Source organism: Leucoraja erinacea, chromosome 37, assembly GCF_028641065.1.
Source record: "Leucoraja erinacea ecotype New England chromosome 37, Leri_hhj_1, whole genome shotgun sequence".
In the NCBI taxonomy this organism is placed as follows: domain Eukaryota; kingdom Metazoa; phylum Chordata; class Chondrichthyes; order Rajiformes; family Rajidae; genus Leucoraja; species Leucoraja erinaceus.
The window spans coordinates 8,002,331-8,250,858 of NC_073413.1; the positions used below are offsets into that span (position 1 = coordinate 8,002,331).

The following is a 248,528-nucleotide window of genomic DNA, read 5'->3' on the forward strand; positions in this document are numbered from 1 at the left end:
GAACTGGGAGGTTTCTTTGCAATTTTTGGGGATATGATACGATAGAAATGTAATTATCCCAGGAGAGAAATTGGTCTGCCAACAGTCATAAAACGCACACGGTACATGAAACATTGTATTGTATTGTATTGTATATCTTTATTGTCATTTCCTGAGTATTCGCATACCCAGAGGAAACAAAAAAACGTTACTCAACCAGTGTCCATTCAGTGTGCATGAAAAATAAATAGAAGTAAGAAAAAATACATGTATCATGATCAAATTTAACACTCTACTAAACATTCAACAGGCGTTCCGACCGGCAGCGGCACAACAGTGGCTCTGCTGCAGTGTGGAGGTTTGTGCGCGATACTTGGCAGGGGGCAGAGTCCATTTAGCAGTCTTATAGCCTGTGGGAAGAAGCTGAGGAGCATCCTGCTGGTTTTGCAACTAATGCTCCTGTACCTCTTCCCAGATGGCAGGATGGAGAAAATGTCATGCGATGGGTGGTAAGGGTCTTTGATGATGGAGATGGCTCTGCTGATACATCTCTTCCTGTATATGTCCAGCAGGAAGGGGAGTGGAGCACCAATAATCCTGCTGGCGGTCTTCACTATCCTGTCTAGTTGGTGCCGTTCGTACGCCTTGCAGCTCCCGAACCAGGAAACATGAAATTAAAGTGATGAGTGGAGGGTCCAGGATTGGGGATGTGCAAAGAGGAGAGTTTGTGTACCCCATAAACAGAAGGGGGAGAACAGTTGTACAGTTAGGATCAGAATGTACATAGAAACATAGAAAATTAGGTGCAGGAGGAGGCCATTCGGCCCTTCGAGCCAACACCGCCATTCATTGTGATCATGGCTGATCGTCCCCAATCAATAACCCGTGCCTGCCTTCTCCCCATATTCCTTGATTCCACTAGCCCTCCATCTCCAAAGAAGTCTGAATGAATATATCCACCAGTTAACGGGACTCTTCATTTCTGTTTGTGGACTCAAGTGCGAGTCCCTGGAGTATTGAAGAAACCCAGTGTTATCAGATTGGTGTGGAATGGGGAATGGATGTGGCAAGCAACATGGAACCTTGTAGCTCCCTCTGGACCATGATCCAACCATTACACATCAGACCATCGTCTCCCAACTCATTTCCTTGGAAGATCTGCCCTCCACACCTTCCAAACTTGAAACAACACCTCGTAACTCAAGGACGCACAGGCACACCCTGACTTACGTAATAGATAACTTACTTAACTCGCACGTACATAAGCAATTCTTTAAACCCACTGATGCCAACCCGGCCTCCGCATCTCCGGAGATCCCACGGGTCTCTGCATTGAATAGTAAATTTACGCACACACAGTTTAAGGTGAAGGGGAAAAAAGTTAATAGGAATCTGAGGGGTAATTTTTTCACACGAAGGGTGATGGGTGTATGGATCAAGCTGGCTGCCCGAGGAGGTAGTTGAGGCTGCGACTATACCAAGATTTAAGAAACAGTTAGACAGGTACATGGATAGGACAGATTTGGAGGGATATGAACCAAAAGCAGGCAGGTGGGGCTGGTGTAGCTGGGACATGTTGGCCGGTGTGTGGGCAAGTTGTGCAGAAGACTCTGTTTCCACACTGTATCACTCTATGACTCTATCCAATCTCATCTTCAGCAGACTTCCCTTTGTTCCATCAATTACACTCCCCACCTTCTCTGCCACCTAAACTAAATTGTTCCTCTTTCCCAATTCTGATGAAGGGTTCCAGACTTTCTGCGTTCATTGTTTCCCATTCCACAGATGTTGCCTGATCTACTGAGACTGTCCACTGCTTTTATTTCAGGTCGCCAGCATCTGCAGTTTTCCCCCCGTATCTTTCCGTACTTAAAATTCAGCTGTCTGGCACTCACCCAGTAAAGGATTAACCTGAGCACTCACCAAACATATCCACGTAGTCAGGAATGTCAATTCTGCTTTAATTGGCAGGGTGAAGTGTTTTTTTTTTTTAATTTCCACTCGCTCACAAGCTGTTAAAGTCAAAACTGCTCTTATATTAGTATCGTGCATGTAATCTCCATACTTAGTTGCTCCAAGTAGATGGGGGTGAGCCTACTGTCATTTGTAGTGTTTTGGTTCAATTGTGTGGCTTTCAAAGGTAGTTCTGATTTACCGTGAGTGACTGGAATTGGTCATAGGCGTGACCAAGCAAAATAGCAAAGGACACTCTAAAGGATGAAGCATTTGCGTTTTTATCAACTCTGACCTCAACGTGCAATTTTATTGCTAATAGCATTTTATTTAATTTCAGATTTTCTAAGAAAAATCTTAATTTAATTGACAAATTACATTCTAAAATTTATTCCCCCCCCCCGTAGATTGTCTAGATTTGCTCACTTCCTGTCCCATTATGATTAAACAATTTTTGTTACTTTCGTAGCATGTTCTATTATGGCTGCTTTTTATTTTAACATTTCATCTTTTGTTGCCATGTTTTTAAATTAATCTTTTCTGAAAGTACCTTGTTTAAAAATGGCTACAATGGAATATTCCATAAACTATGACAGGGATGATCAAAGGATAGAAACAAGGAACTGCAAGTTGTGGTTTTCACAAAAGGACTAACTCAGCGGGTCAGGCAGCATCTCTGTAGAACATGGATAGGTGATGTTTTCGGGTCGGGACCCTTCGAGAGGATGATCTGATACGTCAAGAGGATTTGATAGGTTAGATGCAGAGAAACTCTCTCCTATTATGATAAAGACCAAGGACTGGCATATTGAAAGATCTCACCCAATTAGGAAATAATTCTCATAGGACAACTGATCATCTCAAAAGGATATTGGAGAAGTGAAATTTTGAAGACAGATTAGAAGAATTTTGTTGGCTAAGGGAATCATGAATACCAACAGATACATTATAGATAGAACAAAGTGCTGGAGTAACTCAGCGGGACAGGCAGCATCTCTGGAGAGAAGGAACGGACGACGTTTTGGATCGAGACCCTTCTACAAATACATTATGTTTGGTGTAGATTATTATTGTCACGTGTACCGAGGTACAGTGAAAAGCTTTTTGTTGCCTTCTATCCAGTCAGGGAAAAGATTACACATGATTACAATCAAGCTGTCCACAGTGTACAGATACAGGATAATGGTTTTGATGTTTAGTGCAAGATAAAGCCCAGTGAAGTATGATTAAAGATAGTTCGAAGGTGTTGGGAGGACCAGATTGCTCTCTAGTTGGTGATAGGATGGTTCAGTTATGTACAGATCAGGTATGATCTGATTGAATGCTGAAGCAAGCTCACGGAGTTGATCACCCTGATGTTCCTATAGCTCTGGATTATGTTTTGTGTGTGAACCCGCCATTTCCCACACATGATTATTTCTTTTTTTATCGTGCTGTTTAATTTGCCGCTACACCTCTTTTAGAAACACCAGCCCATTAAACTTTTTTTATTTTTAACCCTTTTCATTAGCTCTGTTTGTCTTCCACTTCATATTGTTCTCCATTTTCTCTTCTGCTTTGTCTCTCCCCACTGTTTGCAAGCTCATCTCCTTCCTCAATCTCAGCCCCGTCGTTACCCCAGCTCCAACTCAAACATCATCCCCCGCTCACCATTGCCATCATGGAAAAGTTCACCCCAACTGCTTTCCACCTCAACGCGTCTGTGACCAGTTTGCACGTCCCTGGGCTTGCCCCTACCTGCATAGTTCCTCATAAACCTTCGCAGAAGCCGAGTGTATTTGCATCGGTTTCTATTTTTACGGCATCTGATGCAATGTGTTCAACGAACCCGCCAAAACCGAAACTGGCACATTGCATAATTCGGGCAACGTATATTTTTCTTGTCCAGAACAACACAGCTGCAGCCATTGATAAATATATCTGGAACATAAAAGTGCTTCCTGTTATTGGGTCACTTCTTTCGTTTGGAACTCCTCGTATATCTTCAGAAACATAGAAAATAGGTGTAGGAAGAGGCCATTCGGCCCTTCGAGCCGCTTGACTTACTTAGCAGCTTGAGTGGACACTGGATGAAATGGAAATACGACTGTACAAACTACATCCACCGAGACAACATAGATTCTATCTAATCATTTGTTAATATTTAAGAGGACAAATAATCATAATCGACATGATGTGGCGGTTCATGATGTAGGTCGGCGTTGAATGTGTTAAGACACTGATCTTTAAGGTTTAACTGATGTAATTCCAGTTTATGGTGATATGATGTACCATACATAGATACCATCAATGCAAACTCAAATACAATAGATAGAGCAATGGGAAAGATACAGTATAGTTCCCAGCATTGTAGTGCAACAGTTCCTTGGACAACGTCCAATGCCCTCAATAGGGTGGAAATGAACTGGACACAACCCTAGCTTATAGAAGGTCCATTCAGATAACTGCAACTCCCGTTACACTGGAATCAGCCAATTTTCCCTGTCCCGCCTGCAACTTGTCCAAAACACCGCAGCGAGACTCCTGACGGGCACCCGAAAAAGGGACCACATCACCCCGATCCTGGCCTCTCTCCACTAGCTCCCTGTGCGGTTCCGAATAAATTTCAAGATCCTTCTTTATGTTTACAAAGCCCTTAACAGGCTTGCCCTCACCTATATCAAAAGTCTGCTTACCCACAACACCACCTCCAGGTCCCTCAGATCGGCTGACTTGGGGTTACTGAACATCTAGGCATAATCTCAGGGGCGACCGTGCCTTTGCGGTTGCAGCTCCTAGACTGTGGAACAACATCCCTCTTCCCATCAGAACTGCCCCCTCCATCGACTCTTTTAAGTCGAGACTTAAAACTCATCTTTACTCTCAAGCCTTTCTTGACGTCCTCTGAGGGAGGGCTACATTTATGTATGTACTTAATTTATGAACCAATGTTGTATAACGTTAGTACCTCCACCAATGTAAAGCACTTTGGTCAACGAGAGTTGTTTTTTAAATGTGCTATAGAAATATGCTAGAAATAAAAGTGACTTGACTAGATAAGGGTGGGGAAGAAGCTGTTCCTGAGTCTGGTGGTGCAGGCTTTCATACCTGTACCTTCTGCCAGACGTGAGCAGGGAGAAGAAGGAACGAGCAGGGTGGGACAAGTCTTTAAATATGTTGGCTGTTTTTCTGAGGCAGCGTGAAGTGTCGACAAGAGTCAATGGTGGGAAGTGTGGTCTGTATGATGGACTCGGCAACATCCACATCTCTCGTGGTCGGGTAGAGCTGTTCCCAAACCATGCTGTGATGCAACCCAACACAATGCTTTCTGTGTTAATCTGTAGGAGTTTGTAAAAGTCACTGGAGAGGTGCTGAATTTCCTCAGTCCCCTCAGGTAATAGAGGTGTCGGTGTGCCTCCTTGGCTGTCAGTCAGGCTTGGCTGTAGTTCCTCTCCTAGATTTCCCCAACACTGTCTCCAAAATAAGTGACCACCTTCTTCTTCTTTCATGTCCATCATCCATGTTTCAAATGTTGGCATCGCTGTTATCTTCCGTCCTGAAAAGGATGCAAGCTTCCGGCGACAATCATTGGGAGCCATCACCTGTTGCCATAGATTCAGATTCAGATTCAGATTCAATTTTAATTGTCATTGTCAGTGTACAGTACAGAGACAACGAAATGCATTGGGAGGGGGGATCTTATAGATGATGGTGGTAGCAGAATTAGCTGGGGATACTTCCAGTTTCCAGCCCCCCGCGACGTGGACAATAGGAGCAGGAGTAGGCCATTTGGCCCTTCGAGCCAGCACCGCCATTCAATGTGATCATAGCTGATCATCCCCAATCAGTACCCCCTTCCTGCCTTCTCCCCATATCCCCTGACGCTTCTGCTATGGGGCCACAAGTGACCCGGCACTAAAGGAAGTACATTCCATTAACAATCTCCTCGTCACTGTTCTCATCAGGGAATTGCTGTGTAATCTGGTGAAGATAAAACTGGGATGTTACGAACTGGAGCAAAATAAATCGCAGTCGGCTGAGGATTATCTGAAGACTTTCATGGAAACCGAGGTGAAGCCCATCTGGCCAAAAGGTTGGATGCAGTCACGGTAAGATGTCGGGTTTTTGTTGTTGTCATTTTTCGCTCCTCTTACATGGAACAGTACAGCACAGGAACAGGCCCTTCGGCCCACAATGTCTGTGCTGAATATGACGCCAAGTTAAACTGCTCATCTGTTTGTACATTATGTATATTTCTCTATTCTATTCCATGTGCCGATCTCAAAGCCTGTTAAACACCACGATCGTACCTGCCTTCACCATCACCCCCAGCGATATGTTCCAGGCCCCCACCGTCCTCCTTGTGAAAAAGAAACTTGCCTGCACGTCTCCCATTGAACTTTTCCCCCTCTCACCTTAAAACTATGCCCTCTAGTGTTGAACAATTCCACCCTGGGAAGGAAAAGGTTCTGACTGTCATTTCATCATGAAGCAAGATCAAATGATTAAAACAGTGATGGTTCTCTGAAATGTTTTTCTTTGTTTCAAAATTAAACTTTCCTTGCAATAAAACACATGCGATGTAAAAGCATAGCGCAAAACCCTGAACGCATTCATTGGTCTCCACACATTCAATATTGCCAGTGTTGTACTAAGTGGTGTTAAGAGTCTGAGAATTACTTTTAGCACTGAGCAGGTGGACAAAAATGCTGGAGAAACTCAGCGGGTGAGGCAGCATCCTCCTTCGCACCATAGATGCTGCCTCACCCGCTGAGTTGCTCCAGCATTTTTGTCTACCTTCGATTTCTCCAGCATCTGCAGTTCCTTCTTAAACATTTAGCACTGAGCATTTGTTAGGGATTATTTTCATTAGTCTGCTTCCTTTAATGTAAGAGTAATGAGGCTATTGGGAGGCAAAGTTATTTCAGGCAGTGGTTTACTTGCTTGAGAAAATGGATGAACATTTTTGTAAACTGTCAGTGCTATAGAATGGACTCACGAGGTTAGGGTAAGGAGGGCCGCACTCTTATTTTTTAAGTGCAAATCTGTTTTGACAACCACTATTGCACTGTGTTCCCCATTCTAAATTGCTAGCTGGAGAAAATAATCTCCCCGCTCCTGATTTATTGACCCTTCTGCCTGTCGGCACTGTTTCTCCCTTTCAATGTCATCATTTGGAGGAAGAGAAATCTGAAGGAGGGTCTCGACCCGAAACGTCGCCCATTCCTTCTTTCAAGATTATTAACTTGACCCATTCAAGATTATTCAACGTTGCCCATTCAAGATTATTAACTTGAAACGTTGACTTTGTTTCTCACACCACATATGCTTCCTGATGTAGTGAGGGTTCCCAGCATTTTATTTTTTTAATGTTACAAAATGGATGCTGTTCTGAGGTCAGAATGAAACGATCTTGAGTCGGGGGGTGGGAGGAGGTTTTATTCTGCTTCAGTATTTTGTTGAAATACCAAATCCAAGTTCATGTGGGTGCCCGTTGATGCCCCCAAAATGTTTTTTGGACCTGGTCAGATCAAGGACCTTTACGTTTCATTTCTGTTCTATTGCAGGATACTGCTTAAAGAGAGCAAGAAAGCGCATAACCATCTGACCGCCACACCGTGAGTAGAACCCATTGGCTTTTATGAACTGTTTTCCCTCCTTCCACAAAGACAGATCCTAGAATATGTATTGCAGGCATCTGCAGCTGTGCTGAGCCCCAGGGTTGAGCCTGGCTTTGCATGTCTCTGTACCTATCAAGGGTGAACTGGAGTAATAGAAAATCGGCTTGTACTCGCTTGAATGTAGAAGATTGAGGGGGGATCTTATCGAAACTTACAAAATTCTTAAGGGGTTGGACAGGCTAGAAGCAGGAAGATTGTTCCCAATGTTGGGGATGTCCAGAACAAGGGGTCACAGTTTAAGGATAAGAGGGAAATCTTTTAGGACCGAGATGAGAAAAACATTTTTCACACAGAGAGTGGTGAATCTGTGGAATTCTCTGCCACAGACGGTAGTTGAGGCCAGTTCATTTGCTATATTTAAGAGGGAGTTAGATGTGGCCCTTGTGGCTAAAGGGATCAGGGGGTATGGAGAGAAGGCAGGTACAGGATACTGAGTTGGATGATCAGCCATGATCATATTGAATGGCGGTGCAGGCTCGAAGGGCCGAAGGGCCGAATGGCCTACTCCTGCACCTATTTTCTATGTAATGTCTCCAGCACTTTCAAGGTCGGCTGCAGGAGGGATGTTAGTTTGCTCCACGATATCGAGCGGGCGGGCTGACCGGACTTTGAACAGTGGCGGCGCCCTCATATATAATCTATGCAACATTAATCTAATTTTGCAGTTGCATACGTGACACATACAGCACCATTGACTATTGAACATTAATCCTTGTAGAATACTGAGACATTATGCCTGTGTGTTATTATGTTTGGTGCAGGCATAACCAAAGAAAATGACAATTGTCTTTCTCTTTCAGATGGCAATTACATATTACCTTTTAGATTTTCAATGGTATTTATAAAATGTTGATTGGCTTGTTGCATTCAAGGACCTTTCTTCACTGTCTTTCCTTTTCTAGAGCCAAGAAGAAGGTTATACTGGCAGCGAAACCAAAAGTAAAGGTGAATCCTTCTATTTCCTTTTGCTCTGCTTTACATATAGACAACAGGCAACAGGTGCAGGAGTAGGCCATTTGGCCCTTCAAGGCAGCACCGCCATTCAATGTGATCATGGCTGATCATCCCCAATCAGTATCCCGTTCCTGCCTTCTCCCCATATCCCCTGACTCCGCTATTTTTAAGAGCCCTATCTAGCTCTCTCTTGAAAGCACCCAGAGAACCGGCCTCCACCGCCCTCTGAGGCAGAGAATTCCACTTTACTTTCTTCATCTTTACCTGGGACTTGGTTAATTAGAATACATCCCCAACCTGGAATGACACCTTTAATTAAGTAATTTCGGCTCTCTAAGCTTGAGAATAGAAAATGGATGTCTGTAAAATTGAAGTAGGAAAAATCTGCTCTTTCCAGTTGTTTAAGAAGGAACTGCGGATGCTGGAAAAATTGAGTGTAGACAAAAATGCTGGAGAAACTCAGTGGGTGAGGCAGCATCTATGGAGTGAAGGAATAGGTGACGTTTCGGGTCGAGACCCTTCTTCAGTCCGAAACGTCACCCATTCCTTCTATCCAGAGATGCTGCCTGTCCCTCTGAGTTACGACAGCATTTTAACCATATAACAATTACAGCACGGAAACAGGCCATCTCGGCCCTACAAGTCCATGCATTTTGTGTCTACCGAAGGCTATTATCTGTTCTGCAAGAGGTATTTTGACTTTTGGGCGGCAGTCAAGGTAGTCTGACAACAGTGTGTGTGGGAAAGATCTGCAGATGCTGGTTTAAATCGAAGATAGACACAAATTGCTGGAGTAACACAGCAGGACAGGCAACATCTCTGGAGAGAAGGAATGGGTCTGAAGAAGGGTCTCGACCCTGGTGAGTTACTCCAGCATTTTGTGTCTATCTTCGAATTAAACCAGCATCTGCAGATCTTTCCAACACACACCCATTCCTTCTCAATCAATCAATCAATCAATTAATCAATCAACCTTCATTGTCATCTTGCAAAGCAACAGTTGTACAGTGCAAAATGAGAAGACGTTTCCCAGGGAATACTGGAGCATCGCACATGAAACTTAAAACATTTCACACATAATAACAGTAAAAACAATCCAGGACCTGATGAAACAGTATAAATAGTTAAAAGCAGGTAAAACAGCAACATTAAAATACAGTAAAAACTGTCATTAAAATGTCCAGGGCAGCTGATTTGAGTGGCCAGTGCCAGAGTTATTAAAATGTCAGTGCAAAGCCGCAGAATCAGGTGACTGTGAGTACAGAGATGCTGCCTGTCCCGCTGAGTTCCTCCAGCTATTTTGTGTCTAGTCTCAGAGGCTCAGAGGGGATAGAGCCTTCTCTGTTGCTGCTCCGGCACTCTGGAACACCCTGCCGTTGCACATCAGACAGGCCCCCTCTCTGTCCGTCTTCAAATCCAGTGTTAAAACGCATTTGTACTCCCTGGCTTTTGACCATGCCTGAGGCTTTGCTTCTGTTTGTGGTGTTTTTGATGTTTCTTTATTTTACATGTCTTTTCCTACTATTTCTTTTGATTGTTATTTTTGGTGTGTATTAACTTTTTTGTCAATGATTAGTGATGTACACCACTTTGTTGCAGCTATGTTTGTTTTTAAAGTGCTCTATAAATAAAATTATTATTATTATTATTATTATTATTAGTCTGTGCTAACTCGTTGCACTTTTCATTCAAATAGGATTCAAGCCCAAAGAAAGAACAAAAGCTTTCTGCTCCTGTGGATGGTGGGCTGAAGGTGCTGCCGATGATCAGTGTCACACCGATCAGCATCTCCAGTTCCAGTTGTACGCCAAACCAAGACACCATCTGCTTGGACGATTCTCTGGATGAGGATCTGACCATTAAACCCCCCTCCTTGGAATCCGTGTCGGATGCTTTGTCCGTCTTCACCAAGATCACCAGAATCGTAAATAATTCTGTCCCGGCCACACCTCGACCTCAGCAGCTGATGATGATGAAGGAGGATAAGAAGGCCGTGGTCAAGATCACACCTCTGGCCCTTTGCCCGAAAGAAGCCGTGCCCGGCCCGAAGGTGGCGCTCGCGCCGTCTGCGAAAGAGGCCGCGCCGTCTCCGAAAGTCAGCACGCCGTCCCCGAGAGTGGCCGCCCCTTCCCCGAGGGTGGTGTCCTCTCCGTCTGCAAGGGTGACCCCGGCCTCGTCGCCGAGGCTGACCACCGCGCCGTCTCCCCGAGTGGCGACGCCCTCGCCCAGGCTGAACACCACGCCGAGCCCCAGGATCAGCACTGGGCCCTCACCAAGGGTGGCGGGCACGCCTTCCCCAAAGGCCTCCACGCTGTCTCCCGTCCCCCTGAGCTTCGGCCACCTGTTTGGCCACGGGGGTTCGAGCTCGAAGAAAGCGCAGGACTCGGGCCGGTCGGGAATGACCAGCCTGATTGCCGGCTACACGGCCCCTTCACCGCAGACGGTCAAAGCCTCGCCGGCGTCGTGCACGGCCAAGCAGCAGCAGCAGCAGCAGCAGCAGACGCAGCAGCCGGGAGGAGGCCAGAGGCTGAGCCAGGCCCAGGTGCCGCTCAGCAAGTTGCAGCAGCACCACCACAACAGCCTCTCCTCCTCCTCCTCCTCCTCGCCGCATGTGGCCATCGGCAAGGTCCACCAGAACCCGGTGGTGAAGCTGAGCAGCTGCCCGCAGCACCTGCTCCCCGGCCACCTGCCGCACATGGCGGACAAGGCCGCGGCAGCCTACCAGTCATCGTTCGCTCCCTCAGCAGCCGGCGGCAGCAGCGGCAGCAGCAGCAGCAGCAGCCCCCACCTGTCGTCCCGGCCTAGCCCCAGCCCACCTACCTCTGGCAGTTACATGCCCAAAGCCACGGCGGCCAGCAGCACCACCACCTCAGCGCAGGGCTTCAAACCTCCGTTCACCATGGTCAAATCTGCCGCTGCTTCCAGCCCGGGGGGGGCCGCTACCCTGTGCGGGGGCTCCTCCTCCTCCTCCTCTGTCGGCAGCAGCAGCAGCAGCAGGCAAAGTGGCGCCAAGCTGTCCGGCACCAGGCCCTCGTCTTCCCCTTCAGCCCCAGCCGCCCCAGTGAAAAAAACCTCAGTGCCTCAGAAACTGGTCGGGCCGCCCGCAGCCGGCGGCAAAAGCAGCGGCGTGCCCTGCCGCGGCGGCATGGGCAACGGCAAGGGCGTGGGCGTTGGCATCGGCATCGCCGCCGCGCCGGGGAGGAGCTGTGCCGCCGGCTCCAGCATCCCCGTCAGCCGGGCCGGGACTCCCAGCAACAACGCCGCCGCCGCCGCCACCGCCAACAGGAGCAGCCCGACCGCGGCCGGCACTCGGACTAATGTGAGCGGGGGCGCGGGAAGTGGTTCTCAGGTTGCTATCAAAATGCTGCCCTCCATTCACAGACCTCCCTCTGCCTCAGGATCATCAGCTGGCATCCAGGTAACCAACCAAACTCTCTGAAATCGGGATTCCAGCACCTCGCTGTCTCTGGGGTAGCTTTTGGTTAAGAGAGTGGGTGCCTTTCATGCAGACTGGAAGGCAGAATAATGGGTTACATTTAACTGGTGTCCCCACCCCTCTCCCCCTGCTCTCTACCCTTCCTCCCCCCCTCTCCCCTGCTCTCTCCACTCCCCTCTCCCCTGCTCTCTCCACTCCCCTCTCCCCTGCTCCCCCTGCTCTTTCTGCCCCCTCTCCCCTGCTCTCTCTGCCCCCTCTCCCCTGCTCTCTCTCTGCCCCCTCTCCCCCTACTCTCTCTCCCCTCTCTCTCTGCCCTGCTCTCTCTGCCCCCTCCCCTCCCCCTGCTCTCTCTCTCACCCCTCTCCCCCTGCTCTCTCCACTCCCCCCTCTCTCCCCTGCTCTCTCTGCCCCCTCTCCCCTGCTCTCTCTGCCCCCTCTGCCCCTGCTCTCTCTGCCCTGCTCCCCCCCTCTCCCCTGCTCTCCACCTCCCCTCTCCCCCTGCTCTCTCTCTCTGCCCCTCTCCCCTGCTCTCTCTCCCCCCCCTCTCCCCCTGCTCTCTCTGCCCCCTCTCCCCCCCCTGCTCTCTCTGCCCCCCCCCTCCCCCCCCTCTCTCTCTCCACTCCCCTCTTCCCCTGCACTCTCTGCCCCCTCCCCCTCCCCCCCCCTGCTCTCTCCACTCCCCTCTCCCCCTCTCTCTCTCCACCTCCTCTCTCTTCCCCACACTCCCCAATCTCTCTTCTCCTCTCAAACTCTTCCCTCTCTCTCTCTCCCCGTCTCCATCTCTCTATCTCCCTCTCCCCCTCTCTTTCCATCTCTCCTCTCTCTTTCCCCCTCTCCCCTCTCTCTCTCCCCCCCCCTCCCCCTCTCCCCCCCCCCTCTCCCCTCCTCTCTCTGCCCCCCTCTCCCCCTACTCTCTCTGCCCCCCTCTCTCCCCCCTACTCTCTCTGCCCCCCCTCCCCCCCTACTCTCTCTCCCCTCCCCCCTCTCCCCCGCTCTCTCCTCTCCCCCTCTCTCCTCCTACTCTCTCTGCCCCCCTCTCCCCCTGCTCTCTCTCCCCCTCTCCCCCGCTCTCTCTGCCCCCCCTCTCCCCCTGCTCTCTCTGCCCCCTCTCCCCCTGCTCTCTCTCCCCCCTCCCCCTCCTCTCTCTCTCTCCCCCCTCTCCCCTGCTCTCTCTGCCCCCTCTCCCCCCCCCTGCTCTCTCTCTGCCCCCCTCTCCCCCTGCTCTCTCCCCCTGCCCCCCTCTCTCCCCCTGCTCTCTCTGCCCCCTCTCCCCCTACTCTCTCTCTCTCCCCCCTCCTCCCTCTCTCTCTCTCTCCCCTCCCCTCCTGCTCTCCTCCATCCCCTTTCCCCCTACTCTCTCCGTCCCCTCTCCCCCCTGCTCTCTCTGCCCCCCTCTCCCCCTCCTCTCTCTCCCTCGTCCCCTCCTCTCCCCCTGCTCTCTCTCTCCTCTCCTCCCCTCTCCCCCCTGCTCCTCCTCCCCCCGCTCTCTTTGCCCCATCTCCCCCTGCTCCCTCTCCTCCCCCTCTCCCCCCTACTCTCTCCACTCCCCTCTCCCCCTACTCTCCCTCTGCCCCCTCCCTCGCCCTTGGTCACCCCCACCGCCTCTCTCATCATGTACTCTATCCCCATCCCCATCCCCCTCGCCCTGCTCTCTCCCCCCACCCCCGTCACCTTGCTCCCTCTGCCCCCCCCCCCCCACCATGCTCTCTCTGCCTGGTGCCTACATACTCACACCGTTGAACAGGAGCCGGTGTCTGGTGGTCTATGGACACGAGCTACAGGTTCCTAAGACTGCTGTGTAAAACGTTTCGTCAACATTCACCCAGAAATAACTTGTGAAAATGATTTTCGGGTGAGGAAATTTAGGCAATGGACAATAAGTGCAGGAGTAGGCCATTCGGCCCTTCGAGCCAGCACCGCCATTCAATGGGATCATGGCTGATCATCCCCAATCAGTACCCCGTTCCTGCCTTCTCCCCATATCCCCTGACTCCGCTATTTTTAAGAGCCCTCTTGAAAGCATCCAGAGAACCTGCCTCCACCACCCTCTGAGGCAGAGAATTCCACAGACTCACCACTCTCTGTGAGAAAAAGTGTTTCCTCTAAATGGCTTACTCCTTAGTCTTAAACTGTGGCCCCTGGTTCTGGACTCCCCCAACATCGGGAACATGTTTCCTGCCTCTAGCGTGTCCAAGCCCTTAATAATCTTATATGTTTCAATTTTAAACAAATTTAAAAAAAAAAAGATTTAGGACACGGGTTGGTTGCAGTTTGATCTCCGCGTTTTCAGTTTAACGTCTTGCCCGGCATTGATTTTTTTGTACCTCCCTCTCCAGGTGACTACTGGATCGACCTTGATGGCAACAACGTCACCTCTGACTCTCATGCCATCGTCCCTGAATGTAACAAATCTCAATGCGACATCTGCTTCCTTGAACACAGCGGCGGCGTTCAGCATGCTGGGCAGCCTGGTTCCTGTGTCTCTCCCCTTTCAGCTGCCGCTCAACCTGCTGAGCTTTGCACCAGAGTCTGCCGTCTCCACCACCGCTGCGCCCACTGGATCTACCTCAGTTACGTTCCAGCACAACTTCGCACAGAGTAAGTTCCCAGAGGAAGTGGGAGGAGTTCTTATTTAGTTTAGTTTAGAGATGCAGCGCGGAAACAGACCCACCGAGTCCGTGCCGACCAGCGATCCCCGCACACTCCGGGATCTCCGGTTTCCTCCCACACTCCAAAGACGTACAGGTTTCTAGACCACTTGGCTTGGTATGATTGCAAACTGTCCCCAGTGTGTGCAGGATAGGTTCATGTGACAGGAGAAGAATTAGGCCATTCGGCCCATCAAGTCTACTCTGCCACTCAATCTTGGCTGATCTATCTCTCCCTCCTAACCCCATTCTCCTGCCTTCTCCCCATAACTCCTGGCACCTGTACTAATCAAGAATCTATCTATCTCTGCCTTAAAAATATCCTCTGCAGCCTTCTTTGGCAATGAATTCTACATATTCACCACCCTCTGACTAGAAAATTCCTCCGTCTCTCCTTCGTAAAGGAACTTCCTTTAATTCTGAGGCTGTGACCTCTGGTCATCCTGGAAACATTTTCTCCACATCCTCTATCCAGGCTTTTCCATATTCGGTGTTTAGTGTTAGCGTGCGGGGATTGATGGTCGGCACGGACTAGAGTGGGCTGAAGGGCCTGTTTCCGCGCTGTATCTCTAAACTAAACTTAACTATCCTACACACCCACACCAGGGACAATTTACAATTTAACCGAAGCCAATCAACCTACAAACCTGCATGTCTTTGGAGTTTGGAAGGCAACAGGAGCAACAGGAGAAACCTAACGCAGTGGGTGTAGGATAGTGTTAGCGTGCGGGGATCGCTGGTCGGCGCGGACCCGGTGGGCCAAAGGGCCTGTTTCCGCGCTGTATCTCTAAACTAAACTAAATGAAGATAAGCCTTCCCAATTTATTTTCCCTCTTTCCCCACAGATATTTTGAAAGGTCTGCAGTCTGGTTCTGCACAGCTTTCGCGATCGAGTGTACCAGCCCACTTACAGCAGACCTACACAGGTACCATTCCACCATGATTATGCACGGTGCATTAGGCACCAACGGCTGTGTCCTCCGCTCCAATAGCTGGATCGTAATCTGCGTGGGTGGGTGGGTGGTGGATGATGGCGGCTTCAAGCATGGCTTATAGTGATCGGACATGGCTTATCTCCAAGACACCATCGCTCTTGGCTGTAGATCTGAGAGCTTCGAGCACTAAGATCACTGTCAAAGCCCCTTCATCATAGTGGCCTGGGGTCCCCCCCCCAACAATGCCTCAGTCCCAGTGCCAAACCATGGTGCTCCATGCAGCAAAAAAGTAGCTTCCTTCCAACACCCAGATAATCGTGCAAAGCTTCCTGCAACCATTAGTGTAATGGGAACATTAAAACCTTGGATTTTTGTCGCTTTACCTCCCCCCTCGACTCCATTCAAGGACCCAAGCAGTCGTTCCAGGTGCGACAGAGGTTCACCTGATCCTCCTCCAACCTCATCTATTGCATCCGCTGCTCTAGATGTCAGCTGATCTATATCGGTGAGACCAAGCGTAGGCTTGGCGATCGTTTCCCCGAACACCTCCGCTCGGTCCGCAATAACCAACCTGATCTCTCGGTGGCTCAGCACTTCAACTCCCCGTTCCGAATCCGACCTTTCTGTCCTGGGCCTCCTCCATGCCCAGAGTGAGCACCACCGGAAATTGGAGGAGGAGCACCTCATATTCCGCTTGGGCAGTCTGCACCCTAGCGGCTTGAACATTGACTTCTCCAATTTCCGGTAGCCCTTGCTGTCTCATCCCCTTCTCAGCTCTCCCTCAGCCCTCGTGCTCCTCCTCTTCCTTTTTCCTTTCTTCTCGCCGCCCTCCCCACTCTACATCAGTCTGAAGAAGGGTTTCGGCCCGAAACGTTGCCTATTTCCTTCACTCCATAGATGCTGCCGCACCCACTGAGTTTCTCCGGCATTTTTGTCTACCTTCGATTTTCCAGCATCTGCAGTTCCTTCTTAAAAACCTTGGATTTTTGTCTTTTATAAATACTAATTGAGCCACAACTGGAGTAACGTGTCCAGTTCGGAGGTCCACAACTTGGGAAATTATATAACAGTGAGACGGGGGTGTAGAAGAAAGTTACCAAGGAAGATATTGATGGAGTAAGTAAAGAGGACATGGACTGGCACAAGAGGCCATTTAAGACTGAGGTAAGAAAAAACCTTTTCACCCAGAGAGTTGTGAATTTGTGGACTTCCCTGCCACAGAGGGCAGTGGAGGCCAAGTCACTGGATGGATTTAAGAGAGAGTTAGATGGAGCTCTAGGGGCTAGTGGAGTCAAGGGATATGGGGAAAAGGCAGGCACGGGTTATTGATTTGGGATGATCAGCCATGATCACAATGAATGGCGGTGGCTGATCATCCAACTCAGTATCCTGTACCTGCCTTCTCTCCATGCCCCCTGATCCCTTTAGCCACAAGGGCCACATCTAACTCCCTCTTAAATATAGCCAATGAACTGGCCTCAACTACCTTCTGTGGCAGAGAATTCCACAGATTCACCACTCTCTGTGTGAAAAATGTTTTCCTCATCTCAGTCCTAAAAGACTTCCCCCTTATCCTTAAACTGTGACCCCTTGTTCTGGACTTCCCCAACATCGGGAACAATCTTCCTGCATTTAGCCTGTCCAACCCCTTAAGAATTTTGTAAGTATCTATAAGATCCCCCCTCAATCTTCTAAATTCTAGCGAGTACAAGCCGAGTCTATCCAGTCTTTCTTCATATGAAAGTCCTGACATCCTAGGAATCAGTCTGGTGAACCTTCACTGTACTCCCTCTATGGCAAGAATGTCTTTCCTCAGATTAAGAGACCAAAACTGTACACAATACTCCAGGTGTGGTCTCACCAATCTTAAGGGAGTTGCTAGGCATTGAGAGAGAAGCAAGGTGTGGGACTGCAGTGGCCAAGGGGATTGGGGGCTTGCATGGACCCAATGGGCCAAATGGCTGTCTCCTGCATCATAAGGTAAGGTAGCTTTCATCTAGAGTTCCCAACCTGCTTATTATTTTAAATTGCGGTGCTGGCTCGAAGGGTCCGAATGGCCTCCTCCTGCACCTATTTTCAATATATCGTTAATATATGAATAGTTAATGTCGTGAGGGAAAGTATGAAAATCAGTTGTTAATACTCGCACTTTCTTCCACTGTTCAGATGGCAACCAAAACCAGGGAGACTCTTCGAAAGTCCAGCGTAAACCACAGTGACCCCAAGGAACAGTGTGAGACAGACAGGACGTGTTGGACTGAAGTCTCCTGAGTGGTCCAGCTACCTCCATTCGGAGGCCTCTTCCTGCTGGGTACTCGACTGAAGGCTTTTCCCTTTTGTTATGTTTATAAAACGTCAGACCCAGAGCACTGTGTGGGCGAAAGGGAACATATTTTACCAAGTTGATTTGGAACCGGGACCTAGCTGAGCTGGGGCTGGGCAGGCAGACCTGTCCATCAGCTCTCCTGCTGACCAGGAGGACTTCAGCCATGGGCGAGACCAGATGGCGAAAGAGGATTCCATAGCAAAAGGTTACTCTACAAGCACAGCATTTATTCTGCAAGAGGTGTGAGCGCTGATTTGGGGATGGGGAGGCTGAGGAGCAAGGAGATAAAGGGGAGTTCAAGGGCCAAGAGTGAAAGGTGAGCGTTGATGGTGGGAGGCACGGTGATTGGAGGGGAGAGTTGAGGCCTGGATCCCAAACGCACTGTGGTTGGGGGAGAAGGGGGGGGGGGGTGGGATCAAGGGACAGTGTAAAGCTCAAAGGCTTGATGTGAGACATAATCTGGGACCCGTGAGGAGAGAGAGAGAGAGAGAGAGCGTGTGGGGAAGGAACGGAAAGGGGAGAGTGGGGATTGGAGGGGTGGACAAGGGAGGCAGAGTTGAAGGTGGGTGATGAAATAGAGTGGAGAGGTAGGTGGGGAAATGACGTTGGGCGGGCGACGAGATGGATGAGAGAAGGGGGGCAGACATGGGTGAGGTGTTGAGGAGAGCTGGGCAAGGAGGGATAAGGTGCGGGAGGGTTGAGGTACAAAAGCAGACTGGGGAAGAGGGTGGGGGGGGGGCGGGAAGAAAGGGGGGCACAGGGAGAGGTTGTGTGTTACAGGGAGAGAGGTGGCCGGTGAATGGTGTGTGGGTGCCTGGAGAGTGAAAGAGTGTTGAGGTCAAACCCAAGGGGCTGATGAAGAAGGGGATGGGGGTGTGCAGGGAAGATTCGGGCCAAATGGACTCATGGACAGCGAGGCCCAAGGACGTTTGCTGGGCAAAGCTGAGAGTTAAATTGGGACTTAAAGACAAATGACTGTTTACTACATCTTTTATTTAATCCAATACCCAGTGAGCCTTATGTACAGAATAGCATTGAGACCTTGAAATGACATTTGGGGAAGTTTGGGTGTTTTTTTTGATTGCTTATGGGGCTGTGGGCAAGGGTCGATGCCTTAACCTCGTGGGCACTGGATGTGCCCGGCATGGTGCTGACGTTCCAACCCATCCTCCAGTCGGTCAGACAGTGGTGGGAACGCACCCCCAAGAACAGAACTTGATTATTGATATGTGATTAGCAATATTGCAGATCAGGCAGAATGTTGATTGGTAGCTGGGTGTCAGGGAGTGGGAAGGACTGTACTTACCACTTTGTGATGGGCTTTTGTCAGCCCAGAATCAACTTCCGATGTAGTTCAATCTTTCTTTTCTTTCAAACTGGGATGCATCTTCTGCCGAAGGGACAGACTGTGTCACATTGACTGTGTTTAACTGCTGGTTATGTGGCTGTTCTTTTTAGCAACAGCAGCCTGCTTTTTTTTGGATATGGAAGGTTCCTGTACTTTATAATTGGGGGCATACATACATTTCGAATGTTTGGGTTTCTTGATGTAATCTGACGAGGCGTTTCATTAATTTGTACCCAAGCACTTGCATTCCTTGGAGAAAGTTGTGGCGTTTGCTTAGATTGTACAGTGTGGTGATTATCTGATGCACCCCTATAAAAGAGGTGAAACATTAAACTACATTCCTACCAGCTTTAAGCATTTGGCGTCCTTGCCTGAAGTCGGAGTCTAATGGTTGAGGTTTGGCCCTGTTTTTGAAACTGACCCAAGCTGGGATGATTCTCTGTCTTTGCTCATACTGGACAGGTCATTGACGAAAGTACTCTCCATTCATTAACAACAGACAAGGAAGTGCGAGCGTGTCCTTGTGCTCCAAGCCTCATTTGCAATGTGGGCACAAGTATGAAAAAACAACCAGCAATGGACAGTGATTCCCGCTGTTTAAATATCCTGGGAGCTCTCTCTACTTGGATGAAAGGTTACCGTGCTGGAAAGGAGAATGTCGATGCCAACCAGAAAGACACTTGTGTGACATTATTGCCCTTTGCTTCTCCACCCCCTCACACTCATCCTTGCCGCTTTCCAGCTCTATATTGCATGGGGCAAAAGAATGAATGTGATTCGGGCTGGTGGCGAGTGGAATACAGTTCTTCCAAGGTCCTCTTCTGCACAGGGCTGGCCGCGTTGTGTCGGGACCATGAGGTTAACTAGACATTAACACACTCGCAGTCCTTTACTGTGAAGAGACAGGAGGTGGACTGGGCAGTGCCCTTTATCACTATCTATTGAAAACGATAAGGCTGAATAAACAATTGTCTTTTCCAAACCACTTCAACTATTGATAAGAGTACCTGTGGGCTTAATAGACAGAATGCTGGAGTAACTCAGTGGGACAGGCAGCATCTCTGGAGAGAAGGAATGGGTCGAGACTCTTCAGACTGGTCTGGGGAAAGGGAAGCAGAGATGTATAGACAGTGATGTAGAGATATAATACAAATGAATGAAAGATATGCAAAAAATGTAACGGTGGTGAAGGAAATACAGTATTTTTAGCCATTTGCTAGGTGAGAACAGGAACCTGATGTGACTTGGGTGGGGGAGCGATGGAGAGAGGGAGTACAGGGGTTACTTGAAGTTAGAGAAATCAATATTCATACCACTGTGAACATAGCCTTGTCCAAACTACTGTGAAAGAGTGAAATTAAAAGCAGTTCATAAGCATCTGATCCTCTGCAATTTGTATAATTACTGCAATGGGTCTTTATTATACCGATATTTATCAGAGATGTTCGTTAATATAAAAGTCCTTCTCAATTTACCAGCGATGTTAGTTAATTCATTATAAAGGCCTTCCTCACAACAAATCACCTGAAAACACATTTGGATTCCTAACTTTGGAAGAGAAAGTAACCCAAGCAGGTGAAGAAACGTCAGCAATTAATGTCCCACTAATAGCGAATGCAGCCTGGACGTGCCAAGCATTAACCTTGCACACCCCACATGACAAGCCTTCAATCCCACAACTACAACTCAACTTGTGATGCAATGCACAATTTTTTTTGACTAAGCAGCAGCTTGCATTTTCATGCAGTGGAACCAGTTCAATCAAGCACCGAGCTATCCAAGTGTACACATTGCTATATTTATAATTGATCTTGGACTGTGTCACCCCAGCCACCTGCTAATGTCATGAGATAGTCCCGTTATAGCCAGCTGCTGGCTGCAGACAACCCATATTTGTATACAGCCTCTGCCTGTTGATGAGGACCTGTGGGACAAAAACACTGGTACCACTCAGCAGGTTCCGGGCGACCTCTGCCCTTCTGAACTGGATTCAACCGGTTCTCTTCTGATGATTGCTGATCAGTAATAATTCTGTTTTAAGTCATGACTCCAGGTAAACTCTCTCCCCCCACACACACACACAAAGCTAAGGGGCCTTAACACACTGGTGGGGTCCACTTCCCTAATATCAGAGACATCCCCTTCAGCCACAAGTCTTGTAAGGGAATGCAAACCGAGGCTCAGAGGACAGATGTTTGTTTTTTATATATATATATATATAGATAGAACCTTTATGTTGTTATGGTGTTTAGAGTCATATGACAATAAAACCCTCTGCAGGAGGTGAGGGGCATTGAGACAGTTCCAGTACTAATTGAGTAACAAGTGGAGAGACGGACCTCACTATCTGATCAGATATACCCATGAGACTGAGAGCACCCAAGGTGTCTCTATTGTTGGGATCAAGGAACACTTCAAACTACTTCACCACTGTGGCCAGCAGACCACGAGATCTATCCCCAGAGTACGGTGAGATATTCAGTCATTAAATAAGTCATCCTCATCTCCATTACACAGCTACATCTCTTCACCAGATAAAAGCTGTCCAGCGTCTTACCTCCCCAGAGGAGCATGGGTGAAGCTCAATAGACTTGGTACTGGAGTTGGGCGTTTCAACGCCCGCGTGTGGAGATGGGGCCCAGCCTGTGAATGTGGAGCAGAACAACAGACAGACAACCATGTCATCTCTGGGTGCCCACTCTACCACCCAACAAATGGAGCTGTGTCAGGGCCTGGCAGACATTGACGCCAACAGAGACAACAACTTGGCTGCTCAACACCCGGCTTGAGATCTAACTATTCCTTTGGTTTATGTTTCATTCACAAGAAGAAGAAGAGTAAATAGGCAAGACATTTAGAAATCTGTTTCTTTTATTTCATTCTATCCCCAAATGTAGGACAGAGAGGCCTGTGGCCAGTGATCTTTAAGACCAATCAGCTGCGGCACCACCCCACTCTGGAGCCTGGGTCGTTGGAGCAGCAGACCAGTCTTCAGCAGCAGGCTGGGCACTCCAGTCCTCTGTTGAGAGAAAGAAAAGCATGAGCAAATCTATCCATCGCGGAGAACGACAGTCTAGTGGCAACTTTTATTCCCCGGACACGTCATTCATTTGCGCTCCGTTCAAATCATCTCGCTACTTCAATCACTGAAACGGTGTCTTTACTTGAGCCAACACGCGGTGCTCAACAGCAGTTATTCGAGACCCTTTCTCTCGCAACCCCCCCCCCCCGAGGCATTTTTCCGTACTATGCTAAATACTGAATATGATTGGCGTTTCCCTCACATTTAAGTGGCCAAAAATGTGAACAAACAAACCAAGACAAACAAAAACCAAGCCAAATACTTTGAGAACAACAATGTTCCTGCAACTGATGCCCACCACCCCCCCCATAATCCAGACACAATTACGAGAGCTCAGTTGAAATTCCGAGCAGCCACAGATGGCATTGTAAACTGAATGTGAATTGAATGACCTGCCTACAACGAAGGTTTACTGAAAACAGACCATAGCTGAGGGAGTGGTGTCTGTTATTGCTGATGATGGCAGATGAAGGTTAATAGAGTGCTGGATTAATTCTACAGGTCAGGATCGCTGGACATGGATAGGAGACATCAGTACTCTAGCATGGTGCATTCGAGAAACGGGAGGGGTGTCATGAGCAGCCCAGGGGTGTATCGTCACTTCATTATCACAAGACCGTTGCAAGTTTCCAAATGCATCCATGTGCGCGCACACACACACACACACACACACACACACTCTCTCTCCTGGCCCAAGCCAATCGTTCCATACACACTGCTCAGCCTAGAACTCACTTGTAGCTGTCTCAGGGGTGAATGTCGCAGGCTTGGCGTAGGGGTTGGCTGCTGCCTCCAGCGTCTCCGCCAGGTTTTTGCCAGTTGCAGCAGCAGCAAACTGCTGGATGGGCACGGAGGGGACCTGCACGCCCTCAGACCAGTCTGTCACTTCAGGCTGAACAAACTCGGCCACAGGAGCAGTCCATTCTCCCTGGTATTCCTCCTTGCCAGCGGCCTTCTCTGCGGCAGCCTGTTCCTCCTTCTCGATCTGTAACACACAGCAGAGGACAAGCACGTGTTAACCAATGGGTCAGATACTCTGTTGTCCTACAGCAAGATTACAGCCCCTTGGAAGGATAGCACTCTGGCACCCAGCTGACAAGTCAGACAAATGAGGCAACAGTGGGATGTATCAGCAAAGGGCACATCCAGATTCGCCAACTTTATTTCTACAGGTCGACTGGGTATTGAGCAGATAAACTACCAACAGCCAGATAAGCAGCGCTGCCTTTTGGATCAAATTACACACGCCACCATGAACAGCAGCATCGTTACAGAAAATGGGGCAAGGAATTAACCCATGTAATATTTACTCAAACCAGACTCTGATGTCTATACCAAAGTTTATGGATGATAAGATGTCCAACAATCCAAATGTACACTTACAAGGTTTAGTTTTGATTTCAAAAGGGGGCAAAAGCCAAACGGAAGGATTGAGGAACAACAAACATGAGCATGCTGTGAGAAATCTAAGTACTTTCCCCTTTATCAAGTCTTGGCCATCACCAGCATGGGCATGGATTTGTAGCTCATCTCTAACTGCCCTTGAGAAGGACATGGTGATCTGCTTCTTGAACTGCTAGGTAGGTGCTATTGGGGAGGGAGCTCAAGGACCCACTCAGCAACTGAAGAGGAACAGGGATTTAGGCGTCAGGTGGTGACATTTCCATGTACCTGCTCTCCTTGTCTTTCTTGGTGGCGGAGGTCATGGGAGATGCTGTGGGAGCAGCCTAGCCAAGCAACTGCAAGGCATTTTGTGGACGGCACATTACAACTGCAGTGCACTCACAGAGCGAGTACAGAGGAGATTTACTAGAATGTTGCCTGGGTTTCAACAACTAAGTTACAGAGAAAGGTTGAACAAGTTAGGTCTTTATTCTTTGGAGCGCAGAAGGTTAAGGGGGACTTGATAGAGGTCTTCAAAATAATGAGAGGGATAGACAGAGTTGACGTGGATAAGCTTTTTCCATTGAGAGTAGGGAAGATTCAAACAAGAGGACATGGGACTGAAGTTTAGAGGTAACATGAGGGGGAACTTCTATACTCAGAGAGTGGTAGCTGTGTGGAATGAGCTTCCAGTGGAAGTGGTGGAGGCAGGTTCGATTTTATCATTTAAAAATAAATTGGATAGGTATATGGACGGGAAAGGAATGGAGGGTTATGGTCTGAGTGCAGGTAGATGGGACTAGGGGAGAATAAGTGTTCGGCGCGGACTAGAAGGGCCGAGATGGCCTGTTTCCGTGCTGTGATTGTTATATGGTTATAGTAGTGGACACAATGAACATTCTGGGTGCTGGATATCATAGACAAGAGGAAACCTTACTGCACCGTAAATGGCCAGAAACAACCTCATTTGTGGGGATTTCTCACCGATCAAAAATGAATCTCCTTGCTGACAAAAGACGAGCAGACGTTCCCACGTGGCTGGTGTTCTGTGCTTGTGTCGGTTGAATTAGACAGGTCTGACAAAAACTCTACACCGCTGGCCAAGTCTGAACGAGGTGGCAATCCCTGCCGTTTATTTGAATTGAACACCCAAAAACAGAAAGTCGAACCAAATACATCAAACTCACCTCGTCGGGATCTCTGTAGAAGTACAGATCGGGCATCACCTCCCATGGATGTTCGCGGCTGATGGTACCACGCATCCGCAGCACCTCGCGGGCCAGCATCCACCACATCAACCCAATGGAGTGCGCACCCTAGTGTTCAAGACACCTGTTACAAAACAGTTTCTCACTGCCATTGTCCTCTCTCGTACAGTTGCATCAAAACCACAAACCCAGCTACATAGGTTTCATTCATGCACAGTAACGAACAAAAAGACATGCAGAGAATAAGTGGGCTTTTGCAATGTGGTTACAACCTAAACCATGTCAATTTACCTTCACTGTCACGTTACACAAGGGCAGAACAACTCCAGGGATCATTACTCTGCACCCACTCACTTGGTGTTGAGAGCTCAGTGATAGTTATTAAGGCTGTGTCATTTTTCATGATCAGGGATCCTTACTCTAGTAACCACCCACCTGGACCAAGATGAAGGTCACTGTAATACACCTGGAAATCTGCATTATATGGACCTGGGTCACATCAGAACATCCCAAAGTCCCTATTGTCATGTATAACACCCCAATCTTTGGGTAAATTCTGTAAATTATTATCCACCACTATAATTTAAAGTATTTAAAACATTCCACACCACTATAGACAAGGTCTTTATTCTATCATTCCTGAGCAGCTCAAGGTCTCTCAGCCAATTGCCTAATTTAAACCCCCACACAGTAGAGGACATTGGTGATGTAGCAGGCATTACTACAAAGCTTCACTGGGTGAGCCACATAGACTCAAGCAATGTTAAAGGTGCCTGCATGATTATGTAGCACATTTCCTACACCCAGAGTTCATCGGCCACATTGGCCTCAGCTCCAGGTTCTAACAATGTGCAAATCTGCCCCCAAAACCAGCGACGACCCAAACTGTGGCCCTCTCTCTAAAACCAAGTCCTGAGGCTATGAAACTATTCGGTGACAATGCAGCACAACCTCCCGAACATCTGCATGCAGAACATCTGTCAGCTCCTTACATCAGAATTCCATGAACTTGCTGAGTTCAATGATATTGTTTTTCCTAGTACGTTCATGCTCAATCGATTACAGTGCTGCCAACGGCCAACAAATTAACCGTGGTGCAAATGCTAACATTACATTTGAAAATGGATGCTACATTGACACAGAACACATCCATTTTCCTCACCAGTGCTTGTCTGATAGGATTTATCTTATATTTTTATTCCAGCTAGGATTGCTGAAATGTCTCAGCTGATCCGGCTACTCAAAAGCGAGAGGGGGAGTGTTTATAATCTTGGCCAGCACTAGTCAGAGACAAGGTACACAAAAGTGCTGGAGAAACTCAGCGGGTGCAGCAGCATCTATGGAGCGAAGGACCACTGCGACATCTTTAAACACCTAGTCAGAGACAACATTGCCAGAAGGATCATGTGATAGTAGAATCAGGCCATTCAGCCCATCAAGTCTACTCCGCCATTCAATCATGGCTGATCTATCTCTCCATCCTAACCCTATTCTCCTGCCATCTCCCTAAAACCCCGACACCCGTACTAATCAAGATGGGGATTCACTGCGTTATCCCAAGGAGCAAGTTTCCAACTATGTAAAAACTCCAAAGGCGAAGACATTGCTATGAAAGACTGTACCTTGTTGTTGCATGGAATAGCAATATCCACATAGCGGAGGGGTGAGTCGGTGTTGCACATGGCAATAGTGGGGATGTTGACATAGGATGCTTCGGTCAAGGGCTGGTGGTCCTGGCGAGGATCCGTTACAACCAACAAGCGGGGCTCCCTGAAAGCAGCCTGGATCTGATTAGTAAATGTACCCGGGGTGAACCGTCCAGCAATCGGGGTGGAACCACTGGAAGAAGCAAACTTCAGGACAGCGCGCTGAGGACAGAACGGCAGTCGTTAAACAATTATATAACATCTCTATGTAGGAAAGAACTGCAAATGCTGGTTTAAATCAAAGGTGGACCAAAATGCTGGAATAACTCAGTGGGACAGGCAGCATCTCTGGAGAGAAGGAATGAGCGATGTCACCCATTCATTCTCTACAGATGCTGCCTGTCCCCGAGTTACTCCAGCATTTTGTATCCATGTATAACATCTCTCTACACTGCTGAGCCCTCATTTACAATGATCTACTGTAATAATAATATAATAATCTTATTTATATAGCACATTTTTAGTCAACTTGCATTGACCCCAAAGTGCTTCACACAATTACATTACATTTACACACAGGCAAAGGTGGGTGAAGTGTCTTGCCCCAAGGACACAACGACAGTATGCACTCCAAGCGGGATTCGAACTGGCTACCTTCCGGTCGCCAGCCGAACACTTAGCCCATTGTGCCATTGTGCACCTTGTACCATGATGATGATATTGCAAGAGCTGCATCTCTCAGCGCCAGTGATTCTTGGTCAATCCTGATATCGGGTACTGTTCTTGAGGAGTTTGCACATTCTCACTGTGTCCGAATGGGGTTTCTCCGGGTGCTCCTGTTTCCTCCCACATCCGAAAGATGTGTCGGTTTGTGGATGAAGATGATCCGCTGCAAAATTGCCCCTAGAGTGTAGTGTGTAGATGGGGAAAGTGGGATAACGTAGAACTAGTGTGAACGGGTGAACATGGACTCAGTGGGCAGAATAGTCTGTTTTCATGCTGTATGTCTAGATTGATTAGTAGGACTGGATGTTACAATCCCTATGATTTCACTACAATTGACATTCTAAACTAAACCCAATATACCATTCTTTAAATCTCCATAAACTTCAATCATGCAATTCCCGCTCAGTACGAATCACCATTGAATCCACTGCAACTATTAGCTTTCAAATATTTTCATACTTAATACAGAATACTACTGATGATAAACACAAATGCTGGAGTAACTCAGCGGAACAGGCAGCATCTCTAGAGAAGGAAAGGGTGACGTTTCAGGTCGGGACCCTTCTTCACACGCTGATACTGCTGTGTCGTCACCATCTAAATGTGGATCGGGTATAAAAACATAAAATTGTGGCGAGGACTACTATCAAACTCCACTCAGCGGGCCACACAGACCCTCGTGGTGTCAGCGAAATCCTGCCGGATTATTGTAGCACATTTCCGACACTTGAGAGTCCACTGGCCATACAACGGCGTTACTTCCCAAGTTTTAATAATGTGCAGTTTCAGACATCACGGGCACAAAATCAGCTGACAGAACATATATAGAAAGCAGAGCACGGCACATCCACATACCTGGCCAAATGGTCTGGAGGAGATGACACAAACGTCAGCTGGATTCTCAATGGAGACAATGGCACGGGCAGCTAAAAGCAGCTTCTCCCAGGTTCTCTTCAAATTAATGATGTAGATACCTGTTCAAAACGTAACAAAGCGGAACCAATTCTTGACACGGTACAAATCCACCAAAAGCGGGCATCCGACAGTATGATTCTCTGTCCCCCTCGCTAACTCTAACCAGCCAGATTTCTGTTGTGACATCCTGGGCAATAGTTTACTGTCCCTCCATCCACTCCAGCACCAGATCCCAAAGCTCCAGTGCCACTCATCTCACACACGCCCGCTTTCCCCGACTGAACTTTGGAAAGAGAAGGTTCTTCATCAATAGATGGCAGCTTAAGATCTATGAACAGAATGCTAGAAGCACTCAGCAAATCAGACTTCATGTTTGATTTGAGGATTTCCAACATTTCTATCCTTATTTCAGATATCCAGTATCTGGATTATTTTGCCTTTGGAAAGTGTAAACACAGTGTGTGATATCCCCCCCACCAACTCCATGAACTACACCGTCCATGAAGGCTGCACACGGTTATAATGTTCCCATTGTTCTGGAATACACTCCGTGAAGGGGAGATGGTTGCAGATACTCGACTAACTCGGGATGATATGCATTTTTTAAATGGAAATTTATCTTGTAGATTACACCGTGGAATTCTGGTGGTCAAACAGCCTTGCACACGTGTTGAAAACGTGCTGAGATTGAGTTGTGAAATGATACATTCATCTGAACATAGCATTTCAGAGTGCACACACTTTGGGGATAAGATGGAGTTAAAGAATTATTCAACAATGTAAATCATCTTATCCATATTCCAATCACACCACGATGGTTTAAAGCTAAATATGTCAGCAGAACGTCTATAAAGCAGCATCAAATGCCGTACTTCACTTCTAGAGTCTCTGTGGCAGGAAGTACTATCAAACCCCACTCATCAAGTCGTGGACTCTTGTGGTGTTAGCGAAATACCTGCCAATTTTACTGTAGCACATTTCCGACACTCAAGAGTTCACTGGCCAGCAACTGACCGTAGCACTGAGTTTTAAGAATGTGCAGGAGGGGGGAAAAAAAACATTGAAAATTTTAGTCTGAACATTAAGAAGATACTTAGGAACACTACAAAAATGAAACACAGACACCGTCCCAAAACGTAACTGGGTTTCAGTACTAGTTATGTGAATATGAGAATCTCTGCTGCTTTCTTTTTTATGCTATCTGCACTGAGTAAATTGACACAACTCTGCCATGATTCAGCTCCCTCTTTTGACTGATAGTCTGATGCCTACCATCGCTCTTTCTTTTGTAGACGTATTGCTCCATCTGGAAGTCCAAGTTGGTACTACCCAGGTGAGTAGAGGCTGCAAGGAATTTGAGGACATCCTCCTCCTTCATCTGCAGCACATCAAGACCTCCGGACATTGTGTATGTTTCCCTTTAAAAGCTACGACGGGTAACCTGAGGGACGAGAGGCGTGAAATAAAGACCAGGAAGTTGAAATGTACAACACTCAGGAGTACCGAGCAGAAACACAGAGATCAGAATTTTGTTTACAAACCATGCCACCAGGAGAGGTAGATTTTTCTGTTGCCATTAAAATTCGCTGAAATGCCTTTTCTGTTAAAATTAACGGAATGTCATGTGGTTGACATATTCTGTTCAGAGCAGATACCTTGCAGGTTGAAAACCCAGGCTACAAAATTGTACCGTAACCCAGGTCTCCAAATAAGTCACCTAGTTCAGCTAGTAAAGCTTTTGTCTTGCAATGCTAGAAACCAGGATCCAATCCCGATATCAAGTGGAGTTAGCGCCCTCTCCCTTTTATGTGTTCCCTCCTACATACCAAGGACATCTGGATTGGAAGATTAATTGATCGCTCCAAATGGTGCTGGTAGAATCGCGAGATTTGACATGGGCATGGCATACATCTGTCAGTGAAAACTAGATTACAATAGACACAAATAGACAATATGTGCAGGAGTAGGCCATTTGGCCATTCAATGTGATCATGGCTGATCAACCCCAATCAGTACCCCATTTCTGCCTTTTCCCCACATACCCTGACTCCGCTGTGAGAAAATTGTTTCCTCGTCTCCGTTCTAAATGGCTTACTCCTTATTCTTAAACTGTGGCCCCTGGTTCTGGACTCCCCCAACAGTTATGGGGTAACTCAGTGCGTTAGGCAGCATCTCTGGGAAGCATGGATTGGGGGTGTTATCGGTCAGGATCCTTCTTTGGACCCATTTCCAAATACTTATGTATAGTTCCTTATATCTGCACAATCTGCTCGTAACTGTCACATTGGTCTCACCCAAGCGTGTCCTTTTATTCTAGCATCCCTCTCTAAATCAGGATAGCTGTTTTTATTTATGGCTGCCCCCCTTGTCATTTTAGCTTATCTAATAGCACCCATCACTCAGAACTAACCAGCTATGGTTATTACACCAATCCTGTGGCATTCCTAGCCCGATGCCAGCAGGGTTTAATGAATGGTCGATGCTGAAGGGCGAGTTATGGGCGGGCGACAATCGCCAGGGCCAAGTCAGACACAAAATGCTGGAGTAACTCAGCGGGACAGGCAGCGTCTCTGGAGAAGGAATGGGTGACGTTTTGGGTCGAGACCCTTCTACAGACTCAGTTGCCAGTTTAGGTTATTATTACCGACATGTGTACCGAGATACAGTGAAAAACTCCTGTTCCGCGTTAACCAGACAGCCTGGAGAAGGGTTTTGACCCGAAACGTCACCCATTCCCCCTCCCCTCCAGAGATGCCCCCTGTCCCGCTCAGTTGCTCCATGAATCATTTATCTTCAGCAGAAAGACAATTGTTGATTATAATCTTTGAGCCAGCGCCGTTCTCGGAATCGGGGGGGGCCTGAAGCAGCAGCCTCCATTCCGGGAGCCGAATGGCATAGCAAAAGGATTTTGAGTATAGGAGCAGGGAGGTTCTACTGCAGTTGTACAGGGTCTTGGTGAGACCACACCTGGAGTATTGCATAGTTTTGGTCTCCTAATCTGAGGAAGGACATTCTTGCCATAGAGGGAGTACAGAGAAGGTTCACCAGACTGATTCCTGGGATGTCAGGACTTTCATATGAAGAAAGACTGGATAGACTCGGCTTGTACTCGCTAGAATTTAGAAGATTGAGGGGGGATCTTATAGAAACTTTCAAAATTCTTAAGGGGTTGGACAGGCTAGATGCAGGAAGATTGTTCCCGATGTTGGGGAAGCCCAGAACAAGGGGTCACAGTTTAAGGATAATAATAATAATATTTATTTATATAGCACTTTTAAACAAAATCACTTTGAACCAAAGTGCTTTACAGAGATTGTGGAAACTAATTGAATAAAGGGGGTAGTTTTAGGCCACCGAGATGATTGGCTAAAAATTTTTCACAGAGAGAGTGGTAGATCTGTGGAATTCTCTGCCACAGGGAGTAGTTCAGGCCACAGTTCATTTTAATTGTCAGAGTCAGTTAGAGTGGCCCTTGTGGCTAAGGGGATCAGGGGGTATGGAGAGAAGGCAGGGACGGGATACTGAGTTGGATGATCAGCCATGATCATATCGAATGGCGGTGCAGGCTCGAAGGGCCGAATGGCCTCTACTCCTGCACCTATTGTCTATGTTTCTATGAGCTGAGCCGCGCCAGCTTTGGCGGCCGCCGCCATCACTGCCAGCCCAGGCCTGCGGCCTACCCCGTCTGCTCCGCCTCCGCTCCGCTCGCACCCCGCCCTCCGTTTAGATCGTTCACATTGGGACAAGCGGTCATGATCTCGGCTTTAGCCGCCCCCGTGTGTTATTTCAATCCGTCTTTAACGACGATATGAATGAATCGCGGGTCCGGCGCCGGGACTCACGTGAACAACGCCGTGTGGAAGTATGGCGTGAAAGAGGCCGCGCACAGGAAGTGACGCGTTTATATAGGCGAGGGGAGGGGGGGGGTGTCGGTCACTTCCGGCTCTTCACGTCCGGGTGGTTGCCAGGGCAACGCGGCCTAGCGAGGCGGCGGCAGAGGGCAGCCCTGCACCACTACACCAGCCCCGCCCCGCACCACTACACCAGCCCTGCTCCACTACACCACTACACCGGCCCTGCACCACTACACTAGCCCCGCACCACCAAAGATCTTAGAGCGGGTTCGGTAGGCTCAGGTTGCACCAAAACCAGCCGTGCAAAACTGCCCATGATCCCCCTGCACCACTAGCGTACTACACCAGCCCTGTCCATTGCATTTAGCAGGACCACTAGCCTATCTTGCTCCGCTATAGGATCTTTGTGCACACACTACACCAGCCCTGCACCACTACACCAGCCCTGCACCACTACACCACTACACCACTACACCAGCCCCGCACCACTACACCAGCCCTACACCACTACACCACTACACCACCCCGCACCACTACCACCCCGCACCTGCACACCACCCCGCACCACTACACACTACACCAGCCCTGCACCACACCACCGCCCCCGCACCACTACACCAGCCCTGCACCACTACACTACACCAGCCCCGCACCACTACACACCACCACCCTACACCACTACACCACTACACCAGCCCCGCACCACTACACCACCACCACTACACCAGCCCCGCACCACTACACCACTACACCACCCTGCACCACTACACCAGCCCCGCACCACTACACCACGACACCAGCCCTGCACCACTGCACCACTACACCAGCCCTGCACCACTACACCAGCCCTGCACCACTACACCAGCCCTGCACCACTACACCAGCCCTGCTACACCACTACACCAGCCCCGCACCACTACACCAGCCCTGCTCCACTACACCAGCCCTGCTCCACTACTACACCAGCCCTGCACCACTACACCAGCCCTGCACCACTACACCAGCCCCGCTCCACTACACCCACTACACCAGCCCTGCACCACTACACCAGCCCCGCACCACTACACCAGCCCCGCACCACTACACCACTACACCCCACTACACCAGCCCTACACCACTACACCACACCCACACCCGCTCCACCAGCCCCTACACCACTACACCAGCCCCGCACCACTACACCAGCCCTGCACCACTACCCAGCCCTGCACCTACACCACCACCACTACACACCACTACACCACTACACCAGCCCCCCCGCACCACCACTACACCAGCCCCGCACCACTACACCAGCCCCCACCACCACACCACTACACCACTACACCACTACACCAGCACCAGCCCACCCACTACACCAGCCCCGCACCACTACACCAGCACCACTACACCACTACACTACACCACTACACCACTGCACCACTACACCACTACCACCACACCACTACACCACTACACCACTACACCACCCCGCACCACTACACCACTACCGCACCACTACACCAGCCCTGCACCACTACACCAGCCCCACCACTACACCAGCCCCGCACCACTACACCACTGCACCACTACACCACTACACACTACACCCCTGCACCACTACACCAGCCCTGCACCACTACACCACCACCACTACCACTACACCACCCCGCACCACCACACCCCTACACCACTACACCACTACCACCACCACTACACCACTACACCACTACACCACCACTACACCCAGCCCCTGCTCCACTACACCAGCCCTGCACCACTACACCCACCACTACACCAGCCCCACACCACTACACACACTACACCAGCCCTGCACCACTACACCACTACACACCAGCCCCGCACCACACTACACCAGCCCTGCACCACTACACCAGCCCCGCACCACTACACCACCACCACCAGCCCCGCACCACTACACCAGCCCCGCACCACTACACCAGCCCTGCACCCACTACACCACTACCAGCCCACTACACCACACCTGCACTGCACACACTACACCACTACACCACTACACCACCACCCCACCACTACACCACTACACCACTACACCACCCCCACACCACTACACCACTACACCACCCCTGCTCCACTACACCAGCCCTGCTCCACTACACCACTACACCACTACACCAGCCCCGCACCACTACACACTACACTACACCAGCCCTGCACACTACACCACTACACCACTACACCACCACTACACCAGCCCTGCTACACCACTACACCACTACACCACTACTGCACCACTACACCAGCCCCGCACCACTACACCACTACACCACTACACCACTACCCCACTCCACTACACCACTACACACTACACCTGGCCACCACACCACTACCTACACACTACCCAGCTCCACTACACTACTACACTACCCTGCACCACTACACCACTACACCAGCCCTGCACCACTACACCACTACACCAGCCCCGCACCACTACACCACTACACCACTACACCAGCCCCGCACCACACCACTACACTACCCTAGCCCTGCACACTACACCACTACACCACTACACCACCCCAGCACCACTACACCACTACACCACTACACCACTACACTAGCCCTGCACCACTACACCACTACACCACTACACCACTACACCAGCCCTGCACCACTACCCACTACACCACTACACCACTACACCAGCCCTGCACCACTACACCACTACACCACACACCACTACCCCCTGCACCACTACACCACTACACCAGCCCCTGCACCACTACACACTACACCACTACACCACCCACCACTACACCACTACACCACTACACCACCCTGCACCACTACACCACTACACCAGCCCTGCACCACTACACCACTACACCACCCTACACCACTACACCCTACACCACTACACCAGCCCCGCACCACTACACCACTACACCACTACACCACTACACCACTACACCACTACACCAGCCCTGCACCACTACCACTACACCAGCCCCGCACCACTACACCAGCCCCGCACCACTACACCACTACACCAGCCCCGCACCACTACACCACTACACCAGCCCTACACCACTACACCACTACACCAGCCCTGCACCACTACACTACACCAGCCCCGCACCACTACACCACTACACCAGCCCTGCTCCACTACACTACACCAGCCCTGCTCCACTACACCAGCCCCAGCTCCCTCTTCCACACTCACCACCGCTCCCATATTCTCCTACCGCTTACATCAATCAATCAATCATCCTTTATTGTCATCTTGCAAAGCAACAATTGTACAGTGCAAAATGAGAAGCCTTTGCACATGAAACTTAAAGCATTTCACACAATAATAACAGTAAAAACAATCCAGTCCCTGATGAAACAGTATAAATAGTTAAAAGCAGGTAAAACAGCAACATTAAAATACAGTAAAAACAATCATTAAAATGTCCAGGGCAGCTGATTTGAGTGGCCAGTGCCAGAGTTATTCAAATGTCAGTGCAAAGCAGCAGAATCAGGTGACTGTGAGTACAGAGTGACTGTTTAGCAGTTCAATTCACTTGTAAAAAGAAGTGCAAAAGTTGCAATAAGGTACTTGCACCTTATTTTTATTTTATCTACACTTTCTCTGCAGGTTTAACACAGTATTCTGCACAATTGTTATGTTCTATTTTGCACTCCCCCCCCCCCCCCTCCCCCCCCCGGTGTGCTAATAAGGTCATGTTTTGGCGGATGTAAAGATGGCAACCAGGTTTTGTCAACTTATTTATTCAGAAAGTAGCTCCTTGGCTTAGTTACATGTCCTCGCAAACACGTCTGGCTAAAACACAAACATGTCTGACTAAAACACGAACACGTCTCTGGTCAACAACACACAACCAAAGATTATAGAGCTAATTGTGGCGCGAAAACAGCAGCCCCTCCTGAATCACATGACTGCAGCTTCCGAACGCCAGGTTCGATACCTGCGTGTGCCAGCAGGCGCCGCTGCAATGCCATAAATGATAGGAGCAGAATTAGGCCATTCGGCCCATCAAGTCAACTCCGCCATTCAATCATGGTTGATCTATCTCTCCCTCCTAATCCCATTCTCCTGCCTTCTCCCCATAACCCGAACGGCCTACTCCAGCACCATTCGGCTCGTAGGGCCGAATGGCCTACTCTTGCACCTATTTTCTATGTTTCTATGTTCTAACCCCTGACACCCGCACTAATCAATAACGTTACCCTTGCTAATGAGTTACTCCAATATTTTGTGTCTTCGTAGTCAACAGAGTCAAGAGTGTTTTATTGTCATATGTTCCAAACAATTAAATTCTACCTTGCAGCAGCAAAACAAATATGTAAGCATAATACTTTATAACCCCCCATTATAAACAACAATAGAGATCAGAATATAAAAAAACAAACAAAAAATTAAATAAACAATAATACTCCAACTAAACAATAATAGTGCAATAAACAATAGTGATTATAGTTATTATAAATTAATAATTCGGTATGATTTGCCAGGTAACATGGAAAACAGAAGTGTTTCATTGACTGAAGATGGGTCTGGACCCAAAAAGATGTTTGTTCCTTTTCTCCAGAGATGCTGCCCTACCCACTGAGTTATTGTGTCTACATTCGGTGTAAAGCAGCATTTGCAGTTCCTTCCTACACAAAGTGTTTCATTGCCTCTTGGTGCACCTAACAATAATAAACCAATACCACTGCAGCATAATATCAGGACTTAGCATTGGAAGAAAAAATGCACATAACAACTCAGCCGATCAGGCAACATTTGCAGGGAGTGAAACCAAATAGAAGCACTCTCTCTTGATTGGAGACGCAAGGAACTGCAGATGTTGGAATCTTGTGTAAAATGCAAAGGGAACTCAGCATGTCAGATAGCATCTATGGAGTGAATGCACAGGGTTGAATCTGAAGAATGATACCAACCCCAAATATTGCCTATCCATTCTTTCCATCCATTCTTTCAACAGATGCTGCCTGATACCCACTGAATTTCTCCAGTATTTTGCAGTTTGCTCCTTTTTGTAGATTCAATTTTCCCTAGTCTCAACCATTTTTTGAGGGGCTGTTGCAATTTCTCCAGACCATCAGATCCTTTTACCAATAACGTGACTAAGTTACCTCTTTAAATTGTATTCTGAAATGAATGTATCAGCTTCAAGTCTTTTCATTTGAGCTATTTGTATTTATGGCAGAAGAGGGCTATTCGTACCACCTCATAACATCCAGCTCTCAAAGTACTTCTCAGAACTAAAATGTTTAGATTATGATGAATTTAAACCGTGCAAACTGTCATCATAGTCCAATCCTTTTAATTCTGAGAAAGGGAAGTTCTTCACAGAAAATCCGGTTCTTGCAACACTCGTATAGATGAGCAATTGTTTAAAAAAAATCCTGAGATGGATATTTTTAGATAAAAAAACAGTTTTGATGAGGGAACTTCAACCCAATTCATTAATTCTACTTTTCTTTCCACAACTGTTGCTGACCTGCTGAAGTGTTTCCAGCATTTTGTAAACTTTAATTTCAGATTTTTTAAAATGTATGCAGTCATACTTATTTTAACTTTTCTGTGAATTTGAGCAATCGGGTGTTTTCCGGGAAAGGTCTCACAGTATTGTGAGTACAGAATAATCAAAGGCTTGGATAGAGTAGATGTGGAGACAGATGTTTCCACTAGTGGGAGAGTCCAGGACTGGAGGTCATAGCCTCAGAATTAAAGGACGTTCCTTTTGTAAGAAAACGAGGAGGAATTTCCTTAGTCAGAGGGTGGTGAATCTTGGTTCTTGGTTTCTTGGTCCTCCAAAATATTCCAACTGGAGGTGGTGGAGGGAGGACTTAAGCCAGAAAGGGTTATTGGGAAGAAAGAGCTACTTTAAATTTAGTTGCATCTGGTTGGGTAACTATAGTAGGGTGAAGATTATTCCATGCTTTAATTGTGCAGGGGAAGAACAAATTGCTGTACACATCTGTCTTGGTAGCTGGAATCACAAATTGGATCGAATGCCCTTGTCTGCTCCTAATTGGTTAGGGTTTGGTGTAGGTCTTGTAGTCTATGTCGAGCTGACCATTTAACATTTTGTAAAAACAGGTCAAACGGTGAGCTTCACGTCTGTCTTGGAGAGGGTTCCACCCGAGAGAATTCAGAAGCTTGGTAACACACAGGCTTCTCTCTCATAGGTGTTAGTAATAAATCGAGCTGCCTGTCTTTGGAATTCTTTGCCACAGAAGGCTGTGGAGGCCAAGTCAATGGATATTTTTAAGGCCAAGTTTGATAGATTCTTGATTAGTAGGGTGTCAAGGGTTATGGGGAGAAGGCAGGAGAAGGGGGTCAGGATGGAGAGATAGATCAGTTATGATTGAATGGTGGAGAAGACTTGATGGGCCGAATGGCCTAATTCTGTACCTATCACTTATGATCTTATTTGGAGCAAAGAATTTCACTCCATAGTTTATTGCAACATCCATCAGCTGTAAATAATCTGTTAAACAACCTGATGTTCCCAAGGCTATGTGCTGGGGGCAGTGATTATCTTCTTTCATATACTAGATTATTTAATCAAGTGAATGCCTCTTTGTATTTATTACTTTGAAAGTTAATTGAATTACTGAAAAGAATGTAGCAATTTCAGTCCCAGAGATTTCATTTGACCCGTATGTCTTCCTTGTACCTTGGCTGGATTCCAATAATTATTCAACAGACTAAGGACTAAATAGCAGGAGCTTCAAACAAAGTGGTTTTATGAAAGGGACATCACGTTCGATAAATTTGCTCGAGTTCTTTGAGTATGTAACAGGGTGAACAAAGGGAAATCAGTAGTATATTTAGATTCCAAAACCACTTTTAATAGTGTGCTGAAGGGCCTGTTTCCATGCTGTATCTTGCAATTCAATCAACCATTTGCAATTCCTTATTTTTTCATTAAAACAGAACTCGCTGCCATTAGGAAGGTATATTATTATTATTATTATTATTATTACAGTACTACATTACAGTAATTCAATACCATTTCAAAATAATTTTGTTGAATGAGAAGCACTTTGGGGTTCATTAAATTTGTGAAAATAGCTTTGTGCAGGTAACCCTCGTGTTAAGGAGGGCTGGAGGGAAGGGTTGCATTGATAAAAAACAGTCCATAACTCTATTTTCTGTACCATAATGAGAAATGAGATGAGAAAAACATTTTTCACACAGAGAGTAGTGAATCTCTGGAACTTTCTGCCACAGAAGGTAGTTGAGGCCACAGTTCATTGGCTATATTTAAGAGGGAGTTAGATCTGGCCCTTGTGGCTAAAGGGATCAGGGGGCATGGAGAGAAGGCAGGTATAGGATACTGAGTTGGATGATCAGCCACCGCCATTCATTGTGATCATGGCTGATCATCCCCAATCAATAACCCGCGCCTGCCTTTTCCCCATATCCCTTGACTCCACTAGCCCCTAGAGCTCTATCTAACTCTCTCTTAAATCCATCCAGTGACTTGGCCTCCACTGCCCTCTGTGTAAGAGGGAGTTAGATCTGGCCCTTGTGGCTAAAGGGATCAGGGGGTATGGAGAGAAGGCAGGTACAGGATACTGAGTTGGATGATCAGCCATGATCATATTGAATGGCGGTGCAGGCTCGAACTGAAGCCTGCATTCGCACTTTAAGTTTATTAGGTTTTTAGAATGAGGAATTAAACATATGTGTTGAATCCAACTTCTCTTCATATACTCTATCCCCTAATTTGCACAGCAGTCGCTGAATTGAGAAAGACTGTTGCATTTCTAAATGCTTCTTTTACAAACCTCTGATCCCACCCGTACTATATGTCTGATAATCTAATTCACCAGCCGCGCTTGTGACACACATCAGCTGATCTTGAATGCCTGCCAGTGGGAGTCCTACTTCAAAGCACAAAACTGAAAAGGTTGCTCAAACCCTAACAGGCTGTTCGTCCTGTTTTTCTGCTTTTCAGTCATCTCCGGGAAGCTGTGTTTCGAAATACCTGTTCTCTCCCCCTGCATTGCAACAACCACAGTACATGAAGTTCAGAAAATAGTACAAGATACATTCCATTTGCTTATGTTCTTTTGAAACCTCACCCAAGGGACCAGCTATCCTAAACTCTTGTTTTGCATCTTTAATTTCATAGAGGTGAAGGGAAATGTATTTATGGCTGCGGACCTCACTGGCAATACTGGTATATATTATATATATTCATAATTTCCCTGGAACTAAGGAGACAGCTTAAAGTCAACAACGTTGCGGTATATCAGGTGGATCAATGACAGTCAACATATCTTAGCTCAACAGAACCTCGTGGGCCAGCAAGATAATCACTCTTATAGTTGTCATGGCACCCCAGTCGGCTTGGACACGTCAAGCTGAAGGGCATGTTTCCCTGCTCTATGAGTCAATGACTCCATGACATTCACATTGCAGTGCTGTTGGAATCAAGTATAAACCATGGGTCAAATGGAGTCACACCAGTCTCGCCGTCAGCATTTCATGAATTCAAAACCCACTCCAGAGTTTAACGCAGACTTTATGCGGAATGCACAGTGCCCTCCATAATGTTTGGGACAAACACCCGTCATGTATTTATTTGCCTCTGTACTCCACAATTTGAGGTTTGTAATAGAAAAAAAATCACATGTGGTTAAAGTGAACATTGTCAGATTTTTAATAAAGGCGATTTTTATACATTTTGATTTCACCATGTAGAAATTACAGCAGTGTTTATACATAGTCCCCCCATTTCAGGGCACCATAATGTTTGGGACACAGTAATGTCATGTAAATGAAAGTAGTCATGTTTAGTATTTTGTTGCATATCCTTTGCATGCAATGACTGCTTGAAATCTGCGATTCATGGACATCACCAGCTGCTGGGTGTCTTCTCTGGTGATGCTCTGCCAGGCCTGTATTGCAGCCATCTGTAGCTTATGCTTGTTTTGGGGGCTAGTCCCCTTCAGTTTTCTCTTCAGCATATAAAAGGCATGCTCAATTGTGTTCAGGTCGGGTCATTGACATGGCCACTCAAGAATTTACCATTTTTTAGCTTTGAAAAACTATTTTGTTGCTTAAGCAGCATGTTTGGGATCATTGTCTTGCTGTGGAATGAACCACTGGCCAATGAGTTTTGAGGCATTTGTTTGAACTTGAACAGATAGGATATGTCTATACACTTCAGAATTCATTATGCTACTACCATCAGCAATTGTATCATCAATGAAGATAAGTGAGCCAGTGCCTTCAGCAGCCATACATGCCCAGGCCATAACACCCCCACCACTGTGTTTCACAGATGAGGTGGTATGCTTTGGATCTTGGGCAGTTAATTCTCTCCTCCATACTTTGCTCTTGCCATCACTCTGATATAAGTTAATCTTCATCTCGTCTGTCCACAAGACCTTTTTCCAGAACTGTGGTTGCTCTTATAAGTACTTCTTGGCAAACTGTAACCTGGCCATCCTATTTTTTGCAGCCAACCAATGGTTTGCATCTTGCAGTGTAGCCTCTGTATAAAAGGGACCTAATCTATTCACAGTTGTAACAGCTTAGTTCTGCAGTCATCATTGTGAATATTGTTAACATTTTGCAATTGGAGACCAGCACTGTCTGTGCTCCATATAAATATGCTCAAATTGGCTGTACATTTCTCGTCGCATCTGCGCGGAAAATCTGCCGAAATAACTAGATACAGATGTGTCTACAGCTGTTGTGATTTACATTTGTTGCTGTGATTTTTTTTCCATTCCATCTTTGCCTCACCCATTTATTCCTTCATTTCTGTTCGACATCGCCTCCTCCTTGGAATATTTATAGCAGTCGTTTGTTTGCTTTAGGCAATCCTTCAATTTCCTGCATTATCTTCCAAGAATTGGATTGGATTTCTCAATGTAATGCTATTCATGTGACATTCTATGCCTAAAGGCTGGTTCATCAGTCTTTTTATCCCTTATAATCTCACAGGCAGCAGAGGGAGAATGTTCACTTCATTACCTAGCTTTAGACACAGATTTAGGGTTTAACAAGCCTCTTGCACTAATTAGAAAAATAAAATCATTAAAACCTGATCCACATAATCTCCATTTAGAAACATCTGTCTCTGTATATATTTATTTATCCAGGTCTAACTGCAGATGTTTGACATTCAAAAGATTAATTCCAAATTAAAAAACAATTTGTTTTCAAAATTTTTTCTACCAGATCTTCTTTCATCCAGAACACAAAGAGGGTTGTGTTGTTAAGGATAGTCCTGGCCTCATTGCCACGGAATGTTTAATTCCATTACACCTTACTGCACTATCTGTCCTTTGTAGAAATGTCTCTGCAGTAAAACATCTTTGACCACAAGCCCATCAGGTGGAGGCCAGTGCAGAAAGGCCTCGTGAGGGAAGATGCTGGAGAAACTATCAGTCTGAAGAAGGGTCCTGACCTGAAACATCACCTATCCATATTCTCCAGAGATGCTGCCTAACCTGCTGAGTTACTCCAGCACTTTGTGCCTTTCTCTGAATGGAGCATATTCTCCAGAAATCTGGTGCCTGGCACGTGAGTGACATTGTGTGCCCATCACAGCTGGCTGTGTGCAACATCCGCTTTGAAATGTTGCCCTGAGAAAGGGTGTTGACGTTGGTTAGTTTCAGTGAATTCTGCAAAGGCTGCGAAAAAATAGAAGGCATTTTTCCTGTGCTGTGGCAGTGCCTTCAACCTATAAAAAATAAATGACTCGGGCTGCAGTCCACATTTTATGAGTCAATAACAACTTGTTATGATGAAGTCTATACAGGGATAGTTATTGGCCAGAATACAAGGGAGAACCCCCATGCTCTGCAAAATCAAAACCAGAAAATACTGGAAATAGCAGATCAGACAGCATTTGTGACTTAAAACATGAATGGTTTATTTTTCCATTGATGTCGTCTGACCTGAAAAAGACATATTTAGCTTTTAGTTCACATTTCTAGCATCTGAACTTTTTCTGTTTTCAAATGCTCCTTTCCAATATTATCTTTAGATTTGCAACTGAGCGCTTTAAAGGAAATAATGTCACATCTAAATGTTTTCAGCTGTGACATAGCAGCATTCATTCTGTAGTGTTCCAGTCCCTAGCGTGGAACAGGAACTCATGGCTTTTAGCTTCATGGACAAGACGGCACTCACTGTGAGGAACCTCCACCCAAATGTGTGCCCTCCCCCTCCCAACTAATGGACTCATGTAAGAGTGTTACATGAGTCCATTAGTAAATCATTAGTAAATCTTCCAAATCTGAGGAAGGACATTATTGCCATAGAGGGAGTACAGAGACGGTTCACCAGACTGATTCCTGGGATGTCAGGACTGTCTTATGAAGAAAGACTGGATAGACTTGGTTTATACTCTCTAGAATTTAGGAGATTGAGAGGGGATCTTATAGAAACTTACAAAATTCTTAAGGGGTTGGACAGGCTAGATGCAGGAAGATTGTTCCCGATGTTAGGGAAGTCCAGGACAAGGGGTCACAGCTTATGTTTCTATGTTTTTCTTTTCTAATGGACTCCTGTATTAACCTGGTCACTTGGACACAGCTTCCAATATTGACATTAGTCAGTACCCAGGCAGATTAGCAATTCTTGAACTATTGCAGTGCCACAGTGCTTTTCCCCCGAGTGTATGTTTTCCTCCGAGCCTCAGTGGACATGAACAAATTCACGTGTTCTTGGCCAGCTCCTGTGACAAAGAGGAACTCTTTGGTCAACTGGACTAATCAAAGTTCACTGGCCAACACAAAGTTGATGACTGTTGCAAAACATTTAACCACACTGTTAAGCATGAGTTTCTTTTCTTCCTTTAATTCTGGGAGAGGCTTTAAAAGTTTTGAAATCTGTATCAATTGTCCACCCGGGTCCAACATTTCTGCTAAGAAAACTTCCTCAGTATTTCTCCACCCAGGGGATAGAGAAAAAGGTTAAATGTATCCTCGATACAGGAGGAAGGCTGTTAGCACCCAGAGGTGACTGGTGAACTCGCAGTAAGGTTCTCACCAAGACCAGAAAACTAAGCAGAACTAAGTAGAGAGAGCAGTAGAGTTGCTGCCCTACTGGGTCAGAGACTCGGGTTCGATCCCGACTATGGGTGCTGCCTGTAGGAGTTTGTAGGTTCTGTAACCGTGTGGGCTTTCTCCGGATGCTTTTGTTCTTCTCTCCCACATTCCAAAGACGTGCAGGTTTGTAGGTTAATTGGCTTCTGTAACTTGTCCCTACTGCGTAGGATGGAACTGGTGTATGGGAATCGTTGGTCAGTGCAGACTTGGTAGCGGAAGAGCCTGTTTCCACTCTGTATCTCTAAACTAAACAAAGTTTAGGTTTTAATTTTGCTTTATTTTTGTAAGAGATGGGGGCTTATTGAGCCAATTGTTGGTCTGCTGAGTGGTCTTGGTGTCTTGGTCTTCCAAAATATTCCAAATGGAATTTAAACTGGAGGTGGTACCTCATGGTGGTACCCCATCTCCCTCCCTCCCCCACCACCTCCTCTCCCCCCCCCCCCCCCTCCCCTCTCCTCCCTCCCCCTCTCCATCTCCCTCTCCTCACCCCTCCTCCTCCCACCCCCATCCCTCTCTCCCCCACCCCCTTCCCTCTCTCCCTCCCCCCCTTCCCCCCTCATTTCCCCTGTCCCTCTTCCACCTCTCCCCCCCTACCCCTCCCTTCCCTCTCTCCCCCTCCCTCCACACTCTTCCCCCTCCCTCCCCTACCCCATCTCCTCCCCCCCCACACCCTCTCTCCTCCCGTACCCCACCCCTCTCTCCTCCCCCTCTCCCTGCCTGCAGTCATACACAATAATAATAAATAACAAAACATACAATAAACACAAATTAACACCACCACAGTGAGTTCACCAAGCACCTCCTCACTGTGATGGAGGCAAAAGTCTTAGTCTCTTCCCTCCTGCGTTCTCTGCCACCCTCTTGACTCTCATTTCATTCTCTTTCCTTTCATATTTTATGTTTGCAGCTCCATAAAAGTCCCCCCCCCCCCCCCTGCAGACTGCAGATGCTGGTTTAAATTGAAGGTAGACACAAAATGTTGGAGTACCTCAGCGGGACAGGCAGCATCTCTGGAGACAAGGAATGGGTGACGTTTCGGGTCGAGAAGTCTGAAGAAGGGTCTCCCCTTTCTTCCCTCCGCAGAGATGTTGCCTGTCCCGCTGAGTTACTCCAGCTATTCGTGTCTACCAGTCTGATAAGATGTTCAGTAAAAGGTACCTTTGGCTGCACTTTCTAACAATAGATTATCTGAAAGGTGATTAATACAGACCTTTGACTGACTTCTGTCAACTGAACCTTGCACTCGTTTGGTAATATTAACTAAATGCAAAGGATGGTGAGCTGTGCAAACTTATTTGCATCAGGGAGCAAAACATGTAAATCCACCCCTTGCAAATGTGTTCACTGAATTATGCACCAGATTTGCATTGGAATAATTCAGCATCACCAACATTATTATACTCTTATTATAATTATGGGTGGTGGATGATTAGATTTAAGTTACACTCTCTCCTTTACTTCAGAGATAGCCAGCACTGCACTCAGTTCATGTTTGTTGCTGGTACGTTTCACCATTAGGATCCTTGAGGGTAATGCCCCTGTCCCCCTTAGGAAACCTGAACGGAAACCTCTAGGGACTTTGTGCCCCACCCAAGGTTTCCGTGCGGTTCCCGGAGGTTTTTGTCAGTCTCCCTACCTGCTTCCACTACCTGCAACCTCCGGCAACCACCTGCAACCTCCGGGAACCGCACGGAAACCTTGGGTGGGGCGCAAAGTCTCCAGAGGTTTCCATTCAGGTTTCCTAAGTGGGACAGAGGCATCTACCGCTGCACCACCTCTGTGTTTTCGTTCAGTTGCCATCAATTCACCTTGAGCAACACATTTCACACACCAATATAAAAACATAAGATGCTGAAAATACATAACAGGGCTGGCGGTATCTATGAAGAAACTGTCAACGTTTCTGGACAAAGATCACTGACGTGAAACATTGATTTCTACAAATGGTGAGCATTTTCAGCATTTTTCTGCTTTTATTCCTGGCTAGCTGCAGCCATTTGCTTTTGTCATTATCATTTACTGTGTTATCCCAGAGATAGTTATTGCACGTTTTTGTCAGGTCATGTTTATTGTCCTATGCACAAGTATAGTGAGGTACAGCCAGGTACAATGAAAATCTTGCTTGCAGCAGCATCACAGGCACATAGAATCATTCAACATTATACTGGTGGTTCCATTCAACATTGGAACATTTCATGTTGAACATTAAAATTAATAATCAGTTTTAAAAAAAAGCCGAGTTATAGGTATGCTTGGGGAGTGATCAGGCTTAGATTGAGTGCATCAAGGCAATGATCTCTGCAGCAGCCTCTTGGAGATCACCAAGACTCGGGTATGGGACCCCAATTATGTCTCCACGCAGCACTGAGCCCACTTGAATGATACTTGGATGGGCCAGGCTAGCTCGGGAACATTGGGCTGCAGAAAGGGAGGAGATTTAGCAACCACCCCCCGGAATAAACCACATATTCAGGCTGCATGATAACAATACCTAGGGTTGGTATAACAGCTTTGTTAGTATTAAACAAGAATTTAAAAACTTAAAACCTACAACTTGTGTGGGAAGCAACTGCAGGTGCTAGTTTACACCAAAGACAAGACACAAAATGCTGGAGTAACTCAGCGGGACAGGCAGCATCTCTGGATAGAAGGAATGGGTGACGTTTCGGGTTGAGACCCTTCTTCAGATCCATCTACAACTTATTTCTCATGAAGCTTTTTTTTTCCAGTAAAGGGGTGTTTGGGAGCATTGTGTGGCAGCATAGAAAAAAAAGTTCAATACAGATTTCCCAGGAACAGCCAGAGATCACAAGTTTGATGACCCCAGTTCATGAGGCAACAACACCAGAAACAGCCCATTCCTGTCAACCTGACCCATTGATTCGCTCTGAAAGCAAGAAGCATAGAACAGCTGGAACTGCCTGGGCAACGGTGGATTGGACTGGGCAGGTTCATGAGATAACATGGTACTTGGCAGGAAGATCACAGCTTTAAAGCTCAATACTGGACTGTAGCTAATAGCAGCTCAAACATCTCCATTAGCCCTTTCCTGCTACAATGCTGTCAACAAAGCATGGCAAGGGGGTGGGAGATTGCAACCTTCACGTGGTCCGCCCTGCTTCGACGAATGCAATCAACCCGGCATGCACAATCAAATAGAACAAGTTGTCCTCTAACTGTAGGCTGTGCACGCCATACGCAAGAAGAAGCGCCTGGCAAGATCCTCCAACATTCCCCCCCCCATACACAGAGCCCCTCACTGGCTGTGTTACTCTGCAAACCCCACTCCAGTACACACCTTCCGATCAACAGTACTAGAAAGCTGAGCTCATCCCAACACTCCCACCCTCGCTGCAGGCACCTCACCTTTGTGCCAGTAACCAGCACTGGCACCACGCCAGATGAAGCCGATTCCTGTTCAAAGAAGCATTCATTCTGCGTCATACTGGGACATTACAGCTAACACAGTCGATTGCATAACATCCTAAAGTCTATTAACTGTGGTAAATGTCTCACAGGGAGATTATAACTACACGTCTCTCTTTCCAAACATTTTTAACACTTTCCAGTCAGCATAATGATAGTTGGTGTCAACTCATAAGTAGGCAAACACGAACTGAGATTAATTATGCCGCAATAAGAATACACCATTGGAAGATACATAAATCAGACTTCTAATAAAAGCAGAGAAAAATACACCATCTGCGGTAGAAACTCAGTTGGTCTGGCGGCATCTCTGGAGGACATGGACAGGTGATGTTTTTAGGTCAGGACCCTTCAGACTGATGGGAGTGGGGTGGGGGGAGAAAGCTGGAAGAGGGACAAGGCCTGGCAGCAAGTGATAGGTGGGTACGGGTGAGGGAGGCTTTTGATCATCAGATGGACGTAGTAGACGACAAAGTACGTGGATAAGATAGTTTGGAGGGATATGGACCAAAGGCAGGCAGGTGGGACGAGTGTAACTGGGACATGTTGGCCGGTGTGGGCAAGTTGGGCCGAAGGGCCTGTGTCAACACTGTATCACTCAATAACTCTAAAGGCGGGAGATATAAAGGAGACAAAAAGGATGTAAGATTGTGAGAAGAAGAATTAAATTCGAGGCTCGAGGAAGGGATATCGGTGGAAGGGGACAGGGGAAAAGGAGAGCGAGGTAGAGGGAGAGATGGGCGTGCAACTGGATGGGGCAAGGAAGTGAGGGGGAGGAAGGAAGGTGGAGTGGGAACACATAAAGCTGGAGTGACTCAGCGGGACAGGCAGCATCTCTGGAGAGAAGGAATGGGCGATGTCGGGGGGGGGGGGGTCGAGACCCTTCTTCAGGCTGCCATACCTACATCTCCAACTCCCCCAGTCAGAGCAAGCTTCACTGTCCCATTCTTCATGATCAAGCTGGGAAGACATGCAGACAATTCAACTTTGGTGGGAATCACAAGCGACACACATGCAGGCGACCGCAGAAGGACAATTTGCAGGAAACCGAGGTTCATTTCCCCCCCCCCTCTTGTCTTTCACAGATCAGGGGAGGAGAAGACACCTGTAGCCATCCCATTGACGGTCCATCTCACACTGTGGACCAGGTTTGTTCTGATCCGGATAGCTTGGGGTGGCAGGAGGCAGCGTATTCACACACATTTATTCTTTAATAACGTGCAATTGTTTAATATGGCAAGCGTTGTGAAGGTTTCCACGCTGCGCTGTGTGTGTGTGTGTGTGTGTTGTCTCACACACGCAAGGTGAAGTCTCTCCTCCACTCTGTGGTTAACTGGGCTTTGCCACAATCAGCAGGAGTAACAAGCTCAGCCTCGGCCAAGTGTTTATGCCTGGAGTAGTTTAACAACCTGCTGTTTGGTTTCCACCATCTCAAGGCCAACAGCCCTGAGGAACACAAGCTAATCGGGAAAAGATCGGGCAGGGTCCAGTTACAAGCAGGTGCATCCTGGCTGTTACATAACATCAGTGGAACAGCGCAGAGTTCAAAGTTACGGAGAAATGTGCACTTCTGCCAGGAATTCGCTGGCCCCGTGGAAACACTGCGTAAACTTCACTCTGCTATGAAGCCAGTTTTTTGTTTTTTAACCATAGATAAAGTACCACTGTTCACGCTCGAAAGGCCGCAAGCCATTTGAAGTCTCAGCACACAAAACTCCAGTGAGATAGTCCCTTCTCTCCATTATCCAACGGTTCTTTCCTTTAACTGCTGGGCTCTTCACGACTTGAGGCCCAGCTTGGTCATCATCTGTTCGTAGACCGTCCAGGCCATGGCCGCCATGAGGGATCGGCGCAACGATCGAGGAACGGCGCCGCGGAAAAACCCCACCAAGCCGTGGTTCTGGGGAGCAACGAGAGCAGCGTCAATAATTGTGCAACGACCAGGTTCAGGAATAGCTACTCCCCCACAGCCATCAGGCTATTAAACTTGGCTCAGACAAAACTCTGAACATTAATAGCCCATTATCTGTTATTTGCTTTATCAGTTTATTTATTCATGTGTGTATTTACGTATACAATGGTATATGGACACACTGATCTGTTTTGTAGTCAATGCCTACTAATGTTCTGTTGTGCTGAAGCAAAGCAAGAATTTCATTGTCCTATCAAGGACATGTGACAATAAACTTTCTTGTCTTGTCTTGAGTTTGAATGAAAGCAACAATCCGTCACCAATGAGCCCAAGCCTCAACTGTTCCCCATTCTACATTCAGTGGAGGACTATTCCAACGCTCCACTAAGCTGCCTCTCCGAACTCACCAGGAACTTTACTGCCTGTGTCATTCACTCGTCACTCCTCTATAGGATTAGTATCCATTCTTTAAATACCCACTGGTTCTAAATTCTCACTATTATTATCAAATCCCCCCCCACGGCCTTGCCCCAACCTATTCTTTGTAACTTCGTCCAACCGTACAACCCTCTGAGATACCAGCATTCCACCTCTGTCCATTCCTCTAGCCTACCCCAATCTTTCATTCCAACATGAGCAGCCAATGCTTTAGATGCTGAGGCCATATGTTCTAGAATTCTATACTGTACATTGCACTGTTTACGAAAGAAGTTGGAAGCGTGGTGGAAAACTCAGTGGCTGCCGGGACGAGTGCAGCTTTCTAGGTCAACGCAACGGGATCGATCGTCAGACCACACGCTAAATATTTCTCTCCCTCCACCACCAGTGCACAATGGCTGAAGCGACTGCAACTCAAAGCTTCTTCAAGAGCATCTCCCAAACCCGTAAACTCTGACACTATCAATGATAAAGCAGCTTCCCTTAAGCCACACCTTCACACCCCCAAGCTCTCCTCCACATCACAGTCTGTCCCGACTCACTAATCTGCTTCATTATGGTCGAGTCCAAATCATGCAACAGCAGCACTGTGGGAGAACAGTCTGTGGTCATTCAGAGACCACCAAGGTAATCGCTGCACCCCCTGGTCCTGGACTCTCCCACTAGTGGAAGCATCTTCTTCACATCCGCTCTGTCCACGCCTTTCATGATTCAGTAAGTTTCAATCAGCTCCTCCTTCCTCCTTCTAATCTTCAGCGAGCAGAGGCCCAGTGCCGTCAAACACACGTCACATGTTAACCCAATCATTGCTTCTGAACCTCCTGAATGTTGTAGTCGGCAGGGCAGTACTCTGCACATCGCCAACTTGGACAATTTTACAATTTTATCAAGCCAATTCCTGTGGGTTCGTGGGATGATTCTTGTCTACGTTGGAGGATGACAAGAGGCCATGGAGGACAATGGGCAAGGGACAGTGTTGGGGGCTCCAGCGCTATTTCACAATTAAGTTTACACCGCTGCAGACAGAACAGCGAAGGCAGGGAAAATGAAAAGCATATTTTCAACTACCTCTGAAGAGAAAGCATTTAGAAACATAGAAAATAGGTACAGGAGTAGGCCATTCGGCCCTTCGAGCCTGCACCGCCATTCAATATGATCATGGCTGATCATCCAACTCAGTATCCCGTACCTGCCTTCTCTCCATACCCCCTGATCCCTTTAGCCACAAGGGCCACATCTAACTCCCTCTTAAATATAGCCAATGAACTGTGGCCTCAACTACCTTCTGTGGCAGAGAATTCCAGAGATTCACCACTCTCTGTGTGAAAAAAGTTTTCCTCATCTCAGTCCTAAAAGACTTCCTCCTTATCCTTAAACTGTGACCCCTTGTTCTGGACTTCCCCAACATCGGGAACAATCTTCCTGCATCTAGCCTGTCCAACCCCTTAAGAATTTTGTAAGTTTCTATAAGACCCCCCCTAAATCTTCTAAATTCTAGCGAGTACAAGCCGAGTCTATCCAGTCTTTCTTCATATGAAAGTCCTGACATACCAGGAATCAGTCTGGTGAACCTTCTCTGTACTCCCTCTATGGCAAGAATGTCTTTCCTCAGATTAGGAGACCAAAACTGTACGCAATACTCCAGGTGTGGTCTCACCAAGACCCTGTACAACTGCAGTAGAACCTCCCTGCTCCTATACTCAAATCCTTTTGCTATGAAGGATCCATTTGAAGATATATTAGAAGCGAAGGGAGGAACATTTGGAGTCTCAAGTGGCTGTACCTCAAAGATGAAGACGATGGTGTGTCTAACTTGCCGATGCTTTTCGGGAGAGAGCTGCATGTGTGTCTTCACCACATCTGCTGGCTGCGTCACCAAGGAAGCCAAAATGCCCGCAAAGATGCCACAGCCGAAGTTGATCAGAGGGAGAATTGGCGTCTGGTACCGGTCTGAACAGTAAAGGGAAAATTTAGATTAGTTGGGCCTTCTCCAGCCCCTGTAATTACAACGTGACAAGAAAAATTCCTCGTGACAAATGACGCAACATTAACACCAACTCCACAAACCAGGGCCCCACTTAGGAGATGTGCTGGAATACTCAGGGTAAAATGGAGAGAGTGGATCATTGCCTTACTCTTAGCACTAGGGTCTGAAGAAGGATCTCCATCTGAAACGTCACCTCTTCCGTATCTCAAGAGATGCTGTCTGACCCGCTGAGTTACTACTCCAGCATTTTTTTTTGTCTATCTTTGGTTTAAACCAGCACCCGCAGTTTCTTCTATGTAATGGTAACCAAAGATACTAGAGGAGCTTTGATGGTAATCAAGCCTGTATCAAACAATGACTCCACTCTCCCCCTCCCACACCCACTCCAGCACCGTACATCCACACGTACCTTCGGGTACTGCTTGCTTGGTCTGTGTGTAGAACATGAGGTAAATCCCAGAGAAGGGGGCATCGCGGAGGAGTGTGGCCGTCAGCCCGCTGAACAGTGCCCGCGCGCCCTCAGTCTTGTAGATATTTCTCAAAGCACTGAACACGCTTTCGTACTGAAACTTCCCACTCTGCAGGCACAGAGGCAAATCGTAAGGCATTTTCTTTCCCCCTCTCCTGAACTCCAAACACATTTCCTTGTGCCCCACATCCTCCAGTGTCCATGCAGGAAACTACTGTAGGAACAACCAGCAAGACCTATACCACAAGGATACACGTCTTTCAAATCCCAATCAATTGGAAGCATTTTGTACGAGTGGGGAGGCTTGCATACATAATCCACAATCTATGGAACATTCAGGTGAGACGTTTGGTTTGAAGAAGGGTCTTGACCCGAAAGGTCGCCTATTTCATTTCGCTAGAATCTACACCAACCAATTGGTTACCCATTCACACTAGTTCTACGTTGACCACTCTCAGGGAGCATTTTACACAAACCAATTAACCTACAAACCCACATGGCTTTGGATGTGGGAAGAAATCAGAGCACCCATGGTCACGGGAAGAACGTGCAAACTCCACACAGACAGCACCCGTGGCCAGAATTGAGCTCGGTTCTCTAGAACTGTGAGGCAACAGCGCTAATAGCTACATCACCGTACGTACCACATGAAGCGAGGAGGAGTTGGTGTGGGGTAGAAAGAGACACATGCCCTGTCCATATTAACCAACCTGATCTCCCGGTGGCTCAGCACTTCAACCCAGCCACCCATTCCGAATCCGACCTCTCCGTCCTGGGCCTCCCCCATGGCCAGAGTGAGCACCACCGGAAATTGGAGGAGCAGCACCTCACATTCCGCTTGGGCAGTCTGCACCCTAGCGGCATACACATTGAATTCTCCAATTTCCGGTAGCCCTTGCTGTCTCCTCTCCTTCTCAGCCCTCCCTCAGCCCTCGGGCTCCTCCTCTTCCTTTTTCCTTTCTTCTCCCCGCCCACCCCCACCCTACATCAGTCTGAAGAACGGTTTTGGCCCGAAACGTTGCCTATTTCCTTCGCTCCATAGATGCTGCCGCACCCGCTGAGTTTCTCCAGCCCGTTTGTCTTCCTGCCAGCTGAGCCACCGTGCTGCCCACTAAAATGACACTTGGTGTCAGGTTTTAAAGATTCCACAGATTCTATCCAGAGAGTCTGCCCAGCACTTATGACAAAATCCCCCACAACACAGTAACAGATCTGCTGTATTATTTGGCTGCCAGCTCTCTCCGTAAAACAAGTCTTTACATCCCAAAATGTCACTGAATGTGGATTGCATATTCAAGTCTCTGCCGTGAGTCTCAAACCCATTGCAGGTGATTGATTGGGATTTGAGGGGTCCTGAAACATTGTGTTTCAAAGATTTCAAAAGTTCTTGCCAGTTGTTCCAAGAGGCGACACTGGAATCCCGCAAGAACATAAAACAAAATATCATTAACAAAGGAACGCCTGAAGTGTCCCGACCCGAAACGTCACCTATCCATGTTCTCCAGAGATACCGCCTGACCCGCTGAGTTACTTCAACACTTTGTGCATTAAGATGTTCCATTTGGCCGTCAAAGAGTTTTGGGGCGTTGAGAGGCCACGGATCTGACTCTACAGATGAGGTGTCTTTCTTCACATTGAGTCAAGCAGCCACATGTGCAGGAGCATTGGGTAAACGTGGCCCTGGCCCACCCACCAGTGCCTGAGGGACATCCATCGAACAGCCGTGAAATCCGTCCAGCACCCGGGGAGGAACTCACCTCGTATCGCGTCTTCACCACGGTTACGGGCAACATGCAGACGCCCGCTACTGTGCGAGCACTGGCGCCTAAAGCCACCGACTCCAGTGCCGAGGGGCTCCTCTCGCTGGAGACGAAAAAGAGTTTTTAAGACACATGGGAGGAGCGTCACCCCGAGAGGATGGATGGCAGGTGTCTCGTGGTACACAGCGCCCTGGGAGCTTGGGCACTCGCCACCGAATGCCCCCGACGCAGCCCATACTGGCTGCAGCCATGTTCCCGCTGAGCACGAGGCAGTGCCCATGCTCACTCACTCACAGCCTGCGTGGGAATATTGCCCACAGCATTTCCCATATCCCTCCCACGTGGCTCCTGGGAGTGACGCAGCTTCCTTCAGTAAAATATTTCACTGTTACAGTCCAACAGCGACCCGCTCCAGTGTGTGCAAACCACCGTCAGACATCACCCACAGGAGCTGTGCCAAACACTTCTCTGCTCTCTCTATCTCTATCTCTCTGTATGAAGCTTAAAAACAGAAGACCACCAGCCCTCCCCTCTGGAGACGCTCTAAACCTTGACATTACTGCCACCACCAACACAGGAGACAGAGGTCCCACTACCCCTTGTAGCAAAACTGCATAAAGCAAACTCTGCACCAGGAGTGAAGGACCATCCACCCTTTTCCACAAAATACATCCACAGAGTAGATAAAACACGGAATGAAAAGCTAAAGAAAAAAACCTATAGATGCTGGAAATTTGACATAAAACCAGATGATCTTGAGAGATACTCAGAGGCCAGGCCGCACATCTGGGAAGAGAGGTTGAATTGATGTTTGATGAAAGTAATCCAACTCACAAACTAGTACTGCTTGACCTGCTGAGTGTTTCCAACATTTAGTGTCTTTAGAGTAGAAATAAAATGTTGGATATGTAACGTTCCCCTTGCATGTCTTCATCAAAGGCCCCCCTCCCCCCACGGCTAATAAACCACAGCATTTTCTTGTTTGTCTTATCAAACACCCTCATGGCAGGTACAATGCACCGTGCCGTTATACAACATGGGATTTTCTCAAGAGTAAAGCTCCCTGGACATTGTCCCATCTAATTTTCCCAGGGTGGATAAAACATGAATTAGGAAACACAACAAGGCTTCTTCCAGTTTGCCTATTTAAGTACTAAGGGAGACAATGCATAGTTTTAAACTCCCTTTACACGGTCAGCAGACATAGCATGGGTTGGATTATGGCATGAAGCTCCCTGAGTGCCTCAGCCCCCAAAACGTTTCACGGGTGATGGGGAAAAGGCAGGAGAATGGGGTTCGGAGGGAAAGATAGATCAGCCATTATAGAATGACGTAGACTTGATGGGCCAAATGGCCTAATTCTGTGGACTATCACCCATGAACGTTTGATTGAAGCAGAATTTCACGTTGAGCTTGAAAAGTCTGTCGGGACATTGGCTTCATCCTGGGTTGGATCTGTCCTCCAGTTCCAGAGATGGATGGTTAACTTGGTAGGATATCGTCAGCTCATCAGCTCACCTGAAGAAGTGCTGCTTGGTGGAGTAGAGCGTGCTGAAGTAAATGCCAACACCAGGGATGCATCGGACAAACGACTGCAAAGAGGAAGGAAAAGATGGATTGAGTCTGATTTACAGCCTATGCCCCTGAGGGTGCACATGTTGAACCATTATACCACCAACAAATGTAGGCACTATCTTCCACCAGCCCTCAGTTCAGAGATACTGAGGCTAACCGATTCATTCATAAGGATGAGAGGGTATCTCATTGAAAAAGGATGAGAGGGAATCTCATTGAAAAAGGATGAGAGGGGATCTCATTGAAACATATAAGATTGTTGAGGGCTTGGACACACTAGAGGCAGGGAACATGTTCCCGATGTTGGGGGAGTCCAGAACCAGGGGCCACGCAGTTTAAGAATACACGGAGACAAGGAAACACTTTTTCTCACAGAGATTGATGAGTCTGTGGAATTCTCTGCCTCAGAGGGCGGTGGAGGCAGGTTCCCTGAGTGCTTTCAAGAGGGTTCTTAAAAATAGCGGAGTCAGGGGATATGGGGAGAAGGCAGGAACGGGGTAATGATTGGGGATGATCAGCCATGGCCACATTGAATGGCGGTGCTGGCTCGAAGGGCCAAATGGCCTACTCCTGCACATTGTCTATTGTCTATCCCATAGCAAGTGAGCAGCAGACACACCATTTTAACAACATTTATTACAAAGCAGAACATCACAGAGGGACATGATCCATCACCCTCTTACCGGAGAGACACCTTTCCACAATCCGATGATTCTCTCTGTGCGAATAACATTCAGCAAAATGGTGATCATTCCAACTCGCCCAGATCTAGAGTAAAGAGAAATAAATTCCTCTCAACAAAATGTCACCAAGTGTTGATGTGCTGTGTACATCAGATACCGTCTCTAACACAGTCCCACTGTTGTGTCCAGGTCAGAACATTGGGTTCCATCACAGGTACTGCCCTCCCCACCACAGGAATCGCTGGCTCAAAAAGTCATCCAATATCATCAAAGACTCGCACCTCCCTGGCCAGGCTATCATTTCATTCCTGTCGTCAGGAGGAAGGCAAGCAAGTCTGCAAACCGTGACCTCCAGATTCCCACTGATTCACAACCCATGTCCGTAGCCTCAGGCCCATTGAACAGAAAGAACTGCAGATGCTGGTAAAATCGAAGGTAGACACAACATGCTGGAGTAACTCCGCGGGTGTGGCAGCATCTATGGAGAGAATGAATCGTCTCCTTATTCCCCCCCCACCGTACCCATTGACGGAGCTCTGCACGGTCTGTAGGCGAGTCTTCACCAGGTCAAGGGGCTGGAAGAGCAGCGTGGAGCAGGTCCCACTCAGAGAGCCGCACATGAAGGCCTTCAGCACCGGGTGACACTGGGGGATGTAAGGCAGAAACAACATGAACAGGCACTACTCAAATTACAAGCTAAAACCAACCACCCAGGTCCTTATCCATCTTCCCTGTTAAATGATGGACCTTCATCATGAAGTGAGAACTTCAGGAAGAGTGCGTAAAGAATTATGGGGAACGACCCTGGTGATTCAACCCAATTGGTCCCCGTTGGCGTTTATGCTTCTTACTCAGCGGTGTAGGCAGTACACTTGCTGCCTCACAGCGCCAGAGACCCAGGTTCAATCCTGACCACGGATACTTGTCCGTACAGAGCTTGTCCTTTTCTCCGAGATCTTCGGTTTCCTCCCACACTGCAAACACGTACAGTCGGGCAAGTCGATTGGCTTGGTATAAAAAATAAAAAGTGTTCCCTAGTGTGTGTGGAGTGTGCAGGGTGGGTGCGGACACGGTGGGCCGAAGGGCATGTTTCTGCGCTGTTTCTACAAACTAAACTAAGATTCTCCTCTCACTACTCATATGCGAATAGTGACACCGAACAAATTCTCATAGAGTCATTGAGGTACACAGCATGGATCCACCAACCACCCGTGCAACTGCCCCAGCCCTGTGCTTCTCCACAGCTGAATACGCGTGCTCAAGCTGGAGCCGCTCCCACCACACCAAACTGGTTGACACAGCCCTCAACGACACCTGCTGCATTATCACGGGATGCATAAAGACAACGCCAGTCCCATGCCTCTACGCCCTAGCTGGTATTGCCCCCCCCCCCATATCAGACGACTCTGGAGAGATGCTGCCTGTCCCGCTGAGTGACTCCAGCATTTTGTGTCTATCTTCGGTTTAGACCAGCATCTGCAGTTCTTTCCTACACATTTCACATATGTTCTGCAACAAGACCTGGGTGTCCTTGTACATCAGTCACTGAAAGTAAGCATGCAAGTACAGCAGGCAGTGAAGTAAAGAGAGAGTTAGATTTAGCTCTTAGGGCTAAAGGAGTCAAGGGATATGGGGAAAAAGCAGGGACCGTTTTTCTATGTTTCTCTACACATCTTTCAACAATTATTTGGGTTCAGGTTGGGATCACATCAGGCTGACGGGTACAGATTCTGAGTGCACAACGGAAAATCCTGGCCGACAACTACAGTCCCGGTACAACCACGGTTGTGCAGCGTCAGTCAGTCCTTCCGACTGCCCCCAGTACAGAGGCTACTGCACGGCCCTGAAACTGGACACCAGCTCAACATTACACATGGCCAATCACACAGCCAGGAAAGGGGGGGTGTGAAAAAGGCCGGTCCAGTCTGTGTCTGTGAGAGAGTGCAGGGGGAGAGAGAGAGACATAGAGAGAGACAGGGAAGGGGGGGGGGGGGGAGGGGAGGAGAGGGAGAGAGAAGAGGGAGGAGGAGGAGAAGGAGAGGAGGGAGGGAGGGAGGGTGAGGGGGAGAGAAGCCTGAGGCCTGGTGGTGGTGGAGAGAGGGATGAGGGGGAGAGGTGGTGGAGGGAGAATGGGGGGGAAGGGGAGGGAGAGGGAAGGGGAGAGGGAAGAGGGAGAGGGGAGAGGGAAGGGGGAGAAGGGGGAGAGGGAAGGGGGAGAGGGAAGGGAGGGGAGAGGGAGGGGGGGGGAAGGGAAGGGAGAGGGGAGGAGGGGAAGGGGAGAGGGAAGGGGAGGGAGGGAGAGGGAGAGGGAGAGGGAAGAAGGGGAGAGGGAAGGGGGAGAGAGGGAAGAGGGAAGGGGGAGAGGGGGAGAGGGAAGAGGGAAGGGAGAGGGAAAGGGAGAGGGAAGAGGAGAGGGAGAGGGAAGAGGGAGAGGGAGGGAGAGGGAGAGGGAGAGAGAGAGGGAGGGAGAGAGAGAGGAGAGAGAAGGAGAGAGAGAGAGAGAGGGAGAGAGAGAGGGAGAGGGAGAGAGGGAGAGGAGAGAGAGGGAGAGAGAAGAGGGAGGAGAAGAGAGGAGAGAGAGAGAGGGAAGAGGGAGAGAGAGAAGAGGGAGAGGGAAGGGGGAGAGGGAGAGGGAAGAGGGAAGAGGGAAGAGGGAGAGGGAAGAGGGAAGAGGGAAGAGGGAAGGGGAGAGAGAAGAGGGGAGAGGGAAGAGGGAGAGAGAAGAGGAGAGGGAGGGAGAGAGAGAGAAGGGAGACGGCAGGAGAGAGGGGGAGTGAGTCGAAAGGTGGGACGTGGAGAGGTGTAGACTGCACTGAGCTACGTGCTTATTTTCCTTTACTGCTTGTGTCGCAGAGCTGAATAAGTCGTAGACAACTGCACTGCCTGCTTCACTGTTCTGCTGCATTAATTTGCTGCAGCTTTGATCTGCAGGTTCCCAGAAGCACAAGGCTGTGGGCGACCTTGCACACGGAATCACCAGCTGGGGAAGGGACAGGTGCAGGGCAGACCAGTCCCAGCCCAGGGTCAACATGGCTGTACCGGCTGCACTCCAACTGACCAGCAAGACCACCTCCACCTGCCCTCCACGAGGCCAAGCAACTCCCCTCTCTCTCATGCTCTGCCCAATAATTTTAGTTTAGTTTAGAGATACAGTGTGGAAACAGGCCTTTTGGCCCACCGAGTCTGCACTGACCAGCGATTCCCGCACACTAACACTTTCCTATACACTAGGGACAATTTATCAATATACCCAAGCCAATTAACCTACAAACCTGTACGTTTTTGGAGTGTGGGAGGAAAGCGGAGATCTCGGAGAAAACCCATGAAAATCCTGGGGGAGAAGTACAAACTATAAACAAGAAACTGCAGATGTTGGTGCAAGCCATTTAGAACGGAGATGAGGAAAAACTTTTTCACCCAGTGAGTTGTGAATCTGTGGAATTCTCTGCCTCAGAGGGCAGTGGAGGCCAATTCTCTGGATGCTTTCAAGAGAGAGTTAGATAGAGCTCTTGAAGATAGCGGAATCAAGGGATATGGGGAGAAGGCAGGAACGGGGTACTGATTGTGGATGATCAGCCATGATCACATTGAATGGCGGTGCTGGCTGGAAGGGCCGAATGGCCTACTCCTATTGTCTATTGACACAAAGTGCTGTGCTGGAGTAGCTCAGTGGGTCAAGCAGCATTTCTGAGTGGTGTTTCAGGTCGGGTCGGAGCCGAAGAAAGGCCCCACAACCCGAAACGTTACCCATCCTTTTTCTCCAGAGACACTGACCATGATGCTAATGTAACTAATCCCATCGACACGGTCTCTATCTTTATATTTCCTGCCTGTTAATGTGTCTGACTCAATGTCCCTTCAATGTTGTCATCGTTTACCACTTCTGTTTTTATTTTAAACTTCAATAATATTTTCCTGTAAAGTTCAAAAGTGTTTTAGTGTCATATGTCCCAGAGACAACAATGACATTCTTACTTGTAGCAGCACAACAGACCATGTAAACATAGTACACTGCAAACTAGATGAGAGAAAAATAAGATCAGTGTGTGTATATGTACATGTACACACACATATATATACACACACACATATATATACACATACATATACATACACAAAAAGTCAAAGTATCCTTTATTGTCAAAGTATATATATATCATATATAGATCACACACATTATATATACACACACACACATATATATATATATACACACAAACATATATACACACATATATATATATACACACACACACACACATATATACATACACGCCACACATACATACATATATACACACACCACACATATATATACACACACACACACAAACACACACATACATACACACCACACACATATATATATACACACACACACAAACATACACAAAAAAAAATACACTAATAATAGTGCAATTATAGACTATGTTCAGAGCATATTTGAGATTGTGAAAGGTATGAAAATACAAGTTGTGCTTTCTTTCAGTAAACAAACATGACTCCACCTTCCTGCACTACGCACGCCGGTGGTTGAGAAATGTATTTCCAATCTTACCGGCCTGCACCAGTTCCACATGTGTGACAAGGGAAACCAAACTTGGCTTGGAAACCTGACACACGCCCGTCCCACCCCGAGTCTTCCCCGTATACCGAGCATTCGTTCCACTGCTGTTGCTTCTTGTGAGTCAGCTTATGCCATCGACTCTGGCAAAGGTCATCTAATGTAGCAGATACCAGCGATCACAGACAGAGACTATGTTAGCTGCCTGGTCAGAGACAATTTGTCACCTTAGTCCCAATATCCCACCAGAAAGCATTTTATCGGCATGCTGCATCGCAGCACGGTTTTGGAACAGCTCCGTCCAAGACAGCCAGAAATTGCAGCGAATTGTGGACGTAGCCCAGACCATCACACAAACCAACCTCCCTTCCATTGACTCCGTCTACACCTCACGCTGCCTCGGCAAGGCCAGCAGCATAATCAAGGATGGGTAGCATCCTGGCCACTCCTTCTTCTCCCCTCTCCCATCGGGCAAAAGGTATAGAAGTATGAAAACGCACACCTCCGGATTCAGAGACAGTTTCTTCCCGGCTGTTATTAGGCAACTGAACCATCCTACCACAACCAGAGAGCAGTCTTGGACTACTATCTACCTCTCTGGTGACCCTCAGACTATCTTTGATCGTACTTTACAGGCTTAATCTTGCACTAAACGTTATTCCCTTTATCGTGTATCTGTACACGGTGGAGGGCTCGATTTTAATCATGTATTGTCTTTCCACTGACTGGATAGCACACAACAAAAGCTTTTCACTGTACCTCGGTACACCTGACCATAAACTTAACTCAAACATTCACTCACCAGAAAAACTTCCATCTTCTCTTTCTTCCTCAGGACTCGATCCCGGATCAACGTCCTCAGCTCCTGATCCATTTAAACAAATGAAGGAAAAGTATAAAATCCTTCGAGTTAAAGGGAGATGGACGACAATGCTGTCTTAGCCCAGAAGCTCAAAACCATCCCTGTCACAAATATGCACTAGTTGCCAGAGGGCTATCGGTCCCGGGCTATTAACTTGTCACATGAGACAGGAAGATAAAATTTAATTTAAGGGTAGAACAAAGGCTGGACTATTGGTCCCCCATTAAATACAAATCTAATTTCCCTTGCTTAATGGGTTTGATCCAAATTGAACACAACTTCGTTTTGTTGTTTAAAATTCTTAGCAATTAAAATTGAGGGCAAAGGGCGGCTCAGTTACCCGCTGACTTGGACTTCCTGGTTCTGGTTCTGGTTCACTTCCTAGTCCAGGGATGGGATCAGATCTCAGCTCCTGGATGTGATCTCAGATGGGATGAGAGCTCCGGTCCCGGGATGAGTTGCTGCTGCTGCTGCTGCTGATCCCGGGCTGCGATCCGGTCCAGGAGGTGCGATCCGGTCCAGGAGGAGCGGGGTTTGCTGGTGGTCTAGGTCGGGACGAGTCGCTGCCCCTCAGCTGTCTGTGGCCGCGGCGCTGGAACACTTTGTATCAAAGATTGTATCGCCTGAGCCCAATGTATCCACTCGCTCGCTCGCGCCCGCCCAGTGGATACAACCGGTTCCAGCTGCTTCTCCACGGGTGCGCGCACAGGGTCACCGCGCCCCCTGGCGGCCCCAAACACTCACTGCACCCTCTACACTGGTCTGTACCGCCCCCTGGCGGCCCCAAACACTCACTGCACCCTCTACACTGGTCTGTACCGCCCCCTGGCGGCCCCAAACACTCACTGCACCCTCTACACTGGTCTGTACCGCCCCCTGGCGGCCCCAAACACTCACTGCACCCTCTACACTGGTCTGTACCGCCCCCTGGCGGCCCCAAACACTCACTGCACCCTCTACACTGGTCTGTACCGCCCCCTGGCGGCCCCAAACACTCACTGCACCCTCTACACTGGTCTGTACCGCCCCCTGGCGGCCCCAAACAGTCACTGCACCCTCTACACCGGTCTGTACCGCCACCTGGCGGCCCCAAACAGTCACTGCACCCTCTACACCGATCTGTACCGCCCCCTGGCGGCCCCAAACAGTCACTGCACCCTCTACACCGGTCTGTACCGCCACCTGGTGGCCCCAAACAGTCACTGCACCCTCTACACCGGCCTGTACCGCCACCTGGAGGCCCCAAACAGTCACCGCACCCATCTACACTGGTCTGTACCGCCCCCTGGCGGCCCCAAACAGTCACTGCACCCTCTACACCGGTCTGTACCGCCCCCTGGCGGCCCCAAACAGTCACTGCACCCTCTACACCGATCTGTACCGCCCCCTGGCGGCCCCAAACAGACACTGCACCCTGCACCCTCTACACCGGTCTGTACCGCGCCCCCTGGCGGCCCCAAACAGACACTGCACCCTCTACACTGGTCTGTACCGCCCCCTGGAGGCCCCAAACAGTCACTGCACCCTCTACACTGGTCTGTACCGCCCCCTGGAGGCCCCAAACAGTCACTGCACCCTCTACACCGGTCTGTACCGCCCCCCCCCCCTGGAGGCCCCAAACAGACACTGCACCCTCTACACCGGTGTACCGCCCCCCCCTGGCCCCCAAACAGTCACTGCACCCTCTACACTGGCCTGTACCGCCCCCTGGCGGCCCCAAACAGTCACTGCACCCTCTACACTGGCCTGTACCGCCACCTGGCGGCCCCAAACAGGCACTGCACCCTCTACACTGGTCCGTACCGCCCCCTCCTGCCGGCCCCAAACAGACACTGCACCCTCTACCCCGGTCTGTACCGCCCCCCTGGCGGCCCCCAAACAGTCACTGCACCCTCTACACCGGTCTGTACCGCCCCCCTGGCGGCCCCAAACAGTCACTGCACCCTCTACACACTGGTCTGTACCGCCCCCCCCCCCCCCCCCTGGCGGCCCCAAACAGTCACTGCACCCTCTACACTGGCCTGTACCGCCACCTGGAGGACCCAAACAGTCACTGCACCCTCTACACTGGCCTGTACCGCCCCCCCCTGGAGGCCCCAAACAGACACTGCACCCTCTACACCGGTCTGTACCGCCCCCTGGCGGCCCCAAACAGTCACTGCACCCTATACACCGGTCTGTACCGCCCCCCTGGCGGCCCCAAACAGTCACTGCACCCATCTACACTGGTCTGTACCGCCCCCTGGCGGCCCCAAACAGTCACTGCACCCTCGACACTGGTCTGTACCGCCCCCTGGAGGCCCCAAACAGTCACTGCACCCTCTACACTGGTCTGTACCGCCCCCTGGCGGCCCCCAAACAGACACTGCACCCTCTACACCGGTCTGTACCGCCACCTGGAGGCCCCAAACAGTCACTGCACCCTCTACACCGGTCTGTACCGCCCCCCCTGGCGGCCCCAAACAGACACTGCACCCTCTACACCGGTCTGTACCGCCACCTGGAGGCCCCAAACAGTCACTGCACCCTCTACACCGGTCTGTACCGCCCCCCCATGGCGGCCCCAAACAGGTCACTGCACCCTCTACACTGGTCTGTACCCGCCACCTGGAGGCCCCAAACAGTCACTGCACCCTCTACACCGGTCTGTACCGCCCCCCTGGCGGCCCCAAACAGTCACTGCATCATCTACACCGGCCTGTACCGCCACCTGGAGGACCCAAACAGTCACTGCACCCTCTACCGTTGACCTGCACCGCCCTTGGCGGCCGCGGGTGGTCACTGCACACTCTCCCATTGATCAGCACCACCCCCTGGAGGTCGCATGTGGTCACTGCACCCTCTCCCACTGACCTGCACCGCCACCTGGAGGCCCCAAATAGTCACTGCACCCTCTACACTGGTCTGTACCGCCCCCTGGCGGCCCCAAACAGACACTGCACCCTCTACACCGGTCTGTACCGCCCCCTGGCGGCCCCAAACAGTCACTGCACCCTCTACCGTTGACCTGTACCGCCCATGGCGGCCGCATGTGGTCACTGCACCCTCTCCCACTGACCTGCACCGCCACCTGGAGGCCCCAAACAGTCACTGCACCCTCTACACTGGTCTGTACCGCCCCTGGCGGCCCCAAACAGTAACTGCACCCTCTACACCGGTCTGTACCGCCCCCTGGAGGCCCCAAACAGTCACTGCACCCTATACACTGGCCTGTACCGCCACCTGGAGGCCCCAAACAGTCACTGCATCCTCTACACTGGCCTGTACCGCCCCCTGGCGGCCACAAACAGTCACTGCGCCCTCTACACTGACCAGTACCGCCCCCTGGCAGCCACATGATGCCATTGCACCCTTTCAACGGACCTCTATGCCCTCTCGCACCGACCGCTATCTCCCCCTCTCGGCCTCAGGGCGCCACTACACCCTCTCCCATCGACTAGTACCTCCCTCTGTTGGCCGCAGTCACTGGATCCTCTCAATGGATCACGAGCTCCCCCGCCGGCTGCAGATGATCACTGCACCCTGTCCCTCCAACCAGAATCTAAACAAAAGCTCGCTACAGTTAAGTATCATTATCAATTGTTTATGCTTTGTGATGTTGAAATAAAATAAATAAATTGGAGCAAAATGTAAATTAAAAAAAACACTCAGGGTGAATTTGTTGAAGGAAAGCGAGTGTTTAACAAGGGAATGTAAAGTAATGAGGTGATGGGAAAATTGCAAGGATTGACATTTTTAAAGGTCTCACTGGACTGGACCCAAGAATAAAATACTGCTCCCCACAGTTCACCACTTCATAATTCTTCTATTAAGATGCCGTGTGTTAAACTTTATAGGGAAACGACTTATAATTTAATTCCTCAAATGTTTGGTGTAAATATATTGCTTATTCCTAACACATAATGCGTACATGTTCTAAACATTTAGTTTTCTGTATACATTTTTGTACATTTTCTTGTCTGTGTTTATCTTTAAGAGATTTACTTCGGTTGAAAGTGTTTATATATATGTTTTTCTCATTAAAATACTTCAGATTGGCTTTTTCCTGGAAAGATGCCCCTGATTTTTCAAACTCCCAATGCACCCCCCACCAAATCGAGAACTTTTTTTCAATTTCATTTACTCCCCTCTCGCTGTGTCCTCAAACCACTGAGATTGAAGTCGTTTCCATTCCCACCCACTTCCGCCTGTCTGTAACTGAAGGCAGGGATTATACAAACCCAGACCCTCAGCAGCCTCTCTGCAGAGAAGAGATACGACTGGATCTGCTCAAAGATTGCCTCCTGGAATCTCGGAGTTGCAAGTAAGGCATTGACTGTTTTTACACACAGAAAGGGGGGGAAACTGTGCTTGTGTTTGTTCTAAGTTTTTCTCAGACCAACTTTGTTACGGGGCAAGTCAAAAGTAATAGAGAAAAAGAAAGATTTTTTTTTAAGTGCTGCAGTAACTCAGCGGGTCAGGCAGCATCTCCAAAGAGATTGGATAGGTAACATTTCGGCTCAGGACCATTCTTCTACAAGTGGGAATGATAACAAAATGTCTTTAATTCGCTAACTGTCCTCTTCCAAGCCTTTTAAACCAACTCACTTTGCCTCGGGACTAGTTTTTATTGAAGCGGATCAGAGGGAGAGAACTGATGCTGCCGGATAAAAAAAAGGAAAGTCATGTTTTTTCTTCAGACACAAGGAACTGTAGATACTAGTTTATAAAAGACACAACGTGCTGGAGTAACTCAGCGGGTCAGGCAACATCCCTGGTGAACATGGGATAGGATAAGTGACATTTCGTGTCTGAAGAAGGGCCCTGACCTCAAGCGTCGCCTAGCCATGTTCTCCAGAAACGCTGCCTGACCCGCTGAGTCATTCCAGCAAATTGTGACATGTTTTACTTCGGAGTGATTTAGAGACCAGGAGGTCCCAAAGCCTTTACCGCTACAACGGGGGAAATCCGTGCAGTCCAAGATCCCAGAAACGGCACAAAAAAACCCCCAGTAAAATAAAAGCAACATATTTACGAGGCTTGTGTTTAAGAAGGAACTGCAGATGCTGGAAAATCGAAGGTAGACAAAAATGCTGGAGAAACTCAGCGGGTGAGGCAGCATCTATGGAGCGAAGGAAATAGGCAACGCTTCGGGCCGAAACCCTTCTTCAGACCTCTACGAGGCTGTGGCCAGGGCGTGTGGGCTGAGCTATAGGGAAAGGTTGTACAAGCTAGACTTTATCCCTTGGAGTTCAGGAGAAGGAGGTGTATAGAGGTGTATAAGATCATGAGTGGGGGATAGGTAGGATTAATTCATATCCAGAGTAGTCATTTGTCCAGAGTAGGGGAATCAAGAACCAAGGAACTTTGGTTTAAGGTGAGAGGGGAAAGGTTTAATAGGAGCCTGAGGGGTAACTTTTTTTGCACAGAGTGTAGTAGGCAGTGGTGATGTATTCAAGAGAGAATATTAGACACATCAGTCTGATGAAGGGTCTCGACCCGAAACGTCACCCATTCCTTCGCTCCATAGATGCTGCCTCACCCGCTGAGTTTCTCCAGCATTTTTGTCTACCTTAGACATACTGTAGCTCTTAGGGCTAACAGAATCAATAGATATGGGGAGAAAGCAGGAACGGGGTACTGATTCTGGATGACCAGCCATGATCATATTGAATAGGTTCGAATGGCCTATTCTTGCATCTATTTCCTATGTTTCTATAAGGACCCAGCTACCTGGGGAGGTAGTTGAAGCAGGTACTATAACAACATTTAAACAGGTACATGGATAGGAAAGGCTTTGAGGAATTTGAGCCAAATGTGGGCAGGTAGGACTAGTGTAGATGGGGCATCTTGGGCAAGTTGGGCCGAAGGGCCTGTTTCCATGCTGTATGACACTATGTGCTGGAAATACTTGGGCAGGACTTGTGGCGGGCGGAACAGAGTTAACGTTCAAAGTTCCACCTTAATAATGATAATGATAATAATAATATATCTTTATTGTCATTGCACAGAGGTACAACGAGATTTGGAATGCAACTTCCATCCGATGTAATAACTTAATTAGCTAAAAATTTAGACATCAGAGAAACAAGATTAAAAAAGCAGTTAAAGCAGTATAAAGTGCAAATATGTCTGTGCCGGGTCAATGTGCGACGTGACCATCCGAGGGAGACAGTTCATGGGAGGGGGGGCACTCAGCAGGACCGGTTCAGAGCAGCTATAGCTCTGGGGATGAAGCTGTTCCTAAGTCTGGAGGTGCGGGCGTAGAAGGCCTTGTAACGTCTGCCAAATGGTAGAAGTTTGAACAGACTATTGCAAGGGTGTGAGGAGTCTTTATGAATGCTGATCTGAAGTTCATAAGAGTTATACAGCGTAGAAACAAACCAATGGTCCACCTCCATCAAACACCCGGGGTACAAGCAGGAAGGGGGAGGGGGAGGGGGGGGGGGGGGGGGGGGGGGGGGGGGGGGGGGGGGGGGGGGGGGGGGGGGGGGGGGGGGGGGGGGGGGGGGGGGGGGGGGGGGGGGGGGGGGGGGGGGGGGGGGGGGGGGGGGGGGGGGGGGGGGGGGGGGGGGGGGGGGGGGGGGGGGGGGGGAGGGGGGGGGGGGGGAGGGGGGGGGGGGGGGGGAAGGTGGGGGTGTGAAGTGGGGGGGGGGGAGGGGGGAGAGGGGGAGGGAGGGGGGGAGGGGGGGGGGGTGGGTGGGGGGAAGGGAGGGAGGGAGGGGGGAGGGGGGAGGGGGGGTGTACAGGGTACAGGGGAGGGGGGTCAGGGTACAAGCTGGGAGGGGGAGGGGGGAGGGGGGGTACGGGGTACAAGCTGGGAGGGGGGTACCAACAAGGGGAGGGGGAGGGGGGTAAAGGGGAGGGGGAGGGGGGTACAAGCAGGGTACAAGCTGGGAGGGGGAGGGGGGGTACAAGCTGGGAGGGGGAGGGGGGTACGGGGTACAAGCTGGGAGGGGGGGGGGGGTAAGGGGGGGGGGGGTACGCTGGGTACAAGCTGGGAGGGGGAGGGGGGTACAAGCTGGGAGGGGGAGGGGGGGTACAAGGGGGGAGGGGGGGTACAAGCTGGGAGGGGGAGGGGGGTACAGGGGTACAAGCTGGGAGGGGGTAGGGGGACAAGGGGGGGGGGGGGGGGTACAAGGGGAGGGGGAGGGGGGTACAAGCTGGGAGGGGGAGGGGGGCTGGGGGGGAGGGGGGTACAAGCTGGGAGGGGGAGAGGGGGGTACAAGCTGGGAGGGGGAGGGGGGGTACAAGCTGGGAGGGGTACGGGGTAAGCTGGGAGGGGGAGGGGGGGGGGGGGGGAGAGAGGGGGGGGGGGGGAGACGGAGAGAGGGGGAGGGAGGGGGGGGGAGGGGGGGGGGGGGGGAGGGGGAGGGTCACTTGGGGTGGGGGTGTGGGTGGGGGCGTCACTCTGTGGGGGAGGGAGAGAGTGCGAGACTGTCTGTGTGTGAGTGGGGGTGAGGATCGTCTCTCCCTCTGCATCTCTACATCACTCTCTCTCTGTGTGCACAGCACGGCCTGTGTGCTGTCTGTTGTGTGTGTGTGTGTGTGTGTGTGTGAGAGAGATTGAGGCTGGAACGGCCTGCCCTGCTGTTTGTTTTGCTTCGGCTGCCTCTGTGGCCGGAGTTCACTCAAACTATGAAGCCCCACACTGTGAAGAGGCGCTACTCTGCACCACGTTCCTTAACGTGCCGAGCCAACACTGTTCTCCAAGGGCGCTGGTATTTTAACCCTTTCCCCGCCAGCGCGGGTACTTGTCCCTTGCGCAGAATGGTGCGGGTGTGCCTTATATTACTGTGCTTCTTACCGAGGGAACCGGGCCTCTACGTCTAAAGCTGCTGTGCTGGTTTTCTTGCATGAGATTTATGACCGCAGGAAATGTAGCTGAGCTGGGGGAGTTTCTTGTCATCTTCCCCCCCCCCCCCCACCACATATATCCTGCAATCTCTCACATAACAGTCCAAGCCTCCTGTTCTATCAGGCTGTCTCTTTATCCCACAGACACACTCCCTCACACTCTGGGTGTAAGGACATGCAGGGTATTGAGGGGCATGTATTACGTGCAGGCAGAGGGATTAGTTTATCTTGGCATCATGTTTGGCACGGGTGTTGTGGGACCTGGGGCCTCTTTCTGCACTGCACTGTTTTATGCTCTTTGCTCTCAGGAGACACTAGAGACTGCAATTGCTGGCTTCAGCTCATAAATTCATGGAGCAGAAATAGGCCATTTGCCCCCCATCGAGTCCACTCCGCCATTCGATCATGGCAGATCTAGCTCTCCCCATTCTCCTGCCTTCTCCCTGTAATCTTTGATACTCTTACTAACCAAGAACTCCATCAATCTCCGCTTTAAAAATACCCAATCTCTTGGCCTCCACAGCTGACTGTGGCAATACATTCCATAGATTCACCACCCTCTGACTAAAGAAATTCCCCTCTAAAGGTACATCCTTTTATTCTCAGCCTGTGCCCTCTAGCCCTAGACTCTCCCACGAGTGGAAACATCTTCTCCACATCCACTCTATCCAGGCCTTTCATTATTTGGCGGAGTTTCATTATTCCGTGAGATCCCCTCTCATCTTGAGCAAGGAAACAAGCGTGCCGGAGGAACTCAGATTGTCAGGCAGCATCTGTGGAGGGAATGGACATCCAGACCTTCCAGTCTGAAGAAGGGTCCCTACCAGAACTATCATCTATCCAGTACCCTGACACACTGAGTTGCTCCAGCACTTTGTTTTACTCTGGGTGTAAGCCCTACTGCAGCAGTAGGAACCAAAACAGTAGCTGTAGCTAGGCCTCAAGCCTGCCCCAGTATTCAGTATATAACTCGTTGATCTACACTGTCCCCACCTCTTCTGTGCCAGTTCTCCAGAGCCCTCACTTCATCGATCTGTCAAATAGTTATTTATCTTCCATCTTAAAGTTCGTAAGTTCATGAGTTATGGGAGCAAACTAGGCCATTCGACCCATCTAGTCTACTCCGCCATTCAATCATGGCTGCCCTATCTGTCCCCCCCACCCCCACAGCCCCACCAGACTCTGTATCCAACACATCATCCTTCGTCATTTCCGACACTCCCATCAACAATGCAGCCTCTCATATTATGATTGAAGAATAAATAATCAGCAGCGAGATCTTCCCTGTTTTTCAAACTCGTGCCATGGTACTCATGACCAGGTTATCCAAAGCCAGGACTAACGTTCCTGAGATGAACACTGGCCCAGAGGTGACAAGGTTTTATTGTGCTAGTGAAGTAACTATCCAATGTTTAAGAAGCAACTGCAGATGCTGGAAAATCGAAGGTAGACAAAAATGCTGAAGAAACTCAGCGGGTGAAGCAGCATCTATGGAGCGAAGGAAATAGGCAACATTTTGTGTCAAAACCCTTCATCAGACTGAAGAAGGGTCACAACCCGAAACGTTGCCTATTTCATTCGTTCCTTAGATGCTGACTCAACCGCTGAGTTTCTCCAGCACTTTTGTCTAACTAGACAATGGATTTGTTGTAAAAAACAATCTTGTTCAATCATATCCTTCCGAGGTGGAAATCTTCCTCTGTCTCGTGGTTTGCAAATTCACAGCAATATGAATAACTTTTAACTATGAGAAAGCCAAGCTAAGCACTCGGTTCAAGGGCTGTTATGGATTGACAATTAATGCTGATTTGGTCACCATTGTCATCACTAATCGTACACAGTCGAGAGCCATTCGGCCCATCATAGCAGCACTGGCTCTGTGCTTTGTTCCTCTCCTTGTTAGTTTCCCTGTACCGCTATCTTTAAGAGCCCTATCTAGCCCTCTCTTGAAAGCATCCAGAGAACCTGCCTCCACCGCCCTCTGTGAGGCAGAGAATTCCACAGACTCACCACTCTCCGTGAGAAAAAGTGTTTCCTCGTCTCCGTTCTAAATGGCTTCCTCCTTATTCTTAAACTGTGTGTGTGTGGCCCCTGGTTCTGGACTCCCCCAACATCGGGAACGTGTTTCCTGCCTCTAGCGTGTCCAAGCCCTTAATAATCTTATATGTTTCAATAAGATCCCGTCTTATGGGAAGAAGGGAAAAGGATGAGACTCTGATCAACAAGGAAAGCGTTACATATAGTCAGAGAGGGCGGCACGGTAGAGTTGCTGCCTCAAAGCGCTGGAGACCCACGTTCGGTCTTGACTACAGGTGCTGTCGGTACGGGATTAGTACGTACTCCCTGTGACCGTGTGGGTTTTCTCCAGCTCTGGGTTTTTTTCTCCCACATCCCAAAGGCACGCAGATTTTGTAGGCTAATTGGCTTCTGTAAATTGTCCCTGGGCTGGAGTGTAGGATGGTCGCTGGAGGGCGCAGCCTTGATGGGCCGAAGGGACTGCTGTATCTCTATCTAACTAATCTCTAATGCTGTATCTCTAAACTAAACAAACCAAACTAACAAGGAGAGAGGGAAGCTGGAGGGTCAACAACTAGGCAACATGCTTTTTTCCCCTCATACATAGCTTAATTACAAACAGCTGTAGGTCTCCTGCTGAGCACTGTAGGTTATAAATCTACAACTTTAGGCTGTGCATGCCACATGACAGAGGAAGAAGGAGAATGGCTTAACTATTCCAATTTAAAAACAAATCTGATAAACTTATTTTGTTTCGTGAAGGGAAAACTGTTGGCAAAGTCATTCTCTCCTGTGAAACTAAGCAACCAGTGGACTTTTACTGGAGAGAGCAAGTGAGAACCGTAGGTCGAGGGGGAGATACAGAGAGAGAGAGAGAGCACGAGAGTTCTTGTTTCGGAGTGAGAAGGATCCGATTGAGCACAAAAGTCCAGCTACATTTTCCCCATGTATAACCATGGGAAGGCTGCAGTGTCAAGAGGTTTTTTTGATAGTCTAGAGAGAGAGAGAGAGAGGCCCTTCGGCCCTCCAAGCCCACGCCAGCCGTCGATCACCCGCTCACACTAGTTCCATCTTATCCCACTCTCGCATCCACTCCCTTCACACTTGGGGCAATTTCCAGAGGCCGATTAACCTACAAACAACGAGCGTCTTACGGGATGTGGCAGGAAACTGGACCCACGTGCGAACTCCACACAGACAGCACCCGACGTCGGGATTGAACCGGGGCCTCTGGCGCTGTGAGGCAGCGGCTCTACCTCTTTGGGCTGAAGGGCCTGTTTCTGTGCTGTGTTTCTAAAGTCTAATAATAATAAACCTAAAGGAAACATCTCAAATACTGCTCGCCCTTATCGTCAAAGATCTTTGCTTATCGTATAGTCATTAAAAAAGAACTGCAGATGCAAGTTCAAAAATCGAAGGTAGACAAAATATCTGGAGAGACTCAGCGGGTGAGGCAGCATCTATGGAGCGACATTTCAGGTCGAGACCCTTCTTAATCTAGCTCCATCACTTGTTCCAGAACAAGGGGTCACAGTTTAAGGATAAGAGGGAAATCTTTTAGGACCGAGATGAGGAAAACATTTTTCACACAGAGAGTGGTGAATCTCTGGAATTCTCTGCCACAGAAGGTAGTTGAGGCCACAGTTCATTGGCTATATTTAAGGAGGAGTTAGATGTGGCCCTTGTGGCTAAAGGGATCAGGGGGTATGGAGATAAGGCAGGTATGGGATACTGAGTTGGATGATCAGGCATGATCATATTGAATGGCGGTGCAGGCTCGAAGGGCCGAATGACCTACTCCTGCACCTGTTTTCTATGTTTCTATGTCTGTACAGCGACTGTCACTCTTGATTAGTACGGGTGTCAGAGGGTTAACTCAACAAAATCTATTATGAAGTTTATTAATTGCAAGATAACAGCTTTATGAGGGAAGGAAGCTCTAGATTTTTACCACCTTCTATATTAGAAAAAGTGCTTCCTTCCTGCCCTGCCTCTTAATAATTGGCTTACACAGAGTTGTCACTAAATACCATGAGTGCACACACGAATAAACAGGGAGAGAGAAAGAGAGAGAAGACGAGACTCTCGGTGAGAGAAGAATCAAAGTATTTTTCTCATGTACAATCCTTGAATAGTTTGCATAGTAATTTGAACAGTAAGCACCGCTCAAGAGACAGATGTGGAGAAAAACTAACGGCAGGTCTTGGAGACACAAGGAACCGCAGATGTCGGTTTACCAAAAAAGACACAGAGTGCAAAAGTAATTCAGTTATTCAGTTATCCCTGTCCACGTTCTCTAGAGACACTGTTACTCCAGTACTTTGTGTCTATCCAAGGCTTAGAAGGATATCGGGCTAATAGGGGACTCGTGTAGATTGGCATGGGCACGTTGGGCCAAAGGGCCTTTTGCCATTCACTATGACTCCATCTATGACTCTATTGACTATTGTGTTAACAATGCTGCTAGTAAGAATGTTATTGCATTGTTTGGGTACATATGACAAACACTCTTGGCTCCTATCCCTCTCTCCATTGCCGAATCTCTCGTAGATGCCCATTTTCCAGGCGGTTGGGTCTCTCCCTGGCTCCTGCTGCCCTATTAAACTTGCCCCTCGGGATCTACACAAGTTCACAAGGTATAGGAGTAGAATTAGGCCATTTGGCCCATCGAGTCCACTGCGCCATTCAATCATGGCTGATCCCTGCCTCCCAATCCCATTTTCCTGCCTTCTCCCCATAACCCTTGACACCCGTTAATGGAATCTTTGTTCCTCTCCAAACTCCCTTCTGCCTCTCCGACCTGCCTCCCTCACAGATTCCCACCCCTTTCCTGTCCCTGGCCTCTGCTTTTCCTTGCATGGTGTTTCCCTTCCTGACTCTGGCCTCCGCCTTCTTCCTGCTCTGGAGGGGGTCTCCCGTTTCCAGGCTGCAGCTTGGAGCCGATGACTCTGTTGTGACTTGAATGTTTAAGTTCGGATTTAAACGGGTGCAATCTGTGCCCGTGGTTGACAGGTTATTTACGGTGGTCAGCCAATGCCTCCGTTGATCACTCCCTGCACTGTGCCATCTTTAAGAACGTTTTCTGGGTGTTTCAGCTTCTCATAGACTCTACCCATCACCTACTTTTTGTGAATTAGTTCCCTCTCTTCCTCAGCATGGCAAGTCTAAGCCGCAGTATCAGTTTCAAATTAAGCCACGTAACCCACGTCACAAGTCATTTAGAACGGAGACGAGGAAACACTTTTTCTCACAGAAAGTGGTGAGTCTGTGGAATTCTCTGCCTCAGAGGGCGGTGGAGGCCGGTTCTCTGGATGCTTTCAAGAGAGAGCTAGATAGGACTCTTAAAAATAGTGGAGTCAGGGGATATGGGGAGAAGGCAGGAACGGGGTACTGATTGGGGATGATCAGCCATGATCACATTGAATGGCGGTGCTGGCTCGAAGGGCCAAATGGCCTACTCCTGCACCTATTGTCTATTTTCTATATAGATTAATCACTCTCTTGCCTCTCAAGTAGAGATTTATTTATAAGACAGCACATTAACTACTTGCACGCTGAAGTCCTTGATGCTAAGGAGTACAAGTACACGCCTACAGTTGAGGATACACAAGAGTTCTGGTGTAACTCAGCGGGTCAGGCAGCGGCTCTGGAGAACATGGATAGGTGACGTTTCATTCTCCAGACACTTTTTTTCTACTGAAGTAGGTATTTGACCCGAAACGCCACCTATCCATGTTCTCTAAAGGAGCCACCTGACCGGCTGAATAATGCCCCTGTCCCACTTAGGAAACCTAAACAGAAACCTCTGGAGACTTTGCGCCCCAGCCAAGGTTTCGGTGAGGTTTCGGTGAGGTTCCCAGAGGTTGCAGGTAGTGGAAGCAGGTAGAGTGACTAACAAAAACCTACAGGAACCTCCGGGAACCGCAGGGTGGGGCGCAAAGTCTCCAGAGGTTTCCGTTCAGGTTTCCTAAGTGGGACAGGGGCATTACTCCAGCACTTTGTGTCCTTTTGTGTACTAACCAGCAACTGCAGTTCTTTGTTTATGCACACATGCAGTTGCAGGGAAAACGCTGTTTCAGTGCTTAAGGATCCATCGTGCCTTCGTATTAGATGAGAGTGTTTGAATAAACACAGCGGCTGCCACTGTGGCCCAACAGGCTGCATTCCTGACTGTTTAAAAGTTGTGCTTCTGAGCATCATTCCAGAGACCTGACATGAAGTCTACATTAATGATCCCATTGCCGTGTTAAGGGAATTCTGTTAGACACATCAACTTCCAGCCAGGATATTTAATACAGAGATAGACACAAAGAGCTGGAGTAAATCGGCGGGTCAGACAGCATCTCTGGAGAGAAGGAATGGGTCGAGACCCTGCTTCAGTCTGAAACCCACTGACTGAGTTACTCCAGCTCTTTGTGTCTATCTTCGGTTTAAACCATCACCTGCAGTTCCTTCCTACACATTTAATACACAGAGTATGAGTATCCCTTGTGTGGATGGAGGGAATTGCTCTTCAAAGATCAGTGGGGTTATCTTTGGCGTCTTGGACTGATATTTGTATCTCAGCCAACATCAATAACAATTATTTGGTCAATAACACATGGTTGTAGAAACAAAGAACTGCAGGTGCTGGTTTATACCAACGGAAGACACAAAGTGCTGGAGTAACTCAGCGGGTCTGGCAGCATCTCTGGAGAAAAAGGATAAGTGACGTTTCGGGACGAGACCCTTCTTCAGAATAGTTTTACTGTTAGTCCAAATGGTTTTGGTCCCTTGCAGGCTGGGGGCCAAAACCACTAAGAATTAATTGACATGGATTTCCTCCGGGTGCTCCGGTTTCCTAACACATCCCCAAGAAGCGCTGGTTCATTGCCCTGAGTGTAGAGGGAGTGGGTACAAAAGTGGGATAACTGGGAACTGGGTGATTGATGGCCGGCATGGATTCAACGGGCCGAATGGCCTGTTTCCATGTTGTATCTCTAAACTTTGCTGCTCATGAGAGCTTGTGCGTTGACTAGTTATCTTGTAACAAGAACATCGACTGGACTTCAAGAACTTCATTGGCTTCATTGTTAACAATGCTTATGAAAATGTCCATACAAATGGAGTTCTATAGGGCTTTGGTTAGGCTGTATTTGGAGTATTGGATGCTGTTCCATTCACCCCAATATTGGACGGATGTGGAGGTTTTAGAGATACAGCGCGGAAACAGGCCCTTCGGCCCACCGGGTCCGCGCCGACCAGCGATCCCCACTTATTAACACTATCCTACACCCACTAGGGACAAGTTACATTTACCAAGCCTACAAACCTGGAGATCTTTGGGGTGTGGGAGCAAACCAAAGATCTCGGAGAAAACCTTGCAGGTCACGGGGAGAACGTACAAACTCCGCACAGACAGCACCCGTAATCAGGATGGAACCCGGTGCTGCAATCGCTGTAATGCCCCTGTCCCACTTAGGAAACCTGAACGGAAACCCCTGGAGACTTTGCGTCCCACCCAAGGTTTCCGTGCGGTTCCCAGAGGTTGCAGGTGGCTGCCGGAGGTTGCAGGTAGTGGAAGCAGGTAGGGAGACTGACAAAAACCTCCGGGAACCGCACAGAAACCTTGGGTGGGGCGCAAAGTCTCCAGAGGTCTCTGTTCAGGTTTCCTAAGTGGGACAGGGGCATAAGGCAGCAACTCTGTGCCACCGTGACTGCCGTTTATCGGAATGCTGCATGGATTAGAGAGTTTCGGCTACAATGAGAGGTTGAATAGTCTTGGACTGTTTTCTCTGGAATGACGGAGGTTGAGGGGAGGGAAAGCCTCATGGAGATGTGCCGGGCAAGATTTTTTTTTTACAAAGAGTTGGGGAGGCTTGGAACACATTGCCAGGGGTGGTGATGGAGGTAGATACAATAGCGGATTTTGAGAGGCTTTTAGATAGACACATGAAAGTTCACTTGTATATAATTAGAAGTAATGAACTGCGGATTCTGGCTCACAAAAAAAGTTCACAAACTGCTAGAAAAGCAACAGGTCGGGCAGCATCTCTGGAGAACATGGGCAGGAGATGTTTCCGGACAGAACCCTTCTTCAGACTGATAGACGTTTGTGTAGGTAATGTTTTAATGCAGTCAAATATCTTGAGGAGCTCCACAGGACAGCCACGGTGGAGCAGCGGTAGAGTTGCTGCCTTACAGCGCTTGCAGTGCCAAAGACCCGGGTTCCATCCCGACTACAAGTGCCGTCTCCCCGTGACCGCGTGGGGTTTGTCCGAGATCCTCAGTTTCCTCCCATTTCCTCCCACACTCCAAAGACGTACAGGTATGTAGGTTAATTGCATTTCGTTGTCTCTGTACTGTACACTGCACAATGACAATAATGTTGAATCTGAATCTGAATCTGTAGTTGGCTTGGTGGTGTACTTGTAAAATTGTCCCTAGTGGGCGTAGGATAGTGTTAATGTGCGGGGATCGCTGGTCGGCACGGACTCGGAGGGCCGAAGTTTCCGCGCTGTATCTCTAAACTAAAAAACTAAACTAAGCAGTTATTAACCAGAAAAACTTGAATGAGTCCCATTGAAACTTAGGCAGAGGTATTAAGGGGAATCTTTGAGGTATTACGTTCAGGATTCCTGGGATGTCAGGACTGTCTTATGAAGAAAGACTGGATAGACTTGGTTTATACTCTCTAGAATTTAGGAGATTGAGAGGGGATCTTATAGAAACTTACAAAATTCTTAAGGGATTGGACAGGCTAGATGCAGGAAGATTGTTCCCGATGTTGGGAAGTCCAGGACAAGGGGTCACAGCTTAAGGATAAGGGGGAAATCCTTTAAAACCGAGATGAGGAGAACTTTTTTCACACACAGAGTGGTGAATCTCTGGAACTCTCTGCCACAGAGGGTAGTTGAGGCCACAGTTCATTGGCTATATTTAAGAGGGAGTTAGATGTGGCCCTTGTGGCTAAGGGGATCAGGGGGTATGGAGAGAAGGCAGGTACGGGATACTGAGTTGGATGATCAGCCATGATCATATTGAATGGCGGTGCAGGCTCGAAGGGCCGAATGGCCTACTCCTGCACCTAATTTCAATGTTTCTATGTTTCTATGAAGGGCCATATGGGGAAAAATAGGAGTGAGTTGTGATTCCAATGTCAAAAATAGAAAAAGACGAGGAATAGATTGAACATTCTAGCGCATCTTTCACAAGCTCAAGGCGTCCCGGTATCTTTACAGCTAATAAAATACGTATGATGTGTTGTAATGCAGGAAAACATTCACCAGCTGCGTGGTGCTGGTCAGAAGTGTGATAGAATACTATTCACTCGCCTGGATATGTACAGATCCAAAAACACTCCAGAAACTCAACACCACTGCTGGGAATTTAGATTAGATTAGATTAGATTCAACTTTATTGCCATTGTGCAGAGTACAAGCACTGACTGAGACAACAAAATGCTATTTTCACCATAAAAATATTTAAAAAAATTAAGAACACAGAACACGGGGGCTCCAACACCAAGACCCGGTGTGCGACCTCGCACCACCCGGCGTGGCTTTAATGGCCGCGGGACTATCGCCATCGCCAGCCGGGGGCTTTGACTTTGACTCTGACATGGGGGGGGGGGGGGGGGAGAGTGCAGTGGAGAGATAAGTTTTTTTGGCCTTCCATCACAGCGATGTGATGGATGTTTATGTAAATTATGTTGTGTCTTGGGTCTATGGGTTTGTAATGTATGGCTGCAGAAACGGCATTTCGTTTGGACCTCAAGGGGTCCAAATGACAATTAAATGTATCTTGTATCTTGTATCTTGTATCTTGTATCTTGTATAGCCTATAGCATAAACATCCCCACACAGTGGAAGCAAAGTTTCCCACTGTGAGGGAAGGCACCAATGTTCAGTCATCCCCCCCTCTGATGTTCTTTGATGGTCACCAGTGGTTGGGGCCTCCCGAGCCCCCAGTAGTCGCCGCTACGGGCGGCCCGATATTCAGGCCCTCTCGCCGGGTTGATGGAACTCCGACGAAGATCTCGGAGAAAACCCACGCGGGTCACGGGGAGAACGTGCAAACTTCGTACAGACAGCACCCGTAGTCGGGATCGAACCCGGGTCTCCGGCGCTGCATTCGCTGTAAGGCGGCAACTCTACCGCTGCTCTTTTGGCAGCTCCTCGCAGATACAGACTACCCACTGAGTGAAGAGTTGCCCCTGAGGTCTCTCCTCACTCTCACCACTCTCACCTCAAGCCTAGTTTTAGAATCCTTTATCCTGGCCCACTGAGCTCCTCCAGCACTTTGTCTTTTTGCTTGAGATTCCAGCATCTGCAGTCTCTTGTATCTCCAGCTTTCTGTAATAGTTGCATATACAGTATATGAGAGAGGAAGACCATTTTATTTTGAATTAACTTGCTTATTCACAATTTTAATGCCAAATAATTTCTGAAGTGTTTACGCGTGTACACCCAGACCAGTGGAATTGTAGCGGGAAGGAGCCGGTTACTTGGAAAAGGTGAAGGAAAAACATAGGGAGTAAAGCTTTCATCTTTCAAAGTGCCTGCTGGAGGACTTGGAACACACATCTCAAGCAGAGAGAGGGCCCTCTTTGAGCAATTTATTTGCCGGACTCAGCAGAGAATACATTCCATTTAGCATGACGAACTTTCCACTCTCAGTTCCACAACACCGAGCTGTTCTTGCAGCCAGGTGATTCTCGTGCTGCATGGACTCCCTATCCTTAGTGCGAAGGAAGGCACTTGCTGGTTTAAACCGAAGGTAGACACAAAATGCTGGAGTAACTCCGCGGGTCAGACGGCATCTCTGGAGAAAAGGAATGGGGGACGTTTCGAGTCGAGACCCTTCTTCAGACTGAGAGCCCGGGGAAAGGGAAATGAGAGATATATAGACGGTGATTATAGAGAGAGATATAGAACAAATGAATGAAAGATATGCGGATAAAGGAAACAGGGTGGTTAAGAAGGAACTGCAGATGCTGGAAAATCGAAGTAGGCAAAATTGCTGGAGAAACTCAGCGGGTGCGGCAGCATCTATGGAGCGAAGGAAATAGGCAACGTTTCGGGCCGAAACCCTTCTTCATAGATGCTGCCGCACCCACTGAGTTTCTCCAGCATTTTTGTCTACTGTTAGCTATGGGATAGGTGAAAATGAGTTACAGATAACGAGACTCAACAAGACGACTTTGAAGCTAGAAGAAGGACTTAGGTGGGGAGAGACGGAGAGAGATGGGATGCAAGGGTTACTTGAAATCAGAGAAATCAATATTCATACCGCTGGGGTGTGAGCTGCCCAAACAAAATATCAGATGCTGTTTCTCCAATTTGCGTTTGGCCTCACTCTGACAATGGAGGAGGCCCAGGACAGGAAGGTCAGTGTGGGAATGGGAGGGGGAGTTTAAAGTGTTTGTCAGCAACTCAACTATAGATTATTTACCAAATATTTCTCTTGAAAATTTTTGAGATTAGAGGTTTGATTAAAGATTTGCGTTTGAAGACTGGAGTTTGGCAAACTATCCTTCGTGCTAGGTTCCTCAAGTACCAGATGGAAATGGAGGTGTCGGCTATGGAGGTTCTGATGACAACACATATGCTCCCACTGATTAATCTAAGATTTAATAGCAATCTGAGGGGTAACATTTTCAGGTGGGTGTATGTCAAGTTGCCAGAGGAGGTAGTAGAGGCTGGGACTATCCCATCGTTTAAGAAACAGTTGGACAGGTACATGGATAGGACAGGTTTGGAGGCAGGTTGGGACTAGAGTATTTAAGAGGGAACTGCAGATGCTGGAGAATCGAAGGTTACACAAAAAAGCTGGAGAAACTCAGCAGGTGCAGCAGCATCTATGGAGCAAAGGAAATAGGCAACGTTTCGGGCCGAAACGTTGCCTATTTCCTTCGCTCCATAGATGCTGCTGCACCCGCTGAGTTTCTCCAGCTTTTTTATGTAACCTTGGGACTAGAGTAGTTGGGACATTGTTGGCCGGTGTGGGCGAGTTGGGCCGAAGGGCCTGTTTCCACACTGTATCACTCTATGACTCTATGATAGGACTCAGGATTGTTCAGTTTGAACAAAGGTCCCAACCCGAAATGCAACCTATCCATGTTCCCCAGGGATGCTGCCTGCTGAGTTATTCCAGCACTTTGTATCCTCCGGCACTTTTCGCCAGAGCTATTCATTATCACATTGCTTTTCTGGGAACTAGCTGTAAATTGGGTGCCACGTTTCCGAAATGAGATTTAGTTTAGTTTATAGTTACAGCGTATAAAAACAGGCGCTTCGGCCCACTGAGTTCGCTCCTACCAGCGATCCCCACACACTTACACTATTCTACACACTAGGGACAATTTACAATTACACCAAGCCTATCGGCTGACTGACTTGTACGTCTTTGGAGTGTGGGAGGGAACCGGTGATCCTGGAGAAAACCCACGCAGGTCACGGGGAGAAGGTACAAACTCTGTGCAGACAGCACCCGCAGTCAAGATCGAACCTGGGTCTCTGGCTGGCAGCAACTCTACCGCTGTGCCACCGTGCCGCCCATTGCAGTGGTGACAAGGGCCTCGTTAGCTGTGGAACCATGTGAAGCACCGTGAGGATGGGAAAGATGCTCGACAAAGGCAGGATGGTTTTCATTCAGCAAGGACTCTTGAGTAAACAGAGAGGGTGATGTTTGTGTTTAGATATTCGAGTTGCGATACAGTCTCGTACAGTTGTTTTATTTATTTACAGGAAGATGGTAAGAACATTTTTTATTGGCATCAATATTATCCCATCTTGATTTGATAAACCACTGGCTTGTTAGACTCCAAGACGTCAGGCAGAGGTCATACTAAGTTCCCTAATGAATATGACTGAGCATTGTTAGGGTGGATAAGCTTTGGTGGTTATTGTGTTCTGGTTCCAGACCACAGAACATAACAGTGGATCAGATTTAGATCTTCGAAGGTTACTCACTTCCTTGCGTCAGTTGATTAATTGAAAGATACAACATTAAAGAGGCCCTTCGGCCCACCGGATCCTTGCCATCAACCACCCATTCACACTAGTTCTATCTTATCTCACTTTCGCATCCACTCCCTAGGGGCGATTTACAGAGGGCCAATTAACCTATGTAGAAACCCGCACGTCTTTGGGATGTGGGAGGAAACCGGAGCACCTGGAGGAAACCCATGTGGTCACAGGGAGAACGCGCAAACTCCACAAGGACAGCACCCGAGGTCAGGATTGAACCCGGGTCTCTTGCGCTGTGAGGCAGCAGCTCTACCAGCTGCATCACACTTCTTCCCAAGTGTTGGTCAAAACCAGAGCTAGCCCATCTAATCCCACCTCTGTAGCCCTGCAGGTGATGACAGGGGGTATGGAGAGAAGGCAGGTATGGGATACTGAGTTGGATGATCAGCCATGATCATATTGAATGGCGGTGCAGGCTCGAAGGGCCGAATGGCCTACTCCTGCACCTAATTTCTATGTTTCTATGTTTCTATGACCAACAATGGAATAATGAAATTCTTACTTCCAGCAGCATAACAGCAGCTCCAGATACAGTTTCAATGTAATGAGGGGCTTTCCTATTTCTATTCTTTCACCCACCGAATTCTAAACTGTATGGGTCAAAATAAAATGTCCTCAAATCCGGCAATTACTTTAAATCTCTGTGGAAATAAGGAACTGCAGATGCTGGTTTACACAAAAGGACACACAGTGCTGGAGTAACTCAACGGGTCAGGCAGCATCTCTGGAGGACATGGATAGGTGAGCGTTCGGGAACGTTCTTTAGACGATCTGAAGAAAGCCCCCAGCCCGAATTGTCACCTGTGTCCATGTTCTCCAGGGAAACTGCCTGAGCCGCTGAGTTAATCCAGTATTTTGTGCTCTTAATTTAACTCCATGCTGTTCTGATGAAGAAAACTAGGTTCTCCTTATTTACTCCCCCTACATAATATTCCTCTATTCCAGCTTCCCTAACTTTCCACATTCCTATGGATTTCTCCCTGGCGACAGTTTCATGTATCTCCTCCGCCTCCTCTCCGACACGATCACATCTTTCCTGTAACATGGTAACCAGAACTGTATGCATTACTCATCGGTCCTAAGGGACTGCCCAGGGAGAAGAAAGAAGATGTGGTACATGAGCTGCGGCCTTGTGCTGTGTACATTTCTTGCATGGTGTCTCTACTTTTATAGTCTTACGCCTTGGCTAATAAAGGAAAGCGTCCCATATGTGTAAGAAAGAACTGCAAAATGCTGGTTTAAATCGAAGGTAGATACCAAATGCTGGAGAAACTCAGCGGGTGAGGCAACATATATGGAGCAAAGGAAAATAGGTGTCGTTTCGGGTCGAGAGTCTGAAGAAGGGTCTCGACCCGAAACTTCGCCCATTCCTTCTCTCCAGAGATGCCGCCTCACCCGCTGAGTTACTCCAGCATTTTGTGTCTACCAAAGCATCCCATATGCTGTCTAAATAGGAAGAGCAGGAGGTTGTACAGCTACTTGAGTCTGATCCGCCATTCAATAAAATCATGACTGATCCTGCCATCCCAGTTCACTTTCTAATCTCATCCACATACTCTTCATGCTTGGCAAATCCAAAAAATGTGATGATTTGAGTCTTCAATGTATTCACTAATGAGACACATTGAGCCTTTTGGGGTTTAGAATTCCGGAGATTCCAAAATTCCTCCTTGGTTGTAAACGGACTCCATGATGCCTTGATCCGTCGATCCCAACTCTCCCACCCGCCAGCCTCCATGAGATTGCCTCTCATTCTTCTCAGATCCAGCGGGCTTAGTCAGTCCGCTTCAATGTCTCCTCGGGAGAGATAATTGGAAGGCAGAGTTTGAATGGACAATCCTTCAAGTTGTTAGTCTACTGCCAATCTGACCACACAGCACACTGGTTCCACAATACATAATATACTTGTCCTGAAACGGCAAGAACAAGGGGGACCCTGGACTGGGGGGGGGGGGGGGGGATGGGAAGATGAAGATGGAACCACCCCCCCGAGAAAGAAAGAGGGAGGGGTGTCGAGAACAAAGGGGGACCTGGGGTGGGGTGGGGGTGGGATGAAGATGGAACCAACATTACTCAAGGAATATTTTTGTGTCTTTTCACTCTTTAGGCATTCTTTGAATGTAAAAAACAATGAATCTCACTATACCTAGGTACATGTGACAATAAAGTATGCACAAAATGCTGGAGTAACTCAGCGGGTGAGGAGAGAAGGAATGGGTGACGTTTCAGGTCGAGACCATCATGATGGTGATACAATAAAGTGTATCACCATCATCATCAAACAGGTTACCATTGGCCCAAGTTTTAACTCAGATGGGTCTTGTGTTGTCAGTAATACTGTTCTGAGAGGTTTATTATCCAGCTTGCCTTGTGAGTCATATCTTGTGCTGAACTGGTGAATCACCAGTCTGTTTGTCTGTGCCTCAAACACTGTTCCAAACACTGAGACTGTGAACAGACGGGGAAAGAGGTTATTTTTGTGTAATATCTTTCACAAGATTGGAATAGCCTCATCTTGTACCTTGCTGCGATCTATGAGATGTGGCAGCCAACTTGCACACAGCCGGCTCCCAACGTTGATGAAGTAAATATTGGTGAGAGTTCCCTTGCACCTCCAGAGTAATGCGATGAAGTGGGAAATATTGACGCGTGTGCTGGGGGGATCATCTCTATCCCTCTGCAGAATGGCACGCTGGAATCTTTCACCTGAGTGAGCCCACCTCAGTTTACCGTCTCCTTCATAGTACATTACATCACTCGCTCGGCGCAGCACTGAGGATGTGACGGCCTGGCAGACAGTAATGGCCCTGTCCCACTGTACGAGTTCATTCCAAGAGCTCTCTCTCTCCCGAGTTTGCCCTGATTCGAACTCGGAGATTTACGGTAATGGCCGCTCGTCGGTACTCGGGGCTCTCGTGGACATTTTCCAACATGTTGAAAAATCTTCACCAGTCTTCCCGTGCTTACCTGCCGTTAGCGAGTCTTCCCGAGTACCTGCCGTTAGCGTTACGAGCCGCTAAGAGACGTCCCCGAGCTCCGATGTACCCGCTACGTTCATTCTCCGTGCTTACTGCAAGTTTTTTTTTTCAACTCGGGAGAGCTCTTGGAATGGACTCGTACTGTGGGACATGGCCATAAACCAGAGGGATCACAAGGGAGTTTAAGAAGGAACTGCAGATGCTAGAAAATCGAAGGTGGACAAAAATGCTGGAGAAACTCAGCGGGTGAGGCAGCATCTATGGAGCGAAGGACGGCTTGTTTAATTAGAGCCATGCATCACGGAAATGGGTCCTTGGCTCAACTCGTCTATACCGACCAAAAATGTCTCATCCAAGCTAGTCTCATTTACTCTCGTTTGGCCCATATCCCTCTGTCATTCAGTCACAGCTACTAACTCTCTGGCAGCTCATTCCATGCACCCACCTGCACCATGCAAACATCATCCTTCAGGTTCCTATTAAATTTTCCCCTCTCTCCTTAAACCTCCGGATCTTGATTCCCCTTCTTGCGATCAAGACCCTGTGCGTTCACCCTGCCTATTCCCCTCATGGTTTTGAAAACATCTCTATAAGATCATCCCTCAGCCTCCTGCGCTCCAAGGAATAAAGTGATATTGGAAGATCATACCTCTGGGTCACGTTGATCTTTGTTCTGTCATACTCCAGGACTCGATTGGCAATCTGCTTTCAGTTTGTGATAGTGGGCAAAGGGTCTGGGGTTAACTGAGGATACCTTGGACAGTGTGTGCTCTGCTCCTTGCAGTTTTGTGGCAGGAGGCAGCGCTCGCATGTGGGAACCAGTCACAGTCAATGTAGAAAATGGAACCGCACAGCACAGCACAGGAACAGGCCCTTCGGCCCACAATGTCCGTGCCATTCATGATGCCAAGTTGAATGAATGAATAAGTTTATTGGCCAAGTACATGCACATACAAGGAATTTGCTTTGGTGCTCCGCTCGCAAGTAACAACACGACATACAGTCAGCAGTTTATTAAGATTAAAACATTAAGGATAAAATATTATAGTTTAAACATGTGAATGAAATAAAATACCAGGGCAAAAGGCGGCTACAGACTTTTGGTTATTGAGTAGAGCTACAACTCGTGGAAAAAAGCTGTTAAACTAATCTCCTCTGCCTGCACGTGCTAATAGGTTATTTTTATAGACTTGTTAGTGTCCTCAGTTCCAAGGATCCAGCCTCCAGAGTCCCGTCCCAACCCAACCTCTCTCCATCTCTCTCTCCATCTCTCTCTCTCTCTCACTCTCTTTCTCTCTATTTATCTCTTTATCTCTTTCTCTTTCTCTCTCTCTCTTTCTCTTTCTCTCTCTCTCTCTAGCTTTGAGCTGTTTCACTATGTTAAAATGCTTTGCACTTTAATGCATGGTAATGGCAAGCTACCAGTACTAACGGAATTGTATTCTGGCAAGAGTGAGGCAAGCTTATTATAAAATGGGGGGAAAGCAAAGCAAATTGCTTGTACAACATCATTTTCATGTTAGGGAACGATGATGAAGGCTAAGATAGATTGAATGTTTGACCGTTCTTTGAGCGTGACCTTGTGACTGTATTGTGTGTCCCTGTGATTAATCTGCGTGCCTTGTTGTTTAGCTTGTAGTTCTTAATGGAATTCCAGCAAATTCCATCACATTCCAGAGGAAATGGGTAACAGACCTCATGTGACGATTCAGAGTTTTACTTCATACACAAATATGGTAAAAGGCCACAGAATGAGTGCACTTTGTGAAAGGGCCCTGGGGGGCAAAGACTAAAGCTCGTTTGCATTCTGTGTGTATCCACTGATGAATTTGTAGACTTGCTCTCCCCGTGACTCTCTTCCCCCACTCACTTCATCATCCTTTAGATTCTGTCTCCGCAATCCCGTACACCAGATCTCCATCATCCATCACTCTATCAACCCTGCTCCCTCTCTCCATTTCTGTGTGAAGTCCCTCTTCCCATCACTCTGCTTCTCCCTCTCTCTGAGGACTCACAATCCAACCCTCATACTTCACCCTCGCACCATCTCCCATCATTACCACACTCTATCGCCCTTACATTTCCCCCATTGTTCATTTACTATCTTTACATAGAAACATAGAAACATAGAAATTAGGTGCAGGAGTAGGCCATTCGGCCCTTCGAGCCTGCACCGCCATTTAATATGATCATGGCTGATCATCCAACTCAGTATCCCGTACCTGCCTTCTCTCCATACCCTCTGATCCCCTTGGCCACAAGGGCCACATCTAACTCCCGCTTAAATATAGCCAATGAACTGGCCTCAACTACCCTCTGTGGCAGAGAGTTCCAGAGATTCACCACTCTCTGTGTGACAAAAAGTTCTTCTCATCTCGGTTTTAAAGGATTTCCCCCTTATCCTTAAGCTGTGACCCCTTGTCCTGGACTTCCCCAACATCGGGAACAATCTTCCTGCATCTAGCCTGTCCAACCCCTCGGAATTTTGATGAGTCCTAAGATCCCTCTCAATCTCCTGAATTCTAGGAGTCTTCCAAGTCTATCCAGTCTTTCTTCATAAGACAGTCCTGACATCCCAGGAATCAGTCTGTGATCCTTCGACCACTCCCTCTATGGCAATAATCTCCTTCGCTCAGATTTGGAGACCAAGACTGCAGAGAGAGAGAGGTGTGGTCTCACCAAGACCCTGTACAACTGCAGTAGAACCTCCCTGCTCCTATACTCAAATCCTCTTGCTATGAAAGCCAACATGCCATCCGCTTTCTTTACTGCCTGCCGCACCTCCATGCCTACCTTCAATGACTGGTGTACCATGGTTTACCAACGTCTTTACATGTTATCACCACCCATTTCTCTCTCCCCTACACCCCTACACTCGAGGGGAGTCCTTTATGTGAATTCTAATTAGACCTACACCCGAGTTTCCCAAACTTCACAGTTGGAGAGAGAGAGAGAGAGAGACGGCATGGAAACAGGCCCTGCGGCCCACCAAGTCCGTGCCGATCATCGATCACCAGTTGACGCCAGTTCTATGTTATTCCACTTTCTCCTCCACTCCCTACACTCGAGGGGCAATTTATGGAAACTAAATTAACCTACAAACCCATACTTCACACAGACAGCACCAGAGATCCGGATCAAAGCTTGAGACAACACTTCTCTGGTCTCTGGCGCTGTGAGGCAACTGTGCTGCCCACAGAGAGTTTGTGGCTGACTTCGGTGAGTTTTCCTGTCTTCAGATGTTTCCTTAGTCCTCCTTTCTTCACCCAGACTTCTATGAGTTCTCCTGTCTTTGATCTTAGTTCCATTTATCCTCCTCTTTGACCGGTTCTGTCAGTCCCCCCGGCTTTTAGAGTTCTGTGAGTCTCTTTCTCACTGTTTTTCTTCCCTTTGTTGTTTCATCTGCTCATTGACTTCCAGCACGAGATCCTTCTTCAGACTAAAAGTACTTCTTTAGATTCTCAAAGTGATGTGAAAGTTACATATGCCCTGAACTCTGTTGTGCAAAATATGGCTGGTGAGGGGAAACACAGTGAAGGTGTATTATTTCATTGTATTTTTACTCTTCTCGTCAGGTTGAAGAGCTCATCATGGGACAACATTGCCTGCAATGTATGAAGTACCTACTGTTCATCTTCAACCTTATCTTCTGGGTAAGCGATGGTTATTTTCCAGTGAATTCTGTGTTTGTCCATGTGTGGACATTGTGCCTCTGCACGACCTCTGAACTCCCTCTAAACTCCTGCCATCGGGAAGAAGGTACCTGAAAGCTGTAATGTCCAGGTTCAGGAACAGCTTCTTCCCGACAGCCATCAGGCTATTAAACGCGACAACCTCCAAATAACCTCTGAGCCTTGTAGACTTTTTGCACTAATATTGTTTGTTTGTTATTTTTAATGTGTATTCGTTTGTGTGTGTGTGTGTGTGTATTAAAAAGTTCAGTATATATACACTGAACTTTATATATACATATACATATATATAAAAGGTCAGTATATATATATATATTTTCTCATTTATTATATTGTTTACAGAGTACTATGCTTACATATTCTGTTGAAGTGCTGCAAGTAACAATTTCATTGTTCTGTGTGGAATATATGACAATAAAACACTCTTGACTCTTGAACTGCCAAGACTTTGGGGCGCTTTATGGGCCTGTCCCACTTACGCGACTTTTTCGGTGACTGCCGGCACCCGTCATAGGTCGTTGCAGGTCGCCGAAAATGTTCAACATGTTGAAAATCCAGCGGCGACCAGAAAGACGCTCCAACTCTTTGGGCGACTAAGGGGACTACTCACGACCATACAGGCGGCACCCTGGCGACATGTCGCGGGGCGAACCCTGTATGGCCGTGAGTAGTCGCCCAAAGAGTCGTACCTTGTTCTGTTCGCCGTTGGACTTTCAACATGTCGAAATTGTTTTGATCTATGGTGGGTGGGCGGCGTGACTCACGTCGCAGCGGCCTCTGCAGTCCGTCTGTCTTTTTATTATTTTTTGTCTCGTTTGAATGTAGTTTTTATTTATTTTTTAACTGGGTATGTGTGTGGGGGGCGGGGGGTGGGGGAAACTTTTAAAATCTTTTCCCTGTAAGGAGAACCCGACCTTTTCTCTGTCGGGTCTCCGTTGTCGTTGGGGCTGAGCACCGTGGAGCGGCCTCCAACCGGAACGACCTGGGGCTCCAGTCGTGGAGCCTGCGGACCTACTTACCATCGTGGAGCTGGCCGAGTTCGGAGCGGGAGGAGCTGTGGTGGCGCGCTGCTGCGACCCGACCCCGGAGATTCGGAGGCTTACCGCAGGTCTGGTAGACAGTAACACTGGGAGCCCGCGGGTCCCTGCTGGGAGACTGCTTTTCGGGGCTTCCGCAACGGCGACTTCTCCCGCCCGAGTTGCGGGGTTGAAGAGTACCTGGAGCGGGGCCTTACATCATCGCCCGGCGCGGCTTTAATAACCGCGGGACACAGACCATCGCCCGCCAGGGGCATTGACTCTGACATCGGGAGGAGAATGGGGAGTGCAGGGGAGGAGATGCGCTGAGATGGATGTTTGTGTAAATTGTGTTGTGTCTTGGTTCTTTTCCTTGTGTGTATGACTGCAGAAACCAAATTTCGTTTGAACCTCAATGAGGTTCAAATTACAACAAATAAAATTGTATTGTATTGTATTGTATCTTTCCCTCTCAACCCCATTCTTCTGCCTTCTCCCCATAACCCGTGACACCCCTACTAATCAAGAAGGCAGCTAGAAATACAAATGTTTAAGAAGGAACTGCAGATGCTGTAAAATCGAAGGTAGACAAAAATGCTGGAGAAACTCAGCGGGTGAGGCAGCATCTATGGTGCGAAGGAAATAGGCAACGTTTCGGGCCGAAACCCTTCTTCAGATACAAATACAAATGGTCAGGTGGCCTTTAATGCAAGACAATTTGAGCAAAGATATATATAATTATATGCAGGGTGGATTATGCATGCAGGTTTTGCTCAGATCCTGAATCGTTTTAAAACCTCATTTTAATCACACCTGTGTTTACAACCTTGTCTTCACCTGCCTGGATCTGAGGGATGCGGGTAGATAATGTGGTGAAGAAGACTTTTGGAACACGGGCCTTCATTGATCAGCTGTGTCTCAGCGTAAAATTGTCTTTGCTGACTTATTTATGAAGCTCTTACGATGAATTTGCCACGTTTCAGGTGCTACATAAACACACTTTTGTTGCCTTTTGATACAGCTGAGCGGATGTGGGATTCTGGGAGTCGGCGTGTGGCTGGTGGTTACGCAGGGCAACTTTGTGACTCTCTCCTCATCCTTCCCATCTCTCACCGTTGCCAATTTCTTCATTGCCGCGGGATCCGTCATCATGATCGTGGGATTTCTTGGTTGCATCGGGGCTGTGATTGAAAACCGTTGTCTCCTGCTCAGTGTAAGTACACGGTTACATTCGGCTTCAGACTGCTGCAGGTTTAGGTGTAATATTGTCACATCTACCGAGGTTCAGTGAAATGGGAGTTTCACTGGACTTTCTACTCGACACTTTAATCTATCGCAGTCGCTGCCTCAAAAAGGCTGGCAGCGTCATCAAGGACCCACACCATCCTGGCCACACACTCATCTCCCCACTTCAGGTAGAAGGTACAGGAGCCTGAAGACTGCAACGTCCAGGTTCAGAAATAGCTACTTCCCCACAGCCATCAGGCTATTAAACTCAACTGAAACAATTCTCTGAACATTAATAGACCATTATCTGTTTATTTGCACTTTATCTGCTTATTTATTGATGTGTGTATATATTTATGTAATGGTATATGGACACACTGATATGTTCTGTATTCATGCCTACTATATTCTGTTGTGCTGAAGCAAAGCAAGAATGTCATTGTTCTATCTGGGACACATGACAATAAACTCTCTTGACTTGTCATGACTAATTCGATGTTTCATGTTTCTTGCTGTGTCTTAGACTGTTGGCAGACTAATTTCCCTCCTGGGATAAATAAAATTCCTATCGTATCATATTGCAAAGCTTTATTTTGCATGCTTTCCAATTAAATCAGTTAACACTAAACAGAATTGCAACCAAGTCAAACTCAAACTCAACGCAAACGCTGTCTGCGGAGGGCGCTCAGCATCGCCAAGGACTGCTCTCACCCCAACCATGGACTGTTTACCCTCCTACCATCCGGGAGGCGCTACAGGTCTCTCCGTTGCCGAACCAGTAGGTCGAGGAACAGCTTCTTCCTGGCGGCTGTCACTCTACTCAACAACGTACCTCGGTGACTGCCAATCACCACCACCCCCGGACACTTATTATTATTTATTCAAATCATGTGCTATGTCGCTCTTCCAGGGAGATGCTAAATGAATTTCGTTGTCTCTGTACTGTACACTGACAATGACAATTAAAATTGAATCTGAATCTGAATCTGAATCAAGTACAATAGGCAGAGCAAAAGGGAGACACAGAGTGCAGAATATAGTTCTCAGCATTCTAGCACAACAGTTGCACATACAAATTCCAATGTGGACTTTGGGGTCTAGATGAATCGGACAGTACCCTTGGTTTAGGAAGGAGCCATTCTGAAGTCTGATAACAGAGTTATCAGCCCATTAATTCATTCATTCATTTTTGGGGAGGAAATATGCATTCCCTGCCAACATATGGCTGCAGACACACAGAAATGTGTTTTAGTCTTGCAGTGGGCCAGCGAGCTCCCTGCTCAAGGGCAGTGAGGGGTGGGCAAAAGCCCAGACTCACTTTCCCAGTCTGATCTCTAAAAGCTTTTCTCTTTCCTCCAGTTTTTTGTGGTTCTCCTGATCATCTTCCTCCTTGAAATGATTGTCGGAATCTTGTTCCTCTGCTGCCAGGATGAAGTAAGTGTCGATTTCAGGAATTTTGTCCATTTCAATGGTTCGGCCAAAAAACCACTAAAGGGGCTGTCCCACTGTACGAGGTAATTCAAGAGCTCTCCCGAGTTTTAAAAAAAAATCAAACTCGTGGTAAGTAGGTAGAATATACGTAGCGGGTACGTCGGTGCTCGTGTGCGTCTCTTAGCGGCTCGCAATGCTAACGGCAGGTACTCGGGAAACGCGGAAACTCGTGAAGTTTTTTCAGCACTGTGAAAAATCTCCACGAGGGCCCCCGAGTACCTACGAACGGCTATTACCGTAATTCTTCGAGTTTGAATCAGGGGAAACTCGGGAGAACTCTTGAATTACCTCGTACAGTGGGACAGCCCCTTAACATCAACCTCCTCGCGGTTTGCCAACCCAAGTACTAATATTACAAGGAGACACAGATCAACAAACTCATCGTGAGGGCTGGCTCTGTCCTCGGGGTGGAGTTAGATTCATGGGAGGTGGTCTTGGAGGGGAGGAGGATGCCCAAACTGCAGAGCATCTTGGACAATACAGCTCACCCCCTCCATGACACCCTGGTCAACCTGAGGAGCACCTTCAGCAACAGACTGGTTCCACCAAAATACAGGACAGAACGCCACAGGAGATCCTTCTTCCCTGTGGATATCAAACTGTACAACTCCTCCCCCTTCTGTCATGGGGAGACTTAGACTGACTCCCCCCCCCCCCCCCCCCCCCCCCCCCCCATTATTGCGCATCCCCCAAGCCTTTCCGCTCGTCACTTTCTTGTGCATTCCATGCGTTTTGTGTTTTTTATGAATGTTGGCAGATCAATTTCCCTCCTGAGATAAATAAAGTTGTATTGTATCGTACAAGATACTACAGATGCTGAAATCTTGAGTAAAAAGACGAGGTACTAGAGGAACTCAGCGGGTCAGGCACTATTCATGGAAGGAATGGACATGTGATGCTTCGGGACAGGAACCTTCTTCAAACTAAAGAAGAGTCCTGACTTGAAACATCACCTGTCTATTTCCTCCATAGAGGCTGTCTGGCCTGCTGAGTTCCCTCATTCACTCTGGGTTTTACTAATATAACATGCAGTGCAAACCTCAGAAATTGACACCACTCCTCAGCATGGTCACCGATTGATCAGCTGTGCTCTGTTATAGATTTTGATTAATCAACTAGGATCTGTTAGTGGAGACAACTGGTTTGCTAAGGTCTATTTATTGGCTCCAAACATTTGGTATCTGCGATTAATTCTGATTAATCGGCTCACACCATGCGATATCAAGTCCAGTCAACGTCTGTCTCTGCGGTAGTCAAGTGGAGAATGGTATCGAATCCTATTGCCATGGAGCAAATGACTCCAGACCGATTCATTATAATAGGGTGGCACAGTTGGTAGAGTTACTACCTCACAGTGCCAGAGACCCGGGTTCAGATGCTGTCTGTGTGGAGTTTGCACGTCCTCCTTGTGACTGCACGCGTTTCCTCCAAGTGCTCTGGTTTCTACCCTCCTCCATGTCAAGGACGTGTTTGAAGGTTAATTGGCCGCTGTAAGTTGCCCCAATGTGGAGGGAGCAGGTGGGGAAGTGAGAGATCATGTGGAACTCCTGTGAATGGGTCGGCGTGGAATCTCTAAACTAAACTGATGTCATCCTAGATCAACCAGTACGCAAAGAAAGAGCTGAAGAGAGGTCTTCAGTTCTACAACACATCCGGGAACAATGATCTAACCAATGGCTGGGACATCGTGCAGACAGATGTAAGTTAGTTGCTGGACATCCCCATCGATTCTCGTTGGTTAGGGATATGATCAGAAGTGACACTAACCCTGTGTGTGCATCTCCTCTCTCTGCGCAGTTCCGGTGTTGCGGTGTCGTCAGTTATGAAGACTGGTTTTCTGTCCTGAATGGAAAAAAGGTGCCTGCATCCTGCTGCTTCAAGTTGGTCAGCGACTGCTCCAGCACATCTGATACCTGGTGGAAAGACGTAAGTCAAAAGTTAATACATCTGGCTGCAACATAGATGTCTTGACCACATCTGTCCCTATCATTTATTTCCTATCCATCTTCATAGACTGCTCCTTTAGGACTATGTTCACTCATGGGTTTAACTTGCTTTTCTGCTGCCCACAGCCATGCTACGACAAGGTTATCAAGTGGCTGAAGGAAAACATTGTGGCTATCTGCATCTTTGGACTTTGCATCCCAGTGCTACAGGTACAGGACATATTTTTTTAAATTATTTATTTATTTTTAAAAATTATTTTCATTAGAAGCAATTGTTCAAGAATAAAACATTCGGTATTGCCATAGAGGGAGTGCAGAGACGGTTCACCAGACTGATTCCTGGGATGCCAGGACTGTCTTATGAAGAAAGACTGGATAGACTTGGTTTATACTCTCTAGAATTTAGGAGATTGAGAGGGGATCTTATAGAAACTTACAAAATTCTTAAGGGGTTGGACAGGCTAGATGCAGGAAGATTGTTCCCGATGTTGGGGAAGTCCAGGACAAGGGGTCACGGCTTAAGGATAAGGGGGAAATCCTTTAAAACCGAGATGAGAAGAACTTTTTTCACACAGAGAGTGGTGAATCTCTGGAACTCTCTGCCACAGAGGGTAGTTGAGGCCAGTTCATTGGCCATATTTAAGAGGTGGCCCTTGTGGCTAAGGGGATCAGGGGGTATGGAGCGAAGGCAGGTACGGGATACTGAGTTGGATGATCAGCCATGATCATATTGAATGGCGGTGCAGGCTTGAAGGGCCGAATGGCCTACTCCTGCACCTAATTTCTATGTTTCTATGTTTCTATGTATGTACAATTATACAATTATTGTACAGCTTCAATTTTAATCTTTTAACTTGAAAATAAGGGAAAAGAAAAGAGAAAGAATAAGAGAGAGATAAAAGTGATGGGTGAAAAGATAGAACCCCTAGAATACCAAAGTAGTGTGGCCAAAAAGTCAATAAAGATGTAAGAGAGGAGAGGGGAAAAACAGAGAGGAAAAAAAAGAAAAAAGTGGAGATATTTATTTTGTTCCTATACACACAAAATAAACCCACCCTTTGCCTCTCGTACCCCCCCCCCCCCCCCCCCCCCCCCCCCCCCCCCCCACCCACCCATAGTTAGTTGGATTTAAATCAAAAGTTGTGTTGCGTCAAACCATCCTTGTAAGAATTCGGTAAAGGGGGTACAGGACATAATAGAACGATCAATTAACTTTGTCTCAACAGCTCACACCACTGTTTTCCAATCTCCGTGCACAGATAGTGAGCTTGGGACATGATGTTAGAACAGGCTGAGTGAGTGACTGGAGTGCTTTTGTGTATGATGAACGTTACAAGAGTGGAGGGAGTGACTGTATGGGCTGCTGGATGGGTACCAATGCCATTCAGTTAGGGTGCTTTGTCCTGGATGGTATGGAGTTTCTTATGGTTATTGGAGCTACCTTCTTCACCAACCTCCCACCATCAATCAATCCATTCTGCCCTATTCCTGGATTGTTGTAAAAAAAACCAAATCTGATTCACCAGTGTTCCTTAAGAAACAATGTGTAATACTTACCCGATCTAGGCTCTATGCTTAGTTTAGTTTAGAGATACAGGCCCTTTGGTCCACTGGGTCCGCACCGACCAGCCAACCCCACACATTAACACTATCCTACACACACTAGGAACAAAATAAATCCACCCTTTGCCTCAGTGCTTTTGAATTTAGATTTTTGGACTTTAAGAGATTTTAAGAGATACAGCACAGAAACAGGCCCACCGAGTCCGCGCCGACCAGCAACCACCCCGTACACTGACACAATCCTGACGCACGAGGGACAATTTACAATTTTTACCGAAGCCAATGAACCTACAGGCCTCGTTGTTTAAGAGGGAACTGCAGATGCTGGAGAATCGAAGGTTACACAAAAAAGCTGGAGAAACTCAGCGGGTGCAGCAGCATCTATGGAGCGAAGGAAATAGGCTATTTCCTTCGCTCCATAGATGCTGCTGCACCCGCTGAGTTTCTCCAGCTTTTTGGTGTAACCTACAGGCCTCTGTCTTTGGAGTTTTGGAGGAAATCGGAGCGCAAGGAGAAATGCCACGCGGTCACAGGGAAAACTCCAGACCCTGCTTTCCCATGCAAGCCTCTAAGACACGGTATTGGTGAGAGGTCAGATTTGGACTACTGGTAGAGTGCCAGTTACTTCTGGTCTAATTAATGAATGTGTTTTGTTTCCCCCTGTAGATACTGGGCCTTGTCTTCTCCCTGGTGATGTACTGCCAGCTCGCCAAAGCAGAGAAGCACTACAGCTGAAAACCAGTTTCCTTTTTATTTTACTATTTTACATCTTCCTGGATGCTTGCCTCTGTGAATTCCAGGATTCCATTTCTTCACCACTAGTGTCTGGCATCTAGGCCATCTACAAGTAGGCAACATAATGGGTTCCCTCCACGGGGACATGACTCATTCTGTGGTACTTTCTACACAGGATTTTTTTCCCCCACCTTAGACATCATGGTCTTGGCCTGTGCTCCGCTTGGCAGTGATTGCAAGATAGAGTCACCAAAATGTGCCAGGGGCAATGCTCATGCAGCTGTTTTCCAGTGACATCATATTCAAGTACAACTGCGCTTTGAAAGCAGAACCTTATTTAATCCCACACACTCCAGTTTGGAGTCTGTAGTAATATGCTTTTGGAGCCAGGTATAAATCTGCTTCTTACTCATAGTCATGGAGCTGTACAGCATGTAAACAGGCCATTTGGCCACCTTGTCAATGCCAACCAATTTGTTATATTTGTGCTAGTCCCACTGGCCTGCATTTGGCCCATAGCCCACTCAACCCTCCCTGTCCATTTTACTGTCCAAATGTCTTTTAAACCTTGTAATTGTACCTGCCTATAGCTTCCACTGGCAGCTCATTCCAGATATAGATGACTCTCTGAGAGGAAAAAGTTGTCCCTGAGTATTCTCTTCAATATTTTTCCTCTTACCTTAAGGCAATTCCCTCTAGTTTTAGAGTCCCACACCCTGGGAAAAAGAGTCCGCGCGTCACTTTATTCATACCCCCCTCCATGATCTTGTATATCTCAATAAGGTCACCCCACAGCCTCCTATGCCCTAAAGAACAAAACCCAAACCTATCCAACCTCTGCCTATAAGCCAAAGCTTCTAGCTCTTCTGAGTATGCATTGCCAAACTCCCAACGGGCAGACAGGGAGTGTCAGTCAGAGTTTATTACTTCTGCCCTTCTTGCGTATGGCGTGCACAGCCTAAAGTTGTAGGACAGCTTGTTCTATTTGATCTTCTTTGATTGTGCACACCAGGTTGATTGCATTTGTCGAAACAGGACGGACCACGCGAAGGTTGCAATCTCCCACCCCACTTCTGCCCTGATCCTGGTAATGTGTAGGTTTAAACCAAAGATAGGCACAAAATTAAGCTGGAGTAACTCAGCAGGACAGGCAACAACTCTGGAGAGAAGGAATGGGTGACGTTTCGGGTCGAGACCCGTCTTCAGACTGGTAATTGTACTTTCTGGAAGCCATCGTTAGTTGGGCACATTCCTGGAAGTCCAATCACATAACCTCCTCGCTTCAACTGCCCACCTCTTAGTTGTGCCATTGGTCACCTGGCACATCAATCCTCATAGATAGACACAAAATGCTAGTGTAACTTCTTCAGACTCTGAAGAAGAAGGGTCTTGACCAGAAATGCCACCCATTCCTTCTCTGTGGAGATGCTGCCTGTCCTGGTGAGTTATTCCAACATTTTGTGTCTATCTAAGGTACTGTAGTAGAGTGAGTTACCAGGCTGGGTGACGTTTCGGGTCAAGTCCCTTCTTCAATCTTCAGAGATGCTGCCTGTCCTGCTGAGTTACTCCAGCATATCGTGTCTGTCTTTGGCATATGACGAGCATCTGCAGTTCCTTCCTACACATCAATCCTCATGAAGCCATGCCTACTCAAAGCTTGTTGAAATGTAAATTCTCCCATTGGATAATTCTTGACTCTCAGTCAGAAACACCATGATGCCCTCCATGTCCAATATTTTACACGACTGTTCTTCGTCACTGAGATGATAAACCACTGATCAAGGTACAACAGAAGGCCATTTGGCCCATCGTTCCTTTGCCAATCTTTCTTTAAAAAAAACTCTTCAATGTATTCCACTTCCTTGCCTTTTAACATAGCCCTATAAACAGCAACTCTTTCCTTGTCGAATAATTTCCTTCTGCAAACCACGACTGCATCTGCTGCTACCAGACTACCAGTCACCACATTGAAGATTGTTCCAACAGGCTGCATAAAAAATGGATTCTTCTCCCATCTCCCTTCTGGCATATTTGCCAATTATCTTACATTCACATCACCCCGTTGTCGACCCTCCAGTCACTGGAGACAGTTTCTTCTTATTTACTGCATCAAAAACTCTCATGAGGACATAAATTCTCAGACTTTTTTTTTTGTTGCTAATGATAAGCGCTCTTGGGGACAGAGGAAATGGCATGTCTTTCGAGACAGTCTCTGGCATCCGAATTCCATGCACCCTGGAGAGATTTCAAGTTGGTACCTGTATTGATGCCGTCTCTCAGTGAGTCGCTAAGTGAATGGCTTGTAACATGTAAACATTTTGTATTAAAGTCTCTTGAACAACAATCCTGAGGATGAAACACTTGTACCTGGTCTTCACTAGTAGATGGAGACACAAGAGATTGCAGATTGTGGAATCAGAGCAGAAAATCGCTCTGCTGGAGGACACAAAGTGCTGGAGTACTACTCAGCGGGTTAGGCAGCCTCTCTGGGGAACATGGATAGGTGAGGTTTTGGGTTGGGACCCTTTTTCAGACTGAAGGATTTTGACCTGCAACATTACCTATCCATGTTCTCCAGAGATGCTGCCTGACACGCTGAGTGACTCCAGCACATTGTGTCCTTTTATGTAAATCAGCATCCGCAGTTTCTACACAGACTGTAGGAGGAGCTCCGCGGCTTCCGTGGATGGAAATGGACAGTCTACGTTTCGGGTCAAGATTCTGTATCATGTTTCATCCGAGCCCAGTCCAGATGAAGGGTCCTGACCCAAAACGTCCATCGCTTGTCCGTTTCCCTCCACTGATGCTGCCTGACCCATTGACATCCTCCAGCAGAGAGACACAAGAATCTGCAGACGCAGCATAAAACAAAGCGCTGGGGGAATTTAGCGAGACAGGCAGTAACGGCGGAGAGAAGGAGCAGACAACATTTCAGCTCTGAACCCTCTTTCACTCTGGGGAAGAGTCCTGACCTGAAACGTCTTCTGTCCATTCCCTCCACCGATGCTGCTTGACCCACTGAGTTCCTCCAGCAGCTTGTTTTATTGCTTCACTTGCAATTCATTCCCTGCTTCAATGTCTATAAGCAAATTAAGTCTTCACAAACTAATTAACAGTAGTGCAACCGATGGTGGCATTGTTGCAATGTTCAGCCCTTCTCGCACTGCAATTACAATCAAGAATCCTCCCAGTTCAACTTGATGATAATAATTTGTTTTCAATTATCCACCTCTGTATAATCTCAGTCAAGTAACGGGATGAGTTCCTCTATCTGATGGGTGTAGCAGTCCACATCGCACATAAACTAGTCCAAACAAGGAGCTGCAGATGCTGGTTAACCAAGAAAAGACACAAAATTCTGGAGTAAATGTGGACACAGGGAGAACATCAAGTCAAGTCATGTCAAGTTTATTGGTCACATACACATACGAGATGTGCAGTGAAATGAAAAGTGGCGATGCTCGCGAATTGTGCAAAAAAACAAACAAACAAATTACAAACTTAATGGAACAGAATCACATATTCACATATTACATATTTGTGGGAGGGAAGAAAAAGGTAGAAAAACTGCAATTTAAAAAAAGACACCACACAACAGTAAAATGGTTCAGTAAAGTTAGTCCCTGGTGAGATAGGAGTTTATAGTCCTAATGGCCTCTGGGAAGAAACTCCTTCTCATCCTCTCCGTTCTCACAGCATGGCAACGGAGGCGTTTGCCTGACCGTAGCAGCTGGAACAGTCTGTTGCTGGGATGGAAGGGGTCTCCCATGATCTTGTTGGCCCTGGATCTGCACCTTCTGATGTATAGTTCCTGCAGGGGGGCGAGTGAAGTACCCAGAGTGCGTTCGGCCGAACGCATTACTCTCTGCAGAGCCTTCTTATCCTGGGCAGAGCAGTTCCCATACAAACTTCACACAGATAACACCCAAGGTCTGGGTTTCTGATGCTGTGAGGCAGCAGCTCCAGCAGCTGACAGGCTGGTGGAGCTAGAAGGGGGAGCGTAACAAATCCAGGTAACATGGGGACTGGGGATAGGAAAAGAAGAACAAAGAGAGATATGAAACTTAGGTGGATCTGTTGGAATGAGAAAAGAACACAGGGATTGTGAGTTACGTAAAATTAGAAAATGCAATGTTGGAGGCTACCCAAGTGGAATATGCAGTGTTTTCTACTTTTTGTTTGGCCTTATTACCGTGACAGCGGAAAATGCTGAGGATGGACAGGTCAGCGTGGGAGCAGGGAGGGGCGTTGAAATGTTATTCCCACAGTGAGAAGCTGAATTTAGTCATTGCGCACGGAACGCAGGTGTCCCACACAAAACGGTCACCTCATCTACGCTTGGTCTCACCGAACTAGAGGAGGCCACATCGAGAGCAACAAATCCAATGGATGAGGTTGGAAGAAATATGCATCGATCATGAAACATGTTGGAATGTGTAAGAAGAAACTGCAGATGCTGGTTTAAACCAAAGATAGACACAAAACGCAGGAGTAACTCAGGAGAACAGGCAGCATCTCTGGAGAGAAGGAATGGGTGACGTTTTGGGTCTTCAGACCTTCAGAGGTTTTTCTGAACTTCTTCAGATGTTGGAATGTCGCATTGAATACTAGAAGAGATGAAATGGAAATAGTTTTGCACTTGCAATGAAGTTCCCTTTATAGAAGAGAGAAACAATTAATTCCAGGGTCACAGATTACTTTGAAGAGAATTACTATTCTTTCCCATGTCGGGAGTTCCCCACCCTGACACTGGACCAATAACACCCCTGTCAATAAATGGATTGCAGGAAGCATCTTGCAGCAGTTACTTCCCGGAGTGGGGTTGGGTGTGTTTGGGAAATGTATGAACAGTCACAAGTCCCCTCCCTCCAAACATCACAAGCTAAATCAGTATCTTTGTCTCACTGAGCTTACAATACAGAGATCCATTACACACCATAACAGATTTTATTAACTTTTAACTGTTTGCTCACTGTGACTCTCCTCTTTTAAGTGTCAGCCAGGCTAAATGCAGTAAGGTACTGCAGAAGTGTAGGAAAGAACTGCCGATGCTGTTTTGCACCGAAAATAGGCACAAAATGCTGGAGTAACTCAGCGGGACAGACAGCATCTCTGAAGAGAAGGAATAGGTGACGTTTCGGGTCGAGACCCTTCTTCAGACACTGAAGAAGAAGAAGGGTCTTGACCTGAAATGTTACCCACTCCTTCTCTACAGAGATGCTGTCCTGCTCTCTATCTAAGGCACTGTGGTAGAGTGGGTTACCAGGCTAATATTCAGGAAATGCAGACTAATGATCTGAAAATGTGCGTTCAAATCCCAACTTTGTAGCCGTGGCATTTAAATTTAGTTTAATTTAAATTAAATTAACATCAAATTGTTTTAAAAGTACATATGGTTCATCAGAAAGTAGACATAAATGCTAGAGAAACTCAGCGGGTGAGGCAGCATCTATGGAGCAAAGGAATACTGCCTCACCCGCTGACTTTCTCCAGCATTTTTGTCTACTTTCGATTTTTCCAGCATCTGCAGTTCTTTCTTAAAACATATGGTTCATCAGATACATTTTAGGTAGGAAAATCCCGTCCACAGTAATGTAATTAAGTTAAATTCCAGTCAGGAATAGACTTTAAATTCTGGTCTTGATAATGTCCACATCCTGCCAATTAATACAAGACTACAGGTCAGATTTAGGAGCACACCATCCAGATTGAGGTGTTGAGTTCTGGGTAGGACTTAAGAAGACTGCTTTAATCCCGAGCTGGTCAGAAAGGACACACAGTGACATGGGATGTGGAAGGAACCAGACGGATGCTGAGTCTATATAAAGCAAAGGTTAAGAGTTGCTGGTCACGTGCAGATTATGAGTTAAGATGTGCCAAGCAGTCGAGAATAAGCTGCGTGGGTTGTATTATGATTTGGAACTGCTACTTGTAATGTACATTTAATGAGAGACGACATCACAGGGCTTTTAGTTTAGTTTGGAGATAAGCACGGAACAGGCCCTTTGGCCCACCGAGTCCACGTCAACCAGCGATCCCTGCACACTAACTCTATCCTACACGCACTAGGGACAATTTACAATTATGCTGAGCCAATTAACCTACAAACCTGTACGTCTTTGGAGTGACCTCAATGGGGAAATTATCAAATAAAATTTGGGAGAGATAAAAAGCTTAGTCAAGGTGGTAGGTTTAAAGGTAAAACACAGAGTATTGGGGGAATTCAAAAGATCAGGTAGCATCTGTGGAGGGAATGGCCAGACCACGTTTCGCTTGGGCAGCCTGAATCTACAACCCAGTTGTATGAATATTGACCTCTAATTTCATGTAACACCTGCGTTCCCTCTCCCTCTCTGCCCCTCCTCCCCCCTAGTCGTCCTGCCAGTTCTACTGTGCACATCCATACATCCCTTCGTTATCACCTCTTCCACAGCCTACAATGGGCCATTGTGGGCTCCACCTTTTGTTGGTCATCGGTGCCAGTTCTGATTTGTTCTGAACCTTTTCATACCTCTAGTTTCCCTCCACTTTGACTCTCAGTTTGAAGAATGGCCTTGACCCAAGTAAGTCTGAAGATGGTAGGTACACAAAAATGCAGGAGAAACAAAGTGTTGTATTAATGAATGTAGACAAAAGTGCTGGAGAAACTCAGCGGGTGCAGCAGCATCTATGGAGCGAAGGAAATAGGCAACGTTTCGGGCTGAAACCCTTCTTCAGACGATGAAACCCTTCTGAAGATGGTGTATGACACGCTAGCTTTCCCCAACACATGTTGTTTTGATTAAGATTCCTGGTGTTTTCAGGTTTAAAGGTAAGGTTTTTTTTTGCAAATGAAAAAGAGGCAAAGAGGTTTAGGTAGAGAACGTCAGAGCTTAGGATCTTGGCAGATGAAGGCATGCCTGCAAATGGTGAAACCATTGAAATCAGGAATGCAAGAGTCAGCAGCTGAAGGAATAGAGATCCCTGAAGACTGTGGACTAGAAGAGGCAGGGAGGCCACTGAAGGATTTGTTAAAAACAGGATAGAAATTTTAAAGGTTTAGCTGAACTGGGAGCTGATGAGTGTGACTGAGCACAGTTTGCAGTGGGTGAAGTTGATGGGGATTTCACAGTGGGTGGTTAATGAAAATAGTCAGAGGCTTTATAAAAGTGCCAACTCTTGTTTTTTTTAAGGATACAGTGGTCACTTCTATTTTGTCTGGGTTAGATTGCCCAATTACTAATTGAAAAATACAAAAGATAGGTGGAAGATTTATTCACTTAAATGATCCTAAAAGAGTGTGAGTCACCCACTGACTTTTTGCTGCATGGTGTCCTCTGGTGGTTGGTCATTGCAATAACAATGTTGATTATACAATACAATACAATTTATTTGTCATTTGAACCCCTTGAGGTTCAAACGGAATGTGAAATCTTTCACTGAAGAGATGAAACTGGATCCATGTTGGAAATCCAAACCAGATACCACCATGCAATTGTGACCAGGATGGCTGACAAATAAGTCATTGTTAACATTCTGTGGGAATATTCCACTCCCTCAGAAAATTAGGCCTCAGGATTGCAGATATATTCTATATTAACATGACTGAGAATTGATAAAAATGTACCAAAAACCGAGAATGAATGAATAAGTTTATTGGCCAAGTATTCACATACAAGGAATTTTCCTTGGTGCTCCGCCCGCAAGTGACAACATGACATGTAGTGACAGTTAAGGAATGACACATAAAACACGAATACAAACATTTCCCAGTCATTCAGCATTTTTTAAAAGCATGTTTTTCTATTTTTGGCTGAAAACGTTGGTGACTTTATATTTTCCAGCAGTATATGCTGGAAGTCACCAATCCATGTTCTCCAGAGATGTTGCCTGACCCGCTGAATTGGTCCAGCACTTTGTGTCTTTTTTTGTAAATCAGCATCTGCAGTTCCCTGTCCTACTACATAAGCCTTAATTTATCTATTTGCAGCTTCTTTGTATCCATCTCACAGTTTACTCTCCCACTTAGTTTATGGAAACACACATGGAAACGGGCCCTTCGTCCCACCGAGTCTATGCTGACCACAGATCACCCGTTCACATTAGTTCTATGTTATCCAATTCCCTACAAACTATGGAGTCATTTGCAGCAGGCAATTAACCTGCACGTCTTTGGGACGTGAGAAGAAACCGGAGCACCTGGAGGTCATGCAGAGAGAACGTGCAAACTCTGTAGAGACAGCACCCGAGGTCAGGATCGAACCTGGGTCTCTGGTGCTTTGAGGCAAGAGCTCTACCAGCTGTTCCACTGTGCTGCCTGTTGGCTTGAATTGTCAGCGAGTTTGAATATTTTGCACATGGTCCTCTCATTGATAAACATGCAACATGGCAGAAGTCTGATCACTGATCCTAGTGGCACTCTGCTCATTACAGCCTGCAAAACCTATGAATGGCCCATTTAATCCTCAACTCTGTTCTAGTCCATACTCATATATAAACACCAGTCAAATGATTACAAATTTCTGTGTTACAATTTCTTGTATTAATTAATTTGTTTTTGAAGATCCAAACACACTGCTTCCATTAGTTCCCCTAATTAACTTTGCTCGTTAAATTCTCGAAAAAACAGCTGAATGAAAACATGATTTCCATTTTATAAATTCATGTTAGCTCTTGTGAATTGTATTATCAATTTTCCAACCATGTTACTAATGAAATCTTCGATCATCTTCCCACTGCAGATGTTTTCCTAACCAGCTTGTGGCACCCGATATCCTTGCAGCTCTTTGTGTGAATGTCATAGGTATCACTGACAGTACAGCACTCTTTAAATGCATAATTACAATGTCAATCTAGATTATGGGCACATGTCTCTGGATTCCAGAACCTACATTTACAATCTTCCTATTCAGTGTTGTAAGTGCTGTAAAGATTCGGTATGCTGACTTTGGATTATGTGTTAACCAAAATCTTACCCACCTTCTCATTTAGGGTTTCTTCTTCTTATCGAGTCCACTTGTGACAGAGTCTTCAGGTCCAAAATTGGCCACATCAGAACTCACAGAAGAAGAGTAGAAGCAGGTCATCCTTGATCCTGAGGGACACCTAAGAAGAAAACGAAAATTTAGCAGGTTAAAACATCTGTCCAATACAGTTTCTCATATCAAGCCTGAGGATTAGTTGTTTTAATAACAGCACAAATGCTTTTCCATACAGTTAACAAATTTAAGAACAGAAATTTTGAAATAAACTATAGAAATAAACTATTCTATTCCTTGAGCCTGTAGCACCATTCAATTAGATCATGGCAGAATTATATTTTAGTTCTGCTGCTCCTCTTGGTCCTTATGTCTCCTACCTAAATGATATCAATTATAGTCATAGAGTCATACAGCAGTGGAACAGCCCAACTTACCGATACTATCCAAAATGCCCCATCTACGTTAGTCACACTTGCCCGTGTTTGGCCCATATCCTTCTAAACCACAGCGGTACAGTTGATGCCTTACAGCGCTTGCAGCAGTGGAGACCCAAGTCCGATCCCGACTACTGGTGCTGTCTGTACGGACTTTGCACGTTCTCCCCATGACCGCGGGGGTTTTCTCCTCCCACATTCCAAAGACGTACAGATTTGTAGGTTCATTGGCTTGGAATAAGTGTAAATTGTCCCCTGTGTGTGTGTAGGATAGTGTTAATGTGCGGGGATCTCTGGTCGGTGTGGACTCGGTGGGTCGAAGGGCCTGTTACCACGCTGTATGTCTAAATTAAACTAAACTATCTTAGCCACGTACCTGTCTAAAAGTGTTTTAAATGTTGCTATAGTACCTGCCTCAACTACCTCCTCTAGGAGCTTGTTCCATATATCCACCACCCTATATGCGAATGTTGATACCAGTAAGAAATGGAAGTGGAGAAGACAGCTCAGCCATTTATGAAGAAGATGGCTGCGCTATCTCCATGTCCTTTCAATCTCTGAATAAACAGGAACCCACAATCAATCCTGACCTTGGATTCTCCCTGTATCGACTTTGCCTATTATCTTGAAGATAGACACAAAAAGCTGGAGTAACTCAGCGGGACAGGCAGCATCTCTGGAGAGAAGGAACGGGTGACATTTCAGGTCCAGACCTTCTTCAGACTGGATAGAAATAAGGGAAACGAGAGATATAGACGGTGATATAAAGAACAAGAATGAAATATATGCAAAAAAGTAACGATGATAAAGGAAACAGGCCATTGTTAGCTGCTTGTAGGGTGAAAATGAGAAGCTGGTCTGACTTGGGTGGGGGAGGGATAGAGAGAGAGGGAATGCCGGGGCTAGCTGAAGTGAGAGAAATCAGTATTCATACCACTGGGCTGTAGAAGGCGGAAAGGGGTGGAGATGGGAAAATGTGGCTAGTGATGGGATCCCGTTGGAGGTGGTGGAAATTTCAGAGGATTATGTGTTGTTTACGATGGCTGATGGGGTGGAAGGTAAGAACTAGGGGGACTCTGTCTCTGTTGCGACTAGGAGGGGGAACAAGGGTACTGAGAAGACATGAATGAGGGCCTCATCTATGATGGGAGAGGGGAACCCCCGTTCCCTAAACCATGAGGACATCTAGGATATCCTAGGATGAAACACCTCATCTTCGGTGCAGCGTAGATGGAGGAATAGGAATAGGGAGTAGGGGATAGAGTATTTACAGGAAGCAGTGTGGGAAGAAGTGCAGTTGGAATAGTTGTGGGAGTCAGTGGGTTTGTAATAGACGTCAGTCAATATTCTATTCCCTGTGATGGGGACTGTGAGATCAAGAAAGGGGAGGGAGATGTCGGTGATGGTCCAAGTAAATTTGAGTACAGGATGGGTGGTGAAGTTGATGAAGTCCATGAAAACTGTATGGGTACAGGAGGTAGCACCGATGCACTCATCAATGTAACGGAGATAGAGTTCGGGGATAGGGCCAGTGTACGCCTGGAACAGGGATTGTTCAATGTATTATCTCCATGAGTGCACAGTAGGATGGAGACTGAGAAAAAAATTCCATAGAAAAAAAATTCTGAATGAAAGAAATACAAATGAATTGAAACTGGCCAAATTTTAAGTAAACCATAACTATGAATAGTTAAACCCAATTTCAAACAAGGCAATGTTCTAACTTCCAGAGGGCAGGAGTTAAGATAACAGAAGAATAAAATAATCGCAAATTTCAAGCAAATCCTAAGGGTATTTTACTGTACATTTTTGATGAGGTAAACATACATAAATGCATTCAATTGCCAGGTCGACCAGTACTGGTAGTCTATAAATATAGGGTGATCAATAATGGAACCTATAAGGAGTTCAAGAGAAATGGCTTCGTCCAGCCAGTATGCATGTGTAAAGCACTCCCATGGGAGTATTGAAGTGAATGGCATAGATATATTTAAAGATTTGAGGATAAAGAATGATTCATAAATGAAATAACTGGGCTCACATCGGGCATTAGGCCAAATGGATGGTTTCAACACTGTGAATTCAGTCCAATTGGGCTCATGTTCAGACCAATTCATTACCTCATTTGCACTGGCAAGGGTTAAGGTTGGTCTACTGATTAACTGAGAATAATAGTGATCGCTACAACAACTGCAAACCTCCTGAGTTGAAAGAAAGTCCCAATGTCAGTGAGACGCCAGCATGGTTGACGGATCAGTGGGCGGCATGGTGGCGGTAGAGTTGCTGCCTTACAGCGCCAGAGAACCGGGTTCGATGCTGACCACTCGTGCTGTCTTGTACGTTCTCCCTGTGACTGGATGGGTTTTTTCTCGGTGGTCCGGTTTCCTCCCCCGCTCCAAAAGACGAACAGGTTTGTATGTTAATTGGCTTTGTTAAAATTATCCCTAGTGTGTAGGATAGTGCAAGTGTGCGAGGATCGGTGGTGGGCGAGGACTTGGTGGGCTGAAATGCCTGTTTCTGTGCTGTATCTCAAAACTAAACTAAAGATCTGTGTAGGAAGGAATTGCTTTACCACCATAGCCAGGGACTTCAACAAAGGTAACCTGAAAAATTCACTCCCAAACTACCACCAACATGTCTCCTGCAGCACCAGAGAATTAATCGCCCTTGACCACTGCTATACGATCATCAAGGATGCCTATTGCTCGATCAAAAAGGCCAAAAGGGACTTTCGCTCAAAGCTGGAGGATGAGGCAGATGTTCGGCAACTTTGGCAGGGCTTGAATACCATCACCTCCTACAAGACGAAATCAGGAGGCAGCTCAAGCGACAGCGAAGCATCACTCTCTGACGAGCTCAATGCGTTTGACGCATGCTTTGAAATGGAGGCCACTGATGTGCCTTTCCGAGCCCCCATACGCCCTGATGGTATTACAGTCACAGTCCCAGAGGTCAATGTCAGAAGATCCTTCAGGGGGGTGAACCCTAAGAAAGCGCCTGGACCTGATGGTATACCTGGTTGAGTTCTCAAAACCTGTGCAGACCAACTGGCTGGAGTTTTTGCCAACATTTTCAACCTCTCACTACTCAGGTCTGAGATCCCACCTGCTTTAAGAGGGCATCAATAATTCAAGAAGAAAAACGCGACTTGCTTTAACGACTATCGACCAGGGAAGTGGCACTAACGTCCGTGGTGATGAAGTGCTTTGAGAGGTGGGTTATGGTGCATATCAACTATCTCAACAAGAACCTCGACCCACTACAGTTCGCCTACCATCACAACAGGTCAATGGAGGATGTGATCCAACTGGTTCTCCACTCCTCACTGGACCACTTGGACAATAAAAACACTTGTTTATAGACTACAGCTCGACGTTCATACCATTCTCCCCCTCTACACCGGGGACCTAGGGTGGAGGGTACTGCACCGAGGAGTCCTTTGCAACCTGTTTCTCTGCAACTTTTACGGGCTGGAAGAGTCTGTGTACCATGTGTATATGGAGTGTGTGAAGTTGCAGCCCCTGTTCCATTATCTAAAGGGGCTGCTCTTTGCCTTCTGGCTGAACTTCTCATCCACCATCCTCATCTTTGGACACCCTGTGCGTAGGGGAGAGGGTAGGGCCGAGGATGTCCAGGTTGTGTTGCTCTTGGGCCTGTCCAAGCTGGCCACCCGCGAGTGACGACGCCAGGCAAAAGAGGGCTCTGCCCAAGTCGGCTGCCTGCCCCTTTTCTGGGGTTACGTCCGTGCCCGAGTGGTGTGAGAGAGGGACTACGCGCTGTCCACGGGCACCCTGGGGGATTTTCGGGACGGCTGGGCAACACGGGGGGTTGAATACATCCTCGACAAGGAGTGTAAGATAGTTGTATAATAGTTTAACGATTGTCGAAAGCGAATGGTATGTTAGCATTCATAGCAAAAGGATTTGAGTATAGGAGCAGGGAGGTTCTACTGCAGTTGTACAGGGTCTTGGTGAGACCACACCTGGAGTATTTCGTACAGTTTTGGTCTCCTAAACTGAGGAAAGACATTCTTGCCATAGAGGGAGTACAGAGAAGGTTCACCAGACTGATTCCTGCGATGGCAGGACTTTCATATGAAGAAAGACTGGATAGATTCGGCTTGTACACGCTAGAATTTAGAAGATTGAGGGGGGATCTTAAAGAAACTTACAAAATTCTTAAGGGGTTGGACAGGCTAGATGCAGGAAGATTATTCCCGATGTCGGGGAAGTCCAGAACAAGGGGTCACAGTTTCAGGATAAGAGGGAAGTCTTTTAGGACTGAGATGAGAAAATCATTTTTTACACAGAGAGTGGTGAATCTGTGGAATTCTCTGCCACAGAAGGTAGTTGAGGCCAGTTCATTGGTATATTTAAGAGGGAGTTAGATGTGGCCCTTGTGGCTAAAGGGATCAGGGGGTATGGAGAGAAGGCAGGTATGGGATACTAAGTTGGATGATCAGCCATGATCAGATTGAATGGCGGTGTAGGCTCGAAGTGCCGAATGGCCTACCCCTGCACCTATTTTCTATGTTTCTATGTCGTATATTGTGGTGGTGGGTTCTGTTTTGTTTTTTACTGTACTGTATATACACACTGAACTTTTTTTCCCCTCTCGTTTGTTATATTGTTTACAGTGTACTTTGTTTACATATTCTGTTGTGCTGCAGCAAGTAAGAATTTAATTGTTGTATCTGGGACATATGACGATAAAACTATCTTGACTCTTGAGCTTCTTCTTCTTATCGAGTCCACACACAAGATTAGAAGATTAGAACCAAAGATACTAGAGGAGCTGCTCCTCTATAATCTTTGATTAGAACACATTTCTCGGCATCTGCACACAATGTTGTCTGCCTTGAGCTTCTTGTACGTGGTGGTGGAAAGATTGGTGGAAACAGTGCCGTGACGTGAACGCTCTTTCCTTGACCTCACTCTTGAGCTAACAATGATGGTATGGCAACTGCTCTGTCTCCGACCGGAAGGCATTGCAGAGGGTGGTGAAAATTGCCCAACGCATCACCGGTTCCACGCTCCCCTCCATTGAGTCTGTCCAAAGCAAGCGCTGTCTGCGGAGGGCGCTCAGCATCGCCAAGGACTGCTCTCACCCCAACCATGGACTGTTTACCCTCCTACCATCCGGGCGGCGCTACAGGTCTCTCCGTTGCCGAACCAGCAGGTCGAGGAACAGCTTCTTTCCGGCGGCTGTCACTCTACTAAACAATGTACCTCGGTGACTGCCAATCACCACCCCCCCCCCCCCCCCCGGACACTTATTATTTTTTTTTATTCAAATCGTTTGCTATGTCGCTCTTCAAGGGAGATGCTAAATGCATTCGTTGTCTCTGTACTGTACACTGACAATGACAATTAAAATTGAATCTGAATCTGAATCTGAATCTGATCAGTTCTACATTTCCTTGATCACTCTCTGCTTTGATCTGTCCTTTTCACACCTTACCCATCCACATATCTCTCCGTCTCCCTCTCCTCTGACTGTCAGCCTGAAGAAGGGTCTCGACCCGAAACGTCAACCATTCCTGCTCTCCAAAGATGCTGCCTGCCCCGCTGAGTTACTCCAGCATTTTGTGTGCAAAGATCTCCAGAGCAATCAGCAAACAGGAGACGTTCGTTATTGACAGGACTCCCAGCCACTCATCGCTTGACAAAACCGTTACTTCCGTTGCGATGCCATTCACCATCCAGTCAAATCGATCGTAATCAGTTATAACAGTGCATGATAAATATAATTCGCCATTACTTCTGAAAAAGAATCCGAAAGGGTGATGAACTTTGGGCGACGATCGGCTAATTCGCCCGCTGACAGGACTCAGCGTCCGCCCTTCCCGCCTCCGCGCCGAACGGGCAACCGCCCCAAGAACCCGCCCACCGGCCTGCACCGGCCAATCAGAGCATCCGGCCCCTTGACTGACACGTCCTCTGCCCAATCACACGGCTAATTCGCCCGCTGACAGGACTCAGCGTCCGCCCTTCCCGCCTCCGCGTCGAACGGACAACCGCCCCAAGAACCCGCCCACTGGCCAGTACCGGCCAATCGGAGCACCCGGCCCCTTGACTGACACGTCCTTTGCCCAATCACACGGCTAATTCACCCGCTGACAGGACGTTCCGTCCTCTCTTCCCGCCTGCGCGCCGATCACACGGCAGAGTAGGAAAGGTCCCACCCACCAGGTGGGCGGGACTTTCCTTTGATCCAATAGGCATGGGGCATACACGTGATTGGCGTTTAAAGGTACCAATGAGCGATCAGCAAGTGTGATTGACGTCCCGCTGGACCAACCGGCTGCGGGGAACGGCCGATTGACCAATCGGGGTGGGAATTTGGGGATGAGTGGCATCGAGATGAACAAATCAGGCGGCCGGATTCCACGCTTGGCGTCGGCTGCTGTCCAATGGGGCGCGGGGAGGGGGGCGTGGCGGGGGGTTGAGGTCCCGCCCAGTTCCGGCCTGCTGATCCAGGCGCCCAGTGACAGGCGGCGGCGGAGCGAGTGAGGCCTGGTGTGCGACTCCCATTGTAAAACACCCTGCCTCCCTCCCTCCCTCCGGCCAGCCCGCTCGCCCGCTCTCTTCCGCCCGATTCTCTTTGACCGAGGCGGCAGATTGTAACCCGAGAAGATGCCGGCGGTGTCCAAAGGCGACGGGATGAGGGGGTTGGCGGTGTTTATCTCTGACATTAGGAACTGTAAGTGGCTGCAGATGGATTTTATTGGGGGTGGGGTGGGAGTGGGTGTGGGCAAGCCCTTCTTCTCATGTATAATTCATCTGCCCTCTTATTTTTTAAATATTGCCTTCTTAATTAGTTAAATTTTAATGTGTCCATCATATATGTTTTATTTATTCGGTTGTGGCCGAGGTTGGGTTGGTTTTAGTTGGGGTTGGGTTGGGGGGGAGGGTGCATGGTTTCCAGGGTGATGGCGCGGAGTGTTGTCGCCCCCAATGACAGGGATGCCACCGAGTACAGTCACACCCCGTCGGGGTCGTGTTAGTGCTTCTCCCGGGTGTTTTTTTGGACTGTTTCCAGTGTGTGTGTGTGTGTGTGAGGGTGGAGAGCTGGATAGGGGCGGTACATTTGAGGTTGATGTTGCTGCATGCCCCCCCCCCCCCACCAATCCAGCTCCCTCCCAACTCCTCTCCCGAGGGTCTTTGCTGTGCTAAATAAATGCGGGCAATCGTATTTAGCTCTGCCCTTGGAGGCACAGGGCATTCATGTGCCTTGTGTGGGCACAGCACTCCATTTTAAAAGGAACAGGTACACCGTTGATGGAGCTGTAGATTGAGTGCTGATGCTCTCTCTCTCTCTCTCTCCTTCCCCCCCCCCCCCCCCCCCCAAAACCTCATGACAACCGTATCTAATTCTTGCATTTGTTCTTGGTATCTCTTCCCCGAGCCTATTTGGGACGCAGAGCAGGACCGGCAAGGTTGCAGATAAATGAACACAACAGCGAGTGCTGATGCTCAAAATGCAGGATCTGTCATTGAATAAGATGCCCAAAGGCAGAATTTTGCAACAAGGGCAAAAGCAAAGCTTTTAGCCTCCTTGAGCTTTTTGTCACAGTGTGTGTGCTTACTTGGGCTAATGCATTGAAGTGTCCAGTGATCCAGCAAGATCAAATCTGCTGAGGATGTTGTGGGGCTGTTAATTGCATTCATCACAAAATCTGTAGTTAATGCACTGAAAATTACTGCAGCCCTGGTGTGGAGACGATCGGTTGCATTATTTCCTTGTTTCTCAATAGCTAATATTGAACCTTGACCATCAACATCAGAGTCGCAAGTACAGCTCTACTACGAGACCACTCAAAAATGTTAATGACTGCACACTTCAGTTCCACGACAATGTTTGGTCCCTCTTCTGTTTTCGGAAATGCATCCAACTTATTTTGCTGCCCCACTTTAATGGTCTGCTGAATACAGTGCCATCCGTATGCATTAAACTGTTTAGGAAGGAATTGTAGATGTTGGTTTGCACTGAAGATAGACACAAAATGCTGGAGTAACTCAGCGGGACAGGCAATATCTCTGGAGATAAATTCCTTCTCTCCAGAGATGCTGCCTGTCCTGCTGCGTTACATCATCATTTTTGGTCTATTTGCATTAAACTGTTCATATTTTTTTCACTAACTAATTCCAGGTTAACGGACAGCAATGTCCACATTTGCGTAAAGCATTATGTCACAATCCCAATTTCCAAAAGTAACTGCAAAAGGACTAGAGTCTTATCTGGACATCCCACTGTCGGCTTTTGTGTTTTTGTTGAGCAGAATTGCAAAGCCAAAGTCCTTTACAGTTTGTTTGTTCAGATCCACTATGTGTGCTTTTATTCATTACCTGTACGTTTGCACAGATTTTTGGTTTTTCTGCAATCTGTGGGCCACCAGAATGCAACTTGAGTGAATATTCTGCATACAAATATTATTATCTATGTTATATGATCTCTTGATGTTGGTATATTTGCATCTTCTACTGGAGATTGTTAGTTTGTGGTCAGTGGAAGTCTGGCTGATGGTTTCTCTCTTTTCCTTTACTTCCACTTTGCTTCATCTGAAGCCCACTGTTCACTTATGACATTCTGTTGGTCACTTTATGGGTCAGGAGCTCTACACTTACTCACAGTGGCCCATCTGCCTGAGCTTGGCACGGATTGGGGGAAGTGATAGTGGGATTTTCTGATCGATATAGCAGGTGATTCCAGTATCTGCTGGGCCATTGCCAGTATTGAGATCTTCCTTCCTTGCCCTGTTAAAAATGCCAATATTATTTCTGAGGACTTCAGAATAGTTTTAAGAAGTGAAATTAATCAATATTGAATGAAGTAAAATAGATGATCATACCAACAATATGAAGAATGGATTCTGCAATTTTAGCGAAACCGCTGACAACTCCTCCTCCCCGTCCCCTTTCTCCCCCCCGCAACTCACTTTCTTCTCCCCCCCCCCCCCCCCCCATGCCTGGTAGCCCACCTAGACTTGCACCCATTTCTCCCCTCCCATCCACCTTTACTCCATCCTCTAGCTTCACATTTTATACTCTTTAATCCTTTTGATCGCACCTTTTTTCATTTCTTTACTTTGTCCAACCATCTACCTATCAAAACCCTCCCTTGCGTGGTTTCACCCATTACCTGCTATGCTTTGACCTGCCCTACTCTCCCAGCTTTCTTCTCACACCCACTGACTACCCAAACAGTCTGAAAAGGGTCCCGATCCAAAATGTCACCAATCCGGGTTCTCCAGAGATGTTGCCTGGCCCACTGAGTTACTCCCAACGCTGTGTGTCTTTTTTCAGAAAATATCTGGCAGGTTGGGACCAAATCTGTCTGTTGAGATGACCCAGAGGTTGTGATGTTGGTCAACCAGTCTACTTCTGTGGCATGTAATTCTAGTCTTCTGTGTCTGCATCCATTTTGCATAGGGTCCACTTAAAATGTGGTAACACACTGGTCATTTACGGCACATCAGCCTCTGAATTCAGTACAGCATGTTTGCAGACGAGACACTGAAAATTGCGATTGCAACTGCCAGGATTTATATTGGATGGAAAACTATCTTCTGAAGAGAATAGCAAATCTTTGATCAAAACTGTAATTAAAGATCAAAGATCCCAGGCAGCATCCATTGTTGAAGCCTCATAGTTACGTCAGGCAGGACCAGTTATTTTGGGTCCTATTATTAAGCTTGTGGGAGTTCAGTTGTTCAATTGGGTGCAGGCGGACAGCCGTGTGAGCTCCTTCAACACCAGTCAATGATCTTTGGAAAATGTCTTGGGGAAAATTACTTGCATTTCCACAAATGCCATTTTTCACTTTGGGATGTATCGAAGTTCTTCACTGTCAATGACGTTCTTTTGAAGTTTAGTTTCGAAATGCAGTGTGGAAACAGGCCCTTCACTCCACTGAGACCATGCTGACCATCGATCACCTGTACACGAATTCCATGCCATCCCACGTTTGCCTCCGGCACAGTGGGGGCAATTTACAGAAGGCAATTAACCTACAAACCCACATGTCTTTGGAATGTGGGAGGAAACCGGAGCACCCGGAGAAAAATTCACATGGCCACAGGGAGAACATGCAAACTCCACACAGACAGCATGCGAGGTCATGATTGAACCCGGGTCTTTGACGCCGTGAGGCAGCAGCTCTACCGCTGCGCCACTGTGCCATCCCAGGTGAAGGTACTGTCACTTGTAATAGAATCAGACAAACTTGGAGCATGGGAAGCCATTCAGATTCATTCAGAAATAACATAAAGAAATGGCAAAAACAAGAGGGCATCACCTTAAGGTTATGGAGATGTGCAGGGCATGTTTTTTTACATAGAAGGTGGTGGACACCTGGAACACATTGGTGCTGCAGAAGCAGGTACGACGGTGCTGTTTTAGAGGCTATTAGATGCACACATGGATGTGCAATGGAGCGATATGGATCATGTGCAGATATGAGTTTGTCGGCAATGTGTATGGCACAGACATTGTGGGCAGAAGGGCCTGTTCCCGTGCTGTACTATTTTATGTTTTTAAAAAAAGGAGTTATTGTGATTAAGCCCCCTTCCCACCTTTCTGCAATCTTGTGAGCTCACCTAGATACTTGTTAAATTTAATGTGGGTTCCATAGACAATAGGTGCAGGAGTAGACCATTCGGCCCTTTGAGCCAGCACTGCCATTCAATGTGATCATGGCTGATCATCCTCAATCAGTACCCCATTCCTGTTTTCTCTCCATATCCCCTGACTTTGCTATCTTTAAGAGCCCTATCTAGTTCTCTCTTGAAAGTATCCAGAGAACCGGCCTCCACCGCCCTCTGAGGCAGAGAATTCATACCTCTATAGCCTCTTCAGGCAGAGAATTTCAGAGCCTCTCTCCTGTGGGTTTTTTAAAACAATTTGCAACACCTTTCTTCCTGCACATGCGCACACAAGCACGCCTTTTACCATTTACTTTAGGTCTATAACCAGTAGCTATTGACCTTTTGTCTAGGAGAAGTGGGCCCCAACTAAGCCTATCATAATTTTATACACTTTGCCCTTGATAATCTGTGTTAAAAAGAAAGTGAGACCAACCTGTCTCTCATTAGTAAAATGTTTCAGTCTTGTCAACATTCTCTGTACCACTGTTGGAAATATGGTCACCAATTTGTGCAGCCAGCTCTCCCGAACAGCAGTGTTATAATGATCTCGTTATCTGGTTTAGTGATGTCCGATGAAAGATAAACGCCGGTCCACACAATGGGCAGTACAGTGGTGCAGCGGTTATTGCTGCCAGCTCACAGCCGCATCCAAACATGCAGTCTGGATGGAGTTTGCACTCAGACCATTTAGGTTACCCCCATGTTCCAGTTTTCACCCACATCCTAAAGACGTTGATTAATTGGCTACTATAAATTACCCTTTCACTGGGGGTAAATGGTGAAGGAATCAATGGATGCAAAAAGAGAGAACAATTTGCCGGATTGAGATTAATAACAAGAAACTGCAGATGCTTGTTTATACCAACGGAAAATACAAAAGGGTGAAGTAACTCGGCGGGTCAAGCAGCATCCCTGGAGAACATCGATAGACAAAGTTTCAGGTCGGAACCCCTCTTCATTGACGGTTGAGAGATGATAGGCTGAAGGAAATGAGAGAGTGAGTAGGCATGGAGACATAAGGAGCTGCAGATGAGACAAAGTGCTGAAATATCTCAGCGGGTCAGGTAGCACCTCTGGAGAATATCAATAGATGACGTTCGGCTCGGGACCCTTTGTGACGGTTTTGCTCTGCTGGGAGCCTGCATCGATGGTGCGTTGAATAACTATATCCCAGATCATAGTTAGTAATTTATAATAGCCAGGGGGCCTTTAGTTCCCACCTGAGTGGTGAGAGGGAGTTTTGATTTAATGTCACACCCTCTCGGCTGTCAGTCTAGGATCAGTGCTCGTTTCTTTGTGGGTTTTATCTCGACCATTTGATTCTGAGTTGAACGTGCTACCTACCTAGCTGAGCAAGAAACAGACTGCTAGAGGAACTCAGCAAGTCGGGCAGCATCTGCGGAGCCATAGTGTGGAGTCTTCAATTTAGGAGAAGAGTGGATCATGGGGAAGGTGAAAGCCCTGGATGTTGCTGCTGTATGTGGAATAGGAAAGTTTTACATGTTATCTTAGTGAAAACTTGTTGCCAAAAGCCTGTTGCTTGAGGTGTAGGTGGTCTTCACTTTGTGCCAAACTGGCATTTTTTTCTTTAGACTCTGCAGAGCTTTGGGGGGGGGGGGAAAGTGTGAGGAACGTTATAGTTTGAGGTGTATAAGAGGGAAGAATTTGCGATTGAAGCTGAGATTTTGAGATGCTGATTAAAATACCACTTGTATAAGAATGTGGATCTTCAGTAGTGTTATGTTCAGTGTGGATAGAGGTCAGTGGGTAATTGATCCAGGGTGTAAGGGATTAAATTACCTATCTTAAAATAATAAACCAGAATGTGGAATCTAATAATTAAATTGGACAATTTGGAAAGCAGAGAACATTGTTGGTTGGATTGTAGGTGATTTTTTTCCTCTGTGGAGGATAATATGCCACGCTATAACCATGAAGTATGCAGTATGTTTAGTTCACATTAGCAAAGTAAATGCTTGTAGTAGCATAGGTTGACACAGTAAGACTAGAATTTTTAGATCTGGTTACATCAAGACGAAAAGCTGTTAGATTCTGATGCTGCTGCTGTTTGAGAGAATGGTGGAGAGTGTGTTACTCCGAGGAATGACAGTGTCGCCTTGCAGGGTCATCTGTGTGGGATTTATCTTTGGGTGTTTGATCAATGCTGTCCACCTTTCTCGAGATGGATATGATGCCCTACATGCTAGCAAAGAGGCTGAAAGGCCTGCTCCATTTCCTGATGCTTACTGAATGAAGAGATATGAATTCTGATTAAAATGGTTGATGTGAAAGTCTGGGGTGAGTTATTGCTGGGATTTGGTGCATGGTGTGGATTCTTCTGGATCGAATTGCTTTATAAAAAAAAATAAAATAAAAAAAAAGCTTTCTTGAGAAAATAAGGTTAATAGTTTTCTTGCCCTCTCCCCAATTTTTTTTTTTCCTTCCCTGGAAGTACTGGGTCACAGTGGTATAGTTCTAATGCAGCTCTCGAGAGCCTCATTTCATGGTCGAGTGCAGGTCAACAGTGTTGGCAGAATTAGTTGCTGAAACTCTGTTGCCACCCAACATCCACAGATGTGTTATCTACCAGGTCATCACTTCCCACTGTGGGTAACATTTTATTTCTTCACCCCGGGAGTCTGAAGGCCTGTTTTAACACTTCCTACTGCCTAATTCAGCATTGGGAACTTAACCTGGGCCTCTGACATGAGAGACTCGGTTCACTACTTTAATACAGCTGGAAGTGTTTTGTTAAAATATTTTTGTGTCACTTGTGCGTAATGATATCATCGCAGATGAGAATTCTGGCTGGGGACCTTTCCCCTAATCCCCACCGCACGCTGCTTTTACAAAGCAGGCTTTTGGGAAAGCTGGAATTATTGACAATGTAGTATAAATGCCTCTCAATCTTATTTAAATACACATAATAATATTTTAAAAGGCTGTATTTCCAGATGTTTTAAACTGAGAGTTTAGCTCATAAATGTGTGGTATTGAAGAAGTCATTTTGTACTGCTCTGTGGAATATCAGACTTTGATCCATATATTGCAGCACTTAGATACTGAAAGTTCCTACATCATAATTGGGAGACGAGCATGGACCTTTGCCTGTAACTTAACTAATTTCTGCAACCGAAAGAAAGTACTGCTTGCTTGAAAGAAATCCACTGCACTTAAACCTTTTGTGATGAATTAATGAATAAGTTTATTGGCCAAGTATTCACGTACAAGGAATTTGCCTTGGTGCTCCGCCCGCAAGTGACAACATGACATACAGTGATAGTTAGGAATGACACATAAAACATTAAACAATAATAATAAAAAATTATTGATTAAACATGTGCATTAAATAAAATACCAGAGTAAAGGGAGGCGACATATTTTTGGTTATCGAGTCGAGCTACTACTTGTGGGGGAAAAAAAGCTGTTTTTATATCTGGCCGTGGCAGCTTTGACAGTCCGGAGTCGCCCTCCAGAGGGAAGCGATTCAAAGAGTGTGTGGCCAGGGTGAGAGGAGTCGGAGCTGATCTTACCCACTCGCTTCCTGGCGGGTGGGTATCTGCATGTTGGGATGACTAGATAAAAGGCACAGAATTTCTGCTCAAAAGTGGTATCAAAGGATTATGTCTGGGGCACAGGAATTTTTTGAAACTTTGCCAGCGGGGAATCAATATTACTGGCAATATTTCAGAAAGATTTCAAAAAGGTTTTTCCAACATAAAAACTACTGTTTGCATCCTCTCTCTCCCTCTTATGGGAGAAGAAACTACTTACTGTCTCTGCCAGCAGTAATTTTTAGATGTGAGATCTTCCATCTCATTCTTCCTACACTGATATGCAGATTTCCTTCTCCCTGCATCTCTGTAGTCTTGAAATTGTCAGTAATGCTTCATCATCATCATTGAAAACATCAACGGGCACGGTGTCTTACAATACTATGTATGACAGTGGTCGCAACTTCTACTGAGGTGTGGATGGCCTTTGGCTCGCTAGGAGCTCATCCGCCCTTTGACAGGTCTTGTTTTTGGTCCTGCTGGGGGTCCGCAGCCCCCTCCTCACCTGGCAAACCAGGTGGGGGTGACGGTTTAATCGCCGACTATCCGACCATGGAGCAGGTAGCACGGGATTACATGGTACCCTTGACGGGGGAAACTCCCCCCCCCGACCTGACCTAATGCTTGCTCACATCAAAAGTTGAGACCTAGATAATTCCTTACCTCCTATCTTCTTAGAATTTATAAAACTCCAACTTGCTTTACAGATAGCTTCTTTTCAGAAGAAGCCGCCAAAAGACGTAACTTAGACATCTTGTCTAAGAGATAATATCTTGAACAATGCAGCAATCCTTCAGTACTGCAGAGGCACATTGGACTTTGCTTTCTATCTGAGGGAGCCAGACATTAGACTGCAGTATGTAGTCTAAGGCTGAGCTTCAAAATCCAAACAGTGCTAATTATAATTTCCTGGGATTTTTCCTCCCATCACTGCTATCTAGTGCTGAGCCTGGCATTTCACAAAAATATATTTGATTACTCATGTATTTTAAGTATTTAACTGAATTCGAAGGAATCATCACAATTTTTAAAAAATTGCCCTTGCCACACTCTAGAAAAATATTTCGCAATTCCGTCAACCAACGTAAACTATGTGCATACTAATTTATTATCGATGCTAAACCCATTTTAGGTTCTCCATTCCCTATTGTGATGCCATTAGATGGATAACACTTGGATAAACATGTAGAACATTTTGTCTGTACATTCAGCCTCTTATTTGCCCATCTGCATATTATATGTGATTTGAAGCAGAATATGGAGCACTTCAGTTCTCGTTGGCTCAGGATGTCCCTGATTCATTAGACTTTGTCTGCCCTCTAGCCCTTGGAGATCTAGCTAATGCCGGCATCTTGCATATCTGTTATTTGGTCCACCATTGGTGCCACACCTTTGTTTCCCTCTGCCCTCTGCCTTTCTAACCCCCTCCAACCCAAATTCTACTCTCCATCGTTTTAAAAGGCTGCTTAAATCTATTACTGGTCATCAGTCTTAATACTCTTTATGTTCTGGTCAAATTTTGTTTGATCCTGTTCATGTGAAACACCTGGTTTATCTTCACCATATTGAAAATATTAGCCAAATGCAAGTTGAAGTTATCGGAGTTAAAAGAACAAGTAGAACCTTACTCCCCTCCTTCCATGTCCTCACCTGTCTGTCCAGATTCCCGTATGCCTGATCCAATATTTAAAAAAATATCTAAAATATCCAATTGATTTCCTAACCAAGTTTTGAAACGGTGTCTCTGTCACGTCTTTCTACAGTTTAGAGCAGTGGTTCTTAACCTTTTTGGCACCAGAACGCGCATACGTGAACAAAACACTGTGCGTGGTATGTACCTTTGTTAGGTTCCTAAACATGGGCTCAACAAATTGATATGGTATTTGTGTCCCCTTCATGACCCCCGGCAAAGCCCCAAACTACCCCCATAGTCACGACCCCCAGGTTAAGAACCACTGGTTTAGAGGGTGTTTTCATGGTCTTCATATTTGAAAGAAAATTATGTTGACTGAAATAATTTCTCTCTGGAATCCAAATGCAGAAGGTTCTCTGAAGAGCGATCAAATTTAGTTCCAGTTGCCCGTCATTTATTTATTTAATGTTATCCAATTCCTTTTTGTAGCTGTTAAATTTGCTTTCGCTGTTCTGCTTGTACATTTTTGTTTGTTGCAAATCGTTACATTAAAAAAAAAATTTTGATTTATGTTCATTAAATTTAAATCCACTTTAGCTAATTAGTGATCCTCTTACTAGTAGAATCTCATGCACTCTTTCTATCGAAGCTCGTGATTTTGATCACATTATATCTCCGCACTGCTCCAAGTACAGGTATATGGTTTGCTAGTTTCCGTTTTCTTTTCCAGGCAAAAGCAAAGAAGCTGAAATTAAACGCATAAACAAAGAGCTGGCAAACATCCGATCGAAGTTCAAAGGTACGTACGTCCATTTGTTGATAGGAAGCTCCTTAAGAGTGCAATCAAGATGGTGGATATAGAATGGATTTTAGTCACTGACCACAGACCAGTCAAGGATTCCCCAATTTAATTGCCTGCAGAGGCAGCATTGGCAGAATATGAAGAGATGTATGATTTTTTTGGGGGGAGGTTCCTGGAGGGGTTTTTTTCCCCACGTACATGGCCTTGGTGTTGACCTTGAGAGTGGATGGGTGTAAAATCGGTTGCAAAAGCTGCAAGCCAGCAAGTTTGGGGAAATTATACCCTTCCTTGGCCCACACAGCATTTGCAATCATACCATTGAATAAACCACGAGGTGGAGGCTATTTGCTAATCTTTAAATATCCACCCCCATCCTCCCTAATCACAGTGAACTTGGCTTTATTAACCTCCTGATGGCTTGTGGATAAACTAACGCACTCAGATGGAAGTCTTGATTGAGGGATGTAGTGTGGAGATCGCCACAGACATTGTCACTGCTTTGGAAATTAATGGGAAGAACAGTACGTTCAGAACTTGAGAAACAAGCTCGCAAATTTAGAAAAAAACGAATAATGTGCGGCTGTGCTTATTTCCTCAAGTGGAACTCGTTACCACAGCAATTGTTGAGCCAAATACATTTAAGGGGAAGCTAGATAAACACGTTATGGTGAAAGGAACAGAAGAGTTTGTTGATAAGGAGTGGGAGGAGGCTGGTGATGCAGAAGTGCTGATGTGAACAACCTATTTCAATGCTGGACATTTTCAATGCTTACCTTCCTGAAAAGCAGCGCATAATTCAAAAATGTATAAATTAAGCGCATACATTTAAGCGGGCATAAACTTGAGTGTGTCAAAAATACAGCATGTCAGTTATGTTTTGGTATTAATTAAACAAGCCTGTTATTTAAAAAACTCGTTCGTGTAAAACGTGAGGTGCCTGTAGTTTAACATTAGCTAAAGACTTTAAATTAACCAAAATATTTAACGAGTGCATGTGCGTGTGTTTGAAGCTTCATTCTTTCTTCCACTGGAGCTTTACTAATTATTGTGCGTGATGTTCACTGATGTTTGGTTCAGAGGTGATAGGTATAGAGCAGTAAATTATTTTGTACCTACTTTTGCAGCCAGTAGCGGGAGAAGGGAATTGTGAAGGATTAAATAGTGAATAGCTTCAGCATAACCCATTAACCGTGTTATCTTTGGGCAGAGTTCTTGTACTCCGGTTCACCAGCAGCTGTTGGTGTAATCCATAGTTATACAGCTCTTAAACAGGTCCTTCGACCCATCGTGTCCATGCTGACCATCCAGTAGCCATCTCTATTAATCCCATTTATCAGGATTTGGTCCATTCCATGTCTTTTGCTTTGTTGACGCGAGTGCCCATTTTTCTAATGTCCAAGTACCTACCCCCACCACGTTTTCAAGAATTGCTTTCCAATTTGCAACCATCCTCGTATCCCCTCTCTTGATCCTCATCTTAAACCTGTGGGACCCAAAACATCACCCATTCCTTCTTTCCAGAGATGCTGCCTGTCCCGTTGAGTTACTCCAGCTTTTTATGTCTATCTTCGGTTATACCTGCCACCCTTCTTGAACAAAGCTACCACTTTCTCCGTCATCTGTAACCTTGGCTGCGGCCAGCAAAAGTGTTAAATTTTTTTTATCAGACCTTTAGCGATCTCCTATGTTTGCCTTCCCTAGTAGTCTAGGGCAAACCAGAAAGTGCTGGAGCAACTCAGCGGGTCAGGTAGCGTCTGTGGAAGGAATGAATAGGGATATATCTCAACAGATTTATCCATGTTCATGCCAACTAAGACATCTAATGGATTTTTTTTAAATGTTAACATGCATCAGACTATCCAGAGCCCCCTCCCTAAAATCTGCAAGCATAATGATTAATTTGCAATTATTATTGTTGCAAATGTCACAAACTGATAACAAAATCCTATTTAAAAAAAAAAATTAAAAATCCAGTGCCTTACCTGGAACTCTAGCTTGCTTCCAATTCAACATTGCAACAAAACAAAAATAAACCAAGGTTCACTTGCTTCACCTTCCCCGTCCTAGTTTAATTTAATTTAGAGATACAGCGCGGAAACAGGCCCTTCGGCCTGCCCAGTCTGTACCTACCAGCTATCCCCGCACATTAACACTACCCTACTCGCACTAGGGACAATTTTACATTTACACCGCCAATTAACTAACAAACCTGTACGTCTTTTGAGTGTGAAACTAAAGATCCCGGAGAAAATCCACGCAGGTCACGGGGAGAACATACAAACTCTGTACCGACAAGCACCAGCATCTGTGCCAGGATCGGACCCAGGTCTCTGGTGCTGTAAGGCAGCAGCACTACCTCTGCACCACTGTGCCGCCCGAATAGTCTAATGCAGTGGTTCCCAACCTTTTTTTGGCCATGCCCCACCTAATCACCTCTAAAATCCTGATGCCCCCCCATGTGGTGATATATAATTCTTATCATTTAAAATAAAGGCCTTTTTCACCCAAAAAAAAATATTTACTCAAAATAACATCTGAAACATAAACTACATATGTTTACCTGATGGAAAATCCAAAAAAATAAAAATCGAAAATTTGGACCCAGACATCCTCAGTTGCGCTCAATTGCCCCCCCCCCCCTTAAAAATCAAATTGCCCCCCTGTGGGGCGTACGCCCCACGTTGGGAACCACTGGTCTAATGATACAGTAATAATGGAGTTAAGTGATGGCATCGATCAATCTGTTAATTTGTCTGCCAGTGATGTGAGTGGAAATCTCTGGAGGTGAAGAGCTTTGGGAACCACGGACCCAGCGTCATCTATTCATCCCAATCCGAGTTGTACTCAACACGCTTCCTGTCTCAAATTACTGGCATTCCGAATTTTAGAATCTTGTTTTGTGAGATCAAGCATCTGATTTGCATTTGAATGGAAATTCCACAGTTTCTCCGGGGAACGGTTTGTTGGATTCATCACTTGTTCCTGACACAAACGTTTCTGCAGATCAGATTTAAAATTGTCCGCTTCAAGTGTAGTCTGAACCCTCTGTTTCTCTTGCTGAAATTTTAAAAAATGCTGAAATCAAAAAGATAAAAATGCCCGAAGCACACAACAGGCCAGGCAGCATCTGTGACAGTGATGTTTTTTAAGGTAGACAAAAATGCTGGGGAAACTCAGCGGGTGAGGCAGCATCTATGGAGCGAAGGAAATGGGCAACGTTTCAGGTCGAAACCCTTCTTCAGACTGATGGACATTAGTTGAAGCTGATAAATTTGCTTTGCATTCGCTAGTCTCGATCAAATACTGTAAAAACAGACATTCTATTGCTTTTCAACATTTGCTTCACATAGTAGTTCCTCCAAATCTAATGAACTGGTGCACCCAGTCAGTAGGTTGACTGCAGCTTGATGGGAAGAATTTTGGGAGGAGGATAATAGAGCAGTTCATGATGGTGAACTTTAGACAATAGGTGCAGGAGTAGGCCATTCGGCCCTTTGAGCCAGCACCGCCATTCAATGTGATCATGCCTGATCATCCACAATCAGTACCCTGTTCCTGCTTTCTCCCCATATCCCTTCACTCTATCTTTAAGAGATCTATCTAGCTCTCTCTTGATAATATCCAGAGAATGGGCAATGCCCATTCCTTCTCTCCTGAGATGCTGCCTCACCCGCTGAGTTACTCCAGCATTTTGTGTCTACCGTTAATTTTAACCAGCATCTGCAGTTCTTTCTTGCACTCTTTCATCTTAAAGCTATGTCCTCTGGTCCTCGATTCCCCTATTCAGGGCAAGAGACTCTGTGCATCCACCCGATATATTCCTCACATGATTTTGTGCACCTCTATAAGATCGTCCCACATCCGTCTACGCTCCAAGGAATAAACACCTAGTCTGCTCAACCTCTCCCCATAGCCAAGGCCCTCGAGTCCTGGCAACATCCTCATAAATCTCTTCACCCTTTCCAGCTTGACAACATCTTTCCTGTAACTTGGTGACCAAACCTGAACTGTATTTTAATTTTAATTGCTATTTATTTTGTAACGAAAACTGAATGGACACTGGTTGAGAAACGTTTTTTTGTTTCCTCTGAGTATGCGAATACTCAGGAAATGACAATAAAGATTTACAATTACAATTACAATTAACTTAATGCTTCAAATGTGGCCTCACCAACGTCTTGTGTAACTGCAACATAACCTCCCGACTTCCATACTCAATACTCTGACTGATGAAGGCCAGTGTGCTGAAAGACTTTTTGACCACCCTATCTACCTGTGACGCCACTTTCAAGACATGGTGGAGAAATTCCTTCCCTCCATAGCTGCTGCCTCACCTGCTGAGTTTCTCCAGCATTTTGTGTCTACCTTCGATTTTACCGGCATCTGCAGTTATTTCCGGCATGTCGTTTTATTTCCGTAATGGAATAACTGTCAGTGGAGAATTACAAAGTTGTATTCTGTCTTCAGTCAAGATTCAGTACCTAGAAATCTGTCAACCAGAATATTTTGGTTTTGGTTTTGATTTCCATGCCCATTTTGTTCTGAAAGGGGGCCAGTTTTCAGTGTTACGCAGGTCCTGGGCTTAGCAGGAACTTGGATTGGGAAATTATTTAACATGTTAAAATTGGAGAACTGAGTTGGTTTAGTAATGGTGCTCACTGTAATCTGAGCGGCTGCAGAACCGGTGCGGTGAACCAGTTTGTGTGGGGCTGACTCCCTCCTCCACACACACACACACACACAGTGGGTCAGCGCTTTTTTTCTGGTTTCCTATGTTATTCTTTACCCTGTCCACCTAAGGATAAATGCAGCCAACTCGTGGAACTGAAAGAAAACAGCAACTTCCCTCAGCACATCCTGGCTTCCTGTCGCAGTCATGAGTCAGCTATTCTCTGAAATGTTCTCTCTCTGTTGGGGAAAAGGTCAACCGTGTGCCTGTGGCCTGATCTGTACCAGGCTTTGGAGAACATGAGTGGGATTTAGGTGACATGTGAAGGGGGGAAGTCCACAAATCCAAATAAACTCCTCTCCACTTATCATCAATGGGACTGAGAATGTTTGTACAGTTTTATGGATGCTGTATAAACCTCTCAATACTTGCCTAATTGACCATTTTCACATCCTAGAACCAATGTGGCAAATGGGCAAGAGGTGCAGGAGTAGGTCATTCAGCCCCTCGAGCCAGCACCGCCATTCAATGTGATCATGGCTGATCATTCACAATCAGTACCCTGTTCCTGCCTTCTCCCCATATCCCTTGACTCCTCGGTAGACAAAAGTGCTGGAGAAACTCAGCGGGTGCAGCAGCATCTATGGAGCGAAGGAAATAGGCAACGTTTCGGGCCGAAACCCTTCTTCAGGATTTCGGCCCGAAACGTTGTCTATTTCCTTTGCTCCATTGATGCTGCTGCACCCGCTGAGTTTCTCCAGCACTTTTGTCTACCTTTGATTTTCCAGCATCTGCAGTTCCTTCTTAATCCCTCAACTCCTCTCTTTTTATTCAATAAAAATGTATTACAGAAGAGCCAAATTCTTTTCGTTAGGCCATGGTTTAATGGACTTCCTGGTTGCTAACCATTTTAACTCCTCTTGCCATTCCCATACTCACCTTTCTGCCCTGGGCCGCCTCCATTGCCAGAGCACGGCCACATGCAAACTGGAGGAGCAGCACCTTGTATTCTGCACGGGTAGTTTTCAACTCAACGGTGTGAGCATTTGAATTCTTAGGGGAAACTAACCAAACGCCTTCTCTTCTTTCCCCCCCCCCCCCCCCCCCCCCTCTATGTCCCACTCGGACGCATGCTCATTCCTCCCCTCCTGACCCCCCCCCTCCCCTCATCCCCTTATATTCCTCCTCCTGGCTTTACAATTCATAACTCATCTCATTCATATCTCACACCTTTCTGTTTTTCATCTCTGTCCAACCACCTGCCTATCAAAAACCTCTTGATATGTCCATCTGTCACTTGTCGGGCTTTGATCTGCCCCTCTTTTTCAGCTTTCTTTCTGCACCCTCCACCCAACCCCCCCCCCCCCCCCCCCCCCCCCCCCCCCAACAACCAGTCTGAAGAAGGGTCCTGACCTAAAACATCACCACCTGAGATGATGCCTGGCCTGCTGAGTTCCTCAGCAGGCCAGGCCACTCTGTGTCTGCTCTTAGTCTTCCCAGAGGCCATTAGGACTGTAAACTCCTATCTCATCAGGGACTAACTTTACAGTACTATTCTACTGGTTTTTTTAAATTGCTGGGTTTTTTTTTCCATTTTTCCTTCCGCCCACAATATTTAATCTGTAAAAGAATATGTGATTCTGTTCCATTCTGTTTGTAGTTTGTTTGTTTTTTGCACAAAGTCCGCGAGCATTGCCACTTTTCATTTCACTGCACATCTCGTATGTGTATGTGACGAATAAACTTGACTTGCCTTGATGTCTACATAATTTCCACTGCAGAGTGATCAGGATTATGAATTTGGGGTAATTAACCTCCCCCATCCACTTCTTCCTGAGGTGGGGTATGGTGCTGTGGGTGCATTAGGTATCATGTACACTTCTGAGAATCTCTTTTTTTCTGGTATAGGAGACAAGGCGCTGGATGGTTACAGCAAGAAGAAATACGTCTGCAAGCTTCTCTTCATCTTCCTGCTTGGCCATGACATCGACTTTGGCCACATGGAGGCAGTCAATCTGCTCAGCTCCAATAAGTACACAGAGAAGCAGATTGTGAGTATTTATTTGTGCTCGGTTAGAACTGTTGGGAGGGCCACTGCTGTGATTGTTAAACGCAGAGAAAGTTAGATTGAAAGGAAACGGGTCTGGTAAACAACAGTCACCAAGTTAGTTCCTCATTCAGCTTTACTGTTCCGAGATCGGGAAAAGCTCGTGACTCTGTTGAACAAGATTTTTGTTTAGGAATTTATCTTTATGAAATCTGGTTGTACTCGATGTTTCAACGCAAAACAAGGGGGTCACAAATCCTTCAACTAACGAGGATAACATAGCCAAACTGATTCTATATTTAAGCTGCACACAGACTTGCTCAAGACAGACCATTTCTTTAAATACTTTCCTATGTATCACAAAGCACGTGTGTGCTCGCTGCTGTGTGCAAGGAGAGGTTGTCACCAGTTTGAGCACAGTGAAGTCCTACACACAGTAATGAAATGATCATCAGTATCAATTAAGGTAGACAAAAATGCTGGAGAAACTCAGCAGGTGAGGCAGCATCTATGGAGCGAAGGAAACAGACGACATTTTGGGTCGAGACCCTTCTTCAGACTGAAGAAGGGTCTCGACCCGAGACGTTGCCTATTTCCTTCGCTCCATAGATGCTGCTGCACCCGCTGAGTTTCTCCAGCATTTTTATCTACCTTCGATTTTCCAGCATCTGCAGCTCCTTCTTAAACATCAGTCAATAGACAATAGGTGCAGGAGTAGGCCATTCGGCCCTTCGAGCTGATCATCCCCAATCAGTACACCGTTCCTGCCTTCTCCCCCCATATCCCCTGACTCTGCTATCTTTAAGAGTCCTATCTAGCTCTCTCTTGAAAGTATCTAGAGAACTGGCCTCCGCCGCCCTCTGAGGCAGAGAATTCCACAGACTCACAACTCTCTGTGTGGAAAAAGTGTTTCCTCGTCTCCGTTCTAAATGGCTTACCCCTTATTCTTAAAACTATTTAAGTGCTGTAGTTTGAGAGAGAAATATTGGCCATGACAGCAGAGAAAGCTGCTTTCTTAAACTTTTCTTGAGCGTATACATTCACAAGTCAAATCAACTCATTTATTGATGTGTGCGTACATTTCTGATATTCAGCCGTGTAGGTTTTTGATGGGATGTACTTTGGTGTACGTGATTGCAATTGTACTGAACATGGTACATGGGCCACAGAGGTTTCTCTTGTACATCAATGATTATTTATCATGAACTATTTGATTCTGTTGGCATTAACCCTCCCGTACCATGATTTGATCTAAATGAATACTCCAGATTTACTTTTTTTTTGTGCTCTTATCTCTTTTGGAAAATGTGTGTTGCAAATCCAAAGATGTCAACAATTCATTCCTGGTAATTCAATATTTAGTTTAGAGATACAGTGCGGAAACAGGCCCTTCGGCCCACCGGGTCTGCGACAACCAACGATCCCCGCACATTAACACTATCCTACACACACACACTAGGGACATTTGAAATGTTACCAAGCCAATTAGCCTCCAAACCTGTGTGTCTTTGGGGTGTGGGATGAAACCGGAGCACCCCAAACTCGGGCAGGCACGGGGAGAAGGTACATACTCCGCATAGACAGCATCCATAGTCGGGATCGGACGCTTGTCTCTGGCGCTGTAAGGCTCTGCCACTATGCCGCCCTAGCTTTGTCAAAGCTTGGACATTAGAGAGCAGTTTGTGATTCTTCCCTGTATCAACTCGAGCGTCAGAGTATCCAAATTGTGTTATGTAATAAGACCTTTGTAGTTCATTTACAATTTCCTCCAGGTTTTCAACTTGTGTTTAGTCATGTCAAGCATGAATCTTCCACGACTCCAATGGTCATCATTTGTACTGTGGCAGTTCTTTGTGACTCCAGCTTGGACGTGTGTTTTGTCTTCTCAGGGTTACCTTTTCATCTCTGTACTGGTGAACTCAAACAGTGAGCTGATCCGTCTGATTAACAATGCCATCAAGAACGACCTGGCCAGCCGCAACCCTATCTTCATGTGCCTCGCTCTGCACTGCATTGCAAATGTTGGCAGCAGGGAAATGGCAGAGGCATTTGCTTCTGAGATTCCCAAAATCCTGGTGGCTGGGTATGTAAGTCCTTCAACTGCAGTCTGCAATTGATATTTTTGTTTGTAACGAAATACATTATCTGTAAAATGATTGCTGTGGCGCTATAGATAATGGAATTGAGTACTTCAACCTTTTTTTCTGGTCATAAGCAGCAGATTTAAACAATTCTCCATTTACTCCTAATAAACATTTTCACCAAAAAGGTTGAGTAATTTCTGCTGTGAAGAAATAGTTATATGCTATTAGAACATATAGCTCAAATTTCACAGAACCTTACCTTAAGTGACTATAAACGCAAACTTGAACATTGATACTAAGACCTGTTCTTCAGAAATGAGGAAGTGGATGAATTGTTTAATTATCTAACCAAATCTGTACCAGTCGTGGAAGTGTTTGATGAGACAACATTGAGCAATAGTTCCTAACCTGACGAGTGCGAACATCTCACTTAACAGCCCCACTGTCCACCCACTTGTTATTTGGGAAAGGTGGGGGGGTTCTGGGGTACTTCGATAATATTGGGCTAAACGGAAAAATAAATATATATATATAAATATACTCAGCATGTTAGCTGGCCTGGCTATAGGGTGCCAAGAGTCCATGACAAAGCTGTAACTCATTAAAAAGGAGAGACATGATCTCCCAGTTGCTAAACACTTCAACTCCCCCTCCCTTTCCCACACTGATCTTTCTGTCCTGGGCCTCCTCCATTGTCAGTAGTGATGCACAGCGCAAATTGGAGGAACAGCACCTCATATTTCGCTTGGGCAGCTTGCACCCCTGCAGTATGAATATTGATTTCTCTAACTTCAAGTAACCCTTGCTTTCCCTCTCTCCATCCCTCCCTCTTCCCAGTTCTCCCACCTGTCTGACTGTCCTCCGATTACATTTTATCTCTGTATGCTTCGTTGTCACCTTCTCCTAGCTAACAATTATGTATCTTACACGTTCCTTGAAGCACCATCCCCTTTGTTGTCTTGTTTTCACACCTTATCCTTCCTTATCTCTGTCTCCCTCTCCCCTGACTCTCACTCTGAAGAAGCGTCTCTACCCGAAATGTCACCCATTTCTTCTATCCAGAGATGCTACCTGTCCCGCTGAGTTACTCCAGCATTTCGTAATGTTGCCAGGTATTTGTTGGGGTCCATATTTTAGTGTGCGTAAATAAGAGATTTGGTTAAGAATGGGGTGCGAACTACTGAGATGTTGATGTGACCTCAAGTATCCATATGAGAAAGAACTGCAGATGCTGGAAAAATCGAAGGTAGACAAAAATGCTGGAGAAACTCAGCGGGTGAGGCAGCATCTAGGGAGCAAAGGAAAATAGGTGACGTTTTGGGTCGAGAGTCTGAAGAAGGGTCTCGACCTGAAACGTCACCTATTCCTTCGCTCCATAAATGCTGCCTCACCCGCTGAGTTTCTCCAGCATTTTTGTCTACCTTTGAGTATCCATATAAGTGTGTTTTGTGCCTACTGTGAAAATCATATTTCATATAACTAAATATTGCGTTTAAAAATAACATCCGATTTATTGCATTATTTTTCTTGTGTGCAAAGGTTAACTAGGATGTTCCAAAGCAGTTAAAACAGAAAATGCTGGAAAGAAACTCAGCAGATCTGGTATCATGTGTACAAAGAGAACAAGAATTAGCATTTAATGCGTCAATGTGCCTGTCCGTCACACATCTTTGCCTGCAATATTACCCCTCTAACAACTCCTATAACCCACTTAATTAGATGGTCTGTCCAACTTGTGCCTATGGTAACCCTTGTGTGTCCTATCACATATATTCACTTAGTCCTATCGATCCCTCTGCCACCTTCGCTGCATCTTAACTATCTTTTCATCTCCTCTCTTCCAGTTTTGGCAAAGACCTGAAACCTCACTGTTTCACGATCCACTGACATGTTGAATGTTTCCAGCATTTCTGATTTAGTAATTTAGTATTTATGGCATCTTTGTTTGTTTTTGATTTACTTTCAACAGCAGGATTAATTTCTGACCTTGAATCTGTTGACTTTGTGTTGCCAGTGATACAATGGATAGTGTGAAGCAGAGTGCCGCTCTGTGTCTGTTGCGTCTCTACAAGACCTCCCCAGATTTGGTGCCCATGGGAGAGTGGACATCCCGAGTCGTGCATCTACTGAATGACCAACATCTGGTAAACAATGTTCTCTCTGCTTTTATTTTTTTGTATGAATCGATGAATATAGTAAATTATTCTTCCATTGTCCCCACCCCTGTGTGTGTGGGAGGTGGGTCGTGTGCGTGTGCACTGTGCGTTGGGGGGAACCCCCAGCGGGTCTGCACTTGCAAGTTGCATGTTGAGGTGCCAAACGGGCCCCACCGGTGGTCCTTCTCCAGAAACTGTCCCAACTCTCATCAAAGGGAAGATCATGGGGTCCCATTCTCTCGCTTGAAGGAGTCTGAAGAACCCCCCCCTCTGTTTCAATATTCAGTGGGATCACGACCTCGAGTCCTCATTCCCATCGGATCTCCATGAGGGCGGCATTTTTCAATGGCCTGTCCCATAGAAGTTTAAATTGATATTTTTGGAGCGCGAGTTGGACTAATCCGCAAAATTTCCAATATCTGGATGTGCCTCGCAAATGATTTGAGGGCGACGGTGGCGACATTTTTTGCAAAATGTCGTAGGTTGAAAAATCTTCGGCGACGGTGGCGACAATTTTTGCTGTCATAGGTGTTGTAGCCAGGTGTCGTAGGTAAATTCCATTAAAACTAGTCCCTGGCAATCGCCTAAAGAGTCGCCTAAGTGGGACAGGCCCATTAGGAAGTGGGTAGCTTGGTGCAGGATAGCCTTGGCCTTTGTTGATCTTTGAGGATGTAGCCTTTGTTGTTGAGGGTAGGACTCGTTGCTGGAGTCGCCACCTTGAACTACTGCAGCCCCCACAATGCTGCAGAGTACAATGTTCCAGGATTTGAACTTGGGAACGGTGAAATATTTCCAAGTCGGAATGTATGTGACTTGGAGGGGTACTTACGAGTGGTGATGTTGTGGATGTACTGTTGAAGTAGCAAAGGCGAGCAACTGCAGTTGTGGGCGGTGCACACTGCAGCTACAGCGTACCAGTGGGGAAGTGAATGAATACTTACTGTGGTGCTTGTGAAGTTCGATTGTTTCTTGGTTCTTGCATGCTGTTGCGGCTATACACTTCCAGGCGTATAGAGAGAGAATTCCATAATTCTCTTGACGTTCCATGGAGATGGTGGAATGGGTGTGGGGTGGCAAGAGGGCTTTGGGATGGCACGAGGTAGGCCATTTGCTGCAGGATCCTAGCCTCTGTTCCGATGTTACAGCTGCTGTCTTTATGTAATATTTCTGGCCATTGATGACTTCAGGAAGTTGAAGGCCAGGCACATGAAGGGGGCAGCACACATCATTCTGATAGACAATAAGTGCAGGAGTAGGCCATTTGGCCCTTCGAGCCAGCATCGCCATTCAATGTGATCATGGCTGATCATCCCCAATCAGTACCTCTTTCCTGCCTTCTCCCCATATCCCCTGTCTCTGCTATTTTTTAAGAGCCCTATCTAACTTTCTCTTGAAAGCATCCAGAGAACCTGCCTCCACCGCCCTCTGAGGCAGAGAATTCCACAGACTCACCACTCTCTGTGAGAAAAAGTGTTTCCTCGTCTCCATTCTAAGCCTCCTCCTCAGCACCCTTTCCAAAGCCTCTACATCCTTCCTGTAGTGAGGCCTCTAAGGTTCTAGTGAGGTTCTAAGCCTCCTCCTCAGCACCCTTTCCGAAGCCTCTACATCCTTCCTGTAGTGAGGCAACCAGAACTGTAAGCAGTGCTCCAGATGGGGTCTAAGCAAAGCCCCTTAAAGCTGCTTGTGACTTCCTGACTATGCGTCAACAAATAAAAGCAAACATACCGTAATCCTTCTCTACCACTCTACCTGCTTGTGTTGTCACTCTCAGGGAGTTAAGGGCTGGAGCATCTACATGTGTTAAACCTGTTTCACAGGTGTGTCTGTTCATTGCAGGGTGTAGTAACAGCTGCTACCAGTCTTATCACCTGTCTGAGCAAGAAGAACCCTGATGAATTCAAGACGTGCGTCTCCTTGGCCGTCTCCAGACTTAGTCGGGTAAGTCATCCTGGAATCATGGAGTCTTCACGTTCAAGCCTCCCTTGCTTTTGTGAAAATTGATGTCTCTTAGCTGATCTTTTTGCTGTGTTTTTGTGGAAACCATGTTTACTGCACTGACTGCTAACCTTCAGGAGTGATAGGAGCAGAATTATGCCATTCAGCCCATCAAGTCTACTTCGCCATTCGATCATGGCTGATCTATCTTCCCTTCTCAACCCCATTCTCCTGCCTTCTCGCCATAACCCCACGACACCTGTACCAATCAAGAATCTATCTCTGCCTTAAAAATAGCCATTGACTTGAGACTTCAGAGGACCCCATTGATGAAGCTGCTGTCTATTGTGTCTGAAGAAGGGTCTCGACCTGAAATGTCATCCATTCCTTCTCTCCAGAAATGCTGCCTGTCCCGCTAAGTTACTCCAGCTTTTTCTGTCTATCTGCAGTTCCTTCCTACACATTTCGTCTAATGTGCTCAGTCATAAAACTGGAAAACATTGTACAGTTTGGCGTAGACAAAAATGCTGGAGAAACTCAGCGGGTAAGGCAGCATCTATGGAGCGAAGGAAATGGGCGACGTTTCGGGTCGAGACCCTTCTTCAAACTTACAAACATACAATTTGGATTGATTGGTCATCTTTCAGGACAGTCATTAATTACAAGGCAACAACAATGTCAACTGGGCCTCTAACTGGCAAATAAATTGAACACAAGTGAGGTATTGCGTTTTGGTAATAAAATAAATGTGCATTTACTTGGAAAATTGGGATCTAAAATAAGGAGAGGGCATGTGAGAACAAACTCAAAGATGATTGCCATGGTTATTGGCACAGGGCATGAAAAGCAAACCATGTGCTTAATATTTGTTACTAGAGACACAGAACTGAAAACGTGCAGAGGTTATGCTAAGTATATCAAATCTTAGTGTGATGGCACTTGAAATCCTGAGTGCAGTACTCTATACCACATTATCGAAAGGATGAAGAAACACTGAAGGAGGGATGCAAGTATTTACTGGGATAGGTGTCTACTGGCAGATGACAAATAGCTGCTTTATCTTTTAGTAGCCTCACACATCTATTATAAAATGCTGAAGAAATGTCTCGACCCGAAATGTGACCCATTCCGTCTCCCCAGACATGCTGCCTGTCCCGCTGAGTTACGCCAGCATTTTGTGTCTTTCTTTGGTGTAAACCAGCATCTGCAGTCTCATGCTACATATTATAGCATTCTTTTGGAATTATGGAGTTTCTCTTTAAGATAGCACACAATTTCTGCTTTGTAGTAGAGCAAACTCGAGAGCCTCAATATAAAATAGTCACTGAATGCCTCGTGGCGAATTCTTTAGATAAAGAGTGGTGAGAATTTTAAACTCGCTGCTATCGTAAAGACGGTTTGCGATTGAATAGATGCATTTAGAGGGAAGGCAGCGGAGGGCTGCAGTGATAAATAAGGAAATGCAGCAGGATGTTCGAGTGGAATATAAAAACGGCAACGACCAGGGCTGAATTGCCTGTTTCTGTGCCATACGCTCCTTGTAGCGTGGAAAGCACACAAATAGACTTGCACCTGGTGGCTTTGGCAGGATGTCACAGGATGTACTGTCTCTGTGGGGTTGTATTCCAGTGAACGTTCTTTCAGTGGGACAAGTGATGGATGGGGTGGGAAGGAAACAAATGGTAGTGTAGACAATTTCTCTTATGTGACAGCGTTCATGCTTGCTTCGATGCGGGTTCACCTTTAGATCACCACTATTTGAGGATGGATAAAATGCTGAGTGCAACTATATTACCCTCACCTTGTTTAAAATAAGGGAAGTCGCATCAACCATATTAATGTATTTTCCATCAGATGCTTATATAGAGCCCTGTGCCCCACACTCCTCCTCGATCAAGAATGTCACTTGCCTTTAGATGTGTTGGTTTACAATTCAAATCCAAATGGTGCAATGGATTAAACACTGATCAGTAAACATCAAATTGATATCCTGCCAAGCTAACGGGATCCCTGCAATCGTATACGGAATATACATATATTTCATTCTATGTGAAATGAGATTTCAATCCACCAAGTAGTGTAGAAACTGCAGAGGCTGAGGAAGGGTCCTGACCCTAAACGTCACCTATCCATGTTCTCCTAAGATGCTGCCTGATCCGCTGAGCTACTCCAGCACTCTGTGCTTCTTCTGTAAGTAGTGTACTTTGGCCCTCAATGTAAAAGGACTTCAAAATTGCAAATCAAACTCTCTGAATTAGTCCGACCCAGTTGCAAAATGTTACACATTTCAAAATGGGGTACTGTTCTGAAGCTGGGGTCAAGGGAGACAGTTGAAGCAAAATAACAGGCATAATGTTAGTGACCTGGGAATGATCAATGCAGACGATTGCCCACGATGAAGAGAGTTCATGGGGAATGGAATGAACATTTCTCACGAATATAAAAATCTAGATGTGTGCAGATGACCTGCTCAGTCTCACAAAGAGGGTTTGCTCACAAGGCACAGATAGGAGGAGTTTGTTTTCTCGTACTGAGTCGGGCTTTGGAATCAGGAAGTAATAGACGATGAGTCATTGAGAATATTCTTGGCTAAGATTGACAGAGAATTTTTGACTGTCAGAGAATCAATGGTTATGACAGCGGGAGAGAAAAGTATTGAGGTCAAAGATCAGATTCACAATAATATTGAGTGCCATTGTAAAAGAAAGATTATATGGCCTATTATAACCATATAACCATATAACAATTACAGCACGGAAACAGGCCATCTCCACCCTTCTAGTCCGTGCCGAACACGTATTCTCCCCTAGTCCCATACACCTGCGTTCAGACCATAACCCTCCATACCTTTCCCGTCCATATAGCTATCCAATTTATTTTTAAATGATAAAAAACGAACCTGCCTCCACCACCTTCACTGGAAGCTCATTCCACACAGCCACCACTCTCTGAGTAAGGAAGTTCCCCTCATGTTACCCCTAAACTTAAGTCCCTTAATTCTCAAGTCATGTCCCCTTGTTTGAATCTTCCCTACTCTCAGTGGGAAAAGCTTATCCACGTCAACTCTGTCTATCCCTCTCATCATTTTAAAGACCTCTATCAAGTCCCCCCTTAACCTTCTGCGCTCCAAAGAATAAAGCCCTAACTTGTTCAACCTTATGCTCAAGATTATGCTCTTCCGCATGATTTAGAGGTGCTTTCTCCACATGGAACAACTAGTTTCTCATGATCTTGTTCCTTGCCTGTTGCAGATTGTGTCATCGGCCTCCACGGATCTACAGGATTACACGTATTACTTTGTTCCAGCACCCTGGCTTTCTGTGAAGCTGCTGCGACTCCTGCAGTGTTACCCGCCACCTGGTAAGGCACTCTCACTGCTTATGGTTGTGCCTTGTGTTGTGATCAATAAATCTGAACCTGCTAGGATGCAATCTACCCATGGATCAGCACATACACATATACAATTGGTTATGTTTTTATAGATGTCCGTAAGTCTATTTTGTCTGTACATCAGAAAATGCACAAAATCTGTTTGATATGGTAACCGTACCTCCATACTATTGTAATCAATGGCATCAATGGCACATGACACTCACTAATAGTGAAGATCAATTACTCCAAGCGAAGATACAGGAAACTAGTTCTGCTACTCGTATGAGCGAATGTATGTACGCACATTCATACATTTGCTTTTGTATGAATGTGTACAAAATATATGTATATACTTGATGTGAGTGTGTGTATATATGTAATATGCACACAGACATGCGCACACAAGGCATGCGGGTGCACACAGACACACACATAAGCAGACACACGTGTGCGCACACACACAGGTTTCTACCCGAAACGTCGCCAATTCCTTCTCTCCATTGATGCTGCCGTTTCTGAGTTTGATGCTGAGTTTCTCCAGCATTTTTTGTCTACTTATCCTCAGGCCTGGACTAGTGACCTAGTGCAACAAGTGACCTTGTGAATCTAGATTGTTAGTCCAGGTGTGGAGTTTGAAGCCTGTTAATAATCTGGAAATTTACCATCGACCAGTTAAAAAAAATAAAATAAAGTTACGGGAATGTTGCAAGAACCTATTTGGGGGTCACAGATGCTCCACAAGGGGGTGGGGGGGGGGGGGGGGGGGTAGATCTGTCATCTTATCCTGTTTGGCCTGCCAGAGTTGGCTGTCCTAGAAATGCACTCTTCAAAAGTCGTAGAGGCAGGAACAATTACAACATTTGGGCAGATGCATGGATAGGAAAGGTTTATTGGCCAAACATAGGCAAATGGGACTGGCTTGGATGGGGCATCTTGGTTGGCATGGACGGGTTGTGCTGTCGGTCCAGTTTCTATGCTAGACGACTCTGTAACTCAATTAGGAATGTCCCTTAAAAGCTGATGTTTCCTGGATCCTGAAATACGGTATGCTTATTTAAAAAAAAAAAAAAAATGTTTTTTAAAAGGTTAGGTTGCTTGATTGCAATGGATATTGAACTAAGTTGCACAGATGGAACTGGGTCAGATTGCTTGCACGCTGATGAATGCTTGGAACTTCCTTAGTCAGTCGGCGAGGGCGATTGTTTTACCAGGTTGCTTTTGCATCCTCTTGCAGAGGACACTGCAGTGAAGGGCCGGCTAATTGAATGTATGGAGACGATCCTGAATAAAGCTCAGGAGCCACCAAAATCCAAGAAGGTTCAACACTCCAATGCTAAGAATGCGATTCTGTTCGAAGCCATCAGCCTTATTATACATTATGACAGGTAGGTGAAACGGTGATCGTGTACGGCTTAACGGCATAGATATTTTGTGATGTAAATGATGCAGCTCGGACATTTGTTGAGAGGATTTGGCTTTGATGCTTTCCGTATTTATCTCAGGCTAAGGCTCCGCTCCGATGCCCGACCCCCGGGTCACTGTCCTTCACCTCCACCGGACCCCCATTTGATCACCCAATGCCGATGACTCTCAATCTGCCGATTTGAGTGAAAGCAAATGACACTCTTTATCAGTTTAGTTTATTGTCACGTGTACCGAGGTACAGTGAAAAGCTTTTGTTGCGTGCTCCGCAGTCAGCAGAAAGACAATACATGATTACAATCGATCCATTTGCAGTGTATAAATACATTGTAAGGGAATAACGTTTAATGCAAGGTAGAGCCAGCAAAGTCTGATCAAGGATAATTCGAGGGTCACAAATGAGGTAGATAGTAGTTCAGCACTGCACTCTGGTTGTGGTAGGATGATTCAGTTGCCTGATAACAACTGGGAAGAAACTGTCCCTGAATCTGGAGGTGTGCTCTAGAATTGTAATCCATATATAAGCATGGAAAAGAGAGTTGGATCTGTGTAGGAAGGAACTGCAGATGCTGATTTAAACCGAAGATAGACACTAAGCTGAAGTAACCAAGTGGGTCAGGCAGCATCTCTGGTGAGAAGGGTTCCGAGGAAGGATTTCGACCCGAAACATCACCCATTCCTTCTCTCCAGAGATGCTGCCTGTCCCGCTGAGTTACTCCTGCTATTTGTATCTATCCTCAGAGAGTTGGATCTGATCTCCAAGATGGAAGTATAGATGAGAAACCAAGACTTGGGATAAAACATACCCTGTGTCTTAGACTAGTTAGATCATTGATTCCAGCTGTGATTAAATGGAGCGGTGATGAAAAGTAAGCTGGACAAATGGAAATGGAACGACTGTGAATGCTCTGAGCTGCTGGCATGCAAATTGTTTCTGTTGCCATGGGTGCTCCTGATTCATGAGCAAGATTAGTTGTTCAAGTTATTGAGAGCAATATCGGGGTGGAGATTGACTTGCTTTTGAGAATTAATCTTTTAACAGCAACTTTTTAAAAAATTTCCTGGCAGCGAACCTAACCTGTTGGTGCGTGCGTGCAACCAACTTGGCCAGTTCCTGCAGCACCGTGAAACTAACCTGCGGTACCTCGCACTGGAAAGCATGTGCCTGCTGGCCGGGTCCGAATTCTCCCACGAGGCTGTCAAAACCCACATCGAAACTGTCATCAACGCACTGAAGGTAAGCTGCTTGATTTTGAAGCAAATGCAGTTTTGTTTTCTTTAAGCCCACCGGGGCAAAGGATGTGGGGGTACAGGAGACTGACGCCATTTTATTCTAGATTAAGTAAAATAGACACAAAGTGCTGGAGTAACACACAGGGTCAGACAGCAACTCTGGAGAACATGGATAGGTGACTCTTTGGGTCGCGACCTTTCTTCACACTGATTGTAGGGGGGGGTGTGAAAGCTGGAAGAGTGGAGGGGGTAAGACAAAGCATGGCAGGTAATAGATAAACATAGGTGAGTAGAGGTTCTAACTTGATCTCTTAATGGAGCATTGAATACCCCTGAAGCTGGATGCATAATACATGTGGTGTGCAGTCTGCAAAAAGGGTCCCGGCACAAAACGTCCCCTGTCTATTCACTCCACAGACTATGCCTGACCCGCTAAGTTCCTCCAGCACTTTGTCTTTTGCTCAGGATTCCGGGATTTACTTGTGTCTCCTATTATCCCAGTTAGCAATTAATTGAATTCCAACATGTGAAGGTCCCTTGATGTCTCAGTGGGCCATGTTTTCCTTCTCCCATTTGTCTCCAGACTTTTTTACCTTGTCAACTTTATTTCTTGGCGTTATTGATGCCAACATCATTGGTGTTGTGTCGTTGTCTCCTCGTGCTCCTGAGCGTCACGCAGTTTGCTTACACGATTGAAAAGAGTCTGCTATGGTTTGTCTAGTTTGATTTCACAAGTGCCAAACGAGTGGTTTTATTGTACGAGAATATGATTGTTACTATGACTTTAAGACTTTTGCCTTCCATCACAGTGAGGAGGTGCCTGGTGCACTGTGGTGGATGTTAAATTTGTGTTTATTGTGTGTTTTTGTCATTTTTATTATATGTATGACTGCAAGACAACGAAATTTCGTTCAGACCGAAAGGTCTGAATGACAAAAATTAAAAATAATAAAATTCAATTCAATTCAGTGAGATCTGCAAGCACAATTGCAAGCCATTTGGCCCTCTGCTGCTTTGCTATTGACTTATGCCCCCTGTCATTCTCCTCCCACCCGACTTCTGACCATTCACCTTTGTATAATTATTTTGATTCTATTGATTCATATGCCTAAATCCTATTTGCCTCAATTATTCCTTGTGAGATGATTACCACTTGCTCATGTAAAGACCCGGGGCAGGGCCTTACATCGCCCCGCACGGCTTTAAGTGGCTGTGGGACTTGCTAGCGCCCGCCGGGGGCTTTGACTTTGACTTCGGGAGAGGAATGGAGAGCAGGGGAGAGACAAGACTTTGCCTTCCATCACAGTGAGGAGGAGATTCACTGTGATGGGTGTTTGTGTAAATTGTGTTGGTGTGTGCCTTGGTTCTTTTCTTGTATGACTGCAATAAACAAATTTAGTTTGAACTTCAGGTGAGGTTCAAATGAGAAATAAACGGTATTGTATTGTAAGATATTATTCCCAGTGACGTCTAGTAAATTTATTTGTGGCTATTTTTTTGTATTTGTAAAAAAAAAATCTCGACCCAAAAACGTCACCCATTCATTCTCTCCAGAGATGCTGCCTGTGTTACTGAGTTACTTTAGCTTTTTGTGGGGTAGACAAAAATGCTGGAGAAACTCAGCGGGTGAGGCAGCATCTATGGAGCGAAGGAAATAGGTGACATTTCGGGTCGAGACCTTTCTTCAGACTGCATCTCTGGAGAACATGGATAAGTGACGTTTTGGGTCCGTATCCTTCTACCGACTCAATGGCTCCAAAGTTGCAGCTTGACCCACTGAGTTACTCCAGCACTTTGTCTTTTTGTTTTTGTAAACCAGAATCTGCAATTCCCCACGTCTACATCTTGTATTTGTAGTCCCTAGCTTTGCAGCTCCTATAAAAGAAACATCTTTTATATCTAGACTGAAGAAGGGTCTCGACCCGAAACTGATTCAAATGAGTTTGCGACTGGGTGAGATTGACTCTACGCATTTGGAGAATGTAATGGAGTTTGAAGCTTCAGAACTAAAGAAGGGTCCCGACCCAAAACGTCACCTGTCCATGTCTTCCAAAGATGCTGCCTGACCCGCTGAGATACTACAGCACTTTATTTCTTTTTTTGTAAACTAGCATCTGCAGTTGGTACCGATATCTGCTCGTAATTGCCATTCTCGATTGTGATAGATGCCTGGTGAAGTCGGGTCACACATAGGTGTTGGCACACGTGGCTCAGTAACTGAGTGTCGTGGCTCACAAAACTGAATCATTGTGGTTTTAGGCGAGGCTTTGAATCGTGGAACCACAGCAAAAGGAAGGATGTGATCTGAATCCACCCACTTAATACTAATGCTTATGTGCAGCGGTTTGAATAAATTCTCCTCGGCCACCATTTTATTATATGGCATCATAATTTTCTATCTTTGTGTGTTCCACGTACAATCATTTTACGTAAAGGCCTTCCAAAGCACAAAGCCACCCACGCAGATATGTCGAGATGCATTTGTTTGCTCATCGAGTTCTTTTTCTGTGTTGCATAGACCGAGCGGGATGTGAGTGTGCGCCAGCGAGCCGCAGACCTTCTGTACGCCATGTGTGACCGAACAAACGCACCGCAGATTGTGGCTGAAATGTTAAGCTACCTGGAAACGGCCGACTATTCCATTCGTGAAGAAATTGTGAGTTGTGCTTGCTCCCTGCCTCTATTTCGAAGGCCTTTTGCATCAATTAAAATCATGCAATTGGCATTAAGTACAGCACAGGAACAGGCCCTTTGGCTCGTAATGTCATGCCAAATCTGATGCCAATTCTTATCTGCCTGCACTTAATCCATATCCCTCCTGTCTCTGCGTATCCGATATTTAACAGACATTTGGACAGGTACATGGATAGGAAAGGCTAGGCCTATTGCAGGCAAATGGGACTAGCCTAGATGGGGCATCTTGATAGGCATGTACGAGTTGGGCCAAAGGCCAGTTTCCATGCTGTATGATTCTAAGTGGTAGTTCCCATCTGCCTTACAAGTCTGGTTAAAGATAATTCAAAGGTCTCCAATGAGGTAGATGGGAGGTCAGGACCGCACACCGGTTGATGAGAGTATTGTTCAGATGCCTAATAACAGCTGGAAAGAAACAGTTACTGAATCTGGAGGTATGCTGTTTTAAACTTCTGTACGTTGTGCCTGAGGGGAGTCGAGGGAGTGACCGGGGTGAGACTAGTCCTTGGTTATTCTGGCGCCCTTGCCGAGGCAGCATGATGTGTAGATGGAGTTAATGGAAGGGACGATAAAATGTTCAAGAAGGAACTGCAGATGCTGGAAAATCGAAGGTAGACACAAAAGTGCAGGTGCGGCAGCATCTATGGAGCAAGGTCTGAAGAAGGGTTTCGGCCCGAAACGTTGCCTATTTCCTTCACTCCATAGATGCTGCCGCACCCGCTGAGTTTCTCCAGCACTTTTATCTACCTTAACGGAAGGGAAGCTGGTTTGTGTCTTGGCGTCTTCTGTGCCAAGATGTAATTGGCATGTACAAGGGAAGGCAGCATGAAGAAGAAAGCAGCTGAAGCGTTGCCAATGGGGTAGGATGGTACTGGCAAGTCAATAGTGTATCTGCTACATGGTGCAACTACAGTGGGAGAACGATGAAGTATTTGCATTATATAGCAGATCAAGCCACTATTAAGTCGCTTGTCCCAGAGTGGACGGAACCAAAATGACCAGGAAGGTCGTGGTTATGCGTCGTTTATGTTTAAGTTGAGATGGACAAGATTTAATCCAAACCTTTGGAGGCCTCCTTTTTCACTTGGAGGGTGGTGGGTATAAGGAACAAACTGCTAGAGGAGCAGGCACATAATATAACAGCATTTAAAGAACATGTGGACAGCTGCATGGATAGGCAAGGTATAGAGGGATATGGGCCAGATGTGAACAAATGGGATTGCATCGATGGGGTATCTTACTCGACACGGGTGAGTTGGGGCAAGGGATTGTTTCTGTGCTCTGACTCTATTCTCTCAATACTCCTCTGCTCTGCGTCTGGGAGACTGACCTTTTTATTTGTTATTGTTTTAGGTGCTAAAGGTGGCGATTCTGGCAGAGAAGTATGCAGTGGATTACACATGGTATGTCGACACAATCCTGAACCTCATCCGCATTGCAGGGGACTATGTCAGCGAGGAGGTCTGGTACCGAGTGATTCAGATTGTTATTAATCGTGATGACGTCCAAGGTTACGCAGCAAAGACTGTGTTTGAGGTAAGCATCCGACCGTACGGTCATAAGTGAGACAGGAACCGAATGAGGCCATTTGGACAATCAAGTCTACTCCGCCATTCAGTCATGGCTGATCTATCTCTCCCTCTGAAACCCATTCTCCCCATAACCGCTGACACCAGTAGTAATCAAGAATCTACCTATCTCTGTCTTAAAAATATCCATTAACTTGGCCTCCACAAACCTCTGTTGCAAAGAATTCCACAGATTCACCATCCTCTGACTAAAGAAATTCCTCTTCATCTCCTTCTTAAAGGAACGTCCTTTAATTCTGAGGCTGTGACCTCTAGTTCAAGACTCTCCCACTAGTAGAAACATCCTCTCCACATCCACTCTGTCCAAGCCTTTCATTCTTCGATAAATTTCAATGAGGTCCCCCCCCCCCTTATTCTTCTGAACTCCAGCGAGTTCAGGCCCAGTGCCGTCAAATGGCCATCTTGCGTTAACCCACTCATTAAGGGATTCAAGATCTCTCTGAGGCCTGATGCCACTTGTCACATTATGCTTGTGGAGGTCACGAGCCGGCTGGAATTATTCTGATTCCTAATTCATTGGCTGTAGCCTGGAGGTTTTACCCCTTTAGATGTCCATCCAGATATGTGAGAGACGTATCTGTCTCCATACTCCAAATACCGCCCCCCCCCCCCCCCCCCCCCCCCGCTTCTCGTTGGTGCAGCAAAAGATTCATCAATTTTCATCTATTAATTCATCTCCATCCTCTAATTATTGACTGCCCTGCAAAGAGGAATGTAACTAGCTGTTCTTCCTGTCAAGGCACCTCATAATTTAATACTTAATTAAATTACTAAAGAAAACAAACCCAGCCTAGTCATTTGTCCACATGACTACATTTATCTGGCCCGCAAATCTTTGCACTTTCCCTATTGTATACGTGTTCCTGGTTATGGCTTAACAAGGGTTCAACACAATTCAAACAGCCCGACCAAATGTTCTATGCCTCTGATAATTTGTTTGGTTGTTTTGTTGTTTGTCTTTTGCACAAAAGTCCGCGAGCATTGCCACTTTCATTTCACTGCACATCTCGTATGTGTATGTGACAAATAAACTTGACTCGACTTGACTTGATTGAAAACTAGCTTAGATACCACCTTAATCATCTTATTTCTCTGTCCTGGTACCTTTAAGGATGTCTTCAGGATGCCAAGATCCCCTTTATCACATTTTCTTCCCATGCTATCATTTATAATGCATTGCTAAGCCTTGTTTTCCCTTTCCAAAATGTATGACCTCATACTTCTATGGAGTGAATTTCATTTGCAAATTTTAGCCGACTTAACCAGCCCATTGCTATGTTCCTGCACCTGCCAGCTTTCTTCATTATGAGGAGGCACACTGCCTTTTATTTTTAAACCAATCTTCTGCAGTCATGTTCCCTACGTTTAATGCCAAAACAATGATAATACATCCTGAGCAAGTATGGTGCCTACACCGAGCCATGCATATTCTTGCTTTCACTAAAACTTCAGTTGAATGGTCACCTCGGCTTTGAGTTTTCTGATCAGTCTGTCATGGGGGAACCACATGGGTCTTAGCAGATCACTTGACCTAGACCATGTCAGATCCAATATCGTCACTGAACCATACGCCCTCAAAGCAAGTCAACAGGCCATTAACATAACACATCATGTTGATTCTCTTTCATAATTTTTTCTAATCAATCATTTTTATTGCCCAGTAAATTTTTGTTCCTAAACTTTTGCTCTCATTTATCCTTTAAAAATAAATTAGATAGGTATATGGACGGGAAAGGAATGGAGGGTTATGGTCTGAGTGCAGGTAGATGGGACCAGGTGAGAATAAGTGTTCAGCACGGACTAGAAGGGCCGAGATGGCCTGTTTCCGTGCTGTAATTGTTATATGGTTATATTAGCAACAGATTTTTGGGTTTTTTTAACATTTAAAATGTAGCAGCCAGTCTTGCTCTGCATCTGTAAATACTGCCTGTCCGTGTTTCTTTCACTCTTTGAAACCTCTTGGCTCTGACATCGTTATTTGTGACCTTGTAATCTTGTATTACCTTTTGTCACAGGCCTCCCACCCTTTACCATCCATCTCTTCTCTCTGACAAAGTCTCAGGTTGCTTGTTGGCCTCTTCCTTGCTAGTCACCCTTTGTATTGTATTATATTGTACCCAGGTCAATGAAATTCCTTTTGTGCATACAATGTGGTATAATAATCGCATGTGTAGCTATATTTGACTGTTGATCTTATTATTCCTACCTTCTCCCATGTTCCATCTCCCCTTTCACTCTTTGAACTATTTCTGCCTTGCTACATGTTACCTATTCTATTTGTTCTCGGGTTGCTGAAAATCCTTGGCTATGTTATCCCACACTTGAGGAGGTTCCAAACTGTATCGTGCTCTAATGTTACAAATCACCTTGAAATCCACCTCTCCTGCTGCTGGAATTTGCCACTAATTTTGTAAATTGACACGCAAAGTGTTGTATTAATGAATGTAGACAGAAGTGCTGGAGAAACTCAGCGGGTGCAGCAGCATCTATGGAGCGAAGGAAATAGGCAACGTTTCAGGCCGAAACCCTTCTTCAGACTTAATGAATGCTGGGTGAATGTTTTTTTCTGATTATCTTTTTTGCTTCTTTAGACTTAAATATATTTGTTGTAATGAAACTGGTGCACCAAAGATTACAATGACTTGTTTTGTAGTGTGTTGACCTGATAGTTTATTGAATGATAACCCAGGGTGGCACAGCAGTAGAGCTGCTGCCTTACAGAGACCCATGTGCTGTCCATGAAATGTGTATGTTCTCCCCATGACCTCGTGGGTTTTCACCGAGAGCTCTGGTTTCCTCCCACGTTCTAAAAGTGTACAGGTTTGTAGATTGATCAGCTTCATTAAAACAATTGTGAATTGTACCTAATGTGTAGGATAGTTGGTCGGCGTGGACTAGATGGGCTGAAGGTCTATTGCTATTCATTGGCTGTATTTAAGAGGAAGTTAGATGTGGCCCTTGTGGCTAAGGGGATCAGGGGGTATGGAGAGAAGGCAGGTACGGGATACTGAGTTGGATGATCAGCCATGATCATATTGAATGGCGGTGCAGGCTCGAAGGGCCGAATGGCCTACTCCTGCACCTAATTTCTATGTTTCTATGTTTCTATGCTATGCTGTATTTCTGAACTAAAGCTAAGCCTAATAGTTCATGGTACTGGACTAATAACTGATTATTAGTTATTAGAGTACAGTAACTGGTTATTGGAGAAGGTGTTTAAATGTTAACTGTAAGAATTTCCTAGGTTCTTTAAATAGTCTCAAATATGAAACGGAAGGCCCAACTGGCCTTGTCCTGATTGTGGTTTGATGTCATCCTTGCAATTGATTTACAACACCTTCTGGCTTTCTGTTTTCTAAAAATGACAAAAACACGGGACAATGTTTCCATTGTTAGAAAAAAATCAGAGACAAATGCTGCAGTCTTGAGTTAAACATGAGATCTGTGAAGAGAATGATTTCAAAGAAATGTTTTGAGCGTGAGCAGAATGTGGAGCATTTTGGTACAAGTGAGATTGAGATTGTGAATACCCGCTTTATGGTGTAAGATATCTCAGTCCTAAATTGCCTGCTGCTTATTCTTAAACTGTGACCCCTAGTTCTGGGTTCACCATGTTGGGGGAGTCCAGAACCAGGGGTCGCAGTTTAAGAATAAGGGGTTGGCACTTTAGGACTGAGATGAGGAAAAACATTTTCGCCCAGCGAGTTGTGAATCTGTGGAATTCTCTGCCACAGAAGGCAGTGGATGCCAATTCACTGGATGGATTCAAGAGAGTTAGATATGGCTCTTGGGGCTAATGGAATGGAGGGTTATGAAGGAACAGGGTACTGATTCTTGATGATCAGCCATGATCATATTGAAGGGCCGAATGGCCTACTCCTGCACCTATTTTCTATGTTTCTAAAATTGGCCCAAGCATGAGAGGGACACCCAATCTGAGGAAGGGTCTCAATCCGAAACGTCGCCTATTGACTCAGTCTGAAGGGTCTCGACCCGAAAAGTCACCTATTCCTTTTCTCCAGAGATGCTACATAACCCGCTGAGTTACTGCAGCACTTTGTGTCTACTTTCGGTGTAAACCAGCATCTGCAGTTCCGAGCTACACATTAGAAATGCACCCTTTGGTCTCTCCCACCCCGCATCAACAATCAAACAGCCTCATTTTTAAGCTAATCCTCCCTAACCCTTTTTTATTCTCACTGCATTCCATTCAACTTCCACCCAGTTTCTACCACTGCCAGTTTACTCTCCAACCTGCACAGTGTTTGGGGTGGGAATCTGTGAACACACCGATGAAGCCCTCAAGATCTCTGGGAGAATGCGCAACCTCCACCCACATATCACTGGAGGTCGGGATGACTGGAGATTTGAGGCAATAGCTCTGCAAACTGCACCACCCCTAACGTCGTGCCAGTAGGAAGGATTGTTAGGAAATCTGTTGGCGTTAATCTATTTCTGTCTTTTGTCTTCAGGCACTCCAGGCCCCAGCCTGTCACGAGAACATGGTGAAAGTAGGTGGATATATCCTAGGAGAGTTTGGGAATCTCATTGCCGGCGATCCACGATCCAGGTGAGCTAAAGGAGGTAGAAGAGGTGGCCTGCCTCTTGTTTTGCGATGAGAATGTGCCGATTTGTACTGAGAGCCTGGCTGTCAACGCCATTAGCCAGGGACTTGTCTTCCAGTTCTTTTGTAGCACCGTGACGTGGCACAAAGTCATCAGTAAAGTACATTCTGAATGTGCCGTCAAAAGCTGATTGTTTCCAGCAAAGAGTCTACGATCCAATCACTATTTGTGCCAGAATGTTTGATCATTACTGGTGATCTGGTGTGTCTCAGTTGGTGACTCAGTACGGGTGTCGGGGGTTGTGGGGAGAAGGCAGGAGAATGGGGTTAGGAGGGAGAGGTTGATCAGCCATGATTAAATGGCGGAGTAGACTTGACGGGCCGAATGGCCTAATTCTGCTCCTATCACTCATGAACTTGTGAACTTATGAAAATGAGTCCGTCCCTTGCACTAAAGATGTGCACAGTCCCCCTGTAATGCTCCCATGGTCCTACCGTACTGCCCATACTCCCCTCCCCCCCCCCTCCTCTCCCCTCATTTCCTGTATTTACAGTTTTTAATTGCAGATTTGCAGAATGTGCTGCGTTTAGCTTCAAGTTTTGAGTGGTGATCAGCGTCCCACACCTAGATTTGCCACTCAACATTCCACTTTGCCAATGAACCATTTTGCACCTCATTCTTTTTACTGTAAAGAGTACATGCAGGAATATTTCTTGCAAGATGTAGTTTGTTTCCCCGCATCATTGTTATTGTTTTTACGCGAGAAGCCTATTGACACAACAATGGATTTTTCCAATGGCCAGTAAAGATGAAGCCACAAGTAGCCTGGTGTTTAAGTATTCAAGAAGGAACTGCAGATGCTGGAAAATCGAAGGTACACAAAAATGCTGGAGAAACTCAGCGGGTGCAGCAGCATCTATGGAGCGAAGGGAATAGGTAACGTTTCGGGCCGAAACCCTTCTTCAGACTGAAGAAACGTTTCGGGCCGAAACGTTGCCTATTTCCTTCGCTCCATAGATGCTGCTGCACCCGCTGAGTTTCTCCAGCATTTCTGTGTACCTTTGGTGCTTAAGTATGTTCTTTGCGCGTTTCCCTTCTTTCTAATGGAATATTGGCCAGCTAAAGGCATTGATGACACACACAATACCTATAGAGAAATTGTTATTGTGTTTGCCCTTGCCCAGAATAGTTTAAGATAATTTAAGGACCCAATGTGAGCAAATGGGTGGATGGGTATTAAGGTTGGCATGGACATGATGGGCCGAAGAGCCCGTTTCTGTGCTGTACGATTCTGACTCCATGCATCATTTGTGTCTATGGGAATCTGTGGCAGCTTATCCTGCTTATTCACAAGTTGCTCCTTGAAAGTGGTGGTAAACTCTCTCCTCTTTGACCAGTGGTGGTTCCCTCAATGGACACATGAGAATTTTGATGATAGCAACTCGGGATTGTAGATTTGTTGGATTTTTGAGCAAAGGAACAAGTGCTGGAGGCGGTCAGATGAAGGGTCCCTGCTCAAAATCTAGTCTGTCCATTTCCCTGCATAGATGGTGCCTAGCCTGATGGTTCTCTCAATGCTCTTTGGTTGAGGAGCTCTTGGATATTGACCCTCCAAACACTCAGGAACATCCACACGCAATACCTGGAGAGAAATTGATCTTATTTTTACCCTCATCCAGTATATCTTGAAATAAATTACTGAGCCAATGTCTGTCTGTGGAATTCTCTGCCTCAGAGGGCAGTGGAGGCAGCTTCTCTGGATGCTTTCAAGAGAGCTAGATAGGGCTCTTAAAAATAGCTGAGTCAGGGGCGAAGGCAGGAATCGGGTACTGATTGGGGATGATCAGCCAAAATCACATTGAATGGCGGTGCTGGCTCGAAGGGCCGAATGGCCTATTCCTGCACCTATTGTCTATTGTCCTATCTTCAATCCTGTATGGTGGAGGAGTTTTGAGAGAGATGGTATTTGATAGTTTGGGAGATGGATGCTAATGAGTAAAGCCTTTGGAAAGGGGAAGATACTCAAGGCGTTATAAATGTATGGAACAAAAACAGCGCACCAGCTAGTCCTTTCCTCAAATGTCATTTTTCATGTCATTATGTATGCGCTATTTTTGTAATATGTTTATATTTTCTCTCCCCTTTCTCCCTATCCTTTTAGCCCCTTAGTTCAGTTCAACCTGCTCCATTCCAAGTTCCACTTGTGCAGTGTCCCAACCCGCGCTCTGCTGCTCTCCTCTTACATCAAGTTCGTCAACCTTTTCCCCGAGACCAAGGCCACCATCCAGGATGTACTGCGCAGTGACAGCCAGCTCCGCAACTCTGACGTGGAACTGCAGCAGCGGGCTGTGGAGTACCTCAAGCTCAGCTCAATTGCCAGCACTGATGTTCTGGTAGGTAAAAAACCGGAGCCCGAGTTGTTCTGTGACACGATACGATAGAACTTTATTTATCCCAGGAGGGAAATTGCTCTGCCAACTACAGTCATAAAACGCAACAAGATACGTGAAACATGAATTTAAAGTGACGAGTCCAGGATTGGGCATGTGCAAAGATTGGAGGGAGGAGAGGCAGGAGTCAGTCTACCCTACAACAGAAGGGGGAGGATTTGACCTCCCGGTGGCTCAGCACTTCAACTCCCCCTCCCATTCCCCGTCCGACCTCTCTGTCCTGGGTCTCCTCATGGCCAGAGTGAGCAACACCGGAAATTGGAGGAGCAGCACCGCATATTCCGCTTGGGGAGTCTGCATCCTGCGGGCATGAACATTGAATTCTCCCAATTTTGTTAGCCCTTGCTGTCTCCTCCCATCCCTCAGCCCTCGGGCTCCTCCTCCTCCTTTTTCCATCCTTCTCCCTTTCCATCCACTACCCCCTATCAGTCTGAAGAAGGGTTTCGGGCCGAAACGTTGCCTATTTCCTTCGCTCCATAGATGCTGCTGCACCCGCTGAGTTTCTCCAGCACTTTTGTCTACCCTAGGTATTTTAAGTCTTTGATCTCTGCTTATTTCCTCACTTATGGGGGAAAAAAAGATGTTAATCGTGTTATATTTTAATTGATACTATGGGCTAAAATTAAGCTGTGACTGCAATTTCTTAATGAATGTGTCCATGTCTGGGGATTATTTGTTCAATAAGAGGGGGCACAGCGGTAGACCTGCTGCCTTGCATCGCCAGAGACCTGGCTTCGATCCCGACCACGGGTGCTGTCTGTACAGAGTTTGTACATTCTCCCCGTGGCCGGATTTTCTCCGGTTTCCTCCCATTCACCAAAGACATGCATGATTATTTGCCGGTATAATTGTAAATTGTCCCGACTGTGTGTGTGTGTGTAGGATAGTATAAGTGTGCGGGGATCGCTGGCCGGCACGGACTCAGTGAGCCGAAGGGCCAGTTTCTACACTATCTCTAAACTAAACAAAAAATTGTTCAATTGGTAAAGTGCAGTTGTGGTTTACAATGTTTTACGTTCCCAAGTATAACTCCTGATCTATGCTATGTTACCTGCTCTCTCCTGAGACTGTTGTAAGAAAACCAAGACCAAATTTGTTCCTTCCAAACAAAAGCTTTTTGCTGTACCTCAGTGCAGGTGAACTAAATGCTCTATAGTGACACCTGTGATGGTCTCTCTGGCAAAATAGACAATACCAGCACCACCCATTTATGACATGACAAAAGCTTGCTAAAGCACACCACAGCATTATCCACTAACATTGATTCACGAGATTGGATGGCAGGCTAGATAATGCAAAAGTTAAGTTAAAGGTGCTGGTTTTAAGGATGCCTTTATAAAAAAATAAGAAATAAATAAAAAGGCTTGGTCAGAGAATTTTAGAGAGCAGCTGAAAGAAGAGGCAGCAATGGTGGGAAGATTGGAGTATAGAAATCCGAGTTACAGAGCTGGTGCAACCTTGAGAAAGGGAGGTGAGGAAGCGAAGGGGAAAGATTTAGAAATGTGGACAAGAATGTTTTTAATTGTAGTATTCCCGCCATTTTGCTTGACTCGATTTCACGAAGGGGGACGTTAAATTACAGGGGATGACATGGGGACATATCCACTCCTTCCTCGGTAGCAGACTTCTCTCTGCCCCCTTTCCACAACCCCCCCCCCCCCCCACCCACCACCCCCCCCCCCCCCCCCCACCCCCCCCCCCCCCCCCCCCCCCCACCCACCCTCTCTCTCTCGCACACACTCACACTCACTCTCACTCTCACCCTCACTCTCACTCTCACTCTCACACACACACACACACACACACTCACACACTCACACACTCACACACACACTCACACTCACTCACTCATTACCCCTTTTGTTCCCTACTGCACTCTAGGCCACCGTCCTGGAAGAGATGCCACCATTCCCCGAACGTGAATCCTCTATTCTCGCCAAGCTCAAGAAGAAGAAGGGACCAGGCACAAAGACTGAAATGGAAGAAGGGAAGAAGGAACAAACAGAGGTGAACGGCGGTGTGGAGCCTGCTGTGAACGCCAGCACAGTGGTGAGTGAGTGTGCCGTTCATGGAGCGTCAATATTACATGTCAACGTCACAACCTGCTTTGCTCCATCAAGGACCATACGTCAGACCAGGCACAGTACGTGGCACCTTTTTCTTCCAGTTCAGCAGGTTGTGCGCTCCATTCCAGCCACTTCACAAATTTGGAACAATTTCCTCAGTGCTTTATAGAGGAAGTGTTGCACAGTTAGAAATACCATCTTAATTACAGTGGTCTGGAAGCTGTCCTTTCTACCCTTGTCCAAGAGTGGAAGAAATGAATTAAAGCAGAAAAGGGAACTTGGATCATGTGGTCTTGAGCACAAAAAAGTGAAACGATAGGGAAAAAGCAAAAACAGAAATGGGACTAAGCAGAGAAGTATCCTCGTTATCATTATTTAGTCACAATGAATGTGTGGAATAATGAGGGGATTGAGCAGTTTATTGTATGGCATTCCATGGATTCCTTCACTTTGTCTAAAGGATCTGTGTAGCTGGTGGGTTTTGGATGACTGTGGCCCATTGAATTGGCCTGTAATTTTCTTGGAAGTTGCATGATACGACAATAATGATGTTACTGACCAACCTATGTCAATAAGTCCACTTCAGATGCCAATTTCACATGAGAACATTCAGTTGGTGGAGAGTTACAGATGTATACCCAGCCCGTCTATGCCAATCCCACCCACCTACTTTAGTACCATGTCATTCTCTGCCCTTTCATTCCTGTACCTGTCACGGTACCCATTTAATATTATTACAGCTTCCACTACATCCTCTGGCCGCTCATTTCAGATGCCAATTAATCTTTGTATGGAAAGACGTTCCCTTCAGACCTCTTAGAGTCATAGAGTGATACAGTGTGCATACAGGCCTTTTGGTCCAACTTGTTCTCACCGGTCAACATATCCCATCTGCACTGGTCCCACCTGCCTGCATTTGGTCCATATCCCTCCAAACCCGTCCTATCCATGTACCTGTCCGTTTCTTAAATGTTGGGATAGTCCTGCCTCAGCTACCTCCACTGGCAGCTTGTTCCATACACCCACCACCCTTTGTGTGGAAAAGGTCACCCCTCAGGTTCCTATTCCTCTTGTGGAAAATTTGTTCCCCTTAGATTTCCATTGGCATGTGGAACCCGAATGGGAACCAATGTCCGAAGACAACTTCTCCCCATTTCCACTGAGCTCATTATGTCTTACTAGATCAAGGGGGACCCGTTGGGTCCCGTCCCCTCAACGTGCAGTTGCGGTGGAGGGGGGGGCCTGCAGCGTCACACACACACACACACACACACACACACACACACACACACACACACACACACACACACACACACACACACACACACACACACACACACACGCGCGCACGCACGCCCTTGATATATTAATATTCATTTGCTCCTTTTACCCCATCCCCGCCCTATCCACTCACTCATAGCCCCCAACTCGCAGGCGCTCTAAATAGTTTGTTTTTGTAAGTGAACTACCTGATTTGTTAAAGAAATGGCGACTTATTTCAGTAAAAACTTTCCAATGAGGTAACCAGTGACTCATTGAAGCAGTGTTTGCACAGATTTAATTTAACTGCTTTTAAAGCCCAGTCTTTAAAGCAGGTGAAAAGAAACAGCTGGCCTACCATTTAATGTTGGGCTGCATTAATGAACTGTGAGTTGGTGCTGTAATTTCTGGCTAATCTATCATTGATTCTCTTGTTTCATGCAGTCCACACCCTCACCTTCTGCCGACCTGCTGGGCCTGAAGAGTGCCCCTGCCAGTGGGGGCAGCCTGCTGGTTGACGTGTTTTCCGATGCTATGCCCGCCACTGGGGCTCTGGCACCCGGAGCTGAGGACAATTTCTCCCGGTAAGTGCAGAGGATGCAGTCCGTCTCTTGTTAGTTGGTGAGGGGGGGGTTTGCCACTCTGGTGCCATTTAATTTCAATCGGGCCAGCACAAGTTAATTGCTTTGGCGATTGAACGATACCGCACGGCAACTGGCCCTTCGGCCCATCGAGTCCATGCTGACCATCGATCATTCCATGTTGTCCCACTTTCGCATTCACTCTCGAAGCACGAGGGGCACGTAATAGAAAATAGGTGCAGGAGGAGACCATTCGGCCCTTCGAGCCAGCACCGCAGTTCATTGTGATCATGGCTGATCGTCCCCTATCAATAACCCGTGCCTGCCTTCTCCCCATATCCTTGATTCCATTAGCCCCTATCTCTCTCTTAAATCCATCCAGTGACTTGGCCTCCACTGCCCTCTGTGGCAGGGAATTCCATAAATTCACAACTCTCTGGGTGAAAAAGCTTTTTCTCACCTCAGTCCTAAATGACCTCCCCTTTATTCTAAGACAGTGGCCCCTAGTAATCTACAAATCTGTACGTCTTTGGGTTGTGGGAGCACTCGGAAGAAACTGTGCAATTGGAGAACGAGCAAACCTCATACAGACTGCACCCGAGGTCGGGATTGAACCCGGGTCTCTGGAGCTGTGAGGCAGCTGTTCTACCAGCTGTGCTACTGTGCCGCTCAAAATGTGCATCACTCCAAAGCCAATTCTGCAATGGATGCCTCCAAAGCAAGTCTGGTTTACTGTCGTATGCACAAGCTCGATGAGGTACAGACAGATACAATGAAAGTCTTGCTTGCAGCAGCTTCACAGGTGCAGAACTCCCGACAGTCACACAAAAACACCAATTATACATAAATTCCGCAGGTCAAAAGAAATGGGGGGGAAAAAAAGACTTTGCTAAACACAAGACATTGGTTCACAGACTATTGGAAAACAAAGGTCTATGTAGTGCAAGAGGGAATCTTTAGTGTTACATTGTTAAAGTAGGATTAGGATTGCATGAATTGGTTCAAGAACCCTCTTGAGTCAGAGGGCAGTTAATCTGTGGAACTCATTGCCACAGAGGGCTGTGGAGGCCAAGTCAGTGGATATTTATAAGGCTTGATAGACAAAGTCTTGATTTGAATGGGTGTCAAGGGTTATGGGGAGAAGGAAGGAAAATGGGATTAGGAGGCCGAGATCAGACATGATGGGCCGAATGGCCTAATTCTACTCTTCGAACTTGTGAACCAAATGGTTTTCGGAAAGTAGCTGTTCCTGAATCTGGTGATGTGGAACTTGAGGCTTCTGTATCTCCTGCCCGATAGTAGCAACAAGAGCAACGATGGTGGGGTTGGTTCCTTGATGGTAGATACCACTGCTTTGAGGCAGTGCCTTGTGTAGATGCTATAAGTGGGTAGGGCTGTGCCGGTGATAGACTGGCACGAGACTAGCACTTTCTGCAAAACCCAACGCATGGCTTTGTGTTGGAATTTCCACACCAGGTCATAATGCAATCAGAATTGCTCAATCAGAGTAAATATATTATGATTCGTAACGCTTGTGTGAGATGTTTTTTAAAAGCATTCATTTATGTACACTCCACTGCGAAGAATCCTTGGCTCAGATTTCCTTCTTCATTTAACTGCTGTGACATTTGGACAGTTTCCAGTAATTCTGAAGTTCTTGTACATTAGGGATTACCACAATACCCAGCTAAGTTATGACGAAGCACAGAGGTAAAATATTTTGGGTTTTGTTTCTATGTAAAGCACATCTGAGGGTGCACGGAATCAGGCCCTTCGGCCCACCGGGTCCGCGCCGACCAGCAATCCCCGCACATTAACACCAGTCCCACACCCACTAGGGACAATTTTTACCTTTACCAAGCCAATTAACCGACAAACCTGTACGTCTTTGGAATGTGGGAGGAAAACAAAGATCTCGGAGAAAACCCTCGCAGGTTACGTGGAGAATGTACAAACTCCATACAGACAGCACCCGTAGTCGGGATTGAACCCGGGTCTCCGGCGCTGCATTCGCTGTAAGGCAGCGACTCTACCGCTGCACCATGCTGACTGCCAACTGTTCCTGGACATGGCGTAACTGGCTTCAAATAATAAACTCAAAGAAACACTGCACTCCCGGGATTTGAGTTTGTGTGCATACAGAATAGGGGTGCTGAGCTCTTCACCCAATCCCAAATTAAGATGCTGCAGCTTAAGTCTGTAGTCTTATCCATGCACCTGGTGTTGCTACTGGCACCACTTGCTATTACATACGTGTTAACTAATGTCAAGTGTTTGCTTAGGTAGGACTAACACAATTTCGTCTCCGCAACAGAAGGTTTAGTATTTGTGTTCCACCCCAGGATTTGAACAAGCAATCCTAAATGTTTCGATTAGTTTATTGTCACATTTACCGTGGTACTGGGAAAAACTTTTGTTGCGTGCTAACAAGGCAGCAGAAAGACAAAACGTGATTACAATCGATCCATTTACAGTGTAGAAGAGGAATTACGTTCAGTGCAAGGTGAAGCCAGCAAAGTCCGATCAAAGATAGTTCGAGAGTCACCAGCTCAGTTGCCTGACAACAACTGGGGAAAAAACTGTCCCTGAATCTGGTGGTTAGCATTTTCTGTACCTTTTGCCCGATGGGAGAGGTGAAAAGAGGGAGTGGCCAGGGTGCGACTGGTCCTTGATTATGCTGCTGGCCTTGCTGAGGCAGCGTGAGGTATAAATGGAGTCAATAGTCAATGCAGTATTAGTATTGAGGGTGTGCAGCACAGTTTAAAATGTTAAACTCCTCTGGCAGGGTCAGTTTGTTAATGGTTTATGTGGCTCTGGAGTTCACCACAAGAGGTCCCGTCTTAACTCCTGTAATAGCAGCAACATCATTTTACTTTGTGAAGTCTTTTGAGATGGTTCCAATAATCATTCAGAGGCTTGTGGTCACATTGCAAGGCGAGGCAACATGGTTTTTCCTCTTCGCATCACTCTTGCTTCAGGAGTTGACAAAGGCAGTGCAAATAAGAACCAGTTTAGGCCAGGGGGAGTTCTCCCCCCCCCCCCCCCCCCCCCCCCCCCACGGGTACCATGTAATCCCGTGCTACCTGCTCCATGGTCAGATAGTCGGCGACTAAACCATCTCCCCCACCTGGTTTGCCAGGTGAGGAGAGGGGCTGTGGACCCCCAGCAGGACCAAACACAAGACCTGTCAAAGGGCGGATGAGCGTCTAGCGAGCCCACGGCCATCCACACTTTAGTAGAAGTTGCGAGCACATAGCATTGTAAGGCACTGTGCCCTTTGATGTTTTCAACAATGATGATGATGCTGATGATTATGCACCAGTTTTACTCTGCCTTGGATCCTGTGTTGGCAATCTGCATTGGATCTAAACTTTGGCCCAAAAGATGTCAAATCCTATTTTGAGTTACTTATCTCTGACATTAATAATTGGTTTATTTAGTTCATTGTCACGTGTACCGAGGTACAGTGGAAAGCTTCTGTTGCGTGCTGTCGGGTCAGCAGAAAGACAATAGATGATTACAATCGTGCCATTTACAGTGTACAGCTACATGATAAGGGAATAACATTTAGTGCAAGGTGAAGCTAGCAATGTCAGGTCAAGGATAGTCTAATGCCCCTGTCCCACTTGGGAAACCTGAACGGAAACCTCTGGAGACTTTGCGCCCCACCCAAGGTTTCCGTGCAGTTCCCGGAGGTTTTTGTCAGTCTCCCTACCTGCTTCCACTACCTGCAACCTCCGTGAACTGCATGGAAACCTTGGGTGGGGCGCAAAGTCTCCAGAGGTTTCCGTTCAGGTTTCCTAAGTGGGACAGGGGCATAAGGGTCTCTGCTCTCTGGTTGTGGTTGCTAATTATCTGTCTAATATGTAAGCAGGTGTCACCAATGTATTTTTCTTTCTCTTTAAGTGCACAGTTGCAAAGCATATCTTTGAAATTGGGGTTTGTGGAAAGGATACCAAAATTCCTTTTACCTTTGGGAACAGTGCTCAACTTTAGCCCAGACCAAATATGATTGATATCATCTTTTGTTTACAAGTGAAATAGGTGCAGTCGGCTTCTGCCTGGTTCCTTTGTCCACGGCTATGATTCTGTGCTAATAACCATGATTACCAAGTATAAACGGGGTAAAAATGTCCTCTTACTGCTGTAAGGAATGGTCTCTGAACGTGGTTGATGTGAAATGGTACAAAAAGCTTTCTGCTCCCTGAGAATGGGATGGTGTTGTACATGACCTTTGTTCTAGGTTTAGTCCAAGCAGTGCCTAATGTTAAATGAGCAAATATCACTCTTCCCAGCACGGGCATCTCCTGTGCCCGTCTACAAAATTTAATCTAATGCTCATTTTTAAATCCATAGATTTTACGGAGAAAGCTTGCGAGATGTTTTGGAGTGGTTACGTAGAGCGGTTGTATTGTGATTTTGGTCTCTCTTTTTTTCCCTCTCTCTCTTCCTCCACATGCTTGCCTCTGCTTTTGGGATGGAGCAGAAGCTTGGATCTGCCGAGTGAGAGCCCTACCTCGTTGTTGGTGGATGCAGCCCTGGGTCCAGAGTAAGCCATCAACTGCCGAGATAAAGCTGGACTGTTCCCATCCCATCTTCCTTCCTTCTCCCCGCCGCCCCCCCCCCACCACCACCACCGTCCCCCACTTTGAATCAGTCCAGGGTCCAGAATGACTCCCATGTACATACAAGACGTGACATTCTGCTCCTTATTTTGGCCATCACAGCCCAAAGTCTCTCAGTAAGCGAGGGAGGGGTTTTGAAACTGCTCTTGTCCACAGCCTCTAATTACTAAAACATGTTAGCTGCCTGCAAAGTCGTACTGACGTTTTGAAGTATTTTTGTTTTTCAGTTCAAAGCTTACATCGTGATTGCAGGCAAAGGCATCTCACGGGAAGATGTTAATATATTCCTTTTGAGTTAGTTGCATGTAGTGGCGATCTAAAGGGTCCAGTAACTAAAACCACATGAGGTTTACTAATGAGCGGACAAGTAATCTGCCGACCATGTACAGGATGGGCTCACTTCTGGGTTTGTGTTTGGGTAATGGTGGTTTAAACAGGTATATAAAACCTAACATTATTCAGGAGACATGAATTTGGTTTTGAGAATCTAAGAGCTTGAGAATGTACTTCAACAAAATTATTTTTTTTGGTTCCAGGTTTATTTACTATCGATAATGGTTAAATTAAAACTCCAATAAGTAAAACCCCCCAGGACTTTGGTAGGTTAGATTAGCTGACTCCCTGGCCTATTGTATATCACTGCTGTTAATTCCCAAACACTTTTTTAATTTGCTCTTTTTGTTTGGGATGTTATTTGATAAACTAATGGGGTTCACCAGAAAATTTAAAGGGAGCGAGTAAACGCGCCGTATCTCAAACCGACCCCTGTTCCGGATCCCCATGCTTTTCCGGATCCCAACTCCTGGTCTGTAGTCTGGACTCGGCCCCGGCCACTCTTTGAACCCCCTGCTCCGGCCACACACTCCACTATCTCTCTCTGGATCCCTGGTCCACGATCCGGATTAATGAGCGAGCCAGATACTACTTCTTCTTGCGTAAGCGTGCACAGCCTAAAGTTGTACGGCCTGTATGATCTCGTGCTCACAGCAAAGACTTCTTTCATAACAGCCCCCAGAGTGGCTAACAAGCCACTGCACTATCACTAGGGGATGACCAATAAATGGTAGTGAATTAATGAAAAATAACCTTGTGGTTTAAAAATTGTGCAATGTGACTCAAGAAGCCAGTCTCTAAATCGGAAGTAGATGTGTAATGTGAAATAAGGGCATGTGCTGAATTCATGGATTGGTGTTGTCCTGGTTGCATTCGGCACGTATCGGCTTGTGTGCATTGACTTGGGAATGCTCTTTGCTTGACATGTTCTATGTCCACGCTTCAGTCTGAACGCAGATTTGAAGTGGCTTGAGTGAAGCCAACTTTTCTATGGCTTAACAAACCATCTGCTGGAGGATCTTAGCGGGTCGAGCAATATCAGTGGATGGAGAAGAATGGTCGACGTTTCTGGTTGATTCTGGCAATGATACAAGGCTTAGTTTGGAGATGGAGCATGGAAACAGACTCTTCAGTCCACTAAGTCCACGCCACCCGTCGATCATCCGTTCATCCTGATTCTATGTTATCCCATTTTTGCATCCGCTCCCTGCACGCTAGGAGCAATTTCCAGAGTCCACTTAACCCATAAACCCACCCACCCACAAATTCCTCGTATGTTGCCAAACATACTTGGCGAATAAAGTGTGATTCTGATTCTGATTCTGATTCTGACATCGTTTGAGATGTGGGAGGAAACCGGAGCACCCGGAGGAAACCCACTCCGTCACAGGGAGAACATGTAAATGCCGTACAGACGGCACCCAAGGTCAGGATCGAACCCGGGTCTCTGGCGCTGTGAGGCAGCGACTCTACCAGCTGTGCTATTGTGCCGGCCTAAATGTCAGCTGTTCCTTTCCATCCATGGGCACTGCTCGAATGCTCCAGCAGATTGCTTGTTGCTGCAGATTCCCGCATCTGCAGTCTCTCGTGTCTCCGTCCTCTGTGGCTCTGCATGGGGAGAATTTAATCTGAACCGTCTTTAAGTGGAACGAAGTGCGCTGATGAGTAGCGGGTTTGAATCTTTCTCCGTTTCTTATTTTCAGTTTGGCGAATGTTACCTGTTGCTTTTGTTTGAATGAAAATGAGCTCCAGTTTCAGGCAAGTGATTTATCGACCGCAGAACGGACGGACATATCCCGTACGCCCGAGTCTCACACCACAACCAGTAATTGAGCAGTGAGTCAAATCTGTTGAAGCTCGGTCCAAATCACTTGCCCCCTAAGTTGAGCTTTTCATTTTCTTTCAGGTTTTTTTTTTGCTGCAAAGGTCTTGGAATTCCCTGCCCATTAATTGGCTTTTGATTAGATTATCGTGATTATACTTGTTTTGTAACATAGCATATCTTGATATCCGGTAACTCTTGACACTAGAATTGCATTCTGTAACTCGATTATTATGAGCCACTTCCAGGCCATTGGTTTATTTTCTCATCTGTCGTTGCATCTCTTGTTGTAGACCACCACTAACCCTGCCTATGGTTGGCAGTCATAAGGTGTGCCATATATCTGGATGGAAGCATGTGTAAGAAAGAACTGCAGATGCTGGTTTAAATCGAAGGTAGACACAAAATGCTGGAGTAACTCAGTGGGTGAGGCAGCATCTCTGGAGAGAAGGAATGGGCGACGTTTCGGGTCGAGTCTGAAGAAGGGTCTCATTCACCCATTCCTTCTCTCCAGAGATGCTGCCTCACCTGCTGAGTAACTCCAGTATTTTGTCTACTCTGGATGGAAGCATATGCCTCCAACTTCCTTGCTACTTCCTGGTCCTTCTCTCCAAAGTTGGCCAAGGAATGGTTTGGCTTGCACTCGGCGAGCGAGTCCCACACAGAATGTATTGAAGCATCTGGTTGGTTGTAATTCCATGGGGCCATTGACACATGCATTTCCCAGTTTGTAACCATGCTGACAGCTTACTCAATCTCAAAGAGATTTGGGTTGTAACCAAAATGTGTAGGAAGGAACTGCAGATGCTGGTTAACACCAAAGATGGACACAAAATGCTGGAGTTACTCAGCAGGAGAAATCAACATTGGTTTCTCTAACTTCAAGTAACCCATGCATTCCCTCTCTCTGACCCTCCCCCACCCTAGTCATCTTGGCTAATTTCACTGCTCGTTACCCTTCTATATCACCTCTTCCACAGCAAACAATGGACCATTGTGGGCTCTACTTTTCCTGAGTCATCGGTGGCGGCTCTGATTTGTTCCTACATTTTCATACCTTTAGTTTCCCTCTCCCTTGACTCTGAAGAAGGATCTCGAACCAAAACACCACCTATTCCTTTTCTCCAGAGATGCTGCCTGACCCGCTGAGTTACTGACCCACATTTTGTGTCTTATCTTGGTTTGTACCAGGCATTTAATTTGTTATTCCTAATTGAAGTGGGGGAAATAAACAGCAATAAAAGTGAGAAATGTTGGCTGTTGTTCAAACCACTGAATGAAGCAGCACTTCATTGTATTGTCCAGGCTAGTCTTTGGTGGAATGACTCGGTGTCTCAGCATGTCACCAGATATCTTCATGTCATGAATGATGTTATGAAAGTGGCAGCCTGGTTCTGGTACACGTCTAGGCCTGTGAGATATCAGTTTAGTTTAGCGATTCAGCATGGAAACAGGCCCTTCTGCCCAGCGGGTCCACACTGACCAGTGATCCCTACACACTAACACTATCCTACACCCACTAGGGACAATTTATACATTTACCAAGCCAATGAACCTACAAACCTGTACGTCTTTGAAACGTGAGAGGAAACTGAAGATCTCGGAGAAAACCCACGCAGGTCACGGGGGGGACGTACAAACTCTGTACAGACAGCACCCGTAGTCGGGATCGAACCCGGATCTCTGGCGCTGCATTCGCTGTAAGGCAGCAACTCTACCGCTGCACCACCATGACTGCCCGAACCACCCCGGTATACTGTTTCTAATCACATCCCAATGACCTGTGTGTCTGTGTGCCAAGAGCTTGTTCATGATGCTTCCAGAGGTCAAAGTTTGGTTTAGTTTAGAGATACAATGTGGAAACAGGTCCACAGAGTCCCCACCGACCAGAGATCTCCGTTCACCTGCACAATCCTACACACACTAGGGACAATATACATTTTTTAACAAGGCCAAATTAATCTGCAAGCCTGTATGTCTTTGGAATGTGAATGTTGGAGGAAACCGGAGCAGCCAGAGAAAACAAACGCAGAGAACGTACAGACTCCGTACAGACTGCACCTGTAGTCAGGATCAAACCCAGGTCCCTGGTGCTGTAAGGCAGCAACTCTACCGCTGCGCCACCGTGCCGCGTCAAACTGTTGGGTGAGGTAGCAGAGGCAGGTGTGATTTAGGAGCAGGAAGAATCAGCAACGTTAGGAAAAGACTCTATGAGGAGAGAGGCCAAACCTGTGTGTCATTATCCTGATTAAATGTTGTCCAGCATGGATTTTTCTTTTTGATGATTTGAAACTTGTGCATGCTCCCTTCTCCGAGTACTATTAACATTCTGCCTCTTCAATTAAACCTTTTTACCTTTAATAATGTTAGTGTAAGTGTTTGCAAAACATTCCGATGCTTATTAACACCATTGTGCTTTATACCCCCACGTCGTTTCTCTGTAATAATTTCTCTCTCTGCCCCTCTCTCCTTGTGCCCTTTTGTTTTTCCTTTCTCTCTCTCTCTCACTCTCTCTTTCTCTCCCTCGCTGTACCCCAGTGGTGTCACGACTGTGCCTACTGCTGGCTCTGAGGATGCTTCTTTGCCTGTGCCTGACGCTGACGATCTCCTCAACAAGTAAGGAGATTATTTTGCTACGTCTGTTGCAGGATGCTTTCCTCTCGTACATGAGCGCGAGGTGTCATTTGAGAAGAAAAGTCGAGGCTGCGTGGGTTTTTTTTTTTGTTGAGGGGACAGCCCCCTCCTCCCTCCACTACGGATAACAAAGTTCAACAGTTGTAACTGGCCACTGAGTGTTTATTCAGAATAGATTTTTGTAACCGGTGCTCTGTGTTTATTTTAATCCAGTGGTTTGCTTTACTGTTTCTAACAAGGAACGTCAAGTGGCCTTTAACCCACACAATCTTTGTGCCATCGTCTTTAGTGAGTGTATTTTCCCAGGGATAGATGGCAGAACAAATTCAAGAATGATACCTGAGGCTAAAAATATTGAGTCAAAAACCTGTATGTATTCTCTTGATCGTTACAGATTATCGACTATTCTTCAGGTTAATTAAGGAGTTTGATGAGATATAGACACAGAAATTAATTCTTTCCTCTTGTGACCAAGTCCAAAACAAAGAGGTCATGCAAAATGAGAATCGGGCTATTCTGGAATGAAGTCAGGAAGCAGCTCTTCATACACAGGGTGATGCATCCCTGGTGCTATGCACACTCTGTTCACCACAGTTTTTGTTTGTGAAAGAGTATTATAGAAGTGTGAGATTTTTGTTGGGAAAGGAAGATAAACAATACAGAACCAAGATGAGTAGTTTGGTTTAGAGATACAGCATGGAAACGGGCCATTCGGCCCACTATGTTGATGCTAACCATTTCACACGCTAGTTCTATACGCTCCTACAAACACGCACGTCTTTAGGATGTGGGAGGAAACTAGCATCCTGTGGAAACCTAGGCGGTCAGAGGGAGGACATGCAAACTCCACACAGACAGCCCTCGGGGTCAGGATCTGGCGCTGTGAGGCAGCAGCTCAACCATGTGCACTCGTCCTATGCCAAGTAGAAGAGGTTGAGTTACACATTAGTGTAATGATCAAATCATGACCAGGGTGAGTCGTGCAGTTGCCACCATTTGGTGCCACATCACCAAGTGTCACCTGCTCTAAATTGACTCCTGTGGCAAGCCTCACTCACGTAGGCAGCTGTGTACGTTTCCACCGGTGGCTAAGCAGAGGTGGAGAATTTTGGAAGTTGGTGAAAACTGTTGTACATTGTGAGGATTCTCATTGCTTTTGAGGGACCAGTGATACGATGAAGCAGGGCCTGGAGTTTATGTACTTCTCATTGCCAATGTGTTTCATGGTGCACCACTACCACCTGCTGGTCAGCAGCTGTACTCTCTAGTCTCGAAAAGGCAGAGTTGCAGGGACAAAAATGAGTGAACAAGATCCATATTGACTTTTAAATTAACTCCTATCGTTTTTACAAACTGATTTATCATTCTTGCAATCTCATTACAAATCCTACAGGTGGATAGTAAGGACAACTAATTGTAGAGTTTAATTGCCCGATTATTAGATGGTTCAAATTGGATTTGTTCGGAAGGTGCCAGGGTATCGGGCTTGGGAAAAGCTTTATTCCTGGGAATCGAAAGGTGATCTGATCAATATATTACATAGGAATATGGCAAGTTTTTTTGTTTTGCACAGCTAGATCAAACTAGTCCAATGATACAGCCTGAGTAACTGGTGCATCACGAAGGAATAAATGTATTATTGATAGACACAAAATGCTGGAGTAGCTCAGCTGATCAGGCAGGATCTCTGGAGAACATCGATAGGTGACATTTCGGGTCGGGACTGTTTCCGAAGGGTCCCAACCCGAAATGTCACCTATCCATGCTCTCCAGAAATGCTGCCTGACCCGCTGAGTTACTCCAGCACTTTGCGTCTTTCTTTGGTATAAACCAGCCACTGCAATTCCTTGTAATTAGATAATATTCTCTCTATGCCAGGTGTGTGTATAAGGGAAAACTAGATGGTTTTAGCCAAGAGAATATGGAGTAGATGAACACAAGGTCTTGATAGTCAGGTTAACTCAATCAATCAATCACCTTTATTGTCATCTTGCAAAGCAACAGTTGTACAGTGCAAAATGAGAAGATGTTTCCCAGGGAATACCGGAGCATCGCACATGAAACTTAAACATTTCACACATTATAACAGTATAAAAAATCCAGGACCTGATGAAACAGTATAAATAGTTAAAAGCAGGTAAAACAGCAACATTAAAATACAGTAAAAAACAGTCATTAAAATGTCCAGGGCAGCTGATTTGAGTGGCCAGTGCCAGAGTTATTAAAATGTCAGTGCAGTATTTGTGGCTATTAGATACATACATTAGAGTAAAAGTCAGTTGCTTGAGAATGAAAGGTTGCATGCTGGCCATGGCTAATTGGCTGAAGAGTGATGAACTCTGATTGCCTGAAGCATGGGCTTTGCTCAACTGTGGAGAAATAGGTTAAATATTAGCATGGCTCAGCCTGCTACTGAGTGTAAACAAGCATGGGGAGGCAGAAGCAAGGGACTGCAGATGCTGGTTAATACATAAATAGAGACAGAATGCTGGAGTACTTCAGCAGGTCAGGCAGCATCTCTGGAGAACACGGAAAGATGACGTCTCGGGTCGAGACACTTCTTCACTCTGAAGAAAGGTCATGATCCGAAATGTCACCCATCCATGTTCTCCAGAGATGCTGCCTGACCTGCTGAGTTATTCCAGCACATTGTATCCTTACGTGGGGAGTGAGGCACTGTTCTACACAGCAGGTGAGGAGCAGCAGTGTGTTAGTGAGGTTTTGAAGTGAGGGGTCTTGATATTAACAGTGTGGACTGTAGACATCGCAGGGCTACAGGGTGAGGTGGCCTTTGCCCGAAACCCTCCAGGTGAATGCTCACTCTCTCACACATATCTCACACATGGGACATTTTGTCTTTTGATTTTTAAAATCTATCTCCACTCTTTTGCTCTCTTAAACCTTTGTAAACTACCCACCACAATTAGAATCTGTCTTCATCAGTCTGAAGGTAGCCAAAAGTGCTGGACAAACTCAGCGGGTGCAACAGCATTCATCAGTCTGAAGAAGGGTCCTCGACTCGAAATGCCATCTATCCACCTTCTCCAGGGATGCTGCCTGATCCACTGAGTTACTCGAGCAGTTTGTGTCATTCTTTGGATTTTGTATTTCCCAGCTTGGGTTGGATCTGAAGAGGGAAATTTGAGTTGTAAAAAGATAGGAGTTCAATTCTGTAGGGGCAAACCTTGTAGGACAATGAGCATGAACACCAGACTTATCGGGGAAGTGTTGATGTCAAAATGTGAGCAGCAGTTAGGCCTGGGTTTGGGCTGCTGTTCCCGCTAGTGTGATGCTTTGGCTGTATCTTTGAACGGTACCTGCGAACATGACTGACTCTCTTGCCTGCTCTTCACCCGTCCCTCTTCCTAACCTAGGTTTGTTTGCAAGAACAATGGGGTCCTGTTTGAAAACCAGCTTCTCCAGATTGGAATAAAATCCGAATACCGGCAAAACTTGGGTGAGTCATGGAGTGATACAGTGTGGAAACAGGCCCAACTTGCCCACACCAGCCAAAATGTCCCAGCTACACCAGTCCCATCCACCCGCGTTTGGCCCATATCCCTCCAAACCTGTCCTATTCATGTCCCCGTCTATTGCTCTGGTACAAAAGATGTCTTTTGCTTTGCCTTGATGATGCTTGTTTGGCTTATGTTAATATTTCAGGTATTCACTCTTGCAGCAACATAACCCGTTCCTGTTGTATTTGAAAATATAAATCTTCAAGTTGTTTGGTGCTTTTTCCTTTCACCCCATTTTTTTCCAAGTTTCTTCAAACTAGACTTCTGGCAGCCATTACTATGACAGGCTGTATCATGAGAATCAATTGGTTATTATTTGCCTTCTAAAGGCAATGCTGTCCAAGATGGATCCTGTCCCAACCTTTTAGTTTGGTTTAGAGAAACAGCGCGGAAACAGGCCCTTCGGCCCATCGAGTCCGCGCCAAACAGCGATCCTTGTACACTAGCACTAGGGCCAATTTTACTATTTTTACTGAAGCCAATTAATGTACAAGCTTGTACGTCTTTGGAGTGTGGGAGGAAACCAGAGCACCCGGAGAAAACCCACACGGCCATGGGGAGAAACGTACAAAATCCGGACAGACAGCATCCATGGTCGGGATCATACCCAGGTCTCTGCCGCTGTAGGATAGCAACTCTACCACTGATACCCACACATAACTTGCACTATATTGGATCATTCAGCGAGTGACTCCCCTAATCTCCATCACAGTGTACGTCACTCTGGGAGATCTGTTTCATAAAGCTATTTGAGATCTAACTCTTTAAAATGAAAGAAAAGGCTTCCAGCTCTGCATGTTGTGCTTGCTTACTGTTTCCACTTCGAAGATTAGATGTGCTGATGAACAGACATTTTGATTTCTAAACCAATGTTTTGACTGGCTTTGCTGAAGGCCTTGGCAATGCCGCCATCAAGAGTACTGATTACTTTCTTGTGTCTCTGCATCTAGGTCGAATGTATCTGTTCTTTGGGAACAAGACTTCAGTCCAGTTCCTCAACTTCATTGTAAATGTCAACTGTCCAGGCGACCTGCAGAGTGATATCCTTTTGATGTGATTTATTTATTTCTGCTCAACTTGAATTGGGTGAAAGGGTCAACAAAGAATGTGGGGAGGATGTTTCCACTCGTGGGAAAGCCTCGAACCAGAAGCCACAGCCTCAGAATAAAACGATGAAACCTTCAGTAAGGAGCTGAGGAGGAATTTATTTCATCAGAGGGTGGTGAATCTGTGGAATTCATTGCCACAGACGGCTGTGAAGACCAAGTCAATTAATGCTTTTAAGGCGGGGATTCACAGATCCTTGATCGGGAAGGGTATCAGGAGTTACGGGGAGGAGGCAGGAGAATGGGGTTGGGAGGGAGAGATAGATCAGCCATGATTGAATGGCGGAGTAGACTTGATGACCCTGGTGTCGTTGAGAGGGCAGGTAACCAGAAAACCTAGATTTGGGCTAATTAGTAAAATTACTAAAGCCCCCGTCCCACTTTCACGATCTAATTCACAACCTTTTTTACTCGTGGACATTTTTCATCAGGCTAGAAAAAACACCCCGACCTACTTGATGCCACGAGTCCCTACGACCTGCCGGCGACCTCGTGACGACCAGGGTGCGAGTATGAGTCAAGGGCAAACTCGGCAGAGGTCATGAATTAGGTCGTGAAAGTGGGACGGGGCTTAAAGGAGATAGGAGGAACATTTATTTTATGAGGGATTTTTGATCCGGAATGTACTACAGGTGCACAACCTTTTATCCGGTGTTCCAGAAACCGAAAAGCTCCGAAAACCGGCCATTTTTTCCAGATGTTGTCTGCGCACCAAAGCTCGCGTTTGGCGCCAAACTTGACCCAAAACGACCCACGGTCAACCCAGGTCTGTACTACTGTAGCGGCTGCCTCCTCCCTGGAGACCGGGAGACGCTTAAACATCTGTAAATCATTGCTTAAATGTTAGTCAGTTAGTTTGGAGGGCTTTTATGTGAAGGGGGGTGAAGCGGTAAACTTTAATTCTTAGTCCCCTACCTGGTCGGAGAGGCGGGGAGCGGTCAATGCCTTACCGGGTCGCCGTGCAGTAAGCTCCGCAGCGCTGTGGCTGGTGGGGCTGCGGGCGGCGCCAGTTGTAGCTCCGACCCCGGCAACTCTACCCCTGGCTGCGAGGCGCTCCAAATCCAGCGCGGCCTGCGGCCGGACGCCCCAGCTCCGCAAATGTCGGGAGTCGGCAGCGTCGCAGCGCTGGGAAACCAGCAGGGAGCGGGCAATGCCTTACCGGGTCGCCGTGCGGCAAGCTCCGGAGCGCTGTGGCCGCCGACACACAACATCGCGGAGCGTCGCTGGATTTGGAGCCGCGCAGCCAGGGGTAGAGTTGCCGGGGTTGGAGCTCCAACCGGCGCCGCCCGCGGCCGGACGGAGCCCCCAGCTCCGCGGCTCCAAATCCAGCGACGCTCCGCGAATGTTGGAAGAAGGCGGCCACAGCGTTCCGGAGCTTGCCGCACGGCGACCCGGTAAGGCATTGCCCGCTCCCCGCTGGTATCCCAGCGCTGCGACGCCGCCGACTCCCGACATTCCCGGAGCTGGGACGTCCGACCGCGGGCGGCGCTGGATTTGGAGCGCCTCGCAGCCAGGGGTAGAGTTGCCGGGGTCGGAGCTCCAACCGGCGCCGCCCGCGGCCGGACGGAGCCCCCAGCTCCGCGAGGTTGGGAGTCGCCGACCAGGTAGGGGACTAAGAATTAAAGTTTCCCCCTTCACCCCGACTCCACCACCACCACATAAAATCCCTCCAAACTAACTGACTAACATTTATGCAATGAGTCTCCTGGTCACCCGGGAGGAGGCAGCAGCTCCAGACTTTTCAAGCCGCCCGCGCTACCTACCTAATCTACGCTAAAAATCTTCCATTCTGAAATCCGAAAATGTCCGAAATCCGACAAGTGTCTGGTCCCAAGGCTTTCGGATAAAAGGTTGTGCACCTGTACCTGGAAGGGTTGCGGAAGCAGATTGATTAGGTCAGTCCGCATCTGATGGGAATGGACTCTTCTTCCGTCTGAAGAAAAGTCCCGACCAAAAACATCACCTGTCATTCAATCCACAGATGCCGCCTGACCCCTTGAGATCTTCCAACAATTTGGTTTTTGCTCAATCGTCAGCAAATTTCCTTAATTCCACATGATATCAAGAAACAGTGAAAGGTACTGGATACAGCAGAGGTGGTGGGAATAGACGAGAGGCAGACAACATCCTGGTTAAGGACAAAATGTGTAGGAAGGAACTGCAGATGCTGATTTACACCGAAGATCAACACAAAATGCTGGAGTAACTCAGCGGGACAGGTAGCATATCTGGAGAGACAGATGCTGCCTGTCCCGCTGAGTTACTCCAGCATTTTGTGTCGATCTGGTTAAGGAACTTAATTGTTTTTTCAAAGTAGTACTTTCAAAGTGTACTCGCAATTGTAAGATAGGAAATGCCAGTGTACTGAGTGAGGGCACTTAAAAAATAACTTGGAAGAAGGAAGGGAAAGTGAGTGCCTCACAATAAACAGTTGTGATAACTTCATCTATTGCATCCGCTGCTCTAGATGTCAGCTGATCTACATCGGTGATACCAAGCGTAGGCTTGGCGATCGTCTCGCCGAACACCCCCGCTCGGTCCGCATTAACCAACCTGATCACCCGGTGGCTCAGCACTTCCAACTCCCCCTCCCATTCCGAATCCAACCTTTCTGTCCTGGGCCTCCTCCATGACCAGAGTGAGCACCACCGGAAACTGGAGGAGCAGCACCTCATATTCAGCTTGGGCAGTCTGCACCCCAGCGGCATGAACAATGACTTCTCCAATTTCCAGTAGCCCTTGCTGTCTCCTCCCCTTCTCAGCTCTCCCTCAGCCCTCTTGCTCCTCCTCGTCCTTTCTTCTTCCCCCCCCCCCCCCCCCCCCCCACATCAGTCTGAAGAAGGGTTTCGGCTCAAAACGTTGCCTATTTCCTTCGCTCCATAGACGCTGCTGCACCCACTGAGTTTCTCCAGCATTTTTGTCTACGAACAGTTGTGATATATTCCTTAACGCTTGCCACAGCTGAATCTTCAGGCTAAGCCTGTGGAGCCCATCGTGGAAGGTGGAGCGCAGGTTCAACAAGTCATCAACATTGAATGTTTATCAGATTTCACCGAAGCCCCTCTACTCAACATTCAGTTCAGGTACCGTGTTCCGAATGTCATCAGCTTCTCCCTGTTGTTGGTGAAACCTCTCTCACTTTCTATTTTCTTTTCTCCTCTTCCTCTCTGGTTCTTTGCTTCCCTTTCTCTCCGAAACTCCTTGCTCCCCCCTCCATTTGTGCATTCAATTCATCCTTTAGAGGTCCTCGGCAACAGGCCTTAAATCTAGGCCCAAGAGGAGAACTGTTACCAACTATGAATCTCAGTTTCCTTACACTGTTCAATGGCGGAGCTTTGTGTCACACATGCAAACACACAGTGAAATTCTTTTTGTTTTATTTTTTTTAATTTATTTTTTTATTTTTATTATTTTTTATTGAAAGCATATGTACAAATGATAATAAACGACAAACTGGTTACAGAGTTCCTACACAGCTTCAGTTTTGTGAAATTGGAATTCAGTGAAATTCTTTTTGCATGTATTACACCTGCGGGCGCCGCCATTATTCAAAGTCCAGTCGATGTACAGGATCATGAACTGAAGTCCCTCTCCTCTCCTGGCCCGGCCATCTTTGTGTCCCGGGGTCGCCTCCTGCAGCTCGATTTGTTACTAACACCTATGAGAGAGAGAAGCGAGTGTCACCAAACTTCTGAATTCTCTAGGGTGGAAGGAACCCTCTCCAAGACAGACGTGAAGCTCACCGTTTTACCTGTTTTTACAAAATGTTAAATGGCCAGCTCGACATAGACTACAAGACCTGCACCAAACCCAAACCAATTAGGAGCAGACGAGGGCATTCGATCCAATTTGTGATCCCAGCTACAAAGACAGATGTCTACAGCAATTCGTTCTTCCCCCGCACAATTAAAGCATGGAATAATCTCCACCTAACTATAGTTACCCAACCAGACACAACTAAATTTACTCTTTCTTCCCAATAACCCTTTCTGGCTTAAGCCCTCCCTTCACCACCTCCAGTTTGGAATATTTTGGAGGACCAAGAACCATCCTAGCAGGTGCTGGAAGCATTGATTGCCCCGGTTCACCCCTTCCACCGGCCCATTCCCAGCCCTTGACGTCGCCAGCGGCTCTCTCCTGGGTTCCAGGCGGGCACAGCTCCGTCACCACGGCTCCTCGGGAAGACTTCTGCCCCGCAGCCCGGACCTGCTATTGAAATGGGCTATGCCAGTGCTTCTCACAGTCTTTGTTTAAAGAATATACCACAATTGTGATTGTTTAAAATCCTCCTTTTCCGTTGCTAGATATGGCGGAACCTTGCAAAATATCACCCTCAAGCTGCCCATCACCATCAACAAGTTTTTCCAGCCAACAGAGATGGCATCTGAAGATTTCTTCCAGCGCTGGAGGCAGCTCAGCAGGTACAGGAAGCCCACCGTAGACACGGGGAAGTACATCAGTAGGGAGGAGATAGTGGGCAGTCGCGGGGTGGAGTGGATAGTGGAGAGTTTGCGCGTGGAGAAGATTTGTAGATGGCGCAGCTGCCTTGCATTGTAACCACTCCAACTTTCAATATCGGCAGCGTTATTGACCAAGCTTTTTCGTTCTCTTGCTGTCTCCATAGCCCCCAACAAGAAGCACAGAAGATCTTTAAAGCTAATCACCCTATGGACACAGAGGTTACCAAGGCCAAGGTAAGCCTTTCTACCCCTCTTCCATGACCTGCACCCTCCCGAAACAAAATCCGTTACCTCAACGGGCAAATCCACCAAGCGACTGAACTGTGCCGACCAGGAAAGTTGTGCCAAGTCATTGGCTTGGCTGAGGACCAAGTGCTGGGACATGGGATTGGTATAGATATACGATAAGGTGGGCCAAGGGGCGTGCTTCTGTGCTCGACAGCTCAAAGGGCCGAATGGCCTACTCCTGCACCTATTTTCTATGTTTCTCCCACCTTCCTTCTCTTCTTCACCTCTCCGCCCCTCCCCCCCCGCTTCATTTTTAAATACGCTGTACATCCCAAATACTCCCTATGGCATCCAGTTCCATCTTCCTTACTTTTTCTGAGCAAGATTTCCTTGTGGTTGTATCACTGGATGAGTTTAGTTTCAAGGTACAGCGTGGCTAGCAGGCCCTTCGGCCCATTGAGCCTAGGATCTCAGTTTATTTCTGTGTCTTCCTCCATCCGGCAGTTGATAGGATTCGGCACCGCCCTGCTGCAGGACGTCGACCCCAACCAGGACAACTTTGTCGGTGCGGGAATCATTCACACAAAATCCATCCAGGTTGGGTGTCTGTTGCGGTTGGAACCCAACGGTCAGGCTCAGGTTGGTGACGTTTAACCTCAGCGTACAGTTATTCAATGGCGTGGGGGAATGTTGGAATGAGTTTGGGGTAAAAATAGGGAACGTGACTAATGGGTGAACTGTGTTCGATGCCCAGTCTGGACAAGATAGTGACACATCATAGACACAAAAAGCTGGAGTAACTCAGCGGGTCAGACAGGAGAGAAAGAATGGGTGACGTTTCCTGTCGAGACCCTTCTTCAGACGCTTCAGTGACCTATCTTCTGAAGAAGGGTCTCAACCCAAAACGTTACCTATTCCTTTTCTCCAGGGATGCCGCCTGTCCCGCTGAGTTACTCCAGCTTTTTGTTTCTACCTGTGGTTTAAACCAGCATCTGCAGTTCTTTCCCGCACAAGATGTAGGTATGTTACAAAACCTACCTGAAGCGTGTCTGAGAATCTGCCCCACCCCTTGTACGTGATTTTGGCGCTGTTTAGAGGGGGCGGGTTTAAAACGCGATTTTTACTAGGCTGTTGCAATCGAAAATGTTCAGCCTAGTAAATCATTAACGGAAAATCGCTGAAAGACCCCGTCGCAAAAGGTATTATTAGTTTTTATGGCCTTTTATAATAGTTATAGTAGTTTAAAAATCACTCTCTAAACCCGCGACCTCTCGCAGCCCCAGGGTTTTATAAAGCAAACAATTAAAGGTATGTACCTTATTTTTACATTAAAAGGGGCTTCTTAAGAACCCTGTATACAAAGTTTTCTATAGCGAGTAGCTCATTTTGGGCTCTTTATATCCCGCAGTATTTTTCTGGGCATTTGAGGGCACAAATCCAGCGCAATGTGAATGTTCTAAACCAGCGCATTCACAGGAACCCACTAGAAAGCTGATTTAAAATGACTTTAATTTACAGCAATTGAACACTAAATTCCTTCCATTTGGCCTATAAATTAATGTAAATGAGATTTTAAAATCATGTTTTATTGTGAATTATTTATGAATATTATTTGGACACTTGGGCTATTTAAAAAACGTTAATCATTTATTAAGAAATGGATAGATGTTTAGATCTAGTAATTGAAGTTTGAAATTTGCTACACTTGGGTAACTAACTAATTATATGCTTTAATTTCAGGTCATCCAAGTTAGATTATTTTATGTTTGTTTCAGAATGGTTCAATCTACGATAACTGAAAATTTCATTCAGTTCTCTTAATTTTTAAGAAGATTATGGCCTTTTGACTGTCCATGATCACAGCTTTTTTGTTATGTCCATAGAAAATCAATAGGGAACAAGATGCTAATTTCCGAGTATGAAAATGGCCATAACTTTTTAAATACTTGAGATATGAAAGTGAATTAGGTGTCAAATTAAACTTATTTTTATGCTTTATCTGATGGGATAAATTACAGACTTGATTTTTAAAATCTCAAAATGTTGTAACATTGCTACAAGATGCACATCGTTCTAGGGTTTAGTCAGCCCGACTATCTTTTTGATGGGTTCCCGTGTGGTCGGGACTTGCATGTTGATATGATTTGTTGTGTAATCTTGCTTCTCTCTCTCTCCCCCCGCATCACAGATGTATCGCCTCACACTACGCACAAGCAAGGAAACTGTGTCGAAGCGACTATGTGGATTACTGTCCCAACAGTTCTAAAGTCTGCCACATGTAACCGATCTCTTACACTATACTGCGTGTTTGTGTGTGTCTGAGCGTGAGTGTGTGTATGTGTGCACGAGTACATGAAGGTCCTATATCCATGCCACATCCAGTGAAATCTTCAAGTATCATGTGACGTCCTTTAACTACAGTATATGTTTACGTGATTGTTCTGTGGAGGTTTTCCTTCTTTTGCTATTGTGGAGGGATTTGCAAAGTTCTTTGGTACACGCGGCATCAAAGGTGGCAGCGATGAGCGGGGTTGTAGTGCAGTCCGTGGCACCCCATAGTATATCCTCCCCCTGTGATAAAACTCGGCCAACATATTGAGAGGACTTTGATTATAATTCCCTCCTGCAGCAAGGAGTGACTGTGGACACAAAATGCCGGAGTAACTCAGTCGGGAGAGGCAGCATCTCTGGAGATAGGAGGAATGGGTGACGTTTGGGGTTGAGACCCATCTTCAGACTCTCTCTTTCTCTCCAGAGATGCTGCCTGTCCCGCTGAGTTACTCCAGCATTTTGTGTCTATCTTCGGTTTAAACCAGCATCTGCAGTTTCTTCCTACCACAAGGAGTGACGGGATTCGAGTGCACGTCACTCAGCAGAGTGGTTCCTCTCAATCCCACTGCTTGGGTCAGCATGGCCCACCGCACAGTGGTGGGTCACGTACTAACCAGGAAGGGTACAGGCTGTGTGTGACAAGCTAGTTATTCCCCTTGGGACCAGTTGGGGAAAGGAGACAATCGTTCTCTGGAAGTGCTTTGTAGATGTCCCATGAAGGTGTGGAATCAGACATGCCCCACAGTCGAATGGCCCGTCGAGGCTGACTGGGAGATTTAGGCAGAGCGATGGGGAATGTCTACTGTGTGTGTGTGTGTGTGACCCAATGAGAAGTTGTTGCCATCAGTGAAGGTGAGTGGGGGAAGGTAGGATACTGTCCAGTGGACACAGGATAGCCACCCCCTTCTCTCACCACCTTTACACCTGAAGAGCTGATGCCCGATTACCAAAAGGCTTGCTGTCCCATCTCGCTGTTAATCGATATAGTCATTTCTTATATTAAAAAATGTATGAAGTAATTGTAAAATGTATCTGTATATAACTCTTTCTTAGAGCTGGATAGAAATACCTGTACGACCAACTTACTCTGTGGTCTCTGATGTTAAATTAGCTGTTTAAATGTCACCATTGAAAGTTAAAGGGTGGGCATTTTTTTTTTTTATTTTAACCTTTTGCTGAAGGTTTTGTTTTACATGCAAAAAGACTGGAACTCCCTGAGATTGTTCCCTTCCAATCTTCCCTTTGAAACTACACACCATCCGTTAGTAGATTTTGGAAAAACCCTCTGCTCTATGCAACTACCGACCCTTCTGACCATCGCCATGCTGCTTGTACCTAACCCCCCCCCCCCCCCCCCCCTCCCCCTCCCCTCTCTCCCTCCCTCCCCCCTCCCTCCCCCACTCCCTCTCCCCCCCCTCTCCCCTCATCCTCTCATCTCTCTCCCCCTCTCCCCCTCTCTCTCCCTCCCTCCCCCTCTCTCTCTCCCTCCCCCCTCCCTCTCTCTCCCCTCCTCCCCCCTCTCTATCCCTCTCTCCCCCCCCCTCTCCCCTCTCCCCCCCCCTCTCCCCTCTCTATCCCTCTCTCTTTTCCCCCTCTCTCTACTAAATCTCTCTCTCTTTCCCCCCCTCTTTCCCCCCTCTCTATCCCTCTCCCTCTCTCCTTCTCCCCCTCTCTCTACTCACTCTCCCTCTCTCCCTCCTCTCTCTCTCTCCCCCCCTCTCTCTCCCTCTCTCCCCCTCTCTCTTCCGCCTCTCTCCCTCCTCCCTCTCCCCTCCCTCTCTCCTCCCTCCCTCTCTCCCTCCTCTCTCTCCCCATTCCCTCCCTCCCCCCCCTCTCCCCTCTCTCCCCCCTCTCTCCCTCTCTCCCTCCCTCTATCCCTCACCCCCCCCTCTCCCTCTCCCTCCCTCTCCCTCTCCCTCTCCCTCTCTCCCCTCTCCCCTCTCTCCCCCCCCCCCCCCCCCTCCCCCCTCGCCAGAATGAGTTCCAAATAACGTGCTATTGTGCATGAATGCTTAACATTGCGGGAACGAACTGAACAGAATAGTTTGGTTTCCTCCGAGCTTGCTTTCATATCAGTGATAGTCCTTTTCAGTTTGGAGCGTGGAATATCTATCGGTGTTTGTGAGCTGGTTCCAAGGATTGCCTTTTGCATTTGCACTTCAGCGGATTAAAGGAATCTAATGCAGCCTCGTGAACCGAGGGAGTTGGGGCAGGACTGCAAAACGCACCTTGCAGCAGTCTCCTCGTCCACAAGGTTAAGTTATCCACTTTCCTCCCCTTCTGCTCCCAACTCCAAGCACCGTTCCCCCCATTTTCCGGGGACATCTTGTTAACCTCCAGCACTGGCCGGCTTGCTTGAGAATCCCTGACTCCACTTGTTTTCAACCTGCTACTTTCTGTGGCGTCTCGTACAAATGGTGGGCAATCTTGTGCTGTGCGTACCCTACCTAGATCAGCTGTAACTTCTCTGCTAATAAAGAGGATCCCGTCTGCCTAATGCCTGTACATAAAACTAACTTGTGCAACTGGACAACCTGGCAATGGGGTTTCTTTGTAGTTCTATGTGAAATGGCAAAAACCGCTTTGAAAGACTTGATCTCCAACAATAGCACCAGTATGTTCATTGGTGGTGGATAGTGGGTGGGGAGGGGAGGGGTGGGGGGGGGGGGGGGGGGGGGGGGGGGGGGGGGGGGGGGGGGGGGGGGGGAGGAGGGAAACCATGTTGAATTTTCACTGTCAAGTAATTATGGACCAATAACTAATGGAGTTGCTGTGACCTCGGAAACAAATGCTTGTCAAAATGTAACCTGCAAGGAAAAATACAAGAGAACAAAGGATGTGAATAAAACTCCCAGCCTTGTCATTACTGCAAAAACACTCACTGCATCACCTCGGGCAAAGTCCTCAATGTAGACGGAAAGAATGCTGGAGTAACTCAGCGGGTGAGTCGGCGTCTATGGAGAGGAGGAATTGGCGACGTTTCGGGTCTTCCTTCTCTCCATAGATGCTGCCTCACCCGCTGAGTTACTCCAGCATTTTTTGTCTACCTACGATTGTTTTTTTCTAGCATCTGCAGTTCTTCCTTAAATGTGGAATTTCTTCTCGAATGTGCTCTTGTTGGTTGTTTGATGTGCGCAGTTGAAATCTAGTCATGAATTTAAGGCCCCCGCCTCTGTGGCCGAAGTCGTAATTCTTCCGGCATCTGCAGTTCTTTCTTAAACAGCTCAAATCCTGCTCTGCTATCCATGCTGTATATGCATAACACCCATCCGAGAGATATTGCATTCAAACGAGTTTCAATATTTCACAATTTCTTCGAAAAATGTGTCAGTGGGGGATGTAGCATAGTGGGAATTGAGATCAGGAATAGTCCCTGTGATCTGTGGTTAAGGCAGGAGATAGTTTTGATATTGTACATTTTGTTCTTTATTTAATATTTCTGTTATGAATTCTTACACTTGTGTAAATTTAACTCTATTCACAACTATTAGCAACCAGGCGCAATTAAGCTGAGGTTTACATGGGCTGTTTCCATTCTAAGTGTGAACATGGGGATTTGTGATGTACAAAGGTGAAGATATAACTCACTGCTCATTTCAAGAGATGCATGCAGTTGAAATGCAAGTGTTTGGGAACACTGAGAAAGTTGACAGTGAAGTCCTCATGAGGAAGTCCATTGCAACTGACACCTGTTGAAATATAGTCCAAGAATCTGAAAATAGGTACGGGGTAGGCCATTCGGCCCTTCGAGCCAGCACTGCTATTCAATATGATCATGGCTGATCATCCCCAATCAGTACCCCGTTCCTGCTTTCTCCCCATATCCCTTGATTCTGTAATTCACTATTTAGTTATATATGATTCCCAGTCTACAGTGATGCCTAAAACTATTCTCTGCTCTCTGACATGCTGATGTGTCAACACCTTCAGGAGTACTTTACAGAAGGAAATATTTCTATTAATTCCAACTATGAGAATTATTTTGTGTGTTTTCTACATCTGTTTGAAATGGGGGAAAATGTGGGTCTTGGCTGAGATATTCCAGATATTTTACCTGCCGGTGAGGATAGTTGCCCCATATTGGTCTTCCCAGGTAGACAAGAATGCTGGAGAAACTCAGCCGGGTGAGGCAGCATCTATGGAGCGAAGGAAATAGGCAACGTTTCGGGCAAAAACCCTTCTACTGACTTGATCTTCCCATGTTGCTTGAGCCTTCAACCATCTTGGATAAGGCAGTAGATAAACATCTTGCATTCCCATTGATGGGGGGGGGGGGGGGGGGGACTTGATCCTGCTGACTTTGATCTGAATGGCTTTCCCCACCACAAGCAGAGGTGGGAAGAAGCTTGATTAGGAGTGTTGCCTGGAAGCCATCTGCCTTGTCCAAAAAAACCCCCATGTTTACCGATAAAAAATGAGTCGTTCTGTATTAAAGCAATTTAACAGTGATGTGAAGCACTTTAATCATAGTTTGACTGTAAGATATTGCGTGATCTATAATATAATATTTCATCTGTGTGGCTCTGGCCTTTGTCCTGAGGAAGCAGATGTGCTGGTAATTTTGCAATTAACATGGCAGAGGATTGAACTCATTGGCATTTTAACATTTTGTTCAGAAGCTGATGTATTTATTAGGACAGCTGGGGGTAGTTAAAAGGATCATTGAAAGAACGGTGTGTGTGATATCCAATTCTTGCTGCTTGCAAACTTCGTGTAAACCACCACATTTGCACCTTCTCACCTGTGACCATGTGGGTTTTCTCCGGGTGAAAATAGACAGTAGGTGCAGGAGTAGGCCATTTGGCCCTTCGAGCCAGCACCGCCATTCAATATGATCACGGCTGATCATCCAACTCAGTATCCTGTACCTGCTTTCACTCCATACCCCCTGATCCCTTTAGCCACAAGGGTCACATCTAACTCCCTCTTATGTTATGAACGTTGGGAAAAGAGGCTCCTTGTGTCCCAGCTCTGTGCCCGTTGCACCAGAATCAACCTTGGAGATTTTTTAATTTTTCTTTCTGTGCTCCCTATTTGTTTTGGCGAGTTTCCAATTGTGTTCTGAGATAGCCGGTTAGATCCTGGCTGTTCTAAACCTTGCCTCGCGTTCAGTTGCGTTATATTACAGAGTTCTGGCCTTTCACAGTCCCCCTAGTGAATGAGTTCTGCCGGTGGAGAGAACATCGAAATTTCTGGTCACATTTAAAATTGTGAGGTGGCTGTCGGTTGCACTGAACTTCAATGAGGCCTGAATTTCACCTTTTTTAACATTCATTGAGAGGATTACAGCACAGTGGTCACCATGCTGGTACTGGCAGTGTCGACGTAGAAATGAATTGTTACACAAAAATATCTTGGGTTCAGATCTAAACTTCTGTGACCAACCTATAAAGATCGCCATCTCCTCCCCACCCATGTTGATCTTAATGACACTATGATGATAGAGATGTGGGTGGGGGCTACTGATTTATACCACATGGCAGAGAAGGAAAAATGGGCATGAAGTAGAGCTTTTGGAATTGTAGAGGAAGGATTCTGCACTTGGTGGAGAAGGTGTGAAAGTTGGTTGGGGGTGCATGGGTTTGGGACGAGGCAGAGACCAGAGATGACTGAGGAGGTGTGGAGAGTGGGCAATAGTCTTGTCAGGAAGCAATTGGCCTTCTAGAAAGTGTGTGGAGCCATCACGTGGTGTGATGACCACATACCAATACCTCGACGACTCGTGTGGAGGCAGGGGTGAAGTGGTTACTTCACATCCAATTGATTTTGACTGGACTGGAACTGTGGGCATGTTTCAAGCAGGCACGTGCCCCACTGAGGAGAAACCTGTGGTGAAGTGGTGCCGGGACCTCTTGCAAGGGGTCTAGTAGTTTTGGAAAGAAAACTGGTTACATTTTGGAGGAGAGCAAGAGTTGAACAAATCTGCTCCAGAGACCACCTGAGTCCATGTAGAAACATCATGTTACAATGCAATCACTCTCATTAGAGGAGTGGCTTCTAACATTGAGTGTCGGTGTTGTTTGCAGCCATGTGATCCTCATCAGTGTTAAATGACAAAACATTTAATTGAAGAATTGTACAATGAAGGACAGTATTTAGATAAACATTAACCATTATGATCAATCCCTGTCTCTGTGCCTGTTTATTTCACTGCAATTGGATGACTTCCACAAGGGGGATGAAGCAGGTCCATTCAGAATAAGTGGGTCAGAATTTAGCGTGCACATAACTTTCTCTTGCCACCTCCAGGTAACTTAATAGCTAACCAATACTAATCCCACCTTAAGCAAATGGCCACTCTTCACCGCCTCGTGGTGCTTGCCTAAGCCACAGTCTCCAGAAGAAAATATACATTTAATTCAAGTAAAATAAGGACATAATTATTTTTATCTATTCTCACTGCCACTGTGCATTGTGGAAGAATTTAAAATATTCTTCTGGAACTAAGCAAGATACACACTTCTGCATTCCTAGTACTCCTGAAAATTCATTGGTCATGCAGTGTGAAAACAGGCCCTTCAGCCCAACCTAGCCACACCGACCAATACTATGTCCCATCTACACCAGGCCCCAAATCCCTCCAAACCTGTTCTAACCATGTACCAGTCTAATTATTTCCTAAATGTTGCAATAGTCCCTGCCTCAACTACCACCTCTGGCAGCTTGTTCCATTCACCCACCACCCTTTGTGTGAAAAAGTTACCCCTCAGTCCTATTAAATATAATTAACTTGTATTAGTTTTGAGTATATGTATATGAAGGAACTGCAGATGCTGGTGTAAACCAAAGATAGATACACAATGCTGGAGTAACTCCGTGGGACAGGCACAGCATCTGTGTTTCAGGTCGAGACCCTTCTTCAGACATTAGATTCAAGTATGCTTAATTTTTAAGAGCCTGCAGCATTTGAAAGAGAGAGCTGGGTGATGCAGTTCCATTGATGCCACAGGGATCATTGTTCAGTGCCAGTAAGCTGACCTTGTGAAATAATTAATGGTATATCCCTTGTACACAGGTCAGGGAATGTAGTGATAGGAGCTGGGTGCTTAAAGGGGAGTGGAGCCAGTTAAAGTGATCAAACTGCGGGGCAAACATTCTTTGAACAATTTTAGTGTGAAAGTGCTTTTAACATTTCTGAAGCAGTGAATGAATGAATGATGTAGTAAGGGACTGGAGAAGCTGGTTTAAACCGTAGACACAAAATGCTGGAGTGACTCAGCGGGACAGGCAGCATCTCTGCAGGGAAGGAATGGGTGACGTTTCGGGTCAAGACCCTTCTTCAGACTGTGAATGAATAATACTAAGCATGCAGGTACAGCAGGCAGTGAAGAAAGCCAATGGCATGTTGGCCTTTATAACAAGAGGAATCCAATGTAGGAGCAAAGAGGTCCTTCTGCAGTTGTACAGGGCCCTAGTGAGACCACACCTGGAGTATTGTGCGCAGTTTTGGTCTCCTAATTTGAGGAAGGACTTTCTTGCTATTGAGGGAGTGCAGCGTAGGTTTACAAGGTTAATTCCCGGGATGGCGGGACTGTCATATGCTGGGAGAATGGAGCAGCTGGGCTTGTACACTATGGAGTTTAGAAGGATGAGAGGGAATCTCATTTAACATATAAGATTGTTAAGGGTTTGGACACGCTAGAGGCAGGAAACATGTTCCCGATGTTGGGGGAGTCCAGGACCAGGGGCCACAGTTTAAGAATATTTAGTATGCCATTTAGAACGGAGACGAGGAAACACCTTTTCCCAGAGAGTGCTGGAGTAACTACAGGTCATCCCTGGAGAACATGGGTGGATAGGTGACATTTTGGGCTGGGACCCTTCTTCAGACTGGAGAAGCGTTCTGACCCGAACCATTAGCTGTCCATGTTCTCCAGGGATGCTGCCTGACTTGCTGAGCTTGCATTGCATTCTTTGGATCACTTTGAACCAAGGTTTAATTTAGATATATAAAATCAGAGGCCCAGAAGAAGGATCTGGTTTTTCCAACAATTTGGGACATTCAAGTTGAAATTGGGACATTTGGGACAACAATTTGGGACATTCAAGTTGAAATTGGGACATTTGGGACAACAATTTGGGACATTCAAGTTGAAATTGTAGAAGGATTAGGAGGTGATTAAGAAAAAAATGTCTTTACTCAAAATGCAGTGAAAAAAGGAACCCTCACGGCGTTCGAAACATCACGTTATGAACTTTGAAGAACCCTGTGGCTGAAGATGTGGGAGTGATTTTTGTAGCTCTTGTTTTTGAGCAGCAGAAGCAAGGTGGCCTGAAATGACCCTCTCTGCTGTAACTTACGATTGGCTGCAGCTGATTTACTGCATCTTACTGCACAGATAATGCAGCAAGTCCTTGATAACACAGTCGTTCAGGAAAAGACGCACATACCATTCCCTGTACATTGGTGCAGCCCACTACTTGTGTTGAGGGGAAGGCAGAAATTTATGGTGCGGATCTTTCGTTAGATTTAGTAGGTTGTGTCATGGGAAAATCAGAATTGGGAGTTTCAAGTCAAGAGAGTTTATTGTCATGTGTCCCAGATAGGACATTGAAATTCTTGCTTTGCTTCAGCACAACGGAATATAGAAGGCATGAATACAGAACAGATCAGTTCATGTACGAGGTGAATCGAGGCAATGCTGCTTAATCTAGCACCTCATTCATCAATGGCTCCTGGTTCCACAGCAGGGGACAAGAAAAGACACTTCCTCTGGATTAGCCCGGGGTTATATCACTTCAACAAAGGTTGAAAGGAGATTTGATGGATACTGGAGCTTGGCGAGAGGGATAAATAGAAAAATCGCTCAGTTGGACCAGAGGCTCAAAGTGGCAGTAAAAGATACAAGGAGGCAAGAAGCCAGGAAAAGTTTTTGGTTACAGAGAGAACTTCTGGATTGGAAATCCACTGCCTGCAAGGGTGACTGAAACTATCCTCAAGATTCAAGAGAGTTTATTGTCATGTGTTCCAGATAGGACAATGAAATTCTTGCTTTGCTTCAGCACAACGGAATATAGAAGGCATGAATACAGAACATATAGAAGCCCTTAAACAGGGCTTGAGGGGGAAATAGAAAAACACAGAGGAGGAACAATGGCTTTTGGGCTGGGGCTGGGGGGAGAGGGGAATGGTTTGAATGGATTCTTGTTTCAATCTATATTGGGGGCATCAGTCAGACCCTCTTTAGTCAGAGGGTGATGAATCTGTGGAATTCATTGCCACAGACAGCTGTGGAGGCCATACTCTCTAGAATTTAGAAGATTGAGAGGGGATCTTATAGAAACTTACAAAATTCTTAAGGGGTTGGACAGGCTCAATGCAGGAAGATTGTTCCCGATGTTAGGGAAGTCCAGGACAAGGGGTCACAGCTTAAGGATAAGGGGGAAATCCTTTAAAACCGAGATGAACACAGAGAGTGGTGAATCTCTGGAACTCTCTGCCACAGAGGGTAGTTGAGGCCAGTTCATTGGCTATATTTAAGAGGGAGTTAGATGTGGCCCTTGTGGCTAAGGGGATCAGGGGGTATGGAGAGAAGGCAGGTACGGGATACTGAGTTGGATGATCAGCCATGATCATATTGAATGGCGGTGCAGGCTCGAAGGGCCGAATGGCCTACTCCTGCACCTAATTTCTATGTTTCTATCAATTGATATTTTTAAAACAGAGATAGATAGATTTGTGATCAGTACGGGTGTCAGAGGTTATGGGGAGAAGGCCTGAGAATGGGGTTAGGAGGGAGAGATAGATCAGCCATGATTGAATGGGGTAGTAGACTTAATGGGCCGAATGGCCTAATTCTGCTCCTATCACTTGTGACATTGACAAGGCAAGCCTCCTTGGCTGGAGAACGTAGACAAGGTGACAGACAAATGGATAAGTTGTATCATTTATATATCATTCCATGATGGACGACAAACACGGTCATGACAAATACTAGCTCATCCCAACTGTTCTGGCTCAGCTCTGACAACAAAGGCTTTTACAAAAGCCTGTGATGTTAAACGTGATGGTCATCTTTTAGGACCAAGATGGGGAAGTCTTTTAGGACGGAGATGAGAAAAACATTTTTCACACAGAGAGTGGTGAATCTGTGGAATTCTCTGCCTCAGAAGGTAGTTGAGGCCAGTTCATTGGCTATATTTAAGAGGGAGTTAGATGTGGCCCTTGTGGCTAAAGGGATCAGGGGGTATGGAGAGAAGGCAGGGATGGGATACTGTTGGATGATCAGCCATGATCATATTGAATGGCAGTGCAGGCTCGAAGGGCCGAATGGCCTACCCCTGCACCTATTTTCTATGTCAGGGTGTGGCTCGTTGGTGTGTGTGGTTCAAAGATGCTTTGATTACATCTGGGTTCTGTGGGTTGGTGTCCGAAAATAAATGGTGGCATGAAACAGCAAAATAACAACAACTGATGTTGTGAAAACAGGTTAAAACATTAAGGTCCTGAGGATGTATTGACTAATTCAGTGTTAAAGAACAGCGCAACAGCAAAGACTTCAAGAAACTTGTGTAGCTTAAGGGCCTGTCCCACTTGGGTGTCATTTGCGCATCGCGCAGATGGTGCGTGAAGATTTTGCAAATGCCAAAACTCTGGGGCACCGCGCGTCACTACCTACGTCACCATGAACCAGGCACGGGTAATACACACCTTGCGTGACATGATGTCGCTAGAGAACTTCAGACATTGGAGGTACAGCGCATAAACGGGCCCTGCAGCCCAATGAGTCCGCGCCGACCAGCGATCCCTTTACACTCACTATCCTACACACTGGGGACAATTTACAATTCTTAACAAAGCCAACTACCCAATGCATCGTTGGAATGTGGGAGGAAACCCACGTGGTCACAGAGAGAACGTACAAACTCTGTGTACAGATAGCACCCGTAGTCAGGATCGAACACAAGTCCCTGGCGCTGTGAGGCAGCGATACTACCTCTGCGCCACAGTGCTGCCGCACCCCAGCGCCCATCTTCCCTCTTCCGAGAGCATGTGGCAGATCATAACTCAGCGGGGCACTGTTCCGCTCGCAGGGCTGGTTTCAGGCCTACCACTGGACGGCCTGAAACATGGACAAGTACAAGTACTCACCGTGGCCACTCCTGGGCCTGGTGATGCACCACAAGCATCGTTGAGGAGCACAGTCCAGAGAGCCAGGAGGGAGCACCAGCTGGGGAACTCCGACGGCCACCATGCCTGGGATGAAGCCTCCCAGGTAGCGGTGTGGAGTGAGCTGGGACATGGTCACCAGCTGTATCACCCCTCGCCTCAGGGGGGAGGGGGGGGCAGCTACTGCTTCCCCAGTTGGCTCAGAACGGCACTTCTTTCGTCAACAGGCTGAGCGTTTTGGTGGCGATGTTGCGCAGGGTGAAGGTGGGGGTCTCGGGCGTGAAGGTCAGCAGCAGCTGGTGCTGGCGGGTCTGGATGCCGTAGCTCTTGTGGTCGTCGGCGGCGACGTAGCACTCTGTTGGCGAGTGCGTGAAGCCGGCGTGGAATTCCTCGAGGAGAACTGCTGGAGGAAGGTGGGAAAATTAGTCTGTACACGACCAGTGGGGGGGGGGTTTGAAAATTCACAGCTCCACATTCAAGCACAATACAGGGGCGTTACCAGTGGTGGATTGGCCAGGGTGTCAGCTTGCCCGATGGCAAGTGGGCCCCTGATGAAGTGGGCACCCTTATATCAAGTGGGGCACCCTTATATCAAGTGGGCACCCTTATATCAAGTGGGCACCCTATATCAAGTGGGCACCCTATATCAAGTGGGCTCCCCTATATCCAGTGGGGCACCCTATATCAAGTGGGCACCCTATATCAAGTGGGCTCCCCTATATCACGTGGGGCACCCTATATCAAGTCAAGTGGGGCACCCTATATCAAGTGGGGCTCCCCTATATCAAGTGGGGCACCCCTATATCAAGTGGGGCACCCTATATCAAGTGGGCCCCCAATGCACCCCTATATCAAGTGGGGCACCCTATATCAAGTGGGCAAGTGGGCACCCTATATCAAGTGGGCACCCTATATCAAGTGGGCACCCTATATCAAGTGGGCACCCCTATATCAAGTGGGCACCCCTATATCAAGTGGGCACCCTATATCAAGTGGGCACCCCTATATCAAGTGGGCACCCCTATATCAAGTGGGGCTCTGCTATATCAAGTGGGGCACCCTATACCAAGTGGGGCACCCTATATCAAGTGGGCCCCTGATCAAGTGGGCACCCTATATCAAGTGGGGCACCCTATATCAAGTGGGCACCCTATATCAAGTGGGGCACCCTATATCAAGTGGGGCACCCTATATATCAAGTGGGCACCCTATATCAAGTGGGCACCCTATATCAAGTGGGCACCCTATATCAAGTGGGCACCCTATATCAAGTGGGGCACCCTATATCAAGTGGGCACCCTATATCAAGTGGGCACCCTATATCAAGTGGGCACCCTATATCAAGTGGGCACCCTATATCAAGTGGGGCACCCTATATCAAGTGGGCACCCTATATCAAGTGGGCACCCTATATCAAGTGTGCCCCTGATGAAGTGGGCACCCTATATCAAGTGGGCACCCTATCTATCAAGTGGGGCACCCTATATCAAGTGGGCCCCCTGATCAAGTGGGGCACCCTATATCAAGTGGGGCACCCTATATATCAAGTGGGGGCACCCCTATATCAAGTGGGCCCCTGATCAAGTGGGCACCCTATATCAAGTGGGGCACCCTATATCAAGTGGGCACCCTATATCAAGTGGGCACCCTATATCAAGTGGGCACCCCTATATCAAGTGGGGCACCCCTATATCAAGTGGGCCCCTGATCAAGTGGGCACCCTATATCAAGTGGGGCACCCTATATCAAGTGGGCACCCTATATCAAGTGGGCACCCCTATATAAAGTGGGCACCCTCTATCAAGTGGGTCCCTGATGAAGTGGGGCACCCTATATCAAGTGGGCACCCTATATCAAGTGGGCCCCCTATATCAAGTGGGCACCCCTATATCAAGTGGGCACCCTATATCAAGTGGGGCACCCCTATATCAAGTGGGGCACCCTATATCAAGTGGGCTCCCCTATATCAAATGGGCTCCCCTATATCAAGTGGGCACCACTATATCATGTGGGCCCCTGATGAAGTGGGCTCCCCTATATCAAGTGGGGCCTTGATGGTGGGCTCCCCTATATCAAGTGGGCCCCTAATGAAGTGGGCTCCCTCTATATCAAGTGGGCCCCTAATGAAGTGGGCACCCCTATATCAAGTGGGCCCCCTTTGTCTCCTGGCAACCAATATTTTTAGACCCAGTCCGCCACTGGGCGTTACTAAATAATAATAATAATAATAATATATTTTATTGTTATTGTACATAAGCACAACGAGATTTGATATGCAGCTTCCATCCGATGCCATAACATAAATAAATAATAAAATTTGGATTTAGAAACGCACCCACATTGTGATCAGTTCTAGGGTGCAATCTAAGAAATCCTGAGGTAGACACAAAAATGCTGGAGTAACTCAGCGGGTGAGGCAGCATCTATGGAGAGAAGGGATAGGTGACGTTTGGGGTCGACGTTTCTTCAGACTGATGTGTGGGGGGGTGTGGGGGGGGGGGGAAGAAGAAAGGTAGAGGCGGAGACAGTGGGCTGTGCATTTCGTGCATTAATGCATCTGTGCATTAATGCATTTCGTTGTCTCTATACTGTACACTGACAATGACAATTAAAATAATGCATTTCGTTGTCTCTGTACTGTACACTGACAATGACAATTAAAATTGAATCTGAATCTGAATCTCTAGGAGAGCTGGGAAGGTTGAGGGGAAAGAGGGAGGAAGCAGTGTTGTCTACCTTCGATTCTTCCAGCATCTGCAGTTCCTTCTTAAACACTAAGAAATCCTGAGTTTGATTGGCAACTAGCATTGTTAGGACAATGCTTTATGATCATTGTCTAGTCATTCCTATGGGGAAATGTTCCTACTTTGATGTGAAATGGTCCACCACGCTCACAGCAGGCAGGACCCACTGGAATAGCCGTTCTCAGCATGGGAGCTCGGTGGAAAAGCCCATTTGCATGGCTGGTCATGCATTCTTGCTATTGAGGGAGTGCAGCATAGGTTCACCAGGTTAATTCCCGGGATGGCGGGACTGTCATATGCTGAGAGAATGGGGCGGCTGGGCTTGTACACTCTGGAGTTTAGAAGGATGAGAGGGGATCTTATTGAAACATATAAGATTGTTAAGGGCTTGGACACGCTAGAGGCAGGAAACATGTTCCTGATGTTGGGGGAGTCCAAAACCAGGGGCCACACACACAGTTTAAGAATAAGGGGTAAGCCATTTAGAACGGACACTTTTCCTCACAAAGAGTGGTGAGTCTGTGGAATTCTCTGCCTCAGAGGGCGGTGGAGGCCGATTCTCTGGATACTTTCTCTTGAGCTAGATAGGGCTCTTAAAAATAGCGGAGTCAGGGGATATGGGGAGAAGGCAGGAACGGGCACTGATTGTGGATGATCAGCCATGATCACATTAAATGGCGGTGCTGGCTGGAAGGGCCGAATGGCCTACTCCTGCACCTATTGTCTATTGAGGTTATGTTCACCTACCAGGTTTGTCCTCACTTGCTTCAGCTGGGAAGTACGCAGAGACGGCCAGGGTGTAAAATTGCCGCAGAACTGATCTGCGCCTCTCAGGACTGAGTACTGTCCCTGTTACATAAAATAAATCACAGTTAATGCCTTTCCATACGATACGGTAGAACTTTATTCATCCCAGGAGGAAAATTAGACAATAGACAATAGGTGCAGGAGTAGGCCATTCGGCCCTTCCAGCCAGCACCACCATTCAATGTGATCATGGCTGATCATCCCCAATCAGTACCCCGTTCCTGCCTTCTCCCCATATCCCCCATCTTTAAGAGCCCTATCTAACTCTCTCTTGAAACCATCCAGAGAATTGGCCTCCACCGCCCTCTGAGGCAGAGAATTCCACAGATTCACCATTCTCTGGGTGAAATTGATCTGCCAGCAGTCTTAAAACACAAATAAATGAAATTAAAGTGACAAGCGGAAAGGAATGGTGATGTACAAAGATTGGGGGAGCGGGGGGGGGGTCAGTCTACCCCACGACAGAAGGAGGAGTTGGACAGTTTGATAGTCAAAGGGAAGAAGGCTCTCCTGTGGCGTTCTGTATGTCGAGAGACATGAAGCTACTCTATGTTCAAGAAGGAACTGCAGATGCTGGAAAATCGAAGGTACACAAAAAAGCTGGAGATTCCCCCAATTTTGTTAGCCCTTGCTGTCTCGTGTGGGGTAGTATTATTGCGCGGGGATCGCTCGGTGGGCTGAAGGGCCTGTTTCCGCATTGTACCTCTAAACTAAACTAAGCACGCCGAGTTTCCTCTACCTTCTCCCAATTGTGGGTGTAGTGGGGGAGGGGGGAGGAGAGGATAGGAAGCCAGTCCTGGATGCCATCAGATGGAGCAGGTTCAACTCCTTTACCATGCACCAGCAGAGTAAAGAGCCTGTCCCACTTACGTGTCCCTGGCAGGCAAATTACGCAATCTCATGGTCGCGTTGAGGCGCAAGGGCATTGTGTGGCCGTGCGGGGCCGGTCCCACTGAGAAGCGCGGAGGGGTATGTAGTTGTGAGCGACATCGTGCGGGGCTCTGAAATTTTTGTAGCGAACAAAATCTTTGCGCGCCAACAGCCTGTCGTGTAACTGACGGCCAAAGTGGGACAGGCCCAAGACCCTGGCGCGACGCAACGTCTCGCCTCCAACAGCAGCAGAAGCAGGCAAACGATCGCCGAACTCGGCCTGGGGCTCACGGCCATTGCGGTCCGGATCCGCCCCCACTTCTACTCCCAGAGCGGGGCCAAGAAAATTGAAGATGGACACAAAATGCAGGAGTAACTCAGCGGGACCGGCAGCATCTCTGGAGAGAAGCAATGGGTGACGTTTGGTCAAGACCTTTCTTTGCAGACTGAAGAAGAGTCTCGACACGAAACGTCACCCATCCCTTCTCTCCAGAGATGCTGCCTGTCCCGCTGAGTTACTCCAGCATTTTGTGTCTATCTTCAAATGACGTCATGAGCTCCAGACGGCTGTGTGGGCGCATGAGATCGCGCGGGATAATTTGCCTGCCAAGGACACGTAAGTGGGACAGGCCCTTTAGGCAATGCAGCGCTAGAGGTCGGTCGCTGGTACCATCAGCTGTAATGCAGCTCAGCTGGATGCTTACCCGGCAGCTGGCTTCTTTCCACACCGTGGGGCTGCAAGGTGAATAAATTCTTGTTCTGTTCCCTGTTTATTAGCAGAAGGCTGGAGAAACAAGACCAAACCATAGATCAGCCAAAGCAACAAAAAAAAACAGAAAGCAGCTGAATGAGGAGATATGGTAATCAGCCTTGAGAACTGCTTGGATTGGTATTTCTATCAACAATTCACAAACCACTGTCCCCAAAGCACAACCTCAGCAAATCAAAGTGAATACAAGAACTCTGCACCACGAAAGTGCAAACATTAGATAATAAGCCATATTTAATACCTGGACCAAGATGCAGATGCTGAACCACTATCTGGAAATTGGAATTGGTACAATTCGGATAGAATTCCCAAAAGGTTCTGTACTCTCCACTGCTCCCACGATACCAAACTGATATTAGAAGTACCAATCCATCTCTTCGGCAAACAATCCCAATGAACCAAGGCGCGTCCCCATTACTCCTGTCTTATAAAATCTTAAAGAACCAAAATTGCTGCTTAAAATCTCAATGGATTCACTCTTTTTCATTCAACACCACCCCTCCTAAACAAAATCCCACCAAACCATTTTGTAACCCCATATTCAACACTACTAGGGCAGCACGGTGGTGCAGTGGTAGAATTGCAGCAGCAGACACCCGGGTTTGTTCTTGACCAAAGGTGCTAGCTATATGGAGTTTGTACACTCTCCCCCGTGACCAACGTGGGGTTTTCACCGGGATATCCGGTTTCTACCCCCCCACACTCCAAAGACGTGCAGGTTTGAGGGTCCTTTGAGGGTCTCGACCCGAAACGTCACCCGTTCCTTCTCTCCCTAGACGCTGCCTCACCCGCAGAATTACTCCAGCATTTTGCGTCTACCTTCGATTTTATCCAGCATCTGCAGTTCTTTCTTACACCTAGAAACCTGCACGTCTTTGGAGTGTGTGGTAGGAAACTTAGGGGGTTGGACAGGCTAGATGCAGGAAGATAGTTCCCGATGTTGGGGAAGTCCAGAACACGGGGTCACAGTTTAAGGATAAGGGGGAAATCTTTTAGGACTGAGATGAGGAAAACATTTTTCACACAGAGAGTGGTGAATCTGTGGAATTCTCTGCCACAGAAAGTAGTTAAGGCCACAGTTCATTGGCTATATTTAAGAGGGAGTTAGATCTGGCCCTTGTGGCTAAAGGGATCAGGGGGTATGGAGAGAAGGCAGGTACAGGATACTGAGTTGGATGATCAGCCATGATCATATTGAATGGCGGTGCAGGCTCGAAGGGCCGAATGGCCTACTCCTGCACCTATTTTCTATGTTTCTATGAAACCGGAGATCCTGGAGAAAACCCACGCAGGTCATGGGGAGAACGTACTAACTCCGTACAGACAGCACCTGCAGTCAGGATCAAACCCGGGACCCTGGCGCTATAAGGCAACAGCCCCACTGCTGCGCCACCGTGCTGCACTTGTCTGGTCTGGTGGACCTCTCTCATTTTATTTCAAATATCAAAGGACAACTTACCCAATAATGCTGTGGTGTAAAGGAATGCAGATGGGGAAAGTACACTGATGTAAGCTGAGGCATGTTTTTAAAGGTTCAAGCACTGGGCTCCAGAACCGTTCCACTAACTGCAGGCAGGAGAAAGAAAATGCAAATATCGTTACATATTGCAGGAACAATGTACATCCAACTCTTTCGACGGTATTAACCTAGGTGATCAACCCCCTTCCAGCCGCTTGCACTGTATATGATACTCTGCGGAGTAGCTGACTCGGCTACTTTCCACGTTTGCGAATAGGTCAGTCAGACGACCTCCAGCTTCTCTGCTGATGCGGTGAAATCTGGTCACAGAGAGTGATAATCAATTCTGTCACAAGAATCCTTCTTCAGGTTTGCTCTCCCAAACTCACAGTGCCGCAGCTGCTAGATCTGCGGCCTCTCAGCTGCCAGAGACCCCAGTTTGATCCTGACAGCGGGCGGGTGCTGTCGGTGTGGAGTTTGCACGTTCTCGTGCGGGCTTCATCAACATGCTCCGGTTTCGTCCCATAGCCAAATAACGTGCAGGTTTGTAGGTTAAATAGGCCGCAGTGTGTGGAGAGTGGTATGTAGAAGGGGGATGACACTAGATTAGGGTGAACGATGGTCAGAGTGGACTCGAGGGGCCGAAGGGCCTGTTTCCCTGCTGGATCTTTCAATCAATCAATCGATCCAGCTTCTCATTTTCGTGCAGTAACTTCTGGTTAAAAGATTTACTGGAGAGTTGGGGGGGGGTGAAGAAACCGCAATGTTTCCCTACGAGAAAATAACAGCAGCGTGCAACAAAAAAAATCAGAGCTGACAGATGGATGACGACAATGTAAAGGACCTTTGCCTCACCTCTGTCTGAACTTGCTGCAAAGATGGAGTTGGTCCACACAGCAAGCACACGTCCACTCCAGGGACCAACTGAAAGGTCAGCAGCCTGTGTGGTACCTGGAGCAAGAGAGGGGAAGGAAATTAAATCATTATGCCCCCCCCAAAACTTGAGCAAAAGACTTGTAATGTATGTAGTGCTGAGGCTTTATAAGGCACTGGTCAGACTGCATTTTGAGTATTGTGAGCAGTTTTGGTCCCCATATCGGAAGATGGATAGAAACATAGAAACATAGACAATAGGTGCAGGAGTAGGCCATTCGGCCCTTCAAGCCTGCACCGCCATTCAATATGATCATGGCTGATCATCCAACTCAGTATCCTGTACCTGCCTTTTCTCCATACCCCCTGATCCCTTTAGCCACAAGGGCCACATCTAACTCCCTCTTAAATATAGCCAATGAACTGTGGCCTCAACTACATTCTGAGGCAGAGAATTCCAGAGATTCACCACTCTCTGTGTGAAAAATGTTTTTCTCATCTCAGTCCTAAAAGATTTCCCCTTTATCCTTAAACTGTGACCCCTTGTTCTGGATGACGGCAAGGTTTAGGAACATCAGAGACTATTGGTAAGCACTTTAATACAAATCGTCCACCCAGAGAGTATCTGCATGGCACACTTGCTGTGTCACATTGATCGGCTTGCCTCATTGGGATTCAGGAGCAGCAACAAATCGGAACTGAACAGATTGGCAACAATCACATTTTTGAAAGGAGGCAGCCATGCCCGCTGATGAATAAGCAAAATCCCAAAGTACTGCAAACACCTGTGATGTCAGGCATCTTCTGTAGACAGAGAGTTGACAATTCAGGTCAGAGGCCTCTCTCCAAAGGCAGCTTGAGCTCCTGGGTGCAGAATTCTCAGTTGTGTTTTGATTTCGAGTTCCCACTGTGGGCAGTTTCTATTTCCACGTACAAACGTATAAATTAGGAGCAAATGTCAGTCATTCAGCCCATCGAGCCTGCTCTGCCACTTCATAAATCACAGCTGGTCCGATTGTAATGTCATCCAATATGAAGAACCTTTGACGCCACCGGGCTTGTACTCGCTGGAGTTTAGATGGATGAGCGGAGACCTCATTGAAACTTACCGAATAATGAAAGGCTTGGATAGAGTGGAGTGGAGAGGATGTTTCCACTGGTGGGAGAGTCTAGGACCAGAGGTCACAGCCTCAGAATTAAAGGACATTCCTTTAGGAAGGAGATGAGGAGAAATCTCTTTAGTCAGAGGGTGGTGAATCTGCGGAATTCTTTGCCACTGAAGGCTGTGGAGGCCAAGTCAATGGCTATTTTTAAGGCAGATAGATAAATTGTTATGTAGACAAAAATGCTGGAGAAACTCAGCGGGTGAGGCAGCATCTATGGAGAGAAGGAATAGACGACATTTAGGGTCGGGTTCCTTCTTCAGACTGATTCTTGATTAGAATGGGTGTCAGGGGTTATGGGAGAAAGCAGGAGAATGGGGGTTGGGAGGGAAAGATAGATCAGTCATGACTGAATGGCAGACTTGATGGGCCGAATGGCCTAATTCTGCTCCTACCGCTTATGATTTTACACAGCATCTGAGACATTAAACTGGGCCGAATGGCCTAATACTGCTCCTATTGCTTATGATTTTACACAGCATCGGAGAAATTAAACTGAAGACGGAGAGAGGAACAGTTCAAGACGGAACACATCTACGGTTTCATCATACTGAGATAGTCAGCATATTACTTTTCAACATACAACTTCTCTATTCATAATTAATGTATTTTGACATTTGTTAAGAATCTAATGGTGCAATCAGGAAGAGAGTCATTCCTTGCTGAAGTTATGCTAACAATTAAGTCTACTTCCCAAGATTTCTGCTTGTGAAACAGAACAAGTAATAGAACTACAAGCGTCTCGATAGAATGACAGGACATTTCAGGTCGGGACCCTATCGAATCTGAAGAAAGATCTCAACCAAAACGTCGTCTGACCATTGTCCTCCGCTGATCGGCCCTGCATGGGCCCCTAAGTTCCTCCAGCAGGTTGTTTTTTTTTGCTCTAGTTTATAGATGGTTATGTGTTACTTACAGTCGGGCTGCCTTGTGGCAAGTAGATGGGGTAGTCCCGTGATGAGTTGGGTGCCAGCGATCCAACCAGCCACGTCAACAGAACCACCTCCTGGGCGGCCAGTCGCCACCACTTCTCCGTGGCCACGACCACTTTGCCCATGACCATTAAGCACCCAAAGTGGCTCTGTGCTGCAGCCACAAATACTTCCAGTGCTACCTGAAATAATGAGCAACTTTAGAAAATATACAAGGAACTTGCATTTCTATAGAACTTACCCGCCTTGTTTTCGGGATTTCCCAAAACATTTTTACGGCCTACTTATAGGGATTCCTATCCTGTAGACACTGTCAAAATGTAGGTAATTAAGTAGGGAATTGTGCAGAACAAGCCCCCACACAGTGTTATAGTGACCAGGAATTTGGTTGCTTCTTCTTTTGTGTGGCGTGCACAGCCTAAAGTTGTTGGACAACTTGTTCTATTTGATGAAGAAGGGTTTCGGCTGAAACGTCACCTATTTCCTTTGCTCCATAGATGCTGCTGCACCCGCTGAGTTTCTCCAGCACTTTTGTGTACCTTCAATCTTCCAGCATCTGCAGTTCCTTCTTGAACACTTGTTCTATTTGATCTTCCGTTTGTGCACGTCGAGTTGATTGCATTAGTCGAAACAGGGTGGACCACGTGAAGGTTGCAATCTTCCGCCCCAGGATTTTGGCTGAGTGAACAATATAGGTGAGGATTCCAGGGAGAACACCACTGCTCCTATTCAAAGATGTGAGCTATTTTACATTCACCCAGAAGAGCAGGCATGTCAGGTCTCACCCTGAGAGCAATAATAGTCCACGGATTATGATGAGCTGCTGTTTCTAAATTCACCCAGTTTGAGTAGATAAATTTGGTTTGATATTGGCAATGGACATATGACATAGGAGAATGGGGTTAGGAGGGAGAGATAGTTCAGCCATGATTGAATGGCGGAGTAGACTTGATGGGCCGAATGATTCCTTGGATTCCAACTAGGTTTCCTCGCACGTTGCCCTCCACACATGAAGAAGGGTCTCGAGCCAAATCGTCACCTATTCCTTTTCTCCAGAGACGCTCGCTGCCTGACCCGCTGAGTTAGTCCAGCCTTTTGTGTCTGACTGCCCGCAGGTTAAATCAGGTTCCCATACATAACCAAAAGGCCACTCCAAACATGGCAGCCCGGACTGTGGCCTATACCTTCATAGGCAGGGAAGTACATTGGAGATAGACACAAAACGCTGGAGTAACTCAGCGGGCGAGGCAGCTTCTCTGGAGAGAAGACGTATTTAAGCCGGCATCTGCAGTTCTTTCTTACACAAGAAAACTGGAGAGTTGGACTCAGAAGATGAGTCACAGAACAGCAAGAAAACAATGGCCGAGTATATTTAGATTTATAGAAACCTTTCAAATATGTCTCACAAAGGATGTTGGCCAACAAGGTTAGAGCACGGAATTGAACCAGTGGATGAATATATTTAGATTTACAGAAAACGTAGGTTTAGATTGTGGTTTATTATAGCACATATACCAAGGTACAGTGAAAAGCTTTGTTCTTTGCATGCTATCCAGATAGATCAGACACACTATAAATATATAAATACAATCTAGTCAAATTCACGTACAATAGGTAGAGCAAAGGGGAAGATAGAGAGTTCTCAGCATTAGATAGATACAAAATACTGGAGTAATTCAGCGGGATAGGCAGCATCCCTGGGGAGAAGAAATGGATGATGTTCCTTCTCTCCAGAGATGCTGTCTGTCACGTTGGGTTACTCCAGCATTTTGTGCCTATCTTCGATTTAAACCAGCATCTGCAGTTCCTTCCTACACGACTGTAGCGGTCCAGTTCCGTAGAGGGGTGGGGAGATTGCAACCTTCACGTGGTCCACCCTCTTTCGACTAATGCAATCAAGCCGACAAGTTGGCCGACAACTTTAGGCTGTGCACGCCATACGCAAGAAAGGAGAAGTTCCGTACACAAAGACCAGTGTCCACAATGGGGTAGAGGTGAATGGGACAGTACCCTGCGCTGGTGGGAATAATGTCTCATGTAGGATGTTGGTCATTCGAGGTAACAGACCAGCATGAATTGAGAATACATTAACAGACAGAAACAAAGAATGGGAACAAATGAATTTTTGGCATGTTGACAAATTATAACATCAAAAATATCTAAGCTTCTTGGCTTTGCTGCCCAAAAGAGAAAAGCAGAATTTTTTTTTTTTGGAATGGTGAGAAATTAGGAGACATTGATGTTGAAAGAGACCAGGGTGTTCCTGTCCCCAAGTCACTGAAAAGTCAACACACAAGTGCAACAAGCAATTGGAACCTCCAATGGAACCTTGGCCTGTGTTACACAAGGATTTGAATGCAGGAGTAAAGATCTCATTGCAATTATATCAGGCTTTGATGACACCGCATAAGGGGAATTATGCATAATATTAGTGTCCTTACATAGAAACATAGAAATTAGGTGCAGGAGTAGGCCATTCGGCCCTTCGAGCCTGCACCGCCATTCAATATGATCATGGCTGATCATCCAACTCAATATCCCGTACCTGCCTTCTCTCCATACCCCCCTGATCCCCTTAGCCACAAGGGCCACATCTAACTCCCTCTTAAATATAGCCAATGAACTGGCCTCAACTATCCTCTGTGGCAGAGAGTTCCAGAGATTCACCACTCTCTGTGTGAAAAATAAGGATACACAGTCCTAAATAAGGATACACGTACTCTAGAGGGAGCAGCAAAGATTCATTTTTTTATAAAGGACGCAAAGTGCTGGTGTAACTCAGCAGGTCAGGCAGCACCTCCAGAGAACATAGAAACATAGAAAATAGGTGCAGGAGGAGGCCATTCGGCCCTTCGAGCCAGCACCGCCATTCATTGTGATCATGGCTGATCGTCACCTATCAATAACCCGTGCTTGTCTTCTCTCCATATCCCTTGACTCCACTAGCCCCTAGAGCTCTATCTAACTCTCTCTTAAATCCATCCAGTGACTTGGCCTCCACTGCCCTCTGTGGCAGGGAATTCCACAAATTCACAACTCTCTGGGTGAAAACGTTTTTTCTCACCTCACAGTCTTAAATGACCTCCCCTTTATTCTAAGACTGTGAAGCCCCTGGTTCTGGACTTGTCCAACATTGGGAACATTTTTCCTGCATCTGGCTTGTCCAGTCCTTTTATAATTTTATATGCCTGTGGAACATGGAAAGGTCCCGACCCGAAATGTCATCTGTCCATGTCTCAGGTCAGAGGTCAGGACCTATCCGTGCTTCCCAGAGATGCTGCCTCTCCTGCTGAGTTACACAAGCACTTTGTTTCCCCCTTTTGTAAACCAGTATCTGCAGCTCCTTGAGCCTAAAGATTCATTAACCTGTTCCCAGGAATGACAGGTTTGCCATTTGAGAAGAGACTACGCAGACTGTGTCAATGTTCACCAGGACTTAGAAGCGATTTCATGAGAACGTACAAAATTCTTGTAGGGGTTATAGTTTTAGAATAAGGGATTGGCCATTTAGGATTGATGCGAGAGAAATCTCTTCATTTGAGGGGGCAAACGCCTTGGAATTATCAACCTTGGAAGGCTGAGAGGGCTCAGTCACAGAATTAATTCAAAATAGAAATCAACAGATTTCTGGATATTAAAGTTGTCAAAGATAATAGGGTCAGTGAAAGTAGAACAAGGCAGAGGATTGGATGTGATCTGCAGGAATGGCAAGGGCCAGATGGCTGGCTTCTTGTGTTTTTGTGCATCTAACCCCATGCTATGCATGGCCTGGGAGCATTTGATGGTACAGAGCAGCAGTGATTTTACTCTCTGTGCTGTCCCTGCCCTGGGAATGTACGAAGGAACAATATAACGAGACTTGCTAGATTTTTAACCTGTGCCTGAAATGTTTGATGGGAGCGTGAATGTAACCTGTGCTCCAACTGAATTCTCAATGGTTCTTGGTCTCTTGGTCCTCCAAAATATTCCAAATGGAATTTAAACTGGAGGTGGTGAAGGGAGGGGAATGCACAGCGAAGAGGGAATGTAGTCGCTCCATATTTAATCTATGCTATAACTGACCCAAGATTATTTGCTGCTGTCAGTTTAGTTTACTTTAGAGATACAACGCCCTTTATCTCACCCAGTCCGTGCCGACCAGCATTCCCCAAACACTTGCACTATCCTACCCAATAGGGACAATTTACATTTATTACCGAAGCCAATCTTTGGAGTGCATCATTGGATGAAACCGGAGTACCCAGGGAAAACACACGCGGTCACAGGGAGAGCATACACAGACAGCACCCGTAGTCAGGATGGAACCCGGGTACTCTCCCGCTGTAAGGCAGCAACTCTACCGCTGCGCCACCCTCCAAGATTCTTCATCTGAGCTTCAACCCATCTGTTTTTGACATTTATAAAGTGTTCTTGAAAACCCTTCTGTAAATAATGTCAACATTTTAAATCATTGTTGATCACTTCCAGTTAAGGCACTGAGGATGATCGGCATCAATCTTACTTGGTGCAACCGAGTACAGCTCTTCTGCATGCTCACATCCCCACCAACCTGCAGTATTGCTGCATCGGGAGACACTACACAATCCACACATAGTGTCAGGTCTCCAATCCAATCTGACGCAGTCAGCAAACTATCAATCAACTTGTAACAGGCCTGGGAAAACAGCAGTAGAACCTTCATTTCACATAAGTAGATTGCAAACAAACATTTAAACGCAAGTCCAGTGTTAAATAATAAAAGTCAGGTTGCATTGCCTTTCTGGGTTATAATTTGTCAGTGAGAAGCAGGTTCCTTCAAGCAGCCATTTGGAAAGTTGCAAAAAATTATATTAATAATCTGTTTGGACTGCCAAGTCTTTAATATGAAAGTAGAAATGGGAGACAACACTTTTATATCCCTGACTTTTTCAAGTCAAGTCACTTTTATTTCTATAGCACATTTAAAAAACAACTCTCGTTGGCCAAAGTGCTTTACATTGGTATAAGAATAGTATAACAAACAACATTGGTTCATAGATTAAATACAAACATCACTACATACATGTAGCCCTCGCTCAGAGGACGTCAAGAAAGGCTTGGGAGTAAAGATGAGTTTTAAGTCTCGACTTAAAGGAGTCGATGGAGGGGGCAGTTTGTTCTGATGGGAAGGGGGATGCTGCTGTTCCACAGTCTAGGAGCTGCAACCGCAAAGGTGCGGTCGCCCCTGAGCTTATACCTAGACCGCGGGATGTTCAGCAACTCCAAGTCGACCGATCTGAGGGACCTGGAGGTGGTGTGGTGGGTGAGCAGACTTTTGATGTAGGTGGGGGCTTTGTAGACATAAAGGAGGATCTTGAAATTTATTCTGAACTTTTTGAGACTGTTCTAAGAAAATCCCTCTATCCTGTCTTATCAAACACATTCACCTTAGTAGAGAGACAAGAGATTGCAGATGCTGAAATGTTGAGCAAAGAACAAACTGCTGGAGGACTCAGCAGGCCAGGCAGCATCTGTGGTGGGAAATGGATAGACAACGGGTTTTGGGCAAGACCCTTCTTCTAACTGATGGGAGTAGAAGGGTGAACGCTGGCAGAGGGAGAGAGAGAGGCGAGGGACACAGTGAGGTCCAAACTTTGGGGATCCGAGCAAGATGGTGATTGCAATGTGGAACGCACTGCTTTGGTAGGTGGTGGAGCCAGGTACTCTCACAACACGCAAGAAGCGTCTGAACAAGAATCGCAAAGGCACATGCACACAAAAAAGCTGGAGTAACTCAGTGGGACAGGCAGCATCTCGCAGAGCAGGTGATAGACCAAGTGCATGCACAAGGGATTGGCATAGATGGCTGGCACAGACGTTACAGGGCCCGTTTCTATGCTGTGTGACTACAATCACTTCCTCCACACATGGTTGTTTTTTTATAACACAATTCCGAGATGTCTAGCGTTAATTCTTAGTCCATACCCTGCCAGTCCTAGATATTGTGGTCCAAGACTGGAGAATTATGCCACTGTTCATTTGCAATTCTCAATACATTTAAAACACATGGATTAGGAATGGCTGAGGGATATGGGCCAAAATTGGGCAGGTGGGACTGGTGTAGGCAGGGCATCTTGGTCAGCATGGGCACATTGGGCCGAAGGGCCTGTTTCCACGCTGTTTGACTCTGTGACATATGGACTCTCCCAACAGGACTCATTCCAGAAGCTAAAAAGATGGCATCTCAGCTTGAACTCAGAATAACCCACCACAAGGTTCCACAAAGAGTAATACAATAGGTTAATGTTCCGCCGCTGACAGTTTCAGGAGAAATAGTGGCAATTAAGGCAAGGAGAGTTTCACGGCTCATGTTCAGGAGAGAAGCTAATGGCCCTGTCCCATGGTGCGAGTTCATTCCAAGAGCTCTACCGAGTTAAAAAAAAAAATCAAACTCGTGGTAGGCACGGAGAATAAACGTAGCGGGTACGTCGGAGCTCGGGGACGTCTCTTAGCGGCTCGTAACGCTAACGGCAGGTACTCGGGAAGATTCGCTAACGGCAGGTAAGCTCGGGAAGACTGGTGAAGATTTTTCAACATGTTGAAAAACGTCCACGAGAGCCCCGAGTACCGACGAGCGGCCATTACCGTAAATCTCCGAGTTCATAGAAACATAGACAATAGGTGCAGGAGTAGGCCATTCGGCCCTTCGAGCCTGCACCGCCATTCAATATGATCATGGCTGATCATCCAACTCAGTATCCTGTACCTGCCTTCTCTCCATACCCCTTGATCCCTTTAGCCACAAGGGCCACATCTAACTCCCTCTTGAATATAGCCAATGAACTGTGTGGCCTCAACTACCCTCTGTGGCAGAGAATTCCACAGATTCACCAATCTCTGTGTGAAAAATGTTCGAATCAGGGCAAACTCGGGAGAGCTCTTGGAATGAGCTCGTACCGTGGGACAGGGCTTTAAGGAACCCCTTATATCCTTCGAGAACGCACACAGAGCCTTGTGTTTAACATGACAATTGATAGCCCAACACCAAAGTTTCAGTTTATACTTTTGTTTGGGCTCAGGTGCTTAATCCAGACAGAGAGATAACTACACAACCCACTTTTCTTCAATCAGCAACCAGTCACTCACCCGGAGTTCCCGCTTCAATCGCTCCACGTTCTTGAGGTTCACCAGATCGTCCAAGCCAATCACCAGGACCTTCAAAGATCAGGAGCACAGGTTTAGTGCAAACCAACACCAGCAGACACAACAGCTCATGGTCTGCCAAGGATTCAGTGTGCAATTGCAGTCGGACTGTGCAAAACGGCTACCAATGCCACAATGAGAGTCAGTCCCGTTGACAGGATTAATTGGTGGAGTTGAACTAAAGAAAACCTTGACCCATTGAATTAAATGGAGAATGGAAAGTCATAGTCATAGAGTGATACAGTGTGGAAACAGGCCCAACTTTCCCACACCGGCCAACATGCCGCAAATACACTAGTCCCACCTGCCCACATTAATACATGAATGTTCTATCCAAGTGTTACATTCATTCCAAGCTAATAAACCAACAAACCTGTACGTCTTTGTCGAGTGTGGGACGAAACTGAAGATCTCGGAGAAAACCTACGCAGGTCACGGGGAGAACGTACAAACTCCATACAGACAGCACGCGTGGTGGGGATCGATCCTGGGTTAATGGCGCTGTAAGTCAACAGCACTACCGCTGCGCCACCGTGCCACACGTCCAGAACAGAAATTCCTCGACTCTAGAAAACTTTAAAAGTCTTGATTGCTCTAATTTGTCCAGTCCAGTCCAGTCCACACTGCAGGTGTGATGAGCAATGCATGTTCCAGGCAAGCCCCAGGCTGCTGCGGCCTACTGCTTGTCTGTCAACCTCTGATCCACGGTTCATTATTCCGCTGTGTAATGCTAAAGCTGCTGCCGACCTCTTTGGCGAAAATATCTTTTTCTGGACATGCTATACATATGAGATATAGATGCAAGGAACCATAGATGGGTCCTGTCCCGAAACGTCACCTGTCCATGTTCCAAGGAAGTACAGATGCTGGTATACAAACAAGACACTAAATGCTGGAGAATGGATTTGAAAGACCTTCCAAATTTAGTCCAGCATCTCAGATACTTCCTACACAGCCCTGAAAATTAATCTTCTGCCAGAGAAACGTCACAAACCTCCCACGTCACCACTTAGTCTCCTGGAAACCTCTGAGGGCGGGCACTGAGAGTGTTGTATAGCTCAACCGTTTTGGAATAAACTCTGGAATGAAACCACTATCCATAATAAATTGCCAATCTATCCAATCATAAATCCAATATGCCGCAGAAGGCTGTGGAGGCCAAGTCAATGGATATTTTTAAGGCAGAGAAAGATAGATTCTTGATCAGTCAGGGGTTAAGGGGGAGAAGGCAGGAGAATGGGGTTAGGAGGGAGAAATAGATTGTCCATGATTGAATGGCGGAGTAGACTTGATGGGCCGAATGGCCTATTCCCCTCCTATCACTTTATGACCTATGACACAACAATAAAACTTCTTGATCGACACAAAATGCTGGAGTAACTCAGCGGGACAGGCAGCATCTCTGAAGAGAATGAATGGTTGACGTTTCGGATCGAGACCCTCCTTCAGATCTGAAGTCTGAAGAAGGGTCTCGACCCAAAACATCACCCATTCCTTTTTTCCAGAGATGCTGCCTGTCCCGCTGAGTTCCTCCAGCATTTTGTCTCGATCTTTGGCGTAAACCAGCATCTGCAGTTCCTTCCGACATAATAAAACTTTTTGGATACTTCGAAATTTAACCGGAATTAGAAACGAGGAAGACACCCAGCACTCTATGTCTCCTTTTATGCCTTTTTTTTGTAAATCAGCATTTTCAGTTCCTTGTTTAACAAAGCAACGAGGAAAAACAATGTAGGGGTGATCGCTGGTCAGCAAGGACACGATCGGGGCGAAGGGCCTGTTTCTGTGCTGTATCTCTAAAGTCTAAATATGGATATGCAGGGAGTGGAGGGATAGGCATTATGTGCAGGTGGGTAAGGGATGATCCTGGTATCATGTTTGGCACAGACATTGTGAGCCGAAGGGCCTGTTCTTGTGCTATAACGTTCTAAATTCTATGAATAAATAGATGAAGAAAATCCTTCAATTCCACCACCATTTGTGCCTCCATTTGGGAGGCATGGTGGTGCAGCGGTAGAGTTGCTGCCTTACAGCGCTGGAGACCCGGGTTCGATCCCGACTACGGGTGCTGTCTGTTCACAGTTTGTACGTTCTACCTGTGACCGCGTGGGTTTTCTCCAAGATCTTTGGTTTCCGTCAGCACTCCAAAGACGTACAGGTTTGTAGAATGGTACACAAAAAAGCTGGAGAAACTCAGCGGGTGCAGCAGCATCTATGGAGCGAAGGAAATAGGCAACGTTTCGGGCCGAAACCCTTGGGTTTCGGCCCGAAACGTTGCCTATTTCCTTCGCTCCATAGATGCTGCTGCGCCCGCTGAGTTTCTCCAGCTTTTTTGTGTACCTTCGATTCTCCAGCATCTGCAGTTCCTTCTTAAACACAGGTTTGTAGGATAATTGGCTTGGGATTGTATACTTGGTATATGTATAAATTGTCCCCAGTGTGTGTAGGATAGTGTTAGTGTGTGGGGATCGCTGGCCTGTGAGAATTCGGTGGGCCGATGGGCCTGTTTTTGTTTTGAATCTCTGAACTAAACTAAAATTCACGAGAATCAGATTTCAAACAAAATAGTGATAATATCGCTTCCCATTGTGAAACAGCCTGTCCCTACCCCCCACTGCCACTCCCACCGACACTCTCTGTTCTAGAAATAATGCTATCTTCCACAATCACACCACATAATTAAAGTCAGGTATTACCCCAGGCACTCCCCGGGACTTGACATACTTCCCAACCCATCATTTGAGGGTCCAACCAAAGTATCCACTAGTTTTGTGTTCCCTGTTCCCTTCTCTGCTGCCTCACTAGAGCTAAAGTATTAGGACATTGGGCGAGAATAAGTTTAGTTTAGTCTGGGGCTCCCTGTGGCTCAGCACTTCAAACCCCCCTCCCATTCCGAATCCGACCTTTCTGCCCTGGGCCTCCTCCATGGCCAGAGTGAGCACCACCAGAAATTGGAGGAGCAGCGCCTCATATTCCGCTTGGGCAGTCTGCACCCTAGCGGCATAAACATTGAATTCTCCAATTTCCGGTAGCCCTTGCTGTCTCCTCCCCTTCCCAGCTCTCCCTCAGCCCTCTGGCTCCTCCTCTTCCTTTCTTCTTCCCGCCCCCCCCCCACCCTGCATCAGTCTGAAGAAGGGTTTTGGCCCGAAACGTCACCTATTTCCTTCGCTCCATAGATGCTGCTGCACCCGCTGAGTTTCTCCAGCATTTTTGTGTACCTTCGATTTTCCAGCATCTGCAGTTCCTTCTTGAACATTAGTTTAGTCTGAGGTACACAAAAAAGCTGGAGAAACTCAGCGGGTGCAGCAGCATCTATGGAGCAAAGGAAATAGGCAACGTTTCGGGCTGGTTTAGCTTAGAGAGACAGCATGGAACATGGCACTTCGGCCCATCAAATCCACGCCGACCAATTGTTCTCATGAAAGTTAATTGGAGGCATTAACTCTGTTTCTCCCTCCACAGCGACTGTTTGACAATCTGCATTTTCCCCCATTTTCTATTTTTATGCGCAGTTTGAAGCCTTATAGTATTTTGCCAATGTGCCAGTTAAATTGTACATTGTACAACTAGGACTGGTGACTCAGATAAGATAGGGAGACGTCATGGAGGAGTATGAACACAAATATGAGATTTTTAAATGTCTAGTAGATTTATGAGGATGTTGCCAGGACTAGACGGTTTGAGCTTTAGGGAGAGGTTGAGCAGACTGGGACTCTATTCCCTGGAGCGCAGGAGAATGAGGGGTGATCTTATTGACGTGTAAAAAAACATTGAAGGAATAGATCAGGTAGATGCACAGCTTCTCTCGCCCAGAGTAGGTGAATCAAGGACCAGCGGACATAGGTTTAAAGTGAAGGGGAAAAGATTTAATAGGGATCTGAAGGGTAACTTTTTCACAGAAAGGGTGGTGGGTGAATGGAACAAGCTGCCAGAGGAGGTTGTTGAGGCTGGGACTATCCCAAAGTTTAAAAGGCAGTAAGACAGGTCATTGTGCAGGATGGAACTGCAGATGCTGGTTTAAAAAAAAGATTGATACAAAAAGCTGGAGTAACTCAGCGGGACAGGACGCGTCTTGTCTCTGGAGAGAAGGAATAGGTGACGTTTCAGGTCGAGTCCCTTCTTCAGACTGTTAGCAAGGCAGATAATTGGATAGGACAGGTTTGGAGGGATATGGACCAAACGCAGGCAGGTGGGACAACAGTAGCTGGGATATGTTGGCCGGTGTGGACAGGTTGGGCCGAATGGCCTGTTACCACGCTGGATCACTCTATGACTCTAGGGGAGAATTGGAAAAGTAAAATACAATTGAAAGGCAGCCAGTCACAGCAGTCACCCATATCCCATGCAGATGAACTCACTCAGCAAATATTATTTTCTATTTAATGTTTGACCTTTGTTGAATGAATGTTGTCTGTGGTGTGAAAGAGACCACCTTCTATTTCTGGCATCTGGTGTTGGCACTACAGAACTGGCACATAAGCGCACACAAACGCCAACACTCATGCTCAAAGGAAGGAGAGCGCGCTTTCTCTTAAGATAATTGGCGCATTTCACAACCTCAGACCAGCCAGAGCGCTTTACAACCAAGAAAACGCGATCTCAGTAGTAAAACAGGAAAATGGAAACACAAGGAACCTGCAGATGCTGGAGCCTTGAGTGGAACATAGTGCTGAAGTAACTCAACGGTCTGTGGCTGGGCGACGTTTCGGGTCAGGACTTCTTCAGATTCCACTGGTATCCAATATTGGAAAGGTGAAGATCAATTTGCACACAAGCTCCAACTTACAGCAAATCAATAATTATCAGATAATCAGTTCTTAGTGTTGGTGGTTGAAGGATGGATCTGGGCCCTGGGTGAATTTCCCACTCACTTTGCCAAAGAGCCATTACATGCTTTGCACCAACATGATTGAATGGAGTAGACCCGATGGGCCGAATGGCCTAATTCTGCTCCCAGTGGTTGTGACCTTGGTTCAACATAGTACCTGAAAAATAAGGCCTACAAGAGTGCAGCAATGCATCTGATGCACTGGGAGCAGACCTGCGTTATGGGTGTTGGCATGGGTCACATAGATGCACGGCCGTTGATGCCGCTGCCTCAATGCTCCAATGACCCGGGTTCAATACTGACTGCCGTTACTGCCTATGTGGAGTTTGCACGTTCTCACTGTGGAGAACCCGCATGGGTTGTCTCCCAGTGCTCCGGTTTGCTCTCACGTCCCAAACCTGTGTGCAGACTTTGATTTTACAGAGAGGGAGGTGCGTAAATGGAACAGGCTGCCAGAGAAAGTTGTAGAGGCGTGGGCAATGACACCATCTGAAAGACACTTGGACAGGGGATGGGAAAGGTTTGGAGGGACGTGGCCAGGTGCAAGGGCAGACAAGAATTAAGAGTGTGATTGTAACAGCCTGCATGTGTGGCTAATAACAAACCCTGCTAATCGGACTTTGCAAACTCACCATGGCACCGAACACGTTGTCTAACAGGCGGCTGAGGTAAAGGTCACTGGCATCTTCCTCAGAGCTCATGACGATGAGTGTGATGCTGCGTAACCATGGAAACAAGCTGTTAGCACAGTATGGACTCAACTTTCCCAGGTATATTTTTTCAAGCCCTTCTACACCGAGGGGCTACTCATGTGTATCTGGTATGCAGGACGTTGACTCCAAGGACCGAGTGGAAATAAAATGCCTTTCTTCGGCAGAATTATCAGCAACACGGAGATTTCGTTCCTCAAGATGCTGAACCACCTTTCTAGCCAGTCACTCCCCGGACCTCCAGGAGAACACCAGCGGGGTTACTTGTGGGCGTGTGATCATGTGAGAGTCGCGCACTGCAGCAGAGTCACTGCCTAGCCATGGGTGACGGCAGCAATTAAGACATCTCAGATGTACATCGACCGTCACTGCTCGTGACCAAACGGAACAAACCAAATACAACTCTGTCCCTGGGCCCTGGTCAAAGGATGTGGATTGAAGTCCCACTCCAGAGACACATATATAAAAACCTAGTCATACCCTCAGGACTGGACTATAACATGCTGAATTTTGGATGCAATACCCTAATATGTGAATGAATGAATAAGTTTATTGGCCAAGTATTCACATACAAGGAATTTGCCTTGGTGCTCCACCCGCAAGTGACAACATGACATACAGTGGCAGAGAAGGAATGACACATAAAACATTAATAATAAAACATTATCGATTAAACATGTGATTTAAATAAAATACCAGAGCAAAAAGAGGCTACAGATTTTTGGTTATTGAGTAGAGCAACTACTCGTGGGGGAAAAAAAGCTGTTTTTATGTCTGGCTGTGGCAGCTTTGATAGTCCGGAGTCGCCTTCCAGAGGGAAGTGATTCAAAGAGTTTGTGGCCAGGGTGAGAGGGGTCAGAGATGATCTTGCCTGCTCGCTTCCTGGCCCTTGCAGTGTACAGTTCATCAATGGAGGGAAGGTTGCAGCCAACAACCTTCTCAGCTGATCGGACGATTCGCTGCAGCCTCCGGATGTGGTGCTCGGTGGCTGAGCCAAACCAGACCATGATGGAGAAGGTGAGGACAGACTCTACAATGGCCATGTAGAATTGGACCATCATTGCCTGTATGTGTATTTGTATTTGTGTTTTCCCTGTACCATCCCCATAATGAATAACAGTTCAGTTCTGTCCACAAGAGTGATCCATAACTTCTTTAATTCTCCATTCCATTTCATTGTTCAAACAAAGCACAAAAGGTTTGAGGAACAGCACCAACGTCTGACTCAGCTCACTGCACCATTCAGAAGTCGGAGATAAGTTTTCCAGTTTGGCCAGATCTGATCAGGGATCTCAAACAGTAACATTACCTCTCTCTCTCCACGGATACCTGATCTATTACGTATTGGCAACATTCTAATTTATTTCAGATTTCCAGAATCAGCGTTTTGTATTCAACCGATTCAGCACTTTTATTTTCTCCCCTCTCTCCTCATTCATCTATGTTTTATTTAATCTCCTTCAGACAGATCAGTCCACAATTAGCAGGCTGCCTCTCAATCTGCACCACCACCACTTGGTCTCTAACCTACTCACACATTCTCTTTGTTCTCTTCTCCCTTTCCCATTTTCTGCAACTTAAAACATGCTGGTTTTCTAACTTCTCCTCGGGTCTGATGGAAGACCATCCCCATGGATACTTCTTGATCTGTTCAATAATGACAGCATTTTTGCCAATGTTTCAGATTTCCAACCACTGCAGAGTTTTGCTTTTTTAATTATTAAGGGAGGTAGAGTTGCTGCCTTACAGCGCCAGGGACCTGGGTTTAATCCTGACTACGGGTGCTGTCTATATGGAGTTTGTACGTTCTCCCGTGAGTCTTTTCCGGATGCTCCGGTTTCTTCCCACATTCCAGCGATGTGTACGTTTTTAGGTCAATTGGCTTCTGTAAATTGACCCCAGTGTATAGGATACAAGACTGGGTTAACATAAAACTAGAGTACAGATGATCAATGGCCAGTGTGGACTCGTTGGGCTAAAGGGCCTGTGTCCATGCTGTTCCTCGAAACTAAACTGAACTAATATTGGTCAGTAATTGAGATGGGTTGTTTCAAATCCTTTGAGCTTTGTATGCATTTCCACAGAGAGAAGGGAGCAGTAGCTGATAATATGTTTTGACCAAAGCACAGTAGCACAGCTGGTAGAACTGCCACCACACTGTGCCCGAGACCTGCGTCGGACAATCCTGACATCGGATGCCGTCTGTGTGGAGTCTGCAAGTTCTCCCCAAGCCCATGTAGATTTTGCTTCAGTTTCCTTCCACATCCTAAAGACATGTGGATTTGTAGGTTCATTAGTCTCTGTAAAGTGTGTATAGGGGGTGGTTGAGAAAGTGGGATAACATAGAACTAGTGTAAACGGGTGATCAACGAGGACTCGGTGGGCTGAAGAGCCTGTTTCCCCACCATAGCTCCAAAGTATAATAATGCATAGGGTCGTGCAGCACGGAAACAGGCCCTTCAGCCCAGCTTGACCATGCCAACCAGGGTTCCCCATCGACACTATTCCCATCTGCCCGTGATTGACCTGTATCCCCCTAAACCTTTCCTATCCATGCACCTGTCCAAATGTCTTTGGAATGGTGTTATTGCACCTGCCTCTGCCAACACCTCCAGTAGCTCATTCCATATATCCATCACCCTCTCTGTGTAGTACTTAAATGGCGTTGAGAAGCTAAAATTAGACAAGGAGAGCAACATTGGATTTCTAAATCCAGGCATTTTTACCAGAAATAAATTATTCTCATTGCACAACTAAGAACACTAAATGTCCAGGGACAAAAAAACAAAATCTGGTTCTTTCCAGCCAACTCCCTTGCATCCTAAATCAAATTGATTTACTGAGATGTCCTTAAATACACCTTCCTCCCACAACATAAATAATCCTCTGTGCGAAAGGAACTGCAGATGCTGGTTTACATCAAAGATAGACACAAAATGCTGGAGTAACTCAGCGGGACAGGCTGCATAGAAGGAATGGGTGACTGCAGTGGGTCTAGGGTACATCAGCATCAGTGGGGAGGTGGGTGGGGGGAAATGGGGGAATGATTTTGGGGTAAAAATAGGCAACTTGACCGATGGGTGAAATGTGTTCGATACCCAGGCTTACACTGTCTGGACAAGATGCACATCATAGACACAAAATGCTGGAGTAACTCAGCGGGTCAGACAACATCTCTGGAGAGAAGGTCTCTGGAATGGGTGACGTTTCGGGTCGAGACCCTCCTTTGGTCTGAAGAAGGGTCTGGACTCTAGACGTCATGCATTCCTTCTCTCCAAAAATAATCCTTTTAAGTTTTTTGAGGAAGTGATTTTAAATGTAATTCTGTGTACGTCCCACTCTGAGTCAGACTCAGTGATATTTTTTCACTCCTCACCTGTCCCGGAAGACTCTCCAACAGACTCTGGTGTTGTCAGTGCAGGTGCTAGTCAGCAGAACGTCCTGGTTGCTCCCGAACATGTGCACGCCATTTAGAGAACCAATCACAGAGAATGGGAGCTGAAAATAAAACGGGCAACTTTCTGAGATAAATAAAATCATATGGTCCACTGAAGCGGTTTCCCTGCATCCAGACAGTGTTTAAAATGATCTGACAGGGGAGCCCATCGCACTTCTGAGGTGAATCATCGCTGCACAATACCCAGCACGTAAGCAAGCCAACAATAACAAAAAAAAAATCAGCTGATGCTGGAAATCTGAAATAGACAACAGGAAATGCTGGAAATATTCAACGGGGCATGCGACATTGTAAGGAGAGAGGGGAGAAAAAGGGTTAACACTCTAGGTCAATGGCCATTCCATTGCTATTCCAAGGAGGTGGAGGAAACAACTGCAGATGCTGGTTTAAATCGAAGATAGACACAAAGTGCTGGAGTAATTCAGTGGGACAGGCAGCATCTCTGGAGAGAAGGAATGGGTGACGTTTCGGGTCAAGACCCTTCTTCAGACTGTTCCAAGGAGGGTTTATTGACCATAAGTGTTAGTTATTATTGTTCCTCTCTTCACACATGCTGTCCTTCTTCTTGTACCCAAAGTATTTTGTCCAATAACCCCCCCCCAGGACCATACCGGGATGGATTTCAGCGAAATGCTGCTGAATGACAACACCTGCTGGAGGTTACTGCCAGACAATCGTGCGACAACAACAAGGAATTCAATAAAATGGGCCGGTCACAGAAATTACACCCGTTTGCACAGAGCAGCGAAAAGCTGGGAATCTCGCTGCCTTCAAAAGGAAAAGTCCTGCTCTTATAGGCAGGGTGGGCTAAAATTTCAATTTTTTTTTTCCTTTCAAAATATACTTTATTCAAGAAATAAATATATCCAATACATGATCCTTACAAGACTCCATCCAATATTCTCGGAGGCTATACATGAAGAAGGATCTCGACCTGAAACATCACCTATTCCTTCGCTCCTTAGATGCTCAGATTCAGATTCAGATTCAATTTAATTGTCATTGTCAGTGTACAGTACAGAGACAACGAAATGCATTGCCTCACCCACTGAGTTTCTCCAGCATTTTTGTCTACATTCAATGCTGTTGACACAAATTACGCAAATTTATCCCCCACCCTTGCCACTCATGTGTCCCACTGGCGAGGAATCCCTTCCCTTATTTTGCGGGGCGTCTCCACCACACCCTGCCCCCCATGTCCAGCAGCAGAAGGACCCTAGACTGTGGTCCTCCCCCACCGAGCCTTGTGGGATGCACCAAGCTTCAGTGCAGGTGCTAGTCAGCAGAACGTCCTGGTTGCTCCCGAACATGTGCACCAGGGATGCACCAAGCTTCAGTGCGTCCCTCAACATTTTGATCAGGTTTGAGTTAAGATTAACATTATCCATGATCCACTTGAATGGGCTACTCCTGTTGAGGCAGCATCTATGGAGCGAAGGAAATATTCAACGTTTTGGGCCGAAACCCTTCTTCAGACTTAGGCAACGTTTCGGGAGTGAGACTGGGTGGTTCTAGACTTATTTACCAGTTCAGCTTAATCGTCACCTTACACATCCACACCGCCACCATAGATGTAGTTTCTCCAAGATGCATTTTTGTCTACATGAAGGGTGTTCCAACACAAATCATCAAATCTTATCCACCTACCATTGCCTAATGATGCAGCATCACTGCCACCAACGAGGAATCCCTTCCCATTTGATTTGGAAGTCTGCCACCGCACTCTGCCCCCCATGTCCAGCAGCAGAAGGACCCTCCTACAGTGTGGTCCTCCCCCACTAGAGCCTTGTGGGACCTCACCAAGCTTCACTTTCCCAGGCAATCTAGTCAGTAGAAACACCAGGTTTTCTCCCTTTCAACATGGATAAAGGGGCCCACCAAGCTTCAGCACATCCCTTTAAATCCAATTAAATGATAAATCAGATCAGATGATCATTCTGACAGTGATACATCCCAAAGAAGAATAAGCATCACATCTTCTGCACTCATCCTAATTAAGGAACTCCTAATTAAGGAAAACCACTTCCATTACCACCCTCCTTCAGATAATAGGCCTGCGTTTTCGGGAATTGCAGACTGGGTTTTGTTCTGCAATTACTTCTGTGTTCAGCTTAGTGATCTTCACATTAACACATCCACACCGCCACCATAGATGTAGTATGTACAAGATGCAATACAGTAACTCATGAAGGGTATTCCAACAACACTTCATCAAATCTAATTCACCTACCATGACTAATGAGGCAGCATCACTGCCACCAACCAGCCTGAGTCACAAACCAATTTGATTTGGAAGTATGCCTGTTCTCTCATTCATCACTGGATCTAAATCCTGTATCCTCCCACAGTGTGGGAAAGCCTTCACTGGAAGAACTGTGACAGGACCTCAGGCAACTCTCCACCACTTTCCCAAGGCAACCTGAGGTGAGTAAATAACACCAGCCTTTCTCTCCTTTCAACATTGGATAAAAATGGCCCACTTTTTTTAGACAGCACATTTTTAAAATCCAATTAAATGATAAATCAGATCAGATGATCATTCTGACAGTGATACATCCCAAAGAAGAATAGGCATCACATCTTCTGCACTCATCCTAATTAAGGAGCTCCTAATTAAGGAAAACCACTTCCATTACCACCATCCTTCAGGATAATAATGCCTGCATACACGATGAATTGCACTGGTTTTGGGGAAACTGCAAGAGTCAGTTGATATTTATGGGATCAACATAACTTTGGAAAGTTCGAATGTCATACACAAAGTCAGCATGGATTTAGCCAAAGGAAATCTTGTCTGACGAATCTTACGAATTTTTCACAATGAAGTAGCGTGGATAGAAAACAGTGGATGTGGTGTATCTGGACTTCTCTTTCCCAAGGCCCACTAAGCAATTAGTATACAGGGGCAAGCACAAGGCATTGGGGGCCAGTATTGATAGGATGCACAACTGGCCGCCATGTTGTTGGGCCAACACCGCCTTCTCTTTCCCGACGCATGACGGGGGATATCGCCCGTCGCCCCGGCAACCGCCGCCTCTCGTTGCCCCGGCAACCACCGCCGCCACCTGACAACCCTACGCGCATGCGCGGCTGCCCAAACACTCACTCCCATTAAGTCCCATTGCAACTGGATTGACCCATTGATTAAAATATCCTAAAATATTCATCACTGATTAAAATATCCTCACTATTTTGAAAAAGATGCACAAACAACATACTTCCAGCGTTGAATAAAGCAAACTAAAACTTAGTTTGCTTTATTCTGATTATAACTTATTATTATAACTGATCAGCCATGATCCTATTGAATGGCGGTGCAGGCTCGAAGGGCCGAATGGCCTACTCCTGCACCTAATTTCTATGTTAAGGACAATAGGGCAGTGAAAAGTGCTTTGCAGGAAGGAACTGCAGATGCAAATGGTATGTTAGCATTCATAGCAAAAGGATTTGAGTATAAGAGCAGGAAGGTTCTACTGCAGTTGTACAGGGTCTTGGTGAGACCACACCTGGAGTATTGCGTACAGTTTTGGTCTCCAAATCTGAGGAAGGACATTATTGCCATAGAGGGAGTGCAGAGACGGTTCACCAGACTGATTCCTGGGATGTCAGGACTGTCATATGAAGAAAGACTGGATAGACTTGGTTTATACTCTCTAGAATTTAGGAGATTGAGAGGGGGTCTTATAGAAACTTATAGAATTCTTAAGGGGTTGGACAGGCTAGATGCAGGAAGATTGCTCCCGATGTTGGGGAAGTCCAGGACAAGGGGTCACAGCTTAAGGATTTTAAAACCGAGATGAGAAGGCAGAGGTGGTGTCTGGAACTCTCTGCCACAAGGGATTGAGGCAGTTCATTGGCTAATTTAAGAGGGAAATGGGGAAATCTGTGGCTAGGGGATCAGGGGGTATGAGAGAAAAGGTACATTTTGATCAGCCATGATCAGAATGAGTGGCTCGAATCCGAATGGCCTACTCTGCCACCTAATTTCTATGTTTCTATGTTTCTAGAAAGACATTGTTCATTGAGAGTACAGAGAAGGTTAACCAGACTGATTCCTGGGATGGCAGGACTTTCATATGAAAAAAGACTGCCGGCTTGTGGCTCGCTAGTTCAGAAGATTGAGGGGGGGATAGAAACTTGGAAAATTCTTAGGGATGGACAGGCTAGATGCAGAAGATTGGATCCCGATCAAGTCCAGGTATCATATCATATTGAACGGCGGTGCAGGCTCGAAGGGCCGAATGGCCTACTCCACCTATTTTCTATGTTTCTATGCTAGTTTAAACTGAAGATAGACACAAAAAGCCGGAGTAACTCAGCGGTGTATCTCTAAACTAAACTAAACTAAACTAAAAGGACCTAAGAAATAATAAGTGTTTCTCTTTCAAACAAATACATGATCGATTTGACAACAACGGTTTTTTTACACTGGTTTGGTTAGAAAGTTCTCACAAGTTTTAAAACCTTTGCAAACAGTATGGAATTGGCAGAATATGAAGGTGAAATTTCTTGAAAGATAACCCTCTTAGTCTCAAATGTTGCCTAGCCTGCTGAGTACTTCCAGCATTATCTATTTTATTTTGGATTTGTTCAATGTTAGTTCAGAGCTTTATAATCAATTAAAAGTAATTCTTTCGTTTGTAGATCAATAAAATTTGATAGGCAATTAATAAATGAAAAACGATGCCATTATATTCCTGTTAACTTTTACATTTAATATTAATATCTATCTGTGCAATAAAAAAAAATCTGCATATATATGTAGCGGTTTCACACTGGTATTATGCATTTGCGGCTAATGGGAGCACTGTGCTGTAATTACTCACAAGGGGAGCTAGTTACTGCAGGGAAAGAATCATGGAGAATGTACAACACATGAGGCCATTTGGCCCTGCTTTCCATGCTGGCCATAAGTAGTGACCCAGCCTCCCTGTCCCTAACCACTACAGGTCCAAGTCTTATCATAATAATATCTTTTTTATTGTCATTGCACATAAGTGCAAAGAGATTTGGTATGCAGCTTCCTTCCGATGTCATAACTTAAATAACTAATAACATTTAGATTTAGATATTGATAACCCGAGAACATGGATTGTGGTAGAACAGCAAAATGGTCAAAACAGCTCAAACAGACTAAAGTGCAGATGTGTCTGTGCGACGTGACCATCCGAGGGAGACGGTCCAGGGTGGGTGGGGGGTTACTCAGCAGGGCTGGTTCAGAGCCGCTATAGCTCTGGGAATGAAGCTGTTCCTGATTCTGGAGGTTCGGGCGTAGAAGGCCTTGTAACGTCTGCCGGAGGGAAGTAGTTCGAACAGTCCGTTACAAGGGTGTGAGGAGTCTTTATGGATGCTGACAATTGAAGGTTGCAATTTAAATATGCATTCAATTATTTTGTGGCTGTGATGTGAATCTACCATTACTCCTTTTTGTGGCAGTGTCTATCAGACCACCATTATCTTTGGGATGAAATCTTCTGGCGTATGGCGTGCAAAACCTAAAGTTGCAAGACGACTTGTTCTCTTTGATCTTCTGTCTGTGCATGCCAGATTGATTGAATTCGTCGAAATAAGGTGGACCACGTGAAGGTTGCAATCTCCCACCTCTGGGATGAAATCAATTTATTTCTAATCTTTTCATTTAAATAACGAGGAAACACTTTTTCTCACAGGGAGTTGTGAGTCTGTGGAATTCTCTGCCTCAGAGGGCGGTGGAGGCAGGTTCTCTGGATGCTTTCAAGAAAGAGCTAGACAGGGCTCTAAAAGATAGTGGAGTCAGGGGATATGGGGAGAAGGCAGGAATGGGGTACTGATTGGGGATGATCAGCCATGATCACATTGAATGGCGGTGCTGGCTCGAAGGGCTGAATGGCCTACTCCTGCCCCTATTGTCTATTGTCTATTTTCTATTGAAACCGGAGCACCCGGAGAAAACCCACGTGGTCTCAGGGAGAACGTGCAAACTCCACACAGACAGCACCCGAGGTCAAGAGCGAACCGTGGTCTCTGGCGCCGTGAGGCTACACCACCATGCCTACTAATTTATTTTTGTGACTTTCTCTTTTTTTTCCAAATTCCATGTCGTTGTAAAGAAAAAGTGCATGTGCATTTAAACAGATTCCCCCCCAACTATTTTTGACACAAAAAGCTGGAGCAACTCGGCGGATCAGACGGCATCTCTGGAGAAACGGAATAGGTGACGTTTCAGGTCAAACCCCTTCTTTAGACTCGACATGAAAGTCACCCATTCCTTTTCTCCAGAGCAAAAAACCTCCCTCACACATTTCCTTTCAACGCCTGACCCGCTGAGTAACTCCAGCTTTTTGTGTCTATCTTCGGTTTAAACCAGGATCTGCGGTTCCTTCCCACACGCAAACGATTTCCTCTATTTCACTTCTCTTTGGATAATAATATTGTAGTTCGCTTTTGCAAGAATGGGAAATGAGCAAACCTTAACCAACTGAACTGGAGAGGGTGACTGGAACAAAGTTTAAAGGAAATGAGGGAGGTTTTTTGCTCAGAGGATGGTAGATGTCCAGAACAGGCTGCTAGAGTTCCCACAATAGACTCACGAGACACTAAGGTAAACGCACGGGCCACTACGTTCTTAAAACAAGTTTAAATGTTTCAATTTTTAACTTCAGCAGTACATTTTACTCGTGGCAAACTTTAAACATGTTTGAATTTTTCCAAGAGTTACCAGGTTTCACGGGTACCTGCCTTTAGCGCCACGAGTCGCTAAGTTGCGTCCACCAGTTCCGACTTTCCCGCTACATTAATTGTACGAAGTTACCACGAGTTAAATTTGTTTTAAACTCGGGGTACCTCGTGGATCAACTCGCACCGTGAGACAGGGGTTTAAGTCATGGCATTGGAGAGTTGGACACATTTGGATTTCTTTTGGTCTGGAGCACCAGAGGCTGAGGGGAGACCTGATATAGAAGCATATAAAATTATACGTGGCATAGTTAGGGTCAACAGAACCATTTCCCAGGGTGGAAATGGCAACGGCTGGAGGGCAAAGCTTTATAGTGAGAGGGGCAAAGTATGAAGGGAATGTGAGGGGCACATTTTTGTACACAGAGAGTGGTGTATGCCTGGTACTAGCTGCCTGGTACTAGGTGGTGGTGGAAGCAGATATACATAATGGTGTAGTGGATAAGCAGGGAATTAAGTGATAAACATCTTTTGGCCACACTGATATGATGCTGGCAGTCGCCGAAAAAATCATTAAGTGGGACAAGCACTAATGTTTAGTTTAGTTCACCTTAGCTTACCTTAGGTTAGTTTAGTTTCGAGATAAAGCAGGGAAACAGGCCCATCGGCCCACCAAGTCCACGATGACCATCGACCCATAACCTCTAACACCCGTACTAATCAAGACTCTATCTATGGTTACACAAAAAAGCTGGAGAAACTCAGCGGGTGCAGCACCCGCTGAGTTTCTCCAGCTTTTTTGTGTAACCTTTGATTCTCCAGCATCTGCAGTTCCCTCTTAAAGACTCTATCTATCTCTGCCTTAAATATATCCACTGACTTGGCCTCCACAGTCTTCTGTGGCGGTGAGTTCCACAGATTCACCACCCCCTGACTAACGAAATTCCTCCTCATCTCCGTCGTAAAAGAACGCCCTTTAATTCTGAGGCTGTGCCCTCTAGTCCAGTTGATTATTCCTGTGCCATGGGAGTTCTTAAAAATGTACAAAATTGTCCTCTTTATGGTACAAAAGTGACGGCTCAAGCAAATTAGTTTAGTTTAGAGATACAGCACAGAATCAGTCCCGTTGGCCCACCGTGTCTGCGCCGACCAGCGATCCCCGCACATTAACACCATCCTACACCCACTAGGGACAATTCTTACATTTACACCAAGCCAATTAACCTACAAACCTGTACGTCTTTGGAGTGTGGGAGGAAATCGATGATCTTGGAGAAGACCCTTTGCAAGGTCACGGGGAGAACGTACAAACTCCGTACAGACAGAACCCGTAGTTGGGATCGAACCCGGGTCTCCGGCGCTGCATTCGCTGTAAGGCAGCACCTCTACCGCTGCGCCACCGTGACCGACAACATTGATTGATGATCATTTCCCATCGTCTCCACTGTCTTTATTCTCTCTGCTGCTGTCCATGAATTGGGTGATTTAATGAAGCTGTGGTCGATGCTTAACCACTGACTTGCAGACATCCAAGATCACAGGAGTTCAGCCACAAAGGCAGCTAGTTATAGTTCAGCAGAGAGCATCATCAGTCCATCCTGTTTACATCTCGGTGTGAACAACCCCTTCACAGCTGACAGCCTGCTTTAAAATTCCAACTCCAAGTCTCAATGTTTTCTCACAGCATGCCAGGGCATGAAGCTTGGCCAATCTTCACAGACCTCCTCCCTTGCAGTCTGTGTGTGGGAAGGAACTGCAGATGCTGGGTCAAACCTGAAGATAGACACAAAATGCTGGAGTAACTCAGCCGCAAACGCAGGAGTAATTCAGGCAGCATCTCTGGAGAGAAGGAATGGGTGACATTTTGGGTCGAGACCCTTCTGCTGACTGAGAGTCAGGGGCTAAATCAGGAAATAACGGGGAATGGGAGTCATGAGATTGATCAGAATGTCAGAACAACTCTTAAAAGTATGTGCATAGCAATCTGTGGTGTGAATTTGTGGAATGGTCTGGAACAGGAGATAAAACTTAGCACAAGCATAATTCAGTTTAAAAAGTTGTACAAAAACACTTGTTTAAAAGGATATTGGGATGAGGATAGGGGATTGTGAGTGGGATATTTGTTATACTGATTGTATTGGGAAGGGTGATTATAGGGTGATGGGTTGTATATAAAACTAAGATACTGTATAGTATATGAGGGCTTTTTCTTTTTTTCTTTTTTGTATGGCTTTGTAAACATTTGATTAGTGTATAAATGCAAATCATTTGGTGTACATATAGTGGCTGGTGTACATATGGTGTACATATAGCTGTTAAATTTGTATAAGATCATTATAAGCAGTTGAATAAGGGGTGGGGATTAATAAGCTTTGACTTCTTTTTGCTCCTTTTCGGACACATACGGTAAATATTCTTCTTTTATTTTTTGTATGCTGTTTCACACTTGCTTTTTATTCTTTTATTCTGTTCGAAATAAATAATTAAATAATTAATAAAATAAAAGATAATCTCCTGGTGCTAGCATGGACCAAATGGGCTGAATGGCCTCCACTGCGTGATGATAAATGTAGTGCTGCTCAATTATTTCAACACTGCATTGGTTAACATTCTGCCTTTGTCAACCACATAATACAGTCACAATATTTCCATTTCTGCTTTTGCAATTTGCCACTTGCTATTTCAACACCGACACAGAGAGATAACCTCATTAGATTGGATTAGATTGGTTTATTGCCGTATACACAAGGGTGCAATAAAATTTGTTGGTCACCTGAAGCTCCCCGAGTAAACAGTAATAATAAATGCCATAAATAGATTGCAAAACAGCAGAATGGTGAATGATTGGGGCTCAAAAATTGAGCAATGCTAAAGAATATTAAAATAAAATAACAGAATATCTGAATAAGATGAAGTTGAGGGTAAAACTACCTTGAGTCAGGTAAGTAAGTCAAGTCCAATTTACATTGAGGTATCAGGTTAAATGCAAATCTTGCTTGAAGCAGTATCAAAAACACATACTCAAACAAACACACAAAAACATCAATTATACCTAAATTGCACTTACAAATTCTACAACTGATGCACTACAAGGCTGAGAACTATATTCTGCACTTTGTACCTTCAAAAGAGAGCTAGATAGAGCTCTTAGGGCTAGCGGAGTCAGGGGATATGGGGAGAAGGCAGGAACGGGGTACTGATTGGGGATGATCAGCCATGATCACATTGAATGGCGGTGCTGGCTCAAAGGGCCGAATGGCCTACTCCTGCACCTATTGTCAATTGTCTATTGTATCTATGTATCTTAATTTCGTTTTTTTTAGTATAGAGGAAACAGGACCTTCGGCCCACCGAGTCCGCGCCGACCAGCGATCCCCTATCCTACACACACTAGGGACAATGTACAATTTTTACCAAGCCAATTAACCCACAATCCTGTACTTAGAAACATAGAAACATATAAAACAAATAGAAACATGTGGCCCTTGTGACTAAAGGGATCAGGGGGTATGGAGAGAAGGCAGGTACGGGATACTGAGTTGGATGATCAGCCATGATCATATTGAATGGTGGTGCAGGCTCGAAGGGTCGAATGGTCTACTCCTGCACCTATTTTCTATGTTTCTATATTTAAAAGCGTGGCACAGCTGGTAGAGCTGCTGCCTCACAGCGCCAGAGACCCAGAATTCTTCCTGACCTTGGCTGCTGTCTGTGTGGGGTTTGCACGTTGACCATGTGGGTTCCCTCCAGGTGCTCCGGCTTCCTCCCACGTTCCAAAGGCGTGGGGGTTTGCCAGTTAATTGGCCTCTGTAAATTGCCTCTTGTGTGTCGGGAGTGGTTGTGAGAGTGAGGTAACATAGAACTGCCGTAAATGGATGATCAATGGCCAATATGGACTCAGTTAGAACTGGATCCTTTCTGCTTAAATTCTTAAACGGAGTTTGCACGTTCACCCTGTGACCTGTGTGGGTTTTCTCCGGGAGCTCTGGTTTCCTCCAACACTCCAAAGAAGGTAGTTGAGGCCACAGTTCATTGGCTATATTTAAGAGGGAGTTAGATGCTGCCCTTGTGGCTAAAGGGATCAGGGGGTACGGAGAGAAGGCAGGTACAGGATATTGAGTTGGATGATCAGCCATGATCATATTGAATGGCGGTGCAGGCTCGAAGGGCCGAATGGCCTACTCCTGCACCTATTTTCTATGTTTCTATGTTTAAAAGGGTGGCACAGCTGGTAGAGCTGCTGCCTCACAGCGCCAGAGACCCAGAATCCATCCTGACCTTGGCTGCTGTCTGTGTGGGGTTTGCACCTATTTTCTATACAACCCAAATTTCCACCGACCCTGGTTGTGTGGTAATAAATTATATCTAATCTATCTATAAAGAACACACAAAATAGGATCTTTGATTGCAATGACATTGCTTTGGATAGGGGCCATGAGGCAGTCGCATGACCCATCATATGACTGGGTGACGTCACATGACCACAGAGAGCCCGCCCCCTCCGAACGTTGTGACATTTAGAGGCTGATCGACAGCGGGCGCGACCAATCAGCGCTGCGGATCCGCCCATAGTAGCCATACTGTATCAAAGGGCGCTTGTATCATTCTGGAGGCGCTTGTCGATTTCTTCCAGGAGACTCCTCTTATACTTTCTTGCTTCAAAGGCCACTAACTATGAACTGGGCCCGGTTGCTGGTGTTCTGCAACGTGCTAGTGGCCGCTGATGCCCTCATCAGGTGAGCAGGGCCGGCGACTGTTTTATTCTGCTTTTCCTTAAATTTAGACAAGTACTATGTTCACATATATTCTCTTCTGTAGGAGGGAACTGCAGGTGAAGGTAGATACAACATGCTGGAGTAACGCAGCGGGTCGGGCAGTATCTCTGGAGAGAAGGAATGGGGTCAGTCTGAAGAAGTCAGTCAGCTCTGTGTGCTTAAGCAAAGCAAGAATTTCATTGTCCTATACAGGGACACATGACAATAAACTCACTTGAACACTTGAACTTGAAGGGTCTCGACCCCATTCCTTCTCTCCAGAGATGCTGCCTGACCCGCTGAGTTACTCCAGCATTTAGTTTTTACATATTCCGTTGTGCTACAGCAAGTACGAATGTCATTGTTCTATCTGGGACACATGACAATAAAATACTCTCGACTCTTGTTTTGCAAGCAAGTCTATTTTTAAAGCACTCTTTCTGTAGGGTTTTTATTTAACTTTGTACTTAACTATTTTACTTTACTCCAGAGTAAAGCAGTCGTTGCTTTGTGTACAGGCTCCATCCAGTGAGATGTTACTTCCTGAAGAAGGGGTTCGGCCCGAAACGTTGCCTATTTCTTTCGCTGCATAGATGCTGCTGCACCCGCTGAGTTTCTCCAGCATTTTTGTCTACCTTCGATTTTTCCAGCATCTGCAGTTCCTTCTCAAACACCATTCCTTTGCTGTTTTCCTACTCGCCGAACTATAATGCTTGTCCGCTAAAGATATGAACATTCTAGCATTTTTGTGTACCTGTTACTTCCTGGTGTTGGTTTGTTGCCTGACATTGTTATATTCAACAGGGTTAAACCCTCGTCTGGGCCTCAAACTGCAAACTCTCGCTTAATTGTCAAATTCTAAGAAGCCATTGCAATCATTTAAAGTATATTGAACAGGGGACCGTTTGGTCCATCGACCCAGCCACTCCCACAAGTGGAAGCATTCTCTCCACATCCACTCTGTCCAAGCCTTTCACTATTCTGTATGGTTCTATGAGTCCCCCTCCCCTCATTCTTCTAAACTCCAGCGAGTTCAGGCCCAGTGCCTTGTGTATGAAATGGCGGGGGAAAGTGTTCTTGAATGTAAAGGGCCTATTTGTATTTTAACTGATCAAGTTTAGGAGTCAGTTCTTAGATGTAGAAGGTCAATTCTGACAAGTTCTGATCTATACTCTCCTCACAATGCAACAGGAAGTTGTGGCTGGAATTATGGTCAACCATGATGCTAGTGAAACAATGAACTATTTAAGTTTTAGATAGTCACGAGTAGTTGATGATTGTTGGATTATATCCTAGCACCTTATGTTTGGCTTGAAAGTTATAGTTGAATAAACATTGACAGTGAACAAAGGTGCTTGTTTTGCATGCTGTAATTCTAAGCAGTTGGGAAGTTAGATTTTATCTGTTGAAGTTTGATTAAGGTTAATGAATATCTGGAATTGATATGCAGCCTGGTTAATTAGTGTGGTTTTTGTTAAGGGTTTGTGTTATAGAATAATGGCATTGTAATGTTGAAATTCAATTTGGAAATATGGTGGGGTTAATGGCTTGGGGTGCAACTTTAAATGTCACCAAGGGACTGGGGACTTTAAATGGGTGACGTTTCAGGTCGAGGCCCTTGTTCGAAACGTCACCTACTCCTTCTTTCGAGAGATGCTGGGTTACTCCAGCATTTTGTGTCTACCTTCAGTTTAAAGCAGCATCTGCAGTTCCTTCCTACTCTTGGGGACTTTAAATACCAGCTACTTCAAGTGATGGTAGTTCTATTCACCAGTGTTCCAGTCTAGGGAGCATATCTTTAAGGTGAGAGGGACAAAGTTTATAGGAAGGTTACACAAAAAAGCTGGAGAAACTCAGGGGGTGCAGCAGCATCTATGGAGCGAAGGAAATAGGCAACGTTTCGGGCCGAAACGCTTCTTCAGACTGATCGGGGGCGGGGGTGGGCGGGGGACAAGAAAGGAAAAAGGAGGAGGAGCCCGAAGGCTGGGGGATGGGAGGAGACAGCAGGGGGACTGAGGAAGGGGAGGAGACAGCAAGGACTAACAAAATTGGGAGAATTCGATGTTCATGCCCCCAGGATGCAGACTCCCCAAACGGAATACGAGGTGCTGTTCCTCCAATTTCCGGTGCTGCTCGCTGTGGCCATGGAGGAGACCCAGGACAGAGAGGTCGGAGAGTTTCTCCAGCTTTTTTGTGTAACCTTCGATTCTCCAGCATCTGCAGTTCCTTCTTAAACAAAGTTTATAGGAAGATCGACAGAAAATGCTGGAGTAAATCAGCGGGACAGGCAGCATCTCTGGAGAGAAGGAATGGGCGACGTTTTGGGTTGAGACCCTTCTTTGAACTGATGTCAAGGGAGGGGGTGGGACAAAGATAGAATGTAGGGGGAGCAAGTAAGACTAGTGGACGAAATGGGAAGAGGCTGGAACTACCCAAGTGAAATATGAGGTGCTGTTCTTCCAATTTTTCACTCTAATGGAGGAGGCCCAGGACAGAAAGGTCAATGTGGGAATGAGAGGGGCATATGAAGAAAGACTGGATACACTCGGCTTGTACTCGCTAGAATTTAGAAGATTGAGGGGGGATCTTATAGAAACTTACAAAATTCTTAAGGGGTTGGACAGGCTAGATGCAGGAAGATTGTTCCCGATGTTGGGGAAGTCCAGAACAAGGGGTCACAGCTTAAGGATAAGGGGGAAGTCTTTTAGGACCGAGATGAGAAAATCATTTTTTACACAGAGAGTGGTGAATCTGTGGAACTCTCTGCCACAGAAGGTAGTTGAGGCCACAGTTAATTGGCTATATTTAAGAGGGAGTTAGATGTGGCCCTTGTGGCTAAAGGGACCAGGGGGTATGGAGAGAAGGCAGGTACAGGATACTGAGTTGGATGATCATATTGAATGGCATGCAGGCTCAAGGGGCCGAATGGCCTATTCCTGCACCTAGTTTCTAAGTTGCTTGAATACTGCTGGTCTGCCCAGGGAAAGTCTGAAGAAGGGTCTCGGCCCTGAAACACCACCCATTCATTCTCTCCAGAGATGCTGCCTGTCCTGCTGAGTTACTCCAGCTTTTTGTGTCTTATCTTCAGGGAAAGACATTCCTTTCTTTCATGTCTGTGTTAATTTTAGTTTTGAATTAAATGTCTCCTTTCTTCCAAAAAAGGCCTGACCCAGTATATAGAGGATTAAGTTTATTGTTGTCACTTGTATCAAGATACAATGAAGAGCTTTATTTTGCACGTTATCCAATTAAATCAAATACTGCACATAATTAGCACTAAACTTTATTTCCTTTATCCTGTCCACTCGATGGCTCGATTGCAGTCATGTATAGTCTTCCTGCTGACTGGTTAGTTTAGTTTGGTTTAGAGATACAGTGTGGAAACAGGCCCTTTGGCCCATCGAGTCCAGACCGACCAATGATCATTCTATCTCACACACACACACAGACACGCACACGCACACACAGACACACACACGCACACGCAGACACACACACGCAGACACACAGACAGACAGACACACACAGACAGACAGACACACACAGACAGACAGACAGACACACACAGACAGACAGACACACACACACACACACACACACACAGAACAATTTACAGAAGCCAAATAAACTCCAGACCTGCACAGCTTTGGAGTGTGGGAGGAAACCGGAGCACCCAGAGAAAGCCCACGTAGCCGCGGGGAGAACGTGCAAACTCCGTGCAGGCAGCACCCGTAATCAGGAACGGCCCCGAGTCTCTGGCGCTGTAAGGCAGCAACTCTACCGCTGTGCCGCCCGATAGCACACAACAAAAAGCTTTTCACTGCCTCGGTACACGTGACAATAGAAAAAACTAAATGAAATCAAGTCAAACTGGAGTACAACAGCAAGGGGAAAGAGTGAAGGGCAATAGTTCTCAGGGTCACGGTGCTACAGTTCCAGCGATAGTCCGATGTCCACATGTAGGTAGAGGAGAAACAGACTGTTCCCCAGCTCAAGTAGGGACTATTCAGAAGCCCAGTAACAGAGGGGAAGAAGCTGTTCCTGAGTCTGGTCCATGCTTTCAAGATTCTATATTTTCGGCCCAACAGGGGAAGAGAGAATGACCAGGGTGGGAAAGGTCTTTGATTATGTTGGCTGCTTTCCCAAGGCAGCGTGATGTATAGATGGAGTCAGTGGTGGGGGAGTCTGGTCTGTGGCTTTGTCCACAGCTCTCTGTAATTTCTTGTGATCTTGGGCAGAGCTGAGCCCAAATCAAGCCGTGGTGCACCATGACATTCGGATTTCTATGGGGCTTCCGTAAGATTGGAGGTTTCGAGGGAAGGTTGCTGTCTCCCCTGTGAAGTATGGGACGAGACGAGATTGATCGAGGCGCTGAAAGCTTTAGATCGGAATGAAGGATTGGAGACAAACTGTTTGCTTTTGTGGAGAGATCAATTGAAACTGTTGAGCAAAGGGCCCAAGGCTGACAAGAGAAGCTGTTATTGTAGACAATGCTTATTATTGGAGCAAACTCTCATTAAGGTGAGTGTGGAGTTTTGGTCTTAGAGATGCAGCATGGAAACAGGCCCTTCGGCCCACCGAGTCTGTGCTGGCCAGCAATGCCCCGCACATTAACATTATACCTACACATACTAACTACAATTTATTTAATGTTCAAGAAGGAACTGCAGATGCTGGAAAATTGAAGGTACACAAAAATGCTGGAGAAACTTAGCGGGTGCAGCAGCATTTATGGAGTGAAGGAAATAGGCAACGTTTTGGGCCAAAACCCTTCTTCAGACTGATAGGGGGTGGCGGGGAGAAGGAAGGAAAAAGGAGGAGGAGGAGCCTGAGGGCTGAGGAAGGGGAGGAGACAGAACGGGCTAACAAAATTGGGAGAATTCAATGTTCATACCCGCAGGATGCAGACTCCCCAAGCGGAATATGAGGTGCTGCTCCTCCAAATTCCGGTGTTGCTCACTCTGGCCATGGAGGATGCCCAGGACAGAGAGGTCGGACGGGGAATGGGAGGGGGAGTTGAAGTGCTGAGCCACCGGTCTTTAGTCTGAAGAAGGGTTTCGGCCCGAAACGTTTCCTATTTCCTTCGCTCCATAAATGCTGCTGCACCCGCTGAGTTTCTCCTGCACTTTTGTCTACCTAGGTACAATTTACACTTACACCCAGCTAATTAGCCTACAAACCTCTAAATATTTGGAGCGTGGGAGGAAACCAGAGCTCCTGGAGAAAACCCACGCAGGTCACGGGGAGAATGTACAAACTCCATACAGACGGCACCCGTGGTCAGGATCGAACCTGGGTCTCCGGCGCTGTGAGGCAGCAACTCTGCCGCAGCTGCACCATGTCCTTGTGTGAGGAGTTGGATGAATATTTTAAAGGTGAAGTCTTCAGGGTGGCGAAGCTCGTCTCGTTTGGCTGCGTTCCTGTTCGTGTTTGAAGGAGGGTCTCGACCCGAAGATTTAGCACGGAAACAGGCCCTTCGACTCACCGAGTCTGCGCCGACCAGCGATCCCCGCACACGAACGCTATCACGCGCACACACGCTTACAATTTTACCAGGCCAATTGACCTACAATCCTGCATGTCTTTGGAGTGTGGGAGGAAACCGGAGCACCCGGAGAAAAACCACGCAGGTCACGGGGAGAACGTACAAACTCCATACAGAAGGCACCTGTAGTCGGGATCGAACCCGGGTCTCTGGCGCTGTGAGGCAGCAACTCTACCGCTGCGCCACCGTGTTTGGGTAAGGGGGGAGAAATTACTTCATATTTTTAACTCTGACTTGACAGAATTCCGCTCACGAAATTCCAGTCGGCACGCCAGTCCCTGACTGACGTCGCGGGTTCCGTTGAGAATCTCATCGCCGCTGGGCGACGTGGAAACCGGAAGTACACGGAATCCCTGCGAAAGAAAGGAGAGACTCCGGAGCTCCTCACAAACTACCTGGATGTGAGTACTGACCCATCCACTACAATCACGGAGTGATACAGTGTCGAAACAGGCCCTTTGGCCCAACTTGCCCATTCCAGCCAGCATGCCCCAGCTACACTAGTCCCACCTGCCTGCTTTTGGCCCATGTCCCTTCAAACCTATCCTGTCCATGTGCCTGTCTAACTGTTTCTTAAATGCTGGGATAGTCCCAGCCTCAACTACCTAAGGGTCTGGCAGCTCATTCCATACAATGCATTTCGTTGTCTCTGTACTGTACACTGACAATGATAATTAAAATTGAATCTGAATCTGACCCACCACCCTTGTGTGAAAAAGTTACCCCTCAGATTCCTATTAAATCTTTTCCCCCTTAAACCTATGTCCTCTGGTCCTCGATTCGCCTACTCTGGGCGAGAGACTCTGTGCGTCTACCCGATCTATTCCCCTTATAGAAACATAGACAATAGGTGCAGGAGTAGGCCATTCGGCCCTTCGAGCCTGCACCACCATTCAATATGATCATGGCTGATCGTCCAACTCGGTATCCTGTACCTGCCTTCTCTCCATACCCCCTGATCTCTTTAGCCACAAGGGCCACATCTAACTCCCTCTTAAATATAGCCAATGAACTGTGGCCTCAACTACCTTCTGCGGCAGAGAATTCCAGAGATTCACCACTCTCTGTGTTATGATTTTGGGCACCTCAATAAGATCAAGCCTCATCCTCCTATGCTCTAAGGAATAGAGTCCCAGCCTACTCAACCTCTCCCTATAGCCCAGACCCTCTAGCCCCGACAACAATCTTCACTCTGGTTCACTGATTAGTCATTTAAACATGCTTCCCCTCCTTGCCCATTGCTGGTTTGTGCTGTCTGCCTGCTCTGTGCATCCACTCCCCTCTATGGCTGTGGTAGGATGATCTAACCCCATTCTCCTGCCATCTCCCCATAGCCCCCTGACACCCGTACTAATGGATTGTTTTAACAATGCTCGCTGATGCTGCTGTCTTTCCAGGCCCAGTACTATGGCCAGATTGGGATCGGCACTCCACCGCAGCTCTTCACGGTGGTCTTCGACACCGGCTCGTCCAACCTGTGGGTCCCTTCGCAACACTGTCACTTCTTTGACTTTGCCTGCTGTGAGTAACACAGGGGTTGGGCGCTGTTTGGGGACCCCCCCCCACCCCGGGATGGGCATCGCCCCTGAGGTTGGCATCCATCGTCCCTGCCCCAGTTCAGCCCATGAAAGCTGGTGGGAGGTTGTTCATAAGCGGTAGCTGCAGAATTAGGCCATTCAGCCCATCGAGTCTACTCCACCTATTACTACTGCTTCAATCATGGCTGATCTATCTCCCTCCTATCCCCCGGACTCCCGAGGTTGCTGGACACTGCAGAAAATACAAGACGATCTTGGTTGCTGTTAGTTTAGTTTAGAGATACAGTGCGGAAACAGGTCCTTACGGCCCAATGAGTCCGCATTGATCAGCGATCCCCGCGCATATTATCACTACCCTAATATATGCACACGCACACACACGCACGCACACACACACACACGTGCACACACACACATACGCATGCACACACACGCGCGCACACACGCACACACGCACACACGCACACACACACACGCACACACCAGGGTCAATTTTACATTTATACCCAAGCCAATTAACCTACAAACCTCTATATCTTTGGAGTGTGGGAGGAAACTGAAGTTCTCTGAGAAAACCCACACAGGCCATCAGGTCATCAATGATGGGAGCAGAATTAGGCCATTCGGCCCATCAAGTCTACTCCGCCATTCATTCAAGGCTGATCTCTCTCTACCTCCAAACCCCAATCTCCTGCCTTCTCCCCATAACCCCTGACACCCCGTACTAATCTAGAATCTATCTATCTCAGCCTTAAAGATATCCATTGACCTGCAGAAGCTGAGATCTTGTGCAAAACACACACAGTGCTGGAGTAACTCAGCGGGCCAGGCAGCATCTCTGGAGAGAAGGAATGGGTGATGTTTCTGGTCCCAACACAAAACATCTATTTTAATTGATTATCGATGATCTCCACATCACGGTCTATATCTCTCGTTTCCCTTATCCCTAACCAGTCTGAAGAAGGGTCTCGACCCGAAACGTCACCCATTCCTTCTCCCCAGAGATGCTGCCTGTCCCGCTGAGTTACTCCAGCATTTTGTGTCTCCGGTTTAAACCAGCATCTGCAGTTCCTTCCTACACTGTCTGTTTTAGTTTAGTTTAGAGATACAGCGCGGAAACAGGCGCCTCGGCCCTCCCGAGACCCCGCCGACCAGCGTTCCCCGCACTCCAACACTATCCTACACACACCAGGAACAATGTACGATTATACCAAGCCAATTGGACTACAAACCTGCACGTCTTTGGAGTGTGGGAGGAAACCGGAGCACCTGGGGAAAACCCACACTGTCATGGGGAGAACGTACAAACTCAGTACAGACAGCACCCGCAGTTAAGATCGAACCAGGGTCTCTGCTCTGTGTTTGGAGAGCTGGAGAGCTAGCCTGATCCTGTGCTGGGCTTTTCTCTAAAGATAGACACCAAATGCTGCAATAACTCAGCGGGACAGGCAGCATCCCTGGGGAGAAGGAATGGCTGACGTTTTGGGTCGAGACCCTTTCAAAGTGGCTTTGCCTTTTTACAACTGAGCCCTTTCTGTTCAGGGTTTCATCACAAGTACAAATCAGAGGCATCCAGCACCTATGTGGAAAATGGCACGAAGTTTGCTATCCGCTATGGAAGTGGCAGCCTAACTGGATTCCTCAGCCAGGACGTTATAACTGTAAGTGAAGCTGTATGTCTTGTGTCTGGCTCGGACTGGCCATTTGCCCTCCAAGTCGTAACCACCGTGATTAAAATGTCTCCTAATGCTGGGGGGGTGGGTAACGTTTTGTTTCATCATCATCATCGTCGTTCAGCTTTGAGGGCGGAAACAGGCCCTTCGGCCCACCGGGTCCGTGCCGACCAGCAGTCTCCACACATTAACACTGCCCTACACACACACCGGGAACATTACCATCTGGTTCGGGAATTGCTCTGCCAAGGACAAGAAGGCTCTGCAGAGAGTAGTGCGTTCGGCCGAACGCACTATGGGAACTTCACTCGCCCCCCTGCAGGAACTATACAACAGGAGGTGCAACTCCAGAGCAAACAAAATCATGAGAGACCTCTTCCACCCCTGCAACGGACTGTTCCAGCCGCTACGGTCAGGCAAACGCCTCCGTTGCCATGCGGTGAGAACGGAGAGGTTGAGAAGGAGTTTCTTCCCAGAGGCAATTCGGACTGTAAACGCCTTTCTCACCAGGGACTAACTCTACAGAACGTTTTTCCTTCTATTATTTATTATGTAAAATAATATGTGTGTTATGATTGTGTTTATAATTTGTTTGGATGTTTTGTTGTTCCGCGAGCATTGCCACTTTCATTTCACTGCACATCTCGTATGTGTATGTGACAAATAAACTTGACTTGACTTGACAGGGGATAATTTAAACATTTATACCGAGCCAATTTACCTACAAACCTGTACGTCTTTGTGGAGTGTGGGAGGAAGCCGAAGATCTCGGAGAAAACCCACGCTGGTCACGGGGAGAACGTACAGACAGCACCCGTAGTCGGGATCGAACCCGGGTCTCCAGCATGGCAAGGCTAGCAAGTCTATTCTTGCTATTGAGGGAGTGCAACGTAGGTTTACAAGGACTGACTTGCCATCGCCCGGTGGGGCAGCAACATCGGACGCCTGGATCGCCTCAGCGCAGAGGGAGAATAAGGAGGGGAGAGACTTTTGCCTCCATCACAGTGAGGAGGTGCCTGGTGAACTCACTGTGGTGGATGTTTATTGTGTGTTTTGTTGTTTATTATTATATGTATGACTGCAGGCAACGACGTTTCGTTCAGACCGAAAGGTGTGAATGACAAATAAAGGAATAAGAGGAGTTAATTCCCGGGATGGCGGGACTGTTCATCCTCGGGACCCGTCCCTATAACACTGGGTTCCCCCTTCAACCTTGGATAAGCTTTGAGCATCCACAGTCAAGTCAAGTCAAGTCAAGTTTATTTGTCACATACACATACGAGATGTGCAGTGAAATGAAAGTGGCAATGCTCGCGGACTTTTGTGCAAAAGACAAACAACAAAACAACCAAACAAATTATAAACACAATCATAACACACATATTCTTTTACATAATAAATAATAGAAGGAAAAACGTTCTGTAGAGTTAGTCCCTGGTGAGAAAGGCGTTTACAGTCCGAATTGCCTCTGGGAAGAAACTCCTTCCCACAGATGTCCTGGGTCGAAACCGCGCTGTATCTCTAAACTAAACTAAATATGGATGTGCGGGGAATGGGGGAGGGTGTGGATTACGTGCAGGCAGATAAGAATCGGTCATGGCGTTGTGTTCAGCACCGACTCTGTGGGCCGAAGGGCCTGTTGTGGTCCAGCCCATCTGGTCTCAGATGTCTGATCTTGCTTCACTTTGACTTCTAGATCGGTGACATGAAGACCCCAAACCAGATCTTTGCTGAGGCCGTCGCACAGCCAGGGTTCACTTTCATTGCTGCTAAATTCGACGGGATCCTTGGCATGGCTTACCCAACCATCTCTGTCGATGGGGTCCTCCCCGTCTTCGATAACATGATGAAACAGAAACTCGTGGAGGAAGACATCTTCTCCTTTTACCTCAACAGGTGAGCGTTACCTGCCCGGGAGTATTTTGCTCAGGGAAGGATGCAAAATGCTGGAGCAACTCGGTGGGACAGGCAGCATCTCTGGAGAGAAGGAATGGGTGACGTTTCGGGTCGAGACCCTTCTTCAGACTGATGAACGAATGGGTGATGTTTCGGGTCGAGACCCTTTTTGAGTTCCCCATTCCTTCTCCCCATAGATGCTGCCTGTCCCGCTGAGTTACTCCAGCATTTTGTGCCTATGGTTTAAACCAGCATCTGCAGTTCCTTCCTGCTGAGTATTTTGTTCCCTTCATTTTCCTCCTCCCCTCTCACTTCCCCCTTTTACCTGCATATTGTTTTCTAACATTCCTGCTGTCTTCTGTTCCAGGAATCCGACCACACAGCCAGGTGGGGAGTTGTTGCTGGGTGGTGTAGACTCCAAGTATTACACCGGAGACTTCCACTATTTGAACGTCACGCGTCAGGCCTATTGGCAAATCAAAGCTGACCAGTAAGTCCAGGGTGTTTCCACTTGTGGGAGAGTGCAGGACTAGAGGCCACAGCCTCAGAATTAAAGGACGTTCTTTGAGGAAGGAGATGAGGAGAAATGTCTTTGTGGTGAATCTGTGGAATGGTTTGCCACAGAAGGCAGTGGCAGCAAAGTCGGCGGATATATTTAAGGCAGAGATGGATGTATTCTTGATTAGTACGGGTGTCAATTATGGGGAGAAGGCAGGGGAATGGGGTTAGGAGGGAGAGATAGAACAGCCATGGTTGAATTGCGGAGTGTAGACTTGATGGGCCTAAGTAATTCTACTTGGTTTAGTTTAAGAGGTACAGCGCAAAAACAGGGTCCATGCAGACCAGCGATCCCCGCACATTATCCTGCACCCACGAGGGCCAATTGTTACACTTGTACCAAACCAATTAACCTACAAACCTGTACGTCTTTGAAGTTTGGGGGAAAACCGAAGATCTTGGAGAAAACCCACGCGGTCAGGGAGAGAACGTGCAAACTCCGTACAGACAGCACCTGGGACTCCGATGCTGCAAGAGCTATAAGACAGCTACTCTACTGCTGCGCCACCTTGCCTTGTGCATGGGGATTTGAGTATAGGAGCAGGGAGGTTCTACTGCAGTTGCACAGGGTCTTGGTGAGACCACACCTGGAGTATTGCGTACAGTTTTGGTCTCCTAATCTGAGGAAAGACATTCTTGCCATAGAGGGAGTACAGAGAACGTTCACCAGACTGATTCCTGGGATGTCAGGACTTTCATATGAAGAAAGACTGGATAGACTCGGCTTGTACTCGCTAGAATTTAGAAGATTGAGGGGGGGATCTTATAGAAACTTACAAAATAAGGGGTTGGACAGGCTAGATGCAGGAAGATTGTTCCTGATGTTGGGGAAGTCCAGAACAAGGGGTCTCAGTTTAAGGATAAGGGGGAAATCTTTTAGGACCGAGATGAGAAAAACATTTTTCACACAGAGAGTGGTGAATCTCTGGAACTCTCTGCCACAGAAGGTAGTTGAGGCCAGTTCATTGGCTATATTTAAGAGGGAGTTAGATATGGCCCTTGTGGCTAAAGGGATCAGGGGGTATGGAGAGAAGGCAGGGATGGGATACCGAGTTGGATGATCAGCCAAGCTTTTTTCACACAGAGAGTGGTGAATCTCTGGAACTCTCTGCCACAGAGGGATGATCAGCCATGATCATATTGAATGGCGGTGCAGGCTCGAAGGGCCGAATGGCCTACTCCTGCACCTAATTTCTATGTTTCTATGTTTCTATGATCATATTGAATGGCGAATGGTGCAGGCTCGAAGGGCCGAATGGCCTACTCCTGCACCTGTTTTCTATGTTTCTTAGATAACTGGTCGGTGGGCCGAAGGGCTTGTTTCCGCGCTGTATCTCTAAACGTAAAAAAACGAGTCGTCTTAATCTGTTCCTGTGACAATAGTTCTCAAAATGTCTCCCTAACTTGTTTGTGCTCTTTCCCCCTTCCTGCAAACCCTGCAGGGTGACTGTCGGAACCCAGTTGACCCTGTGCAAGGGTGGTTGCCAGGCGATCGTGGATACAGGAACATCGCTCATGGTTGGGCCTGTTGCGGAGGTTAAAGCCCTTCAGAAGGCCATTGGTGCAATACCAATCTTTCAGGGAGAGGTACATGGGGCTTTTACACTTGCTCAGACACCTACACGGCTGCTCTCTTTATTTATTTATTTTTTAAAAAAAAAATTATTAGAGGCATCTGCATATCATAATCCAAACCAGTATAGACTTTGTTTAAAGGTTACATTTTAAGTATCCAGGTTTCCAGGGAGTCAGTTACCAAACTAGCTGGGATCCTCCTTTGTCGGTTATCTATTAACATTGCCTCAAATTTATTTATTTAGATAGAAAAAAATAAAGAAAGAAAGAAAGAAATTAGAAAAATTGAATAAATTATCAATAATACAACTTGGGAGATAGGTCCGTAGGTGAGAGAACATAAATATTCATCTAGTCCTGGGTTCAGGCTTCAGTTCGGCCTCCGTGCCAGTCCGATCTACCCCTTCAAGTAATCTTGATGAGTAGGGCTGCTGTCTGTATGGAGTTTGTACGCTCTTAAGTGATGGGAGCAGAATTAGGCCATTCGGCCCATCAAGCCTACTCCGCCGTTCAACCGTGGCTGATCTATCTCTCCCCTCCTGACCCCATTCACCTGCCATCTCCCCATAGACCCTGGCACCCGTACTAATCGGTCATCGTCCGCGGGGAGAACGTACAAAGCCCATACAGACAAGCACCCGTGGTCGGGGTTGAATGGCGCTGCAAGGCAGTAGCTCCACCCGCTGCAACGCCGTGTTGCAAAAGTTTGCATTGACGTGTTGTTGTCTGTACATTGACAGTATATGATCGACTGTGCGAAGATCCCGTCTCTACCCAATATCACCTTCACGCTGGGAGGCAAGGACTTCTCGCTGACCGGGGACCAGTACGTGCTGCAGGTGAAGCATTGACAGATTCAATTATCTGTGGTCGCCCGGCTTAGTTTTGGCTTTTTTTTGTGTGTGTCTCTCTTTCTCTCTCTCTCTCTCTCTGTGCTGATTACAATGAGCAATAAATAGCTTTGGGAATGGGACTCGTTCCACTTCTGGCAGTCCTTCCCCCCCGATCGACTTATTAAAGAACAAAGTGCCTCAGTCCCGGCAAGTAGCTACTTGATGCAAAGATCCTCTGCTCGGTGAAATTCCACGATTCAGATTCAACTTCAACTGTCATTGTCATTGTAAGTACAGAGACAATCAATTTAGTATAGCATCTCCCTGGTCAAGCGACATAGAATATGAACAATAAAGTAAATCTATTTATGTACATGCAGTATGGTACACACAGGCCGGTGGGGGGGGGAGGCGAAGGGTCTTGCCCCAAGAGGTACACAACGACAGTATGCACTCTAATGGGATTCGAACCGGCTACCTTCCGTTCCTCGACCTGCCGAACACTTAGCGGAGAGTGCCATCTGTCACCCCCGGATGTCAGTGTACAGTACAGAGACAACGTAATGCGGTTACAATCTTCCTGCAAAAGCCTGACCAAATATTAAGAATAAATAAATCTATATAAGATCATGCTAGATGCAGGAAGATTGTTCCCGATGAGGGGGGTGATTGGCAGGGGTCACAGAAGGTACAGTGTTGAGTAATGTTTTAGGACCGCATGAGAAAAACATTTTCCTGAACCTGCTGGTGGTGAAACTGTGGAATTCTCTGCCACAGGGGGTAGTTGAGGCCAAACAGTTCATTGGCTATGGGGTGAGAGCAGTCCTTGGCGATGCTGGCTAAATCCGCAGACAGCGGGGCTTTGGACGAACTCAATGGAGGGGATACTGGAGTTGGATGATCAGGGCATGATCACCACCCTCTGGCGGTGCAGGCCTTCCGGTCGGATTTTCTATGTTTCTATATACCCTTACTGTGATGCAGTATAAGGATCCTCTCGATTATTAAGCGGTGGATCTTCACCAGGATCTGAGGAGACAGATGGACCTTCTTCAGAAATCATTTAAAAAAAGTCGCCCAAAAAATTTTGGAGAGGTATACAAGTCCAAAAGATGAGTTCTCGAGAATTGACATTTATCAACCAAGCTGGGACACGTTATTTGGGAAAATCCCGTTATTTAATTTTGTTGCGTTCGAATGATGTAACTTCCTGAAGAACTAAGGATTTGCTGCCGCATCAAGGAGGGTCCAGCATTTAACAAACCATTGGTTTGATCATGGCTGTAAGATGAAGGATTTTTGTAAGATGCTGGTATTAAAAAGATATATAGCCACACCAGACTGGAGTAACTCTGGGGTCAGGCAGCATGTCTTATGAAGAAAGCACGGGGGAGTTTCGTGTCGAGACCCTACCCACTAGAATTTAGAAGATAGAGGGGGGATCTTATAGAAACTTACAAAATTCTTAAGGGGTTGGACAGGCTAGATGCAGGAAGATTGTTCCCGATGTTGGGGAAGTCCAGGACAAAGGGTCACAGCTTAAGGATAAGGGGGAAATCCTTTAAAACCGAGATGAGAAAAACTTTTTTCACACAGAGAGTGGTGAATCTCTGGAATTCTCTGCCACAGAGGGTAGTTGAGGCCACAGTTCATTGGCTATATTTAAGAGGGAGTTAGATGTGGCCCTTGTAGCTAAGGGGATCAGGGGGTATGGAGAGAAGGCAGGTACGGGATACTGAGTTGGATGATCAGCCATGATCATATTGAATGGCGGTGCAGGCTCGAAGGGCCTATTTTCTATGTTCCTATAATCCTAATTTCTATGTTTCTATTATAAGCTTTCTGGGCCACAGTTGTGGTTTAAAGTGATGGAGAAACTCAGCGGGTGCGCAGCAGCATCTATGGAGCCCAAAAAATAGGCATTTTTTCGGGACGAAAGTATGAGTATCTTCCTTTGCTCCGTAGATCACTAAGCTGCACCCGCTTGAGTTTCTCCATTTAATTTTGTCTACCTTCGATTTTAATCTATGTAGGATTTTTAATTGTTCAAGGAGTGTCCAGCTTTCATCCAGTGTGTCTATTATTAATAAGATATATCAATCAAGATCAATCATTTTATTCGTCATTGCACATTAAGTGCAGACTGAAAATGGGATGTCAGGACTGTCTTATGAAGAAAGATTGGATAAGATCTAAGTTTATACTCTCTCTTAATTTAACCTGATTGAGAGGGGATCTTATCCAAATCACAACATTCGGAAGGACGGTGTGCCTCTAGTGGGGAAGATGGTTCCCGATGTTGGGGATTCCAGGACAAGGGGTGGCCCGCTTAAGGATATTGGGCGACGTCCTTTATCGGTCCGCTATTACAGAAGTCTTTTCACACAGCGAGCCAACAAATCGTGTTGAACTCGCTGCAGCTGTGTAGAGATCCCCCCCCCCCCCCATTGGCTATATTTAAGAGGGAGTTAGATGTGTTTTGGCTAAATGGCACCAATATCCTATTCTGTGAAGGCAGGTGTACAGTGTACTGAGTGTCTAATTTTTAGGCTGATCGTATTGACTCTGACCCTGCGGCATCGAATGGCCGAACGCCACACCTCCACGCCTTCTATTTTCCCATCTGAGTGAATGGACTTCACACTAGGCCGGGTGACTATTGGCTATTGATCCCTTGGCTTGCACTGATATCTAAGGCCTGAGTATCCAGGCAGGCACATCTTTAAAGTTCACACCAAAGGTACATTGCTGATAAATTTACTCCTCTTAACATAAAACTCTCCTCCTCCCTCCCCCAACACTCCTGATCCAATGTTCTTTGATTTGGAAGTGAAAGCCATCTTGAATTTTGTCTTCGAATGATGTAATCTATGTAGGATTTTGGATGCACTTGGAGTGTCCCAGCCCCCCCGAACCCCCCCAACCCCCCCTTTCACCAGACAAAAGTGCTGGAGAAACCAGCGGGTGCAGCCCATCTACCTCGCGAAGGAAATGGGCACTATGTTCGGTAAACGTAACTTTATTTCTTTGTCGCTCCGTAGATGCTGCCGCACCCGCTGAGTTTCTCGATCACTTTTGTCTACCTTCTGGTTTTCCAGCATGCTGCCAAGTTCGAGTTCTTGGACACTTTGTCCGCCAACCTCCATCTGTCAAGGCCTCCACCAATCAATCAATCTCCATTGTTTCCTTTGTCTCACTGCACCCATACAGAGTGCAAGTCTACATGAAGGCTGTCAGCAGCTTGGTTTAGGAAGGAATTCCATTAAGATCTAAGGTTGACCTGGAATCTTAAAACCTGGAGTTATGTTATGTCCCCCCCACCCTCCAAGCTGAATGGAAACCAAGTGGAGACTTTGCGCCCAGTGGGTTCCTGGACCAAGGGCAATTGGGGTGAGACCAAGGGCAATTGAAGAGATCGACACAAAACGCTGGAGTAACTCAGCGGGTCAGACAGCATCTTTGGAGAAAAGGAATGGGAGATTCTGTCCGACTCGCTCAGTTACTCCAGCAGTTTTACGCCGATCTTCGGTTTGAAGCCAGCACCTGCAGTTCCTTCCTGAACAGTTAAAGAAATTCTTGACTGCATCTCCACTTGTAATTTGGTGAAAAGAATCTTTCTGCAAGCAATATCTACGTTGACGATAGACACAAAACGCTGGAGTAACTCAGCCCCCCCTCCCCCCCCCCCTCCATCTGAGGAGGACTTTGACACTTCAGGTCGAGTGACTTCTTCAGGCTATGTGTGACACTCAGCCTGAGGACTGTATCTCGGCCTGAGTATCCACCCAGGCACTTCTCTCCAGAGCTCTGCCTGACCAAAGGAGTTATTGCCCTGTCCCACTTAGGAAACCTGAACATAAACCTCTGGAGACTTTGCTCCCCACCCAAGGCCGTGCGGTTCCCGGAGGTTTTGATTTGGAAGTGCCGGAGGTTGCCAGGTAGTTGAAGCAGGTAGGGAGACTGACAAAAACCTCCGGGAACCTCATGGGAAAACTTAGGTGGGGCGCAAAGTCTCCAGAGATTTCCGTTCAGGTTCCCTAAGTGGGACGGGGGCATAACATAACTCCAGCATTTTGTGTCTATCTTCGGTGTATATCGGCATCTGCAGTTCCTTCCTACACTAAGTTGATGATGGTGGTTTAGCATTGACGTAGACATGCTCACTGTATATATATGTGCAGTTTCCTACAAACTCCTCTCCACGTTCGGGGTTCCAAAGGCTGAAATGAAATGTGTGGAAGTACAGGAATAAAATTGTTAAAAACATTCATTCGTAGCAAAATCCTCCTAGAACCACCCATGACATGCTCCTGAAGCAACAGACCATGCCCCTGCCCTGCATAGCCCTTGCTTTCTCCCCCTCTTTCACAGCAGTTAGTTAGAGTTTTGAGAGAAGTTGTGGCGACATTGTGTCGGACATTAAGTACTTTGCTGTTCGAAGTTTTTGCATACGTAGTGCGATTAAGTTCTTTGAAAGTGGAATAAATAATTGTTAGGAGTTGTTTAGAGGCCAATTTAACAAATAAAATGTTGGAAGTTTTCAATGGAGTTGGGCCATTTGGCCCGTCGAGTCAATGCTGGTGTTTAAACTACATCGACTTCCTCCCATCTTGGTCTATCAATGATTCTCCCCCCCCCCCCCTCTCCCACATCCACATATCCTTGTGCAGTTTTTCAAAGCAAGGATTTTGATATTTCCACTGGAATTCTACTGAGTTCCCATTGGATTTCTGCTTTTTTAATTTATAATGCCGTTCCAGGTTCTGCTTGTTTTGCCCCCATCCCTCCCCCTCCCACGTTTAGCAAAGCTTTGCCTAAATCTTCCAATTGCCGGTTGATGCAGAGAACGACCCCGACCCACGAGGTTCTCATTTAATCAAAAAAAACTGTCTGCTGATTGTATATTAAATTAAAAGAATAAAACGGGAGCTTGTTCGTATCTCTGGCATTCTCTATGTGGGCGGTTTATTTATTTTCTGCAGGGGGACTGTGTTGAAAGTTAGAATTGTGTGGTTTTTCTGGGAAGTCAAAGTTCAAAACCGAGAGTTCGGCCGGATGAAGCTCGGTGGTACAGGAGGCCATTTGGCCCATTGGGTTCGTCCTGGCAGGCCCATCAATGCTACTTCACTGGTGTGGTGGTGGAGTTGCTGCCTTACAGCACCAGCGGGCCTGGTTCGATCCTGACCACGGGTGCTGTCTGAATGGGGTTTGTACGTTCTCCCTGTGACCTGCGTGGGTTTTCTGCAGGAGCTCTGGTTTGCCTCCCACACTCCAAAGACGCACAAGTTTGCAGGCTAATTGGCTCGGTATAAATTGTAAATTGTCCCATGTATGTTAGTGTGTGTGCATGTTTGTGTTAGATAGTGTGTGTTATAGCGTGTGTGTGTGTTATAGCGTGTGTGTGTGTTATAGCGTGTGTGTTATAGTGTGTGTGTGTGTTATAGTGTGTGTGTGTTATAGTGTGTGTGTGTTATAGTGTGTGTGTGTTATAGTGTGTGTGTGTGTGTGTTATAGTGTGTGTGTGTTAGTGTGTGTGTGTGTAGTGTGTGTGTGTGTATGTGTGTGTGTGTTATAGTGTGTGTGTGTGTGTGTGTGTGTGTGTGTTAGTGTGTGTGTGTGTGTGTGTGTGTGTTATAGTGTGTGTGTGTTAGTGTGTGTGTGTGTGTGTGTTAGTGTGTGTGTTATGTGTGTGTGTGTGTTAGTGTGTGTGTGTGTTATAGTGTGTGTGTGTTATGTGTTATGTGTGTGTTAGTGTGTGTGTGTTATAGTGTGTGTGTTATAGTGTGTGTGTGTGTTATAGTGTGTGTGTGTGTGTTATAGTGTGTGTGTGTGTGTGTAGTGTGTGTGTGTGTGTGTGTGTGTTATAGTGTGTGTGTGTGTTATAGTGTGTGTGTGTGTGTGTGTGTGTGTGTGTGTGTAGTGTGTGTGTGTGTGATAGTGTGTGTGTGTGTGTGTGTGTGTGTGTGTGTTATAGTGTGTGTGTGTGTGTTGTGACTGTGTTAGTGTGTGTCTTATAGTGTGTGTGTGTGTGTTATTGTGTGTGTGTGTTAGTGTGTGTGTGTTATAGTGTGTGTGTGTTTTTGTGTGTGTGTGTGTTATAGTGTGTGTGTTATGGTGTGTGTGCGTGTGTTAGATAGTGTGTGTTATAGATAGTGTGATTGATAGTGTGCAGGGATCGCTGGTTGGCATGGACTCGGTGGGTCGAAGGGCCTGTTTCTGCACTACATCGCTGAACTGAACTAAATGCAGACAAATGGGACTTGCTTAGATGGGGCATCTTGGTTGGCATGGATAAGTTAGGACGGTAGGCATGTTCCTGGGCTGTGTGACTCACAATGAAGGAAATGTGGCGCTGCAGGCTTCCCAAATGTAATGCACTTGTCTCTGACTCGGCGAAATGAATGAATGGATAAGTTTATTGGCCAAGTATTCACATACAAGGAATTTGCCTTGGCGCTCCGCCCACAAGTGACAACATGACGTACAGTGACCGTTAGGAATGACACATAAAACATTAAACGTTAATAATAATAAAACATTATCGATTAAACATGTGAATTAAATAAAATACCAGAGCAAAAAACTCGTGGGGGAACAAAAACTGTTTTTATGTCTGGCTGTGGCAGCTTTGACAGTCCGGAGTCGCCTTCCAGAGGGAAGTGATTCAAAGAGTTTGTGGCCAGGGTGAGAGGGGTCAGAGATGATCTTGCCTGCTCGCTTCCTGGCCCTTGCAGTGTACAGTTCATCAATGGAGGGAAGGTTGCAGCCAATAACATTCTCTGCTGATCGGACGATTCGCTGCAGCCTCCGGATGTGTTGCTCGGTGGCTGAGCCAAACCAGACCATGATGGAGAAGGTGAGGACAGACTCTACGATGGCCGTGTAGAATTGGACCATCATCGCCTGTGTGTGTATGTGTATTTGTGTTTTCCCTGTACCATCCCCATAATGAATAACAGTTCAGTTCTGTCCACAAGAGTGATCCAAACCTTCCAGACTATTTCTTTAATTCTCCATTCCATTTCATTGTTCAAACAAAGCACAAAAGGTTTGAGTGTACAGTTGGTCAACGGACGCTTATCTAATGTGTTGGCTGACAGATCAATATTAGCTTGGGCACTGGGTGACTCCACTGACCTTCACCTTTTCAGAAGGACCTGTTTCCACACTGTATCACTCTATCATTCTATGGCTGAGGATGCCAGACCAGAAAGGAGCGACACACCCAGTACTGTTGATGCTGGGCCTTACAGCCAGTACTGTTGATGCTGGGCCTTACAGCCAGTACTGTGGATGCTGGGCCTTACAGCCAGTACTGTGGATGCTGGGCCTTACAGCCAGTACTGTTGATGCTGGGCCTTACAGCCAGTACTGTTGATGCTGGGCCTTACAGCCAGTACTGTTGATGCTGGGCCTTACAGCCAGTACTGTTGATGCTGGGCCTTACAGCCAGTACTGTGGATGCTGGGCCTTGCAGCCAGTACTGTTGATGCTGGGCCTTGCAGCCAGTACTGTTGATGCTGGGCCTTGCAGCCAATACTGTTGATGCTGGGCCTTGCAGCCAGTACTGTGGATGCTGGGCCTTACAGCCAGTACTGTTGATGCTGGGCCTTGCAGCCAGTACTGTTGATGCTGGGCCTTGCAGCCAATACTGTTGATGCTGGGCCTTGCAGCCAGTACTGTTGATGCTGGGCCTTGCAGCCAATACTGTTGATGCTGGGCCTTGCAGCCAGTACTGTGGATGCTGGGCCTTGCAGCCAGTACTGTGGATGCTGGGCCTTACAGCCAGTACTGTGGATGCTGGGCCTTGCAGCCAATACTGTTGATGCTGGGCCTTGCAGCCAGTACTGTTGATGCTGGGCCTTGCAGCCAGTACTGTGGATGCTGGGCCTTACAGCCAATACTGTGGATGCTGGGCCTTGCATCCGAGTGCAGCTGGTTCATTTTGCCCTCGTTCCTTGCACCTCCTGACAGCTGACACTGGCAGTCTCTCGAATCCTTGTCATCAGAACCGGATGCGCTTTAAGCTGTGGCTAATCATAAGTTTAAATTTATCCTGACTCCAAACATTAACTATTCTGGACACCTGTGTGTGGGAATGATCTGCAGACACCGG

At 46.7% G+C, this 248,528-nt stretch overlaps 7 protein-coding genes, 1 long non-coding RNA gene and 3 other non-coding genes across 20 annotated transcripts in view; 4 read left to right on the forward strand and 7 right to left on the reverse strand.

Moving 5' to 3' along the window:
- LOC129713891 (ubinuclein-2-like) overlaps nt 1–18,569 on the forward strand; it is a 40,382-nt gene extending 21,813 nt beyond the window's left edge. Inside the window, 7 exon segments of the mRNA XM_055663258.1 lie at nt 5,877–6,020; nt 7,479–7,529; nt 8,495–8,537; nt 10,243–11,964; nt 14,319–14,580; nt 15,476–15,556; nt 17,732–18,569. Coding sequence (XP_055519233.1) covers nt 5,877–6,020; nt 7,479–7,529; nt 8,495–8,537; nt 10,243–11,964; nt 14,319–14,580; nt 15,476–15,556; nt 17,732–17,784 — 2,356 coding nt within the window. The 3' untranslated portion in view covers nt 17,785–18,569.
- Nucleotides 18,570–22,092: 3,523 nt separating this feature from the next.
- Nucleotides 22,093–32,199, reverse strand: rpsa (ribosomal protein SA). The gene is made up of 7 exons (XM_055663259.1): nt 32,042–32,199; nt 29,472–29,640; nt 28,140–28,258; nt 26,535–26,780; nt 24,892–25,020; nt 23,057–23,306; nt 22,093–22,258 (listed from the first exon to the last, which is right to left on the reverse strand). Exons 2-7 carry the CDS (start codon nt 29,602–29,604, stop codon nt 22,164–22,166), a joined length of 972 nt encoding a protein of 323 aa, XP_055519234.1. The 5' UTR covers nt 29,605–29,640; nt 32,042–32,199; the 3' UTR covers nt 22,093–22,163.
- LOC129714014 (small nucleolar RNA SNORA62/SNORA6 family) lies at nt 25,617–25,768 on the reverse strand. The gene has a single exon (XR_008726308.1). It is a non-coding gene; the product is annotated as a small nucleolar RNA SNORA62/SNORA6 family (small nucleolar RNA).
- LOC129714022 (small nucleolar RNA SNORA62/SNORA6 family) lies at nt 27,911–28,068 on the reverse strand. Its single transcript, XR_008726314.1, has one exon. It is a non-coding gene; the product is annotated as a small nucleolar RNA SNORA62/SNORA6 family (small nucleolar RNA).
- On the reverse strand, nt 29,086–29,242 carry LOC129714021 (small nucleolar RNA SNORA62/SNORA6 family). Its single transcript, XR_008726313.1, has one exon. It is a non-coding gene; the product is annotated as a small nucleolar RNA SNORA62/SNORA6 family (small nucleolar RNA).
- Nucleotides 32,200–46,159: 13,960 nt separating the features above from the next.
- On the reverse strand, nt 46,160–62,468 carry slc25a38b (solute carrier family 25 member 38b). Its single transcript, XM_055663281.1, has 9 exons — nt 62,127–62,468; nt 61,727–61,789; nt 56,883–57,004; nt 56,361–56,445; nt 55,621–55,694; nt 54,100–54,205; nt 52,283–52,451; nt 51,670–51,836; nt 46,160–49,436 (listed from the first exon to the last, which is right to left on the reverse strand). The coding sequence occupies exons 2-9, from the start codon at nt 61,739–61,741 to the stop codon at nt 49,314–49,316; spliced, it is 861 nt and encodes a 286-aa protein (XP_055519256.1). The 5' UTR covers nt 61,742–61,789; nt 62,127–62,468; the 3' UTR covers nt 46,160–49,313.
- Nucleotides 62,469–65,936: 3,468 nt separating this feature from the next.
- LOC129713902 (tetraspanin-4-like) lies at nt 65,937–99,639 on the forward strand. Of its 3 annotated transcripts, XR_008726292.1 has the most exons (9): nt 88,674–88,844; nt 89,201–89,278; nt 91,355–91,546; nt 92,920–92,994; nt 94,649–94,750; nt 94,849–94,977; nt 95,124–95,207; nt 97,227–98,428; nt 98,741–99,639. XR_008726292.1 is itself a non-coding variant. In XM_055663280.1 (8 exons), the coding sequence occupies exons 2-8, from the start codon at nt 89,216–89,218 to the stop codon at nt 97,293–97,295; spliced, it is 714 nt and encodes a 237-aa protein (XP_055519255.1). In that variant the 5' UTR covers nt 65,937–66,089; nt 89,201–89,215; the 3' UTR covers nt 97,296–99,639. The 3 variants fall into 3 exon arrangements, 2 of the variants coding, with proteins under 2 accessions (XP_055519255.1, XP_055519254.1); XM_055663280.1 differs by lacking the exon at nt 88,674–88,844 and adding an exon at nt 65,937–66,089 and having other exon boundaries at nt 97,227–99,639; XM_055663279.1 differs by having other exon boundaries at nt 97,227–99,639.
- Nucleotides 99,640–100,776: 1,137 nt separating this feature from the next.
- LOC129713907 (uncharacterized) lies at nt 100,777–112,606 on the reverse strand. The gene is made up of 3 exons (XR_008726294.1): nt 112,150–112,606; nt 106,254–106,379; nt 100,777–101,902 (listed from the first exon to the last, which is right to left on the reverse strand). It is a non-coding gene; the product is annotated as an uncharacterized LOC129713907 (long non-coding RNA).
- A 573-nt stretch (nt 112,607–113,179) lies between these two features.
- Nucleotides 113,180–179,643, forward strand: LOC129713896 (AP-2 complex subunit alpha-2). 3 transcript variants are annotated; one of them, XM_055663264.1, is made up of 24 exons: nt 113,180–113,391; nt 123,252–123,320; nt 129,901–130,043; nt 131,929–132,122; nt 134,138–134,267; nt 136,116–136,217; nt 139,466–139,574; nt 140,821–140,971; nt 142,077–142,245; nt 144,760–144,897; nt 146,289–146,471; nt 150,997–151,094; nt 153,251–153,482; nt 155,421–155,588; nt 157,310–157,449; nt 161,933–161,995; nt 166,765–166,842; nt 170,235–170,317; nt 171,329–171,418; nt 174,444–174,567; nt 175,789–175,905; nt 176,109–176,178; nt 176,677–176,811; nt 178,361–179,643. In XM_055663264.1, exons 1-24 carry the CDS (start codon nt 113,325–113,327, stop codon nt 178,436–178,438), a joined length of 2,931 nt encoding a protein of 976 aa, XP_055519239.1. In that variant the 5' UTR covers nt 113,180–113,324; the 3' UTR covers nt 178,439–179,643. The 3 variants fall into 3 exon arrangements, with proteins under 3 accessions (XP_055519239.1, XP_055519240.1, XP_055519241.1); XM_055663265.1 differs by lacking the exon at nt 166,765–166,842; XM_055663266.1 differs by lacking the exons at nt 161,933–161,995; nt 166,765–166,842 and having other exon boundaries at nt 113,181–113,391.
- Nucleotides 174,899–215,870, reverse strand: fuz (fuzzy planar cell polarity protein). 6 transcript variants are annotated; one of them, XM_055663275.1, is made up of 11 exons: nt 215,306–215,867; nt 211,852–211,936; nt 206,335–206,403; nt 203,780–203,884; nt 199,215–199,412; nt 197,118–197,213; nt 196,263–196,369; nt 194,739–194,818; nt 193,105–193,206; nt 189,596–190,013; nt 174,899–175,142 (listed from the first exon to the last, which is right to left on the reverse strand). In XM_055663275.1, the coding sequence occupies exons 1-10, from the start codon at nt 215,467–215,469 to the stop codon at nt 189,814–189,816; spliced, it is 1,206 nt and encodes a 401-aa protein (XP_055519250.1). In that variant the 5' UTR covers nt 215,470–215,867; the 3' UTR covers nt 174,899–175,142; nt 189,596–189,813. The 6 variants fall into 6 exon arrangements, with proteins under 6 accessions (XP_055519250.1, XP_055519247.1, XP_055519252.1 ...); XM_055663272.1 differs by having other exon boundaries at nt 189,596–190,016; XM_055663274.1 differs by lacking the exon at nt 174,899–175,142 and adding an exon at nt 182,007–182,192 and having other exon boundaries at nt 189,596–190,016.
- A 10,742-nt stretch (nt 215,871–226,612) lies between these two features.
- On the forward strand, nt 226,613–240,445 carry LOC129713901 (cathepsin D-like). Its single transcript, XM_055663278.1, has 8 exons — nt 226,613–226,776; nt 232,581–232,740; nt 233,737–233,860; nt 235,420–235,538; nt 237,247–237,446; nt 237,814–237,936; nt 239,447–239,591; nt 240,320–240,445. The coding sequence occupies exons 1-8, from the start codon at nt 226,715–226,717 to the stop codon at nt 240,428–240,430; spliced, it is 1,044 nt and encodes a 347-aa protein (XP_055519253.1). The 5' UTR covers nt 226,613–226,714; the 3' UTR covers nt 240,431–240,445.
- Nucleotides 240,446–248,528: the final 8,083 nt, after the last annotated feature.

What these genes read in the sequence shown, in the direction of transcription:
- rpsa (XM_055663259.1), bottom strand. Translation starts at nt 29,604, where the DNA reads ATGTCCGGAGGTCTTGATGTGCTGCAGATGAAGGAGGAGGATGTCCTC. An exon ending in TCTACAGAGATCCCGACGAG is followed by an intron (nt 23,307 to 24,891) that starts GTGAGTTTGATG and finishes TGTGTGTTACAG; the next exon opens with ATCGAGAAGGAGGAACAGGC. An exon ending in CACCCCTGAGACAGCTACAA is followed by an intron (nt 22,259 to 23,056) that starts GTGAGTTCTAGG and finishes TTCTCTCAACAG; the next exon opens with AGGACTGGAGTGCCCAGCCT.
- slc25a38b (XM_055663281.1), bottom strand. An exon ending in CAAGCAAGCAGTACCCGAAG is followed by an intron (nt 51,837 to 52,282) that starts GTACGTGTGGAT and finishes TTTACTGTTCAG; the next exon opens with ACCGGTACCAGACGCCAATT. An exon ending in CCATCGTCTTCATCTTTGAG is followed by an intron (nt 49,437 to 51,669) that starts GTACAGCCACTT and finishes GTTGCTCCCCAG; the next exon opens with AACCACGGCTTGGTGGGGTT.
- LOC129713902 (XM_055663279.1), top strand. Translation starts at nt 88,704, where the DNA reads ATGGAAACTAAATTAACCTACAAACCCATACTTCACACAGACAGCACC. An exon ending in ACCGTTGTCTCCTGCTCAGT is followed by an intron (nt 91,547 to 92,919) that starts GTAAGTACACGG and finishes TCTTTCCTCCAG; the next exon opens with TTTTTTGTGGTTCTCCTGAT. An exon ending in TCCTCTGCTGCCAGGATGAA is followed by an intron (nt 92,995 to 94,648) that starts GTAAGTGTCGAT and finishes ATGTCATCCTAG; the next exon opens with ATCAACCAGTACGCAAAGAA.
- LOC129713896 (XM_055663264.1), top strand. Translation starts at nt 113,325, where the DNA reads ATGCCGGCGGTGTCCAAAGGCGACGGGATGAGGGGGTTGGCGGTGTTT. An exon ending in GCAGTGTTACCCGCCACCTG is followed by an intron (nt 139,575 to 140,820) that starts GTAAGGCACTCT and finishes ATCCTCTTGCAG; the next exon opens with AGGACACTGCAGTGAAGGGC. An exon ending in CAGCAAAGACTGTGTTTGAG is followed by an intron (nt 146,472 to 150,996) that starts GTAAGCATCCGA and finishes TTTTGTCTTCAG; the next exon opens with GCACTCCAGGCCCCAGCCTG.
- fuz (XM_055663272.1), bottom strand. Translation starts at nt 215,469, where the DNA reads ATGATTTTATTTATCTCAGAAAGTTGCCCGTTTTATTTTCAGCTCCCA. An exon ending in TGCCACAAGGCAGCCCGACT is followed by an intron (nt 197,214 to 199,214) that starts GTAAGTAACACA and finishes CTCTTGCTCCAG; the next exon opens with GTACCACACAGGCTGCTGAC. An exon ending in AGCAAGTGAGGACAAACCTG is followed by an intron (nt 190,017 to 193,104) that starts GTAGGTGAACAT and finishes ACCTTCCTCCAG; the next exon opens with CAGTTCTCCTCGAGGAATTC.
- LOC129713901 (XM_055663278.1), top strand. Translation starts at nt 226,715, where the DNA reads ATGAACTGGGCCCGGTTGCTGGTGTTCTGCAACGTGCTAGTGGCCGCT. An exon ending in TGGCAAATCAAAGCTGACCA is followed by an intron (nt 237,937 to 239,446) that starts GTAAGTCCAGGG and finishes CAAACCCTGCAG; the next exon opens with GGTGACTGTCGGAACCCAGT. An exon ending in TACCAATCTTTCAGGGAGAG is followed by an intron (nt 239,592 to 240,319) that starts GTACATGGGGCT and finishes GTACATTGACAG; the next exon opens with TATATGATCGACTGTGCGAA.